Source organism: Pelophylax lessonae (genome assembly GCF_965119305.1).
Source record: "Pelophylax lessonae genome assembly, chromosome: 13".
Classification (NCBI taxonomy): Eukaryota; Metazoa; Chordata; class Amphibia; order Anura; family Ranidae; genus Pelophylax; species Pelophylax lessonae.
Window position 1 is genome coordinate 138188460 of NC_138780.1, and position 257396 is coordinate 138445855.

General features: G+C 43.2%; 2 protein-coding genes across 2 annotated transcripts; one reads left to right on the forward strand and one right to left on the reverse strand.

Moving 5' to 3' along the window:
* Window positions 1-2957: 2957 nt before the first annotated feature.
* On the reverse strand, window positions 2958-232547 carry KIAA0586. The gene is made up of 32 exons (XM_082274968.1): window positions 232022-232547; window positions 219743-219804; window positions 215905-215986; window positions 215233-215302; window positions 212848-213025; window positions 208707-208943; window positions 203836-203983; window positions 199985-200152; window positions 198864-198984; window positions 186059-186182; window positions 184738-184776; window positions 182205-182425; window positions 180567-180639; window positions 170004-170261; window positions 160271-160448; window positions 156795-156986; window positions 153137-153324; window positions 148769-148885; window positions 141785-141862; window positions 141463-141653; window positions 139373-139464; window positions 133040-133170; window positions 131439-131682; window positions 130547-130763; window positions 125262-125503; window positions 120485-120561; window positions 113895-114029; window positions 113448-113631; window positions 108415-108554; window positions 103906-103993; window positions 41960-42034; window positions 2958-3682 (listed from the first exon to the last, which is right to left on the reverse strand). Exons 1-32 carry the CDS (start codon window positions 232539-232541, stop codon window positions 3567-3569), a joined length of 4986 nt encoding a protein of 1661 aa, XP_082131094.1. The 5' UTR covers window positions 232542-232547; the 3' UTR covers window positions 2958-3566.
* A 924-nt stretch (window positions 232548-233471) lies between these two features.
* On the forward strand, window positions 233472-242581 carry TIMM9 (translocase of inner mitochondrial membrane 9). The gene is made up of 4 exons (XM_082242900.1): window positions 233472-233543; window positions 235782-235846; window positions 238458-238553; window positions 242196-242581. Exons 2-4 carry the CDS (start codon window positions 235808-235810, stop codon window positions 242328-242330), a joined length of 270 nt encoding a protein of 89 aa, XP_082099026.1. The 5' UTR covers window positions 233472-233543; window positions 235782-235807; the 3' UTR covers window positions 242331-242581.
* Window positions 242582-257396: the final 14815 nt, after the last annotated feature.

Sequence of the window (257396 nt, forward strand, 5' to 3'; positions counted from 1 at the left end):
GGGGCTGTCGGCCAATACGGACGCCACGACTCTGTTTCCAACTGGTCGTCGGCGTCCCGGCGAGACGTTTAACTCGCAGGGCCAGTCCCCGTCCAGTGGGAGTATGTCGCGGCCGACCCAGCGCGGAGCTAGGGCCTGCACGCGCTTGTAGGCCGGCTGGGGTGACCACTGGACCTCAAAATCCAGCCCGTCGCCCAGATCCGGCATAATTGCTTGAAGATCTCACAGGAACAACTGGAGAAAAAAGCTGGCTAAAAATTTTTTTCTAAAAAAAAAAAAAAATCTTGCCAGGACCAAAGATCCCAGCAAGGAACTTAGGTCCTTACTCCTGACTAGACAGAAAAAAACTAACATCCTGTAGCAGAGAGAGAGAGGATATACCCTCTGGGACTGCCCCTAAGGTGTGGCCAGAACGTTTTCTTTCTGCCTAGTGTCCTACTCCTGTAGAGGGCAGTATAACCCAATTTGATATTAATCAAGAGGACTGCGTCTGTCAATGAGCGACAGAGAAAAGGAATTTAAAAATGGTCATTAGGTCTGGAAGTATAGGCAGCTGACGTTTGTATGCAAATCTTGACTTTTCCTGTAAATGATGAGCCTTACACTTCCACTCCTGGGACTCTGTAGGAACTAAAGGGGCATCTTATCACATTTATGGACCAGTTTGAAGGCTCAGGAAGCAGCTTCCAGCTCAATTTTTATAGAAACAGTTAACATCAACATATCTTCAGCTGCCTTTAACTGGATCTACTAAAAAATTTCACATGCAGTTTTTATTGAAGGTACCCCCTATGCTTGCACTTTTTTTTCCATCAAATGCAAGAATCGTATTCATTTCATCAGTATGAATCGCCCATGTTGTGACATTTGTGGTTAGGCTTTACAGCAGTACTAATACTAAAATGTAAAAGATAAATAAAAGCAGATTTTTATATTTTAATGTACATCTGTATAAATTCAATATTTCAAAATATAAATTATAAATCTTATTTACACAACATAAAAACAAATGCATTTTGCTGGTGTAAACATGAAAAATAAATCATGGTTATCTGTTTCTATACGTTCATAAGGCATTTAATCAAGTCTAACAGATCCCATCTAGTAAAACAGATTGTTAAATTTCAAGTACTTTATATCTGTGAAAACAAGTGCAACAAGTTGTTGAAAACCTAAAATGTGATGACAGCTAAAACTTTATTTTGATTCTATTTTTTTGATTACATTTTTTTTTCATTCATTTGATTTAAAGTTCACTTAAAGCCAAACTTCCTGTCAAGTGTTTTTTTTTTCCCTGTGTCTCAGTGGGGAGGTTCTCCACAATGTCCAGTCATGGGGCACAACAAGGAATAAGAGGAAATCTCTCCAAAGTGGATAAAATGTCCTTGATTTCCCATCCCGTTCTGTCCCAGTGATATTCGTCACCAGGGCAGATAGACAGAACATCCCCCCATGGGCACGGCACACAAGAAGACATGGGAAACCTTAAATAAAATCAGTTTTGGATTGAAAAAAAACTTTGTGTAAAAAATAAATAAATAAATACATCTGTATTCAAAAAATAAATTTACAAAAAAAAAAACTGATGCCAAGAGATCCCTTGCACCTGTGTTAATTAGGCCCTGTTCACACCTGAGTGATTTTCTGCTTGAAGCTTGTAGCTCCAAAATGCTCAAAAAGCAAAATCCTATTTATTTCAATAGTCTCTGTTCAAATAGAAGTGTTCTGTTGCCTAAAGCAAAACACCTGTCTCTCAAAAAAATACATGAGCTTCTTTTTTGCACATTACAAGCGTTTTTGGCCCCATATACCAGAAAATGCATGACTTGAGTGTTTTACAAGCGTTTTCTGCTCAAACAGAAGCTCTCCACCCCAAATTTCCTCCCCTTAGTGCTTTCTATTTGCTAAACAAAAATTCCTGAAGCTGTAAAACGCTTGTAAATTGATTCTAAAATGCTTGTAAAACTCTTCCAACAATGCTCAAAAACTCTGAAATAAAAACGACTGAAAGTGGCTCTGCTCAGGTGTAAACATAGCCTTAGGCCCCTTTCACACTTGCGGACCGTCCAGATCCCCCTGTCAGTTTTTCAGGCGGATCTGAACGGATGCCCCATGCATCTCTATTGGGGCATCGGATGTCAGCAGAGACATGTCCGCTGACATCCGATCCGGTCCATCAAATCTGGACGGATGGAAACCCGATTTTCATCCATCTGGCAGATCGGATGAGAACGGACAGGCGGTCTGTTCTCATCCGATTCCCCTATAGAGAACAGCGGGGACCTGACAGCTCTGTCTCCGCACACAGCGCAGAGACACAGCTGCCATCCGCCTGCTCAGCGGGGGATCAGCGGATCAATCCCTGCTGAGAAAAACAGAGTCCGCCAACGGACTCCAAGTGTGAAAGGGGCCTAAAGGTCAAACCTGATGTATAAAAGTGCCAGGTCTCCTGAACCAGACTTCTATGACAGAGGGCTCCTGCTAATAGAGAGTTACGTTACACAACACTTTATTCATAGCTGTTTCTGCAGGGCTCTAATATGGAAGAACAGTAGTGTTTACTCATATCTGAAATGTTGGAAAACATTTCACACATGGTAAAAATGTAGTTCTGGAAAGTCTAAGGCTCCATTCACACCTGGGCGTTTTCAGCTCCAAAAACGCTAAAAAAAAACGTTTCCAAAACGCCCAAAAAGTAAAACCCCATTCATTTAAATGGCCCCTGTTCACATCTGAGCGTTTTAACGCCTGAAGCAAAACGCCCAACGCTCAAAAAAGTACATGAGCTTCTTTTTGGGCAGATTACAGGCGTTTTCTATTCAATCTAAAAACGCCTGCACAAAAAACGCCTGCAAAAACGCCCATAAAAATGCCTGAAAAAACGCCTGAAACAAAAACGCCTAGGTGTGAATGGAGCCTTACTTCCATGCGACCTCAAGTACACAGGTGTCAAAAATGGCAACAAGCTGGAACAGGTATATGGATCCTCATAGTGAAAAAACAAAAAGTTAAGATGTGATGGCTGCATAGGTTTTCTTTTTTCAGGCCCTCTTTCTTTTTCTTTCTTTCTGTCCTAGGGTGACAACTTTTATTCATCTTTTTATATATGGTGTAGTAGCGTTGTCAACCTAGGCTGCTGTTATCATTTGGGCTATGAACACTTCGCACTCTCCTCATTTCCATTACATTACAAAATTCTTTTTTTAAATTCACAAAAGATAGCTTGAAAAACTGATAACATTTCTAAAAGTTTCAGCTCAGCACACAAGAAGTTAAAACCAATCAGACCTAATTAACGCTCATTGTTCCAACTGCACCACACCTTTTTGGGCCCATTGTCAATGGGCAATGAAGAACCACTGAGTAGATGGTTCCTCTTCTCTTAAGAGTCGCTCCGTATATGGCCCAGATTCACTCCCACTTGCTAGTGAGGGAAAGACATCTCTCGGTTAGAGAAGGGTTGACCCCATAGCAGTAAGTAGGTGATTTGTTGATCTATCGTTGAGCAGTTGAATGTTGAGCTTTAACCATAGATTTGGCCTTGCACCCAGTACCTTATTCATGTTTTAGAAACTATCGGCATCAGAAGAATCAGACTTGACAAAAGATGTTTTAACTTCGTCAGCTTCACTCATAGTAGGCAGGGTCACCGGGATGTTTTTAGTAGGCCGGGATGCTTCTCCTGGAGGTAAACAAGAAGCAGAAAGTAATGAAAAGAAAACATAATTTGCTGTGTGGAAATATGCCAGAACAACACACTTGATGACCTGAACACAGCCAGCGAGGGCCTGGAAAGGTCAAAGGTCAGTGGAAGGCTGGTCCAGTGTATATGAGGCATGCACTGTAAAGGGTTTATTCATCAGCAGAGATAGGGCTTGGGTACACAATGGAATTCCTATGTCTGCCCATTACATTTACCACAAGCAGAAAGCAAAGAGATTTTTACACCACAATAAAAAGCTATTTTATGGAGCATGTTCACTTCTCTTTACAGATGTACATTGACCTCTTGTTGTCCCAAAGATTTTAACCAGTGCTACAATCACACTTTAATCTGATAACATTATACCAGAATAACCTTTGCATGCTACATAGGTTTCCCTATTATGTTATTATTGCTATTATGTTAATGTTACTCATGTCCAGATGCTGTCTACATTTTCTTGGGTTAAAGGAAAAGCAAACATTATTTTTACTGAGCACTTATTTTCAATATCACTGCAGTGTTTAGTTTTTCACATTTTACTCCACGTTTCCGGTATTGAATAGAATATAGAAATTTGAAGATGAACCACTAGAGGGAGCAATGTTTGACTCTACCTAAATTATCCCTCATTCCTCAAGATGAACTAAACTCTGGAAGCTGTGCCCAATAAAAGGCAGGTGGAGGGCAAATGACAATCACTAGTATCGCCTGTGTTCTCCCTGAAGCTGATCTTTCCCCAGTGGGGACTTACTTTCTGTGTGCACACGTGTGGGTATAGGGGGGGAGAAGGGAGGGGGGGAGGAGGGAGGGGGGGCATCTTGGTAGAGGCACACAGCTTTCCTTCTACATGTCAGAAACCCCAGCAAGGAGAAAAGGGATAAGCACAGTAGTGACATTACTAGATCTCACTTCTAACCTCATGAGACTACCAGTCAGAAGCAGCAGTGCCTTAGTTCTCACACTGCAGATATACAGCTATGAGGCTGCAGTCACAAGTCAAATTCAGGTCCACTTTAATAGCTTTTGATATATATCATCATCATTAACAGTACATTGGCTTCAGTGAGTCAGCTGCAACCACAGTATAGTATTGCAAAGTGAAATTATATAATGAGCAAATAATTGGCCACCATGAACGTTTATAATCAGTGCCAGAGAAAAATGTCCTTTAGTACCCAAGGAGAAAAAAAATCAAACTGTTCTCCAAAAAGCCATATCTATTTCGCAAGTGACAAATAATTTCTTAAGCCCCGTACACACGCAACGATTATCGGCCGACCGATCGTCCGACTTTTGTCCAAGTTGTGTTTTGTTGGTTGGAATGTGCCTAGACTGCACACGAATTTTCTCGGCCAACAAAATTCTACTTCAGAAGTGATGTCATGTGTTGGTTTGTTTTCTTTGTGTTTTTTCTTCACTGAGCATGCCCAGACTTGCTCATCAGATTTTTCCCTGTCGAAATCTGTACTGACTGCACGAAAATCGGCCGTTGTGTTGACGGCCAACAAAAATTTTATAGCCTGCACACCAGATTTTTTTCGGCCGAAAAGTCGGAGTTGGTTGTCGGAAGCATCATACTAACAAGCCGAAAATCGGCAGATCGGACGTTGGCCAAAAATTCCCTGCCAATTTTCGACGCGTGTGTACGGGGCTTTAGGCTATGTTCATACATGCTGCCAATCAGCCACCAACTATTGGGTCTGAAAACATATGCAGAACTACAGAGGCTCATTACACAATTTTGAACTTGCCAAGCCTTGCCTTGTGCACATTGATCTTGATGCTTGTGAAGTGTTTGGCATGCTCTACTGATTGTCATTTCTTTCCCTGTGGATATCCTTGCAAAGATGGTTAGAATTGAGTGTGGACAGCATGGATGCTTCTCTAAGTTCTACACCCTGTGAACCCAGCCTTAGTGAGAGAAAAAAAAGCCCCCCCCCCTCTACAGTTTTGCCATCATCATTCCAGACCATTCCCAGAATTTAGGTAAGACTACCATATGACAAATACACAAGAGGCTCATTTTAATAAAGGTTAAATCTAAGCACTTACGTGCATTCACCCAATCGAGGTGGATGGGGGAATCCGCCCCGCTGGCCCACTGTATTCTGACAGCAGGGAGTTCACCTCTGTCAGAATACACAGATCAGCGTTGCAGCCACTGATCGAGCAGTATTTATTCAAAAAGGCAGTTGAACAGAAGATGACTGATAGATCAATTTCTATTCAACTGAATCACATGATTTAGACCAGTGCACGAAGCAAGGTCCATAAAGACATGGATGAGCGAGTTTGGAGTGGAGGAACTTGACTGGTCTGCACAGAGTCCTGACCTCAACCTGACAGAACACCTTTGGGATGAATTAGGCCCCTTTCACATGGGCGGTCCATTTTGCTCAGCGGGGATCGATCTGTCGATCCACGCTGAGCAGGCGGATGACAGCTCCATCTCCGCTCACTTTGCAGAGACGGAGCTGTCAGAGCACCGCTCTCCTCTATGGAAGATGGCATGATAACACACCGCCTGTCCATTTTCATCCGATCTTATCCGATCCGATTCTTCAGACAGATGGAAAATATGGAAAATAGGGTTTCCATCTGTCTGGATTTCACAGACAGGATCAGATCGAATAGCAGCGGGTGTCAGCGGAGATGTCACGGCTGACATCCACTGCTCCATAGGGCTGCATGGAGCATCCGATCAGGTCCACCTGAAATCAGAAAGCCTGTGTGAAAGGGGCCTTGGAGCGGAGACTGCGAGCCAGGCCTTCTTGTCCAACATCAGTGCCTGACCCCAAAAATGCACTTCTGTAAGAATGGTCAAACATTCCCATAGACACACTCCTAAACCTTGTGCACAGCCTTCCCAGAAGAGTTGAAGCTGTTGTAGCTGCAAAGGGTGGGCCAACTAAATATTGAACCCTTTGGACTAAGACTGGGATGCCATTAAAGTTCCTGTACTTGTAAAGGAAGGTGTCCTAATACTTTTGGTGATATAGTGTATTTTTTCTGTATTTATCTGTTTTCCTGGAGTTCAGTTTTAGTTATGCTATTATGTTGATGATTATTATTTTCAGAAATGAGAGCTGGAAATAAGTCACATGGTGTTATCCAACAACATATCCATTTATAGCTGAGCGAATGGAGCCATTAAAGTGTAATATAAAATCTGGGTGAGAAAAAAATTGAAAGCACTTTTTAATGACTTTATATCCTTTGTGCTCTGTCTTACTTTCCATAAACCTATTTTATGCTGACACACATCTCTGACTTTCTTTTGCACTGCAGATGGGAAGAAACAATAAAAAGCATCACGGAGACCCGCGCCTATATAATTCGCACACACCTAATTTACAACACTAACCTCACTGTTTGCTGTACAGAGAATGTGGATTTAGCTAACTGTCCATGTGATGACCTTCACTGCTCTTTGTAATACTCGTGTTACAACAATAGCACATCATCTAGTACAAGAGATATTTCTGTGTGCCAAATAAATACCAGCCAAGCATTAGGCCTGATTGCTCCATCACTGGCTTTATTTGCTGAATATTAGCAAAACAGATTACAATTTGCATACCTCACAACTTTTTGAGAGGTTAACGAGGGACACCTATTAGCAAAAGTAGGTATAGGCCACACTCCCTACTACACTCCCTTAAAGGAGAATTGTACAAAAAAAAAAAAATATTAACCACTTCATCTCCAGGTTTTACCCCCTTCCCGACCAGGCCATTTTTTGCAATACGGCACAGAGTTGCTTTTACTGACGTGCAACGCTGTACCCAAATAAAATTGATGTCCTTTTTTTCCCCACAAATAGAGTTTTCTTTTGGTGGTATTTAAAGCGGAGTTCCACCCAAAAGTGGAACTTGCGCTCATTTGCTTTCTCCTCCCCTCCGGGGCCACATTTGGCACCTTTCAGGGGGGAGGGGGGAACGGGTACCTGTTTTTGACAGGTACCCATTCCCCACTTCCGGGAAACAGCACCGCCCCTCAGACGTTTGGCCCCCTCCTCCTTCCCCCGCAGCCACGCCAAACCGCCGCATGCGCATTAGGGGCCCGCCCTTGAAGCCGCAGGGCTTCACTGCCGGGTTCCCTCATCGGCAATGGCGGCGGCAGCACCTGACAGCTGATAGAAAAATCGGCTGTGGTGCCGACATCGCTGGACTCCAGGACAGGTAAGTGTCCTAATATTAAAAGTCAGCAGCTACAGTATGTGTAGCTGCTGACTTTTAATTTTTGGAGGGGGAGGCTGGAACACCGCTTTAATTACCTCTGCAGTTTTTATTTTTTGCTTATAAACAAAAAAAGACCGACAATTTTGAAAAACAAATATTTTTTACTTTCTGCTATTAAACAGATCCAGTAAAAAAAAAAATCAAATTTCTTCATAAATTTAGGCCAATATAGATATTATGAAATCACCTTGAGAGGGTTTCTTTTTTGTTTATGTTGTGGAAAGTTCTCTGTTGATGAATATTATCCAAGGCTTTCTATGTCATAGATGCAAACATGATGTTGTAATCTCACTCTATGCGGATGTTGGCCGTTTACTCATGGCTCCTTTGTTATCTACCTATTTGGAAATCACTGAGCTGCATTTTCACCTACCTAATGTACTAAGTATATACAACCTACTGTTACTACTTTGTGTTGTACTGATTGCGGCTCTTATCTTGATCTTCACGATCCATTTGTTTGCTTTCGGTTTTGTTTTGTTTTTTTAATTGTATTTATGTGCTAACAAAAATTCAATAAACAAAGGTTAAACATCAATTTAGGCCAATATGTATTCTGCTACATGTTTTTGGTAAAAAAAAATTCCATTTGCACAAATGTTAATCGCGTCTACAAACTATAGGACAGATTTATAGATTTATTTTTTTTTTATTGTTTTTACGAATAATGGCAGCGATCAGCGATTTTTAGCGGGACTGCAAAATTGTGGCGTACAAATCGGACACTAAGTGACACTTTTTGGGGACCAGTGACACCAATACAGGGATCAGTGCTAAAACAAAATGCACTGTCACTGCATAAATTACACTGTCAGGGAAGGGGTTAGCCTCAGGGGCGATCAAAGGGTTAGGTGTGCTCCGCGGGAGTGATTTCTAACTGGGGGGAATGGGTGCACTAGAGGAAAACAGAGATCCGTGTTTCTGCTTAGCAGAAACCCAAGATCTCCATTTTCCTCTGTGATAGAAAAGTGGTCTGCCTTGTTTACATAGGCAGGCCACCGTTCTAAATCTCCTCAAAATGATTGGCGAGTCCTGGCGGCTATCGTGGGCACCGGACCTGCTGATTGGCTCCCACTGTGTGCAATCACAGCAGAAGCCGGGGTCCCCCAGATCTCGTGCACAAAATCACGTACAGGTATGTGATTTTGTGCAGCTGAGCTGCCCTACCGCAGTATATATATGTGCGGTGGGCGGTCCGGAAGCAATTAAACCCACAATTTTTTTTTTTTACCACTACTATTCCTTTATCCTGGCTTTTGAAATTAGCCAATGCAACAATTTAGAAAACAGATGAAAGGTTAAGTACCGTTTCTTTTCGAAAGATAAATAGTGCATTTAGTAAACAACTATATAGACCAGACCAAAAATGAGGGACAAATGAGGAAAAAAGGGACATTGTTCCAAAACAGGGACAGTAGGGATCTATGCATTTGTGAGTACTTAAGATAAGCTTTAATAGGATGATGCCCCCCCAGTCTCTTCAGGGCTAAATTCTGAATTAGCATTGTACATCATTGCTTGCCAAAGTTAAAGAGTATGTCTGGGAATTTCCTAAATGTATCCCCCTATAGATCATGTCCAAGCATTTTCCATTTTTTCCTGTAGCTAGAAATCAATTGTAAAATTCTTGCAGAGACTACTGCTGGGAGGTCAGCTCCTATTGATGTAGAAACCCCTCCAGAATTATATCTTCTAGGAGCTCTTTCTTACAGAAAATCCATTTCTCTGATGTTCAATGATGGACACAGCTCCTGATCTTCTTAACCATTGGGTTATACTGGCCCCTACAAAAGAAGGACACTAGGCAGAAAAAAAAGTGGGCAGTCCCAGGGGGTATACTCCCTCTCTCTGCTATAGAGCAGTGTCAGAAGAATTACAACTCCACAGAGGGGTGGGTGCTGTGTCCATCAATGAACATCAGCGAAACAGATTTTACAGTAAGTCAAAAATGTAATTTTCTCTTTTGTTCATTGATGGACACCACTCCAGATCTTCTTAACCATTGGGACGTCCCACAGCAGTGTTAAACATGGGGGGTGAGAACAGAAAAAAATTCCCAAGGCTAAGAAGTAGCCAACCAGGCAACAGGAGCTCAACCAAAACAACTGGAGCCCACCTGAAAAAAATAATACACTCCTAAAGAGGGCCAGGTCCTCTAAACAGCAGCCAACAAAACCTTGCGGCCAAAAGAAGCATCCGCAGATGCCAACACATCTACTTTACAGAACTTTGTGAAAGTGTGCACCGCTGACCAGGTGGCCGCCTTGCAAACCTGCATCACCGAAGCCAGATGACAGAAGGCCCAGGAGGCACTGAGCGCCAGAGTAGAGTGTGCCTTTACAGGGAAATGAGGAACCTGACCCCTGATGGAATAGGCCTGAATCATCGTCTGTCTGATACATCTGGAAATGGTTGCAGAGGAAGTGGACAACCCTTTCCAAGGCCCATCCGTAAGCACAAATAGTGAGTTTGACTTCCTAAAAGACTCCGTAGCTGCCAGGTACACCCTAATTGCCCGAACCACATCCAAGGCATGCAACCAATTTCCTTAGGATGGACACAGGGAAGGCAACACGATGTCTTCATTCAAAAATACATCGAAGACAACCTTTGGAAGGAACGACAGACAGGGGTGAAGAAACACCTTACCTCTGTAAATCACCAAGTAAGGTGAACGACAGGATAAAGCCGCAAGTTTGACACCCTACGTGCAGAGGTGAAAGCCACCAAAAAATCCACCTTCTGAGACAGCGCAAGCAAGGGAATCTCCGAAGATTCTCAAAGGGGGGCTTCTGGAGGACCCAAAGCACCAAACTGAGGTCCCAAGGCCCCAACGGAGACTGCACTGGAGGAACCAAATGTCGAACACCCTGATGAACGGTACGTACCAGAAGTGTGTGACCAAGGGTCATTGGAAGCAGACCGCCAAAGCTGACACCTGGCCCTTGATGGTACTCAAGGCCAATTTCTGTTAAACCCCAGTTGAAGGAAGGCCAAGATCCGAGCCACCGAGTAGGAGCGAGGATAAACCCCAAGAGACTCATACCATTCGATGTACGTCTTCCACATATGATGGTAGATCTTTCTAGAAGTAGATTTCTTAGCTTTTAACAGCGTTGGAATCACCAATTCAGACAAACACCCATCCTTCAGCACCTGGCTTTCATCAGCCAAGCCGTCAAAGCCAGCGACTGTAAAGCAGAATGGAAGATTGGCCCTTGGGACAGCAGATCCTCCCTGAGAGGAAGCTTCCAAGGAACGTAGGCGACCAGGCCCTGTGAGGCCAGTTCAGGGCCACTAAGATGACCGGAACCCCTTCTGCCTCGATCCTGCGTAAAAGTCTTGGCAGAAGCTTGAGAGGAGGGAAGGCGTAAATCAGACGATAAAGACCCCACGGGGCCGCCAGCGGGTCTGTTGTGTCCACCAGAGGATCCCGTGACCGTGCCACGAACCTCTGCACCGCATTTGATTAGAATCTCCCTTTGCAGGGACCTTGTATGGAACTGTGCAAACAGGAAGTTGGACACCAACAGGCCCAGCACCCGCATGCAAGTCCGGAGGGATGACCATCTGCTGGACAGCAGGAGGCGAATTCCAGCCTGCAGTTTCTGAAGTTTGTCCAGAGGAAGGAGTACTCTGGCTAAGGCCGAGTCCAGAGTCAGACCCAGATAGTCTAGCTTCGTGGAAGGAACCAAGGCAGACTTCTGAAGATCCAGAATCCAGCCAAACTCCTTCAGGGTCCGTATAGTAATTTCTAGGTTTACCACCAGTGCAGCAGGAGACTCTGCTTGCAGAAGAAGGTCGTCCAAGTAGCCCAGGACCGCAATCTCCCAATGACATAACAATCCTAGCACCGGGGCCAACACTTTTGTGAAGACCTGAGGAGCGAAGGATAACGCCACAAACTGATGATGCTTCTTTCCCATGGCAAAGTGGAGGAAGCGCTGGTGACAGACACATATTGGAATGTGAAAGTAAACGTCCTAAATGTCGATGGAGGCAAGAAAATCCCCCTGATGCAGGGAAGCCACCACCATGCGAATGGGCTCCAATCTGAACTTTTGCACCCGCACTAAGCACCTTGGACTCGCACTAAGCACCTTGGACGCACCTTGCCTTCCTTCCTGGGGACTGTAAACAGGTTTGAGTAAAACCCCCTGAAAGCATTCGGAACCTGGGACAATCACCCTTTGAATTAAAAAGTCTTGCACCGCCCAAAAAAGAGCCTGTAAGCGGACCGGGGACAGTCGCACGTTGGAAGGAAGAACCTTACCGGAGGGTAAGAATGAAACTCGATCTTGTAGCTGGACCGTATGACCTTGTGGACCCACTTGTCTTGTACCAGGGAAGTCCACGAGTCTGGGAACCAGCGAAGACATCCCCCTACCCCAGATACGGATGAGGGCGCACCGTTCATGCAGAAGGGGCCTTATCTGTGGGTCTGGAGAAGCCTGCTCTTGACTTGCCAGACCAAGTTAGATTGGATCCTCCAGAGGAGGCCCCGAAGGGCTTCGATCCATTGTTAGTCGACCATAAGAGACGAAAAAACGTATGAGCTGAGAAGGAGGGCCCACGTCTAGGACGAGGGTCCTTGCCCTTAGTAGCCTGCGGAAGAAAGGTATTCTTCCCCCCTGTGAGACCTCCAATGATGTCATCCAGGGAAGCACCAAACAAGCGATCTCCTTAAAGGAAAGATAAGTCAGGGCCTTTTTAGAAGTCTGGTCCGCCGACCAGCATTTGAGCCAAAAGACACACCGAAAGACCACTGCCGAAACAGAGATCCGAGCCACTAGGAGAGCCGCATCCAAAGAGGCATCACAGATTAACTGCAGCCCCTGGACCAGCTGGTCCACCAGATCAGCAAAGGCTAGGGGGAGCTACTCCCCCTCAAGGTCACGGAGCAAAAGCTTAGCCCATTCGGTCAGAGTCTGCAACACCAGGGCACTGGTGAATATCGGCCTTAGTGCCGAACCAGCCAGGGTGTACATATTGCGGGCCACAGCCTCCGTCTTCCTGTAAGCTGGCTCCTTAAAGGCCGGGGACTCTTCAACCAGAATCATGGTTACCTTGTTTAATCTGGAAACCGGAGGGTCCACCCCCAGAGGACTCCTCATAGGGGTATCGCCTAGCAAATCGCATAGGGACCCCAAGGGGACACTTTGGTCATCCCCACTCTTTAGTGACAATTCTGTCAAAATAGGAGGGGAAAGGAAACACCTTTGCCACTCTGGATGGCTAATGAGTGCCAAAGGGAACCTGCACCTCAGTCTTTAAGGTCCCACGCACAGATACAATCAGTTCGTCCACCAGGGCCTTTTCATGCGCGGTTGCAGAAGTGGAGGAAACCAGGCACCGCAGCCATCAGGAGAATCTTCACTGCACGAGCAGCGATCAGGAAATGAAAGGATCCAGGAGTCAGCACCAGGGGATGAGGAGGGGCTCCCACCGCTGAAAACGCCACCCAGAATGCTCCATAGACATGACTGCCGCTGTTTTTTTGGCAAACCACCGCTAAATGGCCGCCGGGCATTGCAGCACAAGTCTACAACAAAATGGCGGCTCTGCGCGGCACCACAAGGCCCTCAGGGACCCAGGAGGAATCCCTAGGCCTCAAGGACAGGCCCTGGCAGGAGCCCCCACTAGGTACAGCCCCCCTCACCCTGCACAGCTGATCCTCCAGTCGCCGGTGGCGCACCCCCGCCCCTATCGCCAACATAGTGCCCTGCCCCAACCCCAGGAGGTGGACCACACCACCCACACAGCCCCAGCATAAGTGGAGGGGGGTTAGGATAGGGGGACAGATAAGGGGGGTGCCTGAGGGGAACCCAGGGGTCCGACTGTCCCATGTCCACCACAAAACCCTTCAGGGGGAGAGGGGGGACAGCTACTCACCATACCAGGAACTAGGCAGGCCCCGGTCCAAGCAGAACCCCTTGCCATCTAAATGGGGGGGCTGTTGGCCAGGAGGAACGCTGCGACTCAGGCTGCGACCTCGCAAGGCGTTTAACTTGCAGGCCAGCCCCCCTATCCGGGGGGGCTATGTAGTGGCTGAACTAGCTCGGAGCTGAAGTCTGCACGCATTCGTTGGCCAGACTGGGGTGACCACTGGATCTAGATTATCTAGCCCATCGCCCAGTCCGGCAGTTGATTGTAGATATCACACGAAAAAAACCAGGAGAAAAAATCTATCTTAAAAAAAAAAAAAAATTGGCCAGGACCAGAGATCCCAGCAAGGAACTAGGTCTTTACTCCTGACTAGGCAGAAAAAAACTGAGTACCTATAGCAGAGAGAGGGAGTATACCCCCTGGGACTGCCCATAGACGTAGCCAGACTTTTTTCTGCCTAGTGTCCTACTCCTGTAGGGGGCAGTAAAACACAATAGTTAAGAAGATCAGGAGCGGTGTCCGTCAATGAATGAAAGAGAAATGTGCATTTATTATGTTTTTCTTTTGGCGCCTGTAAAGCATTGCACCAGCGATCAGCAGATCACTGATGTCATGCAGGTCTCCTTCAGATTTGTCAGTGTATCTGTATACCCGTACATCCCTTATGGGCAGGCAGATACACTGACAGAAAGAAATCAATGAAATACCACAATCAATAATCATTAATAACGAGCTCCACAGTGCCGTGGTAGTTCAAGTCAATGACCGCAAAAGGATGGCGGGGCTTGTTGTACGTTCTTGTGAATGAATGACGCGGCAGTGTGGGCGGAGCCCCACAGGGCCGTGCTGATTTTAATAAAGTGACAGCTAGTACAGGAAACTTCTTCCTGTACTACTGCCACAAGGAGGGAGAGCAGCGGCTGCAGCATTGGGAACATGTTACATGTTCCACCTTAAAAACAGGCGGAACATGTAACATGTTCCTAAAGGTGAACTTATCCTTTATCAATAATGCTGCTGCATTGTCACCATGTCACACTAGCGTCTGATGGAAACACACATTGCGCTGGCATGGTCCATCCCTAGAGTGCATAAAGATATGAAGAAGCTGCAAATAGGATGCAGGAGATCAGCGGCTTTGTGATGCAAGCAAGGATGAAAAAAAGGTGAATACAAGACTTTTTAGTTTTAAAAAATGGCAAGTGTTCAAGATATACAGTGACGAAATGTCATTCAGTTAGGGGTGTTATCTCCCTGACATTATGGCTGCAACTGCACTTTATAATAAGCACCAGATGCTACTAGCGTGTGCTTTTAACACTTAATTAGGTCATCTGATACTCCATATAAAATGAAAGAGGCATGGCTAATTTAACTAAAGCAACAAAGAATCAGTTACTGTAGATCTCCTTTTTCGAGTTAACAACTATAGCAATCAGCATCCATTGTCAGCGGAATGCTTGAGGTACACGTTCCTCCCCATACACTGACCAAGCAGCCACTTAGTTCTGGAGGTGACAATGACAATTTGCAGAGGACTGTGTCCTTAAACGTCTGGCAAGGATCACTGGCAATGGCTCCAATGCCAGACGCTGACTGCTGGCTGCTTCTCACCCACTGTACTGTTAGCAGAGGTGGGGAGGGGGACAATCTGACGGCCTTTCTTTCCTCCATCTACATTCGTATTCGGTTCATGTTGCCAAGAAACACGAGATGATTTTGGATTGTGAACCGTTTCCTGCATTGTGTTTGTAATTACAGCTGGGGTGCACACTACAGAGGTTCTAATAAAAAGAAAAAACTTTTATAGCAGCTTTAAAGCTTTTGTTTTCTTGTGAAAGGGAAAAGTGCTTCTCCACATGAAGAACAAACCGATGTATGCAACTCCGCCGAACAGAGCCATGGATAGTCTGGCTACCATATAAGGGAAAGGCAACACGTTGTTGCATAGTTTAATGGCTCGTACACAGTGTCCTGATCACACCTTGTATACTAAATCTTAGAACTTTGGCTGGTATTTTTCCTCTCTTGTGCCATGTTACAGATCTGTTATTTATGGTTACTGGTAACAGGTTATAGAACGTTCACACATATGGGCTTATTTAAAGTGAAGATGAACTGGACTTCTACAAACATGAGCTGCCAACAAAATTTCAAAGTGTCTAAAGCCAATGTTTTTTTTAAGTTTTGGATATAGTCAGGAAAAGTTCAAATCTTTCTCAGGTTTTATTGCTGCCAGTGTCCCTACTGGGGAGATTCTGTTTATTCTGGTGCATAAGGAGGAGCTAAGGATGGCCATATTGGGTCAAAGACCTCACCGGCATCACGGACCCAATAGGTGTGGATGTGGAGGTGGTGCAGAGAACTCCACAGTAGAATTTGATTGGGCTTACGGGCTGCCATTATGTGATGGATCCCGCAAGTACAGCCGTACCCTTAGCTCGTCTCTACTGGTAACCTTGGTCAAGAGAAATCTTCCCAATGGGATGAAAAAAGATTGAGAGGGATAATCAAATATTGTCCAAATACAAGTGGCATGTGCATTCTCAGATCTGAAATACATGCTGAAATCTGGGGCGACGCAGCCCACCCCAGCACCCCCCTGGGATCCAGTCATGCATTACCTACTTGGCTGCTGCTAGCTAGCGGGAGTCCCTGCATGTGCAGCCGGTGATACTGCAAACTTGGCATCCCTTCAGACGTTCCTGGGTCCCGCTTGTCTATACTGGCCACCACCGTGGGTGCTATGCCAAACAGAGCATCCCTCCAGACGAGAACATTCATAGTTCAAAATTTACAATTTTGTGTTGGGCAGCACGCATAGCCCTCTTGGGCTGCATGCAGCCCGCGGGTTTCCCCCCCGGTTGCCCCCCCCCCCCCCCTTCGTAAAGTTTGTAAAGTTTCACTTAAAGTGGTTGTAAAGGAACAAGGTTTTTTACCTTCATGTATTCTATGCATAAAGGAAAAAAACTTCTGTGTGTAGCAGCCCCCCAATACACCCGAGCCCCCTCTAGATCCAGCAATGTCAACGAGAGCCTTGCCTCTCCGGGGACTAGCACTACTTAATGGTTATTGGCACCAGAGGAGGCCATTGGCTCCTGCTGCTGTCAATCACAGCCAGTGAGCCAATCAGGAGATTGAGGGGGCAGGGCGGGTTTGGTATTTTATTGGAAAAAAAAATTAAAGCTTTTACAATCACTTTGAGTTAGGACTGAGTCTACTGGGGCTGCTGACATCACATTCAAGATGGCTCTCTGAGGCCTTTTGGATGTCCACACAAAGGAGGCTTATACAGAAAAATAAAATGCCTTAAATATCAACATAATCTTATAGGAAGATCTTTGTTGAAATGAATGGTCTGGTGATGGGGTCTCTTTAAAATAAAAACCACACTTTGTATAACCCTCTTTTGTCTGTAATAGTGGTAGACTTCCCAATTAATTATTCAGCAGTCACATACAGCCTTCTGCACCTGCAGACCTGAAGGTGCCACTCTAATAGCATATCCAAATCTTTGAGCTAGTTATTAGAATTTTCATCTCCTCTAGTCTAGTTTCCTTCATTTTCAGCCTGCCAGTGACGCTATGCAGGCTCAGCAGAGGTCCAAAGATTAAATTGCTCGGCATAGCTGTTGGCGTCACACAGACCACTTAACATTACAATAACTGTAATTTCTGATAATCTCTCCGTAGCTCCGTTCTGAAAATAGGTGGCTAAATTGTGTAATGGGCAAATGCAGGGGGGCTTGCTCGTATTGGAAGAAGTAAAAATCAGCAGCTTCTTTTCACTGCAGGTGATGTTCCCTCAACAACGCCTTTTACAGACTATCATTAGCAGTATCAAAATGATCCTAGAGTGGGCGAAACTTAGAAAATACCCAGCTAGACATCCATTTCTAAAGTTAACTTCATAAACTGTTTAGATATATAAGAAAACTAGTTTTCTATTAGAGTGTGCAAGACACAGGTATGAGAACTATAGATTATAACTATAGAGCACGAGTGAAAGCATTTTGATTGCATTGAAGCGTTAGAAGCTAGATTACTGCTGGTTACTTTTAGTTCTCATTTTTACCCAGTTCTAGCTGCCTTTCTCCTATAAATAAGGACAAGGCATTTCAAAAAGTGTAGTCAAATCTGGGCATGTAAAAGGTAACTAAGACAGGGGGTGGGTTTTGAGACCTAAACAATAACACAATGAGCTATTTCCAATACTCTACACCCTTCATAAGGAGACAACACCTTGGTTCCCCTGTTTTTAAATTACAAATATATAAATTGGTGAACTATAAATAAGTGCTGTCATTGCTGCCAGTATTGACATTATAACATGGCCTCTTACACACTGACGGCTGACAGCATACAACATAAGTTAGAGAGTATTTCTCCTGCCTGGAAAGCCTAGGTACTGCACCCAGCATATTTTTCTTGCCTGTAAAGCCTATGTGCTGCATCCAGCATAATTTTCCTGCCTGGAAAGCCCATGTGCTGCATTCAGCCTATTTTTCCTGCCTGGAAAGCCCATGTGCTGTATCCAGAGTATTTTTCCTGCCTGGAAAGCCCATGTGCTGTATCCAGAGTATTTTTCCTGCCTGGAAAGCCTATGCGCTGCATCCAGCATAATTTTCCTGCCTAGAAAGCCTATGTGCTGCATTCAGCCTATTTTTCCTGCCTGGAAAGCCCATGTGCTGCATTCAGCGTATTTTTCCTGCCTGGAAAGCCCATGTGCTGTATCCAGTGTATTTTTCTTGCCTGGAAAGCCTAGGTGCTGCATTCAGCGTATTTTACCTGCCTGGAAAGCCTATGTGCTGCATCCAGCATGTTTTTATTGCCTGAAAAGCCCATGAGCTGTATCCAGCGTATTTTTCTTGCCTGGAAAGGCTAGGTGGTGCATTCAGCGTATTTTTCCTGCTTGGAAAGGCTAGGTGCTGCATTCAGCATATTTGTATTGCCTGGAAAGGCTAGGTGCTGCATTCAGTGTATTTTTCCTGCCTGGAAAGGCTAGGTGCTGCATTCAGCGTATTTTTTCTGCCTGGAAAGGCTAGGTGCTGCATTCAGCATATTTGTCTTGCCTGGAAAGGCTAGGTGTTGTATCCAGCATATTTTTCTTGCCTGGAAAGGCTAGGGACTGCATTCAGCGTATTTTTTTTGCCTGATAAGGCTAGGCGCTTCATCCAGCATATTTTCCTGCCTGGAAAGCCCATGTGCTGCATTCAGCATATGTTTCCTGCCTGTAAAGCCTAGATGCTCTATCCAGTGCATTTTTCCTGCCTGGAAAGCCTAGGTGCTGCATCCAGTGTATTTTTCCTGCACAAAAAATGCTATGTACTGCATTCAGCATATTTTTCCTGCCTGGAAAGCCTATGTGCTGCATCCAGCACAATTTTCCTGCCTGGAAAGCCCATGTGCTGCATCCAGCGTATGTTTCCTGCCTGGAAAGCCTATGTGCGGCATCCAGTGTATTTTTCCTGCCTGGAAAGCCTATGTGCTGCATTCATCATATTTGTATTGCCTGAAAAGCCTATGTGCTGCATCCAGCATATTTCTCTTGCCTGGAAAGCCTAGGTGCTGCATTCAACTTATTTTTCTTGCCTGGAAAGGCTAGGTGCTGCATTCAACTTATTTTTCTTGCCTGGAAAGGCTAGGTGCTGCATTCAGCATATTTTTCTTGCCTGTGAAGGCTAGGTGCTTCATCCAGGGTATTTTCCTGTCTGGAAAGCCCATGTGCTGCATCCAGTATATTTTTCCTGCCTGGAAAGCCTAGATGCTGTATCCAGTGCATTTTTCCTGCCTGGAAAGCCTAGGTGCTGCATCCAGGGTATTTTTCCTGCACGAAAATTCTAGATGCTGCATCCAGCGTAGTTTTCCTGCATGGAAAGCCTAGGTTACATAGTTAGCCAGGTTGAAAAAAAAGACACAAGTCCACCTGGCTCAACCAATAAAAACAAAAACCAGTAAAGAAAGCACAACCATATCCCTCCGATATTACGCAATCTTATACCCGCGGTTGATCGAGAGAAAGGCAAAAAACCCCAGCAAAGCATGATCCAATTTGCTACAGCAGGGGAAAAAATTCCTTCCTGATCCCCCGAGAGCCAATTGGATATTCCCTTGATCAACTTTACCTATAAATATAAGTACCCAGTAATAATATGTACACATTGAAAAGAATCCAGGCCTTTTTTAAAGCAATCTATTGAGCTGACCAGAACCACCTCCGAAGGGTTTCATTTCCACATTTTTACAGCTCTTACTATAAAGAAACCTTTCCTCTAGACATAAAGAGTGCCCCCTTATTCCCTGTGATGACTTTAAAGTGAATAACTCAACATTACTGCATCCAGTGTATTTTTCCTGCATGAAAAACCTAGGTGCTGCATCCAGCATATTTTTCTATCATGGAAAGCCTAGGTGCTGCATCCAGCATATTTTTCCTGCATGAAAAACCTAGGTGCTGCATCCAGCCTATTTTTCCATCTTGGAAAGCCTAGGTGCTGCATCCAGCGTATTTTTCCTGCCTGGAAAGCCTAGGTGCTGCATCCAGCATATTTTTTCTGCTCAGAAAATATAGGTGCTGCATACAGCCCCTCATTGACACAAATGGTTGTGCACAGCCCACAGCACATTATCTTTAAGTACAGAAACTACCTGTTGAGCCTAGGCTTGTGACGGTATCAGATTTTCATGCTGCGATTAATTGATTAAGGTTTTGCCACGGTATACGGTATTATCACGGTATTCTATTATTAAATTTAAATTATTAAATTTCCACCTCACTTCAATTTCATTGCTGAATTTAGGGGCTTTGGTTCTCTTATGCACATTATTATATAGTCAGTCAGTACAGACTCTGTGAACCAGGCCTAAAATAGGTCATCAAGCAGTGTCTGGCCTAACTGGTGATAACTGGTCCTGGCGCTCGGCTCCGATCCGATGGCCTGGTCATTAAGAGGGCAAATCCTTGTGGTCAAGAAGTGGTTAAACCTGAAGGAGGTGTTGTTTATAAATTACTTTACTATTGCTTTAGGCCTGGTTCACATGTATGCGGGTTGGCGGTTCACATGTATGCGGGTTGGCAGTTCACATGTATGCGGGTTGGCAGTTCACATGTATGCGGGTTGGCAGTTCACATTTGCACAGGCATAGCAGCCCATTGATTTGAACGGGCTGCTATGCCCTCATTTTCCGCAGAAAAAAGGTGCATGCAGCATTTTTTTAAAATTCAGTGGCCTTGAAATCCTTCCTGCTTTTGCACCATGCGACTAACCTGCAGTTCCTGCTCTGGCAAGCTTTCTGCATTTTTTGTATACGTGGGCACGGCATTTACAAACAGTTTGCGTGTGCAGCAACGGCAGGTAAGTCGCATGGTGCAAAAGAAGGATGGATTTCATGGCCACTGCATTTTTTTAAATTCTGCATGCACCTTTTTTCAGCTGAAAACGCAGGCATAGCAGCTCAAGCCCATTCACATCAATGGGCTGCTATGCCTGTGCAAATGTGGGCCCCCAACCCGCATACATGTGAACCAGGCCTAAAGCAATAGTAAAGTCATTAATTGGTTAAACCTGCAGGAGGACCGGTGTTTTTATCTTGATTTGCCCCTTTAAAGACCAGGCCATCGGATCAGAGCGCCAGGACCAGTCATCACCAGGTAGGCCAGACACTGCTTGATGGCTATATAATAATGTAATGTGGGCTGCTGTGTGTGTGTGTGTGTGTGTGTGTGTATATATATATTAGAGCTGCACGATTCTGGCCAAAATGAGAATCACGATTTTTTAGCTTGGAATAAAGATCACGATTCTCTCACGATTCTCTGTGTAACAAAAAAAAAAAAATTGGGATAACTTTACTTTTGTTTTTTTTTTTTTTTTTATTCATTAAAGTCTATTAATTGCGTTTGAAAGACTGCTGCGCAAATACAGTGTGACATAAAATATTACAACAATCACCATTTTTTTCTGTAGGGTCTCTGCTAAAAAAATATATAAAATGTTTGGGGGTTCTAAGTACTTTTCTAGCAAAAAAAAAACTGATTTTAACTTGCAAGCAACAATTGTCAGAAAAAGGTCCAGTCTTTAAGAGGTTAAACTTCCTTTCTCCCTGGCAGAGGGAAGGAAAAGATACAAATGTAATCATTTTTGTTTATAGTTAGGAGACTTAATGCTGAAAGGCTTAGCTGTGTGAGTGAATGAGTCATCCAGCTCACTGAAATGTATCAATTCACAAGTCAGACCCAGGAGCAGAGAAACTCGGTATTTTAAAAATGCCACAATAACAATACCGTGGCTATGCAATACCGCGATATATCGAATTACCGAAAACCGGCATATGTCTAGTTGAGCCTACCAAAAATCTTATGTCCTGTAACTTCCGGTATGGTAAAGTGAAATCTAAAACAATGTTCTCAGAGGGAGGGGTTTGTAGATTACATTAAGAGAGCAGTATAGGGTGACAACATAGATATAGCACAGTGAGCATGCTTTGTTAACCTAGAACAGAAAGAGCCCGTTCACACTGGGGCGACCTGTCAGGCGACCTGGTTGCCTGACAGGTCGCCTTCCATAGAGAAGCTGTGGACCCGTTCTAATAGGAGCGACACAAGTCGCTCCGACTTAGAAAAAGGGTCCGGAGCTTCTTTGGGGCGACCCGGAGCGACCTGCATAGACTTCAATGATATGAAGTCCTTGCCGGCCGCTCCGAGGTTGCGGTGCGAGCAGCGCACCGCGACTTCACAGGTCGCCCCGGGAAGTAGCGTCGCCCCAGTGTGAACGGGGGCTAACAGGATTCCAGATTAATAACCTGAAAAAAAAAAAAAAAACGAATGCAGGCACATCTAATAACTGGTAAGATGCAATAAATTAAATGCTTGTTCTTGGGTTTAGATATTGTTTAAGGATGAAAGATTACTATTCTTCAGATGCTACACATTTTTTGGCATGATAAAATTATATGGCCACACTTTTAATTGAGAGATACTTATTTCCTTGTGAAAACAAAAATAATGTAAAACTATTTTTTTTAACAGTCACTTGGCCGATTCAGAACTTACACAATTGCAACAAAGAGACATACAAAGTTCCCAAATAAAAAGGAAGCTTTAAAAATAATACGAAATTATATACCATTACAATAGATCACGATAGCTAGGCATCTGAAATTGTATGCAAATTTCAACTTTTCCTTTTGCAGTTGAGCTTGACCCCAATTCCCTATTGGTGTGTTTAATATGATGAGTAGCTCAATGACCAATAGGATGACTTTGGATTTGTGAGGCAGTGGGGACAATACTAACTTTTACAGAAAAGCATTTAAGAGCTGCCGATATTTCTGGATATACAGATCATTCGAACATGCAGTTTTTAATGAGGATAACTTCTGCCTATAGGTTTTTCCATGATATTTTCAGTTTGAATTATACATATTTGTGGCAGGTTTACTGTAAAGTGGGTTTAAAAATAGGTGCAAAGCCTTTGTACTAATTTTCAAACAATATCTGATTATATTGTTAGAAGACAAAAAAGGAAAAGGGAATAGAATTCTAGGAAGCATTATTAGAAGGGTCACCAGCAGGAGGAAGGTCCTAATTGCCTTATACAGATCTATAGCTAAACCTCATTTAGAATACTCGGTCCAGTTCTAGGGACCTCACTTACCACAAAAATATATTGATAAGGTAGAAACAGTCCAGAGATGGCCAACAAACATAGTGAAATACCTGAGGGATAAAACATATTAGGAGACACCTCAGGAACCTAATTTGTACAGGGGAAGAGGAAAGGTAGACACATTTGAAAACTTTAAACACAGTAAGGATGTGAATAGGGGAATAAGCTAAGATCAAGAACTTAAGGAAGCCAAGAACTCAAGGAAGCCAAGATCAAGAACTCAAGGAAGCCAAGATCAAGAACTCAAGGAAGCCAAGAACTCAAGGAAGCCAAGAACTCAAGGAAGCCAAGAACTCAAGGAAGCCAAGATCAAGAACTCAAGGACATGACCTCAAACTAACAGGAAGAAAGTTCAAAAGCAATCTCATAAAATATTGCTTTACCGAAAGAAAAGTTGATGCTTGAACTTCCAGCAGAGGTAGTGGGTTAGTCAACAGTAAGATGATTATAACATGATTGGAACAAACATAGATCTATGAATAAAAATGTAAGAAAAACAAAAGAAAATGGGGCAGACTCAATGGATCACTTGGTCTTTTTTTGTGCGGTTACTCTTCTATGTTTCTTTGACATACTTGCATTACAGTCAACCCTTTTATTTTCCTTGTGTTCTGGCTCTTTTACAGCATTTACTCAGATACGGTTTTATACAAAACTTGGTTTTCATGCATGGGATAGAGAAATGCAGAGCAAGAATTATGTCTGGAGCCTGGAACTCCAATTTCCAGTTAATTGCCATATTCAATGTCTTGTCCAGCTTCTGACTGACCACACAGATAAATTGGCTGCCATTGCAGGTCTATAGAAATGCCTTGTAGAGAAAAATCAGTCACTGAATGCCACACACATGAGGTTGTGCTCACATAAAAACACAATTTAATACATTTAGAAGTGTATTTGCTAGTAAGTCATTGAGAGCTGCCATCAGTCTATGATGTCACTGTTTCAACAGCTGCTTCTAGATTTCTTAGATCATGAAAATCTAATGTTTGAGGGGTTTCTAGACCTTCTGGGCCAAGTGTTTGAAGTGCTGAAAGCTTTTTCAGGCAAAATACTCCCAAATCAAGCAAATAGAATCATACACAGACTGCCTTATCTTCTACATGCCAAGGGGGTGTAGAGGGGAGTGTTAGGGCCATTCAGTAGCCCGTGTCAGTAGTTCCGTTCTCTAATTGAAATATAGATTTCAGTTGCAGCGGTTGCTTTCTAAAACATATGAAATACTACTTACAATTCAATAAATGCAAAACGGATAATGCATTAGCATGTTTCAGTGATAGAAGATATGGTTTGGATATTATGTACTTAGTGTAGTTGTACATCATGAAAAGTAAACTCTAAATGCTTGTATACGGTCTGTTCCCTGGGTCAGTAAATGGCAAAAAAGGTTTAGGCTTGTTTCATACGGGCTTGAGCTTGTATAGTAGCAGTGTGAACAGCAAGCTTTGACAAAGCATTTGCAGAGCTTTTAGCAGGCTTTGTTGAAGCTTTTAAAGTACCATTTAACTCCATTTTGTAAATGATGATCACAAAGTGCTGATTTTCATTTTAAACAAGCAGTTAGCATGCTTCAGCACTTCTAGGATTTTGTTGAAAGCCTGCTGAAGCTTGCTAGTAGCTTGCTTAAAAGGATAGTAAACTTGGGCTGAAAAAAAAAAACACAAAAAAACAAGCTTCCCCGTCTGCAGGCTCATGTCATAATGTGCTAGTATTCACCGCATACTAGCATATTATGACCAAATTACCTAAAAAACGGGTCCCTCCAGCGGTGTGCTGTAACAAGTGACAGGAATTCTATGTTCACCAGGTCTTCCTTTTGTGTTCTAGGCATTTGAATGGCCAAGTCGCGATGATGCCACTCCTGCAAATGTATGCAGGAGTCGCGGTCACAGCACACCATGCTGTACATTGAGAGCAAGTGAAGTCTCTGGATGCTACACATGTAAATATGCCCTAAATGGTGCACCTTTAGAAGACTTTCACTGTACCTACAGGTAAGCCTTATTATAGGCTTACCTGTAGGTACAAGATAAAAAGTGTAGTTTACTACAGTTAGGATCTGTGTTCAACATTTACAAACTGGAATTGAATGATACTTTAAAAGCTTGCTGCTCACACTGCTCTTAAACAAGCTGAAGCCCGTGTGAAACAGGCCTTACTGATAATCAATGGAGCAAGCAATTTTATTGCAGAAGAAAAAGGAAATTCATGCAAGAACCTAAATAAACCCAAAAATAAGCAGCTAACACAATACCTAGATGCAAAGTATACAAAATGTACAAATCAGTGTAGCGCTATAGCCAATATTACAAAGCATGGTGCAAAACAATGCAACAAATAAAGTGCTCAAAGCTTTCTACTTCAATTAGCAATAAATTCATATTAATGTGTGCAATAAGTAAATAAAAAGTGACCTTTCATATATATATAAAAACATCCATAGAAGAACCCATAAAGCAAGATAAAATAGTCAAAAGATGTGCAAATCCATAGAGAGAGGGGGAATCTCTTCAAGGTTCAATCTAAGTGGGAGATAGAAAGCTTCCAGATCCCAAGTAGCAGGCACATCACACCACCTCATCGAAAGCAGATGGGGGCTTACCAGAGCTATAGGATCACTAGCATAATGGTCAAAACACTTATAACATTCCGGGAGATTAGCACAGCACCACGGTCATCAAAATGGGATGCCATCAAAAATAATCTGTCACTCCTCAGAAATGCCAATACATATGGATCTCGAGACCATTTGTACATCACGCCACATTAAGAGGGAAGACAAGAATACTCTCAGCAGTGAAGATCAGCAATAAAATATAAAATATATTTGGACAAATGCACGTACATGGGTGATGAAAAAACGAACTAGTAAAAACGTCCATCTGCCAGAAACAAAGATGGACTCGATCGATTGCACATGCGTGGTTGGCGTGCGTCCCGGCTCCACCCTACACATTTTTTTTTATTTTTCATAGTATTATGCAGCATTAATAGTACATGCATTTTTATTGTAAGTATATTGTTTTATTGTACTTGGGGGAGCTAACAAGGAAGATCTGAAATTTAATTCACATGCATCTACAATTAATATTTTTTAGGAATTATTTGAACTATGGAGTACCATTTGGGTGCTGACTAACAGCCATTCTATTGGCTGGACTAGTGCTTTTCAACCTATGAAGCATATGGGGCCTCAATTGTTGCATCTGACAACTACAAAGGGCTGCACATAATATTCAGTATATGACAATAGACTCCAAACATATCAGGAGGAGATGGTCAGAGTCTGTGGACATGCAACAGGTGTGTTTAGAGACTGATGAACCACTGTAGGAGATAGCAACTGGAGATTTGCAACAGGAGACTGCAAATGCTCGCACTATTTATTTCTAGTGTCTGTAAAGGGCAAGTGCCAGAGGGCTGCAGCTTAGACACCAGGGGGCTGGACCAGTACAGAATACACCTGAATATCAGGAACTATTCTGGGGATATTTTATTTTTTAACTTTTAGTCATTTCTTAGCTTGGTCACAGACTAGAAGATATCAGCTAATAAGATATCAGACTTTACAAGAGCAGCATGTCTGTCATGCATGGTCAGGGGTGAGGCCAGTAGCTATAGCAGTAGAGAGGCTTTCACCAACCAGCTGGATAAGTGTAGCAGCAGTGCACCCTGCTGGATGACATGGGCTTCACAGTCAAAGAGAAAAAGTGACCACACTCAGGAACTTAATGAAAACATAGAAGCATTTATTCCTAACCATAAATAAAATGAAGACAGTACATCACAGGGACATGCAACAGGTTGACGCGTTTCACGATACTGGAGATCGCTTACCCATGTGGTTATGAGTAAGCGATCTCCAGTATCGTGAAACGCGTCAACCTGTTGCATGTCCCTGTGATGTACTGTCTGCATTTTATTTATGGTGAGGAATAAATGCTTTGATGTTTTCATTAAGTTCCTTAGTGCGGTCCGTTTTTTTCTTTGACTGTGAAGCATCTGGATGGCGGATCTGACTCACACCGGAATGTTTTTTCTCCCCCGAGCAGCTTTTCTTTGCCAGAATCAACAGATGACACGGGCTCACCTGTCAGTAAATAAGCCAGAAGTTGGTAACACATGGTCAGAGGTTGGGATTAGGCATAAACATGGCTAACGAACAAGCCAAAGGTCAGTAATGAGTGGTAGTAGACATATGGACAGCAGCAGGAGTGACAAGAGTGAGATATTGGCTGGAGAGAGCACAATAATCTGGCAAACAGGAAGTGCAAAGGTATAGCTAAAATAGGAAGTTCATGGGAGGAGCAAAGGATTCAAGAGAATATTCAAGATATTAAGGAATTGTCTAGGGAGCTGTCCAGCATCCCAGGTGCCTCAGCAAGAAGAGACATCACCAGACACAGCAGAGGTCACAGGTTCAGACCCAGGCCCTGCCAATGTCATACGCGTTCACAAAATAAATAAAATTGTGAAAATGCTTTGACTTCACTTGTGAATAACCTAATTTGTGTATGATCAACATTTTGATGTTGTGGCAATTCACAGAAAAACATTAGTTGTTTTTATAACTACTACTGGATAAAAAGGAATGTTTTTCTATTAAAACACATAGGAAGTAAAACAATACGTGGAAGAGAATACCATAAGACAGAATTGTCTGCTCCAAACAATATGACCTGTATGTATCATAGCTAATGACAAACTGGCAATTCAATATTCCTATTGTCTTACTGTGAAAATTGCTCAGGTTCATAAGAGATACTGTATGTAAAAGGAAGCAAAAAAAAAAAAAAAAACGGAAAATCGTATGTATTTTTAAGTACATCTTGTAAAAGTACTACAATGTGCCTTAATGTTTGCTTCCTGCAATCCTCTGTACAGCAGTACTGGGAGAGAGAGTGGGCCTATCAGCTCCCTTACGTAATTCGTACTGGTTAACACTGGAGGTCAGGGATCTGGCTTTGCTGTCTGATAGGGGTGTTCAGATCAAAACACTGGCCAAATGGAATGAAAAATACTGGCAAAAAAGTTAAATAGCATACAGTCTATGTATTTTAACTGCATAATTATTATTAATTTGAGTTTAGCTTTAAAAGTAGTAACATCACTGCACTGGTCTAACACACTGAACCATATGATTGAGCATTCCACGCCTCTACTTTGGCTTTTTAACCTTTTTAAATATTTTCATTTTAATCCACTATGTTTTCTCAGCGGGTTGCAGGATTCAGATTCCTTTAGTCATTTTTTTAACAGCAGAAAAAACTAGAACGGGGTGAAAGTATTAAACTACTACACCCAAATAATCTATCCGGTGAAGCAAATTTCAATACAGTATTCACTCTTGTCTATCATAGAGAATGCCCAGCTGATTATGAACACAGGAACTCTGATCGCTTGCTATTGGCATTTGTATTTGTTCAGATATCCTGAGCATCTTTAAGTCAATGCAGGCAAGGATAGGAAGCATAGATAGTTACCGCAGATGCTGCTTCTCAGGGGAAACCGTGATTGCTCAAAAATATCCAACATGTAGGATAGCCATTACTCCCACAAAAATCAGCCATCCAATGGAATCTTGTATAGGCTGGTTTGAGGGCCACATCTTCTTAGGAAAGTATTTTCCAGGCTTAGACTTGGCATTGGATGACTGAGAGGAACATAAGGAACCCTTCCTAACCCAAGGAGTAGAAGTCCCACTGGCAGAGGTGCAAACCCTTTATTCTGGGGAATAGATTGTAGGCTGAATGCACTGATAGGTAAGGGGACTGTCACCAGTTTTGGTCAAGAGGTGACAGTTATCTTATATCCATGAAAATTCATGTACATGAAATCCAATCTTCCACACCAACCCCCATCACACTAGCTATTGTATGTATACCAGCATTGTTTCTGTACAAAAGAAAATACATTGCATTAAGTGCAGTGGCAGTTTTGTTTCTATTTTGTTATGGGCTTGAATGGATCAGGAAAGATTTACTTGTAGCTTACATTACCACCCTGTAGGTAAGAGCTCCTAATAACACACCCAACAGATAACATGTTACTCTCAAACCAACAGGTAATCTCAGTCTTTGTTTTAAGATTGCAATAATGCGCTTTTAAAATAACATTGTGATAAAAATATAGGTAACAACCATGATCATTTTTTTTTTTAAATGTTAAAAATGTTTACAATTATTTAATTGTACAATTTTTTATTTTTTTTTGCAATAATTTATTAGAATGTTTAATTATAATTTTTTATATATATATATATATATATATATATATATATATATATATATATATATACATACTGTACATTGTTATTTTTTTACAGGACAGGGAAGCCTGGAGCTCTGTGGGGTGGGGGGGGGGGCACAGTGAAAGGGGGCACACAAGAAGGGGGGATCAGAAGCAGGCAGAACAGAGAGGGGGATCAGTGTCGGAGAAGCAATTACAGGAGCGATTTATTAATGAAAATCTCACTACAACCGATCTGTGTTGAAAATAAATATTGGTGACAATAATAAAACCATAAAGCAAAAAATATTTTGTGCATCAAAAACTGTTCTGTCAAATGGTTATCAATCTGTGTACTAAATCGATATAAAGTGACAATTATGGTGCAAAAAATAATTTTGTGTAAAAAAAAAAAAAAAAAATGGGTATTTTTGACTTACCGTAAAATCCATTTCTCTGATGTTCATTGACGGACACAGCTCCTGATCTTCTTAACCATTGGGTTATACTGCCCCTACAGGAGTAGGACACTAGGCAGAAAAAAAGTATGGCTACACCTATTGGCAGTCCCAGGGGGTATACTCCCTCTCTCTGCTATAGGTATTCAGTTTTGTTACAAGCAGTGTCAGAAGAATTACAACTCCACAGAGGGGTAGGTGCTGTGTCCATCAATGAACATCAGAGAAATGGATTTTACAGTAAGTCAAAAATCCCATTTTCGCTTTCGTTCATTGACGGACACAGCTCCTCATCTTCTTAACCATTGGGACATCCCAAAGGAGTGTCAAACATGAGGGGTGGGAACAGCGAAAAATTAATTCCCAAGGCTAACTATAGCCAACCAGGTAAACAGGAGCTGAACCAAAACAGCTAAAGCTCAGCTGAAGAAAAAATAATAATACACCCTCAGAGAACGAGGTCCTCTAAACAGCAGCCTGCAAAACCTTGCAGATGCCAACACATCCACTTTATAGAACTTTGTGAAAGTGTGCCCTGACACGAAGAAGAACAAAATGATACATTGTAAAACATTGTGTTTACAGTTATCTCCCAGCCACTTGCCGGAGGCTCTTTTTATTTTTATTTTTTTTGACAGCTGTGAGTGAGCAGAGAACGGCTCTGCTCTATATAAGAAACGTGGAAATGCCGTTTTAAGATCATCGGGGGGAACGTGATTGCGTTTTTTTTAACGATTAATCATGCAGCTCAACTGGACTGCGTTGCAGTGTGAATAGGCCAAAGAGAAAACATTTATTTTCTAGGTCTCCGAGCAGTGCTGGAAAAAAATATGTGAAATGGCCCTAAGTTCTTTCAAGGCCACAGGTAGATGTGAACAGTTAAAATTGTGGAATATGACGGCGGTATATAAATATGGGATTGAAATAATTAACAGAAAGGTGGGTTTTGCTAAATGTACTCAGCGTTATAGAACTACAGATCTCGACTCCTGTAAGTGCCATGCAGCACCTGAACCCACTGTGTATTTTACACGTTCAGCACAATCTGGCCAAGGTGTTCTAGTTTATCACCATCCAGAGAGATGGAAGGTAACGGAGCACGGTTATTGTTGGCAGAATAACAGAGAGCCGAAATGAGACAGGAAATGTAATGAAGAACACAGGTGTTGGGGTAAATTACACCTTAAACCAGGCAGAATAATTAGGCTTTCCAGGTGTAAAGGATCCATTAATGGAGAGCAAACACAACATTTTCACACTCTACAAGAACAACACCTTAAAGCTATATTTGTATAAAAAGGAAAATTAATACAAAGCTTTATTTCTGAAAGTGTTCCTAAACCCACAACCGTTAATTTAGTCTGTATATGCAGTAAAGCATGCTTTTATACTCACTGTGGAGCCTAAACGGTTAACTTTCCGCATTATGTAAAAAGGCTGTTTGATCCTGTCTTCTCTGATCCTCCCCTTCTTTTATTGTCCTTAATCCATATGCTGGTAGAACAGAGCGTTGGAGGCACTCTGCACATGCTCAGTTTGGTGTGTATTGCTAGAGAGTTTTTTTTCTTTGGGGTTGCATGTGATCGGCACAGGGCCAATCAGCACTGTCCCGACAGAAGGTCAGGGGTCATGCAGGAATGAAATCTCCTCCTACAAGCTTTAAAGTGGTTCTAAAGGCAGGAGGTTTTTTTTTATCCTAATGCATTCTATGCAACAAGATAAAAAAGCCTTCTGTGTGGAGCAAGCCCCCTCATAGTAATCTGAGCCTATCTGCATCCAGCGATGTTGCAGCAGTGTCTCGGCTGCCCAGGACTCCCTTCCCCATTGGCTGAGACAGCAGCATGGTGCCATTGGCTCCTGCTGCTGTCAATCAAAGCCAGTCAGCCAATGAGGAGAGAGAGGGGGGCAGGGTGGGGCCGCAGCTCTGTGTCTGAACGCACACAGGGAGCTGTGACTCCGCTCAGGTGCCCCCATAGCCAGCTGCTTGCTGTTGGGGCACTCAACAGGAAGGAGGGGCCAGAAGCACAGAAAAGGGATCCAAGAACAGGAGGATCCAAGCTGCTGTGTGCAAAACCAACTGCACAAAGGAGGTAAGTTTGTTATTTTTAACTAAAAAAAAAAACAAGACTTTAGTATCAAGCAGTGCTCAGCCAGACACTGATAGAAGTCACAAGACTGCTATATACTGCTGATGAGAAAAGGTATTTATCAGTTTATATTAACTAAGATAATTGCATTTCCATGTTCGGTGTACTGTGGGAGATCAGATATAGTGAATGCAGGGTCCTGGGTTTAGGAACACTTTAAATACTGGCTTATGTAATTATTGCTATTTAACTAAGTCTAATAGGTTTACTCAATATGGAATCCAATAGGCATAAATTGTAAAACGCAAACTCAATAGGAAAATTGAAATACATTTACCGATTGGTTACTGTACTTTGCAGAGGACCTCCTTTCTTTACACAGGCCATTGACAATAGAGTGTGGACAGGTATGTAGAAAACTCAATAGTCTTTGCTGGACAGGGCAGCACATGCATCCAATTAGATGCAGACACTGTTAAGGTATGTTGATAACTGGCTGTCAGAAATACAATAGCTGCAGCGATATTAATTTTAGCGATTTTTGGCGTAGATGGAGGAATCGTCAGACTTTTTCAGCATGTAGGCTGAATGGAAAAAAATCTATATGTGTATGGCCAGCTTTAGATAGAGAGAAAGTGGATAGACCATGCTGTGTTAATCAGATTTTCTGAGTATTTGAAAGTGAGTCGTCTGATGTTAATTAAATGTATTGTGTCCTCAAAGGGAGAAACATCTGAATCAGGAAATTGTGCCAAGGTCTGTGTCACCTCCAGAGACATACCAGTTCATGACGAAAATAAATCCTAACGCCACAGTTTTGCAACTTTGGCATGCGTTACACATGTCATGATGGATCACTTTTCAGAATGCAGCTCAGCTCAGCAGTCACTGTCAGGTGTTTAGGAGAAAATCCTGCAGTGTCATGCATGCCGTGCATTTTCTGAACGGCAATTTACAATGGAACGAATGTGCCATAACTACAAGTCAAACGTTTGGTTCAAAGTTGCGGTGTGGCCCACTGATTTGAATGACCTAGTTTGACAAATGGTGCCACCTGTCAACTTGACATGCCACATTAAATTTGTATTGATACAAAGCACTGCGGCTGCATCATGTGAAAAGCCCCCGTTCAGCTGTATTGTGGACTTTAGGTGGGCGGTCAAACTGCAACTCAACCACCTACTTTTACTATCATCCAAAACCAGTTCTAATCCATTTCCAACTATTAAAACATAAAGACAAAACAGATTGACTGGATATTATCTTAACTACTTCTCATCCGCCATACATTTATAAATGTCCTTGAATAGGAAGGGTGATAGCTTGGTCATCGCTACAGCTGCAGTAATGATTGAGAGAATCTTTTAGGGCCAGCGAATCCCAACAAAGTAAAAGTAACTCTAGCGGGTAAAGAGTCGCTGGATTACTTTTAAAGGAGGCGGCATGCAATTGGAGAGCCCGGTAAGAATGCGACCCGTGGCATCCGGTTCCTGGGACACAGTAAGAGGAACAGATGTTCTTCCCACTGTATGACATCAGAAACTGTAAGCGACAAGGATTTCGACACTTCGGGTTTCGGTTCTTTGTTTACCTGGGCATTAATGGTCAGTAAAGTAGCTGGTCAGACCGATCGGTGTCTGATCGGCTGCATTGGGGGCGCCAGAGGGGAGATCTGGGGTCTAATAGACCTCAGATCTCTCCATAAAGAGGACCTGTCATGGCCCATGCTATTACAAGGGATGTTGTTCATCCCTTGTAATAGCAATAAAGTTGATAAAAAATAAAAAGGTACAGTGTTAAAAAAAAACAGTTTAATTAAAAAACATTTTAATAAAAAAAAAAAAAAAAAAGCTTAAAAGTGCCCCCGCTCAAATATGAACGCACATGTAGTTCCTGCACGCACATGTAAATGGCAATCGCACCACACATGTGAGGTATAGCTGTGAATGTCAGAGCGTCACGGGCAGATAAAATTTTAAAGCATGACATGTTTGATATCTATTCATTATCAAACATTATCTTTTATATTTCACCAAACAATTGAATATTATATTGTGTTTTTGTGCATTAAAATTCATTAAAGTACATTTTTTCCAAAAAGAGTTTGCGTTTAATAAACCGCTGCACAAATATTGTGTGACAAACCATTTTTATTCTCTAGGGGCCTCTGCTTAAAAAAAAAAAAAATCAATCATATATATATATGTATATTTATGTATGTGTATATATATATATATATATATATATATATATACACACATATACACACACACACACACAGTAAGCCCCCGCTCCATCGCGGTTCAGTTTTTGCGGTCCCGGTATATTGCGGTTTGTTTTGTAATGTTATTTTACTATATAAATCATTAAAAATGAAATATTTTTGTGTTTTCCATAGCTCTTGCTATGTCTCTCAGTATCTTTTATGTGTTTAAATGAGTTTCTATTGTTTTAAAAGTGTGTTTAAAGACCTTAAAATGCTTTTACACGTACAGTGACAGTAAAAAAAACATGCCTACAATGCACTTTAATAGGGTTTTTCTATTTCGCAGATATTCACTTTTCGCGGCTGGGTCCGGAATGTAACCCCCACAATGGAGGGGGGTTTACTGTGTGTATATATATATATATATATATATATATATATATATATATATATATATATATATATATATATATACATACAATACAGACCAAAAGTTTGGACACACCTTCTCATTCAAAGAGTTTTCTTTATTTTCATGACTATGAAAATTGTAGAGTCACACTTCAAGAGGTAGTCACCTGAAATGGTCTTCTAACAGTCTTGAAGGAGTTCCCAGAGATGCTTAGCACTTGTTGGCCCTTTTGCCTTCACTCTGCGGTCCAGCTCACCCCAAACCATCTCGATTGGGTTCAGGTCCGGTGACTGTGGAGGCCAGGTCATCTGGCGCAGCACCCCATCACTCTCCTTCTTGGTCAAATAGTCCGTACACAGCCTGGAGGTGTGTTTGGGGTCATTGTCCTGTTGAAAAATAAATGATGGTCCAACTAAACGCAAACCGGATGGAATAGCATGCCGCTGCAAGATGCTGTGGTAGCCATGTTGGTTCAGTATGCCTTCAATTTTGAATAAATCCCCAACAGTGTCAACAGCAAAGCACCCCCACACCATCACAGCTCCTCCTCCATGCTTCACAGTGGGAACCAGGCATGTAGAGTCCATCCGTTCACCTTTTCTGCGTCGCACAAAGACACGGTGGTTGGAACCAAAGATCTCAAATTTGAACTCATCAGACCAAAGCACAGATTTCCACTGGTCTAATGTCCATTCCTTGTGTTCTTTAGCCGAAACAAATCTCTTCTGCTTGTTGCCTTTCTTTAGCAGTGATTTCCTAGCAGATATTCTACCATGAAGGCCTGATTCACACAGTCTCCTCTTAACAGTTGTTCTAGAGATGTGTCTGCTGCTAGAACTCCGTGTGCCATTGACCTGGTCTCTAATCTGAGCTGCTGTTAACCTGCGATTTCTGAGGCTGGTGACTCGGATGAACTTATCCTCCGCAGCAGAGGTGACTCTTGGTCTTCCTTTACTGGGGCGGTCTGCATGTGAGCCAGTTTCTTTGTAGCGCTTGATGGTTTTTGTGACTGCACTTGGGGACACTTTCAAAGTTTTCCCAATTTTTCGGAAGACTGACCTTCATTTCTTAAAGGGGGGGGGGGGCAGGCACATGCGGAGAACCATTGCTACTGAGGCTAGTTAGAAGGTCATGAATGGGCATCATGACTTCTGAATGGTGTACAGCCTAAACAATTCACAGGCCTGCCTCCATATATTCACAGTGGATTGCTTGGAAGCACATTACCCGGCATCGTTGGTATTCCCCATTTCCTACTAAGGTGGACTCTATGGTTGAGATGGACAAGTGTGTCCCTAGGGGAGTTAAAATAACTATAGCACATGAGCCGGGCTATCTTGTTTCCCCTGGATGTATTAACCAGGAAGAGGAAATAAACTTTCACTAAGGACAAGATGGAATAATTGCCACTGGTATATGGGGGTTCTCTACTACCTACATAGGAGAGCATTATAGATCAAATTCAACACTCATTACCATTATCTAACTTTAGGGACTGTGATTCTCCCTACCTGTCATCTAATCTTCGTTTACAGCAAGAAATATCGGTATTGCTCAGTCTCTCTGGCCCTGACGAAGCCTGATGCGAAACACGTTGGCTCATTGGGACCCACAAACCGAATATCATCTAAGACTTCTTGCACCAACATTTGGTGCATGTATTGTTTCCATAGGGAAATATTTCTGTGCTGTGGTTTTTAACTTGTGTTTTGCATATAAGGGATGTTTTATATGTGCCTTTATACATCCCTGTATGTATATCTATTTTGTTTTAAATACATTTAATACATTTACTCAATGTTATTATATTGGTTCTCTGGTTTTCCTTCTCCCAACTAGCCTAGAAACCCCTACTTTATCTCTAGACAGTTGTGGTTCTTAAAGTAATGATGGCCACTCAATTGCCATAATACAAATTCTAACAGTCTATTCAGTAGGACTATCAGCTGTGTATCCACCTGACTTCTGCACAACACAACTGATGGTCCCAACCCCATTTATAAGGCAAGAAATCACACTTATTAAACCTGACAGGGCACACCTGTGAAGTGAAAACCATTTCAGGTGACTACCTCTTGAAGTGTGACTCTACAATTTTCATAGTCATGAAAATAAAGAAAACTCTTTGAATGAGAAGGTGTGTCCAAACTTTTGGTCTGTACTGTATATATATATATATATATATATATATATATATATATATAAAAATATAAATATAAATAAATAAAGGCGATATATTCTAGAGATAAATTTATAATCCTATCACTTTATAAAACCCTGGTCTGACCACATCTGGAGTACTCTGTCCAGTTCTGGTCGCCAGTCCTCAGAAAGGATGTGCTGGAACTGGAAAGAGTCCAAAGAAGGGCAACCAAGCTAATTAGGGGATTGGAGGACCTAAATTATGAGGAGCGTTTACAAGCGCTCGATTTATTTTCCCTAGAGAAGAGACGCCTGAGAGGGGACATGATAGCGATTTACAAATATCTCAACGGTGATCTCAGCATAGAATAAAAAAACTATTCAGTCGCAAGGAGTGCAAGAGAACACAAGGTCATTCAATGCGATTAGAGAAGAAGCGATTTAACCTCAGGCTACGCAAAGGGTTTTTTACTGTAAGGGCCATAAGATTGTGGAACTCGCTTCCACAAATGGTAGTAACTGCAGGGGGTATGGCTACTTTCAAAAGACTCTGGGACATACATCTCCAAGATCAGAACATTCAGGGGTATGGGAAATGAATACGTCCACACACACCTACACAAGTTGAACTGGATGGACTATTGTCTTTATTCAACCTCAACTACTATGTAACTATATAGTGGGGGGGTTTACATGTAGGAGAGGAATGTCCGAATTGGCCTGGACTAGAAGTGGTTAAGGTATGTCAAAAGAAGAGGAATTCACGAATAACCCATATCATACAGATATGCTAATCTTCCTTTTGACACAGAACCCACACTGTTTTGCCACCTGTAGCTCTTTGTTACTGAACGCAATACCTGTAACTCTTTGTTACTGAACACAATAAGAAAGTGTACCGATTTGGTACATGCAAGATTGGCTGACCTGATGCAAGTCTCTGGCTCAGTGTTCTACTTCTACCTGGTACTTGTGTTGCATACAGCTACACCCCCTCTTTAAATACTTGTCAGCAGCATCCTGATTAACATGTAAGAGACAGACAGACAACACCAGCAGTAGGTATTCTGCTCTAACAATGTGATGTGCAAAGCCGCAGAGCGGATAATTACACTGTAACAGCAATCTTGCCCAAGGCCTAGTAGATTCACATCTCAGATACAGGATGCTGAAAGGAAATTGCTTCTAAATGACAACTACTATAAAACCAGATCTCAGTAAAGAAATAAAAAGCTTTTAATAAAAGAAAAGAAAAAAAAACCAGGAATCTCTTTGGCCCTAACGATCTATGAGAATTACCCCTTATTGAGGGCTCTTGAAGAACAATCATAATAATAGCACATCACTCAACAGACTCTTGTAAAACTGTAATCTCCATCTTGCCACACCTCATAGTGGGGGGGTATTATTTTTTTTTTTTCCAAGAAAAGCCACACAAGTTCCACTAAGGGATATTTAATATTGAGGCAAAGAGGCTTGTTTCAATGCTTGTGATTAGCTGAAAGGCAATCTATTGTATTTTAATGTTTATTGCTTTGTTATACCAACCCTTGCCTGAGTATTTTTTTCTGGAAATGTTTGCATTTAGGCTTTGCTGACATCTCTGCATTCATGGCGGCCCATGTTTGCATGGGCACAGCAGCCTAGTCACTTGATTGGGCTGCTGTACCTGCAGGAAAAACACAGAAAAATGGTTCCTGCGCCTTTTTAAAACTGCATTTGCAGGAAAAACTCCTGGTGCTTTCACAAGCACCTGCACAAGTGTGTTTACATTTTTATATTTCTCTTGGGTCACATTTACATGCATTTAGCTATAGAAACCTGGGCTAAATTATCATGGAAAGCACAAAAATTGGATTTTTGACTTACCGTAAAATCCATTTCACTGATGTTCATTGACGAACACAGCTCCTGATCCTCATAACCATTGGGTTATACTGCCTCCTACAGGAGTAGGACATTAGGCAGGAAAAAAAAGTCTGGCTAGGCCTATGGGCAGTCCCAGGGGGAATACTCCCTCTCCCAGCTATAGGTACGAGGTTTTGTTACAAGCAGTGTCAGAAGAATTACAATTTCACAGAGGGGTGGGTGCTGTGTTCGTCAATGAACATCAGAGAAATAGATTTAACGGTAAGTCAAAAATCCCATTTTCTCTTTCGTTCATTGATGGATACAGCTCCTGATCTTCCTAACCATTGGGACGTCCCAAAGGAGTGTTAAACATGAGGGGTGGGAACAGCATAAAAATCCCAAGGCGAAGAAGTAGCCGATCAGGCAACAGGAGCTCAACCAAAACTATTGGAGCTTACCTGAAAAAAACAATACACCCTCAAAGAGGACCAGGTCCTCTAAACAGCAGCCTGCAAAACCTTGTGGCCAAAGGAAGCATCCGCAGATGCCAACACATCCACTTTATTTAACTTTGTGAAAGTGTGCACCGACAACCTGGTGGCCGCCTTGCAAACCTGGGTCCTTGACGCCAGATGACGGAAGGCCGCGGAGGCACTTAGCACCCGAATAGAGTGTGCCTTGACAGGGAAAGGAGGAACCTGTACCCTGATGGAATAGGCCTGAATCACTGTCTGTCTGATCCATCTGGAAATGGTCGCAGAGGAAGCGGACATCCCTTTCCGAGGCCCATCCATGAGCACAAATAGTGGGTCTGACTTCCTAAAAAAAACTCTGCAGCTGACAGGTACACCCTAATTGCCCAGACCACATCCAATGCATGCGAGGCAATTTACTTTGGATGTTTTGGCCTGGGACACAGGGAAGGCAACACAATGTCTTCATTCAAATGAAAATCAGAGATAACCTTTGGAAGGAGCAACGGACAGGGACGAAGAGCCACCTTACCTTTGTGAACCACCAAGTAAGATGAACAGGATAAGGCACCCAATTCCGACACCCTGTGAGCCACAAACCTCTGCACCTTTCTGTTGAGCCGAGACGCCAACAGATCCACCTCAGGGATGCCCCACCAGAGACACAACTGATAAAACACCTCCGGATGAAAGGACCACTCCACTTGGTCCAACGCCTGCCAATGGAGGTAATCCGCCTGCCAGTTTTCCACCCCGGAAATGTGTACAGCAGAGAGGGCTAGAACCACCCGTTCTGCCCACCTTAGAATGCCAGCTAACTCCAGAGCCACCAGGACACTTCTTGTGTCCTCCTGGTGATTGACATAAGCCACGGCCGTGGCATTGTCTGATTGCTCGGAGTTCCAAGACATTGATCGTAGTCTGGACTTTTCCAGCATCCAGATCCCCTGAGCAGAATGCTTGCTGAGGACACCTCCCCAGCCGGACAGGCTGGCATCCCCGGTGACCACTGTCCAATACAAGGGGAGGAAGGATTTGCCCAGCCGAAGCACCGGAGACCGAGCCACCATATCAGGGACTCCTTTATTCTCCGGACTGCGGAGTCTTATCCCATTTGGCCAGAATCTCCCTTTGAAGGGACCTTGTATGGAACTGTGCAAACCGAACTGCCCCAAAGGTAGACACCATCAGGTCCAACACCTGCATGCATGTCTGGCAGGATGACCATCTGCTGGACAGCAGGAGACAAATTGCAGCCTGCAATTTTTGGAGTTTGTCCAGAGAAAGGAGGACCCAGAGTCCAGAGTCAGACCCAGATAGTCCAGCTTTGTGGACAGAAACCAGAGGAGACTTCTGAAAATTCAGAATCCAGCAGAACTCCCTCAGAGTTCCTATGGTGATTTCCAGGTTTTCCACCAGAGCAGTAGGAGACTCCGCTTGCAGAAGGAGGTCATCCAAGTAGCCCAGTATCACGATTACTTTCGTGAAGACCCGAGGAGCAGAGGCAAGACCAAAGGGTAACGCTACAAACTGATAATGTTCCTCTCCAACGGCAAAGTGGAGGAAGCGCTGGTGACCGACACATATTGGAATGTGAAGGTAAGCATCCTTGACGTCTACAGAAGCAAGAAATTCCCCGTGATGTAGGGATGCCACAGTGCGAATGGACTCCATTCTGAACTTCTGCATCCGCACAAAGCAGTTCAGTGCCTTGAGGTCCAGGATTGGACGCACCTTGCCTTCCTTCCTGGGAACTGTAAACAGGTTTGAGTAAAAACCCTGAAAACATTTCGAAGTCAGAACTGGGACAATCACCCTTCGAAGTAACGGGTCTTGTACCGCCCCAAACAGACCATGTAAGCAGTCTGGGGACAGGCGCAGGTTGGAAGGAAAGAACCTTGCTGGGGGACAAGAGCGAAACTCGACTTGGTGGACCCAATAAATTGGTGGACCCACTTGTCTTGTACCAAGGAAGTCCATGGGCCCGGAAACCAGCGAAGACATCCCCCCACCCCCGAAAATGGATGAGAGCACACCTTCATGCTGAAGGAGCCTTGTCCGTGGGTCTGGAGAAATCTGCTCTTGGCTTGCCAGACCAGGTTTGTTTGGATCCTCCAGAAGAGGCCCTGAAAGGCTGTGAGCCCTTGTCAAGCGACCCTGAGGGATGAAAAAACTTATTATAGCTGAGAAGGAGGGCCCACGTTTATGACAAGGGTCCTTGCCCTTAGTAGCCTGCGGAAGAAAGGTACTCTTCCCCCGTGAGACCTTTAATGACGTTATTCAGGGTAGCTCCAAATAGGCAATCCCCACGAGGGGAGATCAGTCAGGTCTTTTTAGAAGTCTGATACGCAGACCAGCATTTAAGCCAAAAGACACGCCGAAGGACCACTGCCAAAACAGAGAGCCAAGGCCACTAGAGGAGCTCTTGCTGGAGGCTCTAATTCAAGAAAGCAAAGCCCTGCCACTACCAAGATGACCACCTCCATGCAGGAACACAGTCATGGAAAGTCAATAACAGGGAAAAGGTCAGCTACTATTTTTTATTATTATTAGTATTGCAAAAAACAACAGGAGTGGAGAGAAAAGTACTATAAAGCAATACCTGAAAATTTGGACCGGAGATAAACACTGGGTTCAACACGAGTTCTGTCTGTATCATCCTGTGTTCCTTGTGTGACTGTCAAACACAAATAAAAAATTTTTGTAACAACTGATAGATAATATGAAAATCAAAAATTGTTCATATAGACATTTAATAACAAGCCCAGGATCTCTGATGGCAGCAGGTCAATATATTTATGGACACATTTGCACTTGGTCTACAAATCTCTATTATTTAAGTGTTTAGTTTTTCACATTTTAAATGCTTACTCCTCCATGTTTCCAGAGTTTTATATAATAAAGAAATTTGAAGATTACGTACTAGAAGGAGAGGTTTTTATTCCACGTAAAATTATCCTCCATCCTTCAAATGAATTAAACTCTCTTGAAGCTGTGCCTAATAAAAGGCAGGTGGAGGCTCTCCCTGCAGGTGATTGTTCCCTAATACTGACCTTGTTTTGTACAGTCTCTTTATGGAAGTGACCATCTTGGTAGTGGCATACAGCTTTGCTTCCTCAAGTTAGAGCCTCCAGCAAGGAGAACAGTAATCATCACAGAAGTGACATTTCTAGATCTTAAGCCCCGTACACACGTACCGATGGTCGGCTTACAAATGTTCCTCTTTTCTCCCCGGGATGTCGGTGTCTGCTGAAAAGTGCAAAGACAGCACAAGGACAGCACAAGAATTTTGTCCGCCGACTGCAGAAGTGATGTCATGTAATGGTTAACTTTCCCTGTGTTTTCTATTTTCTGAGCATGCCCAGTCTTGCAAATCTGCGGTCTGTCGGCCGAATTGTGTACTGACAGGCGAACAATCGTCCGTTCTGGTGTCGGCATACAAATATTTTCATGTTTGCACGAAAGACTTTTGTCCGCGGATTGTGCGCAGACATCTGTCGGAGGCACCATACTAACACGCGTACAATCGGCAGATCCTTCGTCCACCGACGTTTGTATGCCGACGATCGGTACGTGTGTACGGGCCTTTACTCCTAATCTAATGAGACTAGCAGTCAAAGGTAACAAAGCTCTCACACTGCAGATATACAGCTATAGGAATGTGGATACAGGAGTGCCTATGCACCCACCAACATGCCAGGAAGTGCACTGTTTATTTTCTAGTGGAATTTGAGATAAAATAAATTTCTTTTTCACAGTACTGCTAAGGCACCAAAAATGTTTTAATTATTCCCTATGACATAGCAAAAATGTTTAAACTGAAACTTTAAAAATGAAAACCACCTCTTCTGATTTAGAGTTAGGACTGCAGATAATACCGGGGGAACGTGAAGTGGCTCTGGAGCTTATGCATGTATTTGCAAATGTGTGCAAACTAAACCCCTGTTTTTAACACATACTGTTAGACAGGATAATTTGGTTGGTTGCAGACTGGTCAGTAAGTTGAGCTGGGAATTTTCTTTGGTTTTGTTTGACATACGTTGCCCTTCCATGTGCTCCTTGCTGCAAAGGCAGTTATAGGTGGGGGCAATGGCCATTTGTTTGTACTGTTGGGATATTGGTGTGGTGACGCGCTTGACACCTTTGCCGCCATTGTGCTTAATGCTTAATGCAGTGCCTTTAAGGAGGGGTGGGTTCTTTCCAGGCTCACCTGCCCTTTGCCCATCCATTATATCTACTATGGAGGCTCTCAAAATTTAGAATTAGGACTGCAGATAATACTGGGGTGCTGTAAAGAGGCTCTTCAGCTTACACATGTACAGTAATTGCAAATGTGTGCCAACTAAACCCATTTTTAGCGCATACTGTTAGACAGGATAATTTGGTTGGTTGCAGGCTGATCAGTAAGCTGAGCTGGAAATTTTCTTTGACTCGCCTGATTTTATCATCAAGATCAATAACACAACTATCAGCCCCTCTAAAAAGTCCATCCGTGAGGCGGTGCTATTCAAAAAACACACTTGGACATCCCCAGACACAGTCAGACTTATTGCATTTAATAAACAGCAAGGCCATGTCCAAGAGATCCTCCAGAAACATTGGTATCTTCTGACCAATGATTCTGTTTTGAAAAAATACATCAGGGACAATCCAGAGATAACATATCGGAGAGCTAGATCAGTAAAAGATAAAGTGACTGAAAGTAATTTTGTAGATACTTTAGAATCAAATGGCAGCAGATTAGGGGCACCTGGAAATGTGGGCCCTGTGAATTTTGTCCGTGGATATTTGAAAATTAAACACTATCTTCCAAATGGAAAACTCCACACGGTACCTCATTATGTTGACTGTCAGACTATAGGGATTGTGTATATAATGTTCTACAATTGCGGGGCATTTTATATAGGTAAGAACAAACACCAATTTTGGCGAAGAATGAAGGACCACATATACTATGGCAAAAGCAATAAATTAGCTACTCCTATTGGCCGAAATATTGCGTTGATCCATAAACAGGACACGAGTGTTATTAAATACGTGGCGTTAGAATGCATTTTGCCGAACCCAAGAGGTGGGGATTTTAGACAAAGATTCTCCAACAAGAAGCAAGATGGAGCTTTATGCTACAAGCCAATACGGCACTCCATCAGGCCATTAGCTTTAAACCCTACTTATAGGCTCATTTACATGTTACACTGGGTACTTTTTGTGGTCCTTCATTCTTCCAATTCCATTTTTCTCTTTAGAAGTCCTTTTCTTTATCTATTGGGCTTGATAAATCTTGGCTGACTTCTCCTAGTTACATTATAAAGTTACTAGTATAGTCTGCCTTACAAGAAATCACTGTTATGTATTTATATTCCAGGAACATTGCTGTCGATTTGTATACCCCATGGTTGGTATTGAGATGCTTTCTCCTATATCCGAGATATGTTATTTCGATTTTTTAAATGTTTGGAAGTGTAGTTGACTTGTGCTGTAATCCCTGGGATGGATTTCTGGCTTCAGTGGACCAGCCGATCCTGCTTGGTTGCTGTCTCTTGGGCGGGTATATGCATTCTGGATGGCTGTTTTTCTGCCTTGGGTGGTTTGTTCCTCCCTTTTCTCTCTGCCCTCCCCTGGTTGGTCATCTTTTACTAGGGCAAGGTGGGGCTTTCTCCTGATTGGGAGACAGGAACAAGGGGAGAACTCAGTCACGCTGAGCACCATTTTGAGCATGCGCGGTGGGTGTAACGCACGTGACGTTGTGATGGCACAATCCGGACGTTCCAGGTACACGCGCGCCACCATGGGGACATAAAAGGATCCCCCAGAAGAGCTCTATCCTTCTGTATGAACGGACAGGGATCTGGCTGTGAGGCAGTAGTATAGAGGTAAGATACCCCAACTGCATTGGACCTGGATTAAGAATGGGGCTATGATGTACAGATGAATGATAGCGCTGATGCTGTGAAACTTTTTGTTTCCAGCTGGGGGATACTTTTCTAGGACATCGGCCAGAGGCTCTATTAAGAAAGGGTGAATATGTGTCCCCATTACCCTGATACAAGGCATTAGGCATTTGATCAACATTTCTTTGCCTTGCACCATCCACAGAAAGAATTAGTGGTCATGTTATACACTCTATTTGATACCTGAAGGGCAGAGATCAAGTTTTTAGAGACAGGAATGAGCCTAACATAATAATAGATAATATAAGAAGGTAAATGTATAGCAGTTACAGGTTCCACTGAAGGGTCTTCTTACAGAATATTCTCTTTTTTTTTTCTCTCCCTTCTATACGGGCTATGGTGATTTTGGGACTTTAAATTACCCGTTTTGCAATGGTGCATCCATAGATGGGATAATTTGTGGTCCCTGTGTCTGGCCAAAAGATATGCATATTATGACCTGCTATGGATCCAGCTGACCTTGCTGTAAGTCTTCTGTTTTTGGGCATTGTCAACTCACTGATATTGATATGAAATATATGTTAATATATAAAAGGAACCGATTAAATTGTATCTATTTGTAACATATATTCACTGTGATTAACAGAATAGGATTTCCTCTTAAATTGGTCTTGAGGAAGCTACGCATTATAGCGAAACGCGTTGAACAGCGGAGGCGACCCAGTACATGAAACACCCCCCCTTTTGGGAACTGACACCAAAGATGTGTGAGCTAGGGAGGTGCTGTCCTAGGGCTTCATCCTATATTTCAATGTTGTCTTAAGGATTTTATTGTACCTTTGTTTTTGGATGTCATGCTAACATCCTGTTTTATTATTACATGTTAAAATAAAATATTTAATACTTTTATACTAGAAGTGTGTTGGTCTCATGCTAATGCCAGTAAAGTCCACCTTTGGCGGAAATGGGTTCTACACCTTTTTGTTTGAATATTACATTTGGGATGTGCCATAGGTAGAGGTCTCTTTATATTTGATTATCAACCCCTCTACTCATGCAAGGGTGCTAGGTATAATCCTAGACTCTGACCTCTCCTTTAGGCCCACATTCAATCACTGACCAAATCTTTCTGCCCTAACCTCCGTAACCTTTCCACAATTCACCCCTTCTTAACCAACGACACCACAAAGCTAAAAAATCCCTTCTCTTCTCTTGAAAATTGCAACTCCTTTCTGGATGGGATACCTTTACACAGCTAGACTCCTCTACCTTACTAATCGATCATTGTCCACCACCTATCTCTGTCTGTCAATTCTTCCACTGGCGTTTGCTTTCCCAACGTATACAATTAAAAAATACAAATGACCTAATCTCAAACTATCACCCAAACCATACCGTTTTCTCCTCCCAAGACTTCCTGCTCTCTAGTTCTCTCATCACCTCCTCCCATGCTTGCCTTCAGGACTTCCCCACAGCCTTTCCCTTCCTCTGGAACTTGCTAACATATTCTGTCCTTCTATTAAAAATTCTCTGCCTGCCTTTAGGTGATCCCTGAAAATGGATCTCTTCAGGAAGTCTTTCCTTTCTCCACCTAAAACTGTACTTCTACCTTCTCCACTACCTGTTGTAAGCTTTCATGAGCAGGATCCTCCACTCTCAAACTGAGTTGTGTTGCAATGGTCTTCCTTTATTTTGTAAAAGTACAATGCAAACTGTTCGTGCTATATAAATTATGTAAAGTAATAATTATATAACAACTTTATAATATCGCATATGCTATAAAGAAATATTTTTAATGTCTTCCATGACAGTGGTTTTATTTATTAACATAACTATAGTCTGTGAGGAAGAGCATACATTATGATGGGAAGGGGTTTAAGGACATGATAAAGGGAACCAGTGGGGAGTAGTGTTATCCTGGTGACAAGGGAAGAGGTAAAGATGTAAAAATGCTGGCGTGTACTAAAAATAGGCAGCTACTTAACTTGACAGATAATGCGCTGCCAACATCTTCCTCCCACTGCGTCCATTTCAAATCTGGCAAACACCTCTGTTTTATTTACTCTGATATGAGGGTTGAAGTCTCCCACTAGGAAATCATTCCAAAAGTGTGAGATACCCACAAAAGACTGCAAAGAGCTGAATATATCTGCTTTATGACAGACACTGACAGTAGGGGAGATTAGCGCCTCTTGCAGGAGTTGGGGTCTGCTCTGTACTATACAGAGAATGTGGCTGGCTAACAGACACCGAGATGGTGCACTAAGCACTGATGTTGCTGCAATGTATATGAGGTAGTGAGAATCTTTAGCACGCTGGAAACTGTAAAGTAGCAACAGATGTCCCAATTAGGTGGATCCCTATCAATAAGCCTTATATTACTTCGATGAAGCCAGCCATACACATAACACTTTGATTATACAGTCTCTTCTGTATTTGTCAAATCTTTGCAATGTGCAGGTTTAGTTGAAACAACTATTCAATTTCTATCTAATCAGGCCCCTGTAATACAAAACAGTTTTTGGTATTGCATAGTACAGCTATGACCCAAGTTTACCCCCCACACTCAAATTCAGTGCTTTTTCAGTGCCGTGAACAGTTTGTCCTGGATCAAAGTCATGAGGTGCCATGGTGTGGGTTGGCCAGCCACCAGCACCATAACAACCAATGACGTTCCAGGACCAGGACACACAGTGTTATTCTTTGCTATAAAGATGGTGGCCAGCCCGCCCGCACCATGCCAATGTGTGACTGATCCAGCCACCAGCATCAGGAAGTCTGCTTCCTTCAAACCCCCACCTCCCATGCTCTGCTATGCTACTGGAGCCAAAAGGTAGGGCTCTGATGTGAAGAGAGGGCTCTGTGATGGGGAGGCTCATGCATAGGGGCAATCCTGATGTAATGGGGCTTTTATGTATAAAAGTGGGCCTCTGATATGAAGGTAGGAGCTTCCACTGTGAAGTATATTTCATCAAGGCAGGTGTGTATTGTCCCCGGCTCATGTGTCCCATTGATAAGTAACATTTACGTTTTTACATTTTAGACTGGGATGCCTCGAGAATTTGCATACTTTTAACCACTTTACCACTAGAGGATTTTGCTGTCTTACGTCTGGGCCACTTTTTGCGATTCGGCGCTGTGCGACTTTAACTGACAATTGCGCGGTCATGCGCGGTCATACCCAAACTAAATTTACGTCCTTTTTTTCCCCACAAACAGAGCTTTCTTTGGTGGTATTTGATCACCTGTGCGATTTTTACTTTTTGCACTATAAACAAAAAAAGAGCGTAAATTTTGAAAAAACAACAATATTTTTCACATTTTTTTATATGAAATTCCCCCCAAAAAATGTAAAAATCAAAATTTTTTTAAATTTTTGGCCAATTTGTTTTCTGCTACCTATGTTTGGTAAAGAAATTCACAATAAGCGTATTTTGATTGGTTTGCGCAAAAGTTATTGCGTTTACTAACAAAGGGAAAGATTTCTGTCATTTTTGGTGGTTTTTTTTAACGCGTAATGGCGGCGATCTGCGATTTTTTTTGGCGGGACTGCGACATTGCGGCGGACAGATCGGACCCTTGACTGACATTTTTGACACTTTTGGGGGTACCAGTGACATTACTGCAGTATTCAGTGCTATATATATATATGCACTGTTACTGTAAAAATGACACTGGCAGGGAAGGGGTTAATTTTATTGGAGAGGGAGGGGTTAATGTATGCCTGGTGCTTACTGACGTGTGTGGGGGGGAGGTGACTATGTGACACAAGGACAGATCCAGGGTTCAGCTATGCTGAACCCTGTAATCTGACCCTGCCTGTCACTTGGGAGATCTCCACACTAGATCCCCGACGATCGGGGAAGAGCAGCGGCGATCACCGCTGCTCCTCCCCTGGCCCGACTCCCGCTGTGACTGAATACAAGTCAAGTTGGAAGTAAAGAAAGCAGCACTGGTTTGCGGAGCAAAAAAAAAAAATCAATATATTCATGTGCAGGGGGACAGAGAAGGCTGGAAAGAGTTTTGTAATCCAGCAGAAGAGAGCACAGACAGGGGAACATTGTCAGCTCATTACAGGAAATTAGGGGGATCAACGGGTATTTTTCTGTACTGGAAGCATTTTAAAAGGCATAAAACATGGGGAAAGGTGAATACAATGCATGTTTTTTTTTGTTTATTTTGTCCAAATCCAGGCACAAAAAAATACCCTCGCAGTGTGGAGTTCAGCTTTAATTGTATGTAACCCTAACAATGAACTTCCCTTTTGTCTGCTGCAAATACCATTAACTGTGTTATGTTGTATCTGTTTACTAAAGCCCCGTACACACGTACCGATTGTAGGCCTTAAATATTCTGCCGCCGACCGATCGGCCGATTGTAGGCTTGTTAGTATGATGCTTCCGACAGCCGACAGCGCATTTTCGGCTGAACAGAATCTGTCGTGCAGACTTTAAAATATTTTTTTGCCGTCACCAGAACCGCCGATTGTTCGCCAGTCAGTACAGATTTCGGCCGACAGACAGCAGATTAGCAAGACTGGGCATGCTCAGAAAATAAAAAAAGACATGGAAAGTTAACCATCACATGACATCACTTCTGCAGTCGGCTGTTGTTGGCCGACAAAATTCGTGTGCAGTCTTTTGCAGTTTTCAACAGACACGACAGCCCGGGGACAAAAGACGGCCGATCGTTCGGCCGACGATCGCTACGTGTGTACGGGGCTTAAGTGGAAAAAGTATCAGTTGATCCTGCCAGAAAACTTGTGAGCTGATAACTTCCTGTGCTTTCTGCCTGTACACAAAGGAGGGGTTATAAAGTTGAGGAGAGCTCTGTGTTTGTAATAAATCAGAAAGTAGGCAGGGTTGACCACAGAAATTGAGAGCTGTGTTGTCATGGCAAAGAGGAAGGTAGGAGCACACTATTTCTGGCACATCAACAGTTATGTTTTTGTACTGTGCATGTTTAAGGGACAAACCTTGGAGAACTGCAAATGTATTGCAGATACGTACTCAATATGTTTCATTTTTTTCATGACATACTATCTAACCTAACCCTTTAAATCTATACCTTAACTTAAACTAATAGTTAACCACTTAAGCCCCAGAAGATTTTACCCCCTTCCTGACCAGGGGGTATTTTGCGATTCGGCACTGCGTGACTTTAACGGACAATTGCGCGGTCGTGCGACGCTGTACCTAAACGAATTTGACGTCCTTTTTTTCCCACAAACAGAGCTTTCTTTTGGTGGTATTTGATCACCTGTGCGATTTTTTGATCACGCGCTATAAACAAAAAAAGAGCGTCAATTTTGCAAAAATAACAATATTTTTCACATTTTTTTATATGAAATTCCACCAAAAAAAAAAGTAAAAATCAAAATTTTTCAAAATTTTCGGCCAATTTGTTTTATGCTACATAGGTTTGGTAAAAAAAAAATCGCAAAAAGCGTTTTGATTGGTTTGCGCAAAAGTTATCGCGTTTACTAACAAAGGGAAAGATTTTTGTCATTTTTGTTGGTTTTTTTTTTTAACGTGTAATGGCGGCGATCTGCGATTTTTTTTGCGGTACTGCAACATTGGGGCGGACAGATCGGACCCTTGACTGACATTTGTGACACTTTTGGGGTTACCAGTGACATTTCTACAGTAATCAGTGCTATACATATGCACTGTTACTGTAAAAATACACTGGTTGTGAAGGGGTTAACTTTATTTGGGAGGGAGGGGCTGTGTGTATCCCTAGGGGCGTGCTTTCTACTGTGATTGGCTGTGGCTTGAGCTGTAAGGACACTGATCAACGGATCTACATACTAGATCCGTTTGATCAGTGTCTTTACAGCGAGGAGAATGACAGGCAGCTTGTTTACACAAGCTGCCTGACATTCTCCCTCTCCCCCGCCGATTGCCGAGTGACCGGCGGACCGGCGGACATCGGGTCCGCTGGTCACACGCGCGGGGGGGGGGTCCGTGACCACGCGGGGGCGCGCGCTCGCTCCCTAGACCCTCACAAGCTAGTGACGTAGTCCTACGTCACTTTGCCTGTGAGGGGCTGACTGCCGACGTAGATCGGCGTTAGGAAGTCGGCAAGTGGTTAAAGTGTTACTAAACCAACAACAGCAAAATCAGTTTGTATATGCAGTAAAGCATGCTTGTTATACTCACAAACATTATAAAGACAATATAAAGCCTGGTACCCACAGGCCGAACATCGGCCGGTTTAACAAAAACCAACCGACATTTGGCCCTTGTGTACACCAGCCTCCAGTCAGCACTGGCAGCCAATGGGTGTGAGCGCTGACCGATGTGTTTTGGTGGGGGGGGGGGGGTAACGACACAGTCCCCCTTGTCAGAAGATCGCTGTACTAACATTGGGTAGTTAGTACAGCAAGCTCCTAATTTTTTTTTTTTTTTTATTCAGCCGGCTGATTTGAACAAGAAAAACCTGATAGTGTGTACTAGGCTTTAGTTTCCATATCACAATAAAGTGGTATTGAGTCAGAACTTAGAACACCCATACTAATTGCACAATACAATCTCCATGCCCACATTTTGACAGGAAAAAAAAATGGAAACCTCATAATATTCAGCTGTCTATCTGACACTACTGGAGCTTTAATTATGTGCACAGAGATTACACCACTCACACCTAATGTCCTCATTAAGAGGTTTATGCTCCTATAAATGTTCAACATCCTCATTATAGCTTCACCTTTATTAGTGTGCTGTGTAGGTCAACCACAGGACAATAGCATTTGTGAAGTGACTCAATGCTGGGCCTGTTCCCATGTGTTATTTGTCAAAACCCTTAATGGCTACAACATTCTAACAATTTTGCCTTTCTATGTGATATTTTAAGAAGTATATACTGAGCCAGTGACTATAGACTAATCGATAACCAAAATTCAAAATTCAAATACATGTACCCATAATAGCACAGGGCCATGGATATGCATTGTAGTGCCTCCTTGTGGCAGGATGTGAAGCCAATTCCCGCACTGAGGCCTACAGTCTAGGTTTTGTGACAGTGAGTTTGAGATCCTTGTAACTATCGCACTTTCAAGTTCATCACTCATCCTGGTCTTCAGGCCATGTAGGAAAACACTCATTCACCCCTCTCTCTCTCTCTCTGTAAACAGCAGTTCTAGGCCTAGTTCGCAGGGCATGCTGCCAAACACTTAAGGCCCATGCGACATGGGGCACAGGTTGGTACACCCAGGGAAACCTTTCTACCTCTGCCAAGTAGGCAGAGCCTCCTCCGGTAGGATACCACTAATTCCTAGACTAGAAATGGCTTTATCTTTACTTCCCCAAGTATAGGCCATTTTGTGTAAGGCGCATATGGTAAAAAAAAAAAAAAAAAAAACCCGTTTCCATTTTTCTTCTTGGCAATAACACATGAAAGTCCAAGGTTATATTTTACAAATCTAAAATATATGGTCATAGCACAAAAGCAAGCTTAAAACATTTTCAGAAACCTCAATCTTCTGAATAAGGGCTACAAGATTGTGGAATTCTCTACCACAAGAGGTGGTTTCTGCAGGTAGTATGGTGGCTTTCAAAAGACTACTAGACGTACATCTCAAGGATCAGAACATTCAGGGGTATGCGAGATGATTACAGCCACACACGCCTACACAGGTTGAACTGGATGGACTATTGTCTTTATTCAACCTCACCTACTATGTAACTATGTAACTAATGTAAGAGGTCTGTTTGAAATGCTTCTATGATCATTGTGAGTTCCCTCACAGGTGCTTCTTTTCTTTCCATCTACAGCAAGCATTTTATTTTTCATGTTTACCATTATCATTGAAAATGAAGGTAAAGGAAAATCCCAAATTTTGGGTTGTCCCCAGAAAAGTAATAGCGGGGAAATTTTCCAATGGGGACACTAGTTCTGGTGACCTGGGGGTCCCCAAGGAATTCCCTTAATTTGCAGGGATTTCCTCTCACTTTCTGTTTGGCTATGGGACAAGAAGTGAAGGGAAATCTAAGGAATCAGACACAGGTGGCGAAAAAAAAAAAATCTGATAAAAATATAACCCTCCGTTACTCTGTCTCTATCCAAAATAAAAATAAAAGTTTTTCCTATAGTTCTACTTTAAAGTAGCCTTACACCTGTAGAAATTAGTTAGAAAATTATCAATTTCAGAACGTTTGTTTTATTATTTAAGAGTGAATGGGGACAAATTGACAATTGGTTTTGACCAGGGTAAAAAAAAAAGGCTCAATAGAAGGGCTAGGATGGAAAATTTTGTTGAATCGATTAGGATTGAACACGTTTCCAATCATTGAATTAGCTCCTGACCATGAAAAATGTAAAGTAGTCACTTGCACATACACTTTTCAAAGTTAATCCTACACACCAAAATCTTTGTGCAAAATTCAGGGCATTGATATGGTACTCAAAACCAAAGGTCATTTGAAATTAGTTGAATCCATGAAGGCACCACTGAATGGTCGGACGAGCGATTTTTATACTCTTTCGAACAAAGTTCCACAGGTGTAAATTTTGGTACTGCTGCTGCAGTGGGTTCTGATGTTCTTCCAACTAATTCTAGAGCCTAAATCCTGCTTAAAATTCAATGTCATAATACAATATAGCAAGTTATTTTTCATTAGTCTTGGTGAAAGGCAAGGCCAATGACACAGAATGTATTAGCCGTCATGGCAATGAATGCACAGAGGTGTGACAGTCCTCATGCTAACTGGTATGTATATATTATTTGTTATAAATGGACGAGGCAGTTCAAGTTCTAAGTTAGTATTTCTCGGGTAATAGTTTCAAGCTGTACGGCACAGCTGTATGGACCCAGACACACATGCTATCGCAGTAATGCTTTGATAGCAGGGGGCCCTTGAGTGTCAGGATATAGAAAAGGCAGCAGTTGCTGGCTGTGAAAACAGTCTGATGCAAACCAGATGGGGGACTGACTTGATGGGCAACACAAAGGAAAACAATTGGCTCATTCACCAAAGTCAGACCACTACCCTAGAGAATAACCAGAAGACAATAAGACAGGCACAACTGATGCAAACAAGCAACGGCCATGTGGCAAAGCTGGAAAATAAATGGATTTCTCCCCACACCAGTGCTATAAATGATCTCTCCTTGATTGCTTCTCATTACAGAGTTTTATTTCAGGTATTGCAGGGGATGTGTGTACACAGCCATATTTAAAAGACAGATAATCAGGAAAAGGCTTGAGTTTCCTTGCTTGTCAGACACGTTTATGGCATCAATAAATTACACCAAAACTATGTATGCAGACTGGACATAGTTTTGTGCTGCAAGTTCTAATGGCACCACCTTTCCAAATCGTAGATGCAGACATCTGGCACATGAAGTTAAAGCAGACCTTCCTAGGAAAACCAAAGATCTGCTTTTTAGGTAGCCCCTGCTTCCAAACATCAATGGCTTTAAAAAGCCATTGCTCAAGAAACTGCTTACTGGATGCTTGTTTGCTGAATTACTTGCATCATTCTGTATCACCCATATCATGTATCATCATTTGCTATTTTTTTCTCTATGAAATACTGTTATCACCTTATATAAACCTTTTTGCATCTCTGTGTTGTTTTTGGCCTTTTTCAGACACCCCCTGTCTACGTGTAGTCACTCAAGCATTAGGTGCATGCAATGGTTCTGGACCGGCTTACTGATAGGGATTAAGGTAGATCATACTTGTGCAATGTGTGGCAGAGAGGAAATAAAGGGGGACTACCCGAAGGACAGTTGTCACTCCATTACAGGAACATGTCAAACTGATTTTTCCTCCATATAAGTAAATTAAAATTCCGGAGTCGCTTAGAAGAAAGTCAACTGCAGGTCAGCATCCCCTATGAGGGAACTCACATTGATCATAGAAGCATTTCAAACCAATTTCTTATTCAAGCTGAATGCATATGAAAGAATTCAGCATTTGCCCATCTACAAAAGTCCAAACACTGATATTGAAGACAAAAGGTTAGGCTTAAAGGATAACTAAACTTTTTTCAGTTTTGGTTAGAGTGGAGAGGGATTAGAACATCTTTCAGATATTATTGCTGCCTGTGCCCCCCCCCCCCCCTTCCATTAAAGAGATACACCCTCTCTATTTGTACTGTTTATCATTACCATTTAAAGTGACCGTAAAAGAAAATCCAATATTTTGGGTTTTCCCCAGAAAAGTAGTAGGAGGGAAATCTTCCAATAGGGACACTAGTTCAATACAGGGATTTCCTCTCACTTCCTGTTTGTCTATGGGACAGCAAATTAAAGGAAATTGCAACAATGGTACCCAGATGGCAAAAAAGTCTGACAGGGGTTAGAACCCTCTCTTATTCTATCCAAAATGAAAAAAAAAAAGTTTTGCCTATAGTTCTACTTTAAAGCGGTAGTAAACCGGCAACGCCATAATCTGCTAGTACAATGCATCCAGAAAGTATTTAGAGCGCTTCACTTCACTTTTCTACATTGTTACGTTACAGCCCTATTACAAAATGGATTAAATTCATTTTCCTCGAAATTCTACAAACAATACCCCAAAATGAAAACGTGAAAGAAGTTTGTGTGAAATCTTCGAAAATGTATTAAAAAAAAAAAAAAAAAACCCATGTACATAAGTATTCGCAGCCTTTGCTCAATACTTTGTTGAAGCACCCTTGGCACCAATTACAGCCTCAATTCTTTTTGAGTATGATGCCACAAGCTTGGCACACTTATTGTTGGGCAGTTTCTCCTATTCTTCTTTGCAGGACCTCTCAACCTTCATCAGGTTGGATGGGGAGCGTCGGTGCACAGCCATTTTCAGATCTCTCTAGAGATTTTCAATCAGATTCAAGTCTGGGCTCTAGCTGGGCCACTCAAGGACATTCACAAAGTTGTCCCATAGCCACTCCTTTGTTATCTTGGCTGTGTGCCTAGGGTCATTGTCTTGTTAAAAGATGAATTCTTATCCCAGTCTGAGGTCCAGAGCGCTCTAGGGCAGGTTTTCATCACTGATGTCTCTGTACATTGCTGCATTCCCCTTTCCCTCGATCCTTACTAGTCTCCCAGTTCCTGACGCTGAAAAATATCCCCACAGCATGATGCTGCCACCACCATGCTTCACTTTAGGGATGGTATTGTCCAGGTGACGAGTTCAATCATTGTTTCATCAGACCAGGGAATTTTTGTTTCTCATGGTCTGAGAGTCCTTCAGGTGCCTTTTGGCAAACTCCAGGCAGGCTGTCATATGCCTTTTACTGAGGAGTGGCTTCCGATTTGCCACTCTATCATACAGGCCTGATTGGTAGAATGCTGCAGAGATGGTTGTTCTTCTGGAATGTTCTACCTGCACAGAGAAACGCTGGAGCTCTGTCAGAGTGACAATAGGGTTCTTGGTCACCTCCCTGACTAAGCACCCCCCCCTCTCCCCCGATCGCTCAGTTTGGCCAGGCGGCCCGCTCTAGGAAGAGACCTGGTGGTTCCAAACTTCTTTCATTTACAGATAGAGGCCACTGTGCTCATTGGGACCTTAAATGCTGCAGAAATTTTTCTGTACCCTTCCCCAGATCTGTGCCTCGATACAATCCTGTCTCAGAAGTCAACAGACAATTCCTTGGACTTCATGGCTTGGTTTGTGCTCTGACATGCCCTGTTAACTGTGGGACCTCAGAGACAGGTGTGTGCCTTTCCAAATCATGACCAATCCACTGAATTTACCACAGGTGTACTCCAATCAATTTTGCAAAAACATCTGAAGGATAATTAGTGGAAACAGGGTGCACCTGAGCTCAATTTTGAGTGTCATGGCAAAGGCTGGGAATACTTATGTACATTATTTTTTCGTTTTTTTTTTTGCAAAGATTTCAAACAAACTTCTTTCACATTGAATCCATTTTGGAATAAGGCTGTAACATAACAAAATGTGGAAAAAGTAAAGCGCTGTGAATACCTTCCGGATGCACTGTATGCATCGCCTACTAGCACATTATGTGACACTTTCCCTAAAATGAAGCCCTCCAGGAACGCGTTGTCACCGCTAAGGACGCTTCCATCTTAACCCAGTCTTCCTTCCGGGTTCGCGGACTCCAAGCATGCTTGCTGGAGCCACCGTTTAGGGCACAGGACTGTGAAGGAATAGCAGGGTATGCTGCTCCTTCAAAACGCATGCGCCAGTGATGTCACTGGCTGCATTAAAAGGAAATATCTCTTAAACGGTGCACTTGTAGGAGATATTTACTGTACCTATAGATAAGCCTTACTATAGGCTTACCAATAGGTAAAAGTCAAGCATGGGAGTTTACTCCCACTTTAATTCACTAAACTATAAGGATTATTTGCTTGCAGCAATACCAGTTAATGAGATTTGGTACTCTGCCACAGTCATCCCTTAGCTATATATTGTCCAGTTATCACCCAGGCACCAGGAATCTAAAGCTGGCCATAGATAATTAGAAATTGAATTCCCCCATCCACCTAATTTGTGTGGATGGAGGAATCTTAACAAATAACAGTGTATGGCCAGTTTTGGGTATGGTTGATGCCAAAATCAGTCGCTAGCTACTCCTAATGGGCCTCACTTAACATAGCCAAAAGAAATTGCCCACACTATCCAAAATCCACCAATAAAAGTTTTCAAAGCCTTGAAAAACTGGATGCTGCCGAATGTCTGAATATGACTGGTTGCTCTGTGTGACTTGTGATGATGGATATATGAGAGTCACCATTTATGTCTTATTTCTAAAGGTTCAGGCTCTTTTTAATCTGATAATCACATTTTGGTAAAGTGCAGGATAGATGTTCAGACCTTATTGGCTACATGCTGGGTCAGTGACATACTAGGAAGAAAAGCCAGAATGGGGATAACAGCCAAGAAAAGTTAATTCTTTAGTATTTAAAAATGTCTGAAAGTTTTTACTGTTCAATAGCAGCTCCATTTGCCTATCACAATGACCAGCCAAAACTGTAGCATATCTAGCCACTCACAGAAAAGGTGTACTGAAGCTTCTTGAATGTAATCTAACTATACTGTAAGCAAATGAAGCAAACTGTTGGAACAATGACTGAACTTTCTAATAGAAGCCTGCAGGGTTATGAAAGGAGGTTACTTATATTTTCAAAGGCAGGAACAAAGCCAGGTGTATTTGCAACATGTCACCATATAGTAAATAATTCAGTGTACTTAGAGAGGATGCTGCTTTGCAAAATTCCAAGCATTACTTTGATGCAGCCAGTAAATGCATTACAAATTGGATCCAGTACAAGCACTTTAAAGGTGTGCAGTGTAAAACAAACGCATTGTAATTTGCGCAGTGTCACCTTTCATTCTGGAATTCACACTTACCTAAAAAATACTGACCTCACTTCCACCATTTGACTAGCAAGTGACAAACCGCACTTCCTGGAAAAACTTAAAATTTAACAAGCTATACAATTCACAACTCACAAGCTTGTGATTCTGCTCAGCAGAGAACATGTCACATACACAGCAAGCTATGAAACCATGTCTGGACAAGGACAGCTTAGAACTGTTACAGCTTTACATTTTCATCTCTCTTTACCCTTCTATACAGCATGAAGTTGTCATTGTTCAGGCAGAGCAATCAAATCTCCTACCCAATACAACACATGAATGGAAAATCTGACTGCATTTGTTTGTATCTGCAGCCAATGTACAATTCATTTTATTGTCCCCGAGTGTTTCAGTTGTTTAGTATAAGTGGAAAATGTGGGATTGCTTTTACTGATCATAAATATACAAATTGTGTTGCGCCAATACATGTACAATTGGAGTGTGAAACCAAAAAATGTAAATAATAACACTCAATTATTAGAAATATCACTAAATAAAAAGCAGTGAAAAATCTCTCATAAATAACATATGAAAAAGTTCAATAATGAAAATATTCCAATAGAAAGGTGAAAAAAATTGTGCTCAAAAAGATTTGAGGAAGATAGCAAAATAGTCCCAATAAAATCCAATAAGACGATCCTCGTATCACCCGTGAATAATTAATACAGTGAGCTGCTTACCAGACCCTTAAGGTCTTCAGGCATATAGACAATCACAGACAGGCAGATATCATAGGCAAAAGATTGGTCAGGAACACACTTCTCATGTATAAGGCACCAGGCTCCAGTGATGGTAGGATAGGGAGTTTCTCATGAGAATATAGCCCATGTGTGGGCCAAGGAGAAAAGAAAGGGGCACATAGCGTGATACCGTTTAAAAATATGACACTGTTTATTAAAAGATTGCACTTACTAGATAAAAGGACAATTCAGCATGTATCAGCATAAACAAGGCTGCGGCGTCCCGCAGATACACTGGAAGCTCGGACCGAATGTTGGGGGCATATCAGAATATGGCTTGGTCACATGCCTACTGTTCATAGTCTGGTCAGAGCTCCTGATCACATGCGTTGTCAACTTAAGATCTTGTCCTGGCTCACAGAACATGACTAGGGTAGTTCAGGTCCCACCTCTTTACCCATATTACCTGGATCAGTACCCAACACCAACCCTCTTTACCTTTAAATTACAACACTAACTCAGCATTGGGATTAAATGGCCGGTTCTGACTTTTTTTTATTTAACAAAACCATAAATAACAGAAAAGCATTAAACAGTCAAACAAATCCCGATCAAAGGATAGTTGCAGATCCTTGACGATATCATCTCCCACAGCTTTGGAGTTTGTGGTACCATTAAGAGAAGTTCTGTCCCCAGCCACCAAAACACCGCCTCAAGGACTATCCTAACAGACCACAGACCCCCTACCACCTTACACCACCCGGTCGGTCTAGACTGAACCAGACCAACCATAGGACTCGATACCTGAGATAGGTCCCCACCATTTTATCATTCAACACCATGTTTTGGACCCTTGTCAAGGACCCCAACCGCTAATGTCCAACCTCCTTAGCAGAAAGACAGAAAAACTGCATCACCAGGGCGGGCGGGAGGGACTTTTCTCCTATGATCTCCAGTCTGCAAGTGAAGCCCCTTCACTCCTTCCCTCCAACTACTCTCTCTCCTGCTCCTCCACATCACCTTGTCTGCTCGGCCAATAAGGTCAAAGTCCTGACCTCTCATATCCCAACAACTAATTTAACCTCCCTACTCCCTGGTTTTCCTTCCTTCCTGTCATGTATGCCCTATACTTATCATTTCCTTCAAACTCCTGGCATGTCTTTATATTCGTAGTGCAGAAGAAAGACACCAGCAAAATAAATAAAAAATAAACACTGCAAAAACAGAGAAGTCACTGGTTTAACTCACACTGCCTAAAGCAAGGCAAGGCCATGTGCCCCTTCCCCTGAATTATCTGTCAAGATCAATGGCACAACTATCAGTCACACATGCCAGGGTGCTAGGGGTAACCCTGGACTCTAAAATGTCCTTTCAGGCCCAAATCCAATCCCTGTCCGATTCATGCCGCCTTAATCCCCGCAACATCTCTAGAATATGCCCCTTTTTAACCAACAACACCACAAAGCTTCTAATTCACTCCCTGGTTATCTCTTGCCTCGAATACTGCAACCTCTTCTCATTAGATTACCTTTACATAGACTATCCCCCCTACAGTCCATAATGAATGCTGCTGCAAGACTCATCCACCTTGGAAGCTCTAATGAGCAGGGCCCTCTGATTCCTTTTGTACCAAGTGTATTTTAACTGTAATGTCTGCCTTCATTTTGTTAAGCGCTGCGCAAACTGTTGGTGCTATATACAGTGGGTACGGAAAGTATTCAGACCCCCTTAAATTTTTCACTCTTTGTTATATTGCAGCCATTTGCTAAAATCATTTAAGTTCATTCTTCTTCCTCATGAATGTACACATAGCACCCCATACTGACAGAAAAACACAGAATTGTTGACATTGTTGCAGATTTATTAAAAAAGAAAAACTGAAATATCACATGGTCCTAAGTATTCAGACCCTTTGCTCAGTATTTAGTAGAAGCCCCCTTTTGATCTAATACAGCCAGGAGTCTTTTTGGGAAAGATGCATCAAGTCTTTCACACCTGGATTTGGGGATCCTCTGCCATTCCTCCTTGCAGATCCTCTCCAGTTCTGTCAGGTTGGATGGTAAACGTTGATGGACAGCCATTTTTAGGTCTCTCCAGAGATGCTCAATTGGGTTTAAGTCAGGGCTCTGGCTGGGCCATTCAAGAACAGTCACGGAGTTGTTGTGAAGCCACTCCTTCGTTATTTTAGCTGTGTGCTTAGGGTCATTGTCTTGTTGGAAGGTAAACCTTCGGCCCAGTCTGAGGTCCAGAGCACTCTGGAGAAGGTTTTTGTCCAGGATATCCCTGTACTTGGCCGCATTCATCTTTCCCTCGATTGCAACCAGTCATCCTGTCCCTGCAGCTGAAAAACACCCCCATAGCATGATGCTGCCACCACCATGCTTGACTGTTGGGACTGTATTGGACAGGTGATGAGCAGTGCCTGGTTTTCTAAGCATACCGCTTAGAATTAAGGCCAAAAAGTTCTATTTTGGTCTCATCAGACCAGAGAATCTTATTTCTCACCATCTTGGAGTCCTTCAGGTGTTTTTTTAGCAAACTCCATGCGGGCTTTCATGTGTCTTACACTGAGGAGAGGCTTCCGTCGGGCCACTCTGCTATAAAGCCCCGACTGGTGGAGGGCTGCAGTGATGGTTGACTTTCTACAACTTTCTCCCATCTCCTGACTGCATCTCTGGAGCTCAGCCACAGTGATCTTTGGGTTCTTCTTTACCTCTCTCACCAAGGCTCTTCTCCCCCGATAGCTCAGTTTGGCCGGACGGCCAGCTCTAGGAAGGGTTCTGGTCGTCCCAAACGTCTTCCATTTGAGGATTATGGAGGCCACAGTGCTCTTAGGAACCTTAAGTGCAGCAGAAATCTTTTTGTAACCTTGGCCAGATCTGTGCCTTGCCACAATTCTGTCTCTGAGCTCTTCAGGCAGTTCCTTTGACCTCATGATTCTCATTTGCTCTGACATGCATTGTGATCTGGAAGGTCTTATATAGACAGGTGTGTAGCTTTCCTAATCAAGTCCAATCAGTATAATCAAACACAGCTGGACTCAAATGAAGGTGTAGAACCATCTCAAGGATGATCAGAAGAAATGGAAAGCACCTGAGTTAAATATATGAGTGTCACAGCAAAGGGTCTGAATACTTAGGACCATGTGATATTTCAGTTTTTCTTTTTTAATAAATCTGCAACAATGTCAACAATTCTGTGTTTTTCTGTCAGTATGGGGTGCTATGTGTACATTCATGAGGAAGAAGAATGAACTTAAATGATTTTAGCAAATGGCTGCAATATAACAAAGAGTGAAAAATTTAAGGGGGTCTGAATACTTTCCGTACCCACTGTAAATCAAATAAAATAAAAATGTTATTGTAATGTTCTCATTCATAAGCACAAAAGCAAGTGCAGTTCAAACCCTAAAGGATCTGTCCACTCAAACATCATATTTAAAGTGATGTTAAAACTAAAGTAAAATTAAAGCTATTACACAGAGCTAAGTATGAGATGTTATTTAAAAAATAAATAAATAAATCAAACCTTTTAATAACAAACATCTCATACTTAACTGGTCTGTGTAATACTTTTACAGCCCCGATCCTCCTTCTTACGGGTCTCCTACCGGCACTCCTGGCTCTTCTTCTTGTTCTCGTTCCCATGTGTCCATAAGACATGCAGAAAGTGGCTGTGTCTGTGTGTCATGTGTGCGTGGCTGTGTCTTTGTGTCCATAAGACATACAGAACATGGCCTGGCCCCGCCCCTTTCCCTACTCACTGGCAGTAAATGACAACAGTGGGAGCCAATGGCTCCAGCTGCTGTCTCTCAGCCAATGAGGTGGCAGAGACCTGGGACAGCAGTCCCTTTGGTGCGCATCGCTGGATTACAATTAGGTTCAGGTTCGTATTAGGGGGGCTACATACAGAAGGTTGTTTACCTGCATGCAAAGAATGCGTAAAGGTAAAAAACTTTCAATCATTAGAACCACTAATGTAAACGAAACTCCGTAATGTACAAACCGAATTCCAAAAAAGTTAGGACGCGGTGTAAAATCTACATAAAAACATAATGCAATGATTTGCAAATCTCATAAAACCATACTTTATTAACAACAGAAAACGATAAAATGTTTAAACTAAGAAAATGTACAATTTTAAGAAATAAAAAAAGGTCATTTTGAAATTGATGGCAGCAACAGGTCTTAAAAAAGTTAGGACAGGGCAACAAAAAGCTGGCAAAGTAAGTGGTACTAACAAGGAAGAGCTGGCAGAACAATTGCCCACGGGTTAGTAACATGAGTGGGAATAAAAAGAGCATCGGAGAGGAAGATTTACTAAAGAGAGTCAGAGAGGAAGATTTACTAAAACTGGTGAACAATCTGGTGCAGCTGTGCAGAGTAACTGATTAGCTTCCAGGTTTTATTGTCAAAGCTTAACTGAACAAGCTGAAGTTAGAAACTGATGGGTTGCTATGCACAGCTGCACCAGATCCTGTGTGCATCAGTTTTAGTAAATCTCCAGCAGAGTGTCTCAGAAGTAAAGACAGGCAGAGGTTCACCTATCTGTGAAAAGCTGCGTCAAAAAATTTCACAATAATTTTACTCAATGTAAAATTGCAAAGACTTTAAATATATCATCTACAGCACATAAAAATAATCAAAAGGGGAGCGGCAGTAGGACGTGGGCGGCCCCTCTTGATCTTCTCTGCTTTCCTCATCCTCTTGGCTTATCTCTGTTTTCGCTCTCCTGCTTTATCTCACCTTCCTTCTCTTTATCTCTTTGGTTATGCCACTGGCGCCACACGGCTGTCCTTTTTGTGCTACCTTGCTGTTTTTGAATGCTTCTCAGCGTAAGACCTGAGTATTTGCTAGTGCCTTGCACACTTCACAACATTTTCTCAGATGATGACAACTGTAGCTACGTCTCTACCAGTGTTATCCTTTAGTTGTCCTCTCTCTTGCTTATGTTGACCCATGTTACACCAAGCTGCTGTTTGTTAAGTTGCGACACCATTATCATTATCCTCCAACGGACTTGGTAGTTTATGTTGCCTTCCGACACTAATAATAATTGCAGTAGACACTTACTTGAAGCGCATTATGTGATATGACTGTGGAAAATTGTTTTTTTTTCTGTTTGTTACTTGCTCCTTCGTCATCACTCATATTCTGTAAAAAACCTCTTTCTCAATAAAATCAGATTGAACTAAAAATAATCAAAAGATTTCAAGAATCTGGAAAAATCTCTGCGCAAAGGACAAGGCCAAAATGCAGTATCGGATGCCAGTGATCTTCAGGCCTTCAGAAGGCACTGCATTAAAAACAGGCATTATTCTGTGATGGAAATCACTGCATGGGCTCAGGAATACTTCCAAAAATCACGGTCTTTGAACATAGTTTGCCGTGCCATCTAAAAATGGAAGGTAAAGCTCTTCTGCAAAGAAGCAGCCATATCTGAACCCAATCCAGAAATTATGCCACCTTCTTTGAGCCGAAGCTCATTTAAAATGGTCTGTTGCAAAGTGGAAAACTATCAGAGGAATCAAAATTTGACACATTTTTTGGGGAACCTACGGACTAAAGAGAGGGCCATCAATTTCAAAGCTCCCTTTTTTAAAAATCTTAAAATGGCACATTTTTGGAATTGAGGTTGTATTCTAAACTCAAAGTACCTTCTATCAATCTCAACCTTCTCCAAATCCCATCTTGTTGCTGCTGCTGTAATCCAACTTCCTGTAAGAGTGTGACTACATAGTCCCACTCAGTGGCGGCCGGTGTACTTAGGGCGCAGGGGCACCGCCCCCGCCCCCATCCATGCGTCCGACCCCCTAATCTGCATGCAGGGGCGCCGGACGCATTGAGTTCAATGTGGATTTTTTATTTTTTTTTGGCATCACCTGATTAGAGCCAGAGGCTCTAATAGGGCAATGCAAAGGGTGGACCCGGAGCGCAGAGCAGTGCGTCCCGAGCCCACCCATTGTGTGACAATAGCGAATGAAAATTCGCTATTGTCACACCGATCCTCCTCCTGGCCAAACAGGAAGCGCGTCTGATATGCGCTTCCTGATTGGCCGCAAGGCAAACCCCATGCCATTGGCCGAGGAGGAGGTGGGAGCTGAAGGACCCGAGGAGACGCGCCGCCGGTCACAGGGACTGAGGAGAAGCCGCCCACCGCCGCTGCTGCTCCAGGTAAGTAAGGGGGCATGCACGCTGATCACTACATTGGGGGCATGTATGCTGGTCACTGCATTGGGGGCATGTATGCTGGTCACTACATTGGGGGCATGCACGCTGATCTCTGCATTGGGGGCATGTATGCTGGTCACTACATTGGGGGAATGTATGCTGGTAACTACATTGGGGGCACGCACGCTGATCTCTGCATTGGGGGCATGTATGCTGGTCACTACATTGGGGGCATGTATGCTCGTCACTACATTGGGGGAATGTATGCTGGTCACTACATTGGGGGCACGCACGCTGATCTCTGCATTGGGGGCATGTATGCTGGTCACTACATTGGGGGCATGTATGCTGGTCACTGCATTGAAGGGGGCATGCACGCCGATCTCTGCATTGGGGGCATGTATGCTGGTCACTACATTGGGGGCACGCACGCTGATCTCTGCATTGGGGGCATGTATGCTGGTAACTACATTGGGGGCACGCACGCTGATCTCTGCATTGGGGGCATGTATGCTGGTCACTACATTGGGGGCATGTATGCTGGTCACTACATTGGGGGCACGCACGCTGACCTCTGCATTGGGGGCATGTATGCTGGTCACTACATTGGGGGAATGTATGCTGGTCACTACATTGGGGGCACGTACGCTGATCTCTGCATTGGGGGCATGTATGCTGGTCACTACATTGGGGGCATGTATGCTGGTCACTACATTGGGGGCACGCACGCTGATCTCTGCATTGGGGGCATGTATGCTGGTCACTACATTGGGGGCATGTATGCTGGTCACTACATTGGGGGCATGTATGCTGGTCACTGCATTGAAGGGGGCATGCATGCAGATCTCTGCATTTGGGGGCATGTAAGCTGGTCACTGCATTGGGGGCATGTATGCTGGTCACTGCATTGGGGGCATGTATGCTGGTCACTGCATTGGGGGCATGTACGCTGGTCACTGCATTGGGGGCATGTACGCTGGTCACTGCATTGGGGGCATGTACGCTGGTCACTACATTGGGGGCATGTACGCTGGTCACTGCATTGGGGGCATGTACGCTGGTCACTGCATTGGGGGCATGTATGCTGGTCACTGCATTGGGGGAATGGTATGCTGGTCACTGCATTGGGGGCATGTATGCTGGTCACTGCATTGAAGGGGGCACGCATGCTGATGTCTGCATTGGGGGGCATGTATGCTGGTCACTGCATTGGGGGCATGTATGCTGGTCACTGCATTGGGGGCATGTATGCTGGTCACTGCATTGGGGGCATGTACGCTGGTCACTGCATTGGGGGAATGGTATGCTGATCTCTGCATTGAAGGGGGCATGTAAGCTGGTCACTGCATTTAAGGGGGCATGTACGGGAATGGTACGCTGATCTCTGCATTGAAGGGGGCATGTAAGCTGGTCACTGCATTTAAGGGGGCATGTACGCTGGTCACTGCATTGAAGGGGGCATGTACACTGGTCACTGCATTGAAAGGGGGCACGCTGGTCAGTGTGCATTGAAAGGGGGAACGCTGGTCACTGTGCATATAAAGGGGGCACGCTGGTCACTGTGCATTGAAAGGGGGCATGCTGGTCACTGTGCATTGAAAGGGGGCACGCTGGTCACTGTGCATTGAAAGGGGGCACGCTGGTCACTGTGCATTAATAGGGGCACGCTGGTCCTTGTGCATTGAAAGGGGGCAAGCTGGTCACTGTGCATTGAAAGGGGGCCCGCTGGTCACTCTGCATTGAAAGGGGGCACGCTGGTCTCTCTGCATTGAAAGGGGGCACGCTGGTCTCTCTGCATTGAAAGAGGACACACTATACCTTAATTACTGAAGGCCCCTTTCACACTTTCGCGACCTCAAAGTCACGCATTTATTAACAGCGTTTTTTGCCGCAAAGCAATGCCTATTAAATTTTTCTGTTTGCGCCCCCCCCAAAAAATTTTAAGCACCAGCCGCCACTGGTCCCACTGTATGTAGGAATATAGTCCTCTTCCCTTGCTCGCTCCTGGGATGGACTATTAGAGACTATAGGATTTGTGGTGTGCATAGAGCAATGCACAAGACTGTAACTAACGTGCACTGTTTATTGGAGAATAAGGATATTGTTTACTGTCATTTATAGAGTTTTAGTGGTTTGAGCAAGTCCATGGCATTATACAGGTTTTGGGTACTTAACAGTGTATTCTCTATGTCATAAATCCTGACTTCTGTCTCACTAGGAGTTTGCAGAGTTGTCGTTGCTCTTGTTACATTTTCCATTATATCAAATAAATTAAAACTCATGCAGGGAAAGTGGAACTGCAAAATCGGATAAGGTAGCATGCATGATAGGGTACAAGTCAAACACCTGAAACAAGAATACAAATCTGGAAAAGAAGACAGAAATCTGACACTTCTGATTATTTTCTACATTTATATTGGTGTTCAGCAGCTCTGGGTATCAATGCCAAAGGACTAGCATGACAGCAAGGCAATTGTACAGTCAGCAATGGCTGCATCTATGTTTACCTTAGGCCTAGGTCTTGCACATGTAAATTAGTATGATGCACAAGTTATGAGTAAGCGTTTTCAGCTGTATCCCATACTGTCTGTGATGATTTTATGGAACATGCAATAGAAGTTGAAGTGCAGCGGGTTCTGGAACCTTTTCCTTTCTGTATGATGCACAACCTGTAGATGTACATTTGCTTTACTCTGCATCTATAAAACAGTCTTGAACTGATCCTTTAGACAGTTTGAGATCTAAGTTTGTCACAACAATGGAATGGATGATCCAAATAATCTTTACAAGAGGCAGTAAGAAAACAAGATGTTACTTTTTAAGGAGTTTATAAGCAGATAGGAATTTTTTAAATAATACATAGTTACATAGTAGGTGAGGTTGAATAAAGACAATAGTCCATCCAGTTCAACCTGTGTAGGTGTGTGTGGCTGTAATCATCTCTCATAGCCCTGAATGTTCTGATCCTTGAGATGTACGTCTAAGAGTCTTTTGAAAGCCACCATACTACCCACAGAAACCACCTCTTGTGGTAGAGAATTCCACAATCTTGTAGCCCTAACAGTAAAGAACCCCCCACGTTGCCTGAGGTTAAAACGCTTCTCCTCTAATCGCATTGTATGCCCTCGAGTCCTCATGCAATCCCTTCGACTGAACAGCTTTTTTTCTAAGCTGAGATCCCCATTGAGATATTTAAAAATTGCTATCATGTCCCCCCTCAGGCGTCTCTTCTCCAGGGAGAATAAATCAAGCGATTGCAGCCGCTCTTCATAATTAAGGTCCTTCTATCCCCTAATTAGTTTAGTTTCCCTTCTCTGGATTCTCTCCAGCTCCAACACATCCCTCCTGAGGACTGGCGACCAGAACTGGACAGAATACTCCAGATGTGGTCGGACCAGAGTTTTATGAAGTGGAAGGATTATAGTCTTATCTCTGGAATACATCCCTTTCTTTATGCATGCTAATATTCTGCTGGCTTTGGCAGCTGCCGCTTGACATTGCATGCTATTGCCTAGTCTATCATCAACCAAGACTCCCAGATCTTTCTCCATTTTTGATTCCCCCAAGGGATCCCCTCCTAATGTGTATTGTGCTTTTATGTTTCTAGTCCCCAAGTGCAAAACCTTACACTTCTCCACATTAAACCTCATTTGCCAAGTCGTTGCCCACTCCGTTATTTTGTCCAGGTCATTTTGTAGGATATCTGCTTCATGTTGTGCAGTTATTGCCCTGGCCAATTTTGTGTCATCTGCAAAAACTGATATCGAACTACTGATCCCGTCCTCAATGCTGTTTATGAATAAATTTAACAAGGTTGGTCCCAGGACTGAGCCCTGGGGGACCCCGCTTACTACCTCAGACCAGTCTGAGTATGCGCTGTTTATTACCACCCTTTGGACACGCCCTTCTATCCAGTTCCGTATCCAAGAGCAAACCCTGCTGTCGATACCTGCAGCCCTTATTTTATAAATTAAGCGCTTATGGGGAACTGTATCAAACGCCTTAGTGAAATCTAAGTACACCACATCTACTGGTCTACTGGTCTGCCCCTATCTAGCTCACAGCTCACCTCCTCGTAGAATGTTAAGAGATTGGTTTGACAAGAACGCCCGTTTGTAAACCCGTGCTGATTACTGCTGATGATGTTGTTGTCTTTAGCATACTCTACGATATAGTCCCTTATCATCCCCTCCAGAAGTTTACATATTATTGATGTCAAACTGACAGGCCTATAATTTCCCGGTATATGCCTCTGCCCCTTTTTGAATATCGGAATCACGTTAGCCTTCCTCCAATCCCCTGGTACATCTCCTGTCCTAATACTGTCAGCAAAGATCAGGAACAGTGGTCTAGATATAACCTTACTGAGTTCCTTGAGTACTCTCGGATGTACGCCATCCGGGCCTGGTGATTTGTTTGTGTTAAGTTTATCCAGCCTTTCCCTGATTTCACCCTCTGTTAGCCATAGTGGCAAGTCCTGTGTATTACTACTAAACATACAGTCATAGTCAGTGTACCCCTCTGTTTCCTGTGTAAAGACTGACGAGAAAAAAGCATTCAGCACGGTTGCTTTTTCAGTGTCCTCTGTAACCATCCTCCCATCATCGTTAATTATGTGTGCAATATGCTCTGCCCTAGTTTTTTTGCTGTTGATATATTTAAATAATTTCTTTGGGTTTTTTTTTTACTATCCTCCGCTATTTGTCTCTCAAAGTTTATTTTAGCCATCTTGATTTCGTGTTTACTTTTCTTGTTTGCCTCCTTGTATTGGTCGAAAGCCGACACTGTGCCCTCTGATTTATATTTCCTGAAGGCCAATTTTTTTCCCCTAATAAGTTTTTTAACGCTACGGTTTAGCCAGCCAGGTTTGGCTTTGTCTCTTCTAAATTTATTTCCAATAGGAATGCACTGCAAGATGCATTTGCTTAATATGTTCCTAAAGCATTCCCATTTTTCCTCTGTGGTCAGTGTTCCTAGGGTTTGGTCCCAGTTTACCCTTTCCATCAATGAGTACAATTTTGGAAAGTTTGCCCTTCTGAAGTTTAGGGTTTAAGTTTAGGGTTCTTATGTTCCCCACTTGCCTTGTTATATTGTTATTTACTCTAAATACAAAACACCCTTCAAGGGAAGACAATGATATTGGAAGCCATCAACAAACTTGGCCAAAAAAATAAAAATAAATTGGCTATCTTTTTATTTGACTCTGCTGGCCATCACTCAATCACTTGTTAACCACTTCAATACCGGGCACTTTTACCCCCTTCCCGCCCAGGCAAATTTTCAGCTTTCAGCACTGTCGCACTTTAAATGACAATTGCGCGATTATGCAACTCTCTATCCAAACTAAGTTTTTATAATTTTGTTCACACGACTAGAAATGTATTTTGGTGACAATCATCATTGGGTTTTTTATTTCTTGCTAAATAAATGTAAAAAAGAATGAAAATTTTTATTTGTTTCTGTTACAAGATTTTGCAAAAGTAGAATTATTCTTCATAAATTCTGGCCATAATATTCTGCTACATTTCTTTAGTGAAAAAACACAAATCAGAGGTGTGGCGAGTTTTTTGAAGTTGTCATTTTTTGTCATAATTTGTTGGAAAATTAAGAAATTACATTTTTATTTTTACATTGTGATCAGTGACACTAAAAAAAAAAAAAAAAAAAAAAAAACATTTTTTTTTTAACACACTTTGACCAGAGGGATATAATGTTACCATAGTAACATTGAACTACTCTGGGAAAGTGATCAGTTTTTTTTTTTTTTTTTTTAACACATTATGTTTGCTTATACCAAGGAATTATAAGCAAGCATTTTACCAAATGAAATCGATTCATTCGGTTTGTTTAATTGGGAGTAGATTTGATTGGCCACAACTGATCACATTGCACAAATGGGTCTGCACCATGTGATCATTGTGTCCAATCACAGCTAACAACACAAATGTACTCAATGGATGGCTTGAAAGGAAGCCATCCACTGTTTACAACTGTCGTGTGACCTGCTGTTGATTAGGTACAGCGGTCACATGGTACCGGCAGCAGGCCAGTACAGCTATCAGTCATCAGCTGTGTCCGGTGGACACAAACAGTGACAGATTGGACCTGTGAGAGGCATGATCTGGGATGACATCATAGGATGTCAACTCAGGAAAGATAAAAGTCCCACCCAGCAGTCATTTTGCTATAGGCTGCGGAGAAAGTGGTTAAGGGCTATACACACATGCTGTTCAGCTGGCTTCTGTAATAGAGGGATGACCAAATAAGTTCTGACGAAGGCTACACGACTAGTGCTCGGATGATCAGAGCACTGACTGGTGTGTTCTTGCTGGCATTTGATTGCTAGTACAACGGCTCGGCTCCCCCTGAGCGCTTCCATTTTTAATGGGTTTAATGGAAGAAAACTAAAAGTGTGTACCAGGCTTTATACTTGCTAATCTCCATCCCAGGTGGCAGAATTTGCCTGTGTGTGGCCTACTCTAGTAAAGCAGACAACACTACTAGGTGGAACTACAAACTGAATTGCTGCCCCTGCTTTAAATGTTATTGTTTAGTCTCTGGAATGCAATTGTACTGAAAAAGAAAACTCATAATCTAATCAGCAAGTGTATGTGATGTGTTCTAGCCATGATGCCTGAATTGTAATGTTCAGCCAGGAAATGAGGACCAGCTGACACAAAGCTGGGTGATCTCAACTTATCAGATTGTGTCAAAGCCATCACATACTAGTCACACTGGTACAATGAAAGTATTGATAAAATCTTCAGTTGCATCAGGTTAGGGAATGTCTGGGGTGTTAGGGCAATGTGTGGTTGCAGCTTAAAACAGATTATTCACAGAAATACATTTTGCAGAATTTTCCCAGGTCGGTGGTTGTAGTTAATATATTAATACAATATTATAATATACAGGTTTAACAGGCATAACCAAGGTAAACGTATCCTGCCTCAAACTAAACTTTTACCTTCTCCATCAGCTCATCCCTACACAGTTGTTACCTCTTTTTATCACTAGCTCCTCTGTTTTAGATTATGAGCTCTCACAAGCTGGGTCCTTCTAACCCACTTGTCTTAAATTGTACTGCAACTGTATTGTCTCTTTTTCTAATGTAAAGTGCTGTGCAAACTGTTTGCACTTTATAAATCCTGTGTAATAATAATATAAAAAAGAAGACAAAGATAAATAAGAAGAAATCCCACCTACCCCCAAGATACATATTATACGTAAAGGAATGACCATATCAAATGTAAATGGTTTCTTAGTTTTTTTTACTGTGTGTTATGTTTTGTAATTACACAAAAAGATAGCTAGGTTTGCTTGTTAAATATCCCAGGCTGTGCTTCCTATTTAATAGTGCAGTACATATATTGTACTTTACTGCTTTTCAAGTCAGTGAACCAATGAACCAAGCAAGTCATTGTCAATAGACCTTCACTAAAAGACGACATAGGCTAGCCACGCACACACACAGACTCCTATTGTTCAGGTTGCAGGCTGCACAATAGGAAATCAATAGATTCCTCCATCCTCACTAAACAGTGTGGATGAGGGAATCTGCACTTGGCTGTTGATTTCAGCAGCTGCAGCCCCGGTGGTTGTCTGAATACCCAAACACAAACTAATCTGATAAGATACAGTCACTGTTTAGCCGATAATTTTCCACCAAGCTCTGTCCATTATTAAACCAAATTTATCCAGCCAGGTGGTGCTGTGAAGGCCGAACGTAGCTCAAATTTTAGCCTGATCAGCTGGAATTTGAGCTGTATATGGCTACCTTTATTCTGCAAGAATTGTTCTCACAATGGTTGTTTAGCAACAATTCTGATTGAACCAGACATACAGAGGGAGAACCTCAAATGTACTGTAAATATAAAACAATCTGAAAAAAATGGATTTTTGTAAGATCTTACCGTAAAATCCTTTTCTCTTAAGCTCATTGACAGACGTAGTCTTCTTGATTCTCAAGAGCTGGGTTATGTTGTCTCCGCAGGAGTAGGACTAGGCAGAAAGACAAAACGTTCTGGCTCCACCTTAGGGGCAGTCCCTGAGGGTATATCCTCCCTCTCTCTGCTACAGGGAATCAGTTCTGTTCTAAAGCAGTAACAGAGAATTTAACCCAACCCAACTCAATGATAGAGGGGCGGGTACTACGTCTGTCAATGAGCTTAAGAGAAAAGGATTTTACGGTAAGATCTTACAAAAATCCATTTTTCTCTATCGCTCATTGACAGACGTAGTCTTCTTGATTCTCAAGAGCTGGGACATCCAGAAGCAGTGCCACAAATGAGGGGTGGGATTGACAAAAATCAAAAACCAATCTAGAAGGCCCAACCGGTGCCAAACTAGAAGTTTTAAAGGCTCATTATAAACAAAGAATGAGACTCAAAAGAAAAATTTCCAACGGAAAAAAAAAACCCTCGAGGCAGACCACTGGTCTCCTCAAATGGCGGCCTGCAAAACCTTGCGGCCAAACACGGCATCAGATGATGCCATTACATCAACTTTATAATGTTTTGTAAAGGTATGCACCGACGACCAGGTAGCCGCCTTGCACACCTGGACCACTGACGCCTGATGGCGAAAGGCCCATGACGCACTAAGCGCCCGAGTGGAGTGCGCCTTAACAGGGAACGGGGGCTCCCGACCCTTAATAGAATAAGCCTGTACCACCGTCTGTCTGATCCATTTGGAAATGGTCGCGGCAGATGCAGGCAACCCCTTTTTGGGTACATCCGGGATCACAAAAAGTGAATCCGTCTTGCGAAACGAGTCTGTCGTTTTTAAGTATACCCTGATCGCCCGGACCACATCCAAGGAGTGTAAAGCAAACTCCCGAGCATGACTGGGCTTAGGACACAGGGAAGGTAATACAATTTCTTCATTCAGATGAAATTCTGAAACCACCTTTGGTAGGAAGGATGGATTCGGACGAAGAACCACCTTATCTCTATGAACCACCAGATATGGGGAACGACAAGATAATGCGGCCAGTTCTGACACCCTGCGTGCAGAAGTAATAGCCACCAAGAAGGCCACCTTCTGGGACAACGTAGGTAGAGGAATCTCCCTAATATCTTCAAAGGGAGGTTTCTGAAGAACCGACAATACTAAATTAAGATCCCAGGGTGGTAACGGTGCGCGCACTGGCGGAGCCAGATGTCGCACCCCCTGGATGAAATTCCGCACCAAGGAATGAGTAGCCAAAGGCTTCTGAAAGAAGATAGCTAATGCTGAGACCTGACCCTTGATAGTACTCAAGGCCAGTTTCTGCTCAACCCCTTGTTGCAGAAAAGCTAATATTCGACTAACCGAATAAGACCGTGGACGGAACCCCAGAGGTTCACACCATGCAATGTAGGACTTCCATGTGCGATGATAAATCTTTCTGGAAGTCGCTTTCCTTGCTTCAACTAGAGTAGGAATAACTGAAGCTGACAAACCTTTGTCCTTCAGCACCTGGGTCTCAATAGCCAGGCCGTTAAAGCCAGCGATCGTAAAGCAGGATGGAAGATCGGTCCCTGAGACAGTAGGTCCTCCCTGAGAGGAAGTCTCCACGGGACGTCCGCCACCAGTCTGACCACGTCGGCGTACCACGCTCGGCGAGGCCAGTCCGGAGCTACCAGGATTACTGGAATTCCTTCCTCCTCTATCCTGCGAAGAAGTCTTGGCAGTAACCCGAGAGGAGGGAAGGCATACATTAGCTGGTATTGCCCCCACGGGGCGATCAGTGCGTCTGCGGTCTCTGCTAGAGGATCGCGGGAGCGAGCCACGAATCTCTGTACTTTCCTGTTGAATCGTGATGCCAACAGATCCACATCTGGGGTGCCCCAACGTAGGCACAACTGGTGGAAAACTTCTGGATGGAGGGACCATTCCCCCTGATCCAGAGTCTGACGGCTGAGATAATCTGCCTGCCAATTTTCCACCCCCGGAATGAACACCGCAGAGATCGCTGGAACAAATCGTTCCGCCCAGCGAAGAATGCAAGCCACTTCCTTGGCCGCTCGGACACTCTTGGTGCCCCCCTGGTGATTGACATAAGCCACGGCCGTGGCGTTGTCCGACTGGATCCGAACCGGGCTGCCCTGGAGCTGCTCGGTCCAGTGAATCAGACAAAGTCTGATCGCTCTCAGTTCCAATACATTTATCGGCAACCTGGATTCTTCCGGGGACCAAAGTCCCAGGACAGATAACTGACTGAGAATTCCTCCCCATCCGGATAGACTGGCATCCGTGGTCACTATCGTCCAATATATTGGCAGAAATGACTTTCCCTGGCTGAGCATCGGAGACCGAAGCCACCAGACCAGAGACTCTCTGGTCTGTTTGCTCAATCGGATCTGATTGTCCAGGGATTCCGGATTCCGATTCCATCTGAGAAGAATCTCTTGCTGAAGAATTCGGGTATGGGACTGGGCAAATGGGACTGCTTCGAAGGAAGCCACCATCAACCCCAGAACCCTCATGCAAGTTCGAAGAGAAGACCAGCTGTTGGATAGTAACAACTGGACTGCTAATTGAATCTTTCGGAGTTTCCCTACCGGAAGAAAAACTCTTGTCCTGACTGTGTCTAGAATTAGACCCAGATATTCGAGCCTCTGGGTGGGAACCAGAAATGACTTTTGCTGGTTCACCAGCCACCCGAATTCCTGTAAAGAAATTATAGTAATTTCTATGTTTTGTAGCAAGGTCTGAGGAGACTCTGCATGAAGCAGAAGATCGTCTAGGTAACCAAGAATCGATATGCCTCTTTGGCGCAGTAGTGCCAACATTGGGGCCAACACCTTCGTGAAGACCCGAGGAGCCGTGGCGAGACCGAAAGGTAACGCCACAAACTGATAGTGGTTCTCTTCTACGGAAAAGCGTAGAAACCGCTGATGTCCTGCGAAAATGGGAATGTGAAGATATGCGTCCTTGATGTCTATGGACGCTAGGACATCCCCTGGATGCAGGAAGGCTGCTACTGTGCGAATGGACTCCATTCTGAATTTTCTTATGTTGACAAAAGAATTGAGTGCCCTTAAGTCCAGAATTGGACGCACTTTGCCCTCTTTCCTGGGTATTGTAAATAGGTTTGAATAAAACCCCTGAAAACGTTCTGTCCAAGGAACGTGGACTACCACTCCTTGTTGTAGTAAATCCGTGACTGCTCTCCGCAGATCTTCTAAACGATCCGGGGATAGTCGAATATTGGAAGGGAAGAATCGCGCCGGTGGGAGAGATCGAAACTCGATCTTGTACCCTGACCTTATGACTTCGCAAACCCACTTGTCCGGGATTCTGGAAAGCCATGGATCCGGGAACCGACGAAGACGTCCCCCCACCCCAGTTATGGGTGGGGGCGCACCTTCAGGCTTTGGACGATTTATCTTCAGGTCTGGAGGGGGCGGGCTTTTGCTTGCCCGACCAACGTCCCCTGAAGCCTCCTGAAGGAGCTTTGGAGGACTTAATTTTTTCACCCGCGGGACGAAAAAACCTCTTGTGAGCAGAAAAAGAAGGCCCTCGTTTTTGACGAGTTCTTTTACCTTTAACATTTTGCGGTAAAAAGGTGCTCTTTCCACCCGTGAGATCCTTAATGATCTCATCTAAGTTGGCTCCAAATAGACGCTCTCCTAAAAAGGGGATATTAGCCAATGCTTTTTTGGAACCTTGGTCGGCTAACCAACCTTTTAGCCACAGTGTACGCCTGAGAACCACCGCTGAGACTGATGCTCGCGCCAATAATGGAGTGGCGTCTAACGCCGCATCACACACAAACTGTAACCCCTGTATCATTTGTTCCAACAAATCTGATACCGCCTGAGGGACCTCTTCTAAGTCCCGGCGTAACCACTTGGTCCATTCAGTTACAGCCTGCGAAACCAGACCAATAGCAATTATTGGTCTGAAAGCTGATCCAATCAAGGTAAACATGGTGCGAGACATAGCTTCTATCTTGCGATCCACTGGATCTTTAAAAGACGGAGCGTCTTCTAGAGGAATAACCGTGGCTTTATTCAATCTAGCAATTGGTGAATCCACCACAGGTGGTTCTGTCCATTTCTTAATGAGGGTTTCCTCAAACGGATAACGCCTGTTAATGCGTTTAGAAATAGTAGAAGTGCGTTTTGGCAGACTCCATTCTTCTTTGATTGGATTGCCAAAACATTTGGGCAATGGAAAAACCTTCGCCACTTTGATGCGTTTTTTAGTCCCAAAAGGGATTTCAGTTTCAGCTATTTCCGACGGAATACCCTATAATCTTAAGGTTTCTTGAACAGATACAATGAGTGCGTTTACCAACGCTTCCTCTTTGGCTATGGCTGATGCCGAAACATCCTCCTCACTGTCTGAAGAGACAGTACACGAGACACCAATCCCAGATGAAGTACCTGCAACTGCAGAAATAGGCTCAGAGTCTGAATCAGAGGTTTCAGATAATAAGGGGTTAGGCGGGGGTCGCTTTCTTGCGCCCTGTCCCTGACAAGCCACTTCCACCCGGGACACAAAAGTTTCCATAATAGCTGACAATGATTCAATCGTCAGTGGGGTGCTGGAGGATCCTGCAGACCCCTCGAGGAGATCCGGAGGAGATACATGAGTGGCAGGGTCCATGTTAATTCAGGACACCTTTGCCAGAAAAAACAAAAAAAAAACTTTTTTTTTTTTTTTTTATGTGTCTCCCCCTAGCGCAATAGCGCCCCTCAGAGTACCTGCTTCTCGATCCCCACAGAGAGAGAGAGAGGGACCCCCAAGGCTCACCAACCGATGCAGTGAAGTTTCCAAACAACTGCAGTCAGCGTCTGTCTTTTACAGACTGGAAGGAGCTGTTGCTTTTTCCCGGGTAGAAGGACGTGGCTCCGCCCCCTGTGTACGCCTTCCGGCGTTCCCAGCTCTCCACGAGGTAGCTGGGCTCATGAAACATGGCCGCCCCCATACAAGAGACATTAGACTCCAAAAACATGGCGGCCGGCATGACCTGAGGACATACATGCACCTGGTCTACGGCAAAATGGCGGCGGACCGCCGAAATCGTTTTTCCCAGCACATCCACCTGCATCTCTGCTAAGTGGCGATTTATTGATCTACAGGAGATACACTACAAATAAGGTAGGATTATACCTCCTATGTCTGCTGTAATGCTACAGTCTGCTGGGTAGAGTGTTAGCTCTCAAACCAAGTCCACTTCCCACAAACACATACTGTATTTACAAGGGGGACTTTTAGTGTCAGATATATACTGACCATGTATGGAGGGGCCCATAATTCATACTGCCTCATAACGAGGAAAGAAAAAAGGGAAAGTTTACTCACCATACCGAACCGACAGGCACCCTCTCTTCACAATACCCTCTCCACCGGGGTGGGGGGTTGTGGACCACTCCGGACGCCTCGACTCTCTGGTTCCTGGCGTCCAAGCGAGACTTTTAACTCGCAAGGTCAGTCCCTCCACTGGGACTCCGTCGCGGCCGACCCAGCGCGGAGCTCTGGTCTGCACGCGCTCGTAGGCAGAAACCGGGGTGACCACTGGATCTCAACACCCAGCCCGTCGCCCGGCCCCGCATACTTACTTGAATGTGTCGCAGCCGACCAAGCGCAATGCAATGGTCTGCGCGCGCTCGTAGGCCGGCTGGGGTGACCACTAGTGTCGCCCAGTCCGGCGTATTTGCTTGAAGATCTCACAGGAAAAAAATACTGGAGAAAAACTGCCTAAAAAAAAAAAAAAAAAATCTTTTTTTTTTTTTTTTTAAAGAAAAAATCTTGCCAGGACCAAAAAGATCCCAGCAAGGAACTTAGGTCCTTACTCCTGACTAGACAGAAAAAAACTGATTCCCTGTAGCAGAGAGAGGGAGGATATACCCTCAGGGACTGCCCCTAAGGTGGAGCCAGAACGTTTTGTCTTTCTGCCTAGTCCTACTCCTGCGGAGACAACATAACCCAGCTCTTGAGAATCAAGAAGACTACGTCGGTCAATGAGCGATAGAGAAATAAAGATACCCTGTCACTAGACCATTTATTTCAACAACAATCTTCCTATAAGATAATTAGTGAAATTAAAGAAAGTAAAACATTATTTAGAATGTGTATAAACTTAAAGTACATGCCAGGCAGTATTTACCATATTGGCAGTCATGGGTGGTAGGGTTAGAGGGGGCACCACCAATCCATAAATCTTACAAAGCATAATACTTAATAATTATACATAATTAATTATACATAATAATTCATAAACAGCATTGAGGATGGGATCAGTAGTTCTACATCATTTTTTGCAGATGACACAAAATTGGGCAGGGCAATAACTGCACGGCATGAAGCGGATATCCTGCAGAATGACCTGGACAAAATAACAGAGTAGGCAACGACATGGCAAATGAGGTTTAATGTGGAGAAGTGTAAGGTTTTGCATTTTGGGACTAAAAACATAAAAGTACAATACACTATAGGGGGGGGGGGGGGGGAACCTTTTGGCGAATCGAAAATGGAGAAAGATCTGGGAGTCTTGGTAGAGGATAGATTAGGCAACAGCATGCAATGTCAAGCGGCAGCTGCTAAAGCCGGCAGAATATTAGCATGCATAAAGAAAGGGATGTATTCCAGAGATAAAACAAATCCTTTCACTTTATAAAACTCTGGTCCGACCACATCTGGAGTATTCTGTCCAGTTCTGGTCGCCAGTCCTCGGGAGGGATGTGTTGGAGCTGGAGAGAGTCCAGAGAAGGGCAACTAAACTAATTAGGGGATTGGAGGACCTTAATTATGAAGAGCGTCTACAATCGCTTAATTTACTCTCCCTGGAGAAGAGACGCCTGAGAGGGGACATGATAGCAATTTATAAATACCTCAATGGTGATCTCAGCATAGAAAAAAAGCTATTCAGTCGAAAGGATTGCATGAGGACTCGAGGGCATACAATGCGATTAGAGGAGAAGCGTTTTAACCTCAGGCAACCCAGGGGGTTCTTTACTGTTAGGGCTACAGGATTGTGGAATTATCTACCACAGGAGGTGGTTTCTGCAGGAAGTATGGTTGCTTTTAAAAGACTCTTGAACGTACATCTCAAGGATCAGAACATTCAGGGGTATGAGAGATGATTATGGCCACACAAAGCTACACAGGTTGCACTGGATGGACTATTGTCTTTATTCAACCTCAACTACTATGTAACTATGTATAATGCATTACTGTGTACATTTATGTTAAGTAAATTTTTATCCATTGGTTTTCTAGATTTCTTATCTGGAGATCCTGCCAGTAACATCAATGTGCTTGCTGAAGTAGGCCGACAGCACTAACATTTTTCTCTGCAATTATCAGCAGCATTATCAGCCTGCCATATACTTTTTTTCAGTAGGACTACAGTACACGGAATGGATTTATAGCACCCCTGTAGTCTCACTGTTGGCCTCCTCCAGCACCCTCTTGAGGTTTGATGGTGGCTTACAGCTCTGCTCATCCTTCGGTTAAAAAAGTTAGTGAAAGGACCAGCAGAAATAACAGTGCCGAGGTACTTGTCTACACTAGACCATAGATGCAGAAGACTATGTGGGACATCTAGTCCCGATACCCTGCCTATATCATAGAAAGGAGCCGTGAATTACTTATTGGAAGTGGCTGTAGGAAAAGGGAGAGACACGTACAGTGCAATTTCTGAAAATTTTAATAAAGTAGGTTTTTATTATATATATATTTTAAAATGACATAATCATCAAGATATATACACACACACTAAATAAAGAATAACAATTTTAAGTGTTTACCTAAATTTCAAGCAAATAATTACAGGGGGTGTTGAGAGGAATGAGAAGATTTGCTATATTTCTGCACTTCATTTTGGGAGAGTAATCTATTGGCCAAATATTTTACAACATGACATGTAACCTGAGGTGGCCCAAGGGAAATAGTGGGATAGGAATGTATAAAATGAAGGCTGTCTTACATCTAAAGCTGGTCATAAGCATTAACTGGCAGGCACTTGATGCGTGAAAAATTCTCATGTCTGAGGATGCCCAAAGTCTCTCCTAGCCAATATTTCCCAGGGAAAACAACAATCAAACAGAACAGATAGGCTTGTCTGATTGCTTTCCTCAATATTCGTTTGACCAATAGACATAAAAAAAAAAACACAAATGACTGTAGCTCTGCAATCAGACACGTTATATTTATTTTTTTAAATGGAAGCACCATACATACCTAAATCTGACCTAGTGTCAGCCTCTTATGGCACTTTTCCACTGCAAGTACCGGCTCGGCTCTACTCGGCCCTGCTTGGCCTGGTTTGCTTTTCCACTGCTGGTACCGCATGGTACAGTGTTGGAACGGTTCAGTACAGGATGGTTTGGTTTGCTTTTCCACTAAAGTAGTACTAAAGTTAAGTGGGTGGGATAACAACGGGGTGGGTGGGATTCTCTGACCAATCAGTGGCTAGTAGTGACTGCATGCAAAGGATTGTGGGATATGGTACCGGGTATGGTACCTGTTGGAACCACAATCGAGGTGGTACTGTTTTTGAGAGCTGTACCGTTCGGTTCCATGCAGTGGAAAAGCGCTGCTGTACCGTACCGTACCAAACTGTTCCTACACCATACCATGCGGTACCAGCAGTGGAAAAGCACAAAAGCGAGCCGAACCGTTCGGTTCCATGCAGTGGAAAAGCGCCATTACAGTCCCTGTATATAATATGGCTGAGATCTGAGGTAGCATAATAGGGAGTCAATCAGTTGTCCGACAAAGGGAATTCTGATAAGAGGAAAGAGCAGAGTGACAGAGATGAGCTCATCACTGTGTTGCTCCTTGGCTCAGAGAAGGTGGGTTGAAGAATGCTGATCATTAGACTGAGAACATCCAGCACCAAAAAAAAAAGTGGAGAAATTAAGTTAAATATTGCAGCACAAGCGGCAATTTTTGGTTTATTTAACTGACTATTCATTTTTATCTTGTTAGTTTCAGCTGGAGTTCTTTTAAAAAAGCCAAGTAGTACTTTGGAGAAAATCATTCTGCAAGTAGAAAAATCCAGATCATGAGCTAAATATATGAGAACGGGTGCTCAGATCAGTCCAGCTCTGGTGTGAGTATCCTTCACTTCATGCCAGTGGGAAAGACAGCTAGATCCAAGAATGAAAAGTAAAAATTTGCAGAGCATGAATACTTAGGTCTGTCTTAGAGAAGAATCACTGTGTGATTGGATGATTTCACTACAGTCTTCTATGAGCACCTCTACCGGTACAACAATAGGTTTACTTACTTTATTTCTAGTATCTAGATGTCTGTTGTTTTACATATAGGAGTTCAGCTTGATCTTACAATACAAATGTGTGGCGCACGCTTGGTACAAAAAAATGGACTATTCCAAAATTTTCTTGTACGACATGGGAAAGTATTTAGTGTGGATGATCAATACAAGGGAAAGGATAGATCTCCTCTTGTGTGCTAGGAAGGTGGGGAGGTTAAGGCGAGAAGGAGTGGACAGGATATGCTTTCATGTCTGTGATGTTCTACAGCTGCACATCCACCATACTGACAGCCATGGAACAGAACTAGTCATTGTTAATATACGGACTTTGTTTATATCTGGGAAAGATGAAAAAGGCACCTTAGGGTGATCAGTCTTTCCACAAAAAAAGTGCAGAGAACACTGCTTCACTGTTCATTGATTTTTTTAAAAGCCTGGCCATCTCCCTCTTTCTTTATTTAGCTACGAGAAGGCCATTAATGCAAAATAGCAAAAAGGTTTATCTAAAAAAGCAGCTAGCAAAAATGTACAGACAAACATATAGATATATTAGAATCAAGGAAAGCATTGCTTTACTAAAATAACATAAAATTAAAAATAGCATTCTAAAGTTATTGTTTACACTAATTCTTAAAGTCAACTGCAAAATAAAAAAGGTAAAAGTGAGAGTAACAGAACTGCCAAAAGCTCCTACATGCTTCAGGCACTGGGAACAGGACACAAAGGCCTTTACATAGCTTAGAAGTGAAAAGTACAGGGATGACTTAGGCCTCATGAACACAGGCGCCAATAGACTGCAAAGTCTTCTAAGGTAAAATACCCGTCTTTTTTCCCCATGTCCCACGAGCCGCAGGTGACGTGTTGAGCCAACTATTTAAGTGAATTGCTGTATGCCTCTGCACAGGTGTAATTGCAGATGGCTTTGGGGTTTACCCACACATGCTTGTAAGGCGCATTTCCCACTTTGAGGAATTCTGTTGTATGAGCATGCGCAGGTAAACGCTGAGGCCCCGTTCACATTGCCGCGATCCGACTTGGGGGGGGCGACCTCGGAGCGGCCGCCACAGACTTCATAACATTGAAGTCTATGGCAGTCGCCTCCGGGTAGCCCCAAAGAAGCTCCGGACCCTTTTTCTAAGTCAGGGTGACTATTAGAACGGGTCCGCAGCTTCCCTATGGAAGGCGACCTACGGCGACCTGTGAGGCGACCAGGTCGCCTCACAGGTCGCCTTAGTGTGAACGGAGACTTATGCAGAAGCCACCAGTGTTTACACAAATATGGCCACGTACAACAATTCAATAGAATGGGCAGCTGTATGCAGCATCTGCAACTCCCCGGGCGCAGAAAAAAGCCCAAGATTTTATGTTAGAAGACTTCTTCAGCCTTTGCATGAGGCCTTAATGTGTATCTAGGAAAACTTTTTTTTTTTTCTTTGATAGAGTAGAGAATGGTTAGCAACCCTTTGAAGTTTGTATTACTTTCTGGATTCCTGCTGGGGAGACTCGCATTTATCCTCTTGAATAAGAGACTATGCATTTAAGGGCCCAGTCGGCAAAAAAAATACACTATGCAGTTTTGAAAGATATTGCTTAATGTAATTGTCATAGCAGTGGGTCATTTGCTGCACCCATATTGTTAGCATTCCTCTGTTCTGCCTAGTTGTTAGAACATGGCCTACGTTGATTGCTCACCCCCAGCATCACAAGAGCAAACGCTCCCCCTCATTCAATAGCCACGCTTGTGTGCTCTCCGGTTAAAAACCTGATGTATAGCACCTCTGCTGCTGTGACATGAGAATGTCCACTCTATTCTAATAGAAAACAAAACAATTAACACCACAGGCAAAAATGTTCTCTCTGGATTTTCATTTATCTAAAAATAATGCTTTTAAAACTGCCCTCAAAGCTTCAGGGAGTCAAACAGTAGAGAAAAATGTATAATAAGCTAAGTATGTAAAGGGTGGGTAGAAATGCCAAGCTGGCTGGCAATAACACATTATTTTCCTTCATTAAAAAGGAATGTGCGTACAATGATAACGAAACCCGTCACAATCTCTTTACTGCCATCTGCTCCCATTTAAGATTATGCTGTAAGAAGCCAGAAAATGCAACCTACGCTTCACCGTGTCCCAAAGATGTAAATCGCTTAGTCACCGCTCTTTTCATAGGCATCACTCCAAAGTTACAGAGTTTAGATATTACCATGTGATAGCATGAACACAGACCTCTCACTAAAGGTGAAAAACAAGTTTACTTTTTATATTTGTAACTGGAGGACTGTTGAAAAACTGGTCCAGAATAGCATTAATACATCCATCTTGGAAACAGACTATGGGGCTTTCCTTCAGTGGTACTGGGTACCAGCTCAAAAAGCTCATGCCATCCAGAACTACAGCGACCAGTGTTTCAGGGGTTATGGTCAACACGGTGATATACTACATATTTGGTGGTTTTGCTTGAAGCAGAGTGTTTTGATCCAGAATGTTTTGGTCTTCTTCAAACTCTGTTTCACATATATAGTACCCAAGGATGTGAGGTTGGCCGACCTCAGGTCTCTTTTCATACTAATAGAAATTGGTTACATATTTGTTTCTGGCTGTGAAACAAATGATAGCTAAAGCCTGAAAGAAGCTCACAGTCCTCTTCCAAGAAGTCAAAGACCACTTGAACTTGACATTGGTTAATTAGAAACTGTCTAACATCCTTAATGGCACACAATCTAAAGGTTTCAAAATATGGGAATTGTGGCTTGCTTATGCCCTACCATCTTTGAACTCTTCTAGCCTGAGTTGTCTATAGTCCATTTACCATGCCCTCTGGCCAGAGTCTGTAGGGAAAGCCCTCTGCTGTATTCCTCCCCCTGTACCCTCTCATTTGTACTTTCTTGGCCTCCCCCTACCCTGACCTCTGTCCTTGACCTTTATCCTGGCTTTTCCTGGTTCCTTCATTCTACCCGTTTTTACTACAATTCTTCTCTTCAGTCTTTTCTCCACCCTCCCTCATCTTTTAGTATCTGGACTTATCTGCCCACTCAATGGTTCAGACCACCTATTCGGTTTTCCAAGCTCATAAAGGCCGTCAACCAACATCTTCTAATAGGTCTGGATAATCTACTGATGTGAATGTTTGTTCAGCTCTTCCTAATGGTTTATATACTTTATCAGAGGTTTTAGCCCCTGCATGGGCATGACTGCTGTTATGAAGGAAAAAGAAGGGGGAAGGTTTATACTATATTCTTAGCAATATAGTATAAAGGTAGGCTGCAGCCAACATCAAATACTAGAAATCTAGAATTATCCTAAGCGCGGATTTTTTACATTTCATGACTGCTGTTATACCCATTAAAACTATATAATGATTGAAACAGAAAAATATACATTTTTGTAGTTCTCTTTAGTTGTATTTTTTTTTAATTCATTTAATTGAATAGGCCTCCGGTACATGGCTGCTTGAGCCCCTGCAACATAAATATCAGCATACTTCCCCTGCCCGGAAAGCCCAGGTACTGCGTACAGCTGTCCATAAACGTGAAAATACACATCATTTTTTTGCATACTCCCATATGCTATATGAGCAGCGGTGTATACCTAAGTACAGCTGCACACATTCATTCCTGTCTATGGGAGGCTGTACAAAGAACCTGGGCTTTCCAGTCAGGAATTTATATTGCACAATCTCAAGCCCCTGCGTGCAAGAGGCCTTAATGATTTATAGGATAGACCTTTTTTTTTTTCCCTAACCCAGACACATTCATTTATGACTCAGTGGCCACAACAAGTCCCATTTTATTTTTTTTTACTTCTTTCTTTCTATTAATAAATAATTAATAATGCAGCCCCTGAGTTCCCTCATATCAACTGAAAACTTGGCATAGAGCATTACATGATCTCAGGATACCATCAGCTTTTTGGGGGTTTCCCATCATTAGTGACTACAGAGAGTCTACTCATCATGAAACTGTAGATGCAAACTCTACAACCAAACAGGACATACTATATATCTATATACAAATAACTAAAACATTTGCCAGCTTCCTGTGTTTTTGTAGTATGTAAGACATGGGCTGTGTGCAAGTTAGCCATCTGTAATGCTGGTGTGTGGCCCTAGACTTCAACTCACAGCAGCCATTGCCACAAACACAGTGGCTGATTGGCCAGACACACAGGGAAATGGTTTAGAGTAGGATACTGTGTGGATATTGGCTGAATATGCTCCTGTAGTCCTGCAGTGAAATTCAGATGGAAGGTTTACAATGCTGACTGCCATTTTTTATGGCACAGTGTCTGCATTGTCAACTGATGCAAAGAAGTGACATACCAGTGTGTGTTTTTTGGCAGGATCAACTGGTTTATTTTAGTAAAATAACGCTCACACAATACATCGGAATGGTTTGTAAGCACTCTGTACTATGTCATTTTTGATCAAGCCTGTAGCCTAGCCCTAAAACCTATTGTCACCAGCGAATAAAGAGAGAAGAACTTTCCTATGGGATGCAGGCTTAAACATCTGATAGAGATCCTAACACGTTCCAAATAAAAGTGCAAGGATCCTGTAAGAAAGTGTAGACAAGTCCCAAATTTAGTTACCATGTAATGCACAGGCATCAGAGTAAACAAAAATTTCCTTCACCTTCCCTGATTGAGCCAAAGGCTCCTTCATGCTGCCTTTTGCATCCCGCATGCTTCCTCCCTCAGACAATGCATCTCACAGCAGATTGATTTTAGCAGCAAAGGCTGAGAGGAGGCTAGGTGTGGCCAGTGGCTGACTGACAAGCTACAGGTGACAGTGACAATGCTGATAACCACGTGCTACAGGTGACAGTAACAATGCTGATAACCACGTTCCCACATTTTCTCATTCCATCGTGGCGCAAGCAGGAAATGCTGCTCCGAATTCAGGGGAAGTGCAACATCGTTGACAAGCCATCACAGAAGCTGCATTAGATAAGACTTAAAGCGGAGTTTTGGGCAAAAAAAAAAAAATTTAAGCTAAAAATACCCCCGGGACAGTCAGGGCTAGTGCATTTAAGCAACGATAGCCTCTGAACTGTCCCATGTTTCACTTACCTGTAAGAAGAAATACTTACCTTAAAAATGTCTTGTCCAGTGCTGCCATCTCAGGTGTGGGCAGCTGAAGCCGGAGCATCCCTCTTCGTGTCCTCTTCGGTGACGTCGGAGTCCCAGAATGCCCTGCTCGTCACTTCCGGGGCAGGCGCGTCATCCTTGAACAGCTTCTGCGAATGCCCAGAAGCTGTTCAGCAGGGAATGACGCGCCTGCACCGGAAGTGACGAGTGACACCGGTGCAGGCGCATTGACTCCTGGGATTGGTGACGCTCATCTCCCAGGAGTCAATGCAAGGAGGAAGTGAAGTCGTGGGCTGTGTCCGCAGAGGGAGGAAGAGGAAGGAAGGTAAGTATATTTTCATTAAAAACATGGTAAGTGAAACAAAAAAAAACAATTTAATTATTCAATTCTTTTCAGGTTTTTTTAAAGCAAGTGGACGGTGCAAAGATAATTTTTAGGGTGGAACTCCGCTTTAGAGTGGTACTAAACCTAGAACCTGCATTCACTATATCTGGTTTCCCACAGTACACAGAACATGGAAATGCAATTATTTTAGTAAATATAAACAGATAAATACCTTTTCTCATCAGCAGTATATAGCCCCTTGTGACTTGTATCAGTTAATAGTAAAGCTTGTGGGAGGAGTTTTCATTCTCCCCTGATCCTTTGTCTGGACAGTGCTGATTGACCCTGTGCTGATCACACGCACTCTTCCAAGAAAAGAAAAAAACGCTCTAGCAATACACACCAAGCTGAGCATGCGCAGCCCCATACCCTGGCTCTGCAAATATCAGGTTATTTATTTATTTTTTGGGGACAGTGAAAGAAGAGGAGGATCAGAGAGACAGGATCAAACAGCCTTTATATACAATGCGGATGATTAACCCCTTAGGTTCCACAGTGAGTACAACAAGCATGCTTTACTGCATATGCTGTTGTGGGTTTAGTAACACTTTAACTGGCAGGCTGTACAGCATTTTGTAAGACCTTGCAGGGGGACTAAGACACAGCTGGAAGTGTAAATGCATCTATAATAAGTGCTGCAGCACACACATTTTTAATGGAAGGACAAATTTCTACTTTAAGCTGAATTAAAATTAAAATAAAAATTGGATCTTTGAATTACCGTAAAATCCATTTCTTTGATATTCATTGACGGACACAGCTCCTGCATTTTTCGACCATTGGGTTATGCTGCCCCCTACAGGAGTAGGACACTAGGCAGAAAATAATTCTGGCTACACCCATGGGCAGTCCCAAGGGGTATACTCCCTCTCCCTACTATAGTCCGTTTTGTTACAAGCAGCGTCAGGAGAATTATAACACCATAGAGGGGTGGGTGCTGTGTCCATCAATGAACGTCAGAGAAATGGATTTTACGGCAAGTCAAAAAATTCAAATTTCTCTTTCGACGGACACAGCTCCTGTCATTCTTGACCATTGGGATGCCCCAAAGCAGTGTTCAACATGAGGGGTGGGAAACCGCAAAAAAATTCCAAGGCTAAACTGTAGGCAACCAGGCAACAGGGGCTCAACCAAAACTGGAACCCACCTGAATAAAACAATACACCCTCAAAGAGGATCAGGTGCTCTTAACAGCAGCCAGAAACATCCACAGATGCCAACACATCCATTTTTATAAAGCTTTGTAAAAGTGTGCATCGACGACCAGGTGGCTGCCTTGCAAATCTGCGTCACTGAGGCCTGATGACGGAAAGCCCAGGAGGCACTAAGCTCCCTAGTAGAGTGCGCCTTGACAGGGAAAGAAGGAACCTGACCCCTGATGCAATAAGCCTGAACAACCGTCTGTCTGATCCATCTGGAAATGGTCGCAGAGAAAGTGGACAACCATTTACGAGGTCCACCTGTGAGCACAAATAGACTTCCTGAAAGACTCCCTAGCTGCCAGGGACACCCTTCTAGCCCAGACCACATCCAAGGCATGCAAGGCTATTTCCTTCCGATGTTTAGGCCTGGGACCCAGGGAAGGCAACACAATGTCTTCATTCAAATGGAAGTCAGAGACCACCTTAGGAAGGAATGACGGACAGGGATGAAGCACCACCTTATCCTTGATAAGGTGAACAAGAGGATAGTGCTGCCAGTTCCAACACCCTGAGCGCAGAGGTGATAGCCACCAAAAAGGCCACCTTCTGGGACAGAGTAAGCAGGGGAATCTCCCGAATATTCTTTTAAAGGGAGGCTTCTGTAGAGCTGAAAGCACCAAATTAGGATGCCAAGGCGGCAACGGACCCGCACTGAAGGAACCAAATGTCGGACACCCTGAAGAAAAGTACGCACCAGGGAGTGTGTGGACAAAGGTTGTTGGAAAAACACAGCCAAGGCTGATACCTGGCCTTTGATGGTACTCAAGGCCGATTTCTGTTCAACTCCCCGTTGAAGGAAGGTTAAGATCCGAGCCACCGAGAATGAGCAAGGTTGAATCACAATGTACACGATGCAATGTACATCTTCCATATACAATGGTAGATCTTCCTAGAAGTAGATTTCCTAGCTTTTAACAATGTAGGAATCACCGACAAATCTCTATCCTTTAGCACCTGGCATTCAACAGAAAAGCCGTCAAAGCCAGCGACTGTAAAACAGGTTAGAAGATTGGTCCTTGAGACAGCAGATCCTCCCTGAGAGGAAGCTTCCAAGGAACGTCGGTGATCAGCCGCACTAAATCGGCCTACCAAGCCCAGGGAGGCCAGTCCGAGATGACCGCAATCCCTTCTGCCTCGATCCTGCATAGGAGGAGCCATTGAGCCGAGACACCAACAGATCCACCTCGGGGGTACCCCACTGGAGACACAACTGATGAAACACCTCCAGGTGAAGGGACCACTCCCCTTGGTCCAACAACTGCCGACTGAGGTAATCTGCCTGCCAGTTTTCCACCCCCGGAATGTGTACAGCCGCGAGGGCTGGAACGAACCGTTCTGCCAACCTTAGAATGCCGGCTACTTCGAGAGCCGCCAGGGCACTTCTTGTGCCCCCTTGGTGATAGGCATAAGCTACGACTGTGGCATTTTCCGAAAGAATGCGCACTGGGCATCCCTGAAGATGAGCTGTCCAATGGTCCAGTCACAGTCTGATCACTCAGAGTTCCAAGACATTGATTGGTAGTCTGGACTTTTCCAGCATCCAGATCCTCTGAGCAGAATGCTTGCTGAGGCGACCTCCCAAGGCGGACAGGCTGGCATCCATGGTGACCACTGTCCAATACAAGGGGAGGAAGGATTTTCCCAGCTGAAGCGAAGCCACCATATCAGGAACTCCTTTGTTCCCCGACTCATCCGGATCGGATTGTCCAGAGACTGCAGAGTCCTGTGCCACTTGGTCAGAATCTCCTTTTGCAGGGACCACGTATGGAACTGTGCAAACGGAAGCGCCTCCAAGGTAGATACCATCAGGTCCAGCACCCGCATGCAAGTCTGGAGGGATGACCATTTGTTGGACAGCAGGAGGCGAATTGCAGTCTGCAATTTCTGGAGTTTGTCAAGAGGAAGGAGCACTCTGGCTACGGCTGAGTCCAGAGTCAGGCCCAAATAGTCCGGCTTTGTGGCCAGGGCAGACTTCTGAAAATTCAGAAACCAGCCGAACTCCCACAGAGTTCGTATTGTGATCTCCAGGTTCTCCACTAGAGCAGAGGGAGATTCTGCTCACAGAAGGAGATCATCAAAGTAACCCAGTACCGCGATCCCCTATTGGCGTAGCAAGGCTAGCACAGCTAGTGCAGGCCACAGCCTCTGCCTTCTGGTCAGCCAGGTCCTTAAAGGCCACGGACTCTTCAACTGGAATCATGGTTGCCTTGTTTAATTTGGAACTTGGAGGGTGCACCACCGGTGGCACAGTCCACTTCTTAAGAAGGGACTCCTCATAAGGGTAACGCCTAGTAAAATGCTTAGGAACCCCACAGGGACGCTTTGATCGTTCCCACTCTTTAGCCACAATTCTGTCAAAATAGGCGGTGAAAGGAAACACCTTTGCTGCTCTGGATGGCTTGTGAGTGCCAAAGGGTATCTGCGCCTCTCTCACAGCTTCAGCTGCGGTCTCCTTCTTCAGGGTCTCACACACAGATACAATCAGTGCATCCACCAGCGTCTTTTTGTGTGCGGTCAGACATGGAGGAATCATCCTCACTATCAGACGATTCCAGGCGTGTGGTCGCAGACCCAGAAGGGTGACCAATGTCTGCAGAGACCGAATCAGATTCAGGATCTGATGAGACATATGAGGCTGGGGAAGGCGAGGGGGGCGCTTTTTGCTAGCTTGTCACCCACAAGCCGCATTCATCCGGGACACAAAGGACTCCAGGACTGCCATCAGGGCATGAATGGATGGATGGTTGGGACTTGGAGGGCCCCACAGCCTCAAAGAGGGGATCAGGTGGGGAAGACGTACTCCAAAGACTCCACCAGTCACCAGGGGCACCCCACAAAAAAGTGTAACACACTACTAAAGGGACAAACTCCCCCCCCCCTCCGCACTGGCTGCACCACCCGGTCGCCAAGCACAAGGCACAGAGCGACCCTCAGGAGAGAGGGACCAGACTCAACACCTGCCGACACAGGCACCTGCAACCCCCAGGAGAATCTGCACTACACGTGCATGATCAGGAAGCTAAATGATCTGGGAGTCAGCACCAGGGGATAAGGAGGGGCTCCCACTGCCGAAATCTCCGCCCATAGGGCTTCACTGTCATGGCCGCCACTATTTGCAATGGCAAACCCCAAGAAAATGGCCGCCGGACTACACAAACATGACCGCCATGTATAGGAATACAGAGGGGCGGTGCCTGCAGGAAGGAAGGGAACCCGGGGGTCCAACCGTCCCAAGGAGGGGCCCACATTCACCCCAAAACCCTCCAGGGGTAGAGGGGGGACAGCTACTCACCATACCCAGAACCAAGTGGGCACTGCGCCAGACAGATCCTCCTCTCCATCGAAATGGGGGGCTGTCGACCAAGAGGAAATCTGCGAATCAGGCCGAGGCAAGGTCGTATGCGACCTCACAAAACATTTAACTCACAGGCCAGCCACCGTCCAATGGGGCTATGTCATGGCTGACCTAGCGTGGAGCTGAGACCTGCGAGGGCTCACTGGCCAGACTGGGGTGACCATTGGATCTAGATTATCCAGCCCGTTTCCCAGTCAGGCAGTTGATAGTAGATCTCACAGGAAAAATCCAGGAGGAAAAAATTTTTCAATCTAAAAAATTTTGCCAGGACCAAAGATCCCAGCAAGGAACTAGGTCCTTACTCCTGACTAGGCAGAAAAGAAAACTGAGTGACTCTAGGAGGAAGAGGGAGAATACCCCCTGAGACTGCCCATAAGTGTAGCAAGAAGTTTTTTCTTCCTAGTGTCCTACTCCTGTAGGGGGCAGCATAACCCAATGGTCAAGAATGACAGGAGCTGTGTCCGTCAATGAATGAAAAAGAAACATTTTTTTGGAGTTGGGCTTTATTGCTTCATCAGCAAATTTAAATAGCTTTTCAAAAGTAAGAAAAACACAGCAAAACTGTTCTTTTCTTGCACGCCATGGGTAGTTTGCTCAATAAAGAAAATGACAGGCGGTAGTAAAGCCAAACAAACAGTTTCCACTTGTCAAAATCAGCGGATGAAGAATTCAGTCAGGAGGCCGCATTGTAGCTCACTGACCTGCACATACAAGCTGTGCTGTGTGCTTAACCACAGAATGAGCACTTCGACGGTCAGGCCCCCGTCTTCCACTCTCCCCACAGCCAAAAAACCTTCTATTAAAACTTGAAAAGTGAGCCTGACAGAGGCTTATTGACTTTGTTCCAGCTAAACCCAGTGGGAAACCAAAAGGGACAATGATTTGCCGAAGCCAGCAGCCAGGAACAAGAATGTCTTATTTCAGCCATTCGGCTACTTACAGCAGAGAAGGCATTAAAGCAATCACCACTGGGTCAAAATAAAAGACAGAGCCTTTTCTGTTCCTGTCAGCCCAAATGTACAAGAATCCCTCATTATTCCTAATTGTTGTGTGCATACGATTTATGAAATCTTAGAGTTAATGTTTCCTGTCAATCCTCTGCCCTGTTTCCTACAGTAACAGACTCAATTTGTTCCACTGCTGATAGATATATAGGCTTTCTCAAATGGAGCGTGGACCGGCTTTCCGCAAGCATAAGTCCTTCGAAAAATGAAAGGTGGTAGAAAATGGCAAGTTGCATTTTCTTTTACATTTTTCCTGGAACAAGGGAAGGTCCACGTGTTCAAAATGTGTTCCAGTAAGTGTCATAAAAAAAGAAGCTGTTAAAGAACTTGGGTCTAATGTAAAAGCAGGACATTATTTTGAATAGGAACTGTTGGAATTACAGGTAGGTGAAAGCAAAATAAAAAGCTATAAACAACTTCTTTCCAAGACACAAATATTTCCCTTAATTTTACTTCTTTAAAGACCTTACAAAGACAGACTAAGGCATAATCAATAGAAGTCACTCTTATAGTCCTCTCTGCCTGGGCCATCCTGGTTTACTACTCACTTACACACTAGCTTGGCCACTTTGAATCTGCATCCTGTCCTGCAAACGTGTCACTGTACTGTTAGTCATCATGGTGAGGCAATGTTATTTGTATTTCAATTATTTTATTAAAGTTTTCATTTCACAACATAACATGCATTTGAGCAACATGAAACAAGCATACTTAAAACTAACTACCCTCAGTAATACCGAAGGGGCATATATGAGTGGGACGGGCTACTACCACAGTAAAATCAGTAAACAACACAAAGTGGCCCCTCCATGCACCCCAGCTCTCTTGTCTTGTTTTAGGGCTCTGCCTTGTATGGGGCCCGTGTGGATATGTGGGACACCAAGAGAACCTCAGAAAAATCAGGTTGGGAAAGACCACCCTATAGGGAGAGAAGAGAAGAAAGGAAACAGAGAAAAGAAGAGAGCAGCAAAGATGGAGATTAGTAGAGAGAAGGAGAGTACTTCAGGGCTGTGAGAAGCGGGCACTTGGTGCCAACTATTCAGCAAGTCTCATACGACCTATACAGGATTATCTATACGGTCTACAACTGTCCAGCCCGGGGGTCTCCCTCCAAATACCGAAGCCACAGGCTCCAGACCTTTTCAAAGAGTTGCACCTTATCATTGAGTATGGCGGAGAGGCGCTCATTAATCATTATCCAAGACAATTTTGCCTTTAGCAATTCGAAGGGTATAGCGGCAGACTTCCACGACCTTACAATCACTATCCGGGCCACCACAAATATGAATTTGGCACCCTTCGGGGCGCCCTCCACCACATCCCCCAACAACGCATGTCTTGTAGTTTTTCGGTAAATTCACCTGGGTCAGGGAGTAAATGAAGTTGTACACCCGTATCATTTCACCTTAGGGCACTGCCACCATACATGGAATGCGGTACCCGTTTGACCACAGCCCCTAAAGCAAAGTGGAGAAGCCCCAGAGACATACGCGGCCAACCTGGTGGGGAACATATACCACCTTAAGAGAACTTTGTAGTTAGCTTCAATTATGGAGGTATTGATCAGGGCCCTAGAAGTATTGCAAGCCAACTTATGCCAGTCCTCCAGATCCAGAGATTTATGTAGGTCTCCCTCCCAATTGTCCATATAGGTCAATTTTCTAGACCCAGAGGTTGTAAGGATAACATATATTTCTGAGATCTAACCTTTAGTTTATCAAACTTTTCACAGAGATATTCCATAAGAGTCCTGCAGGCAAGATCTGATGCACGTTTTAAAGTATTGGCATAGTGTGCCTCTTTAAGAGTATCTAAAACATTCAGACACAGGCTTTTGTAATTGATCAATTAAAGCCTGTTTGGTGTACAATCCCTTATGATCACACATATCAGCAATGCGCAGTAAACCTTTATTCGTCCACCACGTGAACACTCAAGGCTCGAGACCCGAAGCGAACTCATGGTTTCTGAAAATTGGAGCCAGTGGCTTATGAGGGGAACCTAAATTTATAAGCCTTAGAGAGCCTATCCCACAATCCCAGGGAGAGGGTAAGCGAAGAGCATAAAATGGCCGGACGAGATTTCGGTGAAAACCATATTAAAAATGGGAAATCGGCCACCCTTCACCGGAGCAAGATTCCATTTGCAGCAACAGCGGGGGTGTAGCTTGCGAATGGGATCTTATAAGCTGAGCCAGTTGAGAGACATAGTAGTATTTATGCAAGGTCAAGGACCCCCAAGCCTCCTCTCCCCCGGGGGATATGGAGAGCGTGTTTATTCACTCGTGGTCTCTTTGTCCCCCATATAAAGTTAAACATCTTCTTCTGAAGTAATGCAAGATCAGACCTATTGATTGCTATCGGAAGAGTACAAAACGGGTATAGAACCTTTGGAAGCACCATCATTTTAAATGAGTGTATTCTGCCAAACCATGATGGGGGCCGAAGTTGCCACCTCGTTCGATCCTCTGAGAGTTTTTTGAACAGTGGTGGGTAGTTATGGGAGTATAGGGTGTGCAGGGAAGGAATGAGTTGGACCCCCATGTAAGGCAGTGTCTTGGATTGCCAGTGGAAGGCAAAATTCTGGCGTAGAGTCTCAACAGTGCTATCCTCTAAAGAGATATTCAATGCCTGAGATTTGGCATGATTGACCGTGACTCCCGATATTTGAGAGAAATGACGGAGCGTCAAGTAGAGATTGGGGAAGGAGGTAATAGGTAAAGACAACATCATCAAGAGGTCGTCGGCGTAAAAGCACACATTTATTTTCCACTCCCACACACGGAATGCCCTGAAGGTCAATGTTGTTCCTCATTTTAATAGCTAAGGGCTCAAGTGCCAATATGCAAAGCAATGGTGAAAGGGGACATCCCTGTCGGGTGCCCTTTGAATATCCAGAGAGGTAGACTGATGACCTCTGACCATTACAGAGGCCGTAGGGCAATCATACAGCACCCGGAGTATAGACAAAGTGCGGGCCAAAACCATAGCGTTCCACAACATTAGGCAAGTAGTCCCATGAGATAGAGCCGAATGCCTTGTGGACATCCAAGGAAAGTAACATCCCCCGCCTAGACCCATGGGCATCCCAATCGGAGTGAACTGCCGAGATTACATATATAACCCTCCGAGTTTGATCTGAAGCTTGCCTGTTGGGGACAAATCCAGCCTGGTCCAGATGTACGTAGCGAGCCAGAAACAAATTCAATCGAATTGCGAGGACCTTCGTCAGGACATTCAGGTCCACATTGTTCAGGGAGATAGGGCAGTAGTTCGCACATTCCCCATGATTCTTACCAGGCTTGGGTATAACATGTATAAAGGCCCTATTTTCGTTTGGCGGGAGGGGTAACCCTTTACGAATCGCGTTAAAATAAGAGCACATATGAGGAGCCAGAAGGTCCCAATATTTTCTATAATAATGCCCGGAGAATCCATCCGGGCTCAGAGCCTTTCAAGTGTTTTATTGCTGCACGGACTTAACATTCCTCTATCTCACCTTCCATGAGATCTACGTGGCCTTTTAGGAACTTGGGCATCAGGCAATGTTATTTGAATGAAACCAGACTAATATTGTAGGTATCCAAAAGCACACAACACTTGTTCATCAAAAAATCTATACATGGGAATAAATATATATACACTGCTCAAAAAAATTAAAGGAACACTTTTTAATCAGAGTATAGCATCAAGTCAAGTAAACTCCTGGTATATTAATCTGGTCAGTTAAGTAACAGAGAGGGTTGCTAATTAGTTTCAGTTGCTTTGGTGTTAAAAAAAATTAACAACAGGTGCACTAGATGAACAACAATTAGACAACCTTTAAAACAGGAATGGTTTTACAGGTGGAGGTCACTGACATTTTTTTTTCCCTGCCCATCTTTTCTGTTTTTCACTAGTTTTGCATTTGGTCAGTGTCACTACTGGTAGCATGAGGCGATACCTAGACCCCATAGAGGTTGCACAGGCAGTCCAACTACTTCAGGAGGGCACATCAATATGTTCCATACTTTGTGAATACCAAGGTATATTCTGCTGCAACTTCCAAAGCATTAGACATAATATTTAAACAGTAAGTACTGATTAGTTGGCTCTCGTAATTAGCCTTCACCAGTTACTCGTGTCTGCCCCTGTTGTAAACATATTTACTAATAATTATAAAATATTCACATGATCGCAATTTTAGGCGACGGCACAATGTGAAATTTATGTGTGACAAATTCAAGATAGTACAAATAGTGACTGCACCTGTATTCAGACAAACTATTTGCTCATAGCAATGCCCTTGCTTGGATTGTGAGTTGGTGCATGGCATGGCGTGGTTCATCCACTCTTGCTGTTCAAGCTGATGCTTTCTGAATAATAGCCTGTACAAACATTACAATTCCAATGTAGGATAAGGCTCGGTTCATACGTGCCTGCAGTTTGCGGACTGGTTGCAGGAATCGCACCTGTTCCCGCAACCACCTGCAGCCAAATCATGCTGCTCTTACAAAACGTGCAGGGCTGCCATTCATTCTGAATTGCGCTCCCACGCATCTCTGCCCGCAGCGTGTTTGAGGGTGCAGGAACTGCAGGGAACTCATCCAAAAGAATGTGATTTCCCTGTGGCCGCGCTTTTAAAAAGAAGCAGACAAAACAGCCCATTCAAATGAACAAGTAATACTTGTATGAAAATGCAAGGTCCATTTATTATTTCTTAGCTCACTGACCCCTAGGCAAGCGTTTTAATTTTCTTTAAAATAATTATTTTTAAACATGGCAATGTTACAACTAGAGCTGGCCTTTGACATTTAAGGTCTGGAGAGGTCATATCATTAACTCTATTATAGTGAAACTAACCATAAGCTCTTAGATGACAACAGTACTAAATTTTGGGTACCTTGTAGTGTCTACAGGTAGCTGAATTGGTCTTTAGGTAGATTCTTTATTTGGATGGGCCCCCGTTGGATCCTAGCCCAGAACTATACATGGAGCTTTGACTTCATCCAAGTACCCTTGGTGCCACAGCCCCCCTTCCCCCTTATCCAAGTGCAACAACTTTGAATTTCCACTGAAATTCTGGAATTTGACAGACGAATGACAGTAGGAGGGGCTTAATCTCCAAATGAAAAGATGTTGAAGCTGCACATATAGCCTGGGTTTAACATCAAAGAGTTAACCTTTAGCACAATGGTATCTTAAAACCCTTTGAGGGCATAACACAGGGGCGTAACTACAGGGGTTGCAGGGGTTGCAATCGCTACCGGGCCCCATGCTCCAGGGGGCCCAGTAGCAAACCAGTGGGTGAACTTCCAGGATCGCAAAGGTCACACTTGTGACCGGACCCTGGCATTGCACCACTGAGGGGAGGCCCCAAGATTGCAGGAAGGGGGCCCACTGCAGAACTTGTGAAAGAATCCTGCTGCGGGACCATAATAAAAGGCCATGCAACGAGTGTAAAGAGCCCCAGGATTAGTGGGAAGAGCCCTGGGCTTGAAGGTAAGGGCCCCGGCCAGGGGTCTGGGGGGCCCTTCATGGTTTCTTGCATCAGGGCCCTGAAGGTTCTAGTTACGCCTCTGGCATAACAGGTCCACTTTAATGATTTGCCTGCAGACTCCAATGAAGGATACATCACACTCATCCAACGTCCTACAAATTAGAAATGTTAGCCCTAAAATCCTTTGCAGGCATGCTTCTGCTGTATTTGCCTGCTGTTTGGTATAAATACACCCTTTAGAGAAGTGAGAAAGGGATTCTTATAATTCTATATTCACCCAGCCAGATCTTAAATCATTTTCTGTACACAGCAATAAGAAAATGCCATTCAATATAGTCGATCCACATCATCAATCAAATGAAAAATGGTCAGGACCATTCTTCCAGACCTCAGAAAAATGAAAAGATTCCATTGGCCAAATGTAAAAAGTCGCAATATAGAAGCAGTCTCTGTGGGTTTGCCACTATATAAATAATAGGGCATTAAATCACTGAAAACAGCTGGATAAACTGAGCAAAGACTCAAGCGTGCCACAAAGCCCAAAATTAGACATAAATTGTACCAAAGTCTCCACTTTGTCTACAGTACATTTTTCTGCTAATGATAAACTTGTTTTAAATGGGTTATTTTAAAAACAAAACACATTAATAAATCAAAGGGTTTTTTTTTTCAGAATACACTGCTACAAGTATATGTAAAGAACAAATATTTAAGTATGTGGGTTTTGAAGTACAGCATGTTCAATAAGAAGGGTTTAAGCACACCTTGACATTAGGAAAATGACACAAAATGAATTAGGCATTTAGTTATACAAAGAGCTTTGGAGAGTGGAGATCAGGGTACTTCTGGGCTGGGAGATGTAGGGCTCATGCTGTAGTAGCATTAGTTTACATGTGTACATTAAAGAGGATTTAATAGTTGAATGATTTTAATCGCTCAATCAAGTGATAAAAGTGGCCCTATCAGGTTCCTAAAAAATAGAGGTGTAAGGTTCCTGCAATAGAAGGGTTTTTTTACACCCCTCTCTAGCTGGCCATTTCTCCTACCTCCCCTCCTTTCCAGTCCTGCAGCCTCCACCAGTCTCTTTAGCATTCAACATTTCCAAATGTGTTGAATGCCTATATTCCTTGCAGTGATAAATCCCATACAGCTACAGGCTAGTGCAAGCAAGTGTAGCCTAAACCATAGGAAGCCAATTTCCTTACCTGATTATTTATTACAAATTATAGTAATGTTACTATGCTACTCAATATCGCCCATGTAACCTAAAATGAACCTGTACACAGATCATACACACTCAAAAAGTGATAAAAGCACCACCAATACCCTTGGTATTTATAACCAACAATAAATAATGCCAAAAGAAAAGTATAACTAAAAAGTAAAACATTTTTTAGATTTAGATGGAGTGGAGTGGTGAGGTGTTCAAATCCCTGTCAGGTTTTTATTGCAGTATATGTCCCCCTTAAGGGGGTTCAGTCTGTTGAATTTTCCTGATCACCAACATCACTATAATAGTTCTAAAGCCTTGCATTCTATGCATTGAGGTGAAAAACCTGCTGTGCTGCAGCCCCGCCTCACTTTTTCTTGCCTGAGTCTGATCTGATCCAGTGATGTGCACGAGAGCAGCAGCTGTCTCCCCCTCATTGGGCAGATTGATATCAGAGGGAGGCACTGGTTTCTGCTGCCGTCAATCAGATGCTGTGACACGAGAGAAGGGGTGGGGCTGAGTCCTGCAGTCTGTGTCAATGGGCGCAGCAGCAAGGCCCTGGAGCAAGCACACATGCACGGGTTCCCCCATAGAAAGCACCTAGGGGGCACCCACCAAAGAGGAGGGGCCTGGAGCACCGGAGGGGGACCCCAGAAGAAGAGGTTTGGGGCTGCTCTGTGCAAAAGCATTGCAAAGAGCAGGTAAATATAGACATGTTTGTTATTTTAATGTAAAAAAAAAACACTATCACTATCTATTACATTAAAGTTTAGGTGTATCCAAGATTTTGAGCTGCCACGCCTCAACAGGAATAGTAAGAACATCTACCAATGGGGACACTTGCTCCTGGGATAACTGTATTTCTTTCACATTGGAAAAATCTGCTCTCACTTCCTTTTGAATTTACAGGACAGGATGTGAAGGAAAATTTCCCCAATGAGACACAGATGGTGTAAAAAAAAATAAAACAAATAAAGTTTTAAAGAAGTTGTAAAGGCAGAAGATTTTTTTATCTTTATGCTTTCCATGCATTAAGATAAAAAGCCTTCTGTGTGTAGCAGCCCCCTTAATACCTACCTGAGCACCATCTCTATCTAGCAATGTCCACGGGTCCCTTGGCCATCTGGGAATCTGCCTCCGGATTGGCTGAGACACAGCAGCAGCGCCATTGGCTCCCACTGCTGCAAATGTCAGTTAGCCAATCAGGAGAGAGAGGGGGCGTGGCCGAACAGAAGTTCCGTGTCTGAATAAACACACATAGTTGAAACTCGGCTCAGGTGACCCCATAGCAAGCTACTTGATGTGGGGGCACTCGACAGGAAGGCAGGGCCAGGAGCACCGGGCAAGGGACCGGAGAAGAGGAGGATCCGGGCTGCCCTGTGCAAAACCACGGAGCAAGGAGGGAAGTATCCCGTTTGTTATTTTTTTAAAAACACGGGGCTTTACAATCACTTTAACCTTTTCCCTACGATAAGCAAATTAGTAAAAACATTTGTTTTGTTATTTCGGCAAAAACTTGCCAGCCTGCCGGTGTTCTGCCGAAAACTCCAACGCGCCAAAATCTCCAACCAAGTCACTTCCGGTGACTGTACAGCAGCAATAATTGTAGATTTCGACAACTTGCTGTTTTCACAGAACACCGGCAGTCTACAGTACAGTACACGCTATAATACGTGAACATTGCTAGTCCGTCCGATACTAACCAAAAACATGGCCGTCACCAAGGTGGCGTTTTTTCCTACTTACCTGGTGTTCTGTCAAAACACTCAACTCGCCATGTACCGTACTGTATAAGCTGCCAGTGTTCTGTGAAAACAGCAACTCTTTGAAATCTCCAATTATTGCTGCAGTACAGTAACCGGAAGTGACATGGTTAGAGATTTTGGTGAGGTGGAGTTTTCGGCAGAACACCAGCCATCTACTCTAAACAATCAGCAGATGTTTTAGAAAAGGACTGAAAATGACTTTATGGCGCTTTTCCACTGCATGGTACGGATCGGTTTGGCACATTTTCACTGCATAGTACGGGTTAGAACGGTTCGGTACGGTTTGGTACAGCGGCGCTTTTCCACTACATGGTACAGCGTCGGTACGGCTCGCTTAAACAGTACCACCTCAGTTGGGGTTCCAAGCAGGCCGTACCGATACCATATCCCACAATGCTTTGCATGCAGCCTTGTTTGTCACTACTAGCCACTGATTGGGTCAGAGAATCGTTGTAATCCCACCCACTTACTACTAAGTACTACAACGGTGGAAAAGCAAACCGAGCCGAGTAGAGCCTATGCAGTGCTGAAAGGTGCCGACTCGTACCACGCAGTGGAAAAGCAAACTGAGCCGAGCTGGGCCAAGCAGTGCCGAGTGGAGCCGAGCCGGTACTTGCAGTGGAAAAGTGCCATTAGAGTCTTTGTTGCAATCATTGAGAATTTTGGAGGATTAATAACTTCACATTACAAACAATTGGAGAGTTTAGAGAGCCATTGTAGATCATTGAAAATCTAAACCTAGCAGCAGCAAAGGCTATTTGACCTTATAGTTTTTCCATTCACAGAAGACTGTGAATGGATGATGCAGCTGGGCTTTAGTTGAAGAGTGTGACAGCTAGCGTGGGGAGAAGATCCCCCGCTAGCTGTCAGAAAGGGGGAATGGGGGAAGGAAATGTGGGCTGGTGCATCTGTAACAAGTTACATGTTAGATTCTGAAAATGGGTGTAATATGTAACATGTTACAAAAGGTGATCTTATCCTTTAATTCTTAGAATGTATTAAGGTAAAAATCTTCTGCCCTTAGTACCACTTAAAGGACCTATATAGAAGGGAGACCAAAGTAGTCAACCACATCAGCTTGTCAAGGTTAGCACTGGAGCGGTGTCTGCTTTTTATTCCCAGTGACAATTGTCAAGTGATCTCTTTAAAAAAAAAAAAAAGGAAAATATTCAAATGAATTAAAAACCTATATGAATTAAAAGAGTCAACCGACACAGTTCCCGGCTTCCTTTGTTTTCTAAAATGATTGCATTTTCTTTAGTGCGGAGGCAATATCCAAACTGTTCCCTTGGTTTTCTGAGTAGAACACGGAACTCTTATTTCATACATAAGGCCAAAGGTTGATTGCATACAGAAATGCCTATTGTCTGAAATTGAATGTATTTGTGGCTAGATAAAAAAATGCTATTTTACTGTATACAACCTACCTTTCATACTGTTAGACTGCAGAGGAACAGCGTTACAATAAAACATAAATACATTTTTGCAGAGAATTTATGTTTCAAATGAAATTGTTTCTTGGCAAACAATAAAAATGTGAATTCTTAAAAACCACAGACAATAGGCCAAAACCACATTGTATGACTTCAGTGTGTCGTTGAAGAAACAGTTCTGCCATCTGGTGGCCATCTTTTGAGTTTACAATTTGAATATCTTACACATTCTTTCAGCAGGGGTGTCGGACGCCTCCAAGCTGAATTCACTTTCACATCAGTGTCAGAACACTTAGCATGTGCACAGCAAAACTTCCTCTGCTAAACCCTCTGCCTGTTAAAACTCAGACAAACATTTACCTTGGTGAAGATCTTCAGCTGACTTAACGCCGACTTGTATAAAGCGGGTAGGCACTGGTTGATGTTCCTTTTGAGGCTGTCCGGGACCCTGTGATAATTATAGTATGTGTTAAAATTTGACTTAGAATGGGAAGCTGAAGGAAAAAAAAAACTACATCCTAGAACCGACAACTGGTGGCACTTTCCTTTCCTGGAATGGCCAAAGAGTACTAGGCTGGCAGCAAAGCTGTTAAAATAGCAATAAAGATCTTCCCTAATAAACAGCCTGCTTGCTTGTAGCATAATGTAAGTGTAAAAAAGGCCCCGCTATCACTTAAAACCCAATTCACACTCTCGCTTCTGAACAAACCATCTGGGGACCTTATGTAGCAAGCTAGCCTATGGACTGCAATGCAAAGCCCTGAGACTAATCAGAGTTTGTGATTCACATCCTGTAATATTTCATAAAGGAGAATTTGGTGTACAATGTGTAGCAATGGCAAAGATTAACCCATGAGAGTTTAGCATATTAGAACAGATATCTTGTTAAATCATGGTAGTTTGTTCTTAAAGTGGTTCTAAAGCCTAAACATTGTTTACCTTAATGCATTCCTTGAAATAAAGTGGTTCTAAAGGAAGAAAGTTTTTTATTTTTTTAATGCATTCTATGCATTAAGATAAAAAACCATTAGTGTGCAGAACCCCCCCTCAGCCCCCCTTATACTTAACTGAGCCCATCTCGATCGAGCGATATGCACGAGTGCCTCGGTCATCCGGGACTCTACCTCCTCATTGGCTGAGATACAGCAGTGGTGCCACTGGCTACCGCTGCAGTCAATCAAAGTCAGTTAGCCAATAAGGAGAAAGGGGGGGTGGGGCCAAACATTGGCTCCATGTCTGAATGGACACACAGAGCTGCAGCTCAGCTCAGGTGCCCCCATAGCAAGCTGCTTGCTGTAGGGGCACTCGACAGGACAGAAGAGTGCTGGCGAGAGATCTGAGAAGAGGAGGATCTGGGCTGCTTTGTACAAAACCACTGCACAGAGCAGGTAAGTAGAACATATTTGTTATTTTTAAAGAAAAAAAAACCTGATACTTTAGTATCACTTTAAGGCAAAATATTTTTAGGCATCAAGTTTGGACCCTCACTCACCCCTTCAGTACTGTGCACATCTGCAGCTCTTCTCTCATCTCTCTTCCTTGTCTCACTAGCCTAGCTGGGGCCCCAAGAGCCATTGGCTCCCAGTGCTGTCAATCAAAGCCAGTGATGAGGGACCGGGGCGGGGGGGGGGGGGTGCGGTCAAAACCCGCTGTCTGTCAATGGACGAGAGCACGCACGATTGCCTCCATGGGAAGCCGCTTACTGGGTACTGGACAGAGAGAAGGAGCCAGGTGGGGGAGGGACCCGAGAAAAGGAGGTTCGGAGCCACTCTGTGCAATTCCTTTGCACAGAGCAAATAATTGTAGAGATGTTTGTTATTAAAAAATCAGATTTACAATCGCTTAAAGGTGATCAAAGATGGTCAAAATTCGAGACCTTTCAATAGCAGCGATTTTTTACCAGCGATTCTTCCCAGAGAAACAATGCTACAAGTCTAATGTGATCAGAATGCTAACTGCCTTCCTGAGATTGCGCAAGATCCCCCTGAAAAATGTGTCGGGCCTCTCCCTTTACAGAATTATGATAATTAACAGATAGATTACACAGAGCGAGAGGTAACGTCTTCTTGGTTCAGAGTTAAACTGCACACAGATGCACACAGACATGACATCTGCCTTGCTGTTGAAAACACGGGGGGCCCCTTAAAAAAAAAAAAGCTAGAGGATACCATTGCCGACTACTCTCTTTCTCCAGATGTCATTGACCAAAACAAACTATGCAGAATATGGAGTAATGACTTTCTTATGACTTTCCTCATCTGTATACTTGTACCAGGTCAGTGACGCCAAATATCTAAGCCAGCATAGTAGGCAGGCAACTAGCATTTTTTTAAAAAGAGATAAGCAATGGTAATCTTGCTGCCTCTCTCAGGAAAGTTTTACTTTTAAAGAGTAACTCCACTTTTGTTCAGAATTATAAACCCCTCTAGATGATCAATGTATAGTATATTGAAGGGATTTCAAAATAATTTGTAGCCGATTCCTACCTTTTGTTGCTGTGAAGAAATAGCTTGTCTGTTTCACCAGAATGATCGCATACTCATTCTGAATGGCAGGGTCTGGTTCATTATTAACCACCTGTTGCAATGTCTGTGTTCTAATGGGGAGAGCTGCAGTGTCTGCATCCCTTTAGAAGTGATTAACCTTTGGGGAGTATCTCTCCAAAACTTACATTTCCATTGCAGGAGATGCCTAAGCTCGTATTCGTATTTTAGTGCAGACTGATGAAAAAAATCAGTAAGCCAATCACAATCAGGCAATGACAATTTCTGGAGGTGTTCTGTATACTAACAGTGTATGCAATACCTCCAGGTTTAATTTTACAGAAAATATAGTGCTGCAGATTGAAAAAGAAAAATACATTTTAATAGCATTTTGTAGCAATTGCATATTCTATAGGTTTTTTTTTTTTTGCTATATTTTTTTCATGAAAATGGAGATATCCTTTAAGGAGACCTTGCTTCTAACTGCAGGTAAAGGCAGAGAAATTTGTTATTTTAAATACTCGCAGTGTTCTTTTCTTTCTATAAACAATTCCTGATAGAACAGAGGCTAGGGGACAAGCTGCACATGCTCAGTTTGGTGTGTATTGCTAGAGAGTTTTTTCTTGGGAGAGTGCATGTAATCAGCACAGAGACAATCAGCACTGTCCAGACAGAGGATCCTGCAGCCTCATAGGACAGTCAGAGGAGAATAAAAACTCCTTCTACAAGCTTTAACCAGACATTGATAGAAGTCACAAGACTGCTATATACTGCTGATGAGAAAGGGTATTTAGCCATTAACATTTACTAAAACTTTAGCATTTCCATGTTCTGTGTACTGTGGGAGACCAGATATAGCGAATGCAGGCTCCTGGGTTTAGTAACAGTTTAATCTTATGTTAAAAGTGTTGTTGAAATGAATGTTCTGGCTAACTTTTCTTTTTTGCAGAAAGGATTATTTTCTGAAATTGTGTTATGAGGTCCTTAGAGATATGGAAAGTATTTAGTAAAGTTTGTTGATGGGCCTCCCCACTGGTCTGTCTGGTAAATACAGCTGCAGTACTGGCGACTGTCTATATGCAAACTAGTCAGTTGCACGTAGTTGTTAATTAGCTTGGACTTGGTGTCAGTTATGTGCTAATACACATGAAGATACAGCTGACATGATCTCATTCCCCACCTTTTCCAGTAACAGCATGCAACAGAGAAGCAGTTGTATCACAAGTATTGGTCATCACTTCAAACTCCCACATTTTAATTCGTATAAAGGCAAGTTAATACCATCAAAAAGGCAACAAACGGCTTATAGCCTCGTATCATATCAGGGCCTTGACACTAGCAGATGCTGCCTGAGATAGCCATTGTTGTCCATCTCCATTGAGACTCCATAAAAGAGCAGGATGAGTAAAGAGCTGTGTTACCTATCTCTACTTCCTTTACCACTAGCCACAATCAAACTTTCATGGCAGGCTTGAATCTGAATAGTGAATGTGATATACTTTTTATGTCAGTTTTTCTACGTATGAGACGCAGCAAGCAGTGTGTTCAAGGATAAAGATATTACAATGAAATGGTAGTAGGGTGGACTGGTGCAATGCAGTCTGGATGAAAACCGACTCCGCAATTAGACTGCATTTCAAGGTTTAACCTTCAGCCCTCTTTCACACCAGTGCGATTTGTCATGTGATTTGACAGTTCAAAATCACATGATAAGTCGCACCCTATTTTTGGCAATGAAACCGTTCAAATTGTTGCAACTCAAGTCGCAGCGACTTTAAAAAAAGGTTCCTGTACTTCTTTTCTGCGATCGCATTGACTTCTGTTAAATTAAGTTGCAAGCCGCATTGAAATTGCAGACCCAAATAGCACTGGTCTGCAGCTTTGAAAATGCACTGAAATTTCAAAGCTGCACTGGTGTAAACCAGGGCTCAATATTGACTGGAGTGTGCCTTTAATTTGGATCAAGAAGGCCTGCAACAATTTCCTATTCCTAGCCACTGAGCATCAGAATGACACTTATCTGACCGGTGAGCGCGGCTGCTGATTCAACTTTTGTAATTCCAAGTTATTGGAAAGGCCTGACTGCACTGAAGTCAGTCCGAACAGTCAAACTAGACACATTTGTATAACCAAAACAAACGCCATCCTAGATACTGGAAAGACATTGGCCAGCTTAAGAGAATCTAATATTTAAAGCATAAATATTTTGAAAAAGTACGATAAAAATAGTTGGTTTTGAGTTCTGGGAATTGGATAAAACAGGTCTTTTTTTCTTGGCAGACCATAAAATGCAGAGGGAGTTTGTTCCACAAGTAGAAACAGACCCAAATGTAAAGCATATGTTGTAGAAAACCGTGTGTATAGAACAAAGCATTCATGTCCTCACCTGTGAGGTGTCTCTGGGCACAGATGGTATTTGGTATGGATTGTCGGCATGTGGATAATGAACAGGCAAGAGCTGTGCATCCAGATCCCTGATGCTCATTGGACCAGAGCTAACATTATCTGCATCATCACCGTTTACTCCTGTAAAGTAAGACCATTCATTAGGGATACCATCATATCCAGATATAAACTTTAGGAAGCTAGCTTGAGGCAATAAAACTTTAAAGAATAGGTGTAACATGTTCCATCTGGTAACCTGCTAAACCCCCCCCCCCCCCCATACCTCTTCCCCTGGTGCAGCTTTACCCTCACAGCCACATCAATCATTCACAGGAATCTGTGAATGAAGAAACTACATGTCCCATCTCCCACTGCGGCAGACGGCCTTTAGTTCTCAAACTGCGAGGGCGCTGATGAGCACCCCGGTAGTTCATTCACCAGTTCTGCAGCTTTCTGATTAAAAGCTTTTACAGAAGTATGGGCAGAAAGTTGTAGGAATGATCTGCAGGAGCATAAAATTGCAGGCTCGTTGGAGAAAAAAAAAATAATGAATGCACTTTTTTTTTTTTTTAAAAGGGAACGATATATGTGCATGTATTATTTTTTTCCCTAAAAGGTGAACTTAGCCTTTAAAGTCCAACCGACCTTTCAGCTGAAATTAGCAAAATATTTACTTTGCCTCTCACATCTGCTTACCCCCTATGGACTAGACCATATTTTCACTGTGTCTATTCATGAATCTATAACTTTATGTCCATTGTAAGGGGAATCAAGAATAAAAATTAAAAAAAAATGGGATTTGTGACTTACCATAAAATCCATTTTTCTGATGTTCATTGTCGGACACAGCTCCTGATATTATTAACCATTGGATTATACTGCCCCCTACAGGAGTAGGAGACTAGGCAGAAAAAAAAAGTCTGGCTACGCCCATGGTCAGTCCCAGGGGGGTAAACTCCCTCTCTCTACTATAGGCACTCAGTTTAGTTACAAGCAGTATCAGGAGAATTGAAACTCCACAGAGAGGTGGGTGCTGTGTCCGTAAATGAACATCAGAGAAATAGATTTTACGGTAAAGGAATAGCAAAAGAACAGCAAAAAAACTCCCCAGGCTAAACAGTAGCCAACCAGGCAACAGGTGCTCAAATAAAACAACTGGAGCACACCTGAAAAAAAACAATACACCCTCAAAGAGGATCAAATCCTCCTGAACAGCAGCCTGCAAAAACTTGTGGCCAAAAGAAGCATCCACAGATGCCAACACATCCACTTTATAGAACTTTGTGAAAGTGTGCACCGACGACCAGGTGGCCGCCTTGCAAACCTGCATCACTGACGCATGATGACAGAAAACCCAGGAGGCTTTCATAGAAGCTTTCATAGAAGTCTGGTCAGCAGACCAGCATTTTAGCCAGATAATACGTCGAAGGACCATTGCTGATACAGACAGCCTAGAAATCAAAGGAGCCGCATCCAGAGAAGCATCACAGATAAACTGTAGCCCCTGGACCAACTGATCCGCAAGACAGGGGGAAGCTGTTTCCCCTCCAAGTCCTAGCGTAAAATTTTAGCCCACTCGGTCAGAGTTTGCGACACCAGGGCAATAGTAAATACCGGTCCAAGTGCCGAACCAGCCACAGTGAACATATGGCAGGCAAGAGCCTCCGCCCTCCTATCAGCTAGATCTGTAAAGGACGGGGACACCTCAACCAGAATGAAGATAGCGTTATTCAATCTGGAATCCGACGAGTCCGCTACAGGTTGGACTGTCCACCTTTTAAGCAGTTAATCCTCATAAGGATACCGCAAGGCAAAAACGCTTAGGAATCACTGCAATTTGGACAACCCCACTGTTTTGTGACAATGTTGTCAAAGTAAGCAGAAAGGGGAACACCCTCGCCGCTTTGGAGGGCCTGTGGGTGCCAAAAGGGACCGGCCCCTCTGATGCAGCATCAGCCGCAACCTCAATTTTTTAAATTTCACGCACTGACACAAACAGTGCATCCACCAGCGCTTATTCGGCTAGAGGAGCAGAGGAATTATCCTCGCTATCTGAGCAGACCCAACAGGGTGACTCACGTCCACGATGGCCTTAACAATTTCAGGATCTGATGTAACAATCAGGGGAGGGGCCGCTGACTGTGATCCAGCAAAGGGGACGTCGACCGAGGGCCCACCAATGGACAACCTACTGGACCCCGCAAAAAGGGGACAAGGGGGTCTCCCTCCGAGGCCCTTCATAGAGGCCCGCATAATAGGAAAAAGCCCCCTTAAGAGGGGACAGCCTGATGGTCTCGAAGAGCTAAAAAGGGGCAGGTGCCCACACAATAATGGCAGCAAGACTGTCATCAAAAAATTAAACGCCCCCACAGCGCCACCTCTTCCGAGGGATGCACCAAGCTGACCGCATGGCCTAGCAGGTCGCAATCCATGGCCTAAACTTTTGTGGAGGCCCAGCCCCAAGTTCATCTGGCAGATGCCAAACTCACTGGGGCCGCACCCCAATGGAGGGGTCCGACTCGGCCGCATGGCCTAGTAGGCCGCAAGACGCGGCCAAAACTTACAAGTAGTAAAATAAGGGCATGTCTTAGTTAATTAAGAGTTAACTAATTCCTTGTGCACACAATAAACTTTCTTCTGTTAGTTGTAGCTCTCTTACTCACAGGTACTGTCTGTCAGAGAACAGAGGAGAGGAGATAGCTAGTGTGTTACTTTTGTTATTATTAACACTGAATGATTATTGCAATCAGTTAACACTGTGATCAATCAATGAGGAAGACTTTTGAATGGCTCCCAGTCATTGGTTTGGGAGTTCATCTTTCTACAGACACCACATCTCATGGGGCTGTGCACAGGAGGAAGCAAGGAAGATAAGAAACTGCAAGCAGTCTACTGGATGTACAGGAGATGCCTTGTGTACAGAGGAGGGGGTTTTATGGATGTTTGTAACATGCCGAAGGTAAGCAACTGGATATATTGCAGGTGAAAAAAAACTAAAGGTGTTCAAAGTCTAACAGTTCAGCACAGCCTGAGTGTAAAAAAAAAAAAAAGCCTGTTCCCTGCCAGCATGCTTCAGAGAATAACCCTTGCCCTCTTGGTCCCTCTGCAGAGACGCAGCATGCCTATAGCGCTGACTCAGCAGGGGCATTTCAGACCTTTGCAGAGGGACCAATGCTTCCACAGAGAGCACAGGTCTCGTCTCTACAGCATGTTGGCAAGGGACAGGCTTTTATGCTCAAGCTATGGCTGCTTTCTAAACAAACGATCAAGCTGACAATAAAAGTTAAAGTCTGCCTGTAAAAATGTGTTCTTAGGCCTAATACACATGGCTTGAATATCGGGCAACATCGGCCGGTTCAATACAAATCGGCTGACATTCCACCGGTGTGTCTGGCAGCCAGTTCTCCCAATCTCCCAATGGCTGAAAGCGCTCATTGGAGTGATCTGGCAGGGAGCGCCCCCTTGTCTGAACACAACAGAACAGCAGGGGAGATCGCTGTACTAACATCAGATTGTTAGTACAGCAGCTCTGACTGGAGCTGTCAGTTTTTTTGGGTTAAAAAAAAAAAAAAAAATGGTGGTATGTAGTAGACTTTAATCTACCAACAACTATTTTGTGCATGGGCCTGCCTTATGCAAATTAAGTGGATTGTTCAGGTAGGCCCTCCTATTACATAGATTTGGTAAATTTAAAGCAGACTCTAGATGCTGTTTGTAGCAAGTATGGCTTTTTTCAGAGATTAACTCAAAGTAACAGTTTTACAAGTAATTTGCTTTATTGGGTAATTTCCTTTTATGTGCCCCTTTTCTTTACACTCTAATATATTTGCCCACATAAACCATTTTGACTGTAAAATGTTCATCAATGTTATTTCTCTGTGGGATATAGAACACACTTAAAGAGGTTGTAAACCCTCTTGTATAACTTTTACCTATAGGTAAGCCTATATTAAGGCTTACCTATAGGTGCTATAAATATCTCCCAAACTTGCACCGTTTAGGAGATATTTACAGCGCAAACTGCCGATGACGTCATCGGCGCAGGCGCTCTGAGGGAACGGCCACCCGTGCCGTTCCTTCAGAGCTCAGTGCCGTGAACGGCGGCTCCCGCGCGCATGCGCGGGAGTGATGTAATCGCGCCTCCGGCCAATCAGCTGGCCGGAGGACGCGAACCCGGAAGCCGGACGGCAGGACATGTCGCCGTCCTGTCGCTGAGGTGGCGGCACGGCGGGGACTTCGTTTTAAGGTAAGTACTAAATAATGAGCTAGTATGCGATGCATACTAGCTCATTATGCCTTTCTCTTTACAGGGCTTTTTTTTTTCTCGTTTTTTTTTTTTTTACTTTACTTCCTCTTTATGCTTAGTACACAGTAGGTTGAATGAAAAAAAAAAAAACTAACAGTTTAGAAGGAGCCGCTGTACTAAGTATTTAACGTTAGTACAGTGATCTCCCCTGTTGTGCTATTGTGTTTTGAGGGGCGAACTGCCCCCCGCCAGAACACTCGAGTCAGCGCTCTCAGTCATTGGTGATAGAAGCCAGACAAACTTTGGCCGCAGTACACACGGGCCGCATGTCCATGGGTTTCTATTGAACCGGCCGATGCAACCCGACCTTGGGGCCGCATGTATTAGGCTTTAAGCTTACTTCACATCGGTGGCAAATGTGTAGTCTGGTAGGGTTTTAGTCTGGTAGGGTTTTAGTCTGGTAGGGTTTTAGTCTGGTAGGGTTTTAGTCTGGTAGGGTTTTCAATGCTTGTCAAATGACCCCCAGTTGGTGTGTATTAAAGGATGTACTGAGCTATAATTCCACGTTTGACTAAGTTGCACCACGCCAATTTGAACACTGTGAAAACACAATTTCCCATTTCAAAGGACTTCTCCCAGTGGGCCCCTCCTCAGTGGAGACACAAATAAGAACATAACAAACAATGTTATCCTTCCCTGATTTATCCAACAAATCACAAAAGAAAAACAAAATCCAAAAGAATAACAATTCGGAGTTCTGTGCTTTAATTCAAGTAGAGGAGTATAACCTGGTACATTAATGCATTGTCCAGGGGACGATGGGCGATTCTGAGGTCGTCCAGTAGTCTGACCAACATTAGAAGGCCTATTCATAAACATAGAGTGTCCCACCAGGACTTGCTCTGCAGTTGTGGTCAGTCTTGGCCTTTGCCCTTCGCTTATCTCCCCAAAGCTGCTGTCCTCTCCTGAGCTCTAGGGAAAAAAAAAAAAGACAATGAAGAGCAATATAAACAATCCTGTCAGAGAATAATAAAAACTATTCTGTGAAAGCTTGGCAGAATTCATGCCATGTGGGGTTACAGGCATGAATAACAAGCTGCTGTTAAAAAAAGCTTCTAAAAATAGAGGTGAAAATTGCTAATACATGAGGGCCACACACATATATTTCCAAGAAGCTATCAGTTTACATAACTGTGTTTTATTGCTGAATGCCAGAATGGAGGAGCGGAACATACCTCAAGATGGTAGAAAGCCTCATGTGGCGCAACAAGATCCTGATTAAATTTGGCTAAAAGCGAGAGGATGGGGTCACGATGTGCTCCTCTGTGAGGTCCCTGTATTACCTGTCCTTCACTGGGGGGGTCAAATTCCTGCAGGAGGAGAACAAGGCCGCTTGTTATTGGCAGTATGACTTTCTCACTTAAGTACTGCTGCAGTCAGACAAAACTTCAGTTGGAATGTTAATGTAAAAACAGTCACATGTGTTCATATAAAGGATTTCTGTTTAATGAATCCTTAAAGTTACACAGCGGTTTACATGCAAAAACCCAATAAACAGTAACAGTATTATTGTTATGAGGTTGTTATGGGTAAAGTTCTAAATCTCATAATACAAATGGAATCCACACTCAATGGTGAAAATTAAAGCAGAACTTTACCCATAACAACTTCATAAAAATAATTTTATTTAGCAAGGAACAAACATTCCACATTAATAAATATGCTAACAAAATCAGTGTGTGCTGTAAATTGCCTCTAGCATTGTTATTGTTTCTTCTTGCTGGAGGCTGCCATTTTGCTGAAGCCCAGAGCCCCTAAACAGCAGTAAAACTTTTACTTTCAATGTTTTATTGAAGTAACCAAAGATTACAGAGAGGAAAATACATTTAAATCCATTATCAAAAGCATCCTATAAAATTAACAGGTAAAACACCAGGCACATCCAACAGTGGTAAGTACCAACTTCAAGAAGCACCCAGCTTGTAGAGGAAAAAATAAGAAAACCAACAAGGTGAGGCCAGTAGGGGGTTACCCCTAAAACACTGGGTAAGTAGAGCAAACCTAAACAACAGGACCAAGGATTAGTGGGTACGATGCCCGGCGGGTGTGGAGATGGAGGTGCACATTTTGTGGCATGAATGCGCTCCTCGATTATCCGATCAAAGGCGAATACAGCTGCACAAAATGTAAGCACGTTGCTTCCCAACACTGAGAAGAATCTATATGCTATAAGAGAGCTGGGAACGTATCCGGCAGGTGCCAGAACAGAGGCGGGTGGAGATACAAGAGTGCAGGCACCAGAGCAGAGTAGTTGGGTAGGTAGAGGGTAGAGGTAGAAAGGTAGAGGGGAAAGAGTCAAGGAGGCAAGCCCAGGGCTGAAACATCCCAATAAATATGCCCTGTTGTGTGATGTTGGAGAAAGCAGTCAAGGAACAGCATTACTGGAGCAGAGCGACGCCCCTAGCTGCCAGGTGAACTCCTCCAGTGAGGATGGGAGCGAGGCTAAGGGTAAGGATAGACAGATTCTGGTGGTAGGGGACTAGATTATTAGGAGGACAGAGAGGGTAATCTGTCACAAAGACTGTAAGTGCTAAACTGTATGTTGTTTACCGGGCGCTCGGGTTCGGCACATATTGGGTGGGGCTGGGTAAGGCCCAGCTGTCATGGTACACGGGGGTACCAATGAAAAAGTTAGAGGAAGATGGAGAGTCCTAAAAAAACAATTTCAGGGACTTAGGAGCTAAATTGAGGAGTAGGACCTCCAAAGTAGTATACTCAGAAATACTACCTGTACCTCGAGCCACGCCACAGAAGCAGCAGGGAGATCAGGGAAGTTAACAAGTGGCTGAGGAGCTGGTGAAATAAGGAAGGGTTTGGGTTCCTGGAGAACTGGGGCGACTTCTGGGGCCGACTTCTGGGCAACCATTCAGGGGTATTCCCTTTATCGCAGAGATAGGGGGAAGGTAAAAAAGGGGGAGGGGTATGCCTGTATATCAAGAACGATGTGCAAGTGAATATGGGGGACGATATCACAAAATGGAGCTAGGGAGGAGGTGGAATCCTTATGGGTAGAGCTTGAAAAGGGAAGGTACAATGGGGAAAATAATATTGGGCGTAAGCTATAGGATCCCCAAGCCAGAGGAAGGAGGGGAGGCAGACCTCCTATCACAGCTTGGAATGGCAGCAAGGATGGGAAATGTCATTATAATGGGGGATTTTAACTATCCAGACATAGACTGGGCAGAAGGAACCACGCATTCGTCTAGGTTCGCCATTTCTTAAATGTTTGGCCTTTTGGAAATGGCGTAAGATGGTGAACGCAGCAACGAGAAACAATGCGTTACAAGACCTACTGATTACTAACAATACAGACCTGATCGTGGATGTAGAAATACGGGGCAACTTAGGAAACAGTGACCCTAGGTCAATTAGTTTCAGTATGAACCACAGAAATAGGAAACATAAGAGTAATACAACGACACTGAATTTCAAAAAAGTCAACTTCCCTAAACTGCGTTCTCTGCTAGACAATATTAAACGGGATAGAATTCTAGGAACAAAGAACACTGAGGAAAAATGGGAGCACTTTAACAACATACTAAATAAAGGTATTGGCCAGTGCATTCCAACGGGGAATAAGTTTAAAAGAGCTAAAATAAACCCTGGGTGGCTAAACTCCAACATAAAAATGCATATAAAAACAAAAGAAAGGGCCTTCAAAAAATACAAAGCTGAGAGGTCACTGGCAGCATTCCAACATTACAAATGCAATAAGAAATGTAAGAGTGGAATCAAGGCGGCTAAGATAGAACACGAAAGGCACATAGCGGAAGAGAGGAAAAAAAAAACAAGAAATTCTTTAGGTATATAAATAAGTGAGGCCAGAACATATTGGCCTCATAAAGGAAGATGAAGGGAATCTGGCTATAAAGGACAGAGAGAAGGCAAATGTTCCAAATAAATTGTTCTCCTCAGTCTTCACAAAAGAAACGGGGGGATTTAATAACCTAGACTGTAATGTTAATAACACGTCACAGGAAGCACCTTCATGGTTAACAGAAGATAGACTCAGAACTAGACTTGAAAAACTTAACATAAATAAGTTCCCTTCACTGGAACTAAGTGGCAAAGCCCAACCCCTGAAAAACAACCCCACACCAAAACCCCCCTCCACCAAATGATTTGGACCAGTGCACAAAGCAAGGTCAATTAAGACATGGATGCACAAGTTTGGGGTGGAGGAACATGACTGGCCTGCACACAGGCCAGACCTCAAACTGACAGAACATCTTTGGGATGAATTGAAGCGGTTATAACTGCAAAGGGTGTGCCAACTCAATATTGAACCCTACAGACTAAGTCTGGGATGCCAGTGAAGTTCACGTGTGTGTAAATGCAGGCGTCCCAATACTTTTGGTAATATAGTGTATATCAAGCTTCCATTGAGTGCATAAGGGTGGAGGAATACCAACACTTCATATTTTTTTGCACGGTGGATGAATATTTATATTGTGACTCGACACTCATCAAGGAAGTTTTCACTCTTCATAGGACTCGTTCATGGGACTTTTGATTGTCAAATAGGGGTGGAAGAGCACTTTGCACTTAATGGTTTATTTTGCACATTGTGAGAATATATATATTATTTTTTAGCACTAGTAGTGATACACCTTAACAATGTTATTTTTTTTTTAATGAGCTTTAACATTTATGCGCTGCACTCTTTTTAGCATTTTTACATAGCTGTACCTGCAAAAGGGGCACACCTGGAGGATTTAATTTTCTGAATAAAGCTCCACTTTAAAACATAATTCTGGGTAAACTACTAAAAAGACAGTGGTGTGATGTTTACGGTTTTAGGGCCAGTGTCAATAGGTCTGGGATGTGTTGATGGATAAAGGCAGCCTGCTTTAGATAGCAGTTTGGGACCCTTTTGAGATCACTCAAAATTTAATTATAGGTGAACCTGCAGTTGACCTATTCAAGCTGTTCTTGCACTGTTTGAGTAAAGAAGCAGGTCTGATAAGCAACTTGACTCCTGTGGGCCTTTTTAGGAAACTTTTGGTACAACACTTTAAAAAAAAAAAACATATCTCTTTATTTATATCCAGTTATGAAATAATACAATATATATTATAATGATTAATACATAAAAAATACTTATATATTTAACATGACTGCCTAAACAGGCGCAGCTCATAAAATTAGAATATCAAAAAGCTAATTTATTTCAATAAATAAATTCAAAAAGTGAAATTCATTTTATATAGATGCATTACACATAAAGTGATATATTTTTTAAGCATTTCTTTCTTTTCATTTTAAATATTATGGCTTACAGCTAGTGAAAAAAAAAAAAAATTCAGTATCTCAGAAAATTAGACTGACTTTGGAATTGATAAAACACAGTGGACCAACACCAGCAGATGACATGGCTCCCCAAATCATCACCGACTGTGGAAACTTCACACTGGACCTCATGCAACTTGGATTTTGTGCCTCTCCATTCTTCCTCCAGACTCTGGGACCTTTATTTCCAAATGAAATGCAAAATTTTCCACAGTCCCTGATGATTTGGGGAGCCGTGTCATCTGCTGGTGTTGGTCCACTGTGTTTGATCAAGTCCAAACTCAGCACAGCCCTCTACCAGGTAATTCTAGAACACTTCAGGTTTCCCTCTGCTGACCAGCTTTATGGAGATGCTGATTTCATTTTCCAGCAGTACTTTGCACCTGCTCACACTGCCAAAAGTACCAATACCTGGTTTAATGATTTTATATATCTATATATAGAATTACTGAAATAATGGGGAGATTAGTTACTAGAAATCTTCATCCTGTATAGCTTTATTTGGTAGATCCCTGATACACGGGCTAAATCCGAAGCATTTCAATTGTTCTTCTTCATGGGTTGATGGGTCGAACATATATTTTGTATTACAAACCATGCATAAAGAAGAATCAAGTAATTAAATTAAATTAGCCAAGGTGCAAGACGATCCCTCATTTGACACCACCAGCCAGCCTTCAATACCCCACCCAGCAGGAGAGGCATGCATACACTGAGGCCCAGGAGCAAGGAAACCCCAGTTCTCACTGAATTTCCATCAATCCAGCCACAGTAAAGGCTCGTACACACTTGACGAAAATCGGACGAAATATCCTCCAATTTTTCTCTCTCATGTTCAGCGGTCATAACCATTTTTAGTTGACAGTGCATAATGTTCACGAGATTTCTCGTCCGTTTTTTTTTTTTTTTGGGACATTTGTTCCTAGACGTCCGTATCGTCAGCAACTTCAGATCATATGCGTGGTCTTTCGTATCCGATTTTTAGCAGACGTACTGCATACACATTAAACGAAAATTGGTTGTCTGGGGACGGACGATAAAAAATTTGGTGTTTGTCCCTCCGTTTTTTTTCCGTTGAAAATGTCGTCATCGGCTGCTGAAAGTTGTGTACACAGTAGCCCGAAAATCGTACAATTTTACCTCGGACGGGAATTTTTGGCAGATTTTCTACTAGTGTGTACCCAACATAAGGGCAGTAGTAGTGTGCAGATCAGCTGTTATCAGGGATCTACAAAATAAAGCTATAAAAGGACAATGATATAACTAATCTCCATCTACAGGGATACATGGGCATTCATGTTAAATGTAAGTATTTTTTATGTGTTAGCCATTATAATTTATAACCTGGATATAAAATAAAGACATATAGTATTATAAAATGTGTTGTGACAGAGGTTGCCGAAAAAGTCCCATGGGAATTGAGTTGCTTACTTTTTAATTTAGGGATGTTGGCAGATTTTTGTGTGACCTCAACTATTTTCCTATTTTCTCTGAGATCTGATAAACATGCCTACCCAGGCCCTTACCTGCCAAAGAATATTTTTGAGGTAATACAGATACCTAGACAGGATGATCACATTGCTACTTCTTACTGTTCCATTTTCTGGAATATTGGACAGAGATGAGGATGCTGATTTATTGTCCAATGGTCAGACAAAGTAGAAAGATGACAAGGGAAGCCACACACTTAAACCAGGAAGTGAAATTCCTGAACCAGGAAAGAAATGTGTCTCCCGTCTGGTTGTGCAGTGTGCACATCACAAGAATGACTGTAAAGGATTACAAATCCCTTGACAAGTAGATCAGTGAACACAAAATAATTTAAAATGTGTATTTGGTGGTTTATTTTAACTTCCTGTGTGCCAAACATAAAGATCTGATTTGAAGGGCATATAATGACACTTTTAAAGTTTAATCAAAAGTGAATAAAACATTGCAAAAGATTCCAACTGGGAGTGTGTGTTGGCCATACCAAGGTGGGCAAAGTATGAGACCTATATGACCAGATGACCAGTCAATAAAAGATTCAATTCTCTCACACAGGCAATCGCAACTAGGGCTTCCCCAGAGGTTACTAGGGTTTCCTTTAGCTGTGGTTGACTGATCTCCTATTTAATGGTACCTGTGTAGTTCTGGGGCCATTGTCACTTGGCAAAGTCAGCATCATGACACTGTGCTCATTTTAACAGCCACCAAGGGTGAAAGTTAGCAAACCACTGTAAGAATTTCTTTCTTCCCAGTAGCCATCAATGTAGGGGCATTTTAACCACAACAAAATGGTTTTAACAGGAGCTCCTGGGGGCATAAAAATTTTAGGGGTTCCTCTGGGGTAAAAAAAAAGGTTGAGAAAGGCTGCTCTAACAAAGAACAAATGCAGAAAAAAAACTTGGTGGGCATAGCCTTGGTGGTTTTGATCCTATAGCATTTATTTTTCCTTTAGAAATTAGTGTTTATTGATCAGTTATGGGTCCCTTACCATATCATTGGCATCCCGTAGAGTGCTGGATAAGCTCTCCGTCAGATTTGGATAAACAACACCACCTTCTGCTAGCGCTGTAAGAAATCATAAGAACTATAAATCCACAATCAAGATTAATGTACTGTAAAAGATTCTGTAAACAAAGATGGATGTTTAATATAAATTCATGCAAACCTGAACATTAATTTTATACAGAGGTTAATAGGTAAAACTTTAAAAAATGATCTATATAATACCAAGTAAAATTGTGCAGAACAACTGGTGTAAGATGATCAGTTGAAGGATAAGTCTTGCAAATGATATTGTTTTCTGAACATTGTGTAACCTGAACTGAAAAGATTTGTTTGGTGATAGACAAGCTTTGAGTAAGTCCCCAGTGGTAAGAACCATCCACAGTTTTGGAAGGAAATACGAGAAAAAGCACAATCAGGTTGTGCTCCTCAACTGTGAAGGACAGCATGTGATGAGGAAATTTGACTGCCTCCAAATACATACAGAGCTACAATCTATAAAACAGACAAATGATTCAAATTTACACATATTGACAATATGGAAAATTGCATAACAAAACAAAAATGGATTAGAAAAGGTTTATGAAATAAAGATAAATCTGAGCACTATGGGGGTACCATTTTGAGATTTTGATAAGCAAATCTTGACTTTTTAAGCAAATACTAAGACAGTCTTGCAACCTCTCACAACTCCTTATTCGTCACCAAGTCTGCCAAACATATGGAAGACCCAACAGAAAGTTCCAGCACCAACTGCACATCAGTGCTCTAGACCTGTTTACAGAAAGTGACAACAGTGATAATGGTACATATACACAACGTTCAACCTGCACCAGTGAAAAAGTCAAGTGCATTCGATCTTATGAAAAAAGTTTCAACTGTGGCTGTAGTTAGCCTTTTTAGGAGGTATGCAGGATAGGGTAGGAGAAGAAAAGCAGCGCCACCTCAGTGTAGATTAAAAGGTTATTTATTAAATAAAAACAACGTAGTAACTCACACAGAGGAAATAGTTGATCAGCAAATGGTGATGGTTCATCTGCAACACTGTAGGGATGTTAGGGGAGTACACTGTGGCGGCCGTAGTCCTGGCTGTGCCGGTGGAGTCTGACACTTCCTATGTTACTGGCATGCGTGCTCCTTCCTCAGGCGATGCTCGTCTGAGGAAGGAGCACGCATGCCCTGAACGCGAGCACCCCCCTGCCACTATTGGATGTAAGCCTGGATACTGAACGCTGCCAGAAACACAGGAATTGTCTGACTCCACTGGCACAGCCAGGACCAAGGCCGCCACAGTGTAGTCCCCTAACATCCCTACGGTGTTGCAGATGAACCATCACCATTTGCTGATCAACTATTTCCTCTGTGTGCCTTACTACATTGTTTTTATGTAACAGTGATAATGCCTGTGAAATGTGTGTTGACATGGCTGCTTGTATTCTCCATCATGTTGATATGTGACAGGGTTATGCAGGAGCACAATAACAAACCTGTTGCCGACCCAATAATAAAAAGTGTTGGGATAAAAACATTTACAGCAGGATAGCCAGATATTCTTGAATTGAAAGCTGAATATTAAAAAAGATTGATAACAAACTTGAAATTACAATAATCTATATGTTAAATACATATAAGAGATTTTATCGATGGGGTTTATATACACTTTAAGATTTAACCAGGTACTTGATAGGGCCTTCTCTTCCTTTATGCTGTCATATTACAATCCCTTTCCAATGGAGATTGTTACTTTAAGTAATAGTTAAGTAATATTACTTACACGATCCATTTGCACATCACTGTTTCATGTTAAGCATTCACATTGTCTGATGTAACTATGCTTAAAATCAATTACATTACAAATACAGATGTATTCATTTATTACCAGTATGTTCTTTTAAAGCAGGTCCGGACTTCAACAGTAACTTAAAGATGAACTCTGATCAGCTCATAAAAAGGCAAAAACCTTAACCGTATATATCACATGCGCCTGTCTCTAGTTCAGCTGCTTCACAAAGCTGTTCCATGTCTTCTATGTAAATCCACCAATGAACACTACTCTGTCATCAATTGGTCTCAATTTGTTTAGTAAGGGCCACGTCACACTAGCAACTTTGTAGAAGCGATTTGTAGCAGCTACAAATCTCTCTGTTTCTTTTCTCTTGAAATTTGTGGCTGGCCACAGATTTACTGCTGTAGCTTGCTATAATGCTCATCACTGCTGTGCCATGATTATCAGCAGCAGTAATGGATAATATGAAAAGATACTGAATCTTGTCTCTGGCTCGAAATTCGACTGATCAGCAATAATGCTACACACACTTCCATTGACTGAAGCTCATTTTTCCTAGTGACAAAAATGCTAGGCAAGTGACTCTGTACCTTTTACAAATCGCAAATACAATACTGTATAGCGGACATGGGTCTAGCGGCAGTGTTAATTTCGTCAACGAAAACGTTTCCGTCAGCGGCATTTTTACAGTGACGGAAACTAAACGAAAAGTACACCATATTTTCGTCCACTGAGAAAAACTGACGAAAATCGATTTTGTTTTAGTTAATGAACGATAAAACGAAAATGTGAGGCAGGGACTTTTACCCTTGGAACTTCAATGGAGCTTCGCCTGCTTCTGCTCCTAGCAAGCAAGCAAGCATGTCGAGTCTGTAGCATGCATCCAGCATTACAGGCCTCCTCCAAGTCATTAGATGACCATCCAGAGCAAAGCAGCTCTGTGCAGTCTCCCAAGGAGAAACTGAGTCCCACTTCCAACTCGGTTACAACAACAACTGTCCAGAGCAGAGCAGACTAGAGAGGACTGTGTGTGTACATTACAAATACAGGCCAGAGGCCTCCCCTCAGACCACCATTTGTCCAGATCACAAATGGTGTGTGCATTACAGACCTCCTCTGACCTCCGGCATCCAGGGCACTGTGCATTACAGGCCATCTCTCAGACCTGAGACCACCATCCAGCACTGTGCAGCATTACAGGCCTCCTCTGACCACTGTGACCAGTAACCAGACTAGAGAGAACTGTAAGTGTGTACATTACAATTACAGGCCTGAGGCCTCCCCTCAGACCACCATCTGTCCAGATCACGGTGTGCGCATTACAGACCTCCTCTGACCTCCGGCATCCAGGGCACTATGCATTACAGTCCATCTCCCAGACCTGAGACCACCATCCAGCACTGTGCAGCATTACAGGCCTCTCAGAGTCAGACCACAATCCCAGAGCACTGTGAATTACAGACCTGCCCTCAGACCACCATTCAGAGCACTGTACAGCATTACAGGCCTCTCATACTCCCATTCAGAGCAATGTGCAGCATTACAGGCCTCCTCAGACCACCATCCAGAGCACTGTGTAGCATTACAGCCACTGTTCATAGCACTGTGCAGCATTACAGGCCTCCCCAGACCACAGTCTAGAGCACTGTGTGCATTACAGGCCTCCGCAGACCACTGTCCAGAGCACTGTGTGCAATGTATTACAGGCCTCCTATTTAGAATGTCCATGTCTAGAGCACTGTATGCATTGCAGGTCTCATCAGCCCGTCCAGAGTGGCTAAATCTCTATCTGCGAGTTTGTTTAAACCTTAATACCATAAATATTCACATGATATTAGATTTTTTTACTCCAGGAGTATATACTGATTTTGGAAATTCTATAGAAATGCTTAAATAATGCATTAGAATTTAACTAAACACATTTGATTTTAGCTGACTAAAATTATTTTATTAGACTAAAATGTACTGGAGATTTTAGTCGACTAAAATACGACTTAAATGAAAAAAAATGCAGATGACTAAAATGGGATTAAAACTAAAATGGCATTTTAGTCAAAGACTATGACTAACAATTACAGATGACTAAAATGGGACTAAAACCAAAATGGCATTTTTGCCAAAAGACTATAACTAAAACCAAATTAAAATTTGATGCTAAAATTAAGTCGAGAGCGCGAAGGTAGAAAGAAACAGCTGATAAATGGAGTTGGGAGTGGTCAAATATTCGGAGGAATTTGCCTAAATTACGGTGATTGCTGAAATTAGAATGCATGTTGCTTATTAAATATAAAACACAAAACAGAAAAAAAAAAAAAAAAAAACCAACAGGGGTTACAATCACTTCCTACTTTATCCAAAACTGAAACGCCACATTTAATAATATACATTGACAGTTAAGTGCAAGTCCGCTTTGGGCCTAAACTGGACATCCAAAGCTGGCCATACACCGTTTATTATCTCTGCTCACTCTCCTTTCGGCTAGGTTCACACGTGTGGTTTGTGCGGCTCGCATTTGCATGGGCACATCAGCCGATTCACTTGAACGGGCTTCTGTACCTGTGGGAAGCGCAGAAAAAATGTCCCAGCGCCTTTTTAAAATTGCAACCGTACAGAAATTGCGAAGTGCTTTTGCTCTATGTGCTTTCCAGCATCCGAAACCGCAATGCGTTTTCAGATGCGCGGGGATGCAATTAGGAATGAATGGCTCCCCCATGTGTTCAATAAATAGCTGCGTAGTTTTCCTGTGGGTGCAGGAATGCGTGCGATTTACACATATTCCTGAACCTGTATTTATGTGAACCCAGTCTTAGACTTCCCAAAGCTATGACAAGCATAAACAAAGCATTGCATTTATTTCAATTCAGGTAGGGTCTTACATAGTTGATTGTAAATCTAAAGAGATTGCGCAATCAGATGGTATAGTGTGTAGTCACCTGTATAGCCATTCTTTCCCCAGACATCATACAGAAGAACCTACCTTGAGCAACAGCTATCTGACCATAGCTATATACAACCTCCCCTTCTGAGATGGGTTTGTCTGTGGAATCAGACTCCGTTACAGTGACGGTCAAGCTGCTCTCATCCGTGGAAGGTGCAGACACTTGTGGAGAAGGTACTGGTGAGGGAGTCCTCTGTTTAGGTGACACTGGCAGAGATTTCTCTGATGAGGCAGCAGAGATTAGGCTTCTTGGTTCTTCTTCTACAGCCACAGTCATTACACTAAAAGAAATAAGTGTTTATGTAATTACAAGGTTCTAGAACGCCCAAGATACAGCTCAAAACGTAACCACTTTTCCTAGCATGCTTGTGTGACAGCTGCAAACAGCTCATTAAAGCATAAGTATATCCTAACATTCAACTTCTCTTACTTGCGCCCTTTATCTCTGTGAAATATCATTGAAAGCATTTTGTTATAACGGATAATAGCAAAAAATACCCTATGACCTGTCAGAAATGTAGAGCTGTCCTATGCTCAGTTCCCGTGTTACCTCCAGGGCTTCTTTTCAGCTGGAATGCGTGGGAGCGCAGTTCTGGCACCTTCAGCACTGAATGTATGTATTGTAAAAGGGTACTGGGGTATGCTGGAGGGTCTATTGATGCTGGCAGGAATCTATTTTTGTGTGGGGGTCTATTGCTGCTGAGGTGGAGGGGTCTATTGTTGCTGGGGGGGGGGCAGATATGGAAGTCTATTGTTTGCCGGTTGCTGGGAAATCTGTTGATGTTGCTGGGGGGCAATTATTGTAGGGAAGGATCTATGCTTGCTGGGGTGGTATTTTGTAATGGGCAGGCCATTGTTGCTGGGGGGGGGTACCTATAACTGCTAGGGGAGGGGGTCTATTGTTGCTGGGGTGGGTCTACTGTTGCTGGCTGCAGAGGATCTATTTTACTGCTTTTCCTGTTATTAACAAATCCCATACAAATTATTTAGCACCACAAAATGATACTCCATTCTGTACTCTTTAAAAGGGGCAGTGCTGGGAGGAGGGTAGGGGTGGAACCAAGGGACAGTGCTCAAGGGTGGGTAGGGGGCGGAGACAAAGAGTGACTCAGAAGGGGGGAATTCCTGCACCATATTTTCTCTGAGAAAAAAGCCCCGGTTACCTCAATTAATCCTATAAAGTCTTATGTTGGGACTAGTGGACAATGTTTGTACCCCTGTGCTGTGGAGATAAGGACACTGGGAGGAATTCAGTAATTTAGCAAAAGACAACTGGGCAGGGTTGACACCATTCAGTCCACAAAAATACTGTGTGTTGTCAGCTCACAGCAAGAAATTAGGAGAGGAGTAGATGTCTGACACACCAGCGTGTATTTTTCTGTACTTGCAGGGTCATTAAAGAAATAAAGCATGGGAAAATATGCAGGCATTACAGAGATGTGCTGCATATATTTTTTTTTTGGATAAATATACACTTTAAAAAGAATCTTGTAAGGGGAACCCAGATCTTTTAAGACCATAATGAGGCACTGTTATAATTGGTTGTATTTCTAATATATTAACAAGAAAGGATTCCACAAGAAGAGGCAGTGGGAGACATGTTTTTTGGGCGGAAAATATGGTGGCCTGATAGCACTCTTGACTTTGCAGTTTTTAGTGCCTTGGCTCACTTTTTCCTAAGAAATGGATCATTTGGTTTGAAATAAAATTTCTGGACAGATTTTTTTTCTATTTGACGTCAACAGTAATTTGCAGTGCAGAAGACTCAAGTAAGTATCGAGGAGTCCTCAGGGGTGCTGCGGCAAAAGCCCATTCTGAGCGATTCTCGATCTCCTGTTAGCTCCTGTGCTACATGAGGCAGAGAGCACTGTAAAGTCCTGTGTACAGAACAGGCAGAGAGCTCAGTCCTCAAATCGCCTGCTCTCTGCTACTCTCTATACCAGTGATGGCGAACCTTGCCACCCCAGATGTTTTGGAACTACATTTCCCATGATGCTCAACTACATTGCAGAGTGCATGAGCATCATGGGAAATGTAGTTCCAAAACATCTGGAGTGCCAAGGTTCCCCATCACTGCTCTATACTCTTACTGGCAAAACAGAAAGCCGAGCTGGCTGCCCGACCGATGACATCATTGGCTGCTAAGGACTTGCACTTTTTGCCTCTTCTGTACACAGGATTTTACAGTGCTCCCTGCCTCTTGTAGCTCAGGAGCCAACAGAGAATTGAGGATCTCTCAGGTCTGAATGTAGAGGAACAGAGAGAGCACAACCCACACCTCCTTCTGACTTTCTCCCCCTCCCTTCTGTTGTCACTACTGTAGTGACAGGATTTTGCTAGGAAGAGGGGAGATTTGGGGGGGGGGGGGGAGAGATAGGGAACTGTGCTAGGTGAGGGATATGGGAGCAGGTGGGGGCTGTGTTAAAAGGGGGGATTTCGGGGGGGTTTGTGCTGGGAGGGTGATTTGGGTTGGGAGGTGGTGCTAGGAGGGGAGAAATAGGGGGGTTGTGCTTGGAGGATGATTTGGGTAGGGGGGTTGTGCTAGAAGGGGGGACTTGGGAGGGTTTGTGCTGGGGGGGGGGTTTGTGCTAGGAGGGAGGATGGTTTACAACCTACAGACAACTGAACTCTGCCTCACAGAATACATTTTAGGGCTTGTTTACACCAAGTGCAGTGCGGTAACGTATGCAAAATCACGTGTTTTCCCATAATGCACAAAAATGTGCTGCCTTTTGCAGACACACATGGGTGCCATTTATTCCCAATGACACCCCCACACATCTAGCCAATGCACATACGTCTGCGCCTGCTAAAATGCATGGTACCATAGTAACATGTTTTGGTGCTGCTCACTTTTAAAAATCATGCCGGCAACCTACTGTGTGTTTTACAGGCATAGAGCAGCTCAATTAAAAATGCGCAAAACAAAATGTGCGCTCGGATACAGCTCCTGGTGTCAACAAGCCCTCACAATACTGTGCCCTGGAATTGTGTGTAATTCAAAAGGGTTCGGTTATGAAGGTGATGAACAAGTTCAAGTTAAAAATCATAATAGTTTTTCAAGTAAACAAATGATGCTCATACATGAGTGCTTTGAAACAACAAGCACATTTAAGTAGGGATTATGGAGTGGGTGCGGCGCTGCTTGCTTATATTGAAAAAGTGTGCTTATAGGTGCTGCAATATGTGTCTCAGCAGAAATATGCAAAAAACAAAGCAAATGTAAACATTCGACGAGTCAGGATATCACACACTTATATTGTTGTTAAAATTATAAAAACTTTAGTACCAGCTGTGGCTTCAATATACATTCATAATGCAATAGAATGAAAGTGGCAAGAAAACGAATAGTGCAAAAGAAATTAACGTGACAAGTGCTGTAATTTATAATGCAAATAGATTCCATGTCCCAAAATCGGAAGTGAAGCAATGACGCTGTGGCTCCACCCTACGCGTTTTGTCACAACGTCATCCGCTTTTTTGGGAGCTTTTGAAGCACTATATATGTTTGCAGCATCACAACAAGGACTAATTATTATAGCACATCACTTTTTGATGAATCACCAATGGACTTCTGAATCACAGTACTTGTCACTTTAATGTTTTTTTGCGCTTTTCGCTTTTTTGGCACTTTCATTCTATTGCATTATGAATGCATATTGAAGCCACAGGTAGCACGCAAGTTTTTATCATTTTACCAACAATATAAGGGTGTTATATCCTGACTGGTCAGTAACATGTTTACATTTGCTTTGTTTTTTTGCACATTTCTACTGAGACACATTTTGCAGCCTGTATAAGCACACTTATTCATTATAAGCAGCGCCACACCCACCCTATAATCTCTACTGTATTCTGACATCTACCTTGGTAGTTGTTTAAGTGGAGGCAGCAGCTATATATAATTTTGCTTGGTCCATAGCGCAGAGCCACTCTAATACCTTATTATGCATTTAAAGTTGTTATTGCAAAAATGATCTGTATGCTGAAATATCTGATACCAACATTCATGAATTCAAAACTACTGTGCAAACACATTAATTACATGGTACTGGTTGTGCTCACTTGGCCTACATGTGGAGTTACACCTAAACTATAGTCCTCCCTGCCCCTAGATCCCCTACCACTATACTCACCTATCCCTGATTCAGGAAGATATTGCTGACTAGACTGCACAGCAGCCTGTCAAATTCCTCCAGGCCAGGTTTGTGTATGTGCCCTGCACTCCTATTCATTTATATAGACAAGCTTTAGAGTACAAGCTCATACTTTGGACTAACACTCCATCATTGCAGCCTCCTCTGACATATTTCACTGAATAAGAGACACAGTAGTATGAGGCTGGCCTAGCATTATACAATTTTCATGTACAACTTTCCTTTAGATTTACCAAAAGTATATAATCTGAGATCAAACCTAAATACTTTCAATTTCCAATCAGGCAGACCATTGCATTACAAAGTTAAATGTAAAGGTAAATCTAAAGGAAATCGAATAAGAAGAATAAATACTGTATGACCAGCTTGAAGCGAAACTACACTGCGTCTGAGCACCACAAACCAAAAATGTTATTTATTATTTTTTAATATTCAAAGCAAATTCCCCCATCTACCCATGTCTCTATGCTTTATTGTGTTAAAAAATCTAATTTCAAAAACATCCCCCTAGCATTTCCAGCTGCGGCCATCTTGAGTAAGAGCAGATGATTTATGTAGCATTTACATCCTAGAACACATCTGCCCTTAGATCAGGCATCCAGGCAGGAGGGTGTGCTTAGCTAAGAAAAAACACTCCTCCCATCCTGAAAGCTCCTGGGATGTATATGACATTATTTCCTAGGCCTGGAAGTAAAGGAAGAAATGTAATAAAAATAAATAAATAAATAAAAAAAAAAAAACCCACAAGAAAATATATTATAAATTTTTATCTATTTACTAATGCTAGCATAAGTGTAAATTGAGAGAGTGAAGTTCAACTTTAAGGCTGGCAGGGGTCTGGGGCAGGAAGAATTGCAATATACTGTAACTGTACTAAATGGTGTAGTTGGACTTTATTTCCACTATAAAGAGGTACCATAGCTGTTTGTCCATAGCTGGAGCAATGACAATAGACAGCTCCTTCCTCCGTAGGAGGCAATGTAATGATCTAGGTAATTTGTGAAATATTTCTGTACACCAAAATAAAATAACATGTTACACTGCTGGATGTTCATAACATAAATATTAACGTAACTGGGTAGATTTTAGAAGGAATTTATACTTGGAGCCTGATACAGTAATGCCCAGCAATTATCTGGACTTAATGATAGTGAAGTCTATACTTACGCAGCATCTGTAAACTCAGCATCTTCCATGACAGAGTGTGGGTTCTCCTCCTCCAGTGGAAGCTCTATTTCACCCCAAGGATTGGGTGGAAGAGCCTGGACAACAGGTGGTTCTTCATGCTCTTCTGACAGGACAGGTGTGGGAGTAGCAACTTTTGGGGGTGAAGGTGCTGGAGGTATTGTGGGTGTGTCAACATGGACTGGAAGACTCTGCTCTGCTACAAAGGAATGAGAGTTTTTGTTAAACCAAACAGACATTAGATAGATATCGATCATATAGCAGAAATCTGAAAATATGTTTTTTTTCCATAATTATGCAATAAGCACGCTTTTTTTCTGTGTGTGCACAGGTTCATGCCTATTGAAGAAGAAGATGATCCAAACACAACCAGGCCCCCCAAATATTCAGTTTCCTTAACATGAAACATGGGCTTGGCTAATCATATGTGTTTAGTAGAGGGATAGGGGACATCTCTCAGGGGCTGCTTGGTAAGGGGAAACCATAAAGATCAGGCAAGGTTAATTAAACCCAAATCGGATTGTCTTCAGGGGAAAAAGCAAGGCTATGGTACCTTATAGACAAGACATTGTCACCCAATCGGAAGAAGCACAAGGAGGATATTCGATGGGTACCCTCGCTCAGCAAATTACCATTTCCTATATGATCAATTGGTCAAGATGCCTGCTACTGTCTGCCAGTACCCAAAGGCATGAGGAAGTTCAGGTAAAAATTTGGCGAAATATGACTATTTTTTGTCCAGGGTAAATGTTGACTTCAATTGTCCTCCAGAGACTGCAAAAACTTAATGGTGCCATATTCCATAATGAACTATAAGGTAAAAAACATAGTATACTCCTTGTCCGGAAAACACCAATGTTACCAAACTACTAACCATGGTCATCAAGTTCTTCCTGATGAACATCTGGCTCTTCTACTGATGTTTGTAGAGAGAGTTCAGGCGTTTTCACAATGGATGGCTCCCTTGCAGAAGGCAGCGGAGAAGCAGGAGGTGTGCTCTGAGGTGTGGGAACTGGTTCAGGTGTTTTCATGATGGACGTTTCCCTTGGCGAAGGCAGGGGAGAAGCAGAAGGTGTGCTCTGTGGAGTGGGAACTGGAGCAATCTCATCAGGGCCAGGCTGTAAAAAAGAGAAAATGAAACATAATTGTTGTCCCCCGATTAATACCCGCCCAAGTGTAACATACTGACTTTTTATAATCCTCAATGGGGGCCTGACCATTAGAAGGAGGTGAACCCAAGAAACAAGTTGTATATTTAATTTAATAAAGGGCTTCATGCTTACCTACAATGATATTGGGGCTGTGTCACGTGGTCAGTTTAGGTACAACATTGCTTTTATCTTTAAAGGGGAACTTCAGGCAAACAGCTGAACATGCAGATAAAATAAGTAATAAAGAGCCTGTTTACCTGCCAATTGATTTGTATTTCTGTCTAATCATTCCTAAGATATATACACAGCCCTTCCACAAAGCACAGTTTTGCCTCCCATTTGGAAGAAAAATATATTTCCAATATATTTAGGGAAACATTTTTAGAAATATATTGAATATGGCCAAAATTGTAGCATTTCAAATATATTTCCAATATATTTGGGAAAAATAAATTAAAAATGTTTTTTTTTTAAATATATTTTAAATATATTTTTCTTCCACGTGGGCTGGCAGGGATGGGACCTGGTCATTCTCTCCTGCAGTTTCTCATTAACCTCCTGGCATTTTCTCCACCCCAACACTGTGACTGGACAGTGAACAGAGAAGCAGCAGGATTCACTTATTAGTCTCTCTCCTCTCTCCTCCTTTCAGCATGCTTCTTGCTGTGTAATAGACTGCAAGAGGCTAATACCAGGTCAGAATTAAGAATTTACGCTGCTTCCATTTAAAAAAAAATACAATTAATGAAGTAATATGATTACAGCTGCTTCTACTTTAATTTGTGTCTTTTGTATCTGCATGGAGTTCTGCATTTTTAAAGTTCAATAAAATAATTAACCCACCCAATAGGAAGATATTACTTTTTTCCTCATGGGACAGAGTAAACTAAAAACACGAGAGAACACTAAATTATTTCCTTAGCGCAAGAAGAAAAAAAGAAAATCCAAATCTAAGGTTTTACAGTCAGTTGGGAAGATCGGTGCTACAATCAAATGCTGCTTTAATTTAACCACAACTTACCTATTCATCTCTAAAAAAAATGACCACATTTGGGTAGATTTCATGTAAAGATGCATTATTGTTGGAAACACTGTCACTTTGTCCATTCAGAGCAAAGTGACAGTGTCTGAGCTTACATCACCAACAAAGTACACTCGCGAATCCTCGCTTTATCACTGCTGGCATGCAACATGGGTAAGCTGGGTGAAAACCCAGGTGGGTGCTGTCACTGCTCTTACAGATAACACAGTGTTAGACCCTTACTGATATAAATAAGTAAAGCAAAATGATAATATATAATGTAAAAATGCAATACTTCTTTACCTGCACATCAGGCTGTTCCAGAGAATGAGTTGGCACAGCTCGAGTCTCTCTCTCTCTCAGCATGGTGGCTATAATCTCTGCCAAAGCTTCTTCAACATAGTTGCGAATCAAACTAGAATCCAAAGGAATGCCTGCAAAAAAAAAAAAAAAAAAAACGGAGAGACTTTACCTCCAACGGCTACAACTAGAAACAAGAAGATGAGCTCTAAAATAACTGTACTGAATCAAAAAAATAAAAGATACTTTATCAGATAAAAACTCAGTCAACAGGGAAGACATTAGAAACATACAGACCCCTAAATTTTTTAGCTTTCAGAAGCTAGGAGCTCGTTGTACATTATAAAGCCCCGTACACACGTAGCGATTGTCAGCCGTAAATATTCGGCCGCCGAACGATCGGCCGATTGTCGGCTTGTTAGTATGATGCTTCCGACAACCGACAGCGACTTTTCGGCTGAACAGAATCGGGTGTGCAGGCATTAAAATTTTTGTTGGCCAACACCAGAACGGCCGATTGTTCGCCATTCAGTACAGAATTCGGCCGACAAACAGCCGATTAGCAAGACTGGGCATGCTCAGAAAAGAAAAAACACACGGAAAGTTAACCATCACATGACATCACTTCTGCAGTCGGCTGTTGTTGGCCGACAAAATTCATGTGCAGTCTTTTGCAGTTTTCAGCTGACAGGACAGCACCGGACAAAAGACGGCCGATCGTTCGGCCGACATTCGGGACGTGTGTACGGGGCTTAAGTGTGTAAAGAGTCATATGCTATACATTATTTGGCCAAAAGACTGAGGACGCCTCAGCATTACACCTACATGACATCCCATTCCAAAACCATGGGCATTTACATGGATGTTCCCCTCTCATTTGCGGCTATAACAGCCTCCAATCTTCTGGTAAGGCTTTATACAAGATTTTGAATTTGTGCCCATTCAGTCTAAAGAAAATTTCTGAGGTAAGTAACTGATGTTGGACGTGATGATGGCTTACAACTGGGATTCCAATTCAACCCAAAGGTGTTCAATAAAACTAAAAAGTCATAATCTTTGTGTAGGCCACTAAAGTTTCTGCACACACTTCTTTATGGAGCTGGCTAGATGCACAGGGTCATAGTCATGAAAGAGAAAAGGGTACTCCCTAAAGTGCAGTCATAAGGTTGGAAGATCACGTAAGACTAATCTGATTGGATTTTTTAACTAGTTCACTATTTTTTTGGACCAGAGTGGTGCTGTGGTCAAAGCCTATCTTGATTTCAGCAAAGTATTTGATACTGTTCAACATAACAATCTAATATAAAATCTGTACAAGCTAGGACTTACTTTTTGGGTGGTTCAGTGGAATTGCAGTTGGCTAGATGATAGATACCAGACTGAGGTTGTAAATGGGATTCATTCAGAACAGAGACCAGTCACTAGTAGTGTACTACAAGGCTCTATAGTAGGCCTTGTTCTATTATAATTTTTTTGTAAGTGATAGAACTAGTTTGGTGGGCAAGGCATGTCTTTTTGCTGATGACACAAAGGAGTGCAATAGGGTTGGCATCCCTGTAACATGCTGGAGGACTGATCAAAGCAGTATAAACTTCAGTTTGAAGTTTCTTAAAGGCCAAGTTCATCTTTGGAACATGTAACACGTCCCAGCTCCTGCCTCCTCTCCCCTTCCCAGTTGCACTCACAATCTGCTGATAAGCCTGGCAATGTAAGCTTAGTTTACAGTGCCGGAGGAGACAGCAAGCAGACAGGTAGGGGCATTTTATTGCAGTAGAGACAGTGCATGTATCTTCTGCAATAAAAGACTCCCTGCTAGCAGTTTTTTACAGCGGAACTTCAATTCCGCTTTAACCACTTCTGGACCGGAAGGATTTGCCCCCTTAATGACCAGGCTATATTTTGCGATTCGGGACTGCGTTACTTTAACAGACAATTGCGCGGTCGTGCAATGCTGTACCTGAATAAAATTTATGTCCTTTTTTTCACCTGTGCGATTTTTATTTTTTGCGCTATAAACAAAAAAAGAGCAACAATTCTGAGAAAAAAAAAAATATATATATTTTTCACATTCTGCTATAGAACATTCTAAAAAAAATGTAAAAATCAAATTTTTTAACATTTTAGGCAAATTTGTTTTCCGTTACATATTTTTGGTAAAAAAAAAAAAAAAAATCGCAATAAGCGTATTTTGATTGGTTTGCGCAAAAGTTATTGCGTCTACTAACTACGGGAAAGATTTGTCATTTTTATTGTTTTTTTTTTTTTTTTTACTAGTAATGGCAGCGATCTGCGATTTTTTGAGGGACTGAAACATTGCGGCGGACAGATCGGACCCCTGACTGACATTTTTGACACTTTTGGGGGGACCAGTGACATTACTACCGTAATCAGTGCTAAAAAATATGCACTGTTACTGTAAAACTAACACTGGCAGGGAAGGGGTTAACACTGTGGGTGATCAAGGGGTTAAATGTGTACCTAGGGGCATGTTTCTAACTGTGGGGGGCGTGGCTTGTGAAATGACCACAGAGACTTGTGTTCCTATACAGTGGTGGGATTCAAAAATTTTAGTAACCAGTTCCGACTTTCCCAGCAGAATGACCAGCGTGCCCCCTTTCAATGCACAGTGACCAGCGTGCCCCCTTTCAATGCACAGTGACCAGCGTTCCCCCTTTCAATGCAGAGAGACCAGCGTGCCCCCTTTCAATGCACATTGACCAGCGTGCCCCCTTTCAATGCACAGTGACCAGCGTGCCCCCTTTCAATGCACAGTGACCAGCGTGCCCCCTTTCAATGCACAGTGACCAGTGTACATGCCCCCTTTAATGCACAGTGACCAGCGTGCCCCCCTTTCAATGCAGAGAGACCAGCGTGCCCCCTTTCAATGCACAGTGACCAGCGTGCCCCCCTTTCAATGCAGAGAGACCAGCGTGCCCCCTTTCAATGCACAGTGACCAGCATGCCCCCTTTCAATGCACAGTGACCAGCGCTGCGTGCCCCCCTTTCAATGCACAGTGACCAGCGCTGCGTGCCCCCTTTTCAATGCACAGTGACCAGCGTGCCCCCCTTTCAATGCAGAGAGACCAGCGTGCCCCCCTTTCAATGCACAGTGACCACAGCATTGCCCCCAATCATTGCAGAGTGCCAGCCACAGCATTGCCCCCAATGATTGCAGAGTGCCAGCCACAGCATTGCCCCCAATGATTGCAGAGTGCCAGCCACAGCATTGCCCCCAATGATTGCAGAGTGCCAGCCACAACATTGCCCCTAATGATTGCAGAGTGCCAGCCACAACATTGCCCCTAATGATTGCAAAGTGCCAGCCACAGCATTGCCCCCAATGATTGCAAAGTGCCAGCCACAGCATTGCCCCCAATGATTGCAGAGTGCCAGCCACAACATTGCCACTAATGATTGCAGAGTGCCAGCCACAGAATTGCCCCCAATGATTGCAAAGTGCCAGCCACAACATTGCCCCCAATTGCAGAGCGCCAGCCACAACATTGCCCCCAATTGCAGAGCGCCAGCCACAACATTGCCCCCAATTGCAGAGCGCCAGCCACAACATTGCCCCCAACTGCAGAACGCCAGCCACAACATTGCCCCCAATTGCAGAGCGCCAGCCACAACATTGCCCCCAATTGCAGAGCGCCAGCCACAACATTGCCCCCAATTGCAGAGCGCCAGCCACAACATTGCCCCCAACTGCAGAACGCCAGCCACAACATTGCCCCCAATTGCAGAGCGCCAGCCACAACATTGCCCCCAATTGCAGAGCGCCAGCCACAACATTGCCCCCAATTGCAGAGTGCCAGCCACAACATTGCCCCCAATTGCAGAGTGCCAGCCACAACATTGCCCCCAATTGCAGAGCGCCAGCCACAACATTGCCCCCAATAGCACAGTGCCAGCCACAACATTGCCCCCAATTGCAGAGTGCCAGCCACAACATTGCCCCCAATAGCACAGTGCCAGCCACAACATTGCCCCCAATTGCAGAGTGCCAGCCACAACATTGCCCCCAATTGCAGAGCGCCAGCCACAACATTGCCCCCAATTGCAGAGTGCCAGCCACAACATTGCCCCCAATTGCAGAGCGCCAGCCACAACATTGCCCCCAACTGCAGAACGCCAGCCACAACATTGCCCCCAATTGCAGAGCGCCAGCCACAACATTGCCCCCAACTGCAGAACGCCAGCCACAACATTGCCCCCAATTGCAGAGCGCCAGCCACAACATTGCCCCCAATTGCAGAGTGCCAGCGATCCCCCCCCCGCGAGACCCATGCACTTACCTCACGGACGGTCTCGCAGTCGGCTCCCCGCATCTCCGAGTCCTCCCGCGGAGCCTCCTTCTCGTCCAATGGCACGGTGTTTGCCTTTCGGCCAATCAGGAAGCGGGAGGACCCGCTCCCTGATTGGCCAGGAGGAGGATCATGTGACAATAGCGAATTCTCATTCGCTATTGTCACAGAATGGGCGGGCCGCGGCGCCACGTCTGCCCGAGCGCGGGACATTCAATTGTCCTGCGCGTCCTCAGACGCGCAGAGGGATTCAGCCGGTTCTGCGAACTTGCAGAAAGTTAGCAACCGGTTCTATGGAACCGGTGCGAACCGGCTGAATCCCACCACTGTTCCTATATAGCAGGATCACAGGGGCTCTGTGATCATTCCGGGGAGAAGAATGGTCAGCTGTGTTTACAACACAGCTGACCGTTCTTCTCTCTCAGTGGGGAACGATCGCGGGTGTCAGGCTGCAATCGGAGCCGCCTGCCCGCTGCATCGGCTTCCCTGCTGACAAACGGGGGCAGGAGCGCGCCGGCAGCAGCGCGCGCCCCCTAGCTGCCTGCGCACGACCGACGTACAATAACATCGGTTTGCCCAGGAGCGGCTTGCCTGCAGCAGTATAACTGCGGCGGGCGGTCGTAAAGTGGTTTATGTAAAATATTGCACCGAGGGAAAAAAAATTCCTTAAGTAGAATATTGGGGGTACAGTGTTGGCCAGAACTACAGAGGAAAAAAATGTGGGGGGTACTTATTTGGAGGAAAGAAGGAAAAGAGAAGGCCTGATTGAAACCTTTAAATACATCAAAGGGTTGAATGAAGTTCAGGAGTGCAGTATTTTCAAAATTAAGCCAAGATCAAGCACACAGGGACATGACCTCAAAAAAGAGGAAGGAAAGTTCAAAACTAATCTTAGATCGTATTACCTTACTTAGTAGTTGATATTTGGAATAGACTTCCAGCAGAGGTAGTGAGTCAGCCAACAGTAAGTGGATTTAAACATACTTAGGAAAAACATTAATCTATATTCAGACAAAAAAGTGAACAAAAAAATCATATATACGATTCAAAAAAAAAAAAAAAAAGCTTGAGGGACTACTTTAGGGTCCTTTCACACGGCCGCTCCGTGTGTCCGCAAATTATCCTATTTTTTTGCGGATGATTTGCGGACATAATGTAAGTCAATGGCATTGCGGATGTCAGCGGAATACCATCCGCTGACATCCGATTTTCTTCCTTTCAGTTCTGTTCCGTTTTTTGGAACGGAACAGAACCCTATTTCTTCATCCGTTCAAAAAACGGAAAGGAAGGAAAATCGGATGTCAGCGGTGTCATCCGCTGACATCCGCAATGCCATAGACATACATTATGTCCGCATATCATCCGCAAACGGATGGGATGATATGCGGACATACAGAGCGGATGACACAAATGTCATCCGCTCCGTGAAAAAAAAAAAGTCCCGCAGCGGAGGAGAAATCCGGAGCGGCCATGTGAAAGAAGCCTTATTTTATTTTCTACGACAGTGTACATTTGTCTAAAGTGTCTTTGTATGCAGTAACATTAACAGTATTCCTAACTGGAAAAATCTGAACATAGAGTGGTTGTAAGGACACATGCTCTATGCAATGGTATTGCAGAGAGTGGCCCTAAACCTCATCTTCTGGGGTACCCTGCCAGCGTTCTTGGTTCATCCTGAGTGCCAACATAGCAAGCCAGGCTGCTACAGACACACACAGAGAGCGCTCTCTGCTCACAAGATTTGCTTGACAGCAGGAGCCAATGGCTGCTGCTGCCTCTTGTCCTGTGAGGAGCCTGAGCAGAACGGCTGTTCTTGGCCACAGTGCTGGGTAAAGATAGGTCATTATTTGGGGGGGGGGGTCATGGAAGAAAGGTTAAGGTAAAAATATTTATGCCTTCACAACTACTTTAATAATTTGGTTGGATGTCTTTATACTTTTGGCCATCAAGTAGGTGTTATGGCCAGATGCCAATAAATACCAAACCATGAAATATATTAGAATATACTGTACATAACAAAAAATATACATACCAGCATCTGAGGCTCTATTAAACTGGTCATCATTGGATGTGGTCACTGGATGCCTCTCATCGATGACACGAGCTATTACTTCTTGCTCCACCCTAACAAAAAATAGAGTTGGTAACTGCATGGGTGCTCCAAACAGTGGCTCTTATGCTGGATACACCATCAAGGATCTTATTGTTAAAAAGTGAATGATTGTTCCCAGCATAATATCCTGTTCACCTGGCATAATGCAGATTTAATCTCCCTAAGTGACATTATAATGCTCCTCTGGATTAACTATATTTAGCTCTTCATTATGCCGCCACTGTTGGAAGATTGAATACTCTTCAGAAATTACTGTACTATACATGGTGCAAGGTTGGTACTTTTGTTGGCGATTATACATTACAATGTCATTGTAAAGTTACAGACACTAATTAAGATCTTTTTCAGTGGACAGGGCTGAATGTTGGTAATTTCTTTGACCCGTTTCTCACACATTTGCCTCTTTTTCTTGTTAAAAAATGAATGGGCTGTATATAGAAACGGACGGAAAATTATCAAAACTGGACCAGCTATGCATGGCAGTGAATTAGATTCTTTCATTTCAAAGCTTACCCAAAAAAGCTCAAGATACAAGCTGATAGGATGTCATTCACAGCTGTTCCAAATCTGTCCGCTCCACTTTTGATGACATTCCCTTCAATGTCTTTATGTATAGCCATTTTCAACCTAGTCTGACATTGGCATTTTGCCTCGACTAAATCTGAATATGGTCCATGGTTGTTGCTATATGGAGTTTAGGCGTAATTTCCCTTACCGTGTTGTGATGATGAGGAGATTATGTATAAATCTCCATTGTAGAGATTGTAAATATTTATGTAAATATATACATGTATGAGATATTGAGTTTTGGATGTTACATTTAGTTGAGAGATGATTGTCACTTATATGAAGTTGTGTGACTTCCAGTTGGCACTCAGTTCAAGGAACCTGTTTAACCAGTCCATTTAAAATGCAGGCCTGAACTACCAGGGGGGAACTGCTGTTTACATATAAACAACTACGGATAGTATTAACCGGTGATTACATCTTTGGAAGCGAGACTTTCTGGAGCCAGGGCACCACAGGTAGGAGTGATTCCCCCCCCCCCAACAGAAAAGGAGTGGTTAGAAAGAGGCGTAACTATGGGAGGGGGAAATGGTCCAATCTGGGAGGAGATACGCCCACAGGAAGTGACAGAGCAAGATAGCTGAACCAATGAGTATTGCCCTATACAAGGCTATGGGAGATGGGTCTATATGAGGAAAGACGAGATAGTGACTTCTTGTTTGGCATGGGAAAGCAAGAGAGCACACCACAGGTAATTATGAAGGAATAAAGGTACATTGTATATTCTCTTTGAAGGGTCATAGTGTGGGTGGATAGGAGTCTATACTCTATGCATTGTATTTGTTCAATTAAACCAGGAATATTTTACATTTTGTAGTATGTACAATAGTTGGATTGTTGTAATTTACGTAGGCTTTGCAAACCTTATACAAATAAATAATTGTTGTGTTAAAGTTTTCATTCAGTCATAGAACTCTCATTATTAACCCAAATATTGTCTGAGATAAATTAACTCTCATATATTTTTGGTAACAATGGTGACACAGGTTGGTCTCATATCCTCTTTAGAATTAACTACTAGAACAAGTATCATTTGCACATAGGACAGCAGAAGATACTGGAATTTTAGTAGGTACAGCTGTCCCGTGTCCACATGACTGGATGTGGTCCAGCATGCGGAAATCCCTGTATCTGCAGTAGTTAATAGAAGTTCCCAATATACTATTCTTATGCGAACACATCTGATGACCCTTGTTGCCTGAATCATTGGAAATATTTTCATGCAGAGAAAATACATGAAAGTCTCTAATACAGAAGATGCAACCTTCCTAAGTACAGCGAAATTCATGATCACATGGGAAACTGGAGACAAACACGTGGAAATCTCACGGTAGTGTAAATGAGACAGGGGAAGTTAAGGAGTGGCTCCAATAAATGTTAAATGTCATTTTTTGTGGATAAATATGAATACATGATAGATTAAAGATGGCAAAATGACTCACCAGCGGATAAGCTTGTTTACCAAGGCCTCATTCCCATCTGGAATATCAGTTATGGTTTGTAGAGGGGGTACTGGTGGAGGGAATGGAATTCCCTCATGTTGGCTTACATGCGTTTCCCCTCTGCCACTTAATTCCAACATTAAGGTTGGTGGTAAAAGTGCATCATCTTCTTCTTCTTCTTCTTCATCGTCCTAAAAAAAAACAGAAAAAAAAAAAAAAACGAAGATTTGGCGAAAAGGATATCATTAGAGAGACACTTTAACTGGTAGAGAACAGGCCATGTACAGTCACACACGGTCCAGAATCTGTAGCTGTGTATTACCTCAGGGAAGTCTGGAGCTTCATAAGAAGTGCCAGGAAGGGCCAGGATTTCTTCTTCAGTTTCCACATTTACAGGTATCTTAAACAAAGCAAATCAGAAGAAAAGTACAGTAAACCGATCACAAATTAGGGTCATTAAAATTATTGTATTGCTAAAAAATGCAAGTTACTGACAATAAAAATTGTAGGTCTAAATAATCAGCAGATCTAAAAGCAAAGGCTGCTGACCAAAACTTTTTGCATACAACCCAATGTTGGTCCGGCCTGTCTTTGACTCTTGAGCCTCCCTATTTATCCTTAAAGTGATGGGTGGTTGCACTGTTCGGTGGAGAAACTCAAGACAAGAGGGGAAGGGCTGAACTCAACTTTTACAACAAAGTAAAGATTTGCAAATATTAGTCAACTATCAGTTTGACATGTAGTTTGTGAGATGGTTAACATATATTTCAGTATTTTCTAAATGTATTCTCAGATTCATTTACCAGAGTTTGTGAAGTCCTCAAGGTTTACAATACAAAAGTCTGAGTCAGATTTAAGCATTCTTCTGTGTACCTGTTCTGTGTTTACAGTAGAGGTTAGAAGGCTGGCAGGCAGCAAACCCACTGCTAATAAAGTGGCTAGCTACAGAGAAAAGGAGAACGGTAATACCGAAAAGCTTCAGCTGCCAAATTTGAGGATGAATTAATCCAGAGTAGCTGCAGCTACAGGAGGGATTGTTTTTGGGCCCATTAATGCAAATGCACAGCGGCAAACACGCTTTACAAAAGTCAACGTACAGCTCTATGTGTGATGTATTGCAGAACACTTGCATTGGGATTGGCACTTTGTGGTGTGCTGCATTTGGAAAAATATGCATGCTAATTAGCCTGTTTGCAACATGTTCATAACGAAAAGGTTGCTTTAACATAACATGCTTTAACATACATGCTTTAATGCACAGCAACAGACTGCATAAGTATATGCCTAAAGTTTTTTTACTGCTTGGTAAAAATATGTAATTTCCATAGACTGAACACATTTCTACTTTAACGTAAAGTAGTTCTAAATTTCAAAAGTTTTTTAACTTAGGGAAAGGAGGAACCTGACCCTTGATGGAATAGGCCTGAACCACTGTCTGTCTGATCCATCTGGAAATGGTCGCAGAGGAAGCGGACAATTCTTTCCGAGGCCCATCTGTGAGCACAAATAGTGAGAGCCTGATTTCCCAAAAGACTCCGTAGCTGCCAGGTACACCCTAATCGCCCAGACCACATCCAAGGCAAGCAAAGCAATTTCCTTCGGATCTTTTGGCCTGGGACACAGGGAAGGCAACACAATGTCTTCGTTCAAATGAAAATCAGAGACAACCTTTGGAAGGAACGATGGACAGGGGCAAAGAACCACCTTATCTCTGTGAACTCCCAAGTAAGGTGAACGACAGAAAAACGCCACCAATTCCGACACTCTGCGCATAGAGGTGATAGTCACCAAAAAGCCAACCTTCTGGGAGAGCGTAAGCAGGGGAATCGCCCGAAGATTCTCAAAGGGAGGCTTCTGGAGGACTGAGAGCACCAAATTGAGGTCCCAAGGGGGTAACGGAGACCGCACTGGAGAAGCCAAGAGCCGAACTCCATGAAGAACAGTACGCACCAGGGAGAGTGTGGCCAAGCGCCGTTAAGAAGACCCTTAAGGCCGACGCCTGGCCCTTGATAGTACTCAAGGCCAGTTTCTGCTCATCCCCCCTGTTGAAGGAAGGTCAAGATTCGAACCACCGAAAAAGAACGAGGATAACCCCAAGAGACTCACACCCCGCAATGTACGTCTTCCACGTATGACGGTAGATCTTCCTATAAGTAGATTACCTAACTTTTAACAGCATTGAAATCCCCAACTCAGACAAACCTCTATCCATCAGCACCTGGCGTTCAACAGGCAAGCCATCAAAGCCAGCGACTGTAAAGCAGAATGGAAAATTGGTCCTTGACAGCAGATCCTCCCTAAGAGGAAGCTTTCAAAGAACGTCGGTGACCAGCCACACCAAATCGGCATACCAAGCCTAGCAAGGCCAGTCTGGGGCCACTAAGATGACCTGAATCCACTCTGCCTTGATCCTGTGTAGAAGTCTTGGCAGAAGCTTGAGAGGGGGAAAGGCATAAATCAGATGATACGGACCCCAAGGGGCCACTAGCACATCCGTGGCATCCGCTAGAGGATCCCGTGACCGAGCCACAAACCTCTGCACCTTTCTGTTGAGCCGGGTAGCCAACAGATTCACCTCAGGAAAGCTCCACCGGAGACACGACTGGTGAAACACCTCTGGATGAAGGGACCGCTCCCTTTGATCCAACGCCTACCGACAGAGGTAATCCACCTGACAATTTTTTCACCCCGGGAATGTGTACAGCGGAGAGGCTGGAACTAACCGTTCTGCCCACCTTGGAATGCTGGCTACCTCCAGAGCTGCCAGGACACTTCTTGTGCCCCCCTGGTTATTGACATAAGCAACGGCCGGGGCATTGTCCAATTGAATGCGCACTGGACATCCCTGAAGACGATTTCCAGGCACAGTCTGATCGCTCGGAGTTCCAAGATTCCCCTGAGCAGAATTTTTGCTGAGGAAGCCTCCCCAGCTGGACAGGCTGGCATCCATGGTGACCATTGTCCAATACAAGGAGAGGAAGGATTTGCCCAGCCGAAGTGCCTCAGAACAAAGCCACCATATCAGGGACTCTTTTGTTCCCCGACTCTGTCGGATCAGATTTTCCAGAGACCGTAAAATCTTGTCCCATTTGGCAAGAATCTCCCTTTGCAGGGACCTCGTATGGAACTGTGCAAATGGAAGCACCTCGAAGGTAGACACCATCAGGCCCAGCACCCGGCATGCAAGTCCGGAGGGATGACCATCTGCTGGACAACAGGAGATAAATCGCAGCCTGCAGTTGCTAGAGTTTGTCCAGAGGAAAGAGCACTCTGGCTAAGGCCAGAGTCCAGAGTCAGACCAAGATAGTCCAGCTTTGTGAAAGAAACCAGAGCAGACTTCTGAAAATTCAGAATCCAGCTGAACTCCTGCAGAGTTCGTATGGTGATTTCCAGGTTTTCCACCAGAGCAGTAGGAGACTCTGCTCACAGAAAGAGGTTGTCCAAGTAGCCCAGTATCGCAATCCCCCGTTGGCGTAACAATGCTAACACTGGGGCTAACACTTTTGTAAAGACCCAAGGAGCAGAGACGAGACCAAAGGGTAATGCTACAAACTGTTAATGCTCCTCTCCCATGGCAAAGCGGAGGAAGCGCTGGTGACTGGCACATATTGGAATATGAATGTAAGCATCCTTAATGTCGATAAGAGGCAAGAAAACCCCCCTGATGCTGGGATGGCACCGGCGTGCGATTGGACTCCATTCCGAACTTCTGCACTCGCACAAAAAAGTTCAGCGCCTTGAGGTCTAGCATTGAACGCACCTTGCCTTCCCTCCTGAGAACTGTAAATAAGTTTGAGTAAAAACCATGAAAACATTTTGAAGCGGTCTGGGGACAGGCGCAAGTTGGAAGGAAAGAACCTTCCCGGGGTAAGAGCAAACTTGATCTTGTAGCCAGACCGTATGACTTTATGGACCCGCTTGTCTTGTACCAGGGAAGCCCAAGGGTCCGGAAACCAGCAGACGTCCCCCCACCCCGGATACGGGTGAGGGCGCACCTTCATTTTGAAGGAGCCTTGTCCACGGGTCTGGGTAAGCCCGCTCTCAACTTGCCAGACAAAGTTCGCTTGGACCCACCAGAGGAAGCTCTTAACGGCTTGATCCCTTGTTAGTCGCCACCTGAGGGTCCTTGCCCTTAGTAGCCTGTGGAAGAAAGGTACTGTTCCCCTCTATGACACCCTTATGATGTCATCAAGGGTAGCTCCAAACAGGCAATCTCCTTGAAAAGGAAGATCGGTCAAGGCCTACATAGAAGTCTGGTCCGCAGACCAGCATTTGAGCCAAAAAATACGCAGAAGGACCACTGCTGAAACAGAGAGGGGACTCTTCAACCGGAATCATGATTGCTCAGCCCCCATCCCAGGCGGTGGACCAGGCCACCCACAGCCTCAGCGTCAGTAAAGGAGGGGCAATATTGTCCACAGGGACCACCTGTCACAAGTTAGCCTATAGTTTTGTCTGTATATTCTTACCTCCTTGCTGCAGTGCTTCTGTCTTGCTTCCCTTCACATGTGGTGTTTGGGCTTCTATGGGCGTCGCCTGCTCCACTGTGGGTTATATCCTGTTCCTGTCAATTACTTCCTGGGTCACCTCCCTGTATGCTTCCCTATATATACACATGCTCAGTGCACTGCCCCTTGCTTGAGCAACATCGCTGTTCTCTGAGCTCCCATCCGTGTATCCCTTGGTTATTGTATCTGATCTCCTGTGTACCGACCCGGCTTAGTTTCTCCGTCTATGTTCGTCTGCTGCCTGTCTTGACCTCGGCTTGTCTCTTGGATCTCCTTATAGTCTCCTGTTTACCCTGCACACGCCAGCGGTCTCCACATCCTCAGCTGGGCCTACCTGGGGGGCCGCGACCTGGTTCCAGTCTGCTGCAAGTCCATCCCCACCATCAGGGGTCCTGGTGAAGAAGCAGGCTGGGGCTTAGACTCCGTGCCCTGGGGAATACTGAGCTGGGGATCTATAAGGGCTCACTACCACAGACTCGTTGACACCACCAGACCGATGAGGGGGGTGCCTAACGGGAAGGAGGGGAACCCAGGGGTTTGACCGACCCCTGGAGGGGCCCACGTCCACCCCAAAACCCTCCAGGGGGAGAGGGGAGACAGTAACCTTACCATGGAACCAGATGGGCACCGCTCCAGACAGAACCTCCTCTCCATCGAAATGGGAAGGGCTGTCGGCCAGGAGAAACGCTGAGACTCGGGCCGAAACCCGGTCGTATGCAACCTTGCGAGGCGTTTAATTTGCAGGCCAGCCCCCGTCCGGTGGGGCTTTGTCGCAGCCGACCTAGTGCGGAGCTGAGGTCTGCGCAAGCTCGCTGGGCAGATTGGGGTGACCACTGGATCTAGATTATCCACCCCGTCACCCAGTCCGGCAGTTGATTGTAGATCTCACAGGAAAAAAAACAGGAGAAAAAATTCTATACAAAAAGAAAACACCATCTATAATCTAAAAAGAAAACATTGCCAGGACCAGAGATCCCAGGAAGGAACTAGGTCCCTTACTCCTGACTAGGCAGAAAAAAAACTGAGTACGTATAACAGAGAGAGGGAGTATACCCCCTGGGATTGCCCATAGGCGTAGCCAGACTTTTTTCTGCCTAGTGTCCTACTCATGTAAGGGGCAGTATAACCCAATGGTTAAGAAGATCAGGAGCTGTGCCCGTCAATGAACAAAAGAGAAATGAAATGTTGGGGCAACAAACGCTTTAAAAAGGATAAGTTCACCTTTCATAACATTTTACATGTTACACCCATATTCAGGGTGTAACATGTTATGAACGGACCGGCCACCGCACCTCCCCAAGCCCCACTGTGACAGCTAGCAGGGTTCTTCTCCCTCCCCGCTAGCTGTCACAATTTAAAAAAAGTGGCCGAGTGGGGGGGCCACATCACTGATTGACAGGGCTATGTGCATTGAAAACTACAAGGTCCGGCAGCCTTTGCGGTGGTCGGCTTGTAGTATTTTTTAATGAACTACCATGGTGCTGTGCAGTGCTGTGGTAGTTCATTCATACTTCCTGTCAGAATGTATTCGCTTACCCGTACGGGATGTACGGGGAAGCAGATACACTGGCAGATCTGCTGGAGAGATGCATGACACCAGAAATCTGCTGATCGCTGGTGCAATGCTTTACAGGCTCCAAAATAAATAAATAAATAGATAAATAAATGCACATTATTTTTACCTGCAAACAAGATAACCTATCTTTTAACATTTCAGCATATTCTATAATAAATTCCAAAAGAAGCTTTGTGACTTTACTCATTTAATGAGCCCATTATATAAGACTGTGCAAAAAACAGTAAACCATATCAACCAATCAGACTTCATTTTTTTTCTAGTCACGTCAGCTAAGAGAATAATTCTGATTGGTTCTAAAGGGTCACTGCACTGCTCTGAGTGCTGCTTTTACAGAATGAGCCTTAATACATTACAAACAAGATTATTATTTTATGTATCCAAAAGTGAAATGCAGATCTGTTCCCGTCTGCCTGAGTTTTATTCAAGTCCACCCTCATTCTGTAATTTAATCTGTTGTCTAGTGTTATGGAAACAGCTTGTTTTATCACAATTCACACAGATGTTTTCCATTACTCAGACACATGTAAGGTTTACTGACATTATTGAAAAGTTGCCAGAACCTAGATGAAGAATGAATAAATTACCACTAAAAGCAGTCAGTGCTCACGGGAAGTATGTTTGTTATGCTGTATGAGTAATTAAGATATGAATAATTCATCAATGCTGGTGGTTCTAATGAAAACACTTAACTCATTAGCTCCTCTACTATACAGATTACAGATGCAAGTAATTCTTTCTTGCATGTGAACTAAAGCCTAGTCAAAAATTACACAACGCAAGAAAAATTGTCGGGATCTTTTTTTTTTTCTATACATACCCTACCAGACTTGCAATGAGATACAAGGAAGTACAAGGCACAGGAAACAGAGCTTGCATACGTAATACGGCATTATGGCTTCCCCCATGTACATATACATATACAATTTCAAGTTATAATACATACACTTATAGGATTATTCATATTAAACAAAAAAAGTCACTGACACCTTGCCCATGCAGCTGGTTCCCCAGACCCCCTATACTCACCTTGCATATCTGCCATCACTATGACTATACCATAGGCCCCGTTCGGTTTGCTACCGAATTAAAACAAAATAGCACATATAGTCTCAAACCATCCTACATACAGCAATATTAAGCCCAATCACTTGAATCCCCGCAGTTTATCTTAGGTGTTCAGAGTATTAACAAAGTAATGAATAGTGTCTCATATGCCTACCTGTATGTCAGACTGAACAGAGCTGGGGGTAGGAGGCACCAATTCTGCACTCGGTGCTCTTTGGCTTGTACTTGGGCTGTCACTGGCTATACTATCAATGTCAACACAGGGTAAAACCTAGAAAAGGAAGAAGCATGTTATCACAGATGTCAGAGAATCACAAGGTCAACAAATATTCTAACCTAAAATTAAAATATTAAAGAGCTCCTGAAGTTAAATGTAGACTTTAGGTTAGTGCATCACCCTTGAGGCTGTTATTACCAAAATGTCCCCACCCACCCCAGGTCTTTAGCTCTGTTCACAGGGTTCCCAATGATAGATACCTAAAATGTATCTAAATTCAAGAGCCAACATTTAATATATGTAATCGGTCCTTATATGTGGGGGGCTACATTCAATTTCTTTTGTTTAGCTTTTTCTTTCCTTGATTACAACCTGGTGATGCCTCATTCAATTAACTTTATCTATGGAACAGCGAGTATGTCACCCCAGGACTTAAAAGAGAAGTATGGAGTTTCCTTTTTTTCCCCCACTTATACTTACCTAGGTAGAGGCTGCATCTGTCCCCCAGCGCCTCTACACTGAGAAACAAGAGATCGAACACCGCAGATCGCTCGGTTCTGACTGCTCCCCAAGCAGAGAGCTGCTGACTGTCGGTCACCAGCTCTCTGCTCCGCTCTCTCCTCGCTCATTGGAGGGCTGAGCTGTTAAGGGGCAGGAAGAGGCCGGCTCAGGCTCTCATTGGCTCGCTGAGAGGCTGAGCCGGGTGACGGTCCAGGCACCTAGCGGATTCCAACTCCGTGGTCGGGATGACGCGGTGCCTGAACCGATATCCGTGACATCAATAGAGAGAGTGGACTTCAGCCCGTTCTCTGCTGAAAACGGGTCACAGGAGTGCAGAATGCACTGCACTCTTGTGATCCATAAGAGAAGTAAAGCCAAATGCGCTTTGACTGTATATCTTCTTTAAAGTTGTAAGAACGACGGAACACCTCCTCCTCTCATCTCCAAAACACTCTGAGGAAGTGTTCCGTAGACTACAGGGAGAACTGGGAATAATGCTAGTGCACAAGAAGTTAACAGCTCAGGATTTATAGCAGGACCAACGAGCAATTTTTTTGCATTTATCAAACAGATGTAGCAAAATGCCTTTAATGGTAAATTTAACAGACCAAAAAGGGAGCAAATAACCTAATATAATTGTTAGGGTTTATATACTTCAAATCTTGATTTCTCTGTTGGCCAGGGTGAAGGTACAGACAGAAACAGCTAATCAGGACCTCTATCCTATACAGTCAAATTGATATTAAAAGTAGAGCTCTGGCTTCCCATAAAAACAAATCAAACACCCACATACTGTGTATAAAAATTATATATATATATATATATATATATATATATATATATATATATATATATATATATATATATATATACACACACACACACACACACACACACACACACTATAATGTCAAAGATTTTGGCACAAGCCTGCTGCAGATTGTCTATCAGTACCTGGCCACATCTCCTGCCCACTGTTTTATGAATTGACAGCACTGCCTTCATGTCTTAAACTCTTCCACTATAGGCTGCAGTGTCTGGGAGAGGGGGTGTGTGAGACACAAATGAAGAAGGATGTGGCTCTGCCAGGTTCAGTTAAAAAAAAAAGTTTATTTACTTTATGAGCCTGAGCATTGCATAGTAACTGGAGATGGTGCTTGTTTAGACTGTAATATACGAGCCACGAATCAACGAGACCGGGACGGCGCCATGTGCAACATGGGGGTGCAGGGATTGGGCAAAACGCTATAAGTAAAACCCGCTTGTTTGGCCACGGTTGTATGATGATTTGTTTTTGAAAAGCCAGAGAAGGAGGCCAGTAGTTTGCAGGAAGAGACAGCAAAGATGTACTAAGTTCCAAGGCCACCAGGTATAATGTATATCTGCCAGCCACTGCACAAAAGGCAACGCCGCCTGCCAGGTCACACGTTGGTTGATTGATTCTGGTGCCCCTATGCCCATCCCCAGGCTATGCTAGTAGACACTCTCTGATCCACCATTTTGATTACCTACCATACTGGATCCTGAGGAAGCTGTAAATCTGCAAAACATTCACCTGGCATATCTGGTTTTCAGAATAATGTTTATTAATCAATAAATTATGTTTTATAATTATGTGTGGTCTCCCATACTTGGCCTTTAAGGTCCGGTTTCCAATATGCGGAATCCGAGCTTGCCAGCCTGCATTTCTTGTGTATTGTTTTGTTTTATAATTATTTCTAAAAGTCAATCTGGGGGAATGTTAAATCATAATCCACTATTGGTGTGAAATATTCTAGATCTACCACAATACTTATCCCTTTAATATATCCACTTAACTTACTGTTAATGCCATGTTTATGTACCATTAGTCGTAGTTATAATAATTTTTAGCAGAGGTTCCCTAATACCCATATACTAGGGTTCCTCCATGGTAGAAAGCCTAAAAAAAGCCCACCGTAATGCAGTCGTAGACATTTTAAAAAAAATGATTGCTAAAAAGCATAATTTACTATTAAATTTTACCTCTTTCAGACCAGCCAATTTAGTTAAATAGCTAATTGGAAAAGAGGTTATTTTAAATGGATGCTTAAAAACATCCTAGTGTTTACCAATGGATGTGCACACCAGGCGCGGGCACAATGCCAGCAACTGCATCATCATTAGAAAGATCACAAGCAAAATGCACGGAGCCAATTACAGTGGCTGTGTGTATTGCTAATAACATCCTCTATTGAGGATTCTTCAACTAATAACAGAAGTCTTGAACTTTATTTTGGTGGCCGACATTTCAAGGCTAAGCGCACCTTTACAGCATTTCTCTTCATTTCCCAAAAATCTGGGATCACCTTGGGGTGCCCGCTTTGCAAAAAAGGAGTCGCTTTGTGGTGTTTGTTCTGACATTTTTATTAGATAGGTTTAATAACAAAAAGTAAGGGAAACCTTTTTTAAATTTGTCTTTTTTTTTTTTCTTTCCTTCTATAGTAAAACATAAAAAAAACAGGGCTTAATAAATACCACCAAATGAAAGTTCTATCTGTCTCAAAAATCAATTTGGGTACACTGTTGAATGGGGGGAGTCATTGTTAGTCAAACAATCCGTAACTAATTTAAAAATCAAGTGGACAGCGCTATCACAAAAAAGATGTATCAATATAAAATCCAAAAATATACATAAGCAATGTAAACTCAAAAAAATATATAAAGGCCAACAAAGTTGGACATAATTTGTGGTGGAGCACAAAAAAAAAGTCATTTAATGGAAATGAGTAAGTATTTATGGTGGTCTGATAAATGTGTTCTCCATATACGCATGTATACTGTTACTTCTGCTTTTTTATTGTCATTCCTGTTAAGAGTTTACGTGCAATTTTATTTCTCTATCTGTAGGAAACAAAAGGCTTGAACCTGTAATGACACTCACCGCCTGATGAAAACCAACCACCTACCTTCCTGTTTGATCAAAGAACAGACATTTGTGGTCAGAACCAGTTTGAACCAACAACTGTCATGGCAGACTGCTGCTTAGTTCCCTTTTTGTGTCATTTATGATGTGTTCACCCTTTTAACTATTAACTTACCATAAGAAGTTATGGACACTGATTGTAATGATTATACGATCACACCTAGAATACGCCTAGAACACGCCTATACCTTATGCATATTCAGGATTATAAATTAGTTAGTTTAATGCTTGTTAGCCAGATGATACGAATTCCTTTGCCCAGTTCACACAAATTGAGCTTCTGTGAAACTGTATCGTCTCCACTGCAGTGAATAAATGCACCTTTTCTTTTCATCAATTTGGACTCACTATCTCATCTTAAACGTCCTGTTTGAAGACTCCCTAATCGGAAGTAACAGAAATGAAGATCATTCTTGCACGGGCACTATTTTGAACAGGACACTTTATTGATAAATTATATTTTGTATTTGCAGCACTGAACACTTTCAGAAGCGTTTTTGCATTTTATTGGACTTTATATATCTTTTTGAATTTACGTTGCATATGTATATTTTTGAATTTTATTTTGAAACACATTTTTGTGATAGTGCGGTCCACTTCAATAGAATATCAATAGGATAGCAGCTGCACTATCCACACACTCATAAGGTTTTTTCACTCATAAAATCTCTGTGGTGCAGTTCTAATTTAGTTAATCCAGCACTAAAAACTCACAAATGGCCTAGAAAGGGGGTGTAACATGTTGGTAGCATGTTGATATTGAGGTGGATAAAGAACCTCTAAAAAAAAAAATAAAAAAAAAAATCTTTAGGATAAAAACACAAAAATTAGTTTTTTCAAATAGACAATACAAGCCATACCTGGACACTGAGCTGTGGCGGTTCCTTCTTCTCAGACTTCATCTCCACTACTGCTATGTTGGGCTTCACCACTTTTGGTTGTGCCTTAGGAGACTGTGGTGGAACAGACACATTGACTATAACTGGGTGTGGTCTAGTGCGAGTTACAGCTGAAGGAAAAGGAGCTGTACTACAAATCCGTGGCTTTCCTGAAATCAGAGTAATAAATTAAATATAACAAGTTCTTGTCTATGCATGTAAACTCATACCATTTTTTAATACAAGAAAATATATAATATGCATGTCATGACTTTGGTACTGTGAAGTCATTGGGAACACATTTTCCAGTTAAACCCCATTCACCACTGAGCATTTTGCAGCTCGAAGCTCAAAGCTCCAAAATGCTCTACAACCTAAATCCCATGCTTTTACTTTGTCCCTGTTCACCCTTGGTTTTCAGATACTTTTAGTTCAAAATCTGAAGTACATTAGCTACTTTTGAGCCAGAATTGGGGATATTTTTTGCCCCACTGATTTCAATAGGAGTCAAAAAATAGCCTACACACATTACATTCAAGTGTTAATTGGGGCAGATCAAGTAAACAAGCTGAAAGCTCTGATATCATCATAAGAGGACTCTGGTCAACATGAAATATTAAGAGGAAAAAGCTTACATGCTGATTGGCTTTAAAGGTAACATGTACTGCCTGTATGCAAGCTGTGATTGTTGACATCGCTTTTTGAAAAAAATAATAGTTGCCTGGCTGTCTGAGCCAGGGCAGCGCCTTTTTTTTTTTTACACCATTATGTATGTATAATGATAAAGTAAACATATTTAGGGTCACTCAGAAGATACAATCAATATAAAGTTAGCTAGCTGGGCAACCAGATGCTTAGAAGCAACCTTTAAAGTCCCTTCACCATAAAAGGATCTTAAACCTGAAAAGTATGCAGTCACTAAACTGCCCTGGAAAAATGAAGATGTGCAACTTGAATAGTTGCCATTGGCAAGTCTTCCTAAAGTTTTACATAAATCAGGTCCAGAGGGCAGGTATCCGACTCAATAAAGTAAAACATAAAAAGTCTTCTACCATACATAAACTAGATTTCAAAAATATGGAAACCATAGTTGACATACTGAAGGCCCAAAAGTTTTGACAAGACCCGCTTATTCTGTTACCTAGCATAACACCAACTCAAACAGTAGACTCACATGCCATAAGCTCCCCATACCTTTAAAGTGTCTGTAAAGACCGTAAAAGAATATACTATTCGTACATATGTGTGACAAGCTTTATGTTAAGCTCTAAGCATTGGCGGGATGTAATGAACAGTACTCTATGCTCTCCAACAGTAACAATAAAAAATACTTTTCTTTAGTTTAGGATAGAACCATATCAAATATTTACTTCTGTCTGTGAACCTGCTGAAGATTTTTCCTTACTTTTTGTCTGTTGTACCATTGTCAGCAGGACAGTGAAGATAAATCTCTCCAATGGAGCTCCCAGATAGCAGTAAAAACTCAACAGGATTCCTAATCCATTCCCACTCTACCCAACCCTAGCAAAAACTTTTTAGTAATGGTGTTAGTTTAAAGAGCTGTATTCTGTAATTGAGTTTGAAATGTGTACCCCATATTGAAATTCTGAGATTACTTTATTTTGTGATAGAGAAAGACAGTGGGACTGGGAAGACATTATTTATATATATATATCATTTTTAATGCGTGAACTTTGCACTTTTAAGGAAATATACACAGAACTAATTTTGCTATTTTTGCACAGGTTGATATTACAAGATTCATTTCTCAGTGTTTATATATGGCACTTTTTTATGTTGGATCAATCCAACCATATTTCATGATTTTAGTGCAGCACTGGTTTACTATACTTTCTGAATTGCTTCCAACAATATTGTTGTGACCGCGGCTGTTCTTTGCATTCAGTAAACGCAGTATTTGCTTTCTATACAGACATAATAATCTGGTTAGCATGATATAAATACCTCTTGGAAACATTTCAGCATCGCTCGCACCCAACAGACACACCAGAGGGGTGAGAGGTATAGGTATTTGGGCTAGATCAGAAATAGTCTGCATAACCTCTGCCCAATATTGTGTAAGTTTCAGGCAACGCCATATCATGTGTATAAAGTCCCCTCTGTGGACTGTACGTTTTGGGCATAAGGGAGAGTCCCTCCATCCTCAAACAAATAGTTTAATAGGTGTACAAGAAGTTCTGTGTAGGATAAATAGTTACGTAAGTTTATGGGAGGCCGATACCGACACAACTGGAAGGGACTCCAGGGCCATGTCCCATTGACCCCCATCTATATCTCTAATATCAGTAGTCCAACAGGTTCTTCATTTTAGTAAATCAGGATCCTGAATGGATGATAACAATACTGAGTACGCTCACTATATCAACCCGTTGCGATCGAACACCTGCAGAACCTCCTGCAACAGCGAGGAGCAAGAGACAGTCAGATTTAGCTTTTGTTTTTGGGTCTGTATCGCATGCCTGAGTTGGAGATATTGATAGAATTGTTTGTGTGTTAATCGAAATTCCGCACATAATTGATCATATGCCTCGACAGTGCCACTAGGGTATAATTGATTGAAAAAACAGATCTCCTGGTGCCTCCAACATAGAAAATCCTTGTAGCTTACATAATTTAGGATATTTAGGATGATATTTAGGTGATGGACAGTGCCTCCCTGCTTGCCTGCCAAACCTTCCTAAGCAGATTCGCTGTTGGAGAGGAAGAGGGGACACCTGGAAGACCCATCTCCAGGTGAGAACCAGTTGTAGGCTTAGGAGTAGGTAAAGACACCAGTTGGGCAATAGGGTCATTAGTGTCTCCAATCCCCCAACCTGCGAACTGCTGTAATTGGGTTGCCAAGAAATACAATTTTAGAATGTGGAACTGCCAACTGCCAACCCCCCCCCCCCCCCCCCATCTTTGCCATATTATAGGGTATTCAAGGTAATACAAGCCTGCCTCTTCTTCCATATGAGATCACGAAATTGAGAGTCAATTTGTGTAAACCATTTATTAGAAATCCACATAGGTGAATTATAGAACATATATAAGAGCTGTGGGATACCACTCCCAGGTATCTAAAAGAACAATAGAAATCTGAGAGGCACCTACGGGGAGGGGCGAAACCAGCGGATCAAGGGGCATAGGAACAGATTTGAACCAATTTATGGTAAATTCAGAGGATTTCCCCAAATGTAGTGATAGTTCCCATTGGAGTTCACAAGGAGTCATAAGTGACTCCCAAATATAACAAAGCGTCATCCGCGTAAAGAGATATCTTATCTTCCAAAGGACCTCTACATAGGCCTACAATGGCAGGGTTCCTACAAATCAACATTGCCAAAGGTTCCACCGCCATTGCAAACAAAAATGGGGACAATGGACACCCTTGACAAGTTTCTCTATGCAGGGAAAAAGAAGAAGAGAGGCAGTTGTTAATGCGGATCCTAGCATGGGGTGCAGAGTTTACACCCACTACTTTACATTGTAGCAAAGTGTCACTTCTTCAGTGTTGTCACATGAAAAGATAAAATAAAATATTTACAAAAATGTGAGGGGTGTACACACCTTTGTGAGATACTGTGTATATATATATATATATATATATATATATATACACGTTCAGGGAGTATTTTACCTAGAGGAATTGCAACGTGGATAAGCTGTCCCTCCATAGGAATGGATGATGTACTGGGTTCAGCAGAGGGAATGAATAAATACTGAGGTCTATATTCCTTTGCCACAGAAAATTCAGGTGCTTTTGCCTTCAAAACGGTTAACTCATTCTCAGGAGAATCTGTCTGCATCTTGGTCGACTTTAACTTCACACCTGTAAAATACATACCGAGAACACAATAAGACTTTAGTTTTAATATGGTGTATAGAAAAAATGATCTGTAATCACCCATAAAAATAAAAAAGACAGAAAGTCTTGGTTATTTAGAATATAAAAGAACTTTCAGTCAATTGATAAAGATTACTACAGTAAACACATTTTGCTTTACACTAAATATCATAAAAAACATAATGGTCATAAACCACTGAAAAGTAATAGGATTTTTGTGCTCACTGTAAAATCCTTTTCTGGAGCCCAGTGACGGACGCATGAATTTGTTTACCTTATGTTAAACAATGGTTTAATTAAAGGACAATTATTAAGTGGTTAATAAGTCATATTTACTCTACTTGTGATTTCACAACAATAGCACCAGAAGTTGCTTCAAGCACACTAGAAAGCACTGGATAAAAAAACGCTAATATTTTAGCATTTCTTGCGGACGTTCAGCAGTGTTTAACACAGTGTGTAAGCTACTTTTAGTAGTGTTTGCATTAAGGAGCAAGGCCACTGGCGTCCTTAACAGCCAGTGAATAGCTGGTTGTTAAGGAGCAGGCCTGCAAGCCGGCTGCCATATCCTTAACAACAGATGAGCCCGATACGCATTGGGAGAACCAAAATGTTTTTTTTTTCCAATTTTTTAATGCCGGCAACTTTTTTTTTTTTTTTACATTCAGCTGTCAGCGAGGAACCCTGCTGACTGCTAAATACTCAACCGTTGTTAAGGACGCGTCGGCCAGCTTGCGCCTTAACAACCAGCTATTCACTGGTTGTTAAGGAAGCCGACAGCCTCAGTTTACATAAAAAAAAATTAAAAAAGAAGAAAAAAGTTTAGGAGCGGTCAGTGTTTTTTTTTTTTTTGCCAAAGCGCTGCTGCTCCAGAGCGCGCTGGCAGTGGGTTCTTTTTCCTGCCACAAAACACTGCTAAAAGCCTGTGTGTGCATGAACACATAGGATTACATGCAGGGGAGTTTAGGGGCAGGTAAAAAAAAAAAAAAAAACATCTGTTGCCCAAAACAGCAGCTGTAAACATGCCCAGTGTGCATGAGGCCTAAAAACAAAAAATAATTTCTACATTAAAGTGAATAACAGGCAGATATAAAAACACCACTGAACACAGTTGCGTATTTCTTTAAAAATAATTAGATGTACATTTTTAAATAACAACTGCCTGAATCTGTAATATTAGACTTCTGTTATCTCCTGCACAGCAGCACTTATACTGGGGGAGAGAAGGGCAGTAGTAGCCAATTCAGCTCTGCTGAATGTAAATATGGTGATAATAAACATGCTGACAGGAGGGCAGATCAGAGAGGGCAAAGTTGATAACCTATTATCGTTGCTTCTCCTTCATTGTCCAATCAGCAAACTGCGGGCAGAGAGGCCACATCACTGTGATCCTAAACAATACCACGGAAAGCAGTGTCACCCATTTAACTGTGTTGCCTGGCAGAAATGTATGAAATACAAAACTGACTGGGCAAAATAACAGATCATTCAAGAGATAGAGGTAGTTCACATTTGTGTATTTCAAATGGGTATTTAGATTCAGGTCTGGCGCTCAGAAGTTAATGCTATTTACTCACAAAACAATACAACATAATAGAATATAATATAGATCTATCTATCTATACACACACACACACACACAATCTCACAAAAGTGAGTACACCTCTCACATTTTTGTAAATATTTTATTATAACTTTTCATGTGACAACACTGAAGAAATGACACTTTGCTACAATGTAAAGTAGTGAGTGTACAGCTTGTATAACAGTGTAAATTTGCTGTCCCCTCAAAATAACTCAACACAAAGCCATTAATGTCTAAACCGCTGGCAACAAAAGTGAGTACACCCCTAAGTGAACATGTCCAAACTGGGCCCAATTAGCCATTTTTCCTCCCCGGTGTCATGTGACTCGTTAGTGTTACAAGGTCTCAGGTGTGAATGGGGAGCAAGTGTGTTCAATTTGGTGTTCTTGTTCTCACTCTCTCATAATGGTCACTGGAAGTTCAACATGGCACCTCATGGCAAAGAACACTTTTGAGGATCTGAAAAAACGAATTGTTGCTCTACATTAAGATGGCTTAGGCTATAAGAAGATTGCCAAGACCCTAAAACTGGGCTGCAGCACATTGGCCAAGACCATACAGCAGTTTAAAAGGACAGGTTCCACTCAGAACAGACCTCACCATGGTCAACCAAAGAAGCTGAGTGCATGTGCTCAGCGTCATATCCAGAGGTTGTCTCTGGGAACTAGACGTATAAGTGCTGCCAGCATTGCTGCAGAGGTTTAAAGGGTGGGGGTCAGTCTGTGAGTGCTCAGACCATACGCCACACACTGTATCACATTGGTCTGCATGGCTGTCATCCCAGAAGGAAGATGATGCACAAGAAAGCCGGAAGTTTGCTGAAGACAAGCAGACTAAGGAAATGGATTACTGGAACCATGTACTGTGGTCTGATGAGACCAAGATAAAATGATTTGGTTCAGATTGTGTCAAGCGTGTGTGGCGGCAACCAGGTGAGGAGTACAAAGACAAGTTTGGCATGGTGGTGGGAGTGTCATGGTCTGGGGGTGTATGAGTGCTGCCGGCACTGGGGAGCTACAGTTCTTTGAGGAAACCATGAACACCAACAAGTACTGTGACATACTGAAGCATTATCCCCTCCCTTTGGGTTGCAGGGCAGTATTCCAACATGATAATGACCCCAAACACATCTCCAAGGTGACCACTGCCTTGCTAAAGAAGCTGAGGATAAAGGTGATGGACTGACCAAGTATGTCTCCAGACCTAAACCCTATTGAGCTTCTGTGGGGCATTCTCAAATGGAAGATGGAGGAGCACAAGGTCTCTAACATCCACCAGCTCCGTGATGTCATCATGGAGGAGGGGAAGAGGATACCAGGGGCAACCTATGAACTCCATGCCCAAGAGGGTTAAGGCGGTGCTGGAAGATAATGCTGGACGCACAATATATTGACACTTTGGGCCCAGTTTGGACATTTTCACTTAGGGGTGTACTCACTTTTGTTGACAGCGGTTTAGACATTAACGGATGTGTGTTGAGTTATTTTGAGGGGACAGCAAATGTACACTGTTATACAAGCTGTACACTCACTACTTTACATTGTAGCAAAGTGTGTAATTTCTTCAGTGTGGTCACATGAAAAAAATATAAAAATATATTTACAAAAATGTGAGGGGTGTACTCACTTTTGTGAGATAATATATATATATATATATATAAAAAATCTATAATGAAGCCACTTACCTTTTACAGTTTCTACAACCTTAGGCCTCCTTGGTTTGGATTTGGGGGAGGGAGAGCTAAATCTAAGGTATGGTCCTTTCTTGAGGGAGCTACGGTGTCCTTGATACACTGGAGTCCCATAAACTCGGTTTAAGGCTTCTTCATCAATCAGGAAGGATTCATCAACCTTCTGAGACACCTAGAAGAACCATGGCCACATTGACTTATTACTACTGTGTATTGTGCAGGAACTATAAAAATGATGTATTAAAACACGTCAGACCTTTCTTATTAAAAAAAGAAAAATGTAGGGTGCAGTGATTTTTAGATATACCATACACAGAGATCAGCTGAATATAAATAATGTATTATTAATGACATGACATGTTAATATTTTGAAAACAGTGTTTCTGTACATTGATTGTAACAAAATTGGTACAAGGGGGTAGCCATATTTATTATTATTATGTATGCAGACCCTGCTACCTGCAACACAATGGTTCTAACTTAAGGTGGCTATAGAAGGATCAAATTTGCCTGGTTCAGCAAGGACTGGACACATTTTAATCCATCTATAACAATCTATAACAATTCCGGTTTGAGATGAGTCCATCTAATAATCAACTCCTCTCGAGCAGGACTGTTGGTAGATCTTCATTCATTCATTCGGCTGCAGCACTGATCAGTGTATTGACAGCATAAGAGTCACACTGTCAGCATACAATAGCTCAGCCTGTGTAGATGGGGGAATCAGCCCACTCATTGCCTATGGTCAGCTTTATAGCTCATTTGCACAATACAGTCTATGGGTTAGGGTCAGCTGACAAACTGCAAACAAGGCACAACCTTTCGTACACAACACCTTCCCCACTCCATATCAGTATAGATATCCAGTATGATATTTTTCCCCATTGAGATCTGATGTGTTTTCAAAGTGTTCCTTTAATTAGTTAATTTTATATGTATATACATATATACACACACACATCAAATGAGTTGCAAAATTAATAGAAAATCTAGTCTAGACATTGACGAGGTTAGAAATAATGATTTTTATTTGAAATAATAATTTTGTCCTTCAAACTTTGCTTTCATCAAATAATTCTCAATTTACAGCAAGTACAGCCTTGCAAATCTTTGGCATTCTGTCAGTTTATTTGAGGTAATCTGAAGAAATTTCACTCCACGCTTCCTGAAGCACCTCCCACAAGTTGGATTGGCTTGATGGGCACTTCTTACATACCATACGGTCAAGCTGCTCCCACAACAGCTCAATAGGGTTGAGATCTGGTGACTGGGCTGGCCACTCTATTACAGACAGAATACCAACTGACTGTTTCTTCCCTAAATAGTTCTTGCATAGTTTGTAGGTGTGCTTTGGGTCCTTGTCCTGTTGTAGGAGGAAATTGGCTCCAATCAAGCGCTGCCCACAGGGTATGGCATGGCCTTGCAAAATGATGCGATAGCCTTCCTTTTTCAAAATCCATTTTACCTTGTACAAATCTCCCACTTTACCAGCACCAACGCAGCCCCAGACCATCACCTTACCTCCACCATGCTTGACAGATGGCGTCAGGCACTCCTCTAGCATCTGTTCACTTGTTCTGTGTCTCACAAATGTTCTTCTGTGTGGTCCAAACACCTCAAACTTAGATTCGTCTGTCCATAGCACTTTTTTCCAATCTTCCTCTGTCCAATGTCTGTTCTTTTGCCTATCTTAATCTTTTCCTTTTATTGGCCAGTCTCAGATATGGCTTTTTCTTTGCCACTCTGCCTAGAAGGCCAGCATCCCGGAGTCGCATCTTCACTGTGGACGTTGAGACTGGCGTTTTGTGGAACCATTTATGAAGCTGCCAGTTGAGGACCTGTGAGGCATCTATTTCTCAGACTAAAGACTCTAATATATTTGTCCTCTTGCTTAGTTGTGCACCGGGGCCTCCCACTTCTCTTTCTATTCTGGTTAGAGCTCGTTTGTGCTGTTCTCTGAAGGGAGTAGTACACGCCGTTGTAGGAAATCTTCAGTGTCTTGGCAATTTCTCACATGGAATAGCCTTCATTTCTCAGAACAAGAATAGACTGTCGAGGTTCAGAAGAAAGTTCTCTTTTTCTGGCCATTTTGAGAGTATAATCAAACCCATCGATCTGGAGCTGATGCTCCAGATACTCAACTAGCTTAAAGGAAGGGCAGTTTTATAGCTTCTCTAATCAGCACAAAAGTTTTCAGCTGTGCTAACATAATTGCACAAGGGTTTTGTAATCATCAATTAGCCTTTTAACACGATTAGCTAACACAATGTACCATTAGAACACAGAAGTGATGGTTGCTGGAAACGGGCCACTGTACACACACGCACACACACACACGCACACACACACACACACACACATACACATATATATACAGTACATACACACATATACACACACACACACATATACATAAACTCATTCATCCATGTCTTTATAGACTTTGCTTTGTGCAGTCATGTTGGAACAGGAAGGGGCCATCCTTGAACTGTTTCCACAAGGTTGGGTACATGAAATTGTCCAAAATCTATTGGTATGCTGACGACTTAAGGAGTTCCCTTTACTGAAACAAAAGGGCCAAGCCCAACCCCTGAAAAACAACCCCACACCATATCCCTCCCTCCCTCCCCCCCCCCCTCCACCAAATGATTTGGACCAGCGCACAAAGCAAGGTCCATAAAAGACATGGAAAAGCAAGTTTGGGGTGGAAGAAATTCAGTGGCCTGCCCAAAACACCTTTGGGATAAACTAAAGCAGGCCTTCTCGTCCACATCAGTGCCTGGCCTCACAAATGCGCTTCTGGAAGAATGGTCAAACATTCCTATAGACGCATTCCTAAACCTTGTGAACAGCCTTCCCAGAAGAGTTGAAGCTGTTATAGCTGCAAAAATAAGTATTGAACATGTCACTATTTTTCTAGGTAAATATATTTTTAAAAGGTGCTATTGACATGAAATATTCACCACAGGTCGGTAAAAACCCATGCAATCCATACATAGAAGCCCAGCCAGCCTCCTGTGCTTGTCCTTCTTGATGTCCCCTGGATAGTAGCAGCATAGCTACTATGCAGGGGACATCACTGATTGCACTGATCATATGGCAGGCTGTGTAGCGCTGAGCACAAAACCTTTGCGACCCCCTGGTGGCTGTTCAGGTGCATGGGTGAGACCTGACAAGCATTCAAACAGCAGGTCAAGCAAAGACATGCACATCGTTTCCTAAAAGCGGCAGATAGTAACAGCCAGAGGGGTAACTAGAACCTTCAGGGCCCCGGTGCAAGAAACCATGAAGGGCCCCCTGGACCCCTGGCGCCCTTTACTCTAGTTGCGGGGCCCTTTATTACGGTGAGGGAAGGGAGAATTCTGAAGGGGGGGCAGCACAGAAGGGGGGGGACCAGGGGAGCACACAGGGGCCCAGAGACACCAGAGACAGCAGAACACAAGTATACTGGATAGAAGAAGTGTACAAAGGGCAGCGTACAGAGGAACTAATCTCCTCCATTTTCCTCCTGCAGCTACAGAAGGAAAAAGGAGGACAGTGATTTCTCTACATGCTGCCCCCGCCGCCCCTCCTATTCAGGTGTACAGGGGAGCCACATGGGCCCCCTTGAGCATTGGGCCCGGTTGCGATTGCAACCCCTGCAACCCCTGTAGTTACGCCCCTGGTAACAGCTTCACCCAAGCCTTGCTCAGATGCAAGACTTGGAATAAAGCCCTGTGAAAGTGTCCTGCCATAGCCAGGATCCAGCCTGTACACCACCATCACCACAGCTAAGTGAGAATCCAAGCAGTTTTTTTGGCTAGTTATGAACTAATGCTCTGGTATCTAAAAGGAAAAATCTTTTGTTAAATAAATCTTGAATTCCTCAAGACGTGTGAAACACTACTGCCATTTGGAGTATTTATTCCCAACAATCGAACTGCGCAATTGTGTCATTATCTGGACTAATCTCCCAGAACGTTCAGAGTCCATTACACCTCATGGAAGTACTTCCTGGTTATATCTGATGTCGATTTTCCCTTACTACTGTGGCTGGTGAGGCAGTATACACACAGGCTTTTGTTGACCACTTTCACAGGGGGTCACACGAGATCTGGTAAGCAGGTTTTGAGTGTGAGAGGTGTCACTGGTTCTACATCAGGATCTCCTACCTATCACAACGGTTGTGGGAGTATCACCTTCATTGGATTTTGAGACATTTATATACAATTTTTGGATAACAATTTTTTGTTATAATCACAGCGCTGCACTATTTTTGCTTTAGATTTGTTGTTATAACACAGTGTCCAGCAGCTTTTCGAGTTTTAGGGTCCTTTCGCACGAGTGGTTCGTCCGACAGACTCGGTTTTGCTCAGCGGGGATCGATCCGCCGATCCCCGCTGAGCAGGCGGATGACAGCTCTGTCTCTGCTTACTTTGCGGAGACGGAGCAGTCAGAGCCCTGCTCTCCCCTTTGGGAGATCAGATGAAAACAAACCCCATGTCAGTTTTTCATCCAATCTTATCCGATCTGATCCTCCAGATGGATGGAAAATAGGGTTCCCGTCTGTCTGGATTTCACAGCCAGGATCAGATACCAGCGGGTGTCAGCGGAGATGTCTCCGCTGACATCCGCTGCTCCATAGGGCTGCATGGAGCATTCGATCAGGTCTGCCTGAAAAACTGACAGGCGGACCTGATCGGAATGCCCGTGTGAAAGGGGCCTTATTCTGGTGCAGATTTGATTTTTGATTTACATACATACAAAGAAAGCAAAACAAACAAAAAGGCACAGAAAGCCAAGACACCAGCTAAAATCTATCAGTAATTAGAAAGCAATCCTGCCCCTCATCACTGCAAATTAATATCAGCTGGTTCAGTCTGAACTGATGGCCTATAAAAAGGTGTCTCATTACCAAGGTGTCACACCAGAAGCCTCTCATGATGAGTAAAAGCAAAGAGCTCTCTCAAAACCTTTGCAACCTTACTGTTGCAAAACATACTGATGGCATTGGTTACAGAAGGATTTCTAAACTTCTGAATGTGTGAATCCAGTGAGCACTGTTGGGGACAAAATTCGGAAATGGAAAGATCAGTTCACCATAAACAAGGAGTGAAAACAATAATCAGAAGAGTTGCCCAAGAGCTAAGGACCACTTGTGGAAAGCTTCTGAAAGACCTGGAATTAGCAGGTACAATTGTTTCAAAGAAAACCATAAGTAATGCACTCAACCCCCATGGCCTGTAAGCACACTCACCACGCAAGACTCCATTGCTGAATAAAAAGCATGTTGAAGCTAGTTTAAAGTTTGCTGCAAAACATTTAGACAAGCCTGTGAAATACTGGGAGAATATAGTCTGGTCAGATGAGACCAAAATTGAACTCTTTGGATGCCATAATACACACCATGTTTGGAGGTCAAATGGCACTGCACATCACCTCAAATACACCCCTATACCAACAGTGAAGTTTAGAGGTGGGAACATCATGGTGTGGGGCTGTTTTTCAGCATACGGTACAGGCAAACTTCATTGAAGGAAGGGTGAATGGAAAAATGTACCGAGACATTCTTGATAAAACTATGCTGCCACCTACCAGGATGATTAAGATGAAACGAGGGTGCCATTTCAACAAGGCAATGATCCCAAACACCAGGCCCGGGAAATTCTCAATTGGTTTCAAAGAAAGAAAATAAAGCTGTGTAGCACTGCCCCCTCGAGGACTGCTGGGTAATACACTCTCGGGTCCCCCTGGGTTACCGTTAGCAACATTGGCATTCACAAATTAACACTTCTTTGGCTCAGTCAATGATCAGTGCAGGGCTATGTAGTTGTTTTTAGGGTTTTATTTTAAATAGGGATGGGAGAAGGGAAGAGTGGGATACTCCAAATGGAACTATTCACAATGGATGAGGACTCCTGTCTGGACATGCAGCCAGGCTGCAGATTCACCTTGCCACTAGATGAATTTAGGCCAAGTCTCTGTTCAGACAACTTAGTTGGGTAGAATATCTTCAGGATACTTGCCTAGTATCCCCTTTCACTGCACAGACTGACACTCGTCCTCTGACTATCCTACACCTGGGTGGTGCCCCTCAGGTCAGGCCCCTACACACGATCCCCTGTACTCACGATACTTTTTTTTGAGGGCCTCGAGTGTCTCAACCCCTCCAGTCAGTTCTCCTGGATCCCTGGGTTCAGTTCCTTTCCCCTGGTCCCCAGGCCGACCACCTGTGACAGCGTGCCACTGCTACAGAGGAGGAAGCAGCCGCCACAATCCCCCCTGGGACTCTGCTCACCAGCCAAAGACCCTGCGGCACATGTGCGCCTGGCTTTTATACAGTATCCCATAATGCACGAGACAGCCAGTCTCTACCAATCACTGGGACTATATCAAGGCCTGTGTACTCATTGGTCATATTTCCTCCCACTGTCCAACATGCCTCCCTATTGGACCAGTGTGGAAACACTATGTAGAGCACACTGAGCAGGCCTAACTCACAGATCCTGCTCTCTGGTAGGCAGAAAGCAATATAGATTTCCCTGCTGCTCCTCTGATAGGCAGACAGAGTCAAAAAATTATACTCACTCACTAGCACCTCCCTAGGAGGGTGCTACAGCTGCAAGAATGGCCAAGGCAATCACCTTCTTGAATCCAATAGAAATTCTATGGAGAGAACTAAAGATCAGAGTTGATAGAAGAGTCCCACCGAACCTTCAAGATTTGAAGACTGTGTGGAAAAATGGGCCACAATCACACCTGAGCAATGCATGCCACTAGTTTCTCCATACAAGATGCGTCTTAAAGCGGTCAATACCAACAAAGGATTTTGTATGAAGTATTAAATATATATCAGTTTGCGTGTTCAATACTTTTTCTGTGTCATTCCATTTGATTACGCATAACTTAAATTTCTGAATTTATTTGTTTTGGTGTTTTACTTTGGTCAAAAGCACCTTTAGAAATACATTTACCTAGAAAAATGGTGACATGTTCAATACTTAGACAATTTCAAATATATATATTATATATATATATATATATATATATATATATATATACATATATATATACATATACATATACATATACACATACACACACACACACACACACACACTGTATATCCCTGCCTATGATGGAACATTTACAAATAAGTGTCCTTTTAACTCCAAAGGATTCTTTGCTGTGAAAAGGGTAGCTGTACAGACAAAGAGTAGGTAATGTGACACATAAGTGGTGTACAGTGCACATAATCAACACTGGTGATACATCAGCACTAGGGCCCCATGGATCTCCCCAAATAATACTTCTGACAATGATTTACTGGCTACCTGCTGCAGGTCTCTGACAGCTCAGGCTTTATCCAAACATCTCCAGCACTGTGGGAGTCTTCTGTGTTGAAGTGTTGGATGGATTAGCGATGATGGATGGACCATGTGTAATGCTAGGGCAGTGTTTACCTAATTCTAATGCATTTTCCAGTCATTTCCACCACACAGGATCTTTAAGTGGCAGCAACACTTCTCAGTGCTAGGTCATGAAGAACTATCATGCAGAATTGGGAAATAAAATGGAAACTCAGGTTCATTCATATTTACTTTGTTGAATATGGAAAAAACATTAGCAATTATGGGAGAATCAGTAAAAAAAAAAAAAAAAAAAATTAACGTGAAGTGAGGTTTAAAGCACACATGTACCGATTTTCAAAAGTTCAACTTCAAACAATATTTACCTGTCATGTTGCCAACTAACCAAAGTCTGCTGAGTTGAAGAGATAATTTTGCTAAAAGATTTTCTGCAAGTCCATAAAGCAGGGATATGCAAACTGTGGCCCTCCAGCTGTCGCAGAACTACATGTTGCATGAGGCATAGCAAGACACTGACAGCCACAAGCATGACACCCAGAGGCATGATGGGACACCCAGAAGTCTGCAAGAAGCTGAAGATCCTTGAGAAAACTTTAGTATTTAAATTTCAGGAGTTTAGTGTCATACGCAGTGCGACAGGTAAGTATTCACTACTTTCCTTGTAGGGAGAATGTTACTATTACTACAAAGTTGCATTAAAAGGAAAACAATAAACATACAGTATATTCTTTTGTTGATGAATATGATAAGCATAAAAAGAGATATATCACTAAAATGTTAAAATCTATGTGGATCTTAGGTCCATGAGGACCTAGTGCTTGGAGCTGTGCCTTGGTTGTTAGGCTAGCATTGTCAATGCCCTCAGTTGTATGAGGAAAAGGGAGGTAATATGGCGCTGTCATGCTAATAAATAGGAAAAATAAATAAATATGTCTTAAAGTGCACTGGTGATAAGGTGAATAAAAATCAAAGTATATAAAACTTCATATGGTGAATCCTTAAAAAGTGTAAGTAAGTTTAAAGAATTTGATAAAAAAAAAAAAAAAAATGTGTATCTATATAATGATAAATAGATAGGAAAATTAAGATATAAGTGATAAATTATTAAAAATCAGTTCAGTGTGTAATCTTAAAGGTATATGTATGACTATATAAAAGAATTATAAACTGGTGTTATAAATATCCTCCATATATACTTAAGGTGCTAATTAATCAGATATATATTGTGCTAGTGGGCCAAACAATAAATAGCTTTGTATAAATCTGTGCACATACAACTCATAAATAGTGTCCCAGCAGTTTAAATAGCATAAATAAATAAATAAATATAAAGCGAATATATAGGAAAATTGTCCATATAAATAGCCAAATATTAAATGGTGCTGCAAATATAATTGAGTCCCAAGAGGGGTGATGAAGCAGGGATTTAACAGGATAAAATGGATTACAGGACTTCCAGACTGATGGGGGTGCTCAATACAGGAATCAGTGCTCCCCTCCTATTACTCCCGCACTCACCAGATGGTGGTACCCCCACAGGGGTAATCAGCGTTTGGGGTGACTCTCAAAGGTCCCTCCGAAGGCTGGCTAGTAATCCACTTAATCCCGACTTCGTATCTTACTCCAGGGGAAATTGATGAAAAATCCCTCCTCTTAGAGTACTCCAATATGTTTGAGAGATCCGGATGAGGAAAGAAAAAAGGGCTCCAATAGTGAAGTATTGCAAAAGATAGGTGCTTTATTCGTATAAAATTACAATACTCACATTTAATAGCAAAAAAACGGTGCATGTATGTCCTAGGGACCGCAACACCCTCGTGTGGCGGTAGTTCCGGGACGCGGTGCGTTCCACCGGCCGGATGTGCGTCTCAGTCAACAGGAAGCGGAACTGACGCAACCCTCAGTTGAATGGCTAGCATTCGGCAGGTGGTACTGCCCACCGAACTTGACAGGGGAATACACCCCTGTCCATTGCCTTTACAGCTTAGGAGGGAGCGGTTGGGGGGTGGTAAAACTTGGCTCAACCGCATGTTTTTACAGCCACGTCAACAGCAAGTGTAAACCTAGACTCAGTGGGGAACTAATACAATGAAATATCTTTTTTCACCACCGGGTGTCACTGTGAGTCATGAAACAAGTAAACTTTCTAAAGCTTTTGATCAGTTAGAAAGAATGCTCATTGACTAGAGCAACTGAGTAATTACAATTAGCAAAGCCCCAAAACCTTCTTAAGACCACATATCCATATACTATAAAAGACATAAGGAATGGCACAGGACTTTAAAGCATTGTGTATTGTGAAAGAAAACCTGGTGAAGGCAGAGCAGATGTTTGCAGGAGAAGAACCACTTTAGTAGTGAATCCCCACCAGACCTCACCTTCGACTTTTCACCTTTGTTCAGTGAGGCTCTGCTCTGCTGTCCTGTTAGCTTCCCAGCACCAAGCTTTGGCTGAACCTTGGCTGAGACCCCAGTTGAAGGCTTTGTACTCCTTAGTGCATCTCTTGCTGGGCCTTTGATCCCCCGATCTCTATTATTCTTTAGGTCTTTGCCGCTTCCTGCATTCCGTCTAAGTGAAGGCTCCTGAACTCTGTCTTCAGGTTTCTTCTTCTTAATATCCTCGCTTGCCAATTTATCCTGGAGAACAAAGTCTGTTGACTTTTCTGGCTAAACAGCTTTAATAACTAATAACTGAATACATAACATTACATGAACAGCTTGATAAATCTTACAAAAAAAACCCTTCAAGACAAAGGCATAATGAGCTAGTATGCATCGCATACTAGCTCATTATGAAATACTTACCTTAAAACGAAGCCCCAACACGGACGCCCGGACACCGCTGTGGGAGCTGACATGCTCCCTCGGCATCTCTTCCGGGTTCGGCAGCTCCGGCGCTGTGAGTGGCCGGAGCCGCGATGACGTCACTCCCGCGCATGCGCATGGGAGTCACTTTCCGGCAAGCAGCTGGCAAGGAACTCTGAAGGTCCGCAGGACCTTCAGAGCGCATGCGCCGCTAGCGACAGCGGCTGCATGCAGGGCAAATATCTCCTAAACCGTGCAGGTTTAGGAGATATTAATTGTACCTATAGGTAAGCCTTATTATAGGCTTACCTGTAGGTAAATGTAAAAAAAAATGAGTATACTACCCCTTTAAAGGAGTACAGCCAAAGCTCATTTGGCTGTTCTGCTCCTATGGATCACAGTAGTGCAGTTGATTTTGCACTGTGACCTGTTTTCAGCAGAGAGCGGTCTGAAGTCCGCTCTCTGCTGACATCACAGAGTCAGTCCAGGCTCGGGTGTGATCACGACCACAGAGTCGGGATCCGTCCACAGGCCTGGACCGGCACCCAGCAAGCCACTGAGAGCCTAAATGGGCCACTCCCACTCGGGGAGCTCGGAGAACCAAGCAATCAGTGGTGTTCAATAGCTCGGTTCTCAATGTTAGAGGCGCCGGGGGACAGATGCAGCATCGGAGCGATGCTGCATCCACCTAGGTAAGTAGGTTTCCAAAATAAAATAACTGGATTTTTGACTTACCGTAAAATCCTTTTCTCTTAGGTTCATTGACGGACGCAGTCCTCTGATGCATATCAGTAGCGATCAGGGTGTATTTGGTGTCTACTGAGTCTTTTCGCAAGTCTGACTGAAAAAATGGTCCCCAAGGCCAACATGGCCAACCAGGCAACACAGGACTCATCAGAAAAACCAGATGAGGTCCACCTGAAAACAAACAGAAAAACACCCTCAAGGAAGGCCAAGGGGCCCTCTAAACCGCAGCCTGCAAAACCTGGCGGCCAAAGGAGGTATCTGCAGATGCCAGCACATCCACCTTATCAAATTTGGTAAAGGTGTGAACAGACGACCAGGTCGCCGCCTTGCACACCTGAAGCATAGACGCCTAATGGCGAAAAGCCCATGACGCACTAAGCGCCCGAGTAGAATACGCCTTGACAGGGAAAGGTGGAACCTGACCCTTAATGGAATAAGCCTGCACCACTGTCTGTCTGATCCATCTGGAAATAGTCGCAGCAGACGCAGGCAGCCCATTCTTTGAACCATCCGTGAGCACAAAGAGTGAGTCAGACTTGTGAAAAGACTCAGTAGAAGCCAAATACACCCTGATCGCTACTGATATGCATCAGAGGACTGCGTCCGTTAATGAACGATAGAGAAAACAAAAATATAAAAAAAAAACATACATCTCTTTTAGGTAACACTTAAAGGGCAGTGGAAGGAGAAGCAGCAGAATGATGAACTCCTGTCTTTGTCAGTCTGCTCTCTCCTCCTATCAGCATGTCCCTTTTTAACACTGCAGCACTACCTACTGGCTCCCTCTGCTCTGATGCATCTCCCTTCTCCCAGACCGAGATCTGTTGTGCAGACCTGGCAAGAGGCTGATACCAAGTCAAAACATTGCTTATTGAAGAATTGATGAATACAGAGCTGCCTTCATCTGTGCCTTTTAGATCTGCCTGGAGTTGTCAACTGCCCCATAGTAAATTTACTGCTACTGGGTGGCCACGCTGTGCAGAATCACAAATATATACACACATAGTACCGCACTTCTGGGCTCACCCTGTGATTTTACACAGCAGAAGTTGATCAGCAGGTCCCGTAGACCCGATCCCTGCCGCACCCGCTGATCGTTTGGTACACTGACAGAATGCCAATCTGCCTATATAAACAAGGCAGACTGTCATTCTGTGAGTACAGAAGGCATGGATCCTGTGTTTCTGTAAAGCAGAAACACTGATCCATGTCTTCCAGTAGTAAAAGCACCTCCTGCACTACAGTGCAACATTAGCTAGGCACACATTTAACCCTTTAGTCGCCCCTGTTAACCTCTTCCCTGCCAGTATCATTTATACAGTGACAGTGCTTATTTTTAGCACCGATCACTGTAATAATGTCACTGCACTGGTTCCCAAAAAAGTGTCAGTTAGGTGTCGGATTTGTCCGCCACAAATTTGCAGTCCCGCTAAAAGTCGCTGATCGCTGCCATTACCAGTGAAAAATAAATAAATAAAATATTACATAGTTTATAGATGCTATAACTTTTGCTCAAACCAATCAATATACACATATTGGGAATTTACCAAAAATATGTAGCAGAATACATATTGGCCTAAATTGATGAAGAAATTTGATTTTGTACATTTTTTTATTGGATGGGTTTTAGAGCAGAAAGTAAAAAAAATGGATTTTTGTAAAATCTTACCGTAAAATCCTTTTCTCTTAGCTCAATGACAGACGTAGTCCTCGGTGATACACCACCTTCGGGTTATGTTGCCTCCACAGGAGCAGGACTAGACAGGAAATTAAAAAGCTCTGGCCACACCCTAGGGGCAGTCCCAGAGGGTATATCCTCTCTCTCTCTGCCTCAGCAAATCAGTTATGTGAAAAAGCAGTCTTTAGAGATTTTAACCCAACCCAACTCAAAAACAGAGGGGCGGGGACTACGTCTGTCAATGAGCTAAGAGAAAAGGATTTTACGGTAAGATTTTACAAAAATCCATTTTTCTCTAGCGCTCATTGACAGACGTAGTCCTCGGTGATACACCACCTTCGGGACGTCCCAGAGCAGTATCACAAATGAGGGGTGGGAAAATGGAAATCAAATCCCAATCTAGAAGGCCCAACCGGTGCCAACTAGAAGTTTACAATGCTCATCCTTAATGATGAGACTCAACAAAAAAGAGAAAAATTTTTATTTTTTTTTTCAAACAGAAAAAAACCCTCGAGGTAGACCACCGGTCTCCTCAAATTGCGGCCTGCAAAACCTTGCGGCCAAATGAGGCATCCGCCGATGCCGTCACATCAATTTTATAGAATTTTGTAAAGGTATGTACCGACGACCAGGTGGCCGCCTTACATACCTGGACCACTGACGCCTGATGGCGAAAGGCCCAGGAAGTACTGAGCGCTCGAGTGGAGTGCGCCCTAACAGGGAACGGAGGACTCTGACCCTTAATAGAATAAGCCTGTACCACCGTTTGTCTAATCCATTTGGCAATGGTCGCGGCAGATGCAGGCAAACCCTTTCTGGGGCCATCCGTGATCACAAAAAGTGAATCCGTCTTACGGAATGATTCCGTAGCTTTCAGGTATACCCTGATTGCCCGAACCACATCTAAGGAATGCAACGCATGTTCCCGATGATGCTTGGGCTGAGGACACAAGGAAGGTAGTACAATATCTTCATTCAGATGAAAATCTGAAACCACCTTAGGAAGAAAAGATGGCTTAGGATGAAGTACTACCTTATCCCTATGAATCACTAGGTATGGGGACTGGCATGATAATGCAGCCAGTTCTGACACCCTGCGAGCAGAAGTAATAGCCACCAAGAAGGCCACCTTCTGGGATAAAGTAAGCAAGGGAATCTCCCTGATGTTTTCAAAGGGAGGTTTCTGTAGAACCGACAAAACCAAATTAAGATCCCAGGGCGGTAAGGGCGCGCGGACTGGAGGAGCCAGGTGCCGCACCCCCTGGATGAAATTCCACACCAAGGACTTGGTAGCTAAAGGTTTCTGAAAGAAGATTGCTAATGCTGAAACTTGACCCTTGATGGTGCTCAAGGCTAGCTTCTGCTCAACCCCTTGTTGCAAAAAAGCCAATATTCGAGTCACCGAATAGGTACGTGGAGGAAATCCTAAAGATTCGCACCACGCAATATAAGTCTTCCATGTGTGATAATAGACCTTGCTGGAAGTCGCTTTCCTTGCTTTAATAAGGGTAGGAATGACTGAAGTAGACAAACCTCTGTCCTTCAGTACTTGGGTCTCAATGGCCAGGCCATTAAACCCAGCGACTGTAAAGCATGATGGTAAATTGGTCCTTGAGACCACAGACACTCCCTGAGACGAAGTTCCCACGGAACGTCTGCGACTAGCATGTCCAAGTCGGCCAGGCCAGCTTGAGGAGGCCAGCCTAGAATTTCTAGGACCACTGGCGCTGATAGAATCTGAACCAGGCGTCCCTAGAGGTATCTGGCCCCGACCATCCGAGAAAGTCTGGTCGTTTTCTGTTCCCACACATTTATCAGATACCTGATTGATATCAGGAAGGGTGATCTTTTCTGGTTGAACCTCAGGGACCGAAGTCACCCGACTAGAGGCTACTTGGCCTATCTGGTCAACCAGATCCGATTCCTGTGAGGTATAGGGACTAATCTTAGGAAAAGGTAAAGGAAAAGATCTATTCAGGGAACGGTAACTACCGCTTCCTGTAGTACTTAAATGTTGGAAGGGAAGAATCGCACCGGTAGTAGTGGTTGAAGCTCGATCTAATGTCCTGAATACCGGTGAAAACGTCCCCCCACCCTGAAACCAGGTGGGGGCGCACCTTCAGGCTGTGTACTCCTTTGCTTCGGGTTTGGCTGGGTTGGTCCTCTGCTTGTCCGACCAGCCCTTCTAGAACCCTCCTGGAGGAGTCTTGCCTTTCCCGCTAGTACCAGCCGGGCGCCCTTTATGGGCGGTAAAGAAAGGTCCTCGCTTGTTGCGAGGTCCCTTAGCTTTAGCAGCCTGTGGCAAAAAAGTGCTCTTGCCCCCAGTGGCATCCTTGATGATTTCATCTAGGTTGGCCCCAAATAGACGATTCCCCTTTTTGAGATTTGTCAAGGTCTTTTTGGAACCTAGGTCAGCTGACCAGCATTTTAACCACAGCACACGTCTGAGGATCACCACTGACATAGATGCATGCCCTAATAAGGGAGTAGTGTCCAAGGCTGCGTCACAGATAAACTGTAGCCCTTGTATAATCTGTTCCATCAAATCAGATGTCTCCTGGGGAATATCTTTTCCCCTAAGGTCTTGGCGTACCATTTTCGCCCATTCCGTAAGTGTCTGGGAAACTAGACCAATAACAATTACTGGTCTAAATGCTGACCCTATCAGAGAGAAGATGGTGCGGGACTCTGCTTCCATCTTTCGATCCACCGGATCCTTAAAGGACGAAGTGTCCTCCACTGGGATAACCGTGGCTTTATTCAGCCTGGAAATAGGTGGATCCACCACTGGTGGTACCGTCCATTTCTTAATGATGGATTCCTCAAACGGATAGCGTCTAGCAATACGCTTAGAAATAGTAAAGGTACGTTTAGAATGCTCCCATTCTCCTTTAATCTGATTACCGAAACATTTGGGTACAGGAAAAACCTTCACCGTTTTGATGGGCTTATTAGTACCAAAAGGAATCTCTGTTTCAGTTGCCTCTGCCGGTAAAGCCTCAAGTTTTAAGGTTTCCTGCACTGCCACAACTAGTGCGTCCACCAATGCTTCTTCCTGAATTATAGCAGGAGAAGAAGCGTCCTCCTCACTGTCTGAGGGGGCTTTACCTGGGATAACAGCCTTTGCAGAGGAACCTGCAACTGCAGTGACCATCTCTGAATCAGAGTCAGAGGTGTCAGATAGTATAGGGGTAGGCGGGGGTTGCTTCCTTGACCCCCGTCCCTGACAGGCCGCCTCCACCCGAGCCACCATAGACTCCAAAATTGATGTAAATGACTCTACACTCTGTGCACCGGCGGGTCCCGTGGCCCCCTCGAGGGAAACAGGTGGGGGAATATGTGTGGCAGGGTCCATGATAATTCCAGTCACTTCCTGGATAATATAATTCAAAAATAAAAAACTTTTTTTTTTTTTTTCTTTTTTCCAGACCCCCAGCGCCACAAAAAGCCCCTTAGTGTTACCTGCTAGGGATCCCTATCGATCGAGAGAGAGAGAGAGATAGACCCCCAGGCTCACAACTTGATGCTCAGAGTTTAACTGCAACAGGTTACAGCGCTGTCTTGACAAACAGGAAGTCTTTTGGCTGGCTGCCCAGGAAGAAAGGAGGCGGCTCCGCCCCTCTGCACGCCTTCCGGCGCCTCCCCTAGCTCCACGAGGTGTTTGGATCACCTCAAACATGGCCGCCCCCATGCTGGAGACACGAGGCTACGCCAAAATGGCGGCTCGTGCGATCCAGCAAAAAAAATGGCGGCGGCCTGTACTGAATAGCGGTGTGCTGCAGGGCACACAACACTCTCTCTGCATGGGGATTTGGCGTGGTTGGCGGTACCGGCCCTGGCGGACCGCATGGCCATTCGGGAGGCCTGCTAATAGCTGGAGATCTGATTAGGAAGGCAGTCTACATGTCCGTGGCTTCTGACTGGTAGGTAGCTTATTCTTATCACCGTAAGATTCCCAGAATGCCACAGATTATAATCTTTTTAACATGTATACAATTAGATTGTTAGCTCCCAAACCAAGCCTCCTGGCTTTTTGCACATAAAATCACACTCAAAGTAGGAGGATCTGTGTCATTTATAGGATAGAGAGGGACTCTATCTTACCATACAGAGAGGGGCCCGCGTTCACCACAAGACCCGTCAGGGGAAAAGGGGGAACATACTACTCACCATACCGGAACCAGGCGGGCACCAACTCCTGACAGTACCCCTCTCCACCGGGGCGGGAGGGCTGTCGACCGATATGGACGCCGTGACTCATGGTCTTTGGCGTTTCAGCGAGACGTTTAACTCGCGGGGTCAGTCCTTTAATGGGACTTTGTCGCGGCCGACCCAGCGCGGAGCTATGGCCTGCACGCGCTCGTAGGCTGAACTGGGGTGACCACCGGATCTCAACATCCAGCCCGTCGCCCAGTTCAGCTTTCTTGCTTGAAGATCTCACAGGAACACTGGAGAAAAAAAGCTGTCTAAAAAATCCTTTAAGAAAAAAATCTTGCCAGGACCTAAGATCCCAGCAAGGTATCTAGGTCCTTACTCCTAACTAGACAGAAAATAACTGATTTGCTGAGGCAGAGAGAGAGAGGATATACCCTCTGGGACTGCCCCTAGGGTGTGGCCAGAGCTTTTTTAATTTCCTGTCTAGTCCTGCTCCTGTGGAGGCAACATAACCCGAAGGTGGTGTATCACCAAGGACTACGTCTGTCAATGAGCGCTAGAGAAATATTGTTTTGTTTTTTTTAATTGTCAGTTGTTCTTTGTTTTTAATGCAAACAAATAAAAAACCATAGAGATAGTCAAATACCACCAAAAGAGAGCTCCTTTTGTGGAGAAAAAAAAAAAAGGACAATTTTATTTGGGTACAGCGTCGCATGACTGCGCAATTATCAGTTAAAGTAACACAGTGCCGTATCGCAAAACTGGCCTGGTCAGAAACTGGTTAAAAGGATAAGTTCATCTATGATAATTTTTAGGGTGGAACATGTAACATGTTACCATTCCTGCAGCGTCTCTTGGATCCGCCACTTCTAGTGATAGCAAGCAAGCATCTTCTCCAGGCGCTTGCCGTCATCAGTATCTTCTTCACCCGACCGGGTCATTCATTCACAGAGACCTGTGAATAGAAAACTACAAGTACCGATATCCTTTGAGGCTGTCGGCTTGTAGTTCTCAATGAATACCAGGGTGCTGTTGAGCACTCTAGGTAGTTCATTATCTCTTCCTGTCAGTGTGTAACTGCCTGTTCATAAGAGGTATAGGCAGACAGATACACTGACAAGTCTGCAGGAGTCCTGCATGGCACCTGCGATCCGCTGATCGTGGGGGAAATTCTTTACAGGCTCCTAGTAAATAAAAAATAATAAATTCTCATTTCTTTTACCTGCAAATCGATCTTCAGTCATTTTTTTTTTTTTTTTTTTAAGGTGAACTTATCTTATAAAGGAAAACTACAACTGTTTTCGGACAATTTTTGTTTACTTTATTTTTCCTGAACCAATGACTATCAAGGGTCTCCTTACTCAGAAACCACTCCAATCAACTGTTTTTAAAGGTCCTGCTGCACAGTTTTGAGGCTGCCAAAAGTCTGGCCTTAAACAGCAATAGATTTGCGAGTATGGGGTGCCCGGTGCCACAGAAGACTTAACAGCCCTGTTTAGCCCTGTTTTGCCCTCCTGTGACCCGTTTTCAGCACAGAGCAGTCTGAAGTCCACTCTTGAGGCCGCCAAAAGTCTGGCCTTAAACCGCAATAGATCTGTGAGTATGGGATGCCCAGTGCCGCAAAAGACTTAACAGCCCTGTTTAGACAAGAGTTCCATACTGCAATATTTAAGTGAAATAACACACCACTTCTACGTTGCCTACTTTTCTGCCTTTAAAGAGGATTGGTTGGTCTTTCTGAACTTTTATCCTCCTCTTAGAACAGATCAAATGGCTGGTATTTTAATCCTGGTACTGGGGAGTACAAGGTAGAGGTGGCATCTTATTTTATTAAAAGTGAAGTAGAAGCTACAATTAGCCACTTTATCTTCCCTTTCTGCCCATTAGAGCATTGATTGGTCAACCACCTAGATAAAGAGGACCCCAGGTGTGGTCCCTGGCATCACCAAAGGGCCACAACCAATATTTAGTGAATGTATTGCTACACAAAGCTGTTGGAGGTGACAGACATGCAACAGGAGTTGGACAAAGACTACCTGACTACTACAACAGATTGTGAGACTGGGAACATGCTATAGAAGTTTTGGAGACTGAGGCAAAATACACTGTTCACTTTGCAAGTGAAGTTGCACTCTGCAAGGGAATTTTCCCACGGAGTTTAGTGAATCTGGTGACCATTTGCAAAGAATAGCTAATGGCGTACAAGGAAAAACAAAAAAAAAAAAAAAAACACAACATAATTTTAGCTTGCACGTAATTGGGTGATAGAAGTCAGCAGAGCTTCACCTCATTCACTAACCTCTGGGGATAATTACCATGCAGAGTGCCACTGCACTTGCAAAGTAAACAGTCTGTTTGCCCTTAGTAAATCAACCCTATAGAACATGAACACATTACATGAAACAGTTAGAAATCCCTGCTCTTACATGGCAATGGGGAAACACAGACTACTGTCTGTAGGGGCTCCGAGACTTGCACAGAAAGTTCCAAAAAGCAAGTCCCTGTATTATACAGTAAATGTTATATTATTGATGAAAGAAAGAACAAAATAATATTCTAGCTTTATGCAAAGATGACAGTATTCCCACACCGGCCATTGCCAAAACGATATAAAAAGTAAAACATATTAAGGGTAGAAAGCATTAAGTAAGTCAAACATAACACTGAAGGAAAATTTATTATTTAGGAAAATTGGTCTAACATAGGCAAAACTCTGCCATCAATGGTTGTGTCAGCCCCTGGAGCCCAATCTGGGACCCTTTAATATGTATTACTTGGCCCTTGGACCCTTAAAGTCTGTAGTGTTAGTGGGAGCATTAATTTGTAAAGGGTAAATGGTAAGATCTCTCCTAGCTTCATGCAATACGTTTTCAGTCTCTCCTATTTCCTGCAGCATGTCTCCAGTCTCCAACCAAACCTATAGCACACAGTTTCCTACCACCATTTTATCTAGCATGTCTGCAGACTCTTAAATCCTTTTTAGCATTACATATACTGACCCTTATGTGTGGCCTTTTGGTGATGTCAGGGGCAGCAGTTGAGACCCCTATACATTATGAGTGAAATCACTTTTTTTTTTTTTTAAACAAATCACTTAAAGTGGAGCTAACTGTAGCTGCTGACTTTTAATACACTTGCCTGTACAGGGATCACGCAATGTCGGCACACCAGACAATTTTTCAGTCGGCTCTCTGGTGCTGCCCCCGCCATTCCTTGTAGGGGAAGCCAGCAGTGAAGCCCTGCAGCTTCACAGCCGGTTCCCTACTGCGCATGCACGAAGTGCGCTGCACTTTGTGAATGGCCCAGCGGTGGGGGAAGGAGGAGGCGAACTTCAAGGGGGACCTCATGGTGCCGAGGTCACCCAGAAGTGGAGACGGATAACTGTCAAAAACAGGTACCTGCTCCCCCCTCCCCCTTGAAAGATGCCAAATGTGGCAGCGTAGAGGGGCGGGGGTAATCAAACAAGCGGAGCTTCTCCTTTTGGGTAGAGCTCAGATTTAATTTACGGTTAACAGATACTATTTCTATGATTCTTAATGGCTCGGTATATTACTGACCTGAATTTCAGAATCCATTTTACAAATCCAAAAATCCACAGTTCTCTGCATTCGCATTTTCTCGGAAATATCACTGGAAAAAGAAGAAGAAGCGACAGGTAAGATTACATATACATCCTTCGTATATTCTTCTTTAGCCATTTGCAGGCCAGCTATGTTTTGCGACCTGATTTTTGGGTATCTTTAACTTTTAATTGACATCCGCAGCAGATCGCATGAATACAAATCGATTGCCATGTTGTGCGAGCAACGCACAGGATTCACTGCAGTTCCTGAACCACATTACTGGGGCTCAATCCCTGACCCAAAGAGGTTACAGAAAGCAAAACAAAATCTCTCCAAACTGAGGGTAAAGCCTTCAAAGACAGCCGTCACTGGAATACGCGCCCCATTGAAAGGTTTCCACTCTACCCACTGTTCTGGAGACAGATTTTTTTTCCCACTTTCAGTCCGAGTGACAATGGTCACCCAGACAAAACAGGGCTAGTCAATATCCCCAGGGCTAGGGTCACACTGGTGGCAGCTCCTCTACCGCTCCTCTTAAAAGTGAGAAAAAGTGAGAAAAGGATCTGCAGTGGATTTCGTTTCAGGAGGCAGTAGAGGCGGCAATCGTAATGTCATCACCAGCCCACCTCTCTGCCTCAGCTACTCAAAGGAAGCTTTTCCATTCAATCAAAGAAACCCTTCTTTGAATAGCTGAGCATTGCTCAACTCGGGTGAGAGCCGCAGCAGCAGTTAGTAAAGGACCAAAATAACTATTTAAAGTGACAGGAAACCTGAGGATCAGCTTTAAGCTAGCTGTGGCCAGGAAACAAAGAATCATAGCCATGGCATGTGTACAATCCCCTCCAGCTGCCATGATGGGCTATAAGTGGCTGATGAAAGGGGTGGTAAAAACACATCTGGACCAACTGTTTTACCACCTGTGTGAACAGCAATAAAAACTTGCACGTGAATAAATGACAGATACCACTCACAAACTTCGACCAGTGTCCTATGCGTTCCGGATGATAATGTCACTGTCAAAGCTCTATAAATTGAACCTAGTAAAGATATGAAATGCATTTGAGTGTGAGGATCCAGGTGGGGTTCTTTGGTCTGTCTGTCCTAATTATTAAATTTTATCAAGATGCTGAATTATCCGGCCATGTTTTGTTCCAGTGGACAGCAATGAAAACCTGACAGAGGTTCTATCATTTAACTAATGTTAATTATATCTGTATACCATCTTAAGCAAAATGATTTTTTAATCTTCTGTTACTGACCTTCCAGGGTTCTTCTACAACCCTCTTGCGAGCAACAGATGCCCTCTGCTGTCTACAGTATCCAGTACATGTAAATCGGTTTGCTAAAGTGGAGCTCCAACCCAAACATTTGTTGAGAGATAGTTAGAAACTCAGTCAGGTTTGCGTTTCCATCTGTGTTCCCACTGGGGAAATTTATCCTCACCTTTTGTCTCTATAGTCCTGTCTAAGTAGAAATCCCTCCAAAGCAGAAATAAAATTCAAACAAAACAAGGTTCTAATCCTAGCCATTTGATGCAAAACTAAAACACAGTATTAAAATATATATATATATATATATATATATATATATATATATATATATATAATAAATTAAGAATAATGTAAATATTACCCATCTGTGGTCAAAGCATTGATAAGGGAGTGCCAAGCAGTACCATCCCTGGCCCGGTTAATGGCTTCCAAGTTGTCTTCAAAGATTTTCTTTCTATTCTGCACTTCTCTCAAGATGCGCTTTGCATCTTCAAATCTTGACTTTGGTAGATTTACAGCTGATTGACGAAAGGAATGTGGTGCAAATACAGGAGCAGAGGTTATGATGGATGATACTCTTGGCTAAAGGCAAAAGAGACGTTGGCATTACATATGTTTTTCATCATGGTAAAAAAATAAAATTAAAACCCAATATGTGGATAGTCAGTCCAGACTATGCAGCATAAGAGAGCAAAATTTAAAGATAGCGAATTTCCCTTGTTTTTACTTTTTTTTTTTTTTCAACATTTTCTTATTACCACCTATAAGAAGAAAATATTATAAATACAGGCAGAATGCCAATAACCAAAGAACACATATATAAAATTTGTTTCTGGTTCCTACCATCATGCAAGGAGTACAATGACAGTGCAATACAAATCTCCCCACTTCACCAAAGCTTGTGGGAGTAAGGGTAAGTAATTAAATTTCAAAAACAATGTATAATTACCACATCACAGAATGCTCTAATAAAAAGGTCAGAATCTGCAAAAAGTTTGCCTTAAACTATATATAAGTCCTCACCTTGTGAAACCACCCATTCAGTTTAAAATGAAAAAGCAAATTTGTGTATAGATTGAAAAAAAAAAAAAAAAAAAAACATTATAAATACATTTTTTTCCCCTTTTTATAAGTGATCAGATTCCCTCTATTTTCAGTTACATAAGACCTAGAACTGACTACAGTGTTTGCCTGCTCAGCTTAGTGTGGTTAGTTTTCAATAAGAAAGCAGAGGGACTGGCAGGAACACCAGGGATTTCACACAAAGGAAACAGTACAAAGATAACAGGATAATTTCATACAAGTATGTGGAACAGCAGACACATATCAGGAATATGAAATGCTGGGTTTACATACTCTTTAGGAATTGTCAAGTTACACAGATATTCTAAACCAAAAAGCATAAAATAATTTGTCTCTAGTTCCCAAATGTGGTAGTTGTACTAGTTTTCTTTTTTCAGGCAATTTTTTACTTTATTACTTGTTGAACCTGCAAGGAAAAGGGAAACCCTTTAAACCAGAAAGGCTAGGAAACAAAGTCCTGCAGGAGTGCCAGCAGGTAACAATGAAGAACCAACTTCAGCTGAAAGTTGCACAGGAGGTACAAGGTCTTGGGAGATATGGAAAGGAATGACAAAGTCGACCAGGACTAACAGGGTATGAACTGGCATACTGGAAGCATGACAACGCAAAAGGGTGTACAGAATGAAGAATGAGTGGAAAAGTCAGGATAAAGTTCCCTCTTACCAGAAACTTCAGAGCAGGTGGAAATTTACCTTCATGAATGAAGATGTTCTTGAATGGGCTGCTCTATCCGTGAAAGACGAGCCAAAGAAGCTCCCAAACATTTTCTATTGGAGCATTTGTAGCACTGCAAAACGCACATCCACTAACCGCGCTTGGGGTGCCAATAAGAATGAAAAGGACTCTAAGTGCTTTGGGTGTTCTACCATGATCTTAGCCCAATCTGCATCATTTAGATGTGAATGGAGCCGGTAAAAAAAAATATCAGTAATGAAGTGGCCCGCCACCAGGGTCAAGACAACGTCAAGGAAGGGAAGGTAGGATAGTCACCCTAGCTCAAAAAAGTGTGAGTTGGCGATCTGCATCTGTGGAAAGGGTAGGGAAAAGAACCTGAGGGCTGAAGTCAGGGAGGACATGCCAGGGCAAGACAGAGTCCAAAGAAGCAAAGAAACAAATCACCGCTCAAAGTGCTGACAGCTGGGCCAGTAGGATTCCCAAGTAAACTGTAGTAGTCCTGCAAGACTGGGTGCTCACCAAGGTCCGCAACCTAAGAAGTCCATATGCATGTATAAAGAAAGTGGCACTTCCAGTCTCAGGAAAGTAGAAACTTGAGTTTTATTTCTTCAAATCAAAAAGTCCAACATCGACATGTACAAGACAAACAGGATAGCAGCAAACGCGTTTCACACCATGTGCTTATTCATTGCAATAGGGCAAGACAGAGTAGCAGGGCCTGAGAGCAATAAACTACCCCCAGGCTGTCTCAAGACAACCCATATAAGAGAAAAAAATAACAGACTCACGTGGGGCAACTGAATAGCACTGAATAAGAAAAAAAAAAGTATACTTTTATAGTTTGGCTAAAGCATAGACAACGATGTTTTGCTGAAGGAAGGTATCAGGAAGGGACCTTGGCACGTAGACAATAAGAGGTCAAGGGAAAAAATTCCTGGAAGGATGTAGGCACAGGTGCACGGATTGGGCTGAGTTATATGGGGACACTAGGAGGCAGACCCAGTGAAGCTTTTGCCAGTGTCCAATTACTTGAAGGTAGCAGCATACGGTATAACCCAATACAATGGTCTGAGAATCGACTTCTGTGTCTGCACTGTATGATAAAAATAATGAAAATTATTGCACAACAGACATACCTTCAAATCTTCAGCTTGAGATGTCCATTGCTTTGCATCCTTAATAAACAAAAAAATTATCTTAAGGGACAGGAAAACAATTTTGCGTTTACAGATTAAAGACGCTAATTTTTAGCTAGTGGACATTACTATATAATGATACCTCACACTAAAAGTGACACTAAACACTAGTTTAAAAATAAATATACTGTAAATATATTAATTCATATATGTTCGGCTAACTCAAAAAGTACATTCTATTATTCTTCTCAGCTTCCTCCAAACCTCCAAATTCCTTCAGGTGGTAGCTGTAATCCAACTTCCTGTTAAAGGGTTGTTATGTTCGTTCTCCATGGTTCAACTCTCTATTACACCACTTGCACCTACTGGTAAGCCTATATTAAAGGCTTACCTGTAGGCACTGTGAATATCTCCTAAACTTGCACAGTTAAGGAGATATTCAGAGTGCATGCAGCCGATGACATCAACAGCGCATGCACTCTGATGGTCCGGCTTACAGTGCCGGACCTTCAGAGACAGTGCTGTGAATGCAGGAGTAAAGTCATCGCACCCCCGGTACTCATGTAGCCGGAGGCCACAAACCCAGAAGCAAGACCGGGGGAAGATGTCAGCCATCTGAGCGGTGACATTGCGGCACTGGAGGGCTTCGTTCTAAGGTAAGTCTATCATAATAATGTACTACTATGCGATATATACTAGCACATTAGGACATTGCCTTGCAGGGATTTTTTTTTTTTTATTACCACCAGCGGGTTAAAAATGTAGCCACCCTCTTTTGCCCACTCAGAAGATGGGCTTTGGACTATGGGATTTATAGTGGGCATAGAACAGTGTACATGACTGTAATTAGCATGCACAGTTTATTTCAAAGTACAAACAGAAGAGAAAGTGAAGGAGAGATTTGGGAGCTAACGAAGGATGTTACAAGGAGGTAGTAAAACACTGTAAAAATCAGTTTCATGAAAAATAGATCACAGGCCCATTAAGTAGTGGATGTGAATGGAGTATTTTTGAAGAAGAAGGTCATCAAGAGTGCAAAATTCGGTGCAGCTCTGCATGGAAACCAAACCGCTTCCAGCTTCTTTTTGTCAAAGCTTAATTGAATAAGCTGAAGATACAAGCAAATTGTCCATCATGCACAGCTGTACCAGATTTTGCACTCCCCAGTTTAAGTAAATCAACCCCCTTTTTTTTGGGGGGGGGGGGCAGCAGGTACCTGGTTTTGACAGGTACCCACTCCCACTTCTGCCCCGGATTGCCTAGACAAAATCGCTCAGACAAGAGAGTAAAAACACTGGAAGATGGACCTGCACTACCTCACCTTTACCAATTTCTGCATCTCCTGCTTTAGCGTATTCAGGTCCTGCAACACATCATCGGCTTTCTGCACTGCATTGCTGGAGGTGACATTGGTTCTTGTAGTGACACCATCACTCTGGAAAAAGCTGGAATAGAAACACTGGCATTACTAGGCAAAAAGAGCAAATTTTTAATGAATTGTATAATATCATTTTTCTATTATTGTCTTTTATTTAGGGTTTTGCGATATCAAAGATGTGTTGTGCAATACATAAGTGTGTCCCAACTGGATGCAAGCGTTTGTGTGCCTCTGTGTAGGTGCCCATGCCCACGTGGGGAGGAGGGTCTTTTTAATGATCTCATTATATTTAGTTACATTTTAACCTGAAACTATTGCTGTAAAGCCCCCCCGTTGCAATAGTACTGATTAACAGGTGTGCTTTATAGAGACAAAAGTTAATTAGTTAATTGCATCAAAGGTTTATTTAGACCTTTCATGCCTAAATCTGCCACCAGCCCAGATTATACCTGGAGATGCAGCTTATACAGGAATGCAGTACTGAGAGCCTGTAAACCTGAAATGCTTAAGGCCAAGCACTTACAAGTTCATTGATCACAGGGTTAATCAGTGAACAGTAATTAATCCCCTACCACTTTCCTTCCTATACCCTCCTCCAGGAGTCCCAGACCACAAGAGAGAGCACTATAAACTGAACTCTGGCCACAATAACATTTATTTGAATATATTCCTCCATAGCCACAGAGGATAAAAAAAAAAAGCAATTTGTGTGCATCAGATACATTTAGAAACCCAGCTACTACCTTGTAAAGATAGCAGTAACATTATACACTCTGTGCAGCGACCCAGAAGGCCCACCCTCGAGAGGCTGTCAACAGAAAACTGCAGCAGGGGATATATAAAAGACCAGTCACCCTGCACAATGAGAGAATGCAGCAGTGACCTGTCTTTATTACAGGAAGCTCCAGCACAAAGACAAAGTTTCAAACCAGGTTACTGCACAGATCTAAAAGAATGAAATAAAGCCCACAAAGATTCAATGAAGAAAACACATGGCTTTTGTATTTAGGCAATATTTGCTTATCCCATTGTTCAGCTTTAAGGGTCCTTTCACACGGGTGCACCGCCCCAAGGGAGTCCATTCCGCTCAGCGGGGGATCAATCCGCCGATCCCCACTGAGCAGGTGGATGACAGCTCCGTCTCCACTCTGTGTGCAGAGACGGAGCTCTCGGATGCCTGCTGTCCTCTATAGGGAGATCGGATGAAAACGGACAGCCTGTCCGTCCTCATCCGATCCTCCAGACGGATGGAAAAAAGGGTTTCCATCCATCCGGATTTCACGGACAGGAACGGAATCGGACAGCAGCGGGTGTCAGCGGAGATGTCTCTGCTGACACCCGCTGCCCAATAGGGATGCATGGAGCATCCGATCAGGTCCGCCTGAAAAACTGACAGGCGGATCGGATCGCCCGTGTGAAAAGGGGCCTAAAGGTTAAGTTACCTTTTCAACAGGGTGGATTTGATTTAAATCAAGTCAATTTAAATTATGATTTATATCACTAGTAAAAAGGCTTTATTTAAAATCATCTCGATTTAAATCATGATTTTAAAGAGCAACTGTCATCTCTGTCCTGCAGAGGCTCCTCCTTTGACCCGCTGTTGACTCATCACTCACCGACAGTCCCATTCACTTTAATGGGACAGCTGGTGATGCGGCAGTGACACAACAAAATGAGGGACGTGGTGGCAGCAGGTAAGTGGATGCCCGCTAACAGGCGCTGCCATGATGAATCTGAAATGACAGGTGCTCTTTAAATGTAAGGACTCATTCTTGCTGGTAGTCAGTGTGAAACTGTGTGAATGCATTAATGCAGTGCACATTATCTCAGTTTGCAGAGCTTGGATTTATTGAATGAGTTTACCAAAAATGTAAATATTGCATTATATACAGCCTCATGCTACAAAATGAAGTTCCATTTCATGCTGAATAAAATAAATGAAAAATGTATCTTAAATAGAAAACAGATAGGTTTTTACTCCAAAAGCAATTTAGTAAAATAAAGTTAATAAAAAAAATCCAATTTAAAAAAATAAATAAATCAGATTTCAAATAAAAAAAAATCAATGATTTTTTTTTAAAAATTAAAAAAAAAAAACTGGTTTGTATCTACCCTTCTTTTCGAAAACTTTTGATGTGGTGAAGAGGCCCCAGTAGTTCTAAAAAAATAAAATGTGCAGCTTTGAAAAAAGTTGATTAAATGCAATGCCATAGCTGTTGCCACAGGTGGAGAAAGTGCACCGGGCATGCACGGGTTTTAAATGAGGGAAAGTGTTCGCTCCTGTCACACTGAGGGTGAACAGCTGGAGCATCCTAGCAACAAGGCAGGACAGAGGAATGCCAACTATGGTAGCATTTCTAGGAGGGCGAAAACAACAAACAGGTATGCCAATTACATTAATCAACATTTTTCAAAGCTTCACTGATTTTTTAATCCTACTGGGGCTCTTTGTCTGCATAGTGGTTAGATAGTTTTGCATACATCCAGATTATCTCCAATTAGGGCAGAACTCCAAGCAAAAATATTGAGAAAAAAATAAATAGCCCAAACCAGCTTTTGCTGCACTATTCTCCTTCACTGCAAAGATTTCCCCAGCAGAACTGATTCCTTTCGCTAGATATTCTCAGTCAAACAAACTGAACATTTACAATCCCGTGTGGATGATCAGGGTAGATAGATTTTTCTGTTATGCAAAAAAGCTGGGATGTTATGAATTGTAACTAATATTTATGCCCCGCCACCCTTCTATCTGGACAGTTTAAAAAACTTGGTACAATTTATGGCCCCCCTATCCTAATTTACCCACTTGGGTTCTGGGAGATTTAAACCACTTGCCTACTGGGCACTTAAACCCCCTTCCTGCCCAGGCCAATTCTTAGCTTTCAGCGCTGTCATGCAACACTGTACCCAATATTAAATTGTTATCTTTTTTTTTTCAAACAAATAGAGCTTTCTTTTGGTGGCATTTAATCACTACTGGGGTTTTTATTTTTTGCTGAACAAACAAAAAAAAAACTGAAAATTTTTAAAAGAAAAAAGTTTTTATAGTTTGTTATAAAATTTTGCAAATATATAATTTTTCTCCTTCATTGATGTGCGCCGATGAGGCAGCACTGATAAGGCGGCACTGGTGGGTGGCACCGATGGGCGGCACTGAAGGGCACTGGTAGGTGGCACTGAAAGGCAATAATAGGCGGCACTCATGGGCACTAATAGGTGGCACTGATGAGCAATGATAGGCACTGGTAGGTGAACTTATGGGCAAGACTCATGATGGGGCACTGATTGGCACTGATAGGTGGCACTGGTGGGCACTGATAGGTGGCAATGGTAGGGGGCGCTGGTGACAACTGGTGGGCACTGATAGGTGGCACTAGTGGGCACTGGTAGGTGGTGCTGGTGGGTACTGGAAGATGGCACTGTTGGACACTGGTGGGCACTGGTAGAGGGCACTGGTGAGCACAGATGCCCCTTCCCTCTTCAGGACAGCAGCGGCGATCGGCTTTTTTTTGTCCTCACATTGACAGCGTGAGGGGAAAAAAAAAAACAGCTGATCACTGGCTGCTGTTTACATCCCATGATCAGCTGTTATTGGCTGACAGCTGATCACGCAGTAAAGGGCCAGGACCGGCCCCTTACTCCAATCTGTGATCAGCCGAGTCTCATGGACTCGCTGATCACAGAGCGAGCCGTGCACTCTCTGCAGAGAGCACGCAGGCAGCTCATGCACGGGAGGACGTACATTAAGGTCCAGGCTGTAGCCGTCTTTCGGCAATAGTGCGGACCGGAAGAGGTTAACAACCTCCTGGATAGAAGCCTTGATAGATTCACGCCTTCAGGGAAACGGGCAGTCGGGCTTAACCTCTTCCCAGCTGTTGACCCTATTCCCAAAGCGATACAACTGTTTATGTGATATAATAAGGATACAGCTGCACCAGTTGTTTGTGATACTCTTAACCTCCCTAGCGGTATTCCCGAATATGGCTCGGGGGGGGGGGGGGGGGGGGGGGAATTTCAGTGCCATTAGCGGGAACCCTGAGCCACACTCGGGGTACCGCCAGGGAGCATTGCTGGATCCTGGAAGAGGGGTTACTTACCTTGTCCCTGGGATCCCGCAATGTGTTCCACCAGAATAGGGCGGCCGGATCTTCCGCCTGATGCTGTGTCCCCCGGCTTCCATTCCCTGCGAGCGTCACGTCGCAGGGGGGGTGGAACCAGAGGCAAAATTTGAAAAGTAAAACACACAAAAACACTGATATATTGTAATCCTATTGGATTACATTACTAAATAAAATAAATTGACACTAGTTTGCCCCCAGTGGCCTTGCCTGCAGTTATATATATATATATATATATATATATATATATATATATATATATATATATATATATATATATATATATATATATATATACACACACACACACACATATATATATATACACACTTTAACTTTTTTATAGTTATTTATTATATTATAATTTATGATTTTGTGTTTCAAACTTTATAAAGAACAACGCACAGTAAAAAAAAAAAATCATATGTAAATAGTTGGTTTGGGCTGCTCGCCCTTAAGAATTACATGCAAAATAATGGTACCGCTTTCAGCACCTAAAATCGGAAACAATCATACCACCAGGGAGGTTAAAGCCCATCTCCGGGGTCTCATCATAAAACAAATTTCTTGCATTAAAACAGCCACAAAAGACTGGGAAACCTTGGTACTTAAAGAGGTCAGGAAGGCAGAAGATGCCTATGTTACAAACCCCTCAACCACATCTGAACGTAGTTGGATGGAGGGGCAGAACTTGCAATAACAGGTTGTACTTTCAACTGCTGAAAATAAATGATTATTCATGCAGCAGCTCTATTTCGATGAGGGTAAAAATACTCTACTCTTATCACTGTAGTACGTGATAAATGTTTACCCCATTCCAATTAATGAAGTGGTTATAGTAGTACTCCCCAAACCTGGCAAGGATTTGACGCTACCAGACTCATACAGACCCATATCGTTGCTAAATATGGATGTTAAGTTACTGGCTAGTTTGCTCGCTACAAAACTGGCAAGTTTGGTTTCCGGGTTGATCCATCTAGGGCCTATCTAGGAGACATGGCAGGGTCTTTGAAAACGGTCATGCAGCTTATAGAACAATTCAGGCAATTATTGGGGTTCGCCATTAATTGGCATAAATCCTCCCTTTTATTGTTAGATCCACTGCAGTCAGCCCTCCCAGAGGAGGCTTCTCAGGTGGAAGAAGTCCGGTCCTTTAAATACCTCGGAATAGTAGTGACAGGAGATGTTAGGGACTACATATCCTTAAATCCTAAACCCCTATTGCAGAAGCTCAAACATAAATGTACCAGTTGGTGCAGGCTGCATTTAATGGTAACAGGTAGAGCTAAACTTATCAAAATGGAATGGGCACCTCAACTACTGTATGTCCTTCATAATGCCCCAGTATGGATACCTCGTTATTGGTTTGGCCGCATAGACTCTCAATACCGTGGCCTAAAATGGAAAAACGGAGTGGCACGAATTAAGTTAACTACCCTGCAATACCATAAGGATCAAGGTGGCATGACAGTCCCTCACTCTTTTACATACTTTCTAGCTGCCCAGCTACAACATATGGCAGGTTGGAATTAACAGTTGTGGCTGACCCCTTTAGGACTCTACTAATTCATTCCATGGTGGTGTACTCGGCTATGTCCCAACTGGAAATGGGTCTTCCGGAGACACCATCAGACTGTCCCACAGTGCAACTACTGCTGAAACTCTGGAGAGAATTAAAGCATAGAATGTGTATAGTTGGATTTCTTCCAAACACTCCTATCTGTGATAATAGATATTACAGTGAACTAGGTAAATAACCTAATAGCTCGGTATCGATAGCGGCTGGCGTCAAATATCTTGCACAATTATATGAGGGTTCGGAATTGAAATCCTTCTCCCAACTGTGTATTGAATTTCCAGTATTACGTAAGCAGTATTTCGTGTATTTGCAACTATGCTATGCCCTGAGAGCGCAAATTAGACACTCTGTATTACGCTTCGATGACTCTGGGTTTCTTGACTCTATATTTTCCACTACAGACAAAAAAGATATCATCTCTCGTATATACGCCTGCCTGCTAACTTACATACAAGCTCCGGATTTGTTGCCCTGTAGAGAAAAATGGGAGGCTGATGTGGGTCCCATAGACGGAGATAGCTGGGAACCGATCTTAGCGGCTGTCCTGCTGGTGTCTGTGTCGGCGAGTCACAAATTGTCACATATGTTTATCCTATACTGTGTCTATAGAACACAAATACAGTTGCACAAGTGAGGCAGGAGGGAATCCCTTATTTGCCTTAAATGTCAATTGCACCCAGGAAATCTGATACATATGCTCTGGAGATGTCCTAAACTGGTAAAGTACTGGGAGGAGGTGGTTAGGATCATCAATGGTATATACCAAGTCCAATTACAACTGAGTCCACCTGTAAACTTGGTAGTTTGGTGGAGAAGCTTTACCCTCCCTGTATGTACCTTACACTGGTTAAGCTCCTATACTTAGCCGGAAAAATGGTAGCAATATTTTGGCTCTCTCTCCCCAAACCCCCACGTGTCATCAATGGATTTAACAGGTCAATAACATACTTGTCCAAGAGAAAAACACTTATCAGCATAGAGATACTGGAAAAAATGTACGAATATTTGGCACGAATGGTTGGAAACCCCTGGAGTGGCTCCTCCACAACTCATTCTAACCTGTTAATCACTGAATAGGATCTAACTGGAGTTTCTGCACACTACAGTTGTTTGTGGTTCGTGATTTTTTTCTTTTCTTACTTAGGTTTTTTTTCTTTTTTTTTTTTTTCTTTTCCTATTTTATTGTATTTCGCTTGACTCTTATGTGAGCTATGCACATGTTGGTTAATTGTACGGATTTTAAAAATATCACATTAACATGGAAAGTGTAACGCTATTTTTTTCAAAAATATCTGAACTCGGACTCTAAATGTTTGTATTATGTGATTTTATGTACAATAAAACCATGCTTGACTATGATGATGGGATGCTTTACACAGAGATAGATAGATAGATAGATAGATAGATAGATAGATAGATAGATAGATAGATAGATAGATAGATAGATAGATAGATAGATAGATAGATAGATAGACAGCACTCAGCCTCTACATTATGGCCACCCACCATACCCTCCACCATCAATATTAAGTAGGTCCCCCTCCCTTTTGCTGCAAAACAGCCCTGACCTGTTGAGCCATAGACTCCACTAGACCTCTGAAGGTATGCTGTGGTATCTGGCACCAGGGCAGGCTATAGACAACTGGATTTTTTTTTCCTGCAAAGTAAAAATCGCTTGATTCATACATCAACACAGTCAATGTTGATGGGGAATCCCTTCTGCGGAGCCATTGTTTTCTCCCGGCAAGGGGCGCAGGGAAGACTGTGGCAATAATCGCATGCTGAAAATCCGACATGCTGGTCATACCCAAAATGGATCAATGGATCGACTAGAATACAAGCAGCCTGCCCATAGATGGTTCAAATCTCAGCTGGTCCCTGCTAAACCAGGGGAGATTTTAACCATTTATGGCTGGCTTAAGCTGTCTGTAGCAGATCCTACTGTAGAAGTCCAGTAAGTTGTGAGGTGACTCTAATTGTCTACATGAACATGTATTAATGTTTTTTAATTAACATTCTAGTTAGGATTCCTTGCTGTCTTCATCTATCCGTCTCAGTGATACATTTTCCCTCATTTTTGATCTGGGGTCATTGGACAGGAAGGGAAAAGAACAAAAAAAAATCCCACATGAAAAAATTCAGACACATGTTCTAACATTTTCCCAATCTACCCATAGTTTAACCACTTGCCTACTGGCCACTTAACCCCCTTTCCTGCCCAGGCCAATTCTCAGCTTTCAGCGCTGTTGCACTCTGAATGACAATTGCGCGGCCATGCAACACTTTACCCAAATTACATTTTCATAATTTTTTTCAAACAAATAGAGCTTCTTTTGGGTGGTATTTAATCCCCACTGGGTTTTTTTTTTTTTTTTTTTTGCGGAACAAACAAAAAAGATTGAAAATTAAAAAAAAAAAAAAGTTTTTATAGTTTTTTATAAAATTAATGATGAGGCTGCACTTATGGGTACTGATAAGACTGCACTGATGGGCACTGGTAAGATGACACTGGTGGGTGGCACTGATGGGAGGCACTGAAAGGCACTGGTAGGTGGCACTGAAGGGCACTAATAGGTGGCACTGATGGGCAATGATAGGAACTGGTAGGTGACACTGATAGGCAGCACTGATTGGCACTGATAGGTGGCACTGGTGGGCATTGATGGGTGGCACTGGTGGGCACTGATAGGTGGCGCTGGTGAGCACAGATGCTCCTCTCCTCTTCAGGACTGATATTCCTCTGACAGCAGCCGGACGATCTGCATTTTTTTCTCCTCACGCTGACAGCATGAGGAGAAAAAAAAAAAAAGCTGATCGCTGGCTGCTGTTTACATCATGGCTGACAGCTGATCACGTGGTAAGGGGCTGGGACCGGCCCCTTGCTCCGATCTGTGAACAGTCGAGTCTCATGGACGGGAGGACATACATGGACGCCCTCCCGGCAAATAAGGTCCACGCTGTAGCCGTCTTTCGGCTATAGCGCGGACAGGAAGAGGTTAAAATGATGGCTGGAGTTGCCTAAAATGAATGTAAACCAGATTCATGAAATCTGACTTGGGCACATATATCTCTAGTGTTTTCTTATCGCTCTGGTCTGTGTTTACTGGAAACCGTGGCAGAATCCAAAACAGAGTTTGTTTCACTCACTTTTAATTTATACAGGATATGATATGGAAAATCAGAATCATGCAAAACTAAGGTGCCCACACTCCATTTCACACATACAATATCATATAGAAAAAACATTACAACTGCCCACACAAACATTCATATCAAGAGCAAGTAAACGGACAAAAATCACAGCTCTCTGCACGCCAGCAGCTAATCTCCACACCTGCTCCAACAAAGCTGCCTAGAATACTTGATATGTATAGAAGGAGTACTCTACATGGCGTGGTATCTGATTACAAAGAATGGCCTCTTCTAGATCAGGCCTGGGTCTTGGATGCGTTCCAGTTGGAAGCAGGCACAAGACGATCCAAGTAGACATTATAAACAGTAAGCAGTCCAGACACCTTTAAACCATGTCAATAACTCCGTGCTTTTCCTGAGAAACAGGTTTGGAGTGCTGCCAGCTACTTGCCCCTCTTGTTAACTGACTAAAGCAAAGCTGATCTTAGCACTGGTTGTTATGGATACTAAACTCACTGAATTACTTCCTTGTATAACTTTGAACACCTTGATGTGTTAATGGGAAACAAGGGGTAAATAAATTACATAAGAAGAAGCAGCTGGAGAAGTGGCAGGGTTGCAGAGACAGCTTACATCACGCTACTGGGATTTCTGCATGTACATTTGTATATATATATCAGCTTGTGAAAAGACAGCAGGTAAGTATTATCCACAATTTGTGTTATGTCTCATTACATAAGCAATGTATTGTAAAAGCCTAAGAGAGTATTGTTCACTTTCAATGCACATGGTGTGAAAGCAAATGAGGGTCTAAATTCACAGGCATCTGCTCTTTTACCCAGCGCCAAACTGACTACTTCTATGCTTAGTATTATAGTATTTATAGTTTTAATATTAAAAAAGAATAATCAAGTGAAAAGACAGACATTCAGGGGAATTCATATAGAACACTTTAAAATTCTGACATGCCCCTGTACAACAAATGTTGGTGCGAATGACACATTCATCTACCTATTGTAAACAGGTACATGAATCTGGGGCATGCACTGAACACAGGGGCACACAGAGACCAGAGTGTCAATGCAGACAGGCCAACCTCGGTGTAGCTGAGGTTCTTTCTGCCGCTGCAGCGGTCACATAGACAGTGCAGCAGCCGAGGGCTGGATTTACAGACACTAGTTACCCATCAGGCCCCCTCTCCCCTTTGGTTGGCAGCAGGCAGCGGGTAATTCTATCGCCAATAGACAGCCTGCTAATGGCAAAAGAATCTGCCCACTGCCTGGTGTCATTCACAGGGGACCTGATGGGGAACTAGTGCCTCAGCTTCACCATCAGACTGCTCCCACTGGCAGCACCACTGGTTGCTAGAAGGCTGTCGGCTGTGAAACTGATGAGGTCCTGAAAGTGGAACTTTAGTCAGAAAATGAGGTCCTGCTAGATCACTTCAGGCTGACCCTTTTTGCAGGTATAGCTATGTAGAACAATTACAAATAAGTTCCTATACCATTTAAAATCCAGTAATTTACTGTTGCACATGGTCAGATGCTCCCTGTTTTTAGGCACTGCCAAGGCCAATCTGCTAACAGCCTTAAAGCGGAGTTCCAGCCTTTTCTGTGTTTATGAAAAGTCAGCAGCTACAAAAAGTGTAGCTGCTGACTTTTAATAAACACACACTCACCTGTCCCACGGTCCAGCGATGCGGCTGCCCGAAGCCTGGATCCTCTCCCTCTGGTCTCGGCGGCGCCGGCATCATTGGTGTGGGCACCCGGCTGTGACAGTTTGCGGCTTCACAGCCAGGTACGCACTGCGCATGCGTGTCTTGATTGGCCCTCAATCTTCTGGGACCTCTAACATGTCCCAGAAGATTGCAGGGAGGGAGGGGGAGAGGAGAACTTCCGCTCAGGGCGCTGCAGCGCTCCGAGCGGAAGTGGGAGCGGGTACCTGTCAAAACTAGGAACCCGCTCTCCCCCCCAAAAAAATGACATGCCAAATGTGGCATATCAGGGGGTTAGGACTATTTAAAGCGGAAGTTCCACTTTTGGGTGGAACTCCACTTTAAAGCGAAATAAAACCCTCCATTCCTTTATAGCCAAGTAAGCTGCTTACGTTTTGATCTGCAACTGCAATGGTGTTGCACATGTGATCAGTTCTGACATCAGCCATTTGATAGTTTGACAGTTTAGTTGAAGAAAATGTGACAGTTATCAATCCCAGCATTCCAGGAATGTAACTGTTTTTTGAAAGCGTTAAATCGATGGGTTTACTTCCACTTTATGATTTACTGCTGTTCAGGGCTCTGGGCTTCAGCAAAATGGGAGCCTCCAGCAAGAAGAAACTGGAGGCAATTTAAAGCACACACTAATTTTGGTAGGGAATTATTAATGTTGAATATATGTTCCGTGCTAAAGAACATTATTCTTTATCAAATTGTTATGGGTAAAGTTCCGCTTTAAAGAGGAACTTAAACCCTCCTCTGTTTGATCTCTAAAGCAGAACTTTAGCATGTCCTGGGAATGTAACTATTTTTTGGAATTGTTAAATCAGTGGGTTTAGCTCCGCTTTAACAAACTGTGACAGGTGTGGAGAAGGAAGAAGTAGAGGCGGCAAAGATGCTGCCTGCTACAAAGTGTACAGAGACAGGCACTCTGCCTGCCTATATAAGCCAACAGAGTTTATTTTTAATATCTCCAGTTTCGTTATCTAAAAACTGGAGGTAATTGTTTTTTAATTTGGAGGTAATTATTTTTTAATTTGTTGCAGTAACAATTTCAATTAAAGTGGAGCTATTCAGAACTACCTGAATCTGCCACACTTGTCAGGAAAACTACTGAAATGGGCAGCAGGGACTTTTGAATTTGGCATAAGCCATTTAAAGAGTCATACTGCCAGAAACGTTTTGCTAGGATTTTTTTGAATTCCCTTTATTGCCTAAGAGATATTAGCATAAGGGACATAACTCACATTCAGTGAGATAAGTTGCTTGTGATGATACCTTTTCTGTAAGGTGAAATCCTCCTCCATCAATACCCCCACTGCTGTAATCTTCAGGCAAGGTAGGATTTAAAAGAATTAAGGGGCTGTCAGAGCCTTTCTACCCACCTCCTCCATTCAAAGAAGTGGTACTACAGCTTTTATGAATAAAAAGCACACTTTAATTGAAGGGAATGGACCTTACAATCATTTGCCTCTCCTCCATTTATCAATCCTGTTTCTTTCATATAAGCTATAATACAGCTTCTATGAATGAAAGAGCTTGGCGGAAAGAGCAGGCATAATCAGGTGCTCTTGAGAGCCTGTGACAAGGCCCACAGATCTACAAACCCCCACTTCAGAGTGGTTCGGGGGGGGGGGGGGGGTTGTGCAACAACAGGAGAGAATTTCACCTAACAGAAGAGGCATCAGCAAAAGGGACAAATCCTGCTGGTTTTAAGTTATGTCCCTTGTACTGATTTCTGTGGTTTTTATTTTGGCTGCACTTAGGCTTTAAAGATAACCTATCACATCAGAACTCCTGGTGTAATGCCCAACTGTAAAGCCTTTTCCTAATGCTGGCTGTAATGCTGAAACTAGCCACAATGGGAGATTCCTTCCTCTGTGGTGTGCACTGTGGACGCAGGAATGTTAGCTGTAGGCTAAGGGGGAAAAAAATCTATATTAGTATGGCCAACATAACACTTCCTGTAACCCCTAATACTAAATCTCCCTGAAATGGATTGGCTGTTGCTCAGCTCTGCTTGCATAAAGCACTGCAGTGTGAGGAAGGAAGCAGCATTTTCACAGAGAAAAGAAAAGGCTGTTTAAAGCATTTCCAAGCTAAATCTGCCACAATTCATATGAGGGGTACTGACACAGATTACGGCAGCAAACATCGCCCTATAAACACAAATTTTATGCATGATGAAATAATAAATCTGTTTACCTGGTATTAAATGGTTGGCTGTCAACCTTTGAAAGGTTTAAGGGATTGTGAGTTGTGTATGATGATTTTGACAAGGGGGTGCCATCATGTCCGAGAATCTGCTGCAAGAAGTGGATTTTACCTGTTACAAAAAATAATCAATTAAAGATTTTTAGTCCATAAAATAGGAACTCCAGACTAAAAAACCAAGACAGTTTTTCAGTACAAGAAGCTGATAACATTACTAAAAATGTCAATTAAAACACATACAGCCTATGCACATATGGTAAATATGAAAAATATTAATGTTCAGTCATAAGCTGAACTATATGACAGCATAGGAAAACAGCAGCAATCGTACAATTGTTAAACATTTTGTACATGGTCACCATAGAAGGTTATCCATCACCTATATCAGGGGTCTTCAAACTATGTCCCTCCTGTTGTTCAGGAACTACAATTCCCATCATGCCTAGTCGTGGCTGTGAATGTCAGAGTTTTATAATGCCTCATGGGATGTTTAGTTCCGCAACAGCTGGAGGGCCGTAGTTTGAGGATCCCTGACCTATATGATATACAAATGAATATACCGATTACAAAGTTTTTTTCACTCATAATCAGCAAAGTCTAAGTGAGTGATGGCAAACCTTGGCACCCGAGATGTTTTGGAGCTACATTTCCCATGATGGTCATACACTCTGCAGTTGAGCATCATGGAAAATGTAGTTCCAAAACATCACGGGGGTGCCAAGGTTCGCCATCACTGGTCTAGGTCCTGACCACAGGTCATATTAGCATAAAAATATGCATGCTTTTATTGTAGGTGTATTCAGTCTGTTTTCAGGAAACAGGATGCTAAACAGTCACCCTAAAGATGTCCACTGACATCAGAAACTTTGGTAATTTCCACGGCGGAATGTTTGTGTCAAAGGAGAGTGGAGGGTTGCAGGTGGCGGTTGTCTTAGAGTAAACAATAATTCTTGGGAAAAAAATATTCTGGCCATTCAAGCTTTCTTCAAGCAGGATTGGCCCAGTAGGTTGCCCGATTTGATCACAAATGGCTTGAACCAACAAGCATTTTGTAATGTCTGCACCATGAAGTGAACTTGTGCTTTGCCCATGTAAGACACCTGGAATCTCACCTGCACTTGTGGGATTTTCAGACTCTTTGAAATTTTCCTTCCCCAGTACAGCTTTTGGTGGAAGCTGCACATCCATAGATATTGGCTGTGGAGCAAACCTGCGAGGAGCTGGAGTCTCTAAGGGAGACTTTCCTGAATTACTGGTCTCTGTCACATGGGAGACGGCAGCTTTAAGGAATGAAAGCAAATACAATATTAAAAGAGAATAAATAGTGTTGTCCACATTATTTTTTTCATTCATGTACCATGTTCATAAGTTAAATATATTTTTTTTATATACATAATTAAAAAAAATGATATAGTAGTTACCAATTTAAAAATAAACGAAAACTGATCAAAAACTACTATTGTTTCCCGTTAAAGGAAACCTTTACTAAGAGAAATGTGGGGGCTTGCATTATTGACCGTTTTTGATCTGGCCTCAGCAGTCTCTGAGCCACTAACTCAGAACAAGCATGCAACAAGGGTAGTCAGAGTGATGACAGAATTCTTTGTTGCGTATACTAGTTTAAAGTAAGAAACTCAAAAAGCAGCAAAGCCAGAGGCAGAGTAGAACAGCCAGGCAATTAGCAGTATCAGAGAGAAAGCTCAACAGTGGCTATCCACATACAATATCTCACAAAAGTGAGTACACCCCTCACATTTTTGTAAATATTTTATTATATCTTTTCATGTGACAACACTGAAGAAATGACACTCCGCTACAGTGTAAAGTAGTGAGTGTATAGCTTGTATAACAGTGTAAATTTGCTGTCCCCTCAAAAAAACTCAACATACAGCCATTAATGTCTAAACCGCTGGCAACAAAAGTCAGTACACCCCTAAGTGAAAATGTCCAAATTGGGCCCAAAGTGTCAATATTTTGTGTGGCCACCATTATTTTTCAGCACTGGGTATGGAGTTCACCAGAGCTTCACAGGTTGCCACCGGAATCCTCTTCCACTCCTCCATGACGACATCACGGAGCTGGTGGATGTTAGAGACCTTGAGCTTCTCCCCCTTCTATTTGAGGATGCCCCACAGATGCTCAATAGCTTTTACGTCTAGAGACATGCTTGGCCAGTCCATCAACTTTACCCTCAGCTTCTTTAGCACGGCAGCGATCGTCTTAGAGGTGTGTTTGGGGTCATTATCATGTTAGAATACTGCCCTGCGGAATCTCTGAAGGGAGGGGACTTGTCTTTGTACTCCTCACCTGGTTGCAGCCACACACGCTTGACACCATCTGAACCAAATAAGTTTATCTTGGTCTCATCAGACCACAGGACAATGGTTCCAGTAATCCATGTCCTTAGTTTGCTTGTCTTCAGCAAACTGTTTGCGGGCTTTCTTGTGCATCATCTTTAGAAGTGGCTTCCTTCTGGGAAGACAGCCATGCAGACCAATTTGTTGCAGTGTGCGACGTATGGTCTGAGCACTGACAGGCTGACCCCCCACCCCTTCAACCTCTGCAGCAACACTGGCAGCACTCATACATCTCGTTCCCAAAGACAACTTCTGGATATGACGCTGAGCACATGCAAGCAACTCCTTTGGTCGACCATGACGAGGCCTGTTCTGAGTGGAGTGAGTCCTGTTAAAATGCTGTATGGTCTTGGTCATTGTGCTGCAGCTCAGTTTCAGGGTCTTGGCAATCTTCTTATAGCCTAGGCCATCTTTATGTAGAGCAACAAATTTTTTTTTCAGATCCTCAGAGATCTTTGCCATGAGGTGCCATGCTGAACTTCCAGTGACCAGTATGAGAGAGTGAGAGCGATAACACCAAATTTAACACACCTGCTCCCTATTCACACCTGAGACCTTGTAACACTAATGAGTCACATGACACTGGGGAGGAAAAATGGTTAATTGGGCCTAATTTGGACATTTTCAATTCGGGATGTACTCACTTTTGTTGCCAGCGGTTTAGACATTAATGGCTATGTGTTGAGTTATTTTGAGGGGACAGCAAACTTACACTGTTATACAAGCTGTACACTCACTACTTTACATTGTAGCAAAGTGTCATTTCTTCAGTGTTGTCACATGAAAAGTTAGAATAAAATATGGCACAAGTGTGAAAGGAGCATAAAAGTGTTATCAAAGTAACTTCAAAGTCGCATCAAAGTTGGACTCTAAAGTTGCACTGAAAATCTCCCAACTTTGGAGTCAGCTGAGTGTTATCTGAAAATGACACTTGAATGAACCTTTCTGTCTCCAATGCTTTCTGAGTCTCAGAGTGGTACAAGTATACAGTTTAGGAGCTCTGACATCACTTTAACTTCCCACGCTTGCTCTGTATTAGTGGATCAGATAAAACTGAAGCCAGAGACAGCCAGGAAACTAGCATTACCAGAAGGTAGCCAGCAATAATAGCTGCCATATTTGACAAGTTTTTTTTCACAACTGCCTACTTTCATTTCTATTCACACTTGTCCATTTATTGCAGCAAAACACATGTGTTTCACTGCACAAAAATGAATGCCATGTATTCGATTTTTCCGTATGTTGCTGGGTCACATCTATGCGTTGCAGTTCAGTGTGAAAGGGAAACGACAAGGGTTCATTTACATCCATGTTTGTGTATTACTTCGCACAGTGCATGCACATGAAACAATATAAATCCACTCCCCAAGTGTTACAATTGGGCGAACGGTTCAGGCCGAGCAAAAGTTCACTCAGCGAACACCCAAATGTTCTGCCCAGCAATGCACTGCATGCTACACAGTGCATTCTAAGCCCTAATTGGGCAAACCTTTGCCCAATCAGGGTGCAGTAAAAAGCTAGTTGTTAAGGAGCGGGTTGAAAGCTGGCCTCAGCATCCCTAACAATCGATGAGTCACCAGCTGTCAATGGGCTTCCCCACTGAAAGCTGAATAAAAAAAAAAAAAAAAAAATTGCCAGTAATAAAAAATAAAAAGTCAAGGATCTCTTTCGCACAACCCTGGGCTGTAAATGTGGGGGTCTGCAGGTGGGGGGGGGGATTATCAGAATCTGGCCCCCTATGTGAAGGAGTATTGAGTATATAGTACCTCTACCCATTTACTAAAAAAGTGTCTGAGGACATATAGACAAGGGGTGCTTTGGGGTGGGGAGGCCGAGCTTGCAACCCCCCCTTTTCTGACCTGCTGGGCTGCGTGCTCGGATAAGTGTCTGGTATGGATTTTAGGGGGGCCCCAACATCGTCGTTTTTTTTACATTTTGGCGTGGGGTTCCCCTAAAACCCATCACAAACCCGAAGAGCCTGGTATAAAATGCAGGGTGATCCCCACGCCATTTTTTTTTAACATTTTTCTATTGCCTGCAATTTAAAGTTCATTTCATTCATTTTTTTTTTTCTTTGGAAAAATCAGTTTTTGCTGCAGCAGGTTATATTTATGGTACAGATGTGCAACTTTACAGGCAGACTAAGGGGACCCCCTAGGCACTATATTTAAAGGAATTTTTCATTTTTATTGTTTCACTTTAAGCATCATTTAAATCACTGCTCCTAAAATAACTATTTTTATAAAAAAAAAAAAAAACTTTTTTTGCAATGACACATGTCCCCAAGGGCACTACCCGGACCCCATACCCTTTTTAGGGCCAATAACTTGCATATAAGCTTTAAAAATGGGGACTTATGATTTATCAAGTTCGTGTCTCATTGACTTTAGTAGAGTTTGCTGTTTGGCTCTGAACATTTTCTCTGTCCGGTAGTTCTGGTGCGAACCGAACAGGGGGATGTTCGGCCCATCTCTACTTGGTGTCATGTTTATAATGGAAGCATCAAGCAGGTGACAATTGAAAGAAATAGGTGCTAGAACTGTGTAGTATCACTTGCTAAAATCCAATCCATCAAAGAGTTAAACAATAAACATATGACATCTGACCTTTGTCACTGTTCCTGGGAGGTGCTGTGTTCAATGGCTGGTGGATGGATTGTGGTTTAGGGACTGCACTGGAAACATGAGTACACACAGAAGCCGCAGGTTCAGGAGGGTTTGCACTTTCCTTCATTGCAGTTCTAATAAAGTGGGACTGATAAATTGAGCACAGTTAGAATGTATTTAGACAAAAAAATTATACATTGCCATCAACCAAAGACCACTAATTACACCAACACCAGGTAAACATTAAAAAAGGACCTTTAATAAAATTTAAAAGTGGGCCTTCACCCTGAAAAGGGACATTAAGTTCCTGTCTTGGCCAAAAAAGTTGTATTTTTCCTCATGGCCCCCCACCTCGCTACCAGTCTCACCTAGGTGAGAATTACATATCCTAATTCTCTATTGCCCTGGGTTATCCCCTTTCACATATCTCGAAAGGCTGCGGGAGTCCATTCGCTGAGCGGTGGGTGGAGCTGGCTCAGGTCATTGAGAGCCTGGCTGCCTGAACCCAGAAGAGGCAGCCAGGCTCCCGATAACTGAGTGTTCCAAGTTGGTGGCAGTGACACCCAATTAGCAGATCACAGCAGGACAATGCTTGGTCGGCTGGGCAGGCAAATGTGCTTTTTGATGGAATCTCAGCATGATAGGGAAGAAGGGATGGGTGGGAGATAAAAGCAGGGGGAGTGAAGTTCTTCTTTATTACCAAACCAAGTGGAACTTCACTGTCTCAATTAACATTGACTATTTCTAATCCTTATGCTACTAGCATTAGTAAATAGATAGGAAAGTATGTCATATTTACTTGTTTGAAACCTTTTTACATTCTTTAGTTACTTCCTAGTTTCCAGGCCTAGACAAATGATGCCATGCATCCCACGTGCCTTTAGGAGGGGAGGAGGGTCTTTTTCAGCTATGCACACCCTCCTGCCTGCATTCCAAAACCAAGGGCAGATGGATTACAGAAAGTAAATGCCACATGAATAATTTGCCCTTACTCAAGATGGCCATGGCCAGAAATGCTGAGGATGTTTTTCTAGGTGATTTCTAAGCAAAATAAACCATATTCACATGGATGGGGGATTTTGCTGTAACTATTAAATATGAATTAAATTGTGTTTTTGGTTTGTGTTGCTCAGATACAGTGTAGTTCCGCTCTAACAATATGTTTTAAATTATCTTGATATAATTATTTGAACTCATATCAACTTCCCATAACCCTCAGCGTGCCAGACATCAAAAGCTGGTGTACTCTGTGATGCTGCTCTCCTAAAGTTTATGTCCAGGCAAAATTTATTTTTATTTATTTATTTCAGGTACTTATATAGCGCTGTCAATCTACGCAGTTCTTTACATATACATTGTACATTAACATCAGTCCCTGCCCTCAAGGGAAAAAAAAAAAAAAAAAGTGGTTTTAAAAACTATGACCCATTTAAAACCTGATACACTCCTTAACTGTGGAAGATACAAACTTAATCATATTATCCCACTGGAACACATACATAAAAAAACAGTCACAAAATAAAAGAACTCCTGCAGTGGAAAGTCTGGAATAAAATCAACTGACAGCCTGGGAGAGAAGGAATGCAACGCTTGTGCCAGGTCAGGACAACATGACAGGTATCTGGCAGGCCGTTAAAGGATTTAGGCAGGAAGAGGAAGGTTAGCAATTAAGAATGATTGTTTCTGGAAGGTTGCACAAGCCAAGGAAAACAAGCAGTCTCTGAGATCCTCAACCCATTAAACTGCGATAAGAGTCCTCAAATGGGTATTGACTCACTACAATCACCCTATAAAGCAACACTCAGACTTGTCATTAAGCTAGAATCAGTTTTATCATAGCAATGTAAATATTTAAAATTAGAAAGATACGGACACGTTTTTTTTTTTTATTCACAGAAGGCCGAAGTGACATAAGATCTCAAAAAATGAAGGAAGTACCTACCAAGAGATCTACTACCTAATCCTAGACATGATAGCAAACTGATAATAGGGAGTTGGAAAATGTCTCTATTGCCATTCATCTGCACACTGTCAAAAATATCATAAATCTTACAAAAGCTAAATATAATATTAGCACTGGCATACATCCTGAAGCATAATATGTTATGTAGATGAGGGAAATGATGGTCTGTAGTCCACCTATGAGAAGTGGGTAGGGTTAAAAGCACTACTTGAGATTTTAGCATGGCAGGGGTAATGTTGTCTGCACACAACAGCAAATACAAGCTGATTAAAGAGAGAAAAGCAGGAACAGTTTGCTTTCAGATGGTCTCTCTCTAATTTAATCAATAACAGAAAAAGACAATCGTATTTTGCACAAAATTTGCAGTCCCAAAAAAGGAGAGACACTGTACGAGAAGGTCCAAAAGGGCAACAAATAGTTGTACAAGTCTGTAGAAATCAAAAAACAAAGGCTTGCTGGTCCTAAATGGTCATAGAAAAAACCCACAGCTGAAAATAATTAAAAAAGCAAGAAAAAAAAAAAATGCACAATGACCTGGTGTGTTATCTCAAAAGACCATAGACATAATAAGGAGTAAATTATGCATTCACTCATGTCAGTAAATAGCGCTTATCATCAAATTTGCATCATGATAACAGCTTATAAGAATAGTGGGCTCCAATTTCTCCACCCAAAACTGGTCATTAGCAAAGGAATCCAATATGCAGCAAAACACACAGCCAACCAATGGGCACAATTACTGAGAGCCTTGAAGTAGAACAGGGAGCAAACAAAGCGTACCAGCCCATTGCATTTCAAAACAGAACACATTATTAGTGCCCTGGAAGCCCAGGTGCTGCGTACAGCTGCCCATTAGAAAAGAATGGCTGTGTGTGGCTGTACACAGTTATACATTGTACTTCTGTGACCACTGTAATGTCTGCTGACCTCGCCGGTCCATAGAAAAAAATGGGTGGTCCGGTCAGGTCCACCTGAAAAATGGACAGGTGGAACTGATCAGTCCACTGGTGTAAAAGGGGCCTAAAAGTCTGTAAAGGGCAGAGCAGGCAGGGAGGGAGCGGGAGGGAGATGACTCATTTAGCTGTTTCTGTATTTTGAATTTGAGCTCTGTAAATCAAAAGGTGAGAATGTACTCCAATTGGGATTTTGAGCGCTCAGTTATCCCAGGAGGCAGCAGTGACATAGAGCCCGGGCAAGATATTTTTTACTTTTTTTATGGGCAATCGGTTTGTTTAAAGATGGCTTTTTAAAAAGTAATTTGTGTTGGGAGTTTGTGGCTGCAGGCTTACACAAAAGAGGAACCGCCGTTTGGTACGAATGATGACCTTTAAGGCCTGTTTCATACACGCTTCCGTTTGTATATGAGCAGTGTGAACAGCAAGCTTTGACAAAGCAAATGCAGAGCTTTCAGCAAACTTTGTTGAAGCATTTAAAGTATCATTCAGCTCTAGTTTGTAAATGTTGAACACAGATCCTAATGGGAGTGTTTGACTGTCACTTTAAGCAAGCTGCTAGCAGGCTTCAGCACCTCTTAAAGCTTATTGAAAGCCTGCTAGCTAGCAGCTTGCCTAAAGAATATGTAAACCCAACTTTTCATATTCCTGATATGTGTCTGTTGTACCACATACTTGTAAGAAAAGTATCCTGTTCTCTTTGTCCTGCTTCCTTTGTGTAAAATCCCTACCAGTCCCTCTGCTTTCCTAATAAAAACTGACCACACTAAGAAGAACAGACTGTGGTCAGTTTTCTAGCTGTTCTGGGAACTGATCATCTCCAATGATCAGACTTGTCCTGACACACCCTCTGCACAGCCTTTCACTGGGAAGCTCAGTGTGCTGCTGCTTCTTTTCCCCCTAGCTCTTTTGAAGCAGAGAACAGAGGAAATGTGAAATTAAAAAAAAAAGAACAAAAAGAACAAAAAAGGTATTTATAATGTTGTTTATATCTATACACATACTGTATGTTTTGCCTTTCATTTCTAATTTAAACTGAAAGGGTTGTTTTACAAGGTGACTGTTTACAATCACTTTAAAGTGGCAATCAATACTCTGATTAGGATCTGTGTTCAACATTTCCAAATGGAACTGCATGGTAGTTTAAAAGCTTCAAGAAAGCTTGATGAAAGCTCTGCAAATGCTTTGTCAAAGCTTGCTATTCACATGGATCCTATACAAGCTGAAGGCCTAAGATTAGCCTAACTGCTGGCCACAATTAGGTAAATCTGAAATATTTAATTTATTTATTATTAATAATATTAATAATTATAATAATTGTATTATTATTATTATTATGAAATCTGAAATATTATTGCTATTATTATTATTATTATATAGGATTTATATAGCGCCAAAAGTTTATGCAGAACTTTACAACATAAGGGCAGACAGTACAATTAAATTATAATTGAATGAAGTAGGAATCATTGGGCCCGGTTGTTAGAGCTTACAAATCTAAGAAATAGGATCTAAGAAATATTCTCGCTTTACAAAGAAAACGAATAAAATTTTGTTTTCAATTCTAAATTAAATAAGGAAATTGCATTAAACAATATACACTTTCTTTCATTCAGAAGCCAACTATAAACAGTGAGGGAATTTATCACTCTACTGACAACAGCAGAGGAGGCTCAGAAAATGTAAGCCCCAGCTGTAGATTTTTAAAGACTTTGATGTCCTGGTTCTCAAGAGTCTTCTAGCCCTATGTTATGAATTATGAGTCTGTCTACTGGGCAGGCTTCCAATACATTTTGGTCAATGATTTCTGACAGGCCCCTAGAAGACCCAGATTGTGTGCAGGATTCCCAAGGGAAAGGACTTTGTTAGTAGGTGTCCTGGTGGAAAGTATGTGGAAATTGCTATTATATCAGCCATTTCTTTTAAAGCACAAGCAGAATTCTCAAGGTACATACCTGCATCTCCAGCTGCTGCTGCTGGAGTTTCTCCAGATGCTGAAGGCGCTGTTCTGTCAGTTGGCCCAGCTGCCTCTCCAGCTCGCTCACTCTTTCCTGATGATACAATCTTTCTGATGGTTGACTTTGTATCTTGATCTGCTGCTCTGTAAGCTTTTGCAGCTGCCTGTCGGCCTCCTGCAGTTTGTTAAGCAGTTGTGAAACAGAGTTCACCTGGACGTCCAGATCACTCTGAGCCTGGGGAAACAAGGATGACAGATGACCTCAACGCTCACACCAACGCTCAGCTAAAACCCCAGATCTGTAATCCCAGCAATCATGGGCTGCTATATCCCTATTATAATTTTATGCTCCATTACCTATTCAGCCATGTGTTACATTGTACAGTTCTGCTGCCATGCCTCAAGCCTTCTGTTTCTAAAAAGGCTGCATTTTCTTAAAGTCTCCCAGATAACCTCCTAGCAGTAAAGTTTCCATTCATAGACTGGATAAAAAACAATGAGCAATGAAATCTATACAGCAACAGAGTCAGCGGAAGTTGGCAACCCATAAATATACTAAAATGTACATGGTCGGTCCAACAGAAGTGACATTTCAGTAATGGGTAGACACAAGTAGGCTGATACATTTTTTCTAATAATTCTTAAAAATGTCAGGGAATTGCAATTTTTCAGCACTAATTTTACTGCTGGAGTCCCCCCAGATACTTACAAAACCAATGAGTAAATCACAAATCTATGCAAAAAACTGAAACAGGTTTTTGGCAATGGGAACCTTTAAAATACACTAATAGTAAAAGCATGCACATTGTAGATCTGTTACATTTGTGGATCAGAGCCAATTGTCAATGTGAAGTGCGGTGTGCAGGTGTTGGTGAAGAGAGACAGCACAGGTGACACTTAAAGTGGTTGTAAACCTTTACATATACCCAGTGAAGTGACTGGCCTCAGGTGATGCACAGAGATGAGATGAAACAAATACTCCTATAAAAGTTTATCTGTAGTGTTCTCTTCTTTACATCTGCTCAAAGTCGAGAATTTATAAAGCTTGTCTGAGTTGTCAGAAAAAAGGGGAGAAGAGCTAAAAATCACACTCTGCAGAGCTCAGCGTGGAGAGCACTGAGAGCTAATTGGAGGGAAGGAACACACCCCTCCACACAGCTTAAAGGAACAGAGCTGAGGCTATCAGCTGGAGGTCACTCCACTGCCACCTTTTTTCTCTTGGTGGCAGGAAAACTTGTCAGAAGCAATTCATGCCAATAGTAGCAGAACGATGCATGGTTTGAGGGTGTGGTTAAGATGTTGGATGCTGAGAGTGGTGTACTCCTAGGAGGGGGTTAAGTCAGCCATAGATGGTTCAAATCTCAGCTGGTTCAGCAGGGACCAGCTGAGATTCGACCATGTAGTGGCAAACTGAATGTACCCAAGTTGCTCGATCAATCAACCTGGGTACAACCAGCCTGTCAGATTTCATATGTGATTATTGCTTGCAGCCATTATAGCCGCTAGCAGTAGCCACTGTGTTCTCCCATCAGGGATGGCACCCCTGTCGGGAGAACACAATGGGGTTGATTTACTAAAGGCAAATCCACTGTGCACTTCCAAGTGCAGTCATGTAGATCTAAAGGGAAGATCTGAATTGAGGGGAAGCTCTGCTGATTTCTATCATCCAATCATGTGCAATCAAAAATGCTGTTTTTTATTTTTCTTGCATGACCCCCTCAGATCTACAGCAAGTGCACTTGTAGTGCAGAGTGGATTTGCCTTTAGTAAATAAACCCCAATGGCTCCATGGGAGGAATTCTTTCTTCAACACTGTGATGAGGAAATCAAGCACTTTTCTTTCCTGCAACCCGTGGTTGCAGGAAAGTAAAATCGCTCTGTCTATTGCCATCTTTAATGTTGAATGCCAGGAGGGATGTACTGTAAGCACAGGGTGGGGAACTAGGTAAAGAGGCTGGGAAGGGATTTATTGTGACTGAGAGGGGAAGAGGAGGAGGTGTTGACAAGGAAATAAGCACTACCAGTAGGGGTGAGGGGGTCAGGAAGGGATCGGCTGTAAAGAAAGGGGTATGGAGAAATGCACTGTTACTGGGATGTGAGGTGGGTGGCGGGGAATGCACTGTGACCAGGAGGGTGAGGTGACTGTGGGGAGGTGGGAAGAAACGAACTGCGATTGGGATGTAAGTTGGACGGTTGAGGGAAGACCTCTGACTAGAGGGTGCAAAGGGATGCACCGTGACTGGGGAATGAGGTTTATGGGGAGGGATGCACTTTAACCAGGAGGGTGAGGTGACTGAGAAGAGGTGCACTGCGACTGCATGATTTGGGGATAAGAAAGGATGTACTGTAAACAGGGGGCATGAAGAGAGATCCGCTGTAAGCTGGGGGTGCTGTGGCTTGGAAATTAGGCAATAGAGCAGGTAAATAAAAGACAAAAGCTATCAGCGCAAACCAACAGTGATCAGTGAAAAATATATAAAAAATATTGTATACAATAAGGTGCAAATAATAATAAGGTATTCGGCAGCATACACTTAATTGTGTCCACACCTCACAATCCAAAAACGACCAAACTGATAAGTGCTGCGCCAGATACAAGTTAATGCACAATAGTGATGTGAATAATCCGTGACAAGTGCTACACAATCCGTGAAAAAATGTCCATAAAGTGTCCATAAATAGTGCAAAATATCCAAGGTGTTTAAAGAAATTCAGCCAAACACCACAGTGTGTGAATCCCTTCACCGAGTGAAATGGTCTCTCACCTCAGCTCAAGACCCATAACGGGTCGGCAACAGCATTATTCAACAGTAGAGACCCGAACCAGGGGGGCTCTCTTCAGCCTCTCACCCCTGGATTGTAAATAGGCATATGCAGGGGGACAAATAAAGAACAAATCTAGTGCTCTCTGTTTGAATTCCCACAATTTTATTAGTGTATAATAGCTGTACTCACATTGGGAGGCACTCAGCAGTGCTTGCTTGTATGGCAGAAAACAGTATCAGGAAGAAGCGCGGCATCGGGTGCGCAGGCTCCACCCCCTATACGCGTTATGTCGGAGCTTCAGCAGCGTTGACTTCTTCGGTAAGGGTCTACCTAAGAAGAAGTAAACGCTGCAGAAGCTCCGACATAACGCGTATAGGGGGTGGAGCCTGCGCACCCGATGCCACGCTTCTTCCTGATACTGTTTTCTACCATACAAGCAAGCACTGCTGAGTGCCTCCCAATGTGAGTACAGCTATTATACACTAATAAAATTGTGGGAATTCAAACAGAGAGCACTAGATTTGTTCTTTATTTGTCCCCCTGCATATGCCTATTTACAATCCGGAGGTGAGAGGCTGAAGAGAGCCCCCCTGGTTCGTGTCTCTACTGTTGAATAATGCTGTTGCCAACCCGTTATGGGTCTTGAGCTGAGGTGAGAGACCATTTCACTCGGTGAAGGGATTCACACACTGTGGTGTTTGGCTGAATTTCTTTAAACACCTTGGATATTTTGCACTATTTATGGACACTTTATGGACATTTTTTCACGGATTGTGTAGCACTTGTCACGGATTATTCACATCACTATTGTGCATTTACTTGTATCTGGCGCAGCACTTCTTATCAGTTTTATAGAGCAGGTAAGAATGCAGTGTGAGCGAGAGGATGAGGTAGCAAGGGTAAAGATAAAGTCTGTAGTGGACCGGGAGGAACAAAGAGTAAGTGGGGGCTGAGGTGGACGGTGAGGCTTACACTATATATGGAGTGTGAGGTGGCTGGGAAGGGATGCACTGTGGGAGAAGTGAGATTCTTGAACTGGAACTAATATACTTCATGTGTGGCTTATACCAATTTTGATTTTCTCTGAGCAATCATTCAGCAAAGATGGTGACTACTGATCTAACTCACAGCCACTGTGAGTACTTATAACAAAAACAAAAAAAAAAAAACTGGAGCATGGAATATCTGCATGACAATATAGCAAAAGAACCAAGTAAATATTGGAAATTACATCAAGCAATCATTACATTAATATCTCAAAATGCACACTTAAGATTAAGTATTAAAAATTCTGTTTACAGTTAGTGTTAATGTAACTACTGTTTCATGCAACACTGGCCACAAGTATAATGTACAGGATAATATGGAGTTACCTTCAGGACTGGAGCAGTGGCAGCAATAGCAGCAGCAGTGGCAGCAGCAATAGTGGCTGATTGGACTTCAATGTGCCCAGCCCTCTCATCTGCTGAGCCTGTAGACTTCTTACTGCTGGTCACAGCATCCTCAAGCAACTGAACACGCACTTGTTTAGTCACAGGGCCGCTCTGTACTCTGTAGTTTAAAAGCACATACTCAGCACAGACATTCACACAATTAAAATAAAAAAATAAAAACAGAGATAAATAATAAAATAACATTCTAGCTATGCACAGGTGAGGACATGTGGTGCTCGAGCTCCGTTCTACCTGCTTCACTGAACAGCTTCTACAGTGGCTTCCCTTGGGGTTTGATAGCCCCTGAAAATGCCACACAAGTGGAGAATGTTTCTGCAGCCACAGCATACACCGAGGCAGCCCCATTGACTGTCTGAAGAAGCCTGCCACCTCGTTCAAGATGGTGCCAGAGCAGGATCCACGAGACAGCTAGTGGGAGCCAAGGTGCTCTGACTCTCCGATCCCTTCACAAAAGGTCATTGACTGCCTCTTTTGTTCATCCTGCTTTCCTCTGTCCATCAGATACACAAGACAGGAGCTCTGATATGGGGGAGTTAGAGACAATGTTGCTCAAGTGTCAGACACATCGAGTGTATTTCTCCACTTTGATTTGAGGTTGAATAATGCAGAAAATAATGTTTATATTCCCTAATTTTTAAAAGATCCAGGCCAATACCACTATCACTTGGCTCCCATAACACCAAAAAGGGTACTGGCACCCCACGGTTAAAAACAATTGATCTAGAACAAAAAAACTGCACACAGAGGCAGCCCCATTGACTGTCTGAAGAAGCCTGCCACCTCGTTCAAGATGGTGCCAGAGCAGGATCCACGAGACAGCTTGTGGGAGCCAAGGTTCTCCGACTCTCCGATCCCTTCACAAAAGGTCATTGACTGCCTCTTTTGTTCATCCTGCTTCCCTCTGTCCATCGGATACACAAGACAGGAGCTCTGATATGGGGGATATCGTAGGGGATTCAGAGTCCTGAAATCTCATATATGGCACAGGTGAGGACGTGGTACTTGAGCTCTGTTCTACCTGCTTCACTGAACAACTTCCACGGTGGCTTCCCTTGGGGTTTGATAGCCCCTGAAAATGCCACACAAGTGGAGAGTGTTTCTGCAGCCACAACATACACCGAGGCAGCCCCATTGACCATCTCAAGAAACCTGCCACCTCGTTCAAGATGGTGCCAGAGCAGGATCCATGAGACAGCTAGTGGGAGCCAAGGTGCTCTGACTCTCCGATCCCTTCACAAAAGGTCATTGACTGCCTCTTTTGTTCATCCTGCTTCCCCCTATCCATTGGATGCACAAGACAGGAGCTCTGATATGGGGGATATCATAGGGGATTCAGAGTCCTGAAATCTCATATATGGCCTCTCCCCACTATCGATGACCTAGAGCCACCCACTGTATTTCTGGTCTGGCTAAAGCAGCGCCATCGTTTTTTCCTACTGAGTTCTCTACCTAATACTTTAGAAAGAACTCCATAACTGAGAGGAGAGGCCAGTCAAATGAGTTTGATGAAGGACTATTTTTTCCCTTTTGTATTTTATCAAGACCCCTCTGCTTGCTTTGAAGTCCAGCATGCAAAGCACAAGGCATATTTGTAAAGCATGTTGCTCTGGTTTATGAATGAACATTTTTAAAGCAGCAGTATGGCTAGGGTATGGCCATACCACTTCTTTCTAACTGGGAGCCATAGTAGCGAGGTACAGTTAGAGACAATGTTGCTCAAGTGTCAGACACATTGAGTGGATTTCTCCACTTTCATATGAGGTTGAATAATGCAGAAAATAATGTTTATATTCCCTAATTTTTAAAAGATCCAGGCCAATAACACCAAAAAGGGTACTGGCACCCCACAGTTCAGAACAACTGATCTAGAACAAAAAAACTGCATGAGTTTTGAATAATTAGAACTAACAGACATAAATATTTTTTTTACGGTGCAATTAGAGTCGGTTCACACTAGCGCGACTTGTCAGGCGACTTGTCAGCTTGACAAGTCGCGCTCCCTCGCGGTCCATTGACCGCTACAGGACCCGTTCTAATAGGAGCGACACAAGTAGCTCCGACTTAGAAAAAGGGTCCTGTACTATTTCGGGGCGACTTGCATAGACTTCCATTATGTGAAGTCCCTGCAAGTCGCTCCGAAGTCGTGGTGCACAGGACTGCACAAGTCGCCCCCGAAGTAGTAAGGAGTCGTGTCGCCTCAGTGTGAACCAGCTCTTAACTAGGTGACTACACAAGCAAAGTGATTCATATACCGGTAAACAAGGCTATAAGAGAAAGACTAGGAATGATGAATGGATTGCCTACCTTTTGTTTAAAGCTGCCAAGACCGATTGCTTTTGACCAGTAGTAAACTGTGAAATCTGGACTTCTTTGTCTTTACAGGAGAAAAAGACATTTATAACTCACAAAAAAAAAAAAAAAATGACAACAGCTCAATCAACTTAAACCGGAGAGGAGGGTTTGCAATGGGAGTAGTTTTTCATTAGGTACAAATTAAGCTGCCCAGCACTTATTACTAACCAGCAAATATGCCCTGTAGAGTTTATTAACTTACAATACAAGCTGGTTGGACAAGCTGGAGAAGCGATGAGGTGACACCTTAAATCTTCACCTCATTCAATCAAAGAACGACTTGTATTCATTGACAAAAATACAAGGTGTTCTCTGAATGGTGCCCGTGCTGAGCGAATGACCCCCTGTGTTCACTATACACTAAGTCAGCTGCTTGGCATGGGACCCAGAAGATAGTGAGGATCACTGTAATAGCAGCAGCTACTAAAGAGATTTTCCACTTCCACAGGAATCAGCCAGATATGAAATTTGCTAAATTATTTGTACAAGCTGGACCAATGGAACTCTGCAAAAATAGTCCATAGCTGGTATTCAGCTTTAAAGTTTCTATTCAAAAAACTTCTGACACCAGACTGTTATCCTGCCTATATACATCAATGTGACATTTAGCAAAGGGTTACTCACTTTTCTGCCCGATGCTCTTCTGTGTTTTCTTCTTGATTACATTATCATGTGTACCATCTTGAAAATGTTTTGTCACAAGAACCTTTCAAACAAGGGAAAAAAAAACACACGCTATTTATTAATTAACCATTTTTTTTCCTTGACTTCAGAAATACAGTCTAGCCACTTAAGCCCCGGAAGATTTTACCCCCTTCCTGACCAGGGGGTATTTTGCGATTCGGCACTGCGTGACTTTAACGGACAATTGCGCGGTCGTGCGACGCTGTACCTAAACGAATTTGACGTCCTTTTTTTCCCACAAACAGAGCTTTCTTTTGGTGGTATTTGATCACCTGTGCGATTTTTTGATTATTCACTATAATCAAAAAAAGAGCGACAATATTTCAAAAATAACAATATTTTTCACATTTTTTTATATGAAATTCCTCCAAAAAAAAAAATTTAAAAATCAAAAGTTTTTTACATTTTTGGCCAATTTGTTTTCTGCTACCTATGTTTGGTAAAAAAAAAAAAAAAATCACAATAAGCGTATTTTGATTGGTTTGCGCAAAAGTTATTGCGTTTACTAACTAAGGGAAAGATTTTTGTCATTTTTGTTGTTTTTTTTTTTTTTTAACGAGTAATGGCGGCGATCTGCGATTTTTTTTTTTGCAGGACTGTGACATTGCGGCGGACAGATCGGACCCTTGACTGACATTTTTGACACTTTTGGGGGTACCAGTGACATTACTACAGTAATCAGTGCTATACATATGCACTGTTACTGTAAAAATGACACTGGCAGGGAAGGGGTTAACTTTATTGGAGAGGGAGGGGTTAAGTGTGTCCCTAAGGGCGTGCTTCTAACTGTGCAGGGATGTGGCTGTGTGTGTAACAGCAGAGATCAACGGTCCTACATAGCAGGACCGTTCGATCAGTGCTTTTACACCGGGAAGAATGACAGGCGGCTTTGTTTACACTAGCCGTCTGCCTTTCTCCCTTCACTGCGGATGACCGGCGGACATCGGGTCCGCCGGTCACACGCACGTACCGGTACGTCACTTTGCCTGGCCGGGGCTGACCGTCGCAGTAAATGTACTTGCGGCGGTCGGCAACCAGCTAGAGAAGGGATAAACCTAAACATACCTTTGCATGTAAACTGACTCGTCTCATCTCTGTTAAAAGGCTCCTTTATCAGTGTTGGAATTAATTTGCTCTACCAGGCTGCTTTTCTAGAAAAAATGGGCGCAATAGTTTCATCTACTCTAAAAACTTGAAAATGCAACAGTATGATAAAACTAGGGCCCAAATAACTAATCAATTGATCGACAACAACTAATCAATTAATCAACAGCTAATCGATTATGAAAATAGTTGTCAACTATTTTCATAATCAATTAGTTGGTCAGCCAATTAGTTGGCTTGAATACAGAATGCAATATTTGTTTACATAGCAGGAAACACAGTGAAGCACACATACAGCTCAGTACACCGTCCATACAGGTCAGTAAGTGTCTGAGAACTTGTAAATGTGAGAGAAGCAATGCCTTATGGGACATGAAGTGAGTGGTTCTAAAGGCAGACGTTTTATTACCTTGCTATAGGGGCACTCTATACTATGCTTTGCAGCTTGCTATTGGGGCACTCTGAAGGCAGGAGGAGCCAGAAGCGTCGGTTGGGGACCCCAGAAGAGGAGAATCAGGGCTGCTCTGTGCAAAACCATTACACAGAGCAAGCAAGTATAACATGTTTGTTGTTAAAAAAAAAAAAAAAAATCACTTTAACCACTTAAGCCCCGGAAGATTTTACCCCCTTCCTGACCAGGGGGTATTTTGCGATTCGGCACTGCGTGACTTTAACGGACAATTGCGCGGTCGTGCGACGCTGTATCTAAACGAATTTGACGTCCTTTTTTTCCACAAACAGAGCTTTCTTTTGGTGGTATTTGATCACCTGTGCGATTTTTTGATCATGCGCTATAAACAAAAAAAGAGCGTAAATTTTGCAAAAATAGCAATATTTTTCACATTTTTTTATATGAAATTCCCCCCCAAAAAAATGTAAAAATCAAAATTTTTTAACATTTTCGGCCAATTTGTTTTATGCTACCTATGTTTGGTAAAAAAAAAAAAAAAAAAAAAATCACAAAAACCGTATTTTGATTGGTTTGCGCAAAAGTTATTGCGTTTACTAACAAAGGGAAAGATTTTTGTCATTTTTGTTGGTTTTTTTTTTAACGCGTAATGGGCGGCGATCTGCGATTTTTTTTGCGGTACTGCGACATTGCGGCGGACAGATCGGACCCTTGACTGACATTTTTGACACTTTTGGGGTTACCAGTGACATTTCTACAGTAATCAGTGCTATACATATGCACTGTTACTGTAAAAATACACTGGCAGTGAAGGGGTTAACTTTTTTTTGAAAGGGAGGGGCTATGGGTGTCCCTTAAATGAACCCCTTATAGTAGTGATTATCTGCTCTTTTTGTACTATAATGGGCTAATTTTCGTTTTAGAAGTTGGTCATCCCACCTGCCCCTTATTAATGGTTAGTGATTGCACATTTGTCACACTTGGTGAACAAAATTAACACCTGGAAGATGGGAAGGGGGTGGAGGTGAAGGTTAAAGTGCTGTACATTAGAGCACCTTGGGTGTTGAAGCTTTCTAAGCCAGGGTTTCTCAACCAGGGCTCTGTGGAACCCTAAGGTTCCTCCTGAGGTTGCTAGGGGTTCCTTGAGCAATGGGCAATTTCTGCCTCTCAGATAAGTTCCCCTGACACCATTGTTCCTTGTAGCTATCTGTGGAGGGGGGTAATTCTTCCCAATGATGACAAGAGTAAGGAGCATTCTTCCCAATGACTGTCACACTGATGTATCATGAGTTGTAGATTTGTCATTTTTAGCAGGGGATCTACAGGACCAGAAATTTATCTCAAGGGTTCCTCTGTGTTGAAAAGGTTGAGGAAGGCTGCTCTAGGAGATAACTGAATATGAATTCAATACTGCAGTCTGGGGGGGTTGGTCCTTGACCAAGCTGCACAACCTAAAGTGGAACTAAAGGCAAAACTTTTTTTCATTTTGAATAGAGTAATGCAGGGTTATAACCCCTGTCAGTTTGTTGCCATCTGTGTCCCATTGGGTAGATTTCCCTTCAATTCCTGACCAATACCTAAAAAAAGAAGTGAGAGGAAAACCTTTTCAAGTGAAGGAATCCCTGGTTTTCACCAGGGTCACCAGATCTAGTGTACCCATTGGAAGATTTCTATTACTTACCTGGGAACAACCCAACATTTCAGAGTTTTTTACTTTTAATGATAATGGTAACCAGGAGAAATAGAGAAGGGGAATCTCCTTACAGGGGGGTACAGACAGCAATAAAAACCTGACAAGTGTTCTAATCCCTCTCCACTCTATCCAAAACTAAAAAAAAAAAAAAAAAAAAGTGTTGCTTTTCCCGCACCACATAGTAATCACACTGTGTTCATGAGATCTGCTGTCAATTAAAAGTTAACAACACCCCAAAAGTAGCTTGCAAAACGCAGTGCATTTGCCTAAACCGGATCCCATGGGTATGAACACCCATGCAATCCGGTTCCAGTGCAAACAAAAAAAATCTGCTTGCGCCTTTTCCTTGCAGATGCGGTGAGATTTGAGCCAAAGATGAACAGGCTCAAATCACAATGCACAGAATCGTATGTGATTTGCACAGGAATGTGGTGCGATTCCTGCGCGAATCACAACCAATGTGACAATGTGATCCGGGGCTTATGCAGAATCTGATTAATTTACTGTAATATTTTTGGTAGGTGAACATAAGGAGCTAAGTTATTAGGAATAATAAAGTTAACCCTTCTCACCTTTGGAGAGTGGGAGTTCTTGGGCGTTATATTTTTCTGTACTGATGAACCACGAACACCTTCTGAAAAACAACCACACATAGATTTTAAGTCAGGTATAAATGCATGCAAATTACAACCTATTCATATACATGTCCTGCTCTGGGGCAATAAAAGCTTTGGGAAAAATGTTCATATATTTTCTTTTTCTGCAATGTTTTTTCAGCAAAGTCAGGGAGGAGGGAGGAGAGAGGAGAGAGAACAATCCCTTAAAGCGTTTGTTACCCCAACACGTCATATTCCTGATATGTGCCTGCTGTACCATGTACTTGTATGAGAACTTATAAAGTTATCTTTGCATTGCTTCCTTAGTGTGAAATCCCTGGTGTTCCTGCCAGTCCCTCTGCTTTCCAATAAAAACTGACCACACTAAGCAGGAGAACACACTGTGGTCAGTTCTCTAGCTGTGCTGGGATCTCAGGGTGCTCTCCTCCAATGATCAGACTTGTCCTGATACACCTCCACTGCACAGCCATTCACTGGGAAGCTCAGTATGCTGCTGCTTCTCCTCCCCCCAGCTCTTATGCAGCTGAGAACAGAAGGAATGTGATCACTTATAAGAAAGAAAAAAAAAAAGTATTTATAATTTTTTTTTTTTTTTTTTTTTTTAGATCTATACAAAAATGTTTTGCCTTTCTTTTCTATTTGAAACTGAATGGGGTTTCTTACAGTGTGATTGTTTAAAATCACTTTAACTTGGTTTACTCCCCACCCTTTGAAAAGAATGGGCTGTTCTGGACCATGCTGCCATTGGACGATCAAGTTTAGTGGCACTTTGACATGGGTAGAACGGTTGTTCTGCCTGTCAGTTTTTTAAGCCAACCCAACTGGAACCTTCAGTTTCCTCTATGGAGTGGCGAACATATGTTCATTGACACCCGCCGACATCCGATCTACTAAAAACAGACAGATGGGGACCCATTCCCCGTTCGTCTGTCAGATCGGATCGGATGGCAATCGGGTGTAGATGAACAGGCGGTCTGTTTACATCCGACTGCCCATAGAGGAGAGCAGACTGTGTCCGTGTCAGCTTTGGGTTTGCATCAGCAGACACGGACCAGCTATCCACCTGCTCAGTGGGGATTAGCGGACAGATTCTCCGCTGAGCAGGCAGACTCCAATGGAGCCCACCCCATGTGGAAGGGGACTAATAAGCTACATCCAAAAATGGCTTGATGGTCCAGGAAAAATTCAAAAGGTAAGTAAATCCAATAATGTTGCAGCTTTCAGAACTGCTACAAAGGAGCATGGGAATGTGTCACCAAACAAACTGTACAGTAGGTGCAATCATAGTTGCGTGCTTCCTGCCAAGTCATCCAAGTTCATTTTGTTGGCGGATGTCAGGAAGTAGGGTTCTCAGTGAACAGCTCATTGACATCGAATAGCTTTAAAGCTATACAAAACCTGCAGATCCTGTACTCCATCTGCCCAAGGCACTCTGCTTCTGGTCTTCTCTACTCCTTTTTCTGTCCATCAGTTGGTGTCTCCCTGTCCCCAGCTTTAGCTTAATAAGGGGGAACGTATACAGCAATTTCACACGGAGCGTATATTTTTATTAACTATTGTAGTGTTCACCTTAGTGTAACATTTGATGTGGCTTTAACATACATGCTTGTTCTAACAAACATCCTTGGCATCATACTAAGGAAGACCATACTTTTATTTTTTTTTCTTCATTCAACCAGCAGGTTGTGGCCTTTTTTCTGCATGGACAAAGCATAGGTTTTCCTAATCCCAATCTTAGGGCTGGGGATCCCTGTTCCGTTTTGCCCCCCCCTTTCAAAGCACCACAGAAAACTTTTTTCCAGGCTTTTTCAATATAGACAGTGGACAGATCCTAAATGCTTCAGAGCGGAGCCACATCGGTCCTTTGCCGGTCTCTGCAGCGATTCTGGGTCCAGATGGGCAGCAGAGCCTTGGTTGGCTAAGCTCACAGGAAGAGGCTTGAATAATGCTGGGCTGTTTGGCACCATGTTACATCCTAAATATGGGTGTAGTAACAGCTAACATAGTATTAAAAAAGTCATTTTTTACTACTATGTCTGACACTATGTTTGCCAAGGTTGGTTAGCATTAAAAAAAAAAAATAAATAAATAAAAAAAACATCAGCAACCATGAATGTATTATGCACAATCTTGGTCAGGTCACTAGAGGGCGCTATTCTATTACTTAGGCTCACTGAAGATGAAAATTAACACACAAACGTTTCAGGGTCAGAGATGTATAGTAACGAAGTAGAACTACTTAAGTACGGTACTTAAGTACCGAAATGCGGTATCTGTACTTTCCTAGAGTAGAATTTTTTTCTCCTACTTCTACTTTTACTTCACTACATTTTTTCGATGATTTCGATACTTCTACTCAAGTCTTTTTTTTTGTGCTGCATAGTTACTCGTTACTTTTAAAAAAATTACCACTACCAGAACAGTAGATGGCAGGTTGCATAAAGCTAAAAAAAATGTGTATAATATCATTTGTAAATCAGCGCATACGAAAATAAAGGCTGTGTATAATAAAAGCTGCTATACCAAATCTTTCCAATAAAAAGAAAATATGAAACAAACAAATAAATGGTGCTACAGCGCTTAAAGTGCATCAAGAAACTACTAACAAACACAACTTGGCTGTGCGAATAAAGTGCCTGTGCAATCGATATAATATCATCGTTGCCCCCAGTGCCCTGCCCACACTCCACACAGTATCAAAAATAAAGTGACATGAATGTGCTAAAGCCTAAATGCAGTGAAAATAATTATTCCCACAATGTAACAGTAAATTCAATTCATATAAAATATGACAATAAATCACAATAAAATAAGTTATGAAATAAGTTAGGTCAGGTGCGTGCAACAAGTTGAAGTGTGTAAACCTATCTATAACGAAAAGTCCATAAATGAATTCCAGTGTGCAAATCTAAAGTGTCACTTCACTTGTCAGATGCTTCCACCTCCTTCAGTGCTCGAGTGACCGACCAACACACTTAATGGTGGTGGCACTGGTGGATAGCGTCTGGGTGGCACTGTGGCACTGGCACTGACTGCACTGGTTCAAAAAGCCATATATATTTAATTATTTCAATTCTCAATCTCATAGGTCCTCTCCTCATAAGATATTAATAACTTAAGATTAGGTGATGAACTTCTTGGCGGCCCTGGCAGGATGACGGGGACACCCGCCACTTCTGGAGCTGAGCCGATGTGATTCCCCAACATGTGACAAAGTGACAGCCAGGAGATCTAGTGGCTAGTAGTGCTCAACAATACCGCTTTTATATATAAAAATGAAATAAAATATACTGACTCACAATTTAGTAGTAGTAGTAGGTAGCGTGTAGCAGTAGGCAGCACATCTCAATTCAATCAATCCCACAGCCTCGCTCGCGCCGCGGCCCGTGGAATCACTGTCATGATCATCAAGTTAAGACCGCACTGGAGGAGCCGTGCTGCCGTCTTCCCACTCGAGGTCTCCGCCTCTAAACGTGTTGTGTGTCACTCAGACTCCACCCCTTAGGGCCCTTACTGAGAGGAGTTGTGACGCGGGCGGCGGGACACGGGAGCAGGACTCTGAGCATTTTCTTTGTTATCTCATCTTTTTCTCTCTGTGAGTGAGGTGGACCGTGGAGAGGGCCTAATCCTTGCCATGGCAAATGTGCCATTTGAGAATCAAATAATCAATATAAAATATTAATATATTATATACACATGGGTCATGGGTGGCTTTTTTGAACCAAGAAGAGTGAGACTGACGGCTATGATGATTATCCGACCATCCATGGTCCATGGACCATAAGTGTTGTGTTGTGGTGGTGCCTGTGCTTCCTGCGGCCTGCCTCTGCCTGTGCGGCTGTGCCTGCACTGCAGTGGCCACTGGCAGTGGCACTTGACTTGAGCAAAGCAAATGAGCACTACTAGTGTGAAGGACAGGTGGTGGAAGCATGTTCTGACAAGTTCTTATAATGAAAATAATATAGACAGCTTTTTGAACCAGTGCAGTGCCAGTGCTACTAAGGTGAGAGGCAGAGAGAGAGGCTATCCAGTCCACCACTTTACTGAGCAGATCACAGAAGAAAGGTGGAAGCATCTGACAGCAAGTGACAGCACTTCTTAGATTGCACAGTGCAATTCAGTTATGGACTTTTCGTTATAAAGTTTAGTTTACACACTTAAACTTGCACCTAACTTATTCACAATCACAACTTCTTTTATTGTGGTATTGTCATATATATTTTATATGAATTAAATTTACATTGTGGGAATAATAATTTGCACTGCATTTAGCACAGACATGTCACTTTATCTTTGATATTTTTGATACTTCTTGAATACAAGAAGAATATATATATATATATATATATATATATATATATATATATATATATATATATATATATATATATAATTGCAGGCACTTTATTAGCATTTTTAGCACAGCCACTTTGTTAGTAGTTTTCGATGCATTTTTCACTTTAAGCGTTGTAGGTTTGATGAAGCTGGCCTGGCACATCATCATCAATTGAGCAAATCAAATCAAACCGCGATTAAGAAGACTGCGCATGCTCCTGTTCTGCCTTTTGATCAGCTGAAAAGACGGACGAACCAAAAACACCACCTTCCACCCCTGGCCCTTCAACTTCAAGTGATCTGAGAGTGAGGAAGCTCAGGAAGGAGACCACCCCTGGCTTTAAAAGGGGAAGGGAGGGACATACTTTATCTGTTTTTGTTTACAAAAGTTACAGCCTAAGGAATTGTGATTGTCCTTTAGGTAAATCATTTGAATAAATCATTTGAAATAATAAAAAACAATATGATGTTCAAACTTTTGACTTCTTTCTTTAATAACTACATAATACAGTACTTCTACTTCTACTTTCAGTACTTGAGTAGAATTTTTTTTTCAAAACTACTGGTACTTTTTACTTTTAGTACTTAAGTAGCAATTTTTTTGAAAAAACTACTTGCAATACTTAAGTAAAAAAAATGTTGAATACTTTAGTACTTCTACTTAAGTAACTTTTTCTGCGAGCACTTCCACTTCTACTTAAGTCACTTTTTGATCGACCACTTGTACTTTTACTCAAGTAGAAATTTTGAGTACTTTATACAAGTCTGTTCAGGGTATTAGAACACAACACTATAATAAATAGGACAGGGTTTGACAAATTTTCCTGAAATCTAGGAGCCAGCTAAAAAAGTTAGGAGCCAGTTTTTTTTTTTTTAAACAAACAAACAACCAGGCTTTATTTCCAAAAACTAATATATAATTTTTTTTATATAATAATTGAAAAAAAAGAAAAATATTTTTTTTTTATTTTTTTATAATTGAAAAAAGAAAAATAATTTTTTTTAATAATAAAAAAAAGAGAAATTATTTTTTTTTTTAATAATTTAAGAAAATAAATAATTAATAATAATAACCACACTCCCTGTCCACTTACCTTCTAAGCAAAGTTAAGTGGACAGGGAGATGAAGCCTGCAAAAACTTCCCTCTCATCTCCTCTTGGGGAAGGAGATGGACAGGCATTGAGGACAGGCAGGGGAAACAGCCATTAGTTACTGCTTGTCAAACTCCCGGCCACCACAAGAGGGCGCCAGTTCCCCGTTCTCTCACTGAAGAAGGCCGAAAAGCCGCGGCCTCAATTTTTGGACGGCGTGGAAGTCCGTGCACTTGGTGAGTGGTTGGGGGGGGGGGGCGCAAAAGGGACAGGACACCTCTTGCAGTGCACCCCAGGCGCCAGGTCGCTAATTCTAGCCGCCAATGCGATCTGTTTTTGTTTACAAAAGTTACAGCCTAAGGAATTGTGATTGTCCTTTAGTGATTGTCCGCCAGGTCGCTAATTCTAGCCGCCAATGCGACCTGGCGCACCGGGGCTTGTCGAGCCCTGAAATAGGAACATGTATATTTTTGTGTGACAAGGTAACAAAATGAGAAATTATAACGTTATACTTTTAGGGCTCAGAGCTTCCCCCATCCTTTGGAACTCCCTACCCCAATCTGTCCAACTGTCTCCTAATCTATCCATCTTTAGACAATCCCTGAAAACCCATCTCTTTAAAGAAGCCTATCCGGATTCTAACTAATGCACTGTATCACTTTCTCCATCAGCTTATCCCCCACAGCTATTTCCTTTTATATCAATTGACCCTCGGTGCCGGTTCACAAATATGCAATGTGGGAACCCTGTGAATCCACTGCGGGCTCCCACATCGCATTCAACTCGCAGGCAGTTCACACTGCCATATGCAAATCGCTGGGGGTGTCAATACAAAGTTAACGATACCCGCAGATCAGTTTGCATATTGCAGTGCAAACTGTCAGTTCGGACATAAATTGGATCGGGTGTGAACGCCCATGAGATCTGATTCTAGTGCGGACCCAAAAAAGGGTCCTGTGCGAGTCACAATCTGTATGGCTGAATTTGCAATGCACAGACATTGCATGTGATTTGCAGAGCAGTGCGCTCCGAATCACATGCGATGTCTGTCATCGCACATATGTGAACAGGGACTCCCTCTTAGATTGTAAGCTCTAATCAGCAGGGCCCTCTGATCCTTCTTGTACCAAGTGTATTGTAACTGTAATGTCTGCATTTTGTTAAGCACTGCATAAACTGTTGGCGCTATATAAATCCTGTATATTATTATTATTTTTATTATTATTAATAATAATAATAATAATAAGGCTCAAGCTCACAGAGGTTTGCAAGCACAAACGTCCTCTAGCATAAGACTTCCAGCTTCTTCCTAAAAACATTTGGCCATAGAAATGCATAGTTGAGATTCTTGTACTTGCTTGTACTCACAGATGCTCTTTTGCATCAGCGTTTATCCATACATATGCGTAGAACATATTTCCCAAGCGCAGAAAATACATCCTAGGCCTCAAGCAAACTATGCAGTTCTGAACGCTTTTCTCCTGACAAGAGAAAAGCAGCGTTAAAGTGCCTAATTTTTGAAAAATGTTAAGGTGCATCAAGCATTTATTTATTTAATTGGCCAGAAAAGTCATTTATTCTGGCCATTAAAATGAATGAGCGCTAATCATGCCTAGCGTTTAGATGCGCTTACACACGTTTAAACGCATCAGATGGTTTTCTGCTGAAATGCTCCTTTACTTACGCAATTTTAGTGCATGCAGATTTCTGCCCCTAAACTCCACTGCCTGTAAATGCCTGTAAATGCCTGTATGTACAGGCTAATAGGGGCAGAGAAAAAAACAAAACAGGCTTTTGACAAGTAAACACCAGTGCAAAAGAGCATCTGTGTTTACATGAGCACAAGCCCCTCGCCCGTGCACATCTATGGCCGGCTGTTCATGCCTCCCATGGTCCCCTAGTGCGGGAAAATGCCAGGGGTTTTAAGCTAGACCTCCCTCGTCTCTGCAAACCTCAGTGTGCGTGTTTACTTATAAGAATCTCTATGTAGAGTATTGGGAGTATTTCTGCTCATTTTACCATGTGGTTTTCTAGCATATGAGCTACAATCAAAAGGTCAGCCTCCAGTACTGACATAAATGTGCTTAGGGTAATATCACATATAAACCAATCAAAACACACAGCAGACAAATATGGACTTCAGTTGGCTTGAATGTTAGATGTTATACCCCATCAAAAATACCAGCAAAGTGCAGTCCTGTACTAAGAGGTGTAATAATGAGTGGGGGGGAGGGGGCATTCTATTTATGTAGAGGAAAAGGGAGCTCTTCTGGAGGGCCACTTAGACCTTTCAGTTTTAGAAACAAAAATGTAAAAAGCTGCATTTTTAAGGATTATAGCAAACTTTTGTCAGATTTCAAATGTCTCCATTTTCAAGAAGCTCTAGTTTGTTTCACAATGACCTTTCCAGAAAAGATTTCTAAACCTAACAGCCTTCGTTATAATCACCTGGTGCAATCCCAGTGCTGTAATGAAAACAGTTGCAATATCTGCATCCCATAAGGTGAGATAACAGCATACAACATTCTATGAGATATTCAGAGAAAAGCAATAAAATGGTGGTAAACTTCAGCCATGAAACTATGAACAAAGCATATCCCTCTATAGTGTGTACTTGGCACAATTAAGAGCACTAAGTGTAATTTCTGCCTGCTGCTTCATTCCTCTGCTATCAGCATGAGTCACTTCTGACAAGTTTCCCTGAGACCAAGAGAAAAAAGGTGACAGGAGAGGGACCTCCAGCTGATTTACATCCACAACTCTTTTCCTGTGTGAGGGGGGTGTGCCCCTTTCCTCCAATCAGATCTCTCCTTCAGCTCTCCGCCCCCTTTTTTCTGAACTCTCAGACAAGCTTTATAAGTCAGCACTTTGAATGGTTGTAGAAAATAGACTGCAGACAGACAGGTACAACTTACGTAGTAGTATTTCCTTCATCTCTGTGCATCACCTGAGGCTAGTCACTTCACTGGGTATATGTAAGAGTTTACAACCACTTTAAACCTGAAGCCCAGGTTCCCTGTCACTTTACATAGTTTATTTGGGCCAAGCTGGCCCAAACAAACTTTTTCTATTACAGTTATTTGGTGGCTGTGAACACTGACTGTGTTATGCTGAAGTGGCATCAGCTACATACGGTATACAGCGCTGTGTCCTGCAGCAGTACAGGCAACTTGCCCATCTGCTGCCGAAACAAAATCCAGCTGGGTTGAATGCTCCTCACCCATTTAGAGAAAATCTTGTATTTAGGTCAATGAACACATGGCTTCTAGAGATGGGCTCAGGCGTGTTCAGGATCCTAGTCCCAACTCACCTGCCCGATCCCGCCAGGAAACCGACACTGCACACCCCCAATCACAGGCAGTGAGACATTATACGGTCCGCAGTGGCATAGACCGGGAAAGGTCTCACTGTCTGTGATTGGCAGTTTGCAGTGTTGGCTTTCTGGCGGCATCGAGCAGGTGGTGGGGACTAGGATCACAAACACGCCAGAGCCCATCTCTAATGGCTTCCTTTGATTGGCTGAGGTGATCGTGACATCATCCACCCACCTTGTCCAATCCTTTGAAGTCTTGTATTTATCGCTAAAAATACAAAGATTCCATTGCATGGGTGAGAAGCATTCTATTGTGTTTCAGCAGCAGACGGGAAGTCACCCATACTGTGGCAGAACACAGTGCTGCTCACTGTATATAGCTAATATTACTGTTTAGAATGGCTGAGGAGCACTCAGCCCATCTCGGTTTTCTTTCAGCACCAGATGGGAAGTCACCCGTACTGCTGCCGAAACACAGCCCTGCATACTGTATGTAGATGATGCCACCACTGTATTTTACGCACATACAGCTACCAAATGACTTAATAATATAAATAGTTTATTTCCCCAAAGTATTTAAAGCAGGCATGTCCAACCTGCGGCCCGGAACTGCAGGCAATGCGGCCCACTGCCCCCTGACAATTATTATTTTTTTGCTGGGATGGAAGGAAGCCAAGTCAGTGGCACGGCCACAGCGGCTTCCAACTAACTGTGGGCAGATGCTGCCTCAGAGGGGAGGGGAGGGCAGGGGGGGGGGGGGTGTGCTGCCGGATTACAAGCAGATCGGGGATATCCCGCTTACCCAATGGCCACTGTCATACGAAGCCCCGCTCCTATGATAGACAGCACATTGGTGACTACTATCATAGGAGCCGGTCTAGGAGGCAGGACTTCATATGACAGCAGTCGCCAGGTAAGCGGGAGATCCCCGCTCTGTGTAATCCAGCGGCTCTCCTCTCTCTTCATTGCAGACTGCATTGGATGGGCACGCACTTGTGAGGCTGCATTGGATGGGCATGCACTGGTAAAGCTACGTTGGATGGGCATGCACTAATGAGGCTGCTTTGGATAGGTACTGGTGAGGCTGCATTGAATGGGCATACACTGGTGAGGCTGCACTGATGGGCACTGATCAGGCTGCATTGGATGGGCACGCACTGGTGAAGCTGCATTGGATGGGCATGCACTAATGAGGCTGCTTTGGATAGGTACTGGTGATGGTGAGGCTGCATTGAATGGGCATGCACTGGTGAGGCTGCATTGATGGGCACTGATCAGGCTGCATTGGATGGGCATGCACTGGTGAGGCTGCATTGGATGGGCACTGATCAGGCTGCATTGGATGGGCATGCACTGGTGAGGCTGCATTGGACGGGCACTGAACAGGCTGCATTGGATGGGACTGTTTAGGCTGCAAGTGCCGTGTGATCCCCGGGATGCCGCAGGAGACTTAGGATGTCTGCAGTCAGTGACAGAGCCGCTGCTTCCTTTATAGTTCCAGCTCTGTCACAGGCGGAGTGATATGAAATGCACCCCTCCTCCGCCTGTGACAGGAGCAGTAACTGCCAGCAGTCTGCAACATAAGTAGAAAAGGTATGTGCATTAGTGTGTGTAAATTATTGCAATATGTTTTTTAATAACTGGCGCGGGAAGGGCGTGGCGGCGTTTTATTACTTATATACCTTAACTATAGTATATATTTTATATGTGGCCCGAGAAAATTTCTCTACACTCAATGTGGCCCAGAGAAGCCAAAAGGTTGGACACCCATGATTTAAAGTGACATACAACTTGGACTTTGGCTTTAAACCACCAAAAAAGCATAAAGTTAGATTCCCGAAGGCAATATGTATGCCAGTAGTGGAGAGTTCCTTTAAAGGAGAAGTATGGCCAAAGCTTTTTTAGTCATACGTTTCTTATGGGTCACAGATGTGCACTTACAGTCATAGTGCAGGTTACCGTTATCTTGCAGGACTGCTCAGGTAGGTTCAGACAAGGATCCAAGAAGCACAGAACTGAAAACTGAAAAACAGCCTGAACCTAAATGGTATATCTGTCTGGTATTGAGGTAGGTAAAGTAAAACTGTAGGGCCGAAACAACTAATCAATTAATCGACAACTAATCAATTATGAAAATAGCTGTCAACTATTTTCATAATCGTTTTGTTGGTCAACCAATTAATTGTCCTGTATACAGAATGCATTATTTGTTTACATATCAGGAAATACAGTGAAGCATATATAGAGCTTGGTACACTGTCCATACATGTGAGAAGACACAGTGCAGCACACATAGAGCTCAGTACACCGTCCATACATGTGAGAAGACACAGTGCAGCACACATAGAGCTCAGTACACCGTCCATACATGTGAGAAGACACAGTGCAGCACACATAGAGCTCAGTACACCGTCCATACATGTGAGAAGACACAGTGCAGCACACATAGAGCTCAGTACACCGTCCATACATGTGAGAAGACACAGTGCAGCACACATAGAGCTCAGTACACCATCCATACATGTGAGAAGACACAGTGCAGCACACATAGAGCTCAGTACACCGTCCATACATGTGAGAAGACACAGTGCAGCACACATAGAGCTCAGTACACTGTCCATACATGTGAGAAGACACAGTGCAGCACACATAGAGCTCAGTACACCGTCCATACATGTGAGAAGACACAGTGCAGCACACATACAGCTCAGTACACCGTTCATACATGTGAGAAGACACAGTGCAGCACACATACAGCTCAGTACACCGTCCATACATGTGAGAAGACACAGTGCAGCACACATAGAGCTCAGTACACCGTCCATACATGTGAGAAGACACAGTGCAGCACACATAGAGCTCAGTACACCGTCCATACATGTGAGAAGACACAGTGCAGCACACATACAGCTAAGTACACTGTCCATACATGTGGGAAGACACAGTGCAGCACACATACAGCTCGGTACACCATACATACATGTGAGAAGACACAGTGCAGCACACATACAGCTCAGTACACCATCCACACACGTCTGTAAGTGCCTGAGAACTTGTGAATGAGGAGCAATGCCCCATGGGACAAGTAGTCCTGGGCAGGAAGTGAGTGGCTCTTAAAGGGGAGTTCCACCCAAAAGTGGCACTCCTCACCCCCTTACATGCCATATTTGGCATGTAATTTTTTTTTTTTGGGGGGGGGGAGGGGGTACCCAGTTTTGACAGATACCCGCTCCCACTTCCGCTCGGGCCACCTAGGCGGCTCAAGCAGAAGTTCTCCAATTTGGGGTTGTCCCCAGAAAAGTAATGGAGGGTAAATCTTCCAATGGGGATCTTGGGGTCCCAAAAGATATCCTTTGATTTGCAGGTATTTAGTCTCACTTCCTGTTTGACTATGGGACAGGAAGTGAAGGAAAATAACTGCAATAGGACACAGATGGTGAAAAAAAATGTTTTACCCATAGGAAATAAATTTATATGTAGGATGCAGTTTTTACCTGTTTCCTCCTCCATGAAGGTAAATCTGACAGCGGGATACTTGTTAGCGGGAAGGGCTGGAGGGATGTAGGCTGGGTCTCTCTTCTTTACGGTGAAATCTGGTACCGGAGCAGGGATCTCCCGCAATCTCTTCACTGACACACGGATTGTGCTCCTGTCAGCGTCCTGGGAACATACTGCTTCTCCATGGCTGCCCCTATTCAGGGATCCCTGGAGGACACCCTTGTGAAAGGACACCTCAGACACATGGAGGATGTCTTGCTGAGCTGTGGAGGTATCTCTCAGTCTCACCCCAGATAAAGCAGAACAGTCCTGACTTCTTGCAGCCACCATTCCTACATCCAGCAGATCCACCATCCCTTGGCTGGTGTCTTCACCACCCCCAGCTGCCTCTTTCCTCAGTGAGCCTGTCCTATGGACACTGGTAGAACGAATCAACACATCACTGGCAGTAGTGCTGGCCACTGAATCCAGGCTGATGTCTGATGCTTCTTCCTGCATCCTACAATGGCTGTACATCCAGAGACACCCTGTCCTCCTAGAACTGCTTCTACCTGTCCACTCCTGCTGCTAAGCTGCACTAACAACTAGCAGGAAGCAGATACAAGAGCACAGGGCTGCAATGTTTACCAAAGATGCATGTCTTCCCTCACAAGAGAAAACACTGATTGATAAAACATGTAAGAAATGAGGACCATTGCAGTAGTCTGAACTTCACGCTTCAGCCATGTTTCCGAAGACTAAGGCGCTTTTGGAATATTCAAATTACCTCACACAAAATGGAAGCCGAGGCAGACAAACGGTGGAATAAAACATCGACCTCTGGCGGATGGAATGTTGGTTGCTAGCCGCTTAGATTCCAGACGGTTAGCTGGTCCGCCTGACATTCTATTCCGTGCGGAAACAGCAATCTTATTCAGCTGTCTATTCTAATCATTCAAGTTATTTGTATTAACTAGTTCTTTTTTTTATCTAGTGTTGTTTTCCTAATAATAATAATATTTAATATCCCCCAACGGTGCAAATACATTTTATTTTTACTGTAAAACCTGACGGGTTTGTTGCATGGGAATACAAAGTTGCAAAAAAAAATTCTCCTAACACTACTACACCTTAAAACTATCATAAGACTAAATTTCTCGAAACCATTACATATTTTTATTTTTTTTTAAGTCAAATGCTGTTTCTATGAGAAACCCTGTATCCGGAACTATAAAGAAGGGTACTGTTTCTACCGGGTAGTTTACAGTGTAGTACACGAGTCGCCTAGAAACTTTAAGTAAATATGTACGCTGATTCGAGCTCTGTGATTCAACAGAAAGAAAAAATAATACTTAAATAGAATATGAGTAAATAATATACGAGAATTGTGGAATTTAAATTTTTATTTCGGTTGCAGTTTACATTCTACCCGTTGGACACCTCTGGAGCTGACATTTCTGACGAATGTGCGGTTGTGAATGGAATTTGCTTTACTCACGTGTTCCTGCAGCGAGGAGAGCAGAGGTCTGCACAGAGCAGGTCAGTGTGTTTTGGGGTGACCTGACCTCATATTTGCTGGGGGGAGGGGTGGTGTCAGTGGGCTGCAGGTTAGATGGGTTTCTATTAATTTAACATAAAATATAAGTACACATTAATTGTATCAAATAAATTCATCCCAATGTGCGATTCATACATAGGAGGGTCAGTCATCACCTGACATTATTTGTCTTGTGGAACTACAGATCACATCACCCCCCCAGACCTGCACACATGGACAGGACATTTCTGGATAGGTAGCTGCTCTGCTACAACCTAACACTATGGAGTCACTGGGGAGATAAATCATGGTGGATGGTCTGACATTGGGATAAAACAGACTCCTTATTATCTGCAAATAATCTACAGGTTGCTTGACTGAACATAATAAGCATTTGTCATGTCAGTTTATATTTAAATCTGCAGTATCTGATTTTTTTTTTAAATCAATTATTTAAAATGAAGCCAATGATTTTTTTTATCACTGTTAACAGAATATGTTATTATCAATAACAATTCCCAGTTTATTACCAAAGTGTGGATTTCATTGGTGACAATGTTCCCGGGACTTCTGTTGAAGCATTATTTACAGGACAAAGAGACGACCTTGCAAGGTCATCATCATTTGTGTTTGCTCCCTTCTCTCACTGCAGGGGTCTCCAAACTTAATAAACAAAGGGATAGTTTACTGTGCTTCAAATTTTAGGGTGGCCAGTGGGAGAACATGTCCCATCTTTGGTATTAGGGTAATTATTACTGCCTCACCATTGGTGTCAGCGGGAGGAATAGTGCCTCACCATTGGTGTCAGCGGGAGGAATAGTGCCTCACCAATGACATCAGCGGAATAAACCGTGTCCCACCATTGGCATCAGTGGGAGGAATAGTGCCTCATCATTGGCATCAGTGGGGGGAATAGTGCCCCACCATTGGTGTCAGCGGGAGGAATCGTGCCTCACCATTGGTGTCAGCGGGAGGAATCGTGCCTCACCATTGGTGTCAGCGGGAGGAATCGTGCCTCACCATTGGTGTCAGCGGGAGGAATCGTGCCTCACCATTGGTGTCAGCGGGAGGAATCGTGCTTCACCATTGGTGTCAGCGGGAGGAATCGTGCCTCACCATTGGTTTCAGCGGGAGGAATCGTGCCTCACCATTGGTTTCAGCGGGAGGAATCGTGCCTCACCATTGGTTTCAGCGGGAGGAATCGTGCCTCACCATTGGTTTCAGCGGGAGGAATCGTGCCTCACCATTGGTTTCAGCGGGAGGAATCGTGCCTCACCATTGGTTTCAGCGGGAGGAATCGTGCCTCACCATTGGTTTCAGCGGGAGGAATCGTGCCTCACCATTGGTTTCAGCGGGAGGAATCGTGCCTCACCATTGGTTTCAGCGGGAGGAATAGTGCCTCACCATTGACATCAGCGGAATAAACCGTGTCCCACCATTGGCATCAGTGGGAGGAATAGTGCCTCATCATTGGCGTCAGTGGGGGGAATAGTGCCCCTCCATTGGCGTCAGTGGGGGGAATAGTTCCCCACCATTGGCGTCAGTGGGGGAATAGTTCCCCACCATTGGCGTCAGTGGGAGGAATAGTGCCCCACCATTGGCGTCAGTGGGAGGAATAGTGCCCCACCATTGGCGTCAGTGGGAGGAATAGTGCCCCACCATTGGCGTCAGTGGAGGGAATAGTGCCCCACCATTGTCGTCAGTGGAGGGAATAGTGCCCCACCATTGGCAACAATGGGGGGAAAAAGTGCCCCATAATTGGTGTCAGTGGGAAGAATAGTGCCCCATTCAGGCATGTATGCCCAGAACGCAAAATTCCTGCCTTTCAGACATACGTTCCTATGTGCAAGTACCACTCAGTACAGCATCCAGTTGTCCCTTATTTCAGCCTTTCATAGATTGTGGCAGGCTGCTGGCAGTGGGGATGAATGCTGCACCCGTACCTCCCTGGCACCTGAAGATTCCAGCTTTTTAACACAAGTGCCAAACCTACCATAAGCATGTAGCCTAAAGGAGCTCAGTCTGAAGAAGAGCTCATCTTTTTTTGTTAGGACATAGTCACACCTAAACTCTTGCAGTAAGAAACAAGAATTTTTCTGCACACATTTCTGAATTACTAACCCTTTGGCAGAGAGGACAGTTCACATTTGTGTATATTAGCCGTGTATTTAGCTATCTGCCTGGAGTTCAGCTTTAGGTAATGATGAATGAGTCATGTAAATCATTTTGTTTTTTAACAGGTCATTGGCTCTAAACCTTAGCAATAATGGCTGCTCAGATTTCAGAGGCGGATCAAATTAAACAGGTAATATCATTTTGTGACAAATATTCAAGGGAATCTATATAATTCAGGTTTGAATATCTACGTTTTAGATGCCATGGCACTCTCACTTATATCTTTTTTGTATTATTTTTACATGAAGTCTTCTACGTTTTCCTATTTAATGACTTAGGTTTTTAAAAAACAACCCTAAAAGTCATCAAATTTGCAACCAACTCAAATGGTTCTAGCACTTTATAAGATAAAAAGCTTGTTTATTGGTTAATGCCCCAGCAATAGTAGCCTTCCCTAAGTGTCATAACACATTGTTCCCAGGGTGGATAAAAATCGATGATTTAAAAAAAAAAAATCTGATTTTTTATTTTTTTTTTATTATTTTTATCAAATTTATTTTAGTAAAATGCTTTTGGAATAAAAATCTATCTAAAGATGCATTAATAATTTGTTTTTTCTGCATGTAATAGAGCTTAGTTATGTATATTCTGAAATATTTACATTTTTGGTGCACTAATTCAATGAATCCAAGCTCTGCAAGCTGAGATAGCATGCACTGCATTGATGCATTTACATAATTTTACACTAACTACAAGCAAGAATGAGTCCTTATATTTAAAGAGCACCTGTCATTTCAGATCCATCATGGCAGCGCCTGTAAGGGCATCCACTCACCTGCTGCCGCCACATCCCTTGTTGTGTAACTGCTGTATCACCAGCCATCGCATTAAAGTGAATGGGACTGTCGATGAGTCAACAGCGGGTCAGAGGAGGAGCCGCTGCAGGACAGAGATGACAGTTGCTCTTTAAAAATTATGATTTAAATTGAGTTGATTTAAATAAATCAAGCCTTTTTACTAGGGATTTAAAATCAGATCCACCCTGATTGCTTCCAAAGATTATTTATTTATTACAGGTATTTATAAAGTATCAATAATTCACACAATGCTTTACATACTGTACGTTCACCTCAGTCCCTGTCCTCAAGAGTTTTAGGCTATCTCCCATGCAAGCATAGTTGTGGTAAGGGTAATTTAGAAAGGAGAAGATTACCCAAAAGTGTGGGTGGAATCCCCCACGTAAGCGCAGGAAGGACATGCAAACTCCATCCAGATAAGGTCCTGGATGGAATTGGAACAGGGGACACCAGTGTTGCAAGGGATAAGTGCTAACAACTAGAGCCCCTTTCACACGGGTCAAATCCATTTTTCTCAGCAGGGGATCTGTGCAGAGCGGGCGGATGACAGGTCTGTGTCTGCTCTGCATAAGCAGAAACGGTCTGCTCTGCTCTATAGGCAGATGTAAACAGACTGGCTGTCTGTTTACACCCGACTGCCCTCCGATCCAGCCACCCGACTGCCCTCCGATCCGATCCAGCCAGACAGAGAGAGGGGAACAGATCCCCTTCCGTTTGCTTTTGCTGGATCTAATGAGATTGGAAGTAGGCTGATGTAAACAGACACAAGTCTGTTGACATCCCCAGCTCCATTGAGGAGAATGATAGTCTGATCAGGTCCACCTGAAAAACAGACAGACGGACCCAATTGGACCGCTTGTGTAAAAGGGACCCAAGTCCCTGTGCTGCTCTAATTTTTCAGCATGTTAGCTTCACCAGTTCAGGGTCTTTTATTTACATTAAAAAGTGGCTTAACCGTCTCTTGATTTCAAAAGAACCGTTTCAGCAGCTCCACATTAGTGAGAGATCTCTTACTAACCTCTATTGGTGATTTCGTGCTTGCATGGAACTGACAGTAGCAGTAGATATAAGGGATGGCTAAAGTGCCAGCCATTTTTTGGAAGTAGCATTGCATAATCGCTAGTATTGGCTAAATGTGCATCTTTATACAGAAAGCACATGTTGCCAGTTTTGGCCTTCTCTTTGAGAAAGTTTTGATTGGGCTGTGAAAATCCAGTCAGGCCAGTAGGTTATTTCCCGGGATTGCTGTGCATTCAGAGTTTGCAGTGTCCCAAGACATAGAACTGTTTTCTGATCTGACCATAATCAGCAATGATCATATACCCATGGGCACCCAAGGTTGCTTTCAAAGCTCATAATTATGCATAGTCCAGTTGTTCATTCCAATGTACCATTCATCATTTTACCTCCTCCTCCTCAACCCTACTGGTTTACTTCTAAGGTGAGGTCTTCTCCATAAAATATCATGGCAGTACAACCTAAAGGAAAGGTATAGTTTGGACAAAGGCTTCAACTAATTATTATTAGAAAATCATTTTGGGGTTGGTCCTTTTTGTGCATGTGTTGTTTCTTCTCAGTGATGTCAAGCATGGGCTGGTGTGACCACCATGCCAGTTTTTACCAAGACATCTGTCCTGTTTAGGGTCATGCATAGCCTGAACAGCTAGGATCTCTTAAGTGTGGAATAAATCTGAAAATTAATATGGGGTAAGGGGAGACAGTCAAAACCCTGTATATGCTCTTATATGTTATGTACAAGGCTAATGACATGTTACTTCCAAAACGCATGGAAGCAGCACGTAGTTTTAAGGTTACCCTCCCCTTAAAAATATATTTTCTATTACTAATAGTTTTTCAGGAGTCCATCAAAGTATTTGTGTTCAGTGAAGCATGTTGTGAAAACTGCTCGAAATTGATGGCAGTAATATTTTTGTTTATCCACAGTTCAAAGAATTCCTTGGGACATATAATAAATTAACAGAGAACTGTTTCCTGGATTGTGTTAAGGATTTTACGACCCGAGAAGTGAAACCTGAAGAGGTATGTGTGCATTTTGTATCCACCGTTGAGGGATGTTGGAGATTTATGCCACCGGAAAACATAAATGTTTTACTGGAATTGTGCTTCAAATGACAATTTTACTTTTTGTAAAGATGTCCTTCAAAGTGTATCTATACTCAATTCTGCTTTCTAGTTTGGGGTGGAGTGGGGAAAATAAGGTGCCCTGTCAAGTTTTCCTGCTATCAGGAACACCATTAGAGAGATTTACCCTCACTTCCTTTCCTGGTGACACCTTTTTAACAGCCTGAAAAGTGAGGATAAATCTGCAGCAGGAAAGCCGACAACAAAAGCTGTCAGAGGTTTTAGCATTCCCCCATTAAAAAAAAAAAAAAAAAATAGTCTTCCATCTGTGTTACTGTTGGAGAGATTTCCCCGTCTGATAAAACTGTGTAACTAGAACAGTAAGTGAGGGCAAATCTCTAACAGAGCTCCAGATAGCAGTAAAACCTGAAAGGGGTTCTAATCTTTACTCATTCCATCCAAAACTACAAATAATAACTGTAAATACACTTTAATGAAAGCCCCCACTCCCCTGATCGCAGCCAACTATTATTCTTCCCTGCTGCTGCGGTCCCTACTGTGCTGTCCTGCCAAGAGCTGAAGAGCTTTTAAAAGTAGGTCCCCCCCCCCCCTTAATGCACATAAGTTGTGGCCCTGTTTATTTCTTATTGATGAGCTGTACACTGCCAGAGGCTGCCATGAGCATGCCTTATCAATAGAAATGAATTAATCATAAAGATTTAGCAAATACAGATCTTGTTCTGATTTAAATATTTTTACAAAATTAAAAATAGGAACACACTAAAAATTTAGAGGCGATCCTTTATGACCAATATGGCAGCAAGAGAAGGCTCAGATGGTTGCTGCCACTATCTCCGTCTGCCAGGACAGATTTAATGACATTGGTATTATAACTTTTGAATTTCAACAAGTTCCTTATGGGATATAATCCGATCCACCTGTCAGTTTTTTAGGTGGACCTGATTGGATGCTCCATGCATCCCTATGGGGCAGCGGGTGTCAGGGGAGACATCTCCGCTGACACCCGCTGCTATCCGATCTGATCTGTGAAATCCGGATACATGGAAACCCTATTTTCCATCCGTCTAGAGGATCGGATCGGATGAGAACGGACAGGCGGTCCGTATTCATCTGATCTCCCCATAGAGGACAGCGGGGTTCTGACAGCTCCGTCTCTGCACACACAGCGGAGACGGAACTGTCATCCGCCTGCTCAGCGGGGATCGGCGGATCGATCCCCAGCTGAGCAGAGGGGACTCCATTGGGCGGTGCGCCCGTGTGAAAGGACCCATACACTTCCTTTACAAGCCATGAGGATGTGCAGAGTGCAATACCCTATAGCAACTATTGCATGTTTTCTTTGATCAGAGTGTGTAATCAGTTTATTGTGTAGTTGACTACAAGGAATCAAAAAGTCCCCTATTTAAACTGTGTGAATCACAAATTCAAAAATAAAGGGCTTTAAATGATAAGTTCATCTTTAGGAGCATATTACACGTTTCACACATATTTAGGGTGTAATGTGTAATATGCTCCAGGCCTGCCCCCTCCTTGATTTCGCTCTATGTGGCAGCGAGCGGTAGGTTCCTTTCCCTGCACCTGCTATCGTTTTTCGAAAAGTGCGGCTGTGTGGGACAATCTGTACCTGAATGAGCTACAAGTCCTGTCTGCCACCGCTGCCCATGTCTTGAAATCTCAGTGGACTGGGAGAGCGCCGAAGAACACTCTCGTAGTTCATTGACACTTTCTCCAGCTCTGTAACTGTTTGCCCAAATTGGGGTACAGGCAGGCAAGCTGGAGGCAGTGTCTGCAGGAGCCTTACATTGCACCTGCGATCTACTGATTGTGGGTGCAATGCTCTGCAGGCTCATCAGAAAAAAATAATAAATGCACATTTTTTTTTCCTGCAAAAATATGTGCATTTATTTATTTTTTCCTCAAGGGGAACTTAGCCTTTTATCTTTATTTAGGGCCTATTCACCCATAAGCATTTTAGCATTTGTCAATCTATGTACACAGGATATCCATTGTGCGATGCATTGACTTGCATTGTCCATTTTGTGAAGCATCAACACTCATTATTAATGACCATGGCAGTACATGAAAGCCTATGTTTGTTAATAAGGTGCAAACAAATGCATGAAAATGCACATTTAAAGAAGTGAATCCAGCTTCAATGATAGTTGGCGGGTGTATCCTTTTAACATTACAAGAGGTTTGAGTGAAGTGACAGCAACAACTATTACTCAAAAATATGGCAGGCATCTTGTGTTACCCAGTGTCTTACCAAGTATATTCCCTAAGGTATTTCTAAAGCTAGGCAATGGGCATGGTTAAAACCCTTGTCTGCTTTTGTTGTGATATTCCTTCACTTCTTCTCCTTTTGCTCGATTCCCCCATCAACACAGTGTTGACAGCGGAATCAATCCCAATAGAATGAAAAATAATGAAAAATTCATTTTCATGAAAAAAAAATAATAATAAAAACCGGTTTCCATCTTTGTGAGGTTGTAAATGGAACTGAGGCCGGTCCAACCAAGCCCACAACACCTTCAATCTTTTCTCTTTGGAAAGAGATGGCGGGTAGTGAGAGCAGGCAGGGGAAACCCTCAGTGCCGCCAGTGACTACTTGTTGCATCCCAAGCCACCACAAGAGGGCGCCAGTTCCTCAATGTAAGTGTCTCTCTCCAGCAGGCCGCAAAGGCATGGCATCTTAGTCCGCACGCCAGACATCCCAACCTGCAAAAACTCATTTCAGGGAGGTGGCACTCTGCCCCCCCCCCCCCCCCCCCCCACCACCAATTTAACATAACTAAAGGATGTTTATATGAAATGCAATTGGTATACAGAGGTTTACTTCTTCTTCTGAGAGATATTAAAGGAAAACTCTAACCACCATGATCACTTTAGTGATTTGAAGTGGTCATGGTAGTAGGAGTCAAACAAACTGCGCATGCTGGGATATTTACAATTATGTACTGAGGGCTAGTTGCACCCCTAGCACATGTGACTTACTGCTGGCTTCTCTGAGAGACCTCAACAAAGTGTGAGGAGCGGCGCTGGAGGAAGCATGCAGAGCAGATGCTTCCTGTATCTCTCCTCTCACAGGCGTAGTGCATTTGATATCACTCCGCCTGTGACAGAACGGAGCCGGAACTATACAGGAAGCCTCGGCTCTGTTCTGACAGCCAGAAGCCGGGATATCGCATGGCACTTGCTGGTGTCAGGGAGCCACAGCCTGCATGCGGGAGACTTGGGGTATCTGGCATGGGGAGAGGAGACCTGCCGCAGTGTAGCCCAGGCGCCAGGCCACTAATTCTAGTCGCTAATGCGACCTGGTGCCTGGGGTTTGTTGAGCCCTACTTTAAATGAAACCTGTCACACGTTTTACTTACTACACTGTTCAGGTTGGTATTCTAAAGACAGACACTCCCACTTAGCAGTAGGTTTGATTTAAGAGCTGGTGAGCTTAAACTATATTGGTATCTTCAAAACATAAATTTGCAATAAAGTTTACTAGAGTCGTGTACTGTATATTGGAGGGAATGTTTTCTTCTCAACAAACCCTTTTGAAATATTCCATTCTCACTTTATTTCCAGAATACCTGCTCTGAGCACTGTCTTCAGAAGTATTTGAAAATGACACAGAGGATATCCATGAGATTTCAGGAGTACCATATACAACAGAACGAGGCTCTGGCAGCTAAAGCAGGACTTATCGGCCAACCTCGATAGCGGTGAAAAAAATCTGCTGATCAGAGTTCTGCCATCCCAGCAAAGAGCGCAATGTGGTGCTCAAAAAAGCTGAACTTGAGAGTTACGAATGCGCCAGTCTTCTACCAGCCTTGCGGAAAATCGGTGAAACAAAACGCAGATGAATACTGAAAACAGCAGAGACTTGTCTTTTCAGTCAGAGATGAGATTAAGTGAACTGCAGTCACAAATATATTACCAGTTCTTTTCTAATAAAATATTATTTCATGTGACAGAGATAGAAATTAATGTGTATCTATGGGCAAAATAAAAAAAATATTCAGTAAATCTTTCCACTACCTGCATATTTCCCCTTGATTTGTCTCTTTAAGGACACCGTAAGTACAGAAAGGTAAAGTTTTACTAAACCTAGAACTCTGCATTCACTGGTCTCCCACAGAACATGGAAATAATGCATTTATTTTAGTAAATCTAAATGGCTAAATACCTTTTCTTATCAGCATTATATAGCAGTCTTGGGACTTCCAACAGTGTCTGGTTAAAGCTTGTAGGAGTTTTCATTCTCCACTGGCTGTCCTATGAGGTTTCAGGACCCCTGACCCTCTTTTTGGACAGTACTGATTGGACCTGTGCTGATCACATACACTCTACCAAGAGAAAAAAACTCTAGCAATACTCACCAAACAGAGTGCCCCCAAGGTTCTGTTCTAGACAGGATCAAACAGCCTTTTTACACAATGTGCAGGATTAACCCCTTAGGTTCTGCAGTGAGTATTAAAGGCATGATTTACTGCATATATAGACTGATTTTACTGTTGTGGGTTTAGTAACACTGTAAAGGCATAATCCACCTTTTGCACCATGTTTTATGCTACAACCACATTAAAGTGTAAACCTTATACATGAAATATGATCAAAATATATCCTTCTATGTTGTGTGTATGTTTCTCAATTAAAGTGATTGTAAAGTCTCGTTTAAAAAAAAAAAAAATTAACAAACCTATTATACTTACCTGCTCTGTGAAGTTGGTTTTGCACAGAGTGGCCTGGATCCTTCTCTTCTTGGGTCCCTCTTCTGTGCTCCTGGCCCCTCCCTCCTGTTGAACACCCCCACAGCAAGCAGCTTGCTCTGGGAGCACTTGAGCCAAGGCGCAGCGCCCTGTGTCCATTTAAGACACAGAACTCCATATTGTATATGTATTAAATTCTTTTGAAACACTTTTTAATAAAAGGGCTTCCTGCTTCTAGACATTTTTTGGGGGGTTGCCCCCTTTGCTGCATTAATTAGATTTGGTACTATCGTACTTTTATAATGCCTTTTTGGTTTATCTGTTTTGTGGAATAAACACACCCATAGGTCATCAATGATATCCACTCCTCTCATTTCCCTAATATACTGTTGTACCTTCAGCCAGTAGTCACGGATCTTAGGACTGTCCCACCAGATATGATACATTGTGCCCTGCTTATCGCAGCCCAATAGCAATTTCTCTGGTTGACATTTGTGTGCTTTTACCGGCGCGTGACCAACATATACCTATGTCGGTTCGCGCAGGAGGGACTGACTGACTGCGGCGGGCAGTCAAGTGGTTAAATATTTGCTTTTATCCCATTTAACATGGGTATGTAATTGACGTGGTAAAGGTTTTTTAAAGATGAGGTTAGATTTATCCTTAGGTTTTTTAATTTTGATTTTGCCCATGTAAATGGAAATTCCCTCTCTAATGCTAGTTTTTCTCTCTTACTTAGCCCTATGTTCAAAATTTCTGATTTTATTGGGTTGATCTTAAAGTTATATAGTTCCCCATATCTCTTTAATAACATTTGGGAGTGTTATTTTAGGGTTACATTCGCAGCTGAAAAACTACAACCCTGTGCAATTCAATGCCTGGTGCTGCTGTTTGTATGTGTCAGCTCATCTGAGCAGTTACATGTGTTTAGGAGCCTTGGCAAGCTCTGGACACAGACAGTTAGCATCCAGGGCTAGCAGTTCTGGCCACACACAAACTGGATGCAGCTAATTATCCAATTTATATGTGGTCAAAGCATACAAACTGGGTGGTGCAGTCTAGTCACCTTAAAGGGAAATGCCAGCCAAAAATGAAATTTTTCCTATTATGTTAAATATCTTTATCTTTGATATTATTCACTTTCTGGCTAGTTGCTGGTGTAGCTTAGAAAGTCTTATCTAAGCTAGACAATCAGCTTCTTTCTATTCTTTCTCGACAACGCTATCTTCCTTTTATCTAAATTTGCTAAGCTGTCTTTCACTTTCTGAAAAGGTTGTCGGTCTTTCTTAGACATTTAAGCTAGCAGCTTCTCCTGAGAGAGAGGGGGGGGGGGGGTCACATGAAAGAAAAAAAAAAGTACAAAGGAACGTTTTTGAAAGTTTGGAGAGATACCAATCAGTTTTTAAATTGCTCATTACATGTGAGTAAAAAAAGGGGTAATGGTCTGGTTCCCACCAAAGCACTCCATCCCAAAATATATATCAAAACGAGAAAATTGGCCCGCGGGACTTTGTATGAGGTACGTGCTCATTGGCTGGAAATAAATGACATGCACAGTATATGAATAAAACAATATTTGATTTTATTGCATTATATACATAAAATTGGCAACATATGCTCAATGGCACATAATATAGCTCAATAGCTCAGATACAAATGACATGTAACATGAATAATATGATATCACATTTTGGTAGACATCTTGGTGTAACCTCTTGGTTTCAAAAATAACATAAATGATATAATGAGATAACATGGCAGTAGAATATATATTGTGATCTGACGCGTTTCGGGAGCAACATCTCCCTTCTTCAGAGATCAATATGTTCAAGGTATCTCTATAAAAAGACAATATATTACAGTATGCAGTAGAGATGGAAATTGAATGAAAAAAGGTTCAGTCAGATAATGAGAACTCAAAGGAGTACTAAATACTCACAGATCAATGAAACTCAAATGGCAAAAATGAACTCCTATATGGCAGCGGTGCATCGTGTCTAACCAGGGAGCTGAAGGGTCCCAATGTGACAGCAACCAGAGAGGGGGGTCCATGGCAGGCGAGTGTGTGTGTGAAAGAGGACCTTCCAGACCTGTTGTGAAAAAATATGAATACATGTGAGTAATGAGTTTTAGGCTCCGTTTCCACTAGCGCGACTTGACATGCGATTTTGGACACCTAAAGTCACATGACAAGTCACAGCCCATTGATTTCAAAGGCAACCGTTCCCATCTATGCAATTTTTAAAATCAGCAAGTTTGAAAAGGTACCTGCACTACTTTGATGCAACTTTGATCCAGAGAGTGTAAAGTTGGATCAAAGCTGCACTCTAAATCGCACAACTAAAGAGTCGCACTAGTGGAAACGTAGACACTAGGCTAGAGTGTGACTTTGGAGTGCAGCTTTGATTCAACTTTACACTCTCTGGATCAAGGTTGCATCAAAAGTTGCATCAAAGTAGTGCAGGTACCTTTTCAAGGTCGCTGATTTTCAAAGTCGCATAGATGGGAATGGGTGCATGACAAGTCACACTAGGGGAAACAGAGCTTTAATCTAGGTTTCCACTATTACGATTTAGAGTGTGACTTTGATCCAACTTTACACTCTCTGGATCAAAGTTGCATCAAAGTAGGGCTGTGACCTTTTCAAAGTCGCATAGATGAGAACAGGTGCCATTGAAATAAATAGGCTGTGACTTGTTAGGCGACTTTGTGTGTCCAAAGTCACATGACAAGTCACACTAGTGGAAAAGAAGCTTTAGTCTACGTTTCCACTATTGCGATTTAGAGTGTGACTTTGATCCAACTTTACACTCTCTGGATCAAAGTCGCATTAAAAGTTGCATCAAAGTAGTTCAGGTACCTTTTCAAAGCCCCCCCCCCCCCCGAGTCCTTTGTGAATTATTTCTTAATTTTCTCATGAATTAGGATGTACAGTTTATCCTTACTGATGAGAGAACACTGGGCGGGAACCCTATGATTAGCTCCTCCCATTCTGTATACTCCCAGTGGCTACACAGGAACAGTGCCCCTCCCTGGAAGTGACGTCACTAGCTTTAAGTAACCATGCCCACAGGCGGCTCTTGGACTCAGCAGGAAGAGAAATGTGATGTGACAGCACTGAAAACTGCAAAATAAACAGAAAAAAAAATGGGATTTTCTTTTCATTTTGACACACGGCTGAACTCTGCTCACAATAATGATTGTAGGGGAGAATTTAGGGTGTCGGCTGGACTTTCTTTGTCTAAATGAGACCTAAGAGCTCTTCTATTCCAGGGGACTTGCAATATGTCAGGGTCTCTACCTAAAAGCAATTCTAAACCCAAAAGCAATGTAATATAGTGCAATTTACCATTCTTTACATAGTTTTTTAGGCTTTTTTCCTTTAGTTTAACCTGGTGATCTGGCCAATAACATACTTTCTTTTCTAAAGCTCAACCCACACCTTACAATCTGAATTTAAAATCTCCTTTACAATGGGCATAAGCGGTTCGATTTTATTATCAGATCGATATGGGATTAGAACAAAATGATGGAATCCACAAACCATTGAATATCCACAACTTTGCTTACGATCAATGTAGACTTGATTCAATCAAAATGAGTCAATCTGCCAGGACAGGAAATTATTGATTGTTTTACATCGATTGGTCTAAGATTGCATTGTGGAAACAGGGATGTGATTGATACGTTTTGATCATATCTTAACTATCAGAATGAGCTGTTGACTATAAAGCAGATCATTTTATGGAAAAAGATTGATCAGAAAAGAAATTGGTTATTTTTGAAGTGTGTATGGCCGCCATTGAATCTACAAACTCGTATGTAGTACAAAGGCATTCCTGGCTGGAAAGAGATTCATTGGATATGCAGGAGTCGCTAATTTGGTAATCCCTCTGGCGTTATTCTATTTTCACTGAACTGAGTGGTGTTATACCTCGACCAATCGGAACACACCCTTTACACAGGTAACCCACACCAATTTACCATGACCTTGAGTAAATTGAAGGTAAGTGAGTCAACAAAGACAAGGGTATATAACTATAATCACAACCTTATAATTAGGGTTAATCGACAAATACCGATACTATCGGTCAAGTACTCGCCAATACCAAGTACCAATACTTTGTGGTGTGATTTCCATACAAAATAAATAGGTGCGAATCATATTGCAAAAAATTGAATGCAATCTGACGGCTGCGACTTGAGCTCCTCCTGCCTCACCCATGGCTTTGTTCCCTGCATTTCCAGTGGATCTCTCCCCCCCCCCCCCCCCAGCGGTTTGAGCCATCCACTGGACCCCCTCCCAAGCTGCCTGTATGTCTGTGGGACACACAGAGCATTGCTCACCACCATCCCCCCAACTGACTGTGATTGACAATGGCTCCTGCTGCTGTGTTTCAACCAATGAGCAGAGAGACTTACGAGAGCTTTCGCTCCCATGCACATCACTGGGTCGGGCTCAGGTAAGTATTGAGGGGATGGGGGGTGCTGTTTTGTTTTTTGCCTTTACAACCACTTGAAGACTGATCACATACCTAGGCACTTATAGACCTTTTTCTAATCAAAAGGTCATTCATTTCTGTTAAGTCGTTCTAGCCTATGGGGGAATGAGCACTTGGCACTTTATCATGTGGAGCACTTAAATATTGGTGAAGAGGAGTGCAATTTGTTCATTGCCTGAAAAACTTACCTTTGAAGATTTTCAGTTTGCACTAAATCTTTGACACTTTAAGGCCCCTTTCACAGTTGTGCGACTTGGGACTGCAAAGTCACATGGCAAGTTGTACCCCATGATTTCCAATAAGTACCGTTCATATCTGTGCAACTTCAAAGAAGTCCCTGCACTACTTTGGTCCGACTTTGATGTGTTTTGTGGAGCAGAGACCTTAAGGCTACACATGCTTTGCATTGCTTCAAGTCCAGTCCAAATCTCGGCAAAATCGCACGACTTTTAGGTCGCACAAGTGTGAAAGGGGCCTTAATGGTATATTTGCACAAAATTTATCATCTGGAGGATATTGAAGAACAAAAGAGACAGAGACTGTTCATTTTTTGCACATTATTTATAGGGTATTAAGGACAATTTTTTTGCATGTTGTATTTTATTTGAAGATAATTGTTCAGTTTTATTTTATTATTTTGCACACATTGACTTAATGTATTTTGGAGCACAGTATTAACCACTTGCCGACCGCCCCACGACTATCTACGTCGGCGGTCAGCCCCTCACAGGCAAACTGACGTAGGGCTACGTCGCTTGCTTATGAGGGTCTAGGGAGCGAGCGCGCGCCCCCGGAGGCGCGCTCCCGCGTGGTCACGGACCCCCCCCGCGCGTGTGACCGGCGGACCCGATGTCCTCCGGCCACTCTGCGATCGGCGGGGGAGAGGGAGAAAGTCAGGCAGCTTGTGTAAACAAGCTGCCTGTCATTCTCCTCGGTGTAAAAACACTGATCACACGGATCTACTATGTAGATCCGTTGATCAGTGTCCTTACAGCTCAAGCCACAGCCAATCACAGTAGAAAGCACGCCCCTAGGGACACACACAGCCCCTCCCTCTCAAATAAAGTTAACCCCTTCACTACCAGTGTATTTTTACAGTAACAGTGCATATGTATAGCACTGATTACTGTAGTAATGTCACTGGTAACCCCAAAAGTGTCAAAAATGTCAGTCAAGGATCCGATCTGTCCGCCACAATGTCGCAGTACCGCAAAAAAATCGCAGATCGCCGCCATTACGCGTTAAAAAAAAACAACAAAAATGACAAAAATCTTTCCCTTTGTTAGTAAACGCGATAACTTTTACGCAAACCAATCAAAATATGCCTTTTGATTTTTTTTACCAAACATAGGTAGCATAAAACAAATTGGCCGAAAATGTTAAAAAATTTTGATTTTTACATTTTTTGGGGGGGAATTTCATATAAAAAAAAGGGAAAAATATTGTTATTTTTGCAAAATGTACGCTCTTTTTTTGTTTATAGCGCATGATCAAAAAATCGCACAGGTGATCAAATATCACCAAAAGAAAGCTCTGTTTGTGGGAAAAAAAGGACGCCAAATTCGTTTAGGTACAGCGTCGCACGACCGCGCAATTGTGCGTTAAAGTCACGCAGTGCCGAATCGCAAAATACCCCCTGGTCAGGAAGGGGGTAAAATCTTCCGGGGCTTAAGTGGTTAATAGATGATAAACCGGATTGAGGGGGCGGTGCCAGCTTTGGTGAAAGGCAGGGTGATGTTCTACCAGCTGATGAACAACAGGATTGAGGGAGCGGGCCTGGCTCTGGCCGGGCTACACCCTTGCATCTGATTGGCAGTGAAACTTCACCAAGAGATGTCAAGCAGTGTAAACAAGCATATTGTGCTGAGGGAGCCTCCGTCGTCAGCTGGCCACCCAGAGGAGCGGGATGGATTTGGCTGCTCTGCTTACAGGGAACTGGAATTCAAAAGGTGAGGCCAACACAGTCTGGGGCCGCAAAAATCAGCCCCTCCCTTAGGGCCTGAGGAGAAGATGAAATGTTCCCTCATCTTTTATTCTGTATGTATGGACCCTGCAGTGTATCTTTTTTTTTTTTCTTTTTTTTAACTCCGCCCTGGCCGGTCCCAAGTCCGAGCTGAGAAAGGAGGAGGGTTGAATGTTGGGAGAGCAATCCAGCCTTGTAAAAATAAAAATCTTTACAGCTGTGGACTGTGCAAGTATCACTTCCGTAAGTAAGGTATACAAACAGTTTTTTTTTTTTATTCAATAGATCCGGGCATTAACACAAGCGATGTTGATGTGGGGGATCTCTCCCTCGGTTCTATTGTATTCTGACAAGGGGACTTCACCCTGTCAGAATACACAGATCAACATTTGCAGCCATTTGCTGTAAAGAGATGTTGAAATCTTGGCCTTGGGTAACCAAGTCACTGTTACTAAGCCCAGGTAAAGACATCTTAGAATAGTACATGTCCTAAAGAGAAGTGCACTTTATGCAGTGAAATGTGTCAAGGTTATGCATCTTAGGCAGCAAGAAATTTGAATCACCTCTCTGCACTCTGTTAGACACCCTTACCCTAGACATTACACATTTCTAAGAAACCTTGCATAAAAACAGGGATTTTTGGTTCACATATATTGCAATACATGTTAAAGCTGACCAACTGCGTCAAAGTAATCCCTCTCTGGCCAGTTCCTACTCTACAAAATGCAAATGACTTGACTTGCTTATAGCCTACTTCAGCCACTATAGTGGCAATATGGGGCAAATAGACACAAGTTGGTGAGCAACTGATTCAGGTCTGGTCACTGACCTGCACTGCAATAGAAATAAGATATTTCTGTGCTCAAATCCACATACCTTAACACATAAATATAATCAATATAATCTATCAGGTAATAAAGAGGTGTGACCACATGTGGGGTGTGAATAACAAAAAATCAGAATCAACACTTATTCACCATTACACATTTTTATCAAACTATACAAAAAAACAGGGATTTTTGGTTCACATACCTTGCAATACACGTTTAAGCTGGCCAACTGCGTCAAAGTAATCCCTCTCTAGCCAGTCCCTACTCTACTCTACTCTACTCTAATCTACCCGCAATTGATCCAGAGGAAGGCAAAAAAAAAACAGATGAAGCATGATCCAATTTGCTACAGCAGGGGAAAAAATTCCTTCCTGATCCCCTGAGAGGCAATCGGATATTCCCTGGATCAAGTTTATCTATAACTATTAGCACCCATTTACATTATGTACACCTAGGAAAGAATCCAGGCCTTTTTTCAAAGCAATACCAATTCAATCATAGTTCTCCTTGTGCACCAGAGCTTCCAACTCACCTATTTTGCTTGGCAGACTTCTGGCATTGGTGAACAAACACTTTTTAATTCATTGTCACATCCCCCCCCCCCCACCCTGTCCTCACTTACCCCCTTATTCCCCCCATCCTGTCCTCACTTACCCCTTATTCCCCCCACCCTGTCCTTACCCCTTTATTTCCCCCCACCATATCCTCAGTTATCCCCCACACCCTGTCCTCACTTACCCCCTTATCCTCCCCCCCACCCTTTCCTCTCTTACCCCCTTATCCCCCACCATTTCCTCTTTCACCCCCTTATCCCCCCACCCTGTCCTCACTTACCCCTTTATTCCCCCCCAACCTGTCCTCACTTATTCCCCTTATCCCACCCACCCTGTTCTCACTTACCCCCCTACCCCCCCCCGTCCTCACTTACCCCTTTATTACCCCCCACCTTGTCCTCACTTACCCACTTATTCCTCACACCCTGGACCCCATCCTGCCCTCGCTTGACCCCTCTCTCTTCCTCGGATCCTTCTCAAACCTTTTCTTCTAATTTGTCTAGAAATCCATTCTTCCCTTTCTGCTTCTCCTCATGCAACCTGCTGCCATTACACATAATTTGTCCAGAAATCCTCTCTTCCTCTTTACTTCCTTCTGCTCCTCCTCCCTTTTGTTCTCTTTCTCCACACTTCTCTCCCAATCTGCTTCTCTTGTCTTTAATTTTTTTGTCATTTCTCCTCTCTCCTCTTCCTTCCCATCCTCATTTTTCCTCCTTTGCTCCCTTCTCTGTGTCTCCTCATCTCTAATCTTCTCCTCTTTCACAGCCATATCCTTCAAATGTCTGATGTATGCTACATTCTTCTCTTTTCTCCTTTGCTCCTGAATATGTTTTTCACTGTCCTGCTCCGCTGTCTGTTCTCTTAGATAATTTATGTAAACAGAATTCTCTTCTTTCCTCCTCTGCTCTTTCCTCTTTCTATACTTTTGTTTTTTCCTCTCCTCCTCTGCTGCCATCTCCTTTAAATGTATGAGCCATACCTCCCAACTTTTGAACTTGAGAATGTGGGACATTTCTGGGAGATCTGCCAGCCTGCCACCCACCCACCACCACAGGGTGCAAGCCAGCCCCCCACCACCACAGGGTGCCAGCCAGCCAGCCACCACTACAGGGTGCCAGCCAGCCAGCCACCCACCCACCCACCACAGGGTGCCAGCCACCCACCACAGGGTGCCAGCCAGCCAGTCACCCATCACAGGTTGCCAGACAGCCAGCCACCCACCACAGGGTGCCAGACAACCACCACAGGGTGCCAGCCAGTCACCCACCCACCACCACAGGGTGCCAGCCAGCCAGCCACCCAGCACCACAGGGTGCCATTCAGCCAACCACCCACCACAGGGTGCCAGACAGACAGCCACCCACCACCACAGGGTGCCAGCCAGCCACCCACCACAAGGTGCCAGACAGCCAGCCACCCACCACAGAGTGCCAGACAGCCAGCCACCCACCACAGACTGCCAACCACTCATCACCACAGGGTGCCAGTCAGACAGTTTTTTGTAACCCTATATTCAATTTATGTCTTACAAATTTTAATGTAGATGGATGCAGATAGAAAAATTAAAAGTGTGATATGGGACTATTTCTCATCTCCAAACGAAGACTCCAGATCAAACATCTCAAGTACGCCATGATGTACCCCGCAAGATTACGAGGATCCTGAAGCACTGATCACCTGGTTGGAGCATCTCGAGGCCCGTGGCTGACTTACCTGCAGTGAACTTCACCGATGACGAGGCCGCCTCTGCCCCCTTCAGATGAGTATTGTGTCCTGTTGGCCCTGTTGTTTTACTACTTGTCAGCGCCCTTCCCTTTTCTTGTTGCCCTCCCTGTACCACACTTCCCCTTCTCCCTGGTCTGCCATTATCCTGCTGGCCTGGTGAAGGTGCTGTGTACTGTCGGACTATGGATCCTCTTCATACTGGCGCCTTTTCCCACACATTCCTGGCCTGCTGTGGGGGCACACATCTGCTGGACCCGACGGAGGGACTAGGCCCAGCCGAGATCCATCTCTGAGTCTGAGATGTGCTCCACTCATGGCATGTCACCCAGCGATTTTTCGCCTCTGACACCTGCTTGGGTTAGGTGTCAGGTCCCTGTGATATTTTTGTTTCCCCTTTTTTCTTTACTTCTTGAATTTTATCCCCATGTTTGTTATGTGTGGCCCGCTGTGCTGTCCTTTTTTTTTTGAGCCCTGTTGGGCTGATGCAGTCTTCCACTGTGCGGCCTTCCTCCCTTCCCCTCCAGTTTTTTACCACAGGGACTTTTCTTCAGGGTTTTTCGGGAACCTATGCCCGCACAAGTTGGGGTTGGTGCAGGGCGGGGTGGGGGGGACATTGTTTTCTGGACTGTGCTCTTTTCTTGTTCTTTTCATGCAACCAATCTAAATTGTACAATGTTCCCTTTAAGCAAATTCAGACCGCGCAGCCGCAGACGATGTGAAGGTAACCGGGCCGCGGTTTTACTGTGGCGGCCGGGGAGCAGAGCAGTGCACCCCGAGCCCGCCCATTGTGTGACAATAGCGAATGAAAATCCGCTATTGTCACACAGATCCTCCTCCGAGTCCTGGCCAATCAGGGAGTGGGTCCTCCCGCTTCCTGATTGGCCGAAAGGCAAACCCCATGCCATTGGCCGAGGAGGAGGCGGGAGGGCTGAGGAGACGCGGGGACGCGGGGACTGAAGAGAAGCTGCCTTGAGGTAAGTGCACGGGTCTCGCGGGGGGAACACTGGCATCTCTGCATTGATTGCATTGATTGGGGGCAATGCTGTGGGCACTCTGCATTGATTGAGGGCAATGCTGTGGGCAATCTGCATTGATTGGGGGCAATGCTGTGGGCACTGGGCAGTGGGCAGTGCACTCTGCATTGATTGGGGGCAATGCTGTGGGCACTCTGCATTGATTGGGGGCAATGCTGTGGGCACTCTGCATTGATTGGGGGCAATGCTGTGGGCAGTGCACTCTGCATTGATTGGGGGCAATGCTGTGGGCACTCTGCATTGATTGGGGGCAATGCTGTGGTCAGTGCACTCTGCATTGATTGGGGGCAATGCTGTGGGCACTCTGCATTGATTGGGGGCAATGCTGTTAGGAACTGGGCAGTGCACTCTGCATTGATTGGGGGCAATGCTGTGGACACTATAGATTTGCGCTCAGAAATGTTTTTATTTGCTCAGCACAGTAAAAAATTAGAGGGAACATTGCTACTGATGTATATCTGGGCTTGGTGGGCAATGGTAATGTGCTTAGTGTTCAGTTCTACTGTTATTGCATTTGCGCTTTGTCCTGTGCTGAGATGAGACCCGAGATCCCTATGCTACACAAGCTTCCATTTACACCCCCGCATAGATGGCCGCTCTAAAACTCATGATTTGGAATGCCCGAGGTCTCAGGGATAAGGTTAAACGCTCTGCAGCCTTCGCCAACCTTAAAAAGCACCGGACGGATATCCTTGTCTTGGTAGAAACCCATCTTGACGGCCGTTTGCACCTAGCGCTAAAGCGCCCCTGGATTGGCTGGGTGTATCATTCTGTGTATACCTCCCATTCCAGGGGAGTGGCGATATTGGTGGCTAAGTCTGTCCACTTTCGCCTCCTGGATTCTCGGGTCGACTCTCAGGGCCAGTTTATATTTTTACATGCACTGCTGTTTGGGGAACCCTGGTTGATACTGGCCTTTTATGCCCCCCCTCCCTTTTCCATGTCTTTAATCGCCAAGGGCCTATCATACATGTCGCACAACCCGGCGGTTACAGCCATCTGGCTGGGAGACTTCAATACTGTGTTGCACCCCAGTCTTGATAGATTGCAGACCGGTCCCCGCTTGTCGGAGCCGCCCACTTCCACCAGGTTTGCTCGTCTGGTGGGGAGCGTACGCCTGGTGGATACGTGGCGCGCCCTCTATCCACATCAGCGGGTGTACTCCTGCTTTTCAGCTACACACCATTCAATGTCTTGTATAGACCTGATTCTGTTATCCAGGACCCTGCTCCCTAGATTGCTGGCCGCGGGCTTCTCCCCTAGGTCCCTGTCGGACCACAGCCCCTACTGGGTGACAGTTGGTATCCAATGCAACAGGCCGCCCCCCGGCATGGCGCCTTCCCCCGATATGGTTGTCCCTGCTGCCTGAGGGCTTGTCCCTGGATACACACTGGGGACAATTCTTCCAAGATAATGAGGGCACCGCATCCCCCCTGGCAGTGTGGGAGGCCTTCAAACTATACGTTAGATCTACCATGCAATCCCAAATTAAGCGGTATAAAGCGGGCTTAGTGGAGGCATACCACCGGGCGGAGGCTGACCTTCTGTCGGCTGAGGCGAGTTTCCCGAGTGACCCCTCTCCTTCAAATGCTGACAAGAGTGGTCACTCAGATTGAGCATGAACAGGCCAAATCCAAGCTGTTCTTCCAAAAGCAGAAAGTATATGAACTGGGAGAACAAGCTGGGAAATTGTTGGCGTACTTGGTTCATTGTGAGGATAGGCCTCCGGTCGTCATTACCCTACAGACTGAGACTGGGGACCCCATTTCAGACCCCCCAGGGAGTGACGGACCGGTTTCGCTCCATTTTTAGTAACCTCTACACCTCCCAGGCACCCACTGACCTTACTGACATGTGCATGTTGCTCGACTGCGTGGAGTTCCCCAGACTTACAGAGGAACAGGTAGCGCTTCTTGAGGCGCCACTCGCGGAGGAAGAGATCGCGGCGGCCGTGTCCAGGTTCCCTAGATCTAAGTCCCCAGGTACTGATGGACTCCCAATTGAATTCTATGCCCACTACTCTGAGACACTCCTGCCATGGCTACTGACACTTTTAAACTCTATCTTTGAGGAAACCACGTTGCCTGCTTCTATGCGGAAAGCTTTAATTGTGCTGATCCCTAAACCGGGCAAGGACCCTCGATTCCCGGAGTCTTATTGCCCTATTTCTCTTCTGCAAGTGGATGTAAAAATATTAGCTAAAATCCTCTCTATCCGCCTTAACCAAGTTATACTTAACCAAGTTGTGAACACAGCTGACCGTTCTTCTCCCTGGAATGGTCATAGAGCCCCTGTGATCCTTCTATATAGGAACAAAGGTCTCTATGGTCATTTCACAAGCCACGCCCCCCCCAGTTAGAATCCCTCCCCTAGGCTCACATTTAACCCCATTGATCACCCACAATGTTAACCCCTTCCCTGCCAGTGTCATTATTACAGTAACAGTGCATATTTTTAGCACTGGTCCCCCCCCCAAAAGTGTTAAAAATGTAAGTTAGGGGTCCGATCTGTCCACTGCAATGACGCAGTCCCGCTAAAAATCGCAGATCGCCGCTATTACTAGTAAAAAAAAAAACAATAAAAATGACATAAATCTTTCCCGTAGTTAGTAGATGCAATAACTTTTGCGCAAACCAATCAAAATACGCTTATTGCAATTATTTTTTTTACCAGAATTAGATTTTTACATTTTTTTTTTTTTTTGGTAATGTTATATATAGCAGAATGTTAAAAATATTGCTTTTTTCAGAATTGTCTCTCTTTTTTTGTGTATAGCGCAAAAAATAAAAATCGCACAGGTGATCAAATACCACCAAAATTAAGCTCTATTTGTGGGAAAAAAGGGACGTAAATTTAGTTTGGGTACAGCATTGCATGACCGCGCAATTGTCAGTTATAGTCACGCAGTGCCAAGTTGAAAAACGTTGAAATGTTCGGCCGTCCTGCTTCCTGGTTCGCGTCCTCCGGCCATCTGATTGGCCGAAGGCGCGATTACTTCACTCCCGTGCATGCACGCGGGAGCCGCCGATCACAGCACAGGGCCCTGAAGGAACGGCACGGGTGGCCGTTCCTTCAGAGCGCATGCGCTGATGATGTCATCGGCTGCATGCACTGTAAATATCATCTAAACGGTACATGTTTAGGAGATATTTATAGCACCTATAGGTAAGCCTAAATATAGGCTTACCTATAGGTAAAAGTTTTTAATGTGGGTTTACAACCACTTTAAAGTGGTTAAAGGAGATCTATACAAAAAAAGGTTGGGTAAATCCACAAGTGTTTTTTTTTTTTTAACCTCTACTATTCCTTTATACTGGCTTTTGAAATTTACAAATGCAGCAATTTAGGAATTGGATGAAAGGTTTAGAACGGGGAAACACTTTTTGGAAAAGAAAAAAAATGCATTTTATATACAACTATATAGACCAGACCAAAATGAGGGACAAATGAGGAGGAAAGAGGGACTTTG

Coding starts and splice junctions, on each gene's coding strand:
- KIAA0586 (XM_082274968.1), bottom strand. CDS start 232,541: ATGTACAGCCATTGTAGGATGCAGGAAGAAGCATCAGACATCAGCCTG. Junction 170,262..180,566: donor AAATGGATTCTGAAATTCAG/GTCAGTAATATA, acceptor TTTGTTCTCCAG/GATAAATTGGCAAGCGAGGA. Junction 114,030..120,484: donor TACGGGATGCCAATGATATG/GTAAGGGACCCA, acceptor CTCCTCCTGCAG/GAATTTGACCCCCCCAGTGA.
- TIMM9 (XM_082242900.1), top strand. CDS start 235,808: ATGGCTGCTCAGATTTCAGAGGCGGATCAAATTAAACAG. Junction 235,847..238,457: donor AGGCGGATCAAATTAAACAG/GTAATATCATTT, acceptor GTTTATCCACAG/TTCAAAGAATTCCTTGGGAC. Junction 238,554..242,195: donor GAGAAGTGAAACCTGAAGAG/GTATGTGTGCAT, acceptor CTTTATTTCCAG/AATACCTGCTCTGAGCACTG.